Raw genomic sequence first — 247,399 nt, 5'->3', positions numbered from 1 at the left:
ATCTATACGAGTATAGACACGATTGATCAAAAGAAGAAGCATTTATTTTTTATCATGTTGAATATGAGCTTTTATACTTAGAACATAAATAAATAAAATATTTCATGAAATTTTTTATGAGGAGGTAGTCTCTAACCGCCTTCGATAGCCTCTCATTGGCTTCTTGTCCACATGGGCAACAAAGGGGGGTAACCTATAACCCCTTCTTTTTCCACCCCGGACATCACGTGGTAGTTACTTGTCGAATAACGATTCGTTGATTGTATACTTCATATCATCTGTTCCACCCCCTCCCCCCTCAGGTGTGTTTCGGAACTCTTGCGGGAGAGGTTCGAAGTGTGGTATCTAGTTCATTCGGCACATCAAGTTTATACCTGTTCAATCCATTGTAGACCTGGTGATGCATTTCGTTCGTCTAGCATGAGTTCATTTGTCATGTTTGTCCGAGATTGCTTCCCTTCTGCGTTGTTGGTGGCTATCATAACCTCCACACCTTAGGCAAAGGTGGGGATCGGGCTTCCCGACCCCACGTCTCAAGAAGAGACGATTGGACTTCCTGACCCCACATCTTGAGCAAAGAAGATCCCGACCTCCACACCTTGGGTGGGGGTGAGGGGTCGGGCCTCTCGACCTCTATGCCTCCAGCATAGACGAAGTTCAGGCTTCTTGACCTCCATGACGTGATAATAATTGCAATAGAGGAGAGTTTTCCCGACCTCCACACATTATGCGAAGGAAGGAGTCGGGCTTTCCGACCTCCATGGTGCCCCTCTTTTGTTCGGGCTATGAGAGGAGCTGAGGTGGGCTACAAGCAGTATGGAGGTGGGTTCTTCCTCTGCTCATCCTCGAGGGACTTATGTCGGGCAATGAGTACATAACGGGGAAGCCGTGAAGCCCTATCGTCGACTTTCCCCTCTTCTGTTTATCGTCAAGGCGAGCTACAGGCAATATGAAGGTGAGTTCCTCCTTTTCTCATCCACGACCTCCACGCCTTGAGTGGAGATGGGGGTAGCACCTCCTTATCTCCATGTCTTAGGTGGGGATGAGGTTTGGTTTCCTGACCTCCATGCCTTGGATAGAGGCAATCTCGACATTCATGCCTCGGGTGGGGGCGGGGGCTAGGCCTCCCAACCTCTATGACATAATGATGATCATAGGAGATAAGAGGGTTGAGTTTTTCGATCTCCGTGACTCAAGCAGAAGATGGGGTCGGTGTTGGGAAACCTAGGGCTACATTATATGTGCAGTGGAAGAACAAAAAAAAAATCCTAATTTTCTATAAAAAAAATAGTTTCTTGTCGTCGTACGAAGATTAGTGTGTGAAAACCCGTAAAATTAAAAAATCACGTGTGTTAAGGGATGTATATTACCTAGGGAGATCGTATATCCCTAAAATCCTACAGATCTATGAGAGAGGATGAAGGAGGTTAACTATCCTCCTCTTTAACGATGATCCATATGACATGAGCTATGAAAACGCTCCTCAAATCGTTGCATGATCCTCCTTTCTATGTGCAACATGAGATCAAGAAAGGGGATCGACCCTTCTTACCGTCCACACGCCCCAAATAGGTGTTGTTGGCTGAGAATGAGAGGGGGTGAGGAGAATAAAAGGTGGCAACCGAAAGGGTCTAAGCCTATGGCCCTTTGGTTCCCTCCTATTTATAGAGGTCCGTTGTCAATTTAACTTTAATGGATCCTACTCTATTGGGTATTGGATCTCTATCCAACTACCTAAGCCTCTTAGATTAGTGGATCTCTACCCAATAATCTCTCATTAGCTCTTATTGATCTCATCTATAGGATCCAATAATTCAAAGGATTATTGAATATCTAATAAGATAGGAGCTCCAACGGATTCTCATATATGAACCTTTACTCATCGCAACACCCACCATATATGTATAACCCTTTATGTCCAATATCGAGCTGGCCGTGAGTTATACCTTTCATAACTTGACTCAATGATTGTTGACGTATTATGCCACTATACCGTAATCCCTAAACGATACAAGGGAATCCAATCCTTTAGGCCTGTCTATCATAAATTATCATATATCTATAGTCCCTCATATATCTAATATCCTAGAGATCGTATTCCGGGCATGGTGTTGTCTGGCCTATATGGTTTCTACTTGGGTCTCGCTCTAATTGGATTCTCCGAAAGAACTTTTTTCTCTCAATCCGAATGACCCTGATCAGGTTGGCTATCACTCCCGATGACCAACTATTCCAGATTTGAAACTTTCAGACCTATAAGTCTGGAATTAAAAAGTGTAGTACTTATATAGGAAATTCTTGGTATCTCAAGTCTAAGGACCAAATATATCAGATAATAAAATCATTGTCTGACAATGAGGTATCTTCAACCATCTAGTATTCTATGAGTGGATCAATCAGTGAACTCATTCTCTAATGAGCACTTGCACTGTATCCCTACACAAGCAACTATGAGACCAGTTACCTCCATAATATGGATATGTATATGACACACCAACCTATTCGATTATCTTGATATCCCTCTGAAGTAATCTATGACCGAGATTATTGAGGGTTAGTGTTTGAAGGCGAATCGATCTCATTATCATGATCTCATCGCGATTTGATTCTCATTGCATAGATTCATGGATATCATAATATATATAACAAACGATATAAAGTAAGAAAAATACTAAATACATAATAAGCAAAAGGAGTGTGTATTATATCATACGGGTCATCACTTACGTGATTGGCTTACAAGCCACCTATAACTAACAGTTGGGCTTATCGATCTCCATGGTATGACGATGGCCATAGGTGAAGAGAGGATTGCTATAGGCGGTCATCCATCACCCACTTGCCCCTTATCATTTGCTCATCGTTGAGGCAGGTTGTGAGAGGAGCCGAGGTGAGATACAGTTGGTGTACAGGTGAGTTCTTTTCTGCTCATCCTTGTGAGACCCACATCAGGCAATAGGTCCACAACAGGGAAGCTACAAAGGCCCATCATGACCTATCCCTCTTCTCCCGCTCATCGTTGAGGTGGGCTATAAGAGGAGTTGAAGTGGGCTACAGGTGGTGCGAAAGTGGGTTCCTCCTTTCCTCGTCTATGATCTCTACCACTCGGGTCGGGGTAGGGGTAGTGTCTCATGACCTCCACGTCTTGGGCAGAGATGGGGATCCATCACCCACCTACCCCTCCTCTTTTGCTCACCATCGAGGTGGGCTGCGAGAGGAGTCCATGTGGACAAGGGTCATCTTGTGACCATTTACCTTGTGTCCAGGGCGAAAAGAAAAGGCGAGGGACACCCTCTACCCGCTTGCCCACCAGAACAAGGGTCCAAAGTCTACAGTTATGGCCTACCCCCCTATTGCCCATGTGGACAACAAGCTAAGGAAAGGTTGTCGGAGGTGATTAGAGGTTGCCTTCTCAGAATATTTTATCCCTCTATGACAATGTATAAGAGCTCATCTTCAACATGAGGAGGGGAGGGCTTACTTTTATTGACTACTCGTGTCCATACTTATATATCTTGGATAATTAACTTGGGCATCGGAGGGATCAGGTAGGGAAACCTCTCCCGACCTCTACCTTCATGTAGGTGGTATCTCGAGAGCTCAACGTTTCTACCTCGAAAGCACCATAAACAAACCTATACATATGAGTTCAGACCACATCGAATTAACCAAGACGTCAATAATAGTTTTCCTCATCAAATTGATTTATCAAGAGTGATTATGATAACAAACATATATTTCATTCGTAAGATACCCTTATAACCAATCAATTATTGAGATAATTATTGTTAAAAAATAAGGAGTTTGAAGGACGCTAGAGATTTGTGTAAAATTATCACAATCCATAAATTCATAACGAAAATATTGAAATTTGAATATCATTTTTTTCCTTCATCAAAATTATCTTTATAGGATTTTTTATTATATCTTGTCTAGATTATGTACCATCAGGTAGAATTCGAGGTATTAGGATTAGAGTCAACTTTGGCTCTTATAAATCTTATCTCAAGTCTAGCATCGAGAGCTTATTTAGTTTAACGAAGAGTATTATGGAAATTATGTTAGATGCATGCCTATTAGAAGCCTTCTCTAATGCCCAAATCATTTGGAAGAGAGGTGACTTAGGATTTGGAGGACTCCTAGAGCTCTAGGCGAGTTAACATATAATCTTTTATACAAGATTAAGTGGAGAGTTAATTTGTTAGAATAGTTTCATAACATCATCAAACTTTGATAAAAAGATAGAGTGTGTGAGAATTTGATTAACGTGTATAATTAATATCATCATGGATCGTGTTAGAGTGGACTATTTCAGAGCGGATGTAATCACATGTTAGCATTTAATTGGCTTAGAAATTTCTACCTAATTTTCTCTCACCTAATTGAGTTAAATGTTAGCATTTAATTACTTGTTTCACTACCTAATTTTCTCTTGTAGTTTATGGTTTGATTAAGAGAGTGGTTAGCATTTAATTTGCTAAGAAATTATCACCCATATCACTATCGAATTGTCTCTTAGAGTTGATTGTTTGATTACGAGAGCGGTAAGTAATTGATTGGCTTAGAAATTTTCACCTATTTCCCTATCTAATTTTCTATTTGATTGAGTCTAAAATCTGATTAAAAAGCATTTAAACTTTGTTCTAATAGAGATGGGATAGACACATAAGAAAATGTAAAAATTCAAAATCAAAATCCAATCCAACGTCACTATGAGAGATCGAACTCATATTCCGAACTCTCACAATCCTATGTGTCTTTTGAGACGTCATGTGGTTAATATATTGTAATATGTCTCAAGTCTTAATATACGTATAATTTTTTTAATACATTATTTAATATAATAAATTGAAAAAGCACATCAAGTGACATATTAAGATTCGAGAAAATATGTTAAATATAAATATTGCACATAATTCAAGAGCTAATTATTGCAGACGAAATGCATAATCTATGATAATCTTTCATAGGCACTTATTTAGTAGCGTAGAATATGTTGGAAATGATAGGTCAAAATTATTATTAAATGAATTAAAAAAATTTCATCTGCATATGGATAAATTTTCACATGAATGGATATATCTTTTAACCCTAAAGAGTCTTTTCAGTATGTATATATTCATCCCATGAAAAAATCAAATTGTATTCTTAAATTCATTTGACATCGATCAAAGAGAGAATACAAAAGCATATGAATTCATTGTTCCTGTAATTTGGAGTACTACTATTGTAAGAAATGATCATTAAGGCAAATTCATCTTAAGAAAAAAGAATCAAACTCTTGTCTCGATCAAATCATTTTTAATCTAATCTAAATTCTCCATTCGAGTTAGTCATTTTCTCTCAGTCAAGTTATTCTAAATAAAAGAAATACAACCTTCACCCCAACAATATTAAGACAAATTTTTTTCTTCTTTTAGAACTCATTTATTGAGTGTCAATGACAATTAATTTTGTCTCTATTGCTCATGAGGAAAAGCCAAAAGAAGTTCATTGTAATGAAATGTGTGAAAGTAGGAGTGATTTTTTGTGCAAAAATTATATCCTCAATGGTTTGGACAATATATTATACGACATAGCCAAATAAATTCTACAAAAGAATTATGGCAGTCTCTCGATAAGAAATATAAATTAAAAATACATGATCAAAGAAATTTATAGTCGATAAATAAGTCAAGTCTAAGAACTTCATATTATTTTGCATAGGATATATGTCGAAAAGATATTCTAAGTGAGCCCTTTCACGTTGCTACAATTATTGAAAAATCACTACCTGCTTGGAAAGACTTGGAAAGATATCTAAAGCACAAGCAAAAGATTAAGGATAGAGGAAAGCATCAGACTTCAGAAAGGAAATCTGTGAGACTGGCAAAGGAGTCAAAGGCAAATATGATAGAACCCAAGATGAACAAAGAGAAAGTAATGACTTGTTTAAGAAGAATGTAATGGCTGTCCACAGTGATTTCAATAAAAATAAGTCTTTTGTTTACTTGAGTCCTCAAATTTATGACATGGTAAATTAGGACATATAAATCTTAATACTTTATGAAAATTAATGAATTTAGATTTATTGCCTTCATTATATGTTGATCCTAATTATAAATGTGAAATATGTGTAGAGACCAAATTGGCTAAGACACCTTTTCATTCAATTGAAAGGAAAACTAAACCTCTAGAATTGATTCACAATGGTATATGTGACATGAAGTTTGTGCACGCTAGAGGTGGAAAAAAAGTAATTTGTTACTTTTATGGATGATAGCATAAGATAGTATTTATTGAGAAATAAAAATAAGGTTTCGGAAGTATTTAAATATTATAAGAATAAAGTAGAGAATCAACTTAGTAAATAGATCAAAGTAATTCAAAGTGATAGAGGTGAAGAATATGGAGTAGTATCTTATATTTATCTTTATTAAATGGTATTGCTAAACGTAAGAATCTAACTTTTAAAGAGATGACCATTGATAAATTCTGATTTATCCTAGAATTTGTGAGGGAAAGCAAGGCTAATCACATTTTTAACAAAATACCATGAAAAGGATAGGATAAAACTCCTTATGGCTTTCGATTACAAGAATAACGTCAATTAGACTATTAATTATAATCGCGACATTGCATAGTTTCGAAACCCATCAAATGAATGTTAAGACAATTTTCTTAAATGATGAATTAGAAGAAAAAATTTATATAGAATAATCTGAGAGGTTTATGGCTTTTGGAGAGGAGAAAAAAAGGTTACAGACTTATTAAATCTCTATATGATTTAAAATAAACACTTAAGCAATAGCATAAAAAATCTGATAAGTTATCTTAAACAAAAGAATTACACCCTTAAACCTAACAGATTAGAAGATAAATCACACGAACAGAGAGAGAGAGAGAGAGAGAGAGAGAGAGAGAGAGAGAGAGCTGATCCAATCTATTTTTACCGGCTTAACAACTATTAATATCATGGGGTCAAGCTCGTAGGTCATAGATCAAACCTTAGTATAACATAACTTTGAGTCCATCAATCTTTTTCATGCCACACATTTGGATATTTAGAATGACATATACAACAACATAAATGAGATTAAAAAGGTTGTCACGTGATCATAAGATACTTGTCTTTATTTTGTTTTATAGATTCATATGATTACGTGTGATAGTATATATTGTAGATGGACTCAACAACCATCTAATGACAATTTAGGGTCCCACCTCTCTATTATTGACATAAGGATGGGCTTGTCATAGGCAGCCGTCGTCAACCCCCCATTTTCCTGCTTGCCGCCTAACATGGACTTTTTTGTCAACCCCTAGTGAAGAAATGTCCTACGTTTAGATTGCGTCGAAACATTGGCTAAATTTGCACTGGTTCAGTGCAAGTCTCCCTCGTTAGGCCATCATCATCATCATCATCCCTGAATTCACCGATTTGCGGCTGGCACTTGCAATTTGGCGTATCGTCCAACCCAGTAGACCCCATCGGTGATGTGGGATCAGACGTTGCATTTATGACTGATGTTGGAAAATATCCATGGCCATAGTACAAAGCTATGCGTCTTCTTCTACGGCAAGCTGAGGCCTCAGATGTCCATATCGATAGTTTGTCTCTATATTCCTATCCCCTTCTATGAAATTTTCATAATCTGGATGAAGAAAGGATTCCTTCCACACATATTATAGAGGAGCTTCCCACTGAAGGACTGTTGGATTCCAAATCTTGCTCGATCTTCCGTGAGCACCAGACTCCCATGACGAGTCCTTCAACGATGAACTATCAAACAATGGAGCCGACGATTTCCACAATTCCTGTGTTGTCGTTTTCCAGTGGAAGACTTTGAATTGCCCCCTGTTTTGTCTATATCAAGCACTCCACCAGCAGAAGAGGCTGAGCCATCGAGAAACCGGGATGGGGAGCTCCATGGAAGGATCGAAGGCTGAGTTCCAGAGAAGGAGCTACTGGAGATGGAGCAAGGAAGACTTCTTCCCCGAGGAGTCCTTCAAGAGCTGGCCGGCCTATGCATCAGCGCTCAGCCAGACGCACCGCCGGTTCAGGGACCGCCTCGTCGGCCGATCCGATGACGCCACCGAGCTCGTTGACCTCCGAAGGCAGAGCGTCAACGACATGAAGCGCTGCCTCACCTGGTGGGATCTCACCTGGTTCGGCTTCGGCTCCGTCATCGGCGCCGGGATCTTCGTCCTCACCGGCCAAGAAGCGCACGACCATGCTGGCCCTGCAATTGTCCTGTCCTACGTCGCCTCCGGCATCTCCGCAATGCTCTCCGTCTTCTGCTACACCGAGTTTGCGGTCGAGATCCCGGTCGCCGGAGGCTCCTTCGCTTACCTGAGAGTGGAGCTGGGGGACTTCGCCGCATTCATAGCCGCGGCTAATCTGATTCTGGAGAGCATCATCGGCGGTGCCGCCGTGGCCCGTTCGTGGACTTCCTACTTGACCTCGCTCTTGAACCTCCCCAAGAACTCCTTAAGAATCCACACCAATCTAGCCAAGGACTTTAATCTCTTGGACCCGATTGCGGTGGTGGTGCTCTTCGCCACCGCGACCATCGCTATGATCAGCACCAAGAAGACCTCTTACTTCAATTGGATCGCCTCGGCGGTCCACACGGTGGTGATAGCCTTCGTCATCGTTGCCGGTTTTGCTCACGCAGAACCCACCAATCTGAAGCCCTTTCTTCCTTTCGGTGCTCAAGGCGTATTCCAAGCGGCGGCGATCGTCTACTTCGCTTACGGTGGCTTCGACAACATCGCCACCATGGCCGAAGAGACGAGGAATCCTTCGAGGGACATACCACTGGGCCTGCTCGGCTCCATGTCCGTCATCACGGCAATATACTGCCTGATGGCCCTCTCACTCAGCATGATGCAGAAGTACACCGACATCGACACGGATGCGGCATACTCTGTAGCATTCAAGAGCGTGGGGATGAAGTGGGCGCAGTACCTGGTCGCGCTCGGTGCTCTCAAGGGGATGACCACCGTGCTGCTCGTCGGCGCGCTCGGGCAAGCTCGCTACACCACTCACATCGCCAGGAGTCACATTATTCCCCCACTCTTCGCTCTGGTCCACCCCAAAACCGGCACCCCTATCTACGCTACTCTCCTGATCACCATCTCCAGCGCTTGCATCGCGCTCTTCTCAAGCCTGAACGTCCTGGCGTCTCTACTCTCCGTGAGCACTCTCTTCATCTTCATGATGATGGCCACCGCGCTTCTCGTGAGGCGGTACTACCGGCGAGACGTCTCGACTCCGAGGGACCTCCACAAGCTGGTCATCTGCCTTCTGGTCATCATTGCTTCTTCCACAGGCATTTCAGCTTACTGGGGACTGAGGCCCCATGGGTGGATTGGGTACGTGATCCTGGTTCCTCTGTGGGTGGCCGGCACTCTGGGACTCCAGCTGTTTGTGCCACAGTGCAGGACGCCGAAGGTGTGGGGGGTTCCGCTGGTGCCATGGTTGCCGTCCTTGTCGATCGCCACCAACTTGTTTCTCATGGGCTCTTTGGAATCCAAGGCGTTCCTAAGGTTTGGAATCTGCTCTGGGATCATGCTGATCTACTATCTGCTCTTTGGACTCCATGCTACTTACGACATGGCGCACGGGCAGTACCAAAGACCAGATTTAGTGGAAGCAGAGAGGAAAGCAGCAGCTGGTGCAGGAGGCGTGGCATGAAGCCACGGATGGGCGCTTCGTTACTTGTCATTAGCAGACGGGTGTGTGTACTTGTATTGATGATTGAAAACATCAGCATGATTTCAGTAATATTAATTATTATGGAAGGGCACATGATGGCGATACCATCGTAGCAAAATATTTGTATTACTGTTGCGGTAAACAACTTTGAGCTGTGACCTCGGGGCGACGTGACTCGGTTCGGGTCTGGATGACGGGGGATCTTCCCGAGGCGGCCTTCGGGTCCGCCGAGGTGGTCGGGCGCGGAGGTTGGGACTATATCGTTGTCTCCTTCGAGCAGGAACCCGCCTTCGCTATCACGCGGATACCTTCGGCTTCGCCCCTGTACAAAGGTCGGGTCGGGGTGCCCGGCCCGACCCCTCCGACGATCAAGTTAGTCGATGTGAAGGGGATTTCAGATGAAGAAGTCTCTTTGGTCTCCCCCCTTTCCGTTCAGAGTGCGAGGGTATTTATAGGGAAGCTTACTGTTTCCTAATGTGCCCGCTTGCAGGGGCAGGCTGGTAGTGTCTGACATTGGTGTTGGGTGGCATGAAGAACCGAGCCTGAGCAGGCGTTAATGCGCCTCGGCCGATGTTCTGGTCTATTTGACCAGGGGCTGTCATGTCAATCGAGGCGTAAGGCATTATCTGACGTCAGCCAAGTCTTATCATAATTACTATCCTCATCATATTCCCCCCCGGAAAGGAGCTATGCGTCGGTCGTTGTAATGGAGCTGAGGAGCAGGACGCAGGCGGGCTGGCCGCGCAGGTGGTGATCTCGAGGAGCATGGAGCCAAGGAGCACGATGCAGGCGGGCTGGCCGCGTAGGTGTGTCTCGGGGAGCATGGTGCCGAGGAGCACGACGCAGGCGGGCTGGCCGCACAAGTGTGTCTCGGGGGGCAGGGAGCCGACGAGCGACTTGGTTTCGATCAACAACCTATTGCTCAGCCATGCGTAAGCGCGAGTGGCCAGGTTACTTCCTTTCTAGGGAAGCTCAAGGGTCCGTCACTTTCGGGAGTCGTTGGCTTTCAAGGCTGATAAGATCAACGCTTCCGTACTCGCACCGCGTGATAGTTAGCTGCCACGTCAGGCCATATTTATGGCGAAGTGACGTTTTGATCTGCTTGACGTAGCGCACTTTAGGAGAGGAAGGGTCACCGTTTTGGTGGGATGTGGCCTATAAATAGCGTGCAGTGGCTTCCTGTACGCCCTGATACTTGCATTTGTTCAATTTTCTCTCCGAGCGACCTTGTTTCGCACCCATCAGCCGTCCCACTTCCCTTTCCAAGATTTGGTAAGGATGGCTTCTCCTCCTTCCTTGCCCTCTTCTTCCTCGCCTTCCACCTCCGGTAATGTTGGAGAGAGGACGTTGTCGACGAGTCCCCACTCGTCGTCCGACGAGAGGGCTACCAGAGCCCTTGAGTCATTGATGTGGCCGCATAATCTCGACTCAACTGTGAGCGAGTCGTCGCTTGGCTCCCTCCGGGATCGCTATGGTATCCCGGAGGAATTTTTGCTCATTGCCCCTGAGCCGGGGCAGCGAGCGTACGACCCTATCCCCAGGGGCTTCGCCCTAACTCTAGACGCCTTCGAGGCCGGGTTACGCCTCCCTCTTCATCCAGTCATAAGTTCTTGTGTCTCGTGGTGGCACATTTCTCCTTCTCAGATGGCACCAAATTCCTGGCGTTATCCGGTGGCATTCCTCGGGGAATGTCACTACGCCAGTGTTACTCCGAGCCGGTCCCTTTTCCTCTCCTGCTTCCGTCTTTCCAAGGGGTCGGGGGGCTACTATCTATTCGCCCGACCCGGCTTCCGGGTCAACAGGGCTCCTTCCAGCAACAAAGGGTGGAAGGAGAGTTTCTTCTACGTATGCCATCCAGAGGGCTGGGGCTTTGGTCTTCGGTGGGCGGCGCGCGCGGTCGACAACACCGCCCCAGCCCTGAACGACGAGGAGCGCTAGGCCCTCTGAAGACTTAAGGAGATTCTTCCAGCCTCCCGGGTCATTCGGAAGATGATCGAGGTGTGGCTGGTCGAGGCGGGTCTGAGCCCAATGCCTCGAGGTATGCCTTAAGCGGGTAGTGGCAGGGTTTCGTATTTTCGATGTTCTGACCGACGTCGATGTTTTTATGCAGAGATGGTGAATCTCGTTGCCATGCACGGGGGGCGCTCTTCGTCGACCACATCCTTGCGTCATCTGGCTGGCTTGGGTATCGGCTCGAGGGAGGCGCCGATGGAACTTGAGGCTGGCCGTCCTCGAAAAAAGGCCAAGATCGCCGCCCAGAAGAAACCGAATCTGCCGGGGGCTCGGCCAAGTGAGGTCGTTGTCGAACCGGGCACGCGCAACCGGCGACGGGGACTTGGTCGGGGGGAGGCCGAGCCGAGCAACGAGGGGGCAGGGAAGGTGCCCAGGAAGCCTTCTATCCGTGATTTGTGCCGCCTCCCTATGGGGGCACAGAACGAGTCTTATCAGGCTCATGTGATGGGTGAGCTTTCAGAGGGCCAACCCTCCGATCCGTTGGTGGCCCGCTGGGCGGGACTGACACGTGGGACTCGGGTATGGGCCGACGGGGAAGCTACGGCGGTGTTTGTCCGAAGCGGGCTTCACCCTGACAAGGCTCGGGAGCTGTACACCATGCCCTCGGATGTTTTGCTAGGCAAATCTACTAAGTCACTGCTGTGGGTAAGTGTCTCACCATCGAACCCCGACTTTATACCCGGGTGGCGCTTGTCCTGACCCTTTTTCCATACAGGGCCAACATTACACTATGGAGTTGGCAGACCATGTGCGCGATGTAGGTCGGGCCCTCGGCATTCTGTGCAATCGGAACGTCAAGCTGCGCAAGCAAATCGAGGAGGTACGCGCAGGAGCGGCTCCGGAGGCGGTCGTGGCAACCGAGCAACGCTCCTTAGAATTGGAGGCGAAAGTGACGCGCCTTAAGTCTGAGGCGACGGCGGCCGATCAACGTACCTCAGCGCTGGAGGCGGAGGTCCTGCGCCTTAAGTCTGAGGCGAAGGCGGCCAAAGAGAAGAACGAAGAGCTCCAAGGGCTCCTAAGGGTGACTCAGACCGAAGCGCATTAGGCCCGGAATGAGGTGGTCATCCTTACGCAAAAACTGGAGGGAGCCCTGACCGAGGCAAAGGGGGCTTCTGAGGCCTTGGCTGCTGAGCGGGATCAGTGGCCAGAGAAAAACAAGAAAATAATCGAGGACTACAAGCAGTCCTCGGGCTTTCAGCTTGGGCTAGTCCGGTCAGGGCAAGTCACTTATGAGTACGGGTACCGGATTGCCCTGGGTCGATTCAGAACATGCCATCCCGGACTGGAAGTCGAGGAGGATCCCTTCACCTCGTTCCCCGAGGACCTAGACGTAGGTATGCCGGACGAAGTTCCTTTCGACGATAGTGTCGGGGGCTCCGACAGTTAGGGTAGAAACTTGTAACAATCTAAGGTGTTGGTCTGGTCCTGTAACCCGATTTTGATTTAAATGGAAAATTTGCTCAGACTTCTGTTTCGCTTTTGACTATATAAAAAACTTTTTAAGATTTCGGACGTTCCATGTCTTTGGCAAAGAACAACCAGCTATCATCGTGAGCTGGTACGTGCCCGGTCGGACAATCTTGACGACCCGATAAGGTCCTTCCCATTTGGGAATAAGTTTACCGTGCGCTTGGGTCGGGTTACTTACCTCGGTCTTGCGGAGCACCAGGTCGTCCAGCTTGATAGGACGGGGGCGGACCTTTCTGTTGTAAATCCTGGCGATAGCTCTCTTGTAGGAGAGGGCCTTCAGGTGTGCGTCGGCTCGCCTTTCTTCGAGCAAGTTTAACTCGGCTCGGAGTCCGTCGGCCGATGTCCTTTAGTTATAAGATTCTGTTCGTGAGGTGGTAATCTCCACCTTGGCGGGTAGGACGGCCTCGGCGCCGAATGCTAAGCTGTAAGCGGATTCCCCGGTTGTGGTTTTAGGTGTGGTCCGCAAAGACCATAAGACGCTCGAGAGTTCGTCAACCCAAGTGGATTGGGCCACGAGCGTCCTTCTTCTGAGTCCGCATAGGATGGCTCGGTTGGTCACCTCGGCCAGCCCGTTTGTTTGGGGGTGTGCGACCGAGCTGAACCTCAGTTGTATTCCGTAGGTCGCACAGAACTCCTTGAACCGGGCACTGGCGAACTGTGTTCCATTGTCGGTGATGATGACTCTGGGTAGACCGAACCGGGTAACAATGTTCCTCCACACGAATCTCTCCACCTAATGCTCCGTGATCGATGCCAGCGGTTCGGCCTTGACCCATTTGGTGAAGTACTATATCCCGACAATAATATATCTCCGCTGCCCCGAAGTCGGGGGGAAGGGGCCGAGAAGGTCCATCCCCCACTGCGCAAAAGGCCATGCATAGTCCATGGGCGTCAGCGGTACCGCCGGCTGCCGGGGGATTGGTGCGTGCCTTTGGCATGCATCACACTTCTGTACATACGATCTCACGTCACGGCACATGGTGGGCCAGTAGTAACCTTGGCGTAGCGCCTTGAACGCCAGGGCGCGCCCGCCTATGTACTCACCGCAAATACCATCGTGGACTTCGGCGAGAACCGACTGAGCCTCTTCGGGCTCCAGGCAGCGCAGGAGGGGGTGCAAATACGATCTCCTGTACAACCGTCCGCCAATTTCACAATACCAGGCTTGGGTTCGGTGGAGGCGCCGAGCCGTGGGTTCGTCCTTAAGAAACATCCCGTGACATTTGAATCGTAACATCTCCTACACTCATGTTGTCGGGGGGGCCAGCAGTGGCCACTGCCGCGACCGCGATGGATCGGGTGGGGAGTTCCTCCACGTCGGGTTCGCCCTCAGGACCCGATCTAGAAGCCAGGTTTGCCAATGTGTCCGCTCGGTCGTTCTGGCGTCTCGGCACCCTGGTTAATGTGAAGCGGGAAAAGCGGGCGATAAGAGCTCTTACCTCCGCCAGATACTTCGACATGATTGGGTCCTGGAACTCATACCCGCCGGAGAGTTGCTCGGCCACCAACTGCGAGTCGGTGAGGACGTGTATGTCGTCGACTTGCATTTCGACGGCTAATCTGAGCCCCGCTAGTAGCGCCTCATACTCCACCTCGTTGTTGGTGGCCTTGAATCCGAAGCGAAGGGAGCGCTCGAACGAGCGCTCATCGGGGGCTTCTAGCACCAGACCAGCCCCGGCGCTTTTTCGGTCGAAGGATCCGTCGACACGGAGGAGCCACGCCGTCTTCGCGCTTGCCGGCTCCTCGGACTCGGGCTGAGTTAGTTCGGAGATGAAGTCGGCCACCGCCTACGCTTTGATGACAGTCCTAGAGACGTACTGAATATCGAACTCACCGAGCTCTACCGACTACTTGAGGAGGCGGCCTGCAAGGTCAAATTTAGACAAAATTTGCCGGAGCGGTTGGTCGGTGATTACCTCGATTAGATGAGCTTGGAAGTAGGGGCACAGCTTCCGGGCGGTCAATACGAGTGTCAGAGCGAGCTTCTCGATCGGAGGGTATCGCTCCTCGGGTCCGTTAAGGATATGGCTAGTGTAGTAAACCGGTAATTGCTATCCATAAGCCTCCTTGATCAAGACAGAACTTACTGCATGCCAAGAGGTGGCCAGGTAGACACCCAGCTTTTCCCGAGGGGACACCGAAGCAAGGCGAGGGAGGGATGCCAGATGCTCCTTTATGTGGGTGAAAGCCTGCTCGCATTCCGCTGTCCACGCGAAGTCCTTGGGGTCCTTCAGTGCCCGGAAGAAGGGGAGGCAACGGTCGCCCGATCGGGACAAGAACCTTGACATGGCGGCGAGCCTCCCGTTCAGGTGTTGTAACTCCTTAATTGTCTGAGGGGCCTGCATGTCGATGATTGCCCATACCTTTTCGAGGTTCGCATCGATTCCCCTTTCATGTATGATAAATCCGAGGAATCTGCCCGAGTTGACACTGAAGGCGCACTTAGCGGGGTTGAGTCGCATGTTGTACCTTCGTAGTGTGTCGAAGGTCTCGGCCAAGTCAGACAAGTGAGTCGCAGTCGTGCAACTTTTCACAATCATATCATCAACGTAGACCTCCATGTTTCTCCCAATTTGGTGAGCGAACATTTTGTTCATAGTCCTCTAGTATGTAGCCCCTGCGTTCTTCAGCCCGAATGGCATAACCTTATAGAAATATACCCCTTGGTCGATGAGGAATGCGGTGTGCTGCTGATCCTCGGGTGCCATCCTGATCTGATTGCAGCCGGAGAAGGTGTCCATGAAAGAAAGGCGGGCGTGCCCGACCGTTGCGTCAACCAACTGGTCGATCCGTGGGAGGGGGTAGCAATCTTTCGGACAAGCACGATTAAGATCGGTGTAGTCAACGCACATCTTCCAGCTTCCATTGGGTTTTTTTACGAGGACTATATTGGATAACCAGCATGGGTACTTGGCCTCTTCAATGAAACCTGTCGCTAGAAGTTGCTCTACCTCCCCTCGGACGGTCTACTGGCGTTCGGGAGCTAGACGTCGGGGCTTCTGCCTTACCGGTCATACGTTGGGAGAGATGCACAGGTGGTGCTGAGATACCTCAGGGCTGACGCCTAGCATGTCAGCGGGTGACCAGGCGAATACATTCACATTCTCTTGGAGAAGATTGATGAGCTGGGCTCGCTCCCTCTCAGGAAGCTCTGACCCGATCTTCACCGTTCGATCTGGGCGTCCCTCTTGTAGCGGCACATCCACTGTAGGCTTGGTTGGCTTGGGGTGCTGGGATGACCTTTTTGCTTCTCGGGGTTCTTCGAGGAGTGGTTCATCCCTCCTCCTCTTGTACAGGAAGATCCCGGTCAGGTAGCACTGCCTTGATTCGCGGGTGCTCCCGCTGACTTCCCCGACCCCCGCACGGGTCGGGAACTTCATGGTTTGGTGGTAAGTGGAGATAACCGCTCTGAACTTATTTAGGGTGGGGCGTCCTAGAATCGCATTGTAAGCTGTAGGGAGGTCGACTACCAAGAAAGTTGCCATTACTGTCTTTGTCCTCGGTACTTCCCCGAGGGTTAAGGGCAGGGTGTTAGAGCTAGCCCCAGAAAATTTACCAAAGGGTAATTTTGGCAACCCGACAAAGACAATAAAGCGAAAAGAATAAAAGCGACAAGAACACCAGATTTACGTGGTTCGGTCAATTAACCTTGACCTACATCCACGGACGAAAGAGGAGCAAATCACTACTATAAAAGAGACTATTACAAATGCCTTAGTAAGATGTTCCTAAGCCATAAAACACCCGAAAATACTAAACAAGAAAAACCTTAACTATAAGCCCAAACTATTTAACTGAGTATAAACTTAAACCCAAAGCAAATACTTAGGTTTTTCTTGTGGTGCCTCTTGTGGTGCATTTGACTTCAAAGCCTAGGCCCTTATTTATAGTTTAAACAGGAGATACCAAACTTGATTTTCCTGATGTGGGACTATGAGACTTGTCAAACTAACAAATCTCCACCTTGGCATGTCCCAACAAAACTTGCTCCACCTTCTTCATAAAAGCCCCAACGGACAATCACCAACAATGAACACCAACCAAGTCTAAGCACTGCTTGAACTTGTAAACTGGAAGAAGCTTCGTAAGCATATCAACTGGATTGTCTTTCGTATGAATTTTCTAAACAAGAACTTTCCCCTCAGCAATGGTATCCCATTTGCATCCAACAATTTTCTTACCCGAAGGCGGCTTCACAAGATCCCAAGTTCTATTCCGATGGAGAGATTCAATTTCTTCATTCATCGCGATCAACCACTTAGAGAAATTATCACAAGAAACTGCATCTAAGTAGGAAGTAGGCTCACCAACTTCACTTATTTCTTCTGCAACATACAAAGCATATGCAACCAAATTTGCATATCTTTGTGGTGGTCGAATATCTTTCCGTGGTCTATCGTTGGCTACGGAATATTGCTCTTCCTTTAGATCATCTGCGTCAGTAGACTCGGGACTATCTACTGGCATTCTTTGAGTAGAAGAGTTCGACTGAAAAGAATCAGACCTATCAATCTCAAGCTCCACCTGCTTCTGTGCACTATCATTTGTACAACTAGTAGATTCCTCTTTAGAAGATAACATAGATAATTTATCAAAAGTAACATCTCTACTTATTACAAATTTTGGGGATTTGGGATCAGAACACCATAATCTGTATCCTTTTACCCCAGAAGCATACCCAAGGAAAATACATTTTTTAGCTCGAGGCTCTAATTTTCCTTTATTTATATGCATGTATGCTGGACACCCAAAAATTTTTAAATCAGAGTAATCAGCAGGAGTACCTGACCAAACTTCCTCCGGAGTTTTAAAGTTAAGTACTACAGAAGGAGCGCGGTTAACAACGTAACATGCCATATTAATCGCCTCTGCCCAAAAGTCTTTTGTCAACCCTGCATTTGAGATCATACACCTTACTCTCTCCAAGAGTGTTCTGTTCATACGTTTGGCCACACCATTTTGCTGAGACGTCATCCTAATAGTGCGATGCCGAATGATTCCTTTATTTTTATAAATTTCATTAAAGTCACCTTCACAAAATTTCATGCCATTATATGTTTGAAGCCGCTTAATATATTTACCTATTTGCTTCTCAATCAAAGCCTTCCATTGTTTAAAGGTTAGAAAAACATCATTTTTATGCTTCAGAAAATAAACCCAAACTTTCCTAGAATAATCGTCGATGAAAGTCAACATATATTTGGCACCACCCTTAGACTGAACATGAGCTGGACCCCAAAGGTCTGAATGAATATAGTCAAGAGTACCTTTTGTTTTGTGAACTGCCGAAGAATTGAAGCTGACTCTTTTCTGCTTTCTAAAAATGCAGTGTTCACAAAAATCCAGTGGCCTAGTACTCTGTCCGTAAAGTAGACCCCTTTTGCTCAATATACTCAAACCTTTTTCGCTCATATGACCCAAACGCATATGCCATAATTTGGTGATGTCAAAATCAGACAATGATGATGACGAGACTGCAACCGAGCCTATGACAGTAGTTCCCTGCATAATATATAAGCTACCAGACCTACAAGCTTTCATAACAACAAGAGCACTTCTAGAAACTTTTATAACTCCACCTTCAGCTGTGTATTTACACCCAAGGGCCTCTAGGGTGCCTAAAGAGATGAGATTCTTTTTTAAATCAGGAACATGTCTAACATTAGTGAGCGTCCTCACAATACCATCATGCATTTTAATTCGGATTGTTCCTCTACCAACAACATCACATGCTGCATTATTGCCCATCAAAACAATTCCACCATTACAAGATTCATATATAGAAAACAAATCTCTATTAGGACACATGTGATAAGAACAACCAGAATCTAAAATCCATTCATTTTTAGACCTCGTCCTGTCATCAATAGTAGAGAAAATATTTCCAACATTCTCATCAGTTGCTACACTAGCTTCAGCGGATTCAATAGTTTTCTCAACAAATTTTTCCTTTTGCTTTAATTTATTTTTCAATTTAAAGCAATCAGATTTAATGTACCCTATTTTATGACAATATTTACACTCTAAATTTCTATGTCTGAATTTAGATCTAGATTTAGATCTACTACTATCAAATTCCCTTTTATCTATTCTCCCCCTAACAACCAGACCTTCAGCTGATTCTCTCTACTTTCCCTAGTGATATCTCTGTCTATCTGCTCCTTAGATTTTAGTGCAGATTTAATTTCCTGATACGAAATTGTTTCTTTTCCATAAATCATAGTATCACGGAAATGCTTAAAAGTTTGGGGAAGAGAACACAAAATTAACAGGGCCTTATCCTCATCATCAATTTTTGCATCTATATTCTCCAAATCCATAACTAAGGAATCAAACTTATCAAGATGTGAGAGTATATATGTACCTTCAGTCATCCGAAGCATATACAAACTCTGCTTTAAGTAGAGACGATTCTCTACTGTCCTCTTCATATACAAGGCTTTAAGCTTGTCCCACATGCTCTTAGCCGTAGTCTCCGTAGCTACCTCCTGTAAAACATCGTCAGAGAGATTTAGAATAATGTTGGATCGGGCCTTCTTATCCATACCCGCAAAATCTTCCTTTGACGTACCATCTGGAATGTTCTCAACTCCCTATAATGCCAAATCAACTCCGTCTTGAACCAGAATGGCCACCATCTTAAGTTGCCACATGCCGAAGTTGACATTTCTGTCGAATTTCTTGACAACAATATTTGTTATTGTCATCATTGCCAAAAGATCCCAAAACCAGGCTCTGATACCAGTTTGTTAGAGCTAGCCCTAGAAAATTTACCAAAGTGTCACGGATAAACTTCTAAACAGGGTGTTTGATGTAATGCTTATGTATGTCCGTGTCTTTTGGTATGTTCATGCTTTGTACAGCATGTAGGGGGACGGCCGAAGGCTTGATAGTCCCATTTTAGTTGGGTCGGTGGCCGCTTCAGGCTTGTAAATAAAGGTTGTGTCATATGGACACGTGTGAGAGATTTTCGGTCTGTAATGGACCATTTTACCCTATGTTGTGCAACTGTTCAGAGCTTGTAAAGTCTGTTTGTAATTTGCATTGTCTATAAAGTATTTTTTGGAGATGTTTGCTTATGGATCCCGAGTGAGGCATTTTCTCTGTCTTGTTCTCTCTTTTGTGGGACTTAAGGGACCATGGGAGGCTTCGGGGAGGTTGACCTTTGCGGAAGGACACGCAAGGGTGCCGCACGACTTAGGCAAAACCAGCTAAGTCCGTGACAAAAGGATAATTTTGGCAACCCGACAAAAATAATAAAGCGGAAAGAATAAAAGCGACAAGAATACCAGATTTACGTGGTTCGGTCAATTAACATTGACCTACATCAACGGACGAAAGAGGAGCAAATCACTACTATAAAAGAGACTTACAAATGCCTTAGGAAGATGTTCCTAGGCCATAAAACACCCGAAAATACTAAACAAGAAAAACCTCAACTATAAGCCTAAACTATTTAACTGAGTATGGACTTAAACCCAAAGCAAACACTTAGGTTTTTCTTATGGTGCATTTGACTTCAAAGACTAGGCCCTTATTTATAGTTTAAACAGGAGATACCAAACTTGATTTTCCTAATATGGGACTATGAGACTTGCCAAACTAACACAGGGTGATCGCGCCCAATGGCGAAATTGACTTGCCGGTGAATCCGATGAGCGCTGAGCTCATAGGCTCCAGGGCGTCGCGGAGGAGCCCGAGCTTTTGGAAGGCTTTCATATAAAGGATGTCGGCCGAGCTTCCAGTGTCGACCATGATTCTTTTTACTCGGGCGTTGGCGATCCTGACGGTCACCACCAATGCGTCATCGTGTTCGGGCTGTTCGGCTCTCTCTGCGGGAAATGTGACCTCGGGACCGGGCCCGTTCCCACAGACTTTGGCTACGGCGGCACGGGCGTATGCTTTCCGTCCAGACATATTATTTCCCCCAGACGCCGGGCTGCTCGTGATCACATCGATCTACCTTTCGATAGGGCCCTCGGGCCGTGGGGAACGTTCCTTATCCTACCGTAGATAGCGGCCGAGGTGCCCTCTTCGAATCAGCTCCTCGATCTGTCGCTTCAACTCGCGGCACTCCTCCGTGTCATGCCCGTTTTACTGGTGGAAATGGCAATACCGCATCTGGTCCGCGAGCTCCTATGGGTTATTCATCAGGTTGGGGGTTCGAAGCAGCCCCTTCTCCTTTATCTGGAGAAATATCTGCTAGTCATAGGTGCCCAGTAAGCCAATCACGTGAGTGATGGCACGTGTGACTTAATACAGAATCTTTTTGCTTATTATATTTTGGCATATATCACTTTATAACTATTGCATAAATGCATACATATATTGTGATGTCCTTGGATTTGTGCAATGGGAATCGGATCGTGATGAGATCATGATAGTAAGATCGATTCACCTTTAAACACATATCCTAAATAATCCCGGTCATAGGTTACTCGAGAGGGATATCGTGATAACCGGACAGACTGGTGTGTTGTATACCCGTCCATATGATGGATGCAGTTGGTCTCATAGCTGCTTGTGTAGGGACACTAGGGATACAGTACAGGTGCTCATTGGAGAATGAGTTCACTGATTGATTCGCTTAAGGAATGCTAGATGGTTGATGATGCCTTATTGTTAGACAGTGATTCCGTAGTCCTAGTGGTGTATCTGGTCCTTAGACTTGAGACACTAAGGATGTCCTGTATGAGTGCTCCACTCTTTGATACCAGACTTATAGGTTTGGCTGTCCCAAATCTAGTATAGCTGGTCATTGGGAGTGGTAGTCGACCTTACGAGGGATATTGAGTGTCGATAGAGGATCATCCACTCTCGGCATCATGAGAGGAATATCCCATGTGTTCTTGCTCAGACAAATCCCTGGCCAGGGTCATTCGGGTTGAGAGAGAAAGAGTTCTCCGGAAGAATCCGATTAGAGCGAGACTCGAGAAGAAACCGTGGGTCTAACAACACCATGCTCGATATACGGTCTCTGGTATATTAGATGGATGAGGGACTATAGGTACATGGTAACTGAGGACAGATAGGTCCAATGGATTGGATTCCCCTGTATCGTCTGGGGACTACGGTCTGCGCGCGTGTAGCGCAGCCGAAGGTGGGCAGCACAGGGGCTGCGTCTGTTGTAGCCGGTCGGGGGCCTGCTTACAGCAGGCTTGCTGCCGGCAGGGCTGGCAGCCCACGGGCAGAGGCGCCGCAGGGCAGCGGCGCTCGCCGCCACTACTCCCGCGAGCGAAACCCCCCACAAGGGGGGTCGCCCGGTGGGACAGCACCGCTTACGGAGGCGGCGGCGCCCGAAGGGGGCGCCCACTCACAGCGGCAGCGTCAGCAGCGCCCGCCGCCGTTGCTCCTGCGGGCGAAACCCCCCGAAAGGGGCGGTCGCCCGGCGGGACAGCACCGCCTGCGGAGGCGACGGCGCCCGAAAGGGGTGCCCACCCGCAGCGGCAACGTTGCCAACGGGCGTGCCTCCTGCAGGCGAGGGCAGTGCCCTCGCCCCGCCGCACAGGCCGCCGTCAGCAGGGTGGCGGCGACGGCAACAGCGAAAAGGGGATAGGGCATTAGGGTTTTCTGGGCAAAAGATAGTTTTGCCCTCGAAATTTGAGAAATTCCAGTTTCTGTCTTTTGTCCAAATTACAAAAATACTCCTATGAATTCAGAAATTCCCTATAATGTCCCTGATTTTCAGAAAATATTAATTAATTAAAAAATTTAATTGATTATTATTTTTATTATTATTATTATCTAGTAGTCCTACATGATGATGATTATTTATACATGTGATGTATGATGTGTGGACGGATGATCATGGACCGTGTGATGTGTGTACCTGTGATTATTATTATTGAGGTCTGCGAACTTCCATTATATTTCTCGTTTATTGTCGGGCCTGCGTGCCTATGATTAAGTTGTAATCACATGAGGAGGGACAGCGGGAGCGTGGATGCGATAGCGGGACCCACGAGACAGACGATCGTGATGCATGAAGATGTCGACGGAACCGACAAGGATGAAATGGACGATCACAGGGCATGGAGATGCATCGTTGCACACATAGATCTTGATGTGAGTGATTAGGCCTACTGGCTCGGGCCTAATCATATTAGGTTGTGGTCCATGATCATCTGGTGAATTGCTTATACACATACTAGATATGTATATATATTTGCATGTGATGTAGATATATATTAAATATGTATATATGTGACATGTCATATTAGGAGACCAAATCATAGAAACATCTCTCGATAATATTAAGTCGGTAAACGTTAGGCAATTAGATTGACCCACATGGCCTTCCATCGTTATAAGTAGGAACCGATTCCCGGTGTAGGTTGAGTTGGTCGAGTCCCTCGAGACTCACCTATATCGTGATTCGATATCTTGCTTACGACATAGAGATGTCACCGGTGACCTGAAGGCATGGTATACTTGGTCGAGTCCCTCGAGGGTATATCATCAAATCAGACTCATCTTGTAACGAAGGTGTTGACTTAACCGAGCATCATGGTTGGTCGAGTCCCTCGAAGCCATGGTGATTCGGAGGCCGAACAGGACGGGAATCACAAGGAGTTGTAATCGACAAGAGTTGCCTACCTTTTAGGCTTAGTGTGATTGGTCGAGTCCCTCGAGGTTACACTAAGACGCTGATTGGATCCTGATCCCCACTAGAAGTCTACCGGAGACTTCCGTTTCACATGCTGAGGGTGTCGCGTGACTCGTTAGTAAAATAGTGGGAGCATATTAAGATAGAAGTCCATATCTTGATAGTTTATTTCTTGCAAAATCTGCATGTTATTCATTTCTACTGCATCTTTATTTTCAGAAAAATGTCGCTTTTAAATCCCTTACGTGGCATACTTGATGTCAACTGCCTCACTGGTCCAAATTATACGGATTGGCTCCATAACTTGAGAATTATTCTTACAGCGGAGAAAATCGTGTACGTCCTTGATACAGTAATGCCTGCGCCTGAAGAAGGGGCAAACGAGGATGAGATCGCTCGCTACGTGAAGTACATTGATGACTCCACTCTTGCTTAGTGCTATATGTTGGGCTCTATGACTCCTGAGTTACAGAGACAACATGAAAAGATGGATGTCAGATCCATTCTCCTACATGTCCGCAAATTGTTTGAGGAACAGGGAAGGACTCAGCGATATGAGATATCTAAGAGCCTCTTCCGCGCTAGGATGACTGAGGGACATCGGTTCAGAACCATGTCCTAAAGATGATTGAGTGGATAGAGAAACTCACAGGTCTAGGAATGGTCCTGGAGGATAACTTGTGTGTGGACATTGTGCTTCAGTCCCTACCAGATTCCTTTTCACAGTTCATAATGAATTTTAATATGAACAAACTTGAAGTGACTCTCCCAGAGCTTCTCAATATGTTGAGGGAGGTAGAGAGTACTATCAAGAAAGAGAAGCCAGTTCTCTACACTAGTGAGACCAAAAGGAAAAGGAAAGCAGAAAGGTCCCTTAAGAAGGGAAAGGGCAAGGTCAAACCAGGTAAAGCAAAGGTTGCTAAGAAAGATCCAGCAAAGGACAAAGGCCAGTGCTTCCACTGTGGTAAAGATGGGCACTGGAAGAGAAACTGCAAAGAGTACCTTGCAGAAAGGGCGAAACAAAAGCTTGATGAAGCTTCATGTACATTCATGATCAATCTCCATTTGTCAGACTCTTATGATAACATATGGGTATTGGATACCGGTAGTGCTTATCATATATGCAATTCGTTGCAGGTTCTGGCAAGGACTAGGTGACTAGAGAGAGGCGAGATGGACCTCAAGATGGGTAATGGAGCAAAAGTTGCTGTAGTAGCTATTGGCGAGGTCACCCTACATCTGCCTAGAGGAGCTTTTATTACATTAGATGCATGTTATTTTGTTCCTTCTATTATCAAAACATTATCTCCATTTCATGTTTAACAGTTAGTGGATATAAATTTGTTTTTGAGAACAATGGTTGTTCGATATTATTAGATGATAAGATCATCATGAAAGGAACATTGCATAATGGTTTATTTATATTAGACACCGCTCCATATATCATGAATGTAAATGTGTCCAAAAAGAAACGAGATGAGTTGAACAGTGCATACCTGTGGCATTGTAGGCTAGGTCACATCCATGAAAGAAGGATTCAAAAGTTGCTAAATGATGGATATCTAGATCCATTCGACTATGTGTCATATGCAACTTGTGAGCCTTGTATTCGTGGAAAACTGACCAACTCTCCATTTAGTGGAACTGGAGAGAGTCACTGAGTTGTTGGAACTCATACATAGTGATGTATGTGGACCCATGTCAACTCATGCCATTGGAGGTTACTCCTACTTCCCATGTCAACTCATGCCATTGGAGGTTACTCCTATTTCATTACATTTACTGATGATTTCTCAAGGTATGGATATGTGTACTTAATGAAGTACAAGTCCGAGGCCTTTGAAAAATTCAGAGAGTATAAGAATGAGGTGGAGAATCAGACTGAAAAGAGTATCAAAACTCTTCGATCAGATCGAGGAGGTGAGTACTTAAGTACATAGTTCACTCAGTTCCTCAAGGACCATGGGATATTATCCCAATGGACACCTCCTTATACACCTCAACTCAATGGTGTCTTTGAAAGGAGAAATCGTACATTATTAGATATGGTACGGTCCATGATGAGTTTCGTTGACCTACTCATCTCATTCTGGGGATATGCCCTAGAAACCGCAGCTTACCTTCTGAACAGAGTTCCAACTAAGTCGGTAGTGTCTACACCATATGAGATATAGAAAGGGAAGAAGCCTGATCTTAAGGTTGTTAAGATTTGGGGCTACCCTGCACATGTTAAAAAACACAACCCCAATAAGTTAGAATCAAAGACAAAGCGATGCAAATTTGTGGGATACCCCAAGGAAACTTGTGGGTATTATTTCTATCATCTCGAGGACCGAAAGGTCTTTGTAGCTAAGAGAGCAGTGTTCCTTGAGAAGGAACACATTCTTGGCGGAGATAGTAGGAGAATGATAGAATTGAGTGAGGTTGGAGAACCAAGCTCAAGCACCACTCTACAGCCCGAGTCTGTTCAGGTACCTAATACACAAGTTTCAACTTTACGCAGATCTGATAGAGTATCCCATCCTCGTAAGAGATATGTGGGAAATATTAGAGGAGAGGATGTAGAGGATATTGATCCTCAGACCTACGAGGAGGCTATTATGAGTATAGACTCCGGGAAGTGGCAAGAAGCCATGAATTCTGAGATGGATTCTATGTACTCCAATAAGGTTTGGAACCTAGTTGATGCGCCCGAAGGTATTGTACCCATCGGTTGCAAGTGGATCTTTAAGAAAAAGATCGGAGTAGATGGAAAGGTAGAGACCTATAAAGCAAGGCTAGTGGCTAAGGGGTATCGTCAAAGGCAAGGTGTTGTTGACTATGACGAAACCTTCTCACCCGTAGCAATGCTAAAATCCATCAGAATTCTATTAGCTATTGCAGCACACTATGATTATGAGATCTGGCAGATGGATGTGAAAACTGCATTCCTCAATGGGAACCTCGAGGAGGAGGTGTATATGATGCAACATGAGGGATACGTGTCCAAGAACTGTCCAGATAAGATGTGTAGGTTGCTTAGATTCATTTATGGATTAAAGCAAGCTTCCCGAAGTTGGAACATAAGATTTGATAAGGCAATCAGATCTTATGACTTCGTTAAGAACGAAGATGAGCCTTGTGTATACAGAAAGGTAAGTGGGAGCACTATCACCTTTTTGGTGTTATATGTGGATGACATCCTGATCATTGGGAATGATGTAGGAATGCTATCCACAATAAAGGCTTGGTTATCTAGACACTTCTCCATGAAGGACTTAGGGGAAGCATCCTATATTTTAGGGATTAGAATCTATAGAGATAAATAGATCCAAGAGGATGCTTGGCTTGTCCCAGTCCAGGTACATAGAAACCATTGTCAAAAGGTTTAGCATGGAAAATTCCAAAAGAGGTCTCATACCGATGAGACATGGGATATCGCTTTCTACGAGTATGTCCCCAAAGACTCCAGAAGAAAGGGCGAACATGGATATGATACCTTATGCCTCAGTAATAGGGTCTATCATGTATGTCATGCTATGTACTAGGCCTGATATAGCGCATGCTATGAGTGTCACGAGCAGGTATCAGGCGGATCCAGGCTTGGAGCACTGGAAAGCAGTAAAGTGTATCCTTAAGTACTTGAGAAGGACTAAGGATCTTTTACTAGTATATGGAGGTAATAGCCTTAAGGTTGAAGGCTACACTGACTTAAGTTTTCAGTCTGATGTCGATGATAGCAAGTCAAATTCAGGGTATGTGTACACCTTGAATGGAGGAGCAGTGTGCTGGAAGAGTTCCAAGCAAGATACCACTGCTGACTCGACCACAGAGGCGGAATACATTGCTGCATCAGATGCAGCAAAGGAGGGAGTTTGGGTGAAGAAGTTCATCACAGATTTGGGAGTCGTGCCGGGTAGCGAAGAGCCGATCTCCCTATATTGTGACAATAATGGGGCGATTGCTCAAGCAAAGGAACCTAGGTCTCATCAGAAATCTAAGCATGTTCTGAGGAGGTTCCACCTTATCAGAGAGATCGTGACCCGAGGAGATGTAGTAGTGGAAAGAGTTCCATCCGAAGATAACATTGCAAATCCACTAACAAAGCCGTTGTCTCAGATTTGTTTTGAGCGTCACAGGGGTCTGATGGGGATCAGACACATAGGTGATTGGCTTTAAGTCAAGTGGGAGATTGCTAGTCATGGGTGCCCAGTAAGCCAATCACGTGAGTGATGGCACGTGTGACTTAATACAGAATCTTTTTGCTTATTATATTTTGGCATATATCACTTTATAACTATTACATAAATGCATACATATATTGTGATGTCCTTCGATTTGTGCAATGGAAATCGGATCGTGATGAGATCATGATAGTGAGATCGATTCACCTTTAAACACATATCCTAAATAATCTCGGTCATAGGTTACTCGAGAGGGATATCGTGATAACCGGACAGACTGGTGTGCTGTATACCCATCCATATGATGGATGCAGCTGGTCTCATAGCTGCTTGTGTAGGGACACTAGGGATACAGTACAAGTGCTCATTGGAGAATGAGTTCACTGATTGATCCGCTTACGGAATGCTGGATGGTTGATGATGCCTTATTGTCAGACAGCGATTCCGTAGTCCTAGTGGTGTATCTGGTCCTTAGACTTGAGACACCAAGGATGTCCTATATGAGTGCTCCACTCTTTGATACCAGACTTATAGGTTTGGATGTCCCAGATCTAGTACAGCTGGTCATTGGGAGTGGTAGTCGACCTTACGAGGGCTATTGAGTGTCGATAGAGGATCATCCACTCTCGGCATCATGAGAGGAATATCCCATGTGTTCTTGCTCAGACAAATCCCTGACCAGGGTCATTCGAGTTGAGAGAGAAAGAGTTCTCCGGGAGAATCCGATTAGAGCGAGACTCGAGAAGAAACCGTGTGGGTCTGACAACACCATGCTCGATATACGGTCTCTGGTATATTAGATGGATGAGGGACTATAGGTACACGGTAACTGAGGACAGACATGTCCAATGGATTGGATTACCCTGTATCGTCTGGGGACTACGGCGTAGTAGCCTAGTATGTCCGTAGTCGATGAGTCGAGTGAATTATTACAGAGATAATAATTCACTGAGTTAGAAGGAGTTCTGACAGGTATGACTCACGGCCAACTAGATATTGGGCCTAGAGGGTCACACACATATGGTAGACATTGCGATGAATAGAGGTTCGAATATGAGATATCCGACGGAGCCCTTGTCTTATTGGATGCAGATCCAATACCCACTAGGGGAGGACCCATTAGGGTTTGACAGGGGACCTCTATAAATAGGAGGGATTCAGAGTCCCATGGGCTAGAGAGCTTTTGTTTGCCTTTTCCTATTCTCCTCTCCATCTCCACCTCAGAGTAGGTCTAGAGTTTTGAGGAGCGTCATCGCAACCTTGTTGTGTGGATCACCGCTAGAGAGGAGGACGCTTGACCTCCTTCACCCTCTCCTAAGGATCTGCAAGGAAACAGGGATATACGATCTCCCTAGGTAACACAATCTACTTTATACGCAGTTTAATGTTTCGCGGATTTTTGCGTACCAATCTTTGCACGATGACGAACATCTCTTTGGGAATCGGGGATTTTATTTTTCTTGTTCTTCTGCTACGCATATGATGTCGCCCCCAAGGATTTCCCAACAATATCTGCGTCCGGGATGTTCCCAAGGCGGGGAGTGGCGACCTTGGCACGGGCAGGTCGGGCCGGTCCAACCTGCGCCTCGACGGGCCGGGTAGCTGCCCTCATGGTTGCTCCGTCCGGGGCCTTTTATGTTCCTCTCGCCTCCCCGACATCCAGGCTTCGGCCGCAACATACTGGTTAGCTCTTTGAAGCATTTCTGAAACTATAGTGGGGGGCCGTTCCATGAGGGACCAGAAGAACCTAGAGGGGCGGAGACCCGCCATGAATACTTGCATTAACAGGGAGGGGTGAGCATCTGACAAACCCCGGATTTCCGTGGCGAATCGATTTACATAATGGGAGAGGGGTTCGTCCTCTTTTTGGTTTAGTCCGAGGAGCAGGGCGACAAATGGTTTCAGTCGGGCCAAAGCTAGGAAGTTGAGCTTGAACTCCCTGGCGAGCTGATCGAAGGAGGCGATTCCCCCGGTCTTCAGGGCGATGTACCACGTGCAAGCAAGCCCCCATAAGGTTGTAGGAAACGCCCTGCACATCATAGCGTCAGAAGTTCCGTATAGCGCCATTTGAGCCCGAAAGGCGGACACATGGTCCGCCGGGTCGGTGGTGCCATTGTAAGCGTCCAGGGAGGGAAGTTGGAAGTTCTCGGGCACCGGCTGGTCCCGTATTTCAGCCGCGAACGGCGACCCCCGGCACGGATCCTCCCCTAGCTCTCCCTTTGATATACGGACCTCCCTCCGTACTTCATCGAGTCGTTGACAAAGAAGGCGTAGTTGGGCCCAAAGGGAGTCCGTCGAGCCCGAGGATAGCGTCTCCTGCTCGGGTTGGCCGGCAGGGTTTCCCACTGCTTGATCTCCAAGGGGAAATGCTTGGGTCTGGGGTGAGCTATGGAGTTCCGGGGTGGTTACGTGCGTAGGCACAGACGGCTCCAGTCGATGCGCAGGCTGGGCCACCGACGGGTTTGCCAATTGGGAAATGAGCGGGATGGCAGCCTGCACCATTCCCATCAAAGTTCGGACCTGGTGGGCAAGGTCTTGGAAGGCCTCGGTTGACACGGGCGAAGGGACGCTAGGAGCATCTTCGGGCGAAAGCAGACCCGGGTCGTTGAACAAACGCCAGTAGCGTTCCGAGGTCGCGGCGAGGTCATCCGCCCACGGCCCTTCATGCGAGGGGCGCACGACCGACGCCCCTGTTAAGAACGACCCCTCGGTTGGGGGCTCGTTGGTGTCGGTCAGTGGATCCCTCGACATCGGGCCCTCCTTCTAGTGCCAAACTATTATGGTAAACAACTTTGAGCCGTGGCCTCGGGGCCGACGCGGCTCGGTTCGGGTCCGGATGACAGGGGATCTTCCCGAGGCGGCCTTCGGGTCCGCCGAGGTGGTCGGGCACGGAGGTCGGGACTGTGTCATTGTCTCCTTCGAGCAAGAACCCGCCTTCACTGTCACGCGGGGACCTTCGGCTTCGCCCCTGCACAAAGGTCGGGTCGGGGTGCCCGGCCCGACCCCTCCGACGATCAAGTTAGTCGATGTGAAGGGAATTTCAGATGAAGAAGTCTCTTTGGTCTCCCCCTTTCCGTTCAGAGTGCGAGGGTATTTATAGGGAAGCTTACTGTTTCCTGATGTGCCCGCTTGCAGGGGACAGGCTGGTAGCGTCTGACATTGGTGTTGGGGTGACATACCCGACCCAACCCCTCCGACGATCAAGTTAGTCGATGTGAAGGGGATTTCAGATGAAGAAGTCTCTTTGGTCTCCCCCTTTCCGTTCAGAGTGCGAGGGTATTTATAGGGAAGCTTACTGTTTCCTGATGTGCTCGCTTGCAGGGGCCAGGTTGGTAGTGTCTGACATTGGTGTTGGGGTGACATGAAGAATCGAGCCTCAGCATGCGTTAATGCATCTCGATCGACGTTCTAATCCGTTTGACCGGGGGTTATCGCGTCAATCGAAGCGTGAGGCGTTATGTGATATCAAGTCTTATCATGATTACTATCCTCGTCAATTACAAAAAGAGGATGCTAATTATCTATCTAATTCCATTGTGAGCCGAAACATAAACGTGCACCGACGAGCCAGCTGGCAATTGCTTCTGGTCCAGATTCATTGAACCACGGCCATCCTCCCATAACTCGATCTTAACAAGATCATAGCACAGATTCTGCTTAACATCCAAAGATACTGCCAGTTGTCAAACGAATTATGCCAATAACACATATTTATATTATTATAAGTATATGCACATAAAAAATCATGATTTTAATGTTTTTTTATACCGTATTACTGATGCAGATATGGAAGAAGCGTATTTTAAGAATACACGCACTTGTGGAACTAATTTACAAATTTCTCGAGGCATATGCAATTGGAAGGCGATCTTATATTATGTGGATAATATATATTGGAGCCCAAGTTCCAATCACAAATGTACACCGTGATTCCGTCCATGGAAGCGATCGGCGGCGACGTGAGCCACGGCGCCGCTTCCATCTCAGCAGGCGAGGAGCGGAGTTACTGGCGGTGGAGCAAGAACGACTTCTTCCCGGAACCATCGTTCCGGAACTGGGGGGCGTACCGCGCGGCCCTCTCTCGGACCGGCCCACGCCTCCGTGACCGCCTCCTCCACCGCTCCACCGACGCGGCAGAACTCCTCGCCCTCCCCCGCCGCAGCGAGCATGGCCTCCGCCGCTGCTTGTCCTGGTGGGACCTAGCCTGGCTTGGCTTTGGCTCTGTCGTCGGCACCGGCATCTTCGTCATTACCGGCCAGGAGGCCCGCTTCGCTGCCGGCCCCGCCATCCCTCTCTCTTACGCAGCCGCGGGCCTTTCCGCCCTTCTTTCCTCTTTCGTGTACGCTGAGTTCGCCTCCGACGTCCCCTCCGCCGGAGGCTCCTTCTCGTACCTTCGCATCGAATTAGGCGAATTCCTCGCCTACCTTGCCGCCGCCAACATCCTTCTCGAGGCCCTCGTCGGCGCTGCAGGTCTCGCCCGCTCCTGGACCTCCTACTTCGCTACCCTCCTCGGCCGCGAACCGGACTCCCTCCGCATCCATGCCCCGGCCCTCGCCGCCGGCTTCGATCTCCTTGACCCGATCGCCGTTGTCGTCCTCATAGCCTGCTCCTCCGTTGCCATATTCGGCACGCGTGGCACCTCCACCCTGAACTGGATCACCTCCCTCCTCAGCGTCGCCGTCATCGGCTTCATCATTGTCGCCGGGTTCATCCACGCCGACCCGGCTAATTTGGCCCCCCTTTTCCCCAACGGCGCCAAGGGGGTGTTCGAGGCTGCCGCCGTCGTCTACTGGGCGTACACCGGCTTCGACATGGTCGCCACCATGGCGGAGGAGACCAGGAACCCGGCAAGGGACGTCCCGCTCGGCCTCGTCGGCTCTATGTCAGCCATCACCGTCGTGTACTGTGTCATGGCGCTTGTGCTCGTCATGATGCAGCGCTTCGACCAGCTCGATCCCAACGCGGCCTACGCGGTGGCGTTCGCCGCAGCGGGGATGAAGTGGGCCAAGTACCTGGTGGCACTCGGCGCGCTCAAGGGGATGACCACGGGACTGCTCGTCGGCGCGCTGGGGCAGGGGCGGTACACCACGCAGATCGCGCGAGCCCACATGATCCCGCCCTACTTCGCGCTCGTACACCCCAAGACCGGCACGCCCGTCTACGCCACGCTCCTGGTCACCATGTCCAGCGCTTGCATCGCCTTCTTCTCGAGCCTGGATGTGCTCGCCACCGTCTCCTCCATCAGCACCCTCTTCATCTTCGCCCTCGTGGCGCTAGCACTGCTCGTGAGGAGATATTACAACAGAGAAGTCACCCCGAGAGCCAATCTCTTCAAGTTAGTCTTCTTCCTAGCCGTGATCGTTGCCTCGTCCGTCGGCGTATCAGCTTACTGGAACTCGAACCTGAAAGGGTGGATCGGATACGCGATCACGATGCCACTCTGGTTTCTAAGTACGCTAGGCCTCGCGGTGTTCGTTCCGCAGCAGCGGGCGCCGAAGGTGTGGGGCGTTCCCCTGGTTCCATGGCTGCCGTCGCTTTCCATCGCGACGAACCTGTTCCTGATGGGTTCGCTCGGCTACGAAGCATTTGTGAGGTTTGGGATCTGCACAGCGGTGATGCTGGTTTACTATGTGCTCGTCGGTCTTCACGCAACCTACGACGCGGCTCACGAAGAGAACGACACAGAGGCGATCAAAGTGGAGGCATGAAGCAGTGAGTGTGTCATGTAGCAATTAACACCCCGTTCTCGTTGATTCGATTCAAGTATTGGGATAGGCTGCATAATCTGATAGCCTTCTTATGTGCCCAAAACTCGAAAAAGATGATCATTTGATGTTACTGAATCTTTGCAATTGCTTGAGCACAGATTTCACCTATGATATGTGACTTCAGAGGCAGAGGTAGAGAGAACAGGGAAGGATTCCATGGCTCTGCATGACCATTGATCGCCAAACTATTCAATACCCCACTCTTGACCATCACAACAATTGCGTAGAATCCTAAACCCACGAGACATCCAAGCTAAAACAATCTGTTGTCACGTCAACGCCAATTCGTTCGGCATATATGTCTAATTTTACCGTTCAACGTTCCGTAGACTTCGCTGCGCGGCCCAAATCGAGACGCTTCCAACGGCTACAATTTCAGCATGAGGTGGGCCATTGCGACATCGAGAAACGTATTTCAGCTTCTCGCCTCCCTCGTCGGCTATGTTTCCTCCAACCCCAACCCCATAAATGATGCCCGCCGCCTGCGTATTTGCTTGCTGCTTCCCTCACAAAGACCATTCTCTCTCTCTCTCTCTCTCTCTCTCTCTCTCTCTCTCTGAATGGCATTAGTGAGCTGCTCTGTGAAGGCCTCCCTGCTGCTGCTTGTGCTGGCACTCATCCAGGTGAGCGCGCAGGAGCACCACATGGCGCCCAGTCCTGCACCGGCCATGGAGAATGGAGCCATCGCGGCTACTCCAGGCGCTCGCGCGGTGGCTTTGGCTTCCTTGATGTCCATCGTTGCCCTTTCCCTGCGTTAAGTGTGATTCCTTGAGTGGGCTTCCGGTTATGTGCCTCCTCTCCTCTTGTTCCTGGGTGCTATAGAACAGAGGCAGACATCTTGCGTCAAGTATCGAGTTCGATAGTTCTATTTTTCTGGCTGATGATTATTCGTGATTCATTTGATCGGATACTGCTCCATTCATGTGATATGAAAGACTGGTTACAGAAAAATAAAATATTTTTTTAATCAAGTTTATACATGCGATGGATGTAAACATGAACAGAACTCTGCGTTCACAGCGCTGAAGTTGCAGATGGGCTACACATCGACACAGCCAGAGCTGAGTTCCGGTTGCAAATGGGCTCTTGGTTTTCGACCACGGCCACCGCGTGCATCCGTAAATCGACATGATAACCCTCCTTGATTGGTGGTGCAAATCGACATGACGATAAAACGAAATGATTCATGATTCATTTGAAAGCGGGGGGGTCTCCTCCGAAAAAAGAAGAAAGAAATAGAAGAAAGTGATGAATCATTATAACAGGTCACTGTCCTTGAGCGACCAAAGACACAGGCAGTCGATTTCAGATCCAAATCTACTGTTCCAGAAGACAAGACTGACATCTATGAAAACAAAATTTGCTGGAACTCAACCTTCTCCACCTTTTCAAGTCGCTCACTCAAGAACTATTGATGAATAGTCAACAGGACCCTCAAATTCTACTTGTCCCCAAAGAAACAAGCCCTGTATTCGCTACGGCCATCCCATCGATGCGATCCATCACCCGATACAATCAAACCGATGACGCCCCATGGCGAAGGATAAGCCAGCAACTCCTATTGAAATGGAACTGTGGGCGATACGGAACCAACGTGACTGATGACCAGATGACCACTCTACTGCCTAACACCAGCCAGAACCAGACTGTTCGATATGTGCAGTGATCACTCGTTCTTCTCTGTGCGTCTCTTGTCATTACTTACCATTGCCGAGTCATGAGGGGTTCGGAATGGCCAATTAGAACCTGGACATCAATCTACCCTATCTGTCACTGTACAAATGCACAAATGTCAGCCTTCTCTGCACGCGCATTAATTAGCCGACAGCCGGGGAGGTGACCACGTCGGCCGTCGACGCGATGGCTGCCCACATCACATGTCGAGCCCTTTCTGGGTCACCGTGCCAGATCCGGTATGTTCCGATCAACATGATATCGTGTTGCATGTAACATTGTCTGAGCAGGAGCAGTGTATATTAACCGAGCAGGAGAAGTCAGTCGTCATATCATTTCTGCTTCTGTCATCCATCCTATGACATTACCTGATCTTTTCCTGTTATTTTCATTCAAACGTCTCATTTATGAGACAAGATACTCGAGATAAATTACGACTTCAAGAGAGAGAGAGAGAGAGAGAGAGATGCCATCACAGGACTCATGGCCAGCCTATCGGATGAACGATAGTGGTGACTCTCGAGGACGACGGCGAAGTCTTGGCACACATGGACTGGTCCTTGCCTCTCGCGTTACAGTAGGAGTAAGATATTATTTGGACCACTATGGTCATGACTATATATATTTACGTTAAAAGAATCGATGGTGATGCATACGACTCTCCGAGAGAGAGAGAGAGAGAGAGAGAGAGAGAGCAGCTCTGCATTCCATCCTTTTCAGAGGAACAGCACCCAACAGTGAAAAGGAAGGAGAGTTACTATTGGATTCCACGAAAACACTTCAACCACCGCTTATATTGTTGCCCCCTTATATAAGCCAGCCAGCGATATCGTCCACCACAGCCTAACCCAACTCGATCCCCTGTTCTCTGTTCCCAAGGAAGACTTGCTCTGTTTCTGCTGTTCCAAGAGCCATGGTGGTGTTGACAAAACCAGCTCTCGGACAAGTCTCCCTCCCGAGGCCACAAAAACCAAGCCCCTACTTCTCCGGTATTCCTGTCATCGACCTGTCGGAGCCGGGCTCCGAGGCTCTCCTCGTGAGAGCCTGCGAGGAGCTCGGATTCTTCAAGGTCACCAACCATGGGATCCCCATGGAGCTCATTGCAAGTCTAGAAGAAGAAGCGATGAAGTTCTTCGCGCTACCGCAGGCAGAGAAGGAGCGTGTCGGGCCGGCAACTCCTTTCGGCTACGGGAGTAGGACTATTGGTAGTAATGGAGATATGGGGTGGGTAGAGTACCTCCTCATGCAGATCACCTCCAAGCCCATGTCACTACCCTTCCTCATGGACGCATCGGCAAGCTCTTTCCGGTACTACTTTGCTGCTTCCCACCCAATCTTGCAATAATTCCTTGTCTTTAGCTACTGATGCCTTTCGTGGTGGCCATCTTGCAGCTCTGCGTTGAACGAGTACATATCAGCAGTCAGGAAGCTGGCGTGTGAAGTTTTGGAGCTGATGGTTGATGGGCTGAAGATTGAGCCAAGGAATGTGTTCAGCAAGCTTGTCATGGACGAGGAGAGTGATTCGGTCTTGAGGCTGAACCATTACCCCCCATGCCCGGGGTTTAATGGTACCATGACAGGGTTTGGAGAGCACACTGACCCACAGATAATATCAGTGCTGAGGTCAAACAACATTGCGGGACTGGAGATCTCCTTGAGAGATGGCAGCTGGGTCTCCGTCCTTCCCGACCAAGCATCCTTTTTCATCAATGTTGGTGATTCCTTACAGGTGATGAACATGTTGTTCATAGTTCATATATATGTTCCGAACCTGATTGCTGCAATCAACTTTGATGATACCAATGGCACTAGGTAGCATAGTTTTCACACCCTTGATCTGTCAGAAAGGTAAAAAGCTAAATATAGCACCATGGTCCTTGCATACACTGCACAGGGTGGAGCGATGCGACAGCAACCTTGATGTGATTAGGTAGCTATGAGATAGGAACTTTTATTCGAGAAAACATTAATTAAGGTCTTCATCCGATGGGACCCCACATGTTTAGCCTGTGACACCCATTTCTATAAGTATGTTGAATTTGAAGGGCTGGGAGTTTGTCTTAGCCATGCCTTCCTTTCTGTGGGCTTGTTCTTCATCATCATCATCATATATATATATACATATATATATATATATGACTGGGAGTTTGTTCACTGCAGGTTCTGACAAATGGGAGATTCAGGAGTGTGAGGCACAGGGTGTTGGCCAATGGTTCCAAGTCCAGAGTCTCCATGGTCTACTTTGGGGGGCCACCTTCCGGAGAGAGATTGGCACCTCTGCCACTGCTGATGGGGGAAGGAGAGCAGAGCTTGTACAGGGAGTTCACATGGTGCGAGTACAAAAGGTGTGCCTGCAGAACCATGCTGGCAGACAACAGGCTTGGGCAGTTTGAGAAGTAGCACCGGAGGCCATGGTGGAGAGGTCTGTGGTCAAAAGATGTCCCTGAAAAGGTGGTTCATGTTTAGCTGGTAACCAAAGATGGAAACATGAAAAGGTTCTGTATCCCCTGGTTCTTTAATCTGTTCTTCTACCTTTCCACACTACAGCTCCTTTCTGTAGTGATTGTGGCGATGATGATGGTGTAGGTCAGTGAACAACTCCATAAAATGAAAAGCTCATGTTCATGCATTCCATACACACACAGACTCTCTCTCTCTTCCCAAATGAAAGTTCCGAAAGGATCTAATCACCAGCAGTGCAATCAAATCATATGCCAAGGTGGTGGCACTGCTGACTCAAACTGGGTACTCTCTCTCTCTCTCTCTCTCTCTCTCTCTCCCCAGGGAAGAGTGCCATGCTTTGCCGCAGAGACACTCTCTCTTGTGCTTGGTAGGTCACAGGTCTCGTTCAACTCCACCAGGTGGAGAGGTTACTCTCTCAAAAGCTAGCATTGGTCTCTCGCTCTCGCTCTCTCTCTCTCTCTCTTGCCCTCTCTCTCGCTACAGATGCTCTGAGATGTTCCGTGTGTCACGGGTTTTTTGTTTATGTACAATGATGAGGACGCGAGACGCAGAGAAAGATCACGTAAGAGGTGAAAACGAACAACTTTTTCCTCTATAAATATGAGATTAATGAAGTGTTGGTGCCTACACAGAAAAAAAGAACACACTCCCTATCTCTCACCACAGTGTACAAAATGGGGAGAAGAAAATAAATAAAATGAGGAGAGCACAAGATTGGCAGATTGATGATGGGACCCACAGCTAGTAGCCAGGTTGTGTGGGATCAAAAGAGACATATCATATAATGTGGGGGCTCACATCGTGTGTTGTAAAGGTGATGTTACAACCAGAAAGACGGGGCCCATCCTAATGCATTAAGGTTTCATGCAGTGATGGGGTGCACCACGTCAACTACGAAATCTGAAAGCTGGGTAGATATCAATGTAAGAGGCACCCAACACGGAGGGATCCATGCTGATCCCGGCAATCGGACGGCCTTCGTCCTTTCTCAACCCCATCACAAAACCCAACGCACACGAGTAGCGCCGGTCGCATAACCCAGTCCGTACGCCCTCGCCCCACGTGCCTCACCGTTGACCGTCAAACCGGTACCCCTCCACGGGCATCAGAGGCTGCCCCTTCCTCCCTCGATCCAATCCCCGCCGTACGATGCTATCAAAACCTGCACCCGAAGCGACGCTCCGGCGACCCATCGACGCTTCGATCGATTTCTACTAAGAAATCAAATACATGCATTAATGGACATTATCATATATCCGTCTTTCATCCGTGTCATTCCATTCTCACCATTTGTTCACAAGCAGGCTTTGTGAGGCTGACGCGTTGCTGTTCCTTTGAAGTTGGGCTGCCCTGATTCCATCTTCATTCATCTCCAATGCTTACTTATTATTATCTGCTCTCGATAACAATCTTTTGTAATCCAATCCTAAAATTAATTGGACATTGATGAATTAACTACACTTGTCTGTTCCTATTTCATCTATTTAACATGATATGGTATAATCTTATTAATAAACAGTATTCAACAAAATGGGAACTCTCTCTCTCTCTCTCTCGGTCTATCTGTCCCTTCTCATTTAGTGAGAGTAACAAACTAAACGCTGCAAGCAGCGAATAATCCATCTATTTATAGCTAATCGCAACATCTCCCCTCCGTCGGGTTCGTCTCACCTTTCTCCCCCTCGCCCCCTATCTCTCTCCTCTCTCCTCGATTTGCCATCTCAGTCTTCCAATCTTCCAAAACAAGCCCGCAGGAATAAGCGAGAGAAGTGAGCGAGCCAGCCAGCATCGTTTCTTGCTTGATCGGTCGTATTGTCCGATTCGATCGGTTCTCGATTAGGTTGTTGTTGGTGTTTGTTTGAGTGAAGGGAAATAAAATGGCCGCGGTGGCCGAGAAGGCGATCGGGTCGGACGATCCGTTCATCCACCGCCAGTCGCCGGCGGAGGCGGAGGCAGAGAGGGAGTACCGGAGGGACGTGAAGAATCTGGTGGACTTGCTCTCCAAATTGAACCCGTCCGCCGAGGAGTTCTTCCCTTCCTCTCATGCTGCCTCCGGTGACGCCGCCGGTGGTCACCGCAAATTTGACGGCCGGCTCTCGGCCGATGCGCCCATCTTCGTATCGTGGAATGACTTTTATTACAATAGTGAACCGATCAATAACAATGGTGGCACTAAGGAATCGAGCGGAGATGGATCATCGAATGATCAGCCTAATCGCAGAGTAGTTACTTGGATTCTTTTTCTCTTGAATTTGATTTCGTTGCTTTCTTTTACTGCAATTTGGATATTAAGCTTAGATGGCTTGAATTGTAGGGTTCAAAGGATATTGGATTTGTCCAGCTTTGTCCATCCTTTTCTGAGAATATAGAACCTCATTGATATTACTTTGAATTGGAAAGTAACCGCGATCTGTTAGAACATTCATGGAATTGGAGAAAAAAGATATCAATTTTTATTCGAGAAATTGCTTGAAATGAATCCTTTTTGTTGAACTGCATTTTCGCTCGTTCTTTGGCAGAGAAGAAATGGTTCTAACGAGGGGAAGAGGAGGACGAATAATAGACCTCGGGGAGCTGAGAGGGAGGATAGCATCAGGCGAACTGTATATGTTTCTGACATTGATCAGCTTGTGAGTCCATCAAAAACCTTTTATAAGCCTGATCATTCACTCTTGTGAATGTTACTTGTTCTGGTCAATTTGCCTGTTTCCTTTTTCATATAATCATGAACAATGACTTGATCAATTATTCAGTATTAGTGTTTGTTGTGCTAACGTGGATCGTTTATTGATGAATATCAGGTAACTGAAGAAAATCTTGCTGAACTATTTTCTAATTGTGGACCAGTAAGTTTCTCAAACTTCAGAAATCACAAAATCTATTAGAATTTTCCTACTTATGCTTTACAAAACCTGGAATGATCATATATTTTCCTGTACTGGATAATGCTAAACTGGTTGGAGTTTCATTTTTTTTTGCTTTTAATCTGTTGACTTCCCTCCAATTTACTGACCAAGGAACACATTTAGCTTTTCCATGACTTTGCCATAGGAAATTTCTTTTTTAACAGTCTATGCTTTTTAGCACCCATTTTGGCACCTGAAACAAGGAAATGTGAAATGACCTTTGGAAGTGTGGGACTATCAGTAACAGATAGAAGTCTTGTCCTTTAACAAGTTAATCTGCTGTTGATCTTGGTTAAGATTGGTTCCTGGTCAGCTTGTCATATCTTTCCGACAGAGACTCGCAGGCCTACATATTCATTGTAAAAGTCCCACACTTGCGGCTAAAGATTATGCAGTTTCTTCCTCTTTGATGATGCATGCCCTTTGTCATTACGAGGCTCGTTCAAACCAATTTTTTAGCTCTTAAATGCATAAAGCAACTGAAAGACCAAGTTAGAAAATTAATTCTTGATTTCATATGGGTTTATAATTTTCCCTGTTATCATCCTCCGGCATTCCCAATACTGAGAGGAATAAAAAAGTTGTGTCCACTAAAATTAAACTTAACATGTCCACAAAATGCATTTGACAAGACCGGCAAAGTGATGCCTCAACAGGAATTACAACTATAACAACAACTAGCAATAATGCCTCAACTATCTCAGGCCAACTATATGGATAATTTCCCACCATTGAACTTTTATGTAAGGTAAGATCCTAGCCATACTAAGATAAATTATATCTCTTCTTATTGTTTGTAGTAAAGTTGTCTTGGGCCTTATTCTACTCACACCACATCCAAGTTGGCTCGTCATCTAATCAAACATTTATGTTTGTATTGTCTTAATTGATTATCCCTCATTCTATTTTGCATGGAAGCTATATTTATTGTTCATAAATGAAACATTTTTTAAAATATTTTAGAAATTCCATATATCCACCTTAATTTCCTGAATCCTGATCCTAACAACACAAACTTTTTATAGATATTGTTTCTTTATTGTTCCAAATCTCAGTTTGCAAAACATGATTGACCATATAATTGTTTTATAATTCTTTAGTCTAACAGTTACATGGTAATCACACAACTCATGACGGAACTCTTCATATTTAATCATCTCATTCTCAATCTATAAACAATGTTTTCATTAACCTTTCCTTTTTGTTGAATATAGATCTAAGATATATGAAAATCTTAATGTACATAAAGTTCTTATCCAACTCGAAACAGGAATTAAGCCAACCAAATTATTAGCAAATCTGGGAGAAGGTTACATTTCTGCACTTTGGAGGATAATAGATAAGTTGGTTTAATATTAGGGAAAAGGAGTTTTTCCTCTGTCCATAAATGTTACTGTTAATAGAAGATATTTCTTTCTTATCCATCTCTTTTTTCTTTCACTGCAGACACAATGAACTTATCACATGCTTATTGATGTTCTTTCACTGATTATTTTAAGTATTTTCTTACTGAAGGTGGTTGATTGCCGAATTTGTGGTGACCCCCATTCAGTTCTACGATTTGCATTCATTGAGTTCTCTGATGAGGGTAAGTTTATATGATTGTCAAAGTTTTCTTGGATATGCATGTATCACATCTCAGTTTACAAGAATGGTTTTATCCTCGTAGATGGTGCAAGGGCAGCACTGAATCTTGGTGGGACAATGTTAGGTTATTATCCTGTCAGAGTATTACCTTCAAAGACTGCAATTCTTCCAGTGAATCCAAAATTTCTTCCTAAAGTAATTACGGTTGCTCATTTCATGTGAACACCCATACAGTTTTACTTGTAGAGACTGTTTAGAGAAAAGAAAAAAGAAGAAAAAAAAAAAAAAAAAGAGAGATTGTTTAATGCTACTTCACTTTGTTAGTTTATGCTTGCCGATGTCCTTCTGAGTGCTAAAATTTTGATGCAGTCCGAGGATGAAAAGAAAATGGTTGTAAGGACAGTTTATTGTACAAACATCGATAAGAAGGTGACAGATCTCTGCTTCCTGCACTATGATCCATCTTTTTCCCTAGTTACTAATGGGCATGTGTGTAGAACATAACTACGAAATCTGATTTAATGATTCTGATTATGGAACAATGATAATTATAAGTGATTTTGCAGGTCATTTTATGATTCTGTCAAAACTATTGTTCATCGAAGATCATGTTGATCATTTTTAAGGACTTATTCTTCTAGTCCTGATGCAGGTCACTCAAATGGATATTAAAATTTTCTTTGAACAATTTTGTGGTGAGGTTAGATAACTGCCCTAAATGACCACTTTAAAGCTAAGTGCTTGACATTATTAAGCTTGTAATAGTATCTTATTAGTTAGTGTAATTTTTTTGCACAGGTTTCTCGTTTGAGACTACTTGGTGATAATGTACACTCGATGTGTATTGCATTTGTTGAGTTTGTTCAGGTAAGTTCATTGTAACCTTTTTTATTCACTGAGACTAAATACATATACGCAAGAGCAATTTAGTTTTTTCCACTAGAAGTTGATGGCTAAGACTGTCCAGATTTGAGGCAGATATTCTGACAGTTGAGTGCTACCATTTTGTCCATTAAAAAACCTTATCCTCTTTCCATATTCTAGCTCTTTCTTTACACTGTTTAGGTTATAAGACAAATTGTTTTATTAATTAGCACCTTCTTACAAACAAAAAAATTAGCGTTGTTTCCTATTGAATTTCTCCTGCTAACTTCCTATGAATCTTTTGGACAAGATTGATATGTGCCATTCGTTCACAATCATTTTTTACAAGTTAAATTTCTTGTTTCTGCATAAATCTCTTTGGGTGTTGAGCTTGTGATGTAATATATCAGGTTTATTCAATTTTTAAACTGGTTGCTGTAAGTTGTATGGGTAGCTCTTTGTTCTATGTTATTTATATTTGAACTTAACTTGCTTTACAATGCTTGAGTGTTCCATTAGGTGTGATTATATTGATTGTATCTTGTACTTTTCTAGTTGTGATTTTTTTTTTTGGTGTACATTTCAAAAGAAAACATCAAACAAGTTCGTTTAAGGCAGGACTGTTGCAGTAAGAGGTTTTCTTGACAAAGGAATTTGTTGAATCTAAAAAGGAAGATACTATCCTTTTTCCCGCAATAAGAAGCAATATACTATTCATTTCATTCCTCTGCAGTGAAATTCTAGATTGTCTTACAAGGAAAAAAATTATGAACAAAAATATATGCCTTGAATATAATAATAAGAAACATGTTTTTTTTATAGAAGGAAAAATATGAACAAAAAAGACATTACAACTTACTCTTGAATATTATACCTTGACTAAAAATTATGCCTACATTTCAATCTTTACATTTTCTGAGCATCTCAATGAAGCTGGACAACAGTTTGGTATGTTGAAAATATTATTCATTTCTTTGAATGCAGGCAGAAAGTGCAATCATGGCTCTGAATTGTAGCGGCACAATTTTAGGAGATCTACCCATCAGGCAATATTCTTACTGCTCTTTAACTAATGCATGTGAAATTCTTTGAACTAACATGAATTGAGAATCCTGCATCTCAGGGTGAGTCCTTCAAAGACACCGGTGAGGCCACGTGTACCACGAGCTGCTTCAGACGGATTTGGGTTTAGTAACAACTGAACATACTGGCATTCCATCTAATGATATTTCATTTCGAGGTTATACTGCATTGGCACAGCTAAGAGCATCTATTCATCTCATCAGCAGGCTTTAATGCTCGAACCGGAACATAAAATTTATATGTTTTCCTTTGGCCGAGAAGGGTCAAAGAACCTTGATGACCGATCTTAGTTATCTGTTAGGACATAATTTTAACTGAAATGATTTAGATACCTATGCAGTTACATTGTGTTTTAGTAACAATTGACATTTGGCTGATCTCTAGCCTCTGCTTAGATTCAAGTCCTGCTGAATTCTGGATGTTGTGTTTGTTTTCTTTAGCATATTCTATTTGCCCTGAATCTAATTCTTAGTCACTACATGGTAAAAAATTAGCACTTCTTTGATGTAAAAGAGAAGGAAAACTCAGCAAATGAGGCAGTATATAGGTATTAGGAAAGTTCATATGAATCATGACTTTTCTTCCTAAGTAATTGAGAAGTCGGGTAATGTTATATTTCAATTATTGTTGTTTACCTGAGTTATTTTGGTAATATTCCAACCTCAATCAAATGTGTATTGATATTATTGCCCCTGATTTAGAAACGCCTCTGGAAAGTAATTGTTTATTTCATCTACTAATATGTTCTCTTAGCACTTCTATAGGTCTTTGAGGCATCAAAGCATGAAATCAATGCACAGCAGAGAATTTAACGGAAAATCTTAAACAGAGGTATCTCCCTACAAACCTTTTTAATGTTATCAAGACATGTATATAGAAATGAAGCAATGCCTCAAATAATTTGTATCTGAATCAACACCCAAAATTCTAGTTAAGAATCACTTGACAGTAGATGGCAAAATGGGAACACCAATCTCAGTTCAAGTAGGGTGTATGATACAGTCATCAAATGAATTCCCAGCATGATGCCATTTTAAATAGCAACATCCTAGAGTGAAGAAGTCTAGAAGTCTAGTGTTTAGGCTTACTTTCCATTCTCTTGTGGGAGAAAACTAAAAAGCTGCAAACTTGACAAACAAAAAGACAAACCCTAAAAACTAATTACAGTAGACACAAACAAAGAAAAGGATCTACTTTTCACTCCATAGCAACAATTTAGGGAACACTTGAAACACAGCCACACAGTGATGTTGATAGATGTACTACAAACATGACAGTGAAGTAATAAGCTGCAGATTTAGTTGAATTCAAGCCATCCCATTGGGACATACCAACAGTGACACAAAAATCCACTACAGGCATAAGAATGCAAGCTAGACTTTAAAATTAGCTGCAACCAGCCCATATAGGCCAGAATGTATGTTCCCATAGCAACCTTATCCTTGCTGTCCTAGCTTTCAGCTGGTAGAACTCACTGTAAAATTTGTTAGCCAGCGATTAAAATATGAATACGTGGGAAATGTACTGGGAGAGACTTCAGCTTGAAACCTCTAGAATTACAAAGTTATGAACAATGAAAGAAGCCTGAATAAATTACCTGTGCATCTTCACCCGTGCCAATTTTTGTAGTATCCTCTGCAGTGGCCAATAAGCAAAAACAACAGTCAGGGGACAACAACAAAAGGTCTTTAATTGCATAAATTGATTCGGAGGTCTAGAAATCAATATATTCATAGGGAGGAGTTCAGAAAATAGCCAATGATATAGGAATAATGATGTCAGCTTAAGCTTTTGATGACATGTTTTGGCATGGTAAACATCAGAAGAAAAGTCCACAAACAGCATAGAGTAGTAATGAAAATCACTACAACTTAATATTTCATTGAAGGATACATACCACAGATGGTAGTAATATGATGCATAGTATAACTACAATGATAGTTATTTGATAGTTTATGACTAGCATGGTAGTTCAGAAGAAGCCTAAGATAAGATTGCAACTATTCCATTATTGTTTCATACATTGGGTCAGCTTTCAAGGCAAGAATATTCATATGACCCTGCAACTTCAATCACATTTAATCAGCAGAAGATACATATTCTCGATCTAAATTGAAGACATTCTCAATGTTAAGGGAAGGATTCATAAATGTCTAAATATGACACTTCAAGGTCATATAAATAAATAGGTCTATAGTTCAAGTTCATGTATAGAGCTATGCACACACCAAGATGCCAAATTAGAAAACAACAGCATAATATAGACTCCTTGATGCAGTAGTATTCAAGACAGCACCCATACTAGAGTTGCTATTACCTCCATCCTCGGGGATGTCAGAGGTCCACAATGTGAGGTTATCCTTCAAAAGTTGCATAATCAATGTGCTGTCTTTATAAGATTCCTCACTCAATGTATCAAGCTCAGAAATTGCTTCATCAAAAGCTTGCTTGGCAAGGTGACAAGCCCTGAGAAAAGAAAGTTTAATTAACATGAAATCTGTCGCAAGAACAACAGAATAATGAGAAAATCTGTAACAGGTCATACCTCTCAGGTGAGTTCATAATCTCGTAATAGAAGACAGAGAAGTTCAATGCCAAACCCAGCCTAATTGGGTGTGTAGGAGACAGATCTGCCTCAGCTGTACTGGTAGCTGCCTGTTAACAGGTTTGAGACATTCAGGAAAGTTTCTAAGATAACACACTACTATGTAAACATAGTGCAATCACAATGCAAACTTAGTGCAGCATGTCACCCAATATATTTGGTTTTCACTATATCACTGTCATGGTGTAGACATTAGCTAACACAACCACGACCACAACCATAATAAAATCTTGAAAAAGAACTGCAGAAATAAAAGTAATATTCCAAATAAATTCAAAGAGAAGCATAACATATTTAGTATAACTGATGCCTCACAGAAAAATGCCACAAAGGTTTCTGAGTCTATGTTTTGATGTTCGCGCAATTGACTGTAAGCTTTTCTGTAGATTGTTGATAGAGATTACGTACCAAAATAAACTTAAATGGCTATATGTGCACAAGACAATTTCGACCTAGGAAATAGTATAAAGCTTGATGATTGACATGTGTCACTTTTCCTTTGGCCAAATGTCATGAATCAGCAACTCCACCTTTTGCCCTAGAACACTGATCAGAGATCTGAAGAGTAGACTCCAATAAAGAATATTTAATAAAGTGCAAAAAATGATTATTTCCGCCAAGCCAACAATTTTAGGAGAAGATCGAGTAACATCAACACATTATCACTGTGACATCTCTTGTACTTGCAATTTTTGCAGAGATGCAGTTCCAGAGTTAGAGATCCCTGTATTTGGGGGGTCTTTGTTATCTCTGATTTTTAGTGAAGTTTGCATCAAGCATCTTTGCTGCCTATTTAAGAAACAATACAAATATTATGCTTTCTGTGCAGATACTCCTTTTCTCTCTTCTGTCTCCACCCATCTCTAGTAATTTGATCAACCAGATTGCTAGAACAGTCATTTACCGTCTGAGATAAAATGTATCTTTCTATGAGAGAGCCAAAGTAATAGACTGAGAACGTTGTTCTTACTCTATTACTAGATGAGACAACAAACTAAGAACAAGCAGAAGATTCCAAGAGAAAAAATAAAGATATTCTCAGCAAGCTAGAAGTCAGTCATTGTAAACAATACAAAGACCATATAGGGAGGAAATGAAGCACCACATATCATTGATTCTTATGCAGAGGTCCTAAAATATCATTTTGAGCAGGGAAAAATCAAAATGTCACTAAAAAAAGCACCAAAATTAGTGATAATACCTAAAACTTGAGAGTCAAATCTAGGCGGAAAACTCCTACCTCATATGCTTTCAAAGAGTAATCTGCAGCCTCCTTTTTCTCGTTGCCAGTCTTGAACTCTGCAAGGTAACGATAGTAATCTCCCTTCCTACAGCCAAATCAAGCAAAAGAAATGGATCCCCAGATCTAGCACGCATTCATCCAAAATCCCGCCATAAAGATCTCAGATCTGACTCACATCTTATAGTAAAAGACTGACGACTCCCCGGCGACAGAGGACGGGATGAGATGCTCATCGATCAACGTCATGATGTCGCTGCAGATGCCAGAGAGCTCCGCCTCCACCTTCTGCTTGTACTCTTTTATCTTCTTGACGTGCTGTTCGTTCCCCTTGGCCTCCTCCTTCTGCTCGATCGAAGAGAGGATCCTCCACGAGGCCCTCCCAGCCCCGATCACGTTCTTATACCCCACCGACAGCAGGTTCCGCTCCTCCACAGTGAGCTCGACGTCTAGGTTCGCCACCTTCTTCATGGCGTCCACCATCTCTGCACCAGAAACCACCACCAAGACCCCAGTCTAATCGGCCCTATGGTCTGGAGACCTCGAAGGGGGAAAGGAGGGGGTCCTCACCGTCGTAGCGCTCGGCCTGCTCTGCTAGCTTAGCGACGTAGACGTGGTTTTCACGATCTCTCTGCGACGCCATGGTGAGAGGTCGGATCGAATCGATCTCCTCTTCTTCGTCTCTCCTCCTGGCCTCGATCGCTTGCAGTCGTGCCCTCGGCTTCCTATTTTAGCCGGTTTTGAGGACAGCAGGCGGAAGACAGCAAAACAACCCCTCTTCTCCCCGCCAGTAAATAGCCGTTGCGTCAAGATTCGGGAGAAACTCGATGCGGGCTCCAGGTACCGTCGGATGCGCCGCATCACGGTGATCCGTTTCTTTACCTGCTACTTTTCCGTTCCGGCACATGATTTGGGCCTTTTATTGGACCGCATCAATTGAGGGGGTTTACAGCACTTCGTGTAGGCGGGCTTCGAGATTTCTGGGTCCCCGTTCCAGAAGCTCGGCTGTCTCCATCACTCTCTTGGCGCTCAACACAGCCCCCAAGCATCTGTCGTCGACATTATGCATCTAAGCCTAACGGTTGGTCAAACATGACCAATTTTGACTGGCTAATAGATCAATTTAAGGTGGAGTAAGATTCTCATCTAATTTTTTTGTATTTCTCAAAGGGAAAACAGCTCTGCACAAGTTTCATGTGTGCTGCAGAATTCTATCTTTGTTTGAGCGAAATCGTTTAGGTGTACCAAACAAAGAAGCTTTTCTTACGTGAGAAAGAAGAAGACTAATAATCATATATGCCTTTACATCATCGACAGCAAACAAGGGAATGAATCCCTTATTGGGAACCAAACCAAATATGCTTTTCCTTTATCCACACGAGTGCAAGCTTGATGACAGACCCCAAAACTTCCAAAGAAGCTGTATTGTCATACACGAACTAGAGCAGTATCTACATAACCGAGCAAGCATTTGGGTTGTCATCACTAAACATCATGCGTGCCTTCTCATCGATGATATGGCTGTGGGGTGGCCTCTGGTAGTAACCATGCATGCTCGAATCGTCATACCCATGCTTCCGATAGTTATACTTGGACTTTGGAGCAGCGCTAAAGATCAGGTGATGTGCCGGAGCCGGGTGCTGCAGGTGGTAGTACGCCTGGCTGTAGGTGGCGTCCTCCGCATTCATAGGATACGGCCACAGGACCGCCCTACGGCCGGTCTTCCTCACGGCCTTCAACGCCTTCTTCTGGTCCACCCACCCTGTCACCGTCACCTTCTGCCTCTCCATATCTATCTCCACATCATGTACCCCTGTACCATCACATAAATCGACCAGGATAAGTTTCTACGTCCATGTGAAGGACCAATTGATCTCACCACAGCTTCGTATCCTACCTTCCAGCTTCAGTAGGGCCTTCCTTATCTTGCTTTCGCAGCCAGAGCAGTCCATATGCACGCACATCTCTATAATCTGAGAACATTACCAGCACATCTCATCACAACAAGCAGCAAAACACACTGGCGAACACAGAAATAGTTCACGGCAGGGACTTACTGTCATCTTGTCTTCAACTTCTCAGCAGCAGCTCAGTTCCTCCTCTTGTTGCTCGCTAGCTAGAAGAAATAAGCTATGATTCAGCTTTCTCTTGATCGAAAGGTCTTAGTAACGGTTGGATGAGTGAGTGGCCTCTACAGCTCCTACGGAGATATATAGAGACTGGTTTGAGGGATCTGCGAGTGAGGCAATGAGAAGATACCGCGTTCTTCTGTAGCACTGCAGTCAATAATAAACAATATAAAAGCATCGCCTTTCACCGACTATGTCGACCGCGGGATGACTTCCCCAAGTCTCCGGAGGAAACGAATGTTTGGTCCAACGGGAAGTTGCCACGTGCCCCGCTCCGGGGCTCGAAACTTGCGTCGCAAGCACGGGAGACCGACGTGGGAAGTTGCATCCCTAGCATCCAAAGGTGACGATCGATTGTGACATTCGAAACATCAAACGCTATATTCGACGAACGAAAAAGCATCACGTGGGTCACGAACACCAAAGTCATCGGGAAAACAGCGATGTCGGTGCTGGGCGGCTTCCAACTCCAAAAGACGCCGTAGCGGATCTTTGTCGACCCGCGGTTTCAGGGAGGCGCCGAGATTGCCTCGCCACGAAGTAAATGGCTACGGGGCGGGGACAACGTACGTGTGCCCAGTCAAACGACGCAACGTGTCGTCAGCACACCTGGTGTCTTCGGTCGATTGAGATCCGACGTGGCACTACGTGATCATTTAGAATCCATTATAACACGGTAGATAGTGTTAAAATCGAATAAAAAATCCAACCAAATCGAAATTGAACCTTCATCGTATTGATTTAGAATCGATTATCCAAACGGATTCAGAAATGATTCGATACGAAGATAATAAATAATTCTGATTTAAGGTTTTTTTTATTGGTTTATTTAATCAGTTTAAGTCGAAATGAATAGTTTTAATTTAAAAGATACAAATCTAATTAAGTTTAGTAGTATTTAACTGATTAAAACTAATTAATTAAATCAATCAAAGATCGAATTTTATAAATGACACGAGCTTAATTTTATAAATCTTAATATTCTGGTTCGATTTAATAGAACTAAACCAATTTATTTGAAATATATTTTTAATTATTTAAAATTATAAATTAGTTAATTGAACTAGATTAATTAGTTTTAAATTAGTCCGATTAAGTATGTTTGTTTTTTATTCGAAGTATCTTTCTTCAACCAAACCAAACCTTGAACGCTTATAACTATAAATGTTATAGGAAAATATCATTAATATGTTAGTCATCCTGACATAATTTCGATCCATGTGGGTACAAATATTCGAGATATAGTCGAGATACCTTAAAGGTAAGAACTTTGAGCTTTATAAGTGTTACCCGTATAAAAAACCTAGGCCGAAAAGAGTTTTCCTATCTGATTTCTTTTACACTTATACTTGAGATAGGTTAGTATGACAAAAAAATAATCCTCTCTAACCTTATTAAAAGTAAACTTTTATACATAGGGGTAATATTTTATGAAATATTTTACGATGAGATAGTCTTTAACCACCTTTAACGACCTCAATTCAAAATTTTATCTATGTAGGCTACGAAAGGTAGAGATAGCTTACAATTGCTTACTTATGGAGAGTAATTTTTGTCTTCTCCTAGTCTGGATGTCACGTGGAGGCCACATATTGGATGGTGATTGATTATCAATATCTTTCTTATTGTTTGTGCGTCCTCCCCATCCCCCCCTCGTCTCCTCGCCCCGCCGACCCCAACCCCGATCCCGAAGGGATGTTTCAAGAGCTCTTTAGTGAGGTTTTGAAGCATGACATTTAGCCCATATGACATAATGATTTTATACTCTTTTGATCATTTTTCTGAAGGGGAGGAGGGGTGCCCAACCAACATATTTTGGGCATGTCCAAAGGGGGTCGGGGTATCACTCAACCTCTATAACTCGAGTAGTAAGGGGGTCAAGGTGCTCGACCTCCTCACCTTGATATAGGAGGGGGGGTGTGTTAACTCGAGTAGTAAGGGGGTCAAGGTGCTCGACCTCCTCACCTCGATAGTGGGGGGGGGGGTGTGTGGAGGTGCCAGTAACTGACCTTTGCACCTCGATAGTCGATCTCAACACCTTAAGCGGTGCTTGACCTCTATACCTTGGCATCAGATCCTCTAGGGATTAGGTTTTCTTGATTCATGTACCTTGAGTACATTTCATTTATGCCACCTTCCATGATAAGTTTTTTCTCATGAGTTGAGTTTTTTTGACCCATAGATATAATAAAGTTTTTTCTCATGGGGGTTAGTATTCCTAACCCACATACTTCAAGTAAATTTTCTCTTATGCTTCTCGTTGTGGGGGCTTAGTTTTTTTTTACCTATGTTATTAGTCATAGGTGCCCTGCAAGTCAATCACGTAAGTGATTGCACATGCGACATGATATACACTCTTTTTATTTATTATATTATTTGATATTTTATTATTTTATCTTACATACGAGCATATATTGTGATATTCATGGATTTATGTAATGAGACTCAGATCGTGATGAGATCATGATGATGAGACCGATTCATCTTTAAACACAAACCTTAAATAATCTCGATCATAGGTCACTCGAGAGGGATTTCGAGATGACTGGATAAACTGGTGTGTTGTATACTTATTTATATGATCGAGGTAACTGATCTTATAACTGTTCATGTAGGGACACTCGGGATACCATGTGGATGCTCATTAGAGAATGAGTTCACTGATTGATCCGCTCACGGAATACTGGATAGTTGATGATACCTCATTCTTAGACAACGATTCTGTCATCCCAATGGTATATCTGATCCTTAGACTTGAGACACCAAGGATGTTCTGTATGAATACTTCATTATCTAATATCGGGCTTATAAACTTAAAAGTTTCAAATCTAACACAACTAGTTATCGGGAGTGATAGCTAACCTATGAGAGCTATTGAGTGTCGATAGAGAATCATTCTCTCTCGATGTCATGAAAGAAATATCTCATGTATTCTTGCTTAGGCAAATCCCTACCCATGATCATTCGGAGTAAGAGAGAAAAAGTTCTTTAGGAAAATCTGATTGGAGTGAGATTCGAGTAGAAACAGTATATGCCTAATAGCACCATGCTCGATTTATGATCTTTAGGATATTAGATGGATGAGGGCATATAGATATATAATAACTGAGGACAAACATGTCCAATTGATTGGATTCCCCTGTATCATTTGGGGACTACAGCATAGTGACCTAATACATCCACAATCGATAAGTCAAGTGAATTATTATAAAGATAATAATTTATTGAGTCAGAAGGAGTTCTGACAGGTATGACTCACGATCAGTTTAATATTGGGCTTATAGGGTTACACGCATATGATAGGTGTTACGACGAGTAAAGGTTCAGATATTAGTTATCTACTAGAGCTCATATCTTATTGGGTATCCAATAAACTCTTGAATTATTAGATCTTAAATAAGATCCAATAAGAGTCAATGAGAGATTATTGGGTAGAGATCCACTAATCTACGAGGCTTGGATAGTTGGATGAAGATCTAGTACCCAATATGGCATGATTCATTAGGGTTAAATTGACATAAAGCCTCTATAAATAGGAGGGAACTAACCAATACTAGTCATAGATGCCCTGCAAGCCAATCACATGAGTGATGATATGTATGACTTGACACGCAATCTTTTTTCTTATTATTATTATTTGATATTTTATCACTTTATATTGCTTATTGCTTAAATATATTATGATATCTATGGATCTGTACAATGAGAATCAGATCGTGATAATATCATGATAATGAGACTGATTAATCTTTAAACATATATCCTAAATAATCCCGATCATAGGTTACTCGAGAGGGATATCAAGATAACCAGACAGACTGGTATGCTGTATACCTGTCTATATGATGGATGCAGCTAGTCTCATAGCTGCTCGTGTGTGGAAATTAGAGATATAGTATAGGTGCTCATTAGAGAATAAGTCTATTGATTGATCCGCTTATGGAATACTAGATGGTTGATGATGCTTTATTGTCAAATAATAATTTTATGGCCCTAGTGGTATATCTGGTCCTTAGACTTGAGAAACCAAGGATGTCATGTATGAGTTCTCCATTCTTTGATATCGGACTTGTAAGTCTGGAGGTTTCAGATCTAACACAATTGGTTATCGGGAGTGGTAGCCAACCTTACGAGGACTATTGAGTGTTGATAGAGGATTATTCACTCTTAATGTCATGAGAAGAATATCTCATGTGTTCTTGCTTAAACAAATCCCTAGCTAGGGTCATTCTAATTGAGAGAGAAAGATTTCTTCAGGAGAATCCGATTAGAGCGAGACTCGAGCAGAAACCATATGGGTCTAATAGCACTATACCTGGTATACAGTCTCTGAAATATTAGATGAATGAAAGACTATATGTATACAATAACTGAGGATAGACATATCCAATTAATTGGAGTCCCCTGCATTGTTTGGGGACTACGGCGTAATGGCCTAGTACGTCTATAGTTGATGAGTAGAGTGAATTGTTATGGAGATAATAATTTACTGAACTAGAATGAGTTCTAAAAAGTATGACTCATGGGCAGTTCGATGTTGAGCCTAGAGGGTCACACATATATGGTAGGTATTGTAATGAGTAGAGGTTCAAATATGAGATATCCGTCGAAGCCCCTATCTTATTGGATATCCAATAAGCCCATGAATTATTGGATCCTATGGATAAGATCCAATAAGAGCCAATGAGAGATTATTGAATAGAGATCTACTAATCTAAGAGGCTTGGGTAGTTGGATGAAGATCCAATACCTAATATGGCAGGATCCATTAGGGTTAAGTTGATATGAGACCTCTATAAATAGGAGAGAACCAATGGTTCATAGGCTAAATCTTTTCTACATTATCATCTCCTATTCTTCTCTCTTCTTCTCCTCCTCAGTAGGCCTGGAGACTTGAGGAGAATTATCGTAGCTCTACTGTATGGATTACCACTAGAGAGGAGAGTGCTCGGCTTTCTTCATCCTCTCCTACAGATCTGTAGGGATTCAGGGATATAACACAATCTTTAATATACGCAGTTTTAAGTTTCATAGATTTTGCGCACCAATCTTCGTATGACAACAAACATATCTTTGGAAAATTTAGGGATTTTATTTTATGTTCTTTCGTTACGTATGTGATATCGCCCCCTACATTTCCCTACACATTCTTTCCTTGTGATCGCACACCACCATGCAATAGCACACAAGGAGGAATTGGTCCCTCTTATTGTCCTCTCGCACTAGAGAGGGGATAGTTGGCTAGAGGAAGAAGATGGAAGGAGATGAGAAGAGTGGCGCTAATAGAGGTTTAGCCTCTAACTCTTTTAGTCTTAACTTTTATTTACAAAGAGTCTCATTTAATTAACCCTAATGGATCCTTTTTATTAGGTATTGGATCTCAATCCAATTACCCCTGGCTTAATAGATATTAGATCCCCATCCAAAAATCATTTTAAGCTTCATTGAGTCTCTCCCAAAGATCTATTAAAATAGAGGCTTATTAGATGTCTCATATCCAATTCTCTATTCGTCGCGTTATCTACCATATATGGATATGACCCTCTAGGCCTAATACTGATTGGCTATAAGTTGCACATATCAAAAATCCTTCTGACTTAGAATTCTTTTCAATTTAGTGAATTATTATCCTCTTAATAATTTACTCAACTCATCGATTATAGACGTACTATGCCACTACACTATAGTCCCCAAACGAATATGATATCTATAGTCTCTTATCCATATAATATCTCAAAGATCATATATTAGATATGGTGTTCTAGGCCAATATAAAATCCATCAAAGTCTTACTCTAATCGGATTTTCCCAGATAACTCCTCTATCAATACAATCTCATGCTTATTGGATTCATCACGATCCGAATGACCCTGACTAGAGATTTGTCTAAGTGAGAACATATGAGATATTTCTCTTATGATATCGAGAGTGGAATTTTCTTTATTGACACCAAATTACCTTCGTAAGATTAGTTATCATTTCCAATGACCGTTTGTACTAGACCCGGAACTTTCAAACATATAAGTCCAGTATCAAAGAATAGAGTTCTCAAACGATGCATCCTTGGTGTTTCAAGTCTAAGAACTAGATACATAATTAGGACTACAAAATCATTGTATAATGATATGGTATTATTAACCATCTAACATTCTGTAATCGAATCAGTTAGTGAACTCTTTTTCCAATAAGTACCTGCACTATATCCCTAGTGTCTCCACACAAGTAGCTATAAAATTATCTTCATTATATAGACGGGTATACAGTATAGTAGCTATGAAACTATCTGATTACCTCGATGTCCTTCTCGAGTAACCTATGATAAAAAATATTTAGGATTTATGTTTAAAGGTGAATTTGTCTCATTATCATAATCTCATAATAATCCAATTCTCATTACACACGGATCGAAAGATATCACAATATATATTCATCATATATCATTATTAATATTAACCAAAAGAGATTATACAGCGTATCACACGTGTCATCACTTACGTGATTGACTTATATGACACTTGTAATTAGCAATCTCCCACTTGACCTAAAGTTAATCACCCACATGCCTAATCCCCATCAGGTCCCGGTGATGCTTGAAAATAATTTGAGATAACGACTTTGTCAATAGATCTATAATGTTATCTTCAAATGGAACTCTTACCACTACTACATCATCACGAGTTATGATCTCTCTAATCAAGTGGAACCTTCTTAGGACGTGCTTGGACTTCTGATAAAACATGAGATTCTTCACTTGAGCAATCGATTTGTTGTTATCGTAATACAAAGGAATTGGTTCTTTACTGCTCAGCATGACTCCCAGATTTGTGATTAACTTCTTCATCCAAATTGCCTCATTTGATGCTTTTACCATAGTAATATACTTTGCCTTAATGGATGAGTCAACAATAGTGTCTTGTTTAGAACTCTTCTAGCTTATTACTCCTCCATTCAGGGTGAACACATACCTTGAGTTTGACTTACTATCATTGACATTGGACTAGAAGTCGAGTCCTTATAAGCCCTCAATCTCGAGGCTACATTATTCGTATACTAGTAAAAAATTCTTAATCCTTCTCAAATACTTAAGGATATACTTTATTGCCTTATAGTATTCCAAACATGAATTTGCCTAATACCTACTTATAACACTTAGATCATGCGTTATATCATGATTGGTACATAGCATAGCATATATGATAGATCATATCGTAGAGGTATAGGGTATCTTATCCATATCTACTCTTTTTATAGGAGTCTTTAGGACATACTCTTAGAAAGTGATACTCCATGTCTCATTAGTATAAGACATTTCTTGAAATTTTTCATGCCAAACCTTTTGATAATTGTGTCTATGTACTTAGATTGGGACAAGCTGAGCATCTTCTTGAATCTATCTCTATAAATCTGAATTCTAAAAATATAAGATGTTTCCCCTAAGTCCTTCATGGAGAAATGTCTAGATAACCAAGTTTTAACCATGGAAAACATTCTTACATCATCCCCAATAATTAGGATGTAATTCACATATAGCATAAAGAAGGTGATAGGGGCTCTCACTTACCTTCCTATATATACAAGGATAATCTTCGTTCTTAACGAAGTCATATGATCTAATTGCTCCCACTTACCGAACCTATGCAAAGTTGAAATTTGTGTGATAGGTACCTGAATAGACTCATCTTACAGAATAGTACTTGAGCCAGGTTCTCTAACCTTGCTCAACTCTATCACGCTCTCACTGTTTCTACTAAGAATATGTTTCTTCTCATGGAACACCGCCCTTTTGGTAACAAAGGCATTTTGATCCTCGGGGTGATAGAAATAATGCTCATAAGTCTCCTTAGGGTATCTCACGAACTTGCACCATTTCATCTTTAATTCTAACTTGTCGGGATTGTGTCTCCTAACGTAGGCAAAGCACCACCAAATCTTAACAACATTAAGATCAAGCTTCCTCTTTTTCGATATCTCATATAGTGTAGACACTACCATTTTATATAGAACTTTGTCTAGAAGGTAAGCTACAGATTCTAGGGCGTAGCTCTAAAATGAGATGAGTAGGTTAGTAAAACTCATCATAGACCGCACCATATCTAAAATGTATAAAGAGGCTAATACACCATTGGGCTAAAATGTATAAAGAGGGGTCTATTGAGATAGAATCTCATGGTATTTGAGAAACTGTATGAACTTTGTACTCAAGAATTCTCTCCTAAATCTAATAAAAAAGACTTGATACTTTTTCCAATCTGGTTTTATATCTCATTCTTATATTTCCTGAATTTTTTGAAAGCTTCGGACTTGTACTTTATTAAATACACATGCCCATACCTAAAGAAATTATTAGTAAATATAATGAAGTATAAAAAATTACTATGGCTTGAGTTGACATAGGACCACATGCATTAGTATGTATGAGTCCTAGCAACTTAGTGGCTCTTTCTCTAGTTCTATTAAATGAAGAGTTAGTTAATGTCCCATGAAAACAAGACTTGTGGGTTGCATATGATTCATAATTAAATAGATCTAAGCCCTATTAGATGTGGATTCAATATCCGTTAAGTCAGGGGTTATTGGATAAAGATTTAATATCCAAAAAGAATGATCTATTAGGGTTTAGTTGAGAGGGCTTTCTATAAATAGGAAGAGAGACCAAAGAATCATAAGCTAGACTTTTTGGTTGTGCACCTCCTATTCTCCTCCCTCCCTTTCCTCTCCTACCATCAGTCCTATTTAAGGTGTGAGTATAACAAGAAAGGTTGGCCCATTCTTGAATTGGTGTTGCTTTTTGGTGCACAAAAGCAAGGAAAAGCATGTGCTGCAAAAGGAGGTGCATCATCGTTTCATCCGTCATGTGGATTACTGCTAAAAAGGAGTTTGCGAGAGCTCCTTCATCCATGGATTGAGATTTGTATACTGGGGATATGTGATCTCCCATAGGTGAGAACGTCTCAAACATGTTATGTAGTTTTTGGTTTTATGAGTTTTTCGCTCTTGATTTTTGCACAACGATTCCATAAACTTCTTTTGGAAAATTTATTTTGTTTTTATTTTTTTACTATACATGTGATGCTCTCTATGGTTTTCCAACATTATGTTATCCACATAATCTTCGATATTTCTTCTGATCTAATATTTAAACATATTATTCATCATCCTTTAATAAATTGGCTCAACATTTTTTGGTATAAAATGCATGACTCGATAATAAAATGTTCTCCTATTGGTGATGAAAGAAATATACTCTTGGTTTTCCGATGCTATTCTGATTTGGTTATGTCTCAAAAATATATTCATAAAGGTGAGAAGCCTATAACCTAAGGTGATATCAACTTGCTAATCAATCCGAGGAAAGAGAAGCTATCTTTTTAGTATGCTTTGTTGAGACCAGTATAGTCAACAAACAACATTTAATTTTTTAAAGAGTATAATATCGGTGAACCATTGGGGGTATTGCACCTCATAAATGAACCTCATGCCTAATAGTTTGTATATTTTATTATTAATGATCAATTGGCAATCAACAGTAAACTTGTGAGGCCTTTGCTTCATTGGTCATGCCTTTGGAGAAATGTTCAAGTGTTGAGCTATGTTGGAGTCTAGTCTTAGTGTGTCTCTCGATGACCATACAAACACTTGTCTCTCCTAGGGAAGTGTTACCTCGACCTTGATAGTTTAGTAATGTCAAACTTTATTTAGAGGTACCTCAATCAGTAGTTCCACTATCTCAAGATGTGGGCAGACTTAGTCATGTCTCAAGGGTCCATAGGTGGAGCTTTGGGTCGAGCTCTCTTTGATAGAGAGATCGTATTTAGGTAGCACTAATGTAACACCTTTGATTGCTTCTTAGCTCTCTAATGTCAACTCTCATCAAGAACTTTATTGTCATATGATAATTCGACACCATTGCTTTTAGCTTATTCAACATGGGTCGACCTATGATCATAATGTACGTTGAGAGGATATTCACCTACATGAATTTGGTCGAGATCGTTTTGGAGCATGACTTGTCTTTAAATGTGTCATTCAAGCTCATAGTCTTGAGAAGCAAGTTGGAGTCATCATTGTACCCATCAATGAGAAAGTCATCGCAGTAGGATCATTAGTTAAAACTAAGCTTTTAGAAAACATCAAAATATAGGATATTAGCAAAATTACTTATGTTGATCATGACCCTCTTCATTTGAGCATTGAGCATCCTCATGAAAACTACTAAGGCATCATCATGGTTTGGGTTGAGATACTCTACCTCTTCCTCTTTAAAGGTTATATCCGAGTCATCATCTATTCTGGAACACTTTTCAATAATAGCTCAAGCATAAGACTTATGGGCCAAGGAGCTAACCCCTCAAGGCACATTCACCGATGATGATATTAATTTATCTCTCCACCAACCCTTGAGGTCAAGGTGAGAGCTCCTAGTGTTTTCAAATAAACTACCCAAGGTGTCTTCGATATATAAACTCTTCAATCTACACTTTTGAGTCAAGATAATCTTTAGTGTTGTAACTATAATCTTGATAGAAATGATAGTACTTGGATCTATCTCTTTTCATCAATAGGGATTTTTATGTGAGGAACTCTTAAAAGTCTCTCCTCTTTTATTTGTAAGAATTCTTTCGAATGAGGTATCTTGGGTCATTCCTTTCTCCTATATTACCTTGTTGTCGAAGTTAATTGTGGTCACTCCTACTTTGGCCCTTGCATGATTTCTCACTCTTGTCTGAGACTATTGCCTTATTGATAATATATTGATTGACTCTTTGAAGTGCCTTAAGTGTAATTATCGATAATTGATGTATCAATGATCAAAAGAGACAGAGGCTTGAGCCTCGTCATAAAGGTCTATATAATAAGCAATAAATGAGTATCTATTATGCCTCAAATTTCATTTGTGAACCGAGTGAATGAGTGTCTTCCTTCTCTTGCCTGAGTCTAAGGAGTGTTGTCGCTAAGAACTCCCTTGCCAGCTGGGCAAAAGAGCTAATGGAAAGTGACTTCAAGCGAATGTATCATTCTCGTGCTATATCTCTTAACATGGTTGGAAGGATGCAACATTGTAAGGCGTCCAAGGTGTCATATAGAGACATCTAGTCATGAAAAGCTATAATGTGCTTCATTATATTGACATTACTGTCAAATTCCTTCAACGATGTGGGATGAAAGCTCAGTAGAATTGATTCCTCCTAGATCTTTTGAATGAATGGTGACTGACCTAAGATGAGGCCAACCAACTCTTCTTCTTTTGACTATTGGAGCTCTTGTCACATCTCTTCCGACCATTAATCTATCTACCATAGTTTGACCTACAAGGAGTTCTTCATTGAGTCTATTTACTAGGCCTTGGATTCAAGTAAGGCATAGTGTGACCCACTAAATTTCATAGTCAGAGATTAAAGTGCCCCCTCTATTGGTATTTCGGTAGGCCTCGAGTGCACTGGAGTGTTGATGTCACTTCGGGTCGAGAAGCTTCAATGAGTATTAATGGAATTAGGACTGTAGTTGGGCTAGCGGCACCACCTACTGCACTAACTAGGGCATGAGTGGGGTGATGACTTGTATCATCCTCGTTAACATTTGTATCTACTGTGTGAGATATAGAAACACCATAATAGGGATAAGCAAGTTACTCAGGGTCATCCCCAGAGATGAGTAAGTTTGCATCAAAGTGGATGCACCGATATGCATAAGTGATGGCTGCAGCCCCCCCGAATGAAAGTATTATGGGTCGAGGGCAAAGCCTCTTCGCTCGAGTATTAATTGAGAAGATCGATAGATGGGTGTCCGTACAACATTGGACCCTTCTTCCAGTATCAAAATATTATAAAAAAATTATCATTGACATCCTAGTCAACCCGATATGATTCTAGCTCATGTTCTTAGGGATGTCCAAGGTGCCTCCGAGGAGACAACTTACAATTGCTTGCTTTGGGCCCATTCGTATGCTCCAATGTCGGACGAACTAAATGATGTGCTTCGAACCTCTCTCGTAAGAGCCTTGAAGCATACCTTCGAGATTTTGTCTTGCAGGTCAGGTTTTTCTGATTTAGGTGTTCAGGCACATTGGGCTACTATTTCTGTCATAATGGATTCCTCTTTACATGGGCTAGATTTTCCCAACTCATGCGTCTCGAGCATATTTGGTCTTGCACCTCCGTTGTATTGGATTTATCTTAGCATAATTGGGTTTTCCTAACTCATAAGTCTTGGGTACATTTGGTCTTATGCTTTTGTCGCAGTGGATTTATCTTTGCGTGGGTCAAGTGTTTTTACTCACATGTCTTGGACGCATTTGATATTATGCCTCCGTCATAGTGAATTCATCTTAGAGTAGGTCAAGTTTTCTTGACTCGCGTATCTTAAGCGCATGTGGCTTTATGCTTGCACCCTTATATATTTATCTTGGCTCGAGTCAGGTTTTTCTGATTCATACATTTCGAGCATATTTGACTTTATACCTCTATCGTAGCATATTTATCTTAGCATGGGTTAAATTTTTTCAACTCACACGATTCAAGCATATTTGGCCTTACATCTCTACCATAGTAGATTTATTTTTACGTGAGTCAGGTTTTTACAAGTCACATGTTTCAAATGCATTTAAATTTGCACATTCATCATATCGGATTTATCTTAGTGTGGGTTAGGTTTCTCGATTTAGATGTCTTGGACATATTTGGCCTTGTGCTTTCACTATAGCGGATTTATCTTGGCATCGATAGGTTTTCCTAATTTATGCATTTTAGGTATATTTGGCTCTTACACCTCCATCATAACATATTTATCTTAGCGCAGGTCAGGTTTTTCTAACTCATGCATCTTGGGCGTATTTAGTCTTTTTCCTTCGCTGTAATGAATTTATCTTGGCAAGGGTCGAGCTTTCTCATCTCATGCGTCTTGGGCACATTTAGCCTTATGCCTCCACCATAGCAGATTTATCGTAGCGCAGTTCGAGTTTTCCTGACTTATATGTCTTAAATACATTTGGTTTTGTACCTCTGTCATAATGCATTTATATTGGCATATGTCAAGTTTTTCCAACTTACGTGTTTTAGGCGCATTTATTCTTGTGCATCTGTCATAGCAGATTTATTTTAGTACAAATTAGGTTTTTTTTTACTCAAGCATCTTTGGCATATTTGGTCTTGCACCTCCATCATAGTGGATCTCAGATCTTTCCACTATAGTGGGTTATAAATCTTCTTTCTGTTATTGTGGATTTCATGTCCCTTTTTTATTATAGTAGATCTCAAGTCTTTTCGTCGTGATAGACTTTAAATCTTCTTTCTACGATGATAGATTTTATGTCCCTTCTCCGCCGTGGCCAAAGGTTTTCGGTAGGTCTGAGGCTTTACAAGCTTAATTAAACTTGTAAAAGTAAACATCAATATATAGATTATGTCCAATTAACCAGCTTAAACTTTTAAATTGAAATTAATAATTATTTAGTGTATGTCACAGTACATAAATATGCCATCCAAATCACCTACGAATCCAAATATTGTACATGTGAGAAAACATCAGAATAATAGAAGTTGCATATCATAGAACCATAAAGCACATATTATTATGGAAAGATTATTATAGATTGTTGCATGCCTTTGTCACTCTGCTGGTTCTTCTGATACTGGCACTGCAACACAATCATTCATCCCAGCCAGAAGAATCATCTATCGATTAAATAAAGAATCCAATATCATTTTGCTCATGCTGGTTCAAGTCTTTATAATCTTTGATCTGAAACGAAAAAGTCATGTGATACACCATTACATACATCTTAATCGGATTGTCAAAAACAAATTAATGTCCTGTTCACGTGTTGCTGCACATAATGACACAATTAAGAACTGGGAGCTGACACATCAAGCAGGTTAAGCTCTCAAAATATGAAGTCTCAATGTGCCACTCACATTCATATTTCCTGGCACAGTGTTCTTAATTTGGCATCAACACCGTGTACTTGGATCACCATCATCATGCATTATATATGCTCCGAGATGAAAGCTATCTGTATGAGCTCGCAGCAGAAGATTAGCACTGCAACTGGATCTTGTCATGTGATGCTACATTGATGCCTAATCTGCACCGGCAACTCACGTGCATCTGAGTCATGAACGAAAGACACGAGGAATAAATTCTTTTGGTTGGGCAGATGAAGCTGACGCTGCCAGCAATAGAAAACGTGAATCTCTACAGCTACTTGGCACCTAACCCTTCTCCTCTTTTCGATCTCTTTCTCCTGCTGCTTGATATAGTTCATGTGTTCCCATTGCGTCATATGAGATCCGAAGGTGGACGGGATTTAGATGGGAAGCACCGGAAAGCATGCATTTTCTCTCGGTGGATGGAAATATTTTGGTGGCTGAGTTGGTGGCATCGAAGAAGAGGAGACCGAAGTCAAGTTCTGATTCGTTCTTGGTAGAATGGTAGCATCCACCATTGACTTTTGCGTTAGACTGGAATGAGTGATTAGCTCAACGTATGTGGGTCTCAAACGAAGACATCATTACGGATGCATGTCTCTCTGAAGACAAAAGTCCCCGATGCATACTGATGACTAAATGCAGGACCTTTGCCGAAGAAGAAGAAGAAGAAGTGTAGGAGCACACATAAAGGACATGTTCTCTTGCATACTTCCGGAAGCTTTAGGCAATCTATTTCTCCACAGAACAATGGAGATGGATGTAAATATAACGATGAATTTAGTTAATTGTTGATTACTCCTATTCTGTTTATAGTTGCATCGCACCACATAATTAGGAGCAAATAAGCCAACATCAATTAATAGGCAACAAGACAGAATAATGACAAGCAAAGTCACAGAGCTTGTGTGGTGTTGAAATGCAAATTATGTGTGTTTATGCTTTCCTTTAGATCCTCTTTCCACCTATCTATATTGAGCTTCTCAATGCATTTTCTACTCTGAATGTGGAAAAACAAAACATGTATTGAAGGAAAACAATCAAAATTAAATGTTCATGCCAAGCTTGAGAATGAGTTCTTGACATAATTTTTAAATTAAAATGATTTTTTATTACATCAAATGGTATATATATATATATATATATATATATATATATATATATATATATATATATATATATATATATATATATATATATATATATATATGTATATATGTGTGTGTGTGTGTGTGTGTGTGTGTGTGTAAATTCAAACATAAAACTTATTACTTTTAAGAAAATAATCAGCATGTTCAACCAAACTGGAGAATGAGTTATTAACATAATTTTTAAATTAAAATAAATTTTTGTTCTATCAAATGATATGTATGACGGATTCCAAAGACATATTGTCATATATATATCATTAAATGGTATATCTGAAGGTTTTTTTTTTTTCTGTCTTATGATCTTACGAAGCATCAAAGACATATTGTCATAACTGATAGGTTAATTGTCCTATCAACTTCATTTGGTCTAAAGTACTGACAAAAATGCTTAAGCTGAAGTTGATAATAATATACTCATCGGACCCTTATAAGTCAATCTTAATATTGTCCACTTTCGATGTGGAACTAATCAGGGTGTTACACATATAATTTTTTAAGACCTAAAATGTTCAATTATGGTATCCTTTCTTCCGAAAAAAACAAAAACTTGACCGCATTCACTGATCATAGATGAAGCATCCAAAACTTCACAGAAAGCTTTCCAGTGGCAGATTAACTCAAACATGTGTGTGCTATTACTATGTAAAGGTCTAATAGAACATCATTTCATGTCTTTACATGCCAATATCCCTTCACAAATCTTACAGAATGATCCAATGAAGCATCCAAAGCTTTGTAAAATTTTCCAGCAGCAGAGAAATTTAAAGAAAAATTAGCCATTAATTTCATTGTTGTCTCGAAGATGGATTCCATATCAACTCAAAACATAAGAGAGCATTGTCTCACGAGCATAACCATGCAAGATTGAGAATAAATCTACCTTCATATCTTAGTTGGATTCACCAATGATTTCTACTGGAACACTTGGATTTCAGATGATATAACTAAGAACTGGGGTCTACCATCTACAATTCAACCAAATGAAGTAAAGAAACCATTATTTCATATACATGAAAATTACCCACTCTTAAAAAGGCCTTGAGACAAGTACTTGAAAGATCTCACTCCAACGCCTTGATCGACATGGTCAGATCTAAAGTACTCGGCCCCAGAACGGCCTTCTTCTTGCTGCTACCTGTCCGTAAGAACTCCATTTCCGGCTTGTCTTCTTCGTGCTGCCCGGAAGCAGGGGGTGAAAGTGAAAGTGAAAGGGAGAGCACACAGTTCGCTTCTTCAGCTTCAGGTGGCTTCTTGTCATCGGCCCCGTCGTTTACCGAGTCCGATCCGAAGCTGAGTTGCAGGTTATGGCTCCAATCTCTCGGTGTAGTCATCCTGAGCCTCTTCACATCCGTCGGAGGAGCCTCTCGTCTGCCAAACACGTCTGCAAGGTTGGGCGTTGGTTTACTCGCTGGTTGCCTCTGTAGCTGCACCAGCAGGATCAGTTTTGTTTGCATATATGTTATTTTCTCGGCATTGAAGGATCAAAGAACACTACCTCAAGTCTAAATGGGTCGTCGAATTGGTGTTTGGTACTGTTGATGACAAACGGATCGTAGAGGTTCGATCGACTCTTGTTGTAGTCGTTGCTACTGCCCGCACATGCCACCACAGAACCAGTAGAGACCGGGTTCACAGGGACTCCCTTGACGAGGGGTCGAGTGCTACTCCCAATCCAATCGAAGCTTCCGATCCTGCTACCGATCTCCATTGTCTGAGCTCCATTTCTCTGGTCCAGCAACTGGTTCTCGGTTCTCGGGTTCCCTTTTCCGGTGACGGTATCCCTCACGTCGAACCAACGGGACGTGAATGCCTTGCCTTCCTTGTTGAGGATCATGTCATGTAAGGATCCCTTCGCAGGGCCTCGTTCGTTGAAGTAGCCATCTCTTGTCGCCCTTTGCTGGTTAAACGTCCACTCATGGAGCCTGCTTGAAAGGAGAAGGCAAATCTGAGGTTAGGAATTAGGGTTTTGAGAGCGAGGAGCAACATCCTTCTCGAAAGAGCATTCACTTCTGTAGGTACCCTAATCTGCCGGGCTTCAGCTCAAGTGGCTGCTGGTACTGTGGTGGCTGCAGAAGGTTGTAAAGACGGTCCGGTCCATGCATGCTCCTCGATGCGAAGTAGCCTCCATTCTCCATTCTGAAGGGCTGGTACGAAGCTGTTCTGTGATATAACATCTCATGAAGTCGATCACCTCTCCTCAAGTGCAAATCCATTGGCGATAGAACTGTGATAACGCAGCATGTGAATATTTGGCATTTACGAACGAGATTAGCCCAAGAAATCAGAGATGTCTAAGTTCTGAAAGGTCAAATCGGATTGCTACATGCGGATCATGGCTGCTAGATATGGGGAAGAAGTCTAATATACATGATAATATTAGACTCTGTGCCCTAACACTCTGATCTAAACTTTCCCAAGTAAAGCAAGAGTTAGATCAAAGGTAAACCTGAAGAAATTATGGACTTCTCTTTCCCGGAGTCGTCGAGCTTCTTGCTTCGGTACATCTGATTCAAACAAAGGAGTTGAAGGAATAATTAGAAAGATGGAGATAAAAGACTGCTCCTTTGTGTTCGTTTTCCTTTTCTCTTACCTGGAGATGGCTCTTTACATGAGCTATACTTAGCCCTCTCACATTCATCATCTGAAGAACCAACTTTGGAGTCGCCCCTGCAGCATCCAAAAGGTTAACATAATCATAAATAGCTTAATTTTACAGAAAAATGGAAGCTTAAAACCTACTAAAGATTGTAATTCTATTAATGAGGTAAAAACAAGAAAATGATGTACGTGAAATCCCATGACTAGTCCTTCAAGTTTTGCCCAAACACCGAACATGACAAGCCTACAAGTGATGGATGAAGATGCTAGGAAGGGGATTAAGGTGATATGGAAGAAGCATCTTACTGTCTTGCCCGCCGAGCCTCTCGACGGCATGAACAAACGAGAGGTGGAGATCCGGCGTCCATCGCAACCTCGGTGTTTTAGACCTGTTGTATTGCCTAACAGATGGCACCCGCTCGCTACTTCCCTCAGCAGTGTTGCCACCCTCGTTGATGTTGCTGTTGCCGTCGTTGTTGATGTTAGTGCTGCTATTGTTGCTGGAGCTCCCTCCTCCGGCCACCTCGGTAGTGCTTCCCCCATCATCGTCATCGCTTCCTTCCTCCTCTTCTTCATCGCTGCCTTCCGTCATCAGATCCTCGTTGAGGTCAAGTTCCTGCAATCCCCTCTTCCGGCTAGGCGATCGGCTACTTCCTGTGCTCCTCCCCTCACAGTTATCCTCAGCCTCGCAGATCACCACCACCTCCCCCTCTTCGCCCATATCTCTCTCCCCTTTCTTCTCCTTCTTTCTACACGACCATTCGTGTCAGCTGGATGAGGAAGGGGGAAGGAAGGAGAAGACCGTGGGTACAATTATAATGATATTAGTATTGAAGGTGGAAGAAGAGGAGGTGGAGAAAACATATAGTAATGATACAGTACGCAAGGAGACATCGCGAGGTATTCCCTACATTGACTGGTTTCTCCTCTAATTCTTTTTTTCTCTACTTGTGTAGGGACAGAAGAACAGCGTATGGAGGAGGATCAGTTGAAGGGAAGAATGAGTGGCTACTCTGAGGGGACGAGGGGGTTATATAACATCCAATGACCGGAAAGAAGGGCTGAGAAGCGTCGATACTCGCACCACCCAAATGACAACAGTAAAGAAAACCCTACAATGATCTGCCATCGATATCGTCCTAAGCCAGCATCTCTCTCTCTCTCTCTCTCTCTCTCTCTCTCTGCCACTCGTGTCTTTGTGTGCATAGTGATATGTGTCATTTGTCATAAGGTGAATTAGAGAGAATCCTTTTGGTCAGCGGTCACGCAGTGTTTTGCGCAAGACAAAAGATGCTTCCGGAAAATACGACTGTTGCTTCCACCTCAGTTTTGGATGACTAAGTTCCACAGGTAGTTTCAACAAAGTACTTCTTTGGCCAATGGAATGAGGAGGTAATGATGGTCACCCCACACGGCCAAAGAGAAGAGACACACACTGGCTGCACATCCACCATCCAAAACACCAGACTGCCTCATACAACACATACTACGTAGAAGAAGAACATGTTGAGAAGACAGAATATTTCTTGCTGGGCACTTGTCATTTATTCGTGGGTGATCTGATCCAACACCAACTAATGAACCTGGGTGATCATGAACAAAAGATTAAGTGGTTAATCGACTATGTTTTCTTTCGACAAAGGACCTGTGTAGTTCCACCAACGCACTTCTCATCAATGCTCATCCAAACGAGACAACCTTGTGAGGAGGATCAGATGCAGCAGTGCTTGAGGTTTTACCACGATCACAAACCCTTGTCATTTGAAGTAGATCATTCCTCTTTAATAATCTTTTCATGAGCATCACCATAAAGAAGCGGAGGCTCTCCTTCCAACCACGCAAAAGGTTAAAAGGTGAAGGAGAGTCACGGGTCATGTAGGATATCTTAATTGCAGCAACATATAATTTATGCTTTCACACATCAGGCTGGAAATTCTAGTTCTTCCCATGAGCGATGGAATTGTGATCATGGACTCATGTGACCCTTTTGGCTTGCCTCTTTCGCTTCTCTTTTGACAGCTTGTCGTGGATGCAACTGGCCCATCCGTGATCTGCCTCATTAGTTGACCTCGGTTTGTCACTAGTGTATACAACAAGTACATCATCTGCATGGCTACAGGACACACACCAAATAAAAATATGGATTCGACATTCACGTCACCTTCTGCGTACACCATTTGTATTTTTGTTCGGGTGAGGAACTCGTTTGACATTCCACGAGGAACTATTTCTGGATGCTCTTCCTGCTGTCCCACTTACTGATGACCTAAATCGTCACTGCTTACTTACCCCTCGTAAGGTTGCAGGTCCCTCGAACAGTTATACTGCACTGTCAATGGCCCTGGCTCATTAAATGCCATCATATATCGGCTAGCTTTCTAATGCAAGAACAACATTAAACTGCAACGCATGCACAACAAGAACTTTTGAGGACAAGAAGAAGCCTTCAGAATGAATCTATATGACCAGTAGGATACAGATCACATATTAAGATTTCATCTCGATTGACAGCTTCTTAAGTGATGCCAACAATAATAAATAAATAACATGCATCAGCTACAAAACAATTCAAACATTCCATGAAGAAGAAGCTGTTAATAATTCATGTCATGTGAGCAGATCAACCAAGACTCTACATGTCAATCTGGATCCACAGTGCACCAGAAGCAATCCTTTTATGCACATGAGCCATTTGCAGCTAACTTAGTTACCTCTTAATCTACCTTCAAGCAGACAGTAATGTCTCCACAAACACTTCAAAACATTACAGGCCAAACTATCAAGAAATCAACTGAAAAAAAAAAAGAGGAAAAGCAATCGTGAGGATTTTTCGTTTGAGCCGGAGAATGTCGAGAAAATAGTTTACTTGACTTCAGCTCATCAAGATTTACTAGCAATACAGCACGCATGATCAATTAATCCAGCCTTATCATCTGCTATATATCATATGCTGATGAAACGTATCTTGCCAACAATTCTAGTCCTGAGGCTCTCTTAAAATTAAACCCTTCACATTCTCTTTCCATGACCTACCTCGAATCATTGTGTACGTGAAGGGTAGGTTGGTTAGGTTACATGGGAATAGGAGGATCAAAATAATTGGAACATGATGACTATATACTTTTTGGGCAGCATTTAAACGTAAATTTGGAAGACCTGTAAAGGCTTTTCCGGGGGGCAAACTTTGAGCTTCATGAACTTCTTGTGTTCGAGATAGAAAGTGATCCATGCACCCATGTTCTTTGATGGTGACTTCAACTAGTTCGAATTGATTCACGCCTTCGTTCGATGACCAAATTAACCTAGCTAATTGGCCGGTGTAATATTTCATCTCTGGATGAGCAATCTACTAGAACATGACAAGTATATCAACATTTGCAGGCCAATAAGATTAAAATGTGGCCTATGAAATATTAATTTCTGATGAGCAGATACAAGAATGTTCGATTGATCAAATCCTTTGAATCATATTTCTCAATTCCTATCAGATTTGTGGCAATTTTATGTAGCCATTACAATCTCAAAGTGAACATAAGATTCAACTGTTTTGACTGGGTATAATTTTGTACAGTGATAATACATATTACCATGAACACAAAAGAAAAAAATAATATTTGATTTTTAAGTAAAAAGTTTTTATAGTATTAATACAGTCCTTCTGAAAAGCAAATAGACTTTGAGATCAATCAATTTATCTTGTTCTTAAACAAGTAGTAAACTAAATGTTAGTTTAATGTTGCGTATGTGGCATACATAATAACACTTTTAATTGCACTTGACAAGGATTAATCGATCAAAGACTTGGTCTCATGCCTATGACTTCCCATCTAACGATGGAATCATTCCTTCCCCGAAGAAGAAGAAGAAGGAGAATAAGATGCTGATGATAATGATCAAACCTACGTAGTTATTACTCTCATTTTTGGTAAGCAAGATTAAAGTAAGAGAGAGACTGGTCAAGCTTTGACAACTCATTGTTCCTTGGTTGCATTTGGAAATTGTAGTCCACATGATAATTATTTTCATGACAAACGTATTTCCCTGATCTAATACGTAATAAGATTTGATAAACATAAGAGTCAACAATTCTGATCCATTGACTTGAGTGACTGTGACTGCTCACCTGACAATAGCAGAATATTTGACACAAGCTTTTCGTAACTTGCCTAATTGAAGTGCAGAAAACTAGTCAAATGGTTGGGAGACGCCACTTATGTGCTTTTGTTTGTTCATTTGCAGCAGAAGTAGACATCGATCTCTGCATGAAATAATATAAAGTAAATGTGGAATGGTGTTGAATATAGACACTTGATCTTAATCATTTTTTTTTTCAGTAATTTCTCAAGAAATATTCAAGTGAGAACCCAATGTTTAAAGGTGTCATTTTTCATTTTACAAAGAGTTAGTAAACATATTTTGGTTCAATTTATTCTATTCACCTCTGGATATTCTAAGACTTTGCCACTATATTATGACCCATCATTGATATGAGCAATTCATGTCATGACCCCCCAAAACATCTTAGTCATCTATAAACTTGGGATGATTGATGATGACATGAGCACTTATATAGAAAATAATTTGGGACAAAGATCTACTAATATAGAAACTAGATCTAATAAAACTTTGTATATCAAAAAGTGATTATGCAAATCTAATAAAAAATATCTAATATATAATAAACAAAAATATATCAAAAAGTTCTTTACTTGGCAAAAATGATCTTTTGCTCATTGTTCGCTTTTTCGATTAGTCCGTCTTCTTTTTTATAGGTCCTTATAACGACTTGGTGACAGATAGGCGTGTCATGCATCTTTAAGTAATTCGAAGTCTCATCCCTTCATGATTTATTCATTTTTCTTATGAACATAGGTGACTTGCTAAAGCTTTGGAGGCCAAAGTTTGAATGAGTCTTCTATCTCTGAACACAAAACATAGACTTCTTTGTTTAAGTGTTACATGGTCCACCAGGATTCCTAATCAAAATGGCTACTGTTGTCACACAAGTCACAGGTAGCTCACAGTATGGGAACCATGAACAAACAGTGGCATTTCTTTAGTCACTTCTATATTCTCCTTTAGGGTACAAACAAAGAAGGCAGAATACTTGGGAGAAGGTGCTGAGCATAAAAGAAAGATAGAATGGTTGGCAACACAAAAGGAGAAGGAAGGTTTGTCTGTAATTAAAGCATATTATTCCACGGACGTCCTCCCCTCCTCATCGTTCTCCCCATCCTCCAAACACTTACCTTCTGCGTCCCGTCTCGATCGCAACAACTGGATTGGCCCTTCTTCCCATGCTATTATTTTAGGGTTACGTTGTCAGCCATGGATGGATATAGCGATGGAAGAGAAGGCCTCGGGAGGAGACGAGGTCAACCGTAGAGGGGAATCATTTAGAGGATTAGGTGACAGGCTACATGACACCTTGAGAACGTACACTACTAATCTTCTCTATCTACTCGGAAATAGAGCTCCAAAGTGTACATCCAGCGCTGCACTTGCAGCTTGCTTAGTATCATGATGAGGTAAGCAGTGCATGGAGTAGTACTGAGTACATAGTTCTTCTTTCATCAAAGTGTTTGCTGGAGGGACTCTCGTTGCATCAACGGCGTGGGTTTGTGGTTTCCCTAATGATACTCTTCTCCCAGAAGACAAAAGAAAATGCCCGCAAAAGAAGGGCTTCGTCGTGATCTCGTCCGGACGTCTGCATGGAGTTGACACGAGCCATTTCTTTATCGGAGTAGGAGAATCTGATGCGAGAATATTATTTCTAAAGCGTTTGTATTATTTCCATGCATGGAGACGTCACCTCGTCCCCCACACCCTCGTGAAGACGACGACTGCACAACAGCAGTCAAAAGAGCGTAGAAACTATATACGTAGCCATTGCGTGTACGTATATACAATAATGCGGACAAATGCCCATCGTATACAGATCAAAAAGATTTATGAGCAACCACAACAAATCTACAAGTACGTTTGGTGATGAAGAAACAGTAATCTTTGCACAAGTTGCTGTACGTGAGGTCGATTTCCTGCATGTATGACTACTTCAAATATTCTTTGGGATGATCATCTTTGCAAGGCTGAAAAGGATTAAAATTAAGCAACCTAATTTGAAGAGGAAGTAGAGTTTGAGTTACTACAGCAAGAAGTATGTATAGGTGTATGCATACGTATATGCATATGCATTGATCAAAGTAATACACTAGTGTAGTTGAAATCGAGTGGAAAGAATGCCACAGTTGAAATGGAAAGAATGTGGATACTGAAAAGGATTGCAGGCAGATCTGAAGGAAGAAGAGTCGGATGTCTTAGATTACCATTTCTTGTGCTGCATCTCCTCAGAACCGGAGTCAGAGGACTGGTAGTTTCTATATGAGTTGCGTCTGTCCGCTCATGTGCTGCTTGTTTGGATGGTGGTGTTCACAGCTCTCTTGCCTTGGCTAAAGACCCGCCGCAAACGCAGGCATTCTCGTGGACAACAGATCGCTGTCTCACATGCCTTTCCCTCGACATCTATCTCTGTGCAACCTTGCATCCATGCACTGTAAGAGTTCTTGCCAATGCATAGCACAAATGCCCATCCCAATGGCACCTACTTGGCTGTGCATGAAACAAAGAGGAAGCTGCACGCCCTGTTTTTATCACACGTCTCCAAAAATGCTTCATTTGGAACCTTTGTCTTCAAGCTTGGGTTATGATGTTGATACAGGATGGTTGTTGTTTGAGCTTTTCTCTTATGAGAAAGGATAATTTACTCCAGTTTATACATAGGAATAAATTATATCGATGATCTATGTAGAATCCAAACTAAACAAAACCAAAAGACTTGATCCAATATAATATAGACATCTCTAATATACCTCCAAACTAGAGTGGTACTTTTGTCAATTCAAGATTCCAGTGTGATTCTTATTTGTCATGTAGGCCAGACTAGATATATAGAGAAAGCAACCTTGAGAAGATCACTATGCTGACACACCCACATACACTAAGCATGTGTGATGACAAAAATATTAATAAGAAAAACAAAAGCAGGCAGCGTTGGATAATTTTATCTGTTGCTTAACAATCAAATCTGATTTATATAATCCTAGCAAGTACTAAAATTTTCCCTATATTGTTTCATATACATTATATTATATATATATATATATATATGTATGCATATATATAGTGTATAATCGTTGGCATTAACGCAATGTATTGTTACTGTTATGTGATTAGCTCATCATAAGCCCACTAATCGGACGGTTCGGATCCATTAATCAATCAAAGAATCCTCGATATTATCTCAATATATGAATAATTTCAAATGTACCTCTCAGCATCCCAGCAAGTTCAAGAGCAAAGTACACCACTTTGAGTTTTGGGAATGGGATATCACTAGACACGAGGAATAATCCAAGTCCAGAACTACATGGCTGCTCTGGTAAGTATGCTGCTCACAACAGAATTCTATAGCAAGAAAGGGTTCTATTCACAAGCAAACTTTGTGCCGAAGCTGGTGAGGCAGATGGCAAATGCCTGGAAGGCCGAGAGTGGTTCCCGGTAGTCCATGGTGAACATGTCATCCCCGACTTTCCCGAACTGAAGTAGCACGGGCTCGTAAACATCAACGGCGCCGTCCCCTGCTCGGTTAGGATTTGATGATGCCACCAGCTGGAAGTTCTTCACCGAGGCAACAGTAACACGACCATGGAAGTTCAAGCACCAGCACTTCAGATGATCGTGCCACCTTGGCGCCTTGTTCTTCAGAACCACAGATCCGGCATCTGATCCAGAGGCATCGGCTCTGGGTATCTTCTGATGCACTTTGCACGAATTTTCGGCTGGGCACTGCAGTGTGCACAGCATTCTTCTGGGCCCTCTGGTTTTCAGGAGATTGAATTTGTAAGATGCCTGGCCGATCTCAAAATTACCAGCTGGGACCTGTGGGCTAATCTGCTTGCTGGCAAAACGTCTACTCACTCGGTTGGTCAATGGCTCGGCACCATCAAATGGCGGTTGACTGTCATAGATCTTAAAATTGAGGCCCAAGAAATCAGATCTACAGAAGACAACATAGATATATTCAAATCTGGAAAAATGTAGTCTCCAGCAGAAGTTGAGAAAATGGGAACAACTTATGAATCCTCTCTGGACAATATAAAATTCAGTTGAAAATTGAAGATTCAATTTAAGACAGTCCAATATTCAGGAAATAAAGACTCAACAAAATGGACCACCTGCAATGAAATGGTTGGTGCTCTTGTCATACAAGATATGGCAGATATGCAATCCACCAAAACAAATTACATGAATGGCTACTTAAAGTGTTGAAGGAGAATGATAAATATTTAGAGTTCATTTGTAGTTGGCTAAAAAGAGACGATAAATTATCACTATTCATGGAAGAAAATGAATATTGGAGAATCAATTTTCTAAAAGATTTGGAACTGGCATAGTATTTTTGGGGAAGGGGGAAAGGAGTTGCCATTAACATTATTAGATATATATATAAACACAGTTCAACATAAGTTGAAATTGCAAGTGTTGTTAGAAATAAATCAGAACTGTCTTAAGCATTTTTGTGGTTGAATTCCTGTATAGTCATGCTAGATAGTTACATTAAAATATTGTTGTCACCAATCTTAAAGGCCATAAGCTGCACCTGAGTCATATTAGTAGTACAAAGTCATCAAAATTAACTTAAAAGTCCAACATTCAAGAGTTTTTTTTAGATAATGCTAGAAGATAATCGAGCGTATAGCAAGTCATCCAGAATCCATGCGCGATACCATGCCATCATATGTTATATCAATGTACAAGGTCATTAATGAAAAAAAGGGGAGAAAAGAGAAGTTGCAGATGCTATCAAAATTTTGGTTTGACCATGCTGACACAAATGGAGACCTCATCAGTTGGAAAAAAGTATGTAAAAGTGCTAAGATTACTAACAAGCTCTCACAATAAAAATTAAATTGTTTGCACTTTGCAGTTTCCATATGTAGTTATGCATTATTAACAAAGACATGTAACTAACATCAGAATATTGGTCAAACAAATGTCTAGTCACTTTTTTGGAGACATGTACAAAAACATAGCATCTCACAAGGTTATAACGCTTAAAACTCTTCTTGTTGCAGTACCCAAAAGAATATTAGCATATTCAATATGTGTGTACAAGGAAATGGTCAATATGAGTGTACAAGGACAACAAAAAAGTTAGCTAATGACATACCTCAATTTTCCAACATATGCATTGCTTCTTTGGGACATGTCATCAGCGTCAAGAGAGATGATGTACTCTACATGAGCACGATGCCTAAACCTTTGAGCCGCTAACAGAAATTTTCCCTTATCCATGAATGCTGGAAGATAAGTAACAAAATATGCAACAAAAGTTATCAAAGATTCTCAGTGAAACAGAAACAACCTTGTAAACTATCATTTTGAATATAAAGCATGACATTAACGAAATATACTGAATTAGCACAAGCATCGGTTCCCCATTAAAGTATCAAGCAAGATTAAACCACCAGTTCATGTTCCAAACTCTTACAGTATTCTCGTGAAACAACAAAATGCATTGTTCTCCGTAAATTTGAAATTTCTCACCTAAAAGTTTGTAAGACTTTGATGCAAGAGAATTACCAAACAATTGAAGAAGACATTTTTTTTAACAAAGGTTAAACAAAGACAATCATGATATTTGACAGTCACTTCAAGCAAGTTTTGCAAAAGTTAGATGGTTTATATCTGAAAATTCTATGAAACTTAGAGAATAATAAATTGAAAAAGTTAGAAAGAATAATTTACAATATTTTTCTCCAAGAAAGGAAAAGAACTCTGTAAACAAGCCAACTAGAGTTGCTCAAGTTAAAAAATGCACACAGAAGTTGTATGTGAAATATGTAACGTTGCTATCTGACATCAAAATTCTAAAAAGAAGTTTCATCCTTTTTTTTAGTTTGTCTTACAATTTCAAAGCAGCTAGCATTTTGTATTTAAAACACTACAAATTGATGCAGATTATCACCAGTGATATTCTAAATCACCAATCCACATCTTTCCGTCATCAAATGAGTTGACTTAGTCAATCTATAGAGAGAAAGATATGCCAGCATGGCGTATACTTGTTGGGAATCTGTCCTTGAGTTACATATTTTATAAGCAACTTGTACAATAAAAAGTGGCAAGTGGCCCATAAGATGGTGACAAGGTTTGACAATATATCTTTATGCTTAGCAATTGGACTAATATGTAACATATTTATGCCTAATAAGACTTGGTCAATAGAACACAACTACAAGGTCTTCATACCTATCCTTTCCTTTCATCTTTTCTTTTGATAACAAGTATATGCTTCGGAGTAGTGAATGCTCAACTAACTAGAACTGCCAAGTCAAAGTCCATTTTGAAGACTAATCAACAATGAAGAATTGGCAAGTGATTACTCGTAAGAACTAATAGCAACCAAATAGCAGACAAAGATCAATCCACGGCACAAAATACATCCTTGATAACAACAATCTTCTGAAGATCACTTACTATGGGTCAAGCTGAGGTACAGACAGAACGTGTTGTTATTTTTGTTCCTTTTGATATAGCATTGAATCGGAAGGTCCCTCGGCCCGGGCTGCCATTAAAAGTGTCCATAATCACATATTTTTTGTACTAAATATCCCCTAGCTTGTAAAAAATAATATAAGCATGCATCAGGAAGTATAGTTTGGTCCGTGTTAAATTAAGCAATTTTCTATAAAAGAATCAATTTTAACGTACACAGAAAAATCGGGGAGATAAATTTGGAGAAGCATAATTCTTGAATTAAAATTAAGCAAAAGAGTTCAGTTTATGTTAAATTAAGCAAATTTCTACAAGCAATTTCTTATAGGGGCGGGAAAATAGAAATTTGGAGAAGCATAATTCTTGAAATGAAAAACCTGCCTGCTTGAGGGAAGCAGGCAGAAGCATAATGGGTCCGACCTCAGTTCTTATACTGCGGCATAATTCTTGAAATCAAAAGCCTACCCCAGTTCTTATGCGGAGGCGGGAAAGTAGAAATTTGGAGAAGCAAAAAGGGTTCTTGAAATCAAAAACCTACCTGCCTGAGGGAAGCAGCGAAGGTAATCGTCCCAGTCTCCCTGGGCGGCCCGACGAGGGAAGCAGGTAGAAGCACAAAGACATCTACCCCAGTTCTTATACAGAGGCGGGAAAGTAGAAACTTGTAGAAGCATAAAGGGTTGTTGAAATCAAAAACCTACCTGCTTGAGGGAAGCAGCGAAGGTGATCATCCCAGTGTCCCTGGGCGGCCCGACGACGCCGGTGGTGACCTGGCGCCACCTCCGGCAGACGCAAGCGCAAGATACCAGGCTCTTCCGCAGCGGCCACTGCCGGTCGCTCGACTCCACCCTCCGCAGGATCTCTCCCAGAAGCTCCGGCAGAATCGTCGACCACCGTTCCTCCTCCTCCTCCGCCGCCGCAGCCACCTCCACCCCCTCCTCCTCCTGCTCCTCCTCTCCCTCCGCCCGTCCCGGAGGCGGCGGATTCCTCGCCGACGAGCCCCTCAATGCGAATAGGAGCGCCCTCTGCCTCGGCATCGCTTGCCTCGCTCGATTGCTTGCGGAAACGACGCCGCTTCTCGGCTCGCCGCTTTTCTTTCAGTAACAACGTAACGTTTCGGAGCACTATATTATCACTCCCATCGATACTAATTGTTGGAAATGGGCTCACATGCGACCAATTAATTCCCAGTCTCGTACCCATTTCAATTCACAGCAATAAATGTTCTATAAAATATTATATTTCCCCTCATGCAATTGTATTCTGATTGATCCATTCATGACTTGAATCCCTCGATGAGGTATTAACTATTAATTAAACACCCTTCGTCATACTTTTATCATTGTTAATGATGGAGTCCTCGTCAACAGGTGATTTGGCCAATGATGATGTCGTGTCACATTTGTTTATGGTGTGAAACTATAGATTTCTTTCTCGGTCTTCCGTGGCGGGATTTGGTCAACGCTTGGAACTCGAAATGGTTGCCAATGTATGTATTGTCCGGTATATGCGCAGATACATCGATGGTTAGTGCATTGTATGATGTTATGATGCGTGTAACCATAGCCTTATTTCGAATTGATAGAGATAGATATTAGCTCAACTTTCATAGTAAAGAATGCTGATTTTTTTTTAGGTATTGATTAGTTTAGCTGATAAATACCTAAAAAAAATCATAATATTATCCGATATATTTTTAGATTCATATTATTCTTTAAAAAGTAATGCATATTATTAATGGTGTATTTGGAAATATATTTGAAATATAGAGTCCGATGCATATTTTAAATATGAATTAATGTTTAATAAATTATTTTTAAATCATATTTGACTTGAATGTCGTATCGAAAATCCTCAAATGCTAATGCTATATCAGAATAATATTAATATTTCAATATTTACAAGATATTAATATTATTTTAATTTTAAAAGTATCTTATGATTTTATCTAAAATTATAATGTTATCAAAATTATATAGTAATGAATCAATTTTTTTTTATTTTAAAGATTATATATATATATATAATTATATTTTTTATTTATTATATATTTGGACAGTATGAAAATTTTTATTAGATTGCATTTATTTATTTATTTATTTTACTTATTCATTTTAAAAATAGATATTGATTTTTTGAATAAACATTAAAAATATTAGAAGGATAAATTTATCATAAAATATTCGATATATTTTTAAAATATAATTTTACCAAACATTACTGACATCAATACATATTTAAAATATAATTTTCATCAGTTGTTTATCAAATACCTAAAACATTCCATAATTGTACGTCTCTTTCTCTAACTATATATCAGCAGCCTAAGATGTGTGCAAACGTTGAATGTGGAAATCGGTTTGGGCCTGTAACTTGAAATGGTTGGGTTCGACCTGAATCCACTTGCTCAATCCAATCAACTTTAGGGCTAAAATTGGTCAAGCCTAATCGAATCAAACCGAATGTAATATAAGGCAGGCGAAGTGTTGGATTGGACTAGCGTTGACTATGAATTCGATGTGTGAATGATCAACATTCTCTTCCTCATTGACTCCCCCTGTTGGGACAGCAAATGACACATAAGCGAGCCAAAGAAAATTATGTGATTCATATTGTGGCGATCACTGCCACAACAAATCACCGAGATCTTCTTCAGTTATGTAATTTCCACATACTCATCATGTACCAGACTTGAACTTAATCTGTCTTGTCACACAAGGGATGATGGCATTTTTCATGCAGGAAAAGAGAAGAAAACTTCTGAATCATTGTCAATGCCCCAATAATGCAAACAATTAACCAAGTTGCATCTACACTCAATAAATATGACAATGATTTAATACAAACTTTCTCATCCTAGCCTCAAATTATTGTTACTTCCCTGTCTAAAACACAACTGCCACTTTATTGAAGTTAGAATTCTGAGGCACCCAAGTATGAGACCCACGGCAGAAAGCTACAAGTTTGGCAGTGTTCCGAATCCTGTGGACTAGGATCGGAGAAGAAGAGCACATAAAAATCAGCAAGTTTGGCCAGGCTTCCTAGCTTGTGGCCTGAAAGAAAGAAGGGTGATCAATCCAGATTACTTCCAACTGGGATGAGATGAGATGCCAAGGGATATCAAATGGCAGAATGGTATGTGTTCCTGTCTTTCTTGCCTCACCCACGTGAAGTGAGCCACCATGATTCCTCAAGAGCTGCTGTCTGCCACCAATTCTCTCCCTCCACATCCCCAAAGATATCGAAATATTGGGAGTATTCAATTCCAATTACTGTTGTGGTGCCATGCCAATCCACCTGGCATTCTCATTTGGGCCGATACACAGCACATCACACTCCCATCTCTTTCCAAGGAAGAATTGAGGGCTTAACAGGAGATACACACATCCACAAAATAGGGACCACGCTTGGCTGCTGTGACATTAGGCTGCACTGCGAACACATATCTTAGAGAACTGAAGCTGTTTCTTTGACAGGAAAGCTTAGCGCTGCATCCTTGTCCACATATCTCGGAGCCATGTTTCTTAAATCTTGACAATATGAAGTCTCCCGGGTTGCAGAGATCAAAGGAGCAAACTGCAGGTATCAGCTCATTCTTGGGTATCTCAAGAAATTGTGTCAACTGAAACTATGATGAATGTTACCGAAGGACTGACTTCGTAGGATACAAGAAGTCTGCAGAAGACCGTTCATAGCTTCCTGCTGATGATGGAAAGCTGGACAAATGCTTCGATAAGGTTAGACAACAAAGATCCTGGCCTTTTTAACATCTTCAGTGTTTTTCTTTCCTGCAATGTCTTCTCTTCGAAGCCGATGAGCTGAGATGACACTTATTCTCCGTGTGCTTCTTCTTTCCTACTTCCTAAGGCATCATCTGGTCTTCTTCATCTTCTTATGTCCTTTCATCCTGCAGGCTAGCTGAATCACTGCAGATTAAAAGCAAACATGCTTGAGGAACAACATTAAACTGTAAGTGGAGAGTTCTTTAAATTAAACAGAACTACAGAACAAGAAGATAAAAGAAATGTGAACAAAGAGAGCCACAAATGAATCTACATGTTAAATCGCTGGAGTTTATTTTGTCTCATTTTTACCATTTATGAGACAACTGTTTGCAATAATCTAGCAGAGGCCACATTCAATATAATTCAAAAATACACATTTATATTGTATTGCTATGCAAATGAAGAATCATTTTTGTTGATGCCTAAAATGTTGCTCCTCCCAGGATAAGCATTTCTCCTGCAAATAGCCTAAACCCATCCTTGCCTAGAATAGTATCTAAGATACCATCCACAACCTTGGCCTGGAGAATTAAGACAGTGGAGGCATCACCCCTGGCTATCTTTAGACAGTAAATTTCTCGACAACAATTGGGAAGGAGCCAAAAATTTATGGCCTTACATTCAAAGAACTAGAAAAACAACATGAATTACCTCTACCTCTGCTTCTGTCTCTGCAGGTTCCAATCGCACCTGCCAAGAGGCATGGATTTTGGTCCTTGCCCTTTCTTATGTGATGTCTTATGGAGGGAAGAAACACTCGGAGAGATGTGCTTTGTGCATCAATAATTTGATCACATTGTTGTCATCTCCATTTCAAGCAGAAAGATATGGAGAAGAAAGGAACCATACTGATGCGCCGCTACGAGATTGGAAGATTGCTTGGGCAGGGCAGCTTTGCAAAGGTATACCATGCTAGGAGGTTGGCTTCAGGCCAGAATGTCGCCATTAAGGTCATCAACAAGGAGAAGGTGACGCGTGTGGGAATGATTGAACAGATAAAAAGGGAGATCTCAATTATGCGCCTCGTTCGCCATACAAATATCGTGCAGCTTTATGAGGTCATGGCCAGCAAGAGCAAGATCTACTTTGTGATGGAGTATGTCAAAGGTGGTGAGCTCTTCAACAAGGTTGCAAAAGGAAGCCTCAAAGAGGATGCTGCGAGGAAATATTTTCAGCAACTGATTGGGGCAGTTGATTTCTGTCACAGCCGTGGTGTCTACCACCGCGATCTTAAGCCCGAGAACCTCCTCATCGATGAGAATGGAAACCTTAAGGTGTCGGACTTCGGACTGAGTGCCCTCAAAGAGTCACAGAGGCAAGATGGTCTACTCCACACGCTATGTGGTACACCAGCCTATGTTGCTCCCGAGATCATCAACAAAAAGGGTTATGACGGCGCGAAGGCAGATATATGGTCCTGCGGAGTAATCCTCTATGTTCTATTGGCAGGCTACCTACCATTCCATGACTCAAACCTAATTGAAATGTACAGAAAAATAACAAAAGGGGAGTTTAGGTTCCCTCATCGGTTCCCTTCCGATGTCCGAAAGCTCCTCACCAGACTCCTTGACCCCAATCCCAACACTCGAATCACAATTGAGATGTTGGTAGAGAATCCATGGTTTCAAAAAGGATTCAAGCCGGCGGTGGCACCAACCCCATCAGAAAGTTTGAGCAACCTGAAAGATGTGATTTCAGCTTTCAGCATTGAGATCAACAATGATGATCGCACTCAGAAAGCAGAAATGTCTGAGCCCATGAAACCTACCAGCCTAAATGCATTTGACATCATCGCTCTGTCCCCAGGATTTGATCTTTCAGGGCTCTTTGAGACGGGAAATAGAGAAAAGCAGGAGGCCAGATTTACAACCCAGAAGCCAGCTTCAGCAATAGTGTCAAAGCTTGAAGAGATTGCTGAAATGGAGCATTTCAAGGTAAAGAAGAAGGACGGATTGGTCAAGTTAGAGGGAAGAAAAGACGGAAGGAAAGGGCAACTTGCAATTGATGCAGAGATTTTTGAGGTCACACCTGCATTTTATGTTGTTGAGGTAAAGAAATCATCCGGAGACACAATGGAGTACCAGAAATTCTGCAACCAAGATCTTAAACCTTATCTCAAGGACATTGTATGGGCTTGGCAAGGAGCAGATCAGCACCAGCTACCACCTCTGCCACCAGCACCTCAGCCAAACTTAATGTCTGGCCCTGTCTCCTGAGACATGAATCCAACTTTATCTTTTTTTTTTCTTGGTTCTGATTTTGCAGCTCTAAAGAACAAGATCTGCTCTCGTAAGCATCACATTCTGGTATCCTGGTTAATTTCCATGTGAATTTCCACCGAAACAACAGCATCATAGAGACTCTCTTTATGACTCCAGAGATGTGTGGTGCATCATCCAAGGATCTATTGTATAGCAAGCACAGTTAAGCCACTCATCTGTGCTCTACATACTTTCTCCTTTATATGTGTATGGCAAGTACAGATAAATCTTCCATTTGTGCTCTATATAATTTTTTTGCTTTCAGATGTATCATAGATGATACATTCACAGTGCTAAATGCTATAAACTTCTTTTTATAATACCAGCTACTATTTCATTTGCATGGTCTTGCTACATTTGCTTCCGGTTTACTAAAATTATGTTGAAAGAGTTCGAACAAGGCCAGAGGAATAAGTGCAGCTGAGATGGTATGATCTTGTGATGGCAGGGGCTAATTGATGTAATACTTGATGTTGCTGAAGGCCACCAAACATGGCAATGGAAGAAGACTCCCTAATTAGAATTTAGAAAATTGCAAGAGTTTAAATACAGAAAAAGAAAAAACACAAAATGACAATAAATGTTCTTTGGCTGCATTAATCCAATTCAAGCAACAAGGCAAAAGAGTCAATGGACATCAGTGAATGATTTTGAATTAAACATCAAAACAAATTATATCTATGGCAGTTGCCAAGATTTTTCTTTTTTTGACAGATCAAACAAGGAGGTATCTCAGAAAGTACTTGTGCAGAATCCATTGTCTTGAAGGTATTTAATACCTTTTTCTGAAGATTCAAAAAGATGGAGGAGCAGAAGAAGCAAATCTTATGAGCCTCACTGATATTCCTGCTCTATACTTGCTGTTTGAAATTGATTCACCAAATTCTACATCTCATGGATGGCTGGCCAGGAAGGGTACAAAGCAGATCAATGAGAGGTAAGTTAACTTCTTCCCCCAAAATGAGTACTTTAAAAGGCTGCATTGCCACAATAATCCATCTAAGTACAATAATCTTGCCATATCCAGACAGCCTTAAGGCCTAAAAGATAGTGCACTGTGCCATCATTGGCTAATTTTCAAACTCAAAGTAATTATAGGTCCAGCACCAGAAATAATGTGCCCTCAGTTTACACCACATCAACATAGACCATTTGAGAACTTCAGGAACACATTTCCATTGTTTCAATCATCCAATAGAACACCATTCACTACATTAGCATCTCAATCTAACAAAATAAAATCCAAAAAAGTAGCAACCACAAATCATTTGCCCACCATAAATTCATATGACACTATTGATCTCGCATAAGTTTATACTGAATGCTTTCCACTCAATAATTTACAAGCTTTCTCCATTGGGCATTCTCCAACCAAGGCCCAAAAAGAAGGCCACCACCTTCATTCTCCAGATACTTTTGATGATAACGATGACACATTAGTGCTCATGCAATTCCAAAGGACTACTGGATATTTTGATCTCATTGATCATATGAACAAACCAAAAGCATAGATAACTAATAAAAAATCACTTCTCAAGGAAATCAGCATCCAGTTCATCCGTGTTATCCTTCCATATCGTCTATGATCCATCTATCTATAACAACTAATTGAAACCTTATTTCTCATGAATACACATCAAAATAGAATACAGCCAAATCTGTCAAAAATAATCTGTTACCATAACAATACTGAGTACAAGCACTACTTCCAATATTTTCTTCTGCTGTCTTGTTTCAAAACAGAGAACAAGTTGGAATCATTCATAGAGAGATTAAAGATCAGGAGGAATTCAGGTGATTCTTTATGTTGGACATCAGTGTGCCGGTATGTATATTAGGTTCTAAAATAAACAATTTCCTAATGTTTAAAATCAAACTTCACTAAATAAGAATTTTAACCAAAATATATGGTTCAGTTTGGTCAAATTTATACACGTTTCAACACCAAACAACCAAAACAACAAAAATAATCATGTAAAACTTGATGAGATTTTTATTCCCTAGCCAAAGTCATGGATGATAATATCTAAATCAAGATTAAAGCTACAGAATATCTCAAGAAGTTGATGATAATGTATATTTTATATAGTCTTCTATGCAATGAATTTCCAGTTCAGTAAAACTACAGAACCAATAACCGAATTATACGAAATCTGATAAAAGGACAAACAGGAGACTAAGATAGTCCAGCTGAACTGAATACCGCTCATCCATCTGTCAGATCAGCCACTGATCAAAGTTGACAATACAACACAACGATCAATACTCTTGACAACACACAAAATTTCAAAGTCTAACAAAGATCAGACACTTTACCTTTCTGTATGCTATCATCAGACACTTTGATCATTCTTTTTATTTCTCTAGCACAACATACCTTTTTGTTCATCAATATATATCGAAATCTACTTCAAACAAGAATGGAATCACCAAAAGAATAAGAGAGAAAGAACGGAAACATACAACTGCAACTTGGATATAGATGCCTATATGATCAAATAAAGGTCCTTTCATACAATTCAGAACTCTTTTTTTTTTTTTGTTTGGAGAAAGCAATCCTTTCCATAAAGAAAAGGAAGACTGACGTAAACAGAAAAAAATAACAACTTTTTGCACCAGTTCAATGCAATATTTCATGCCTAACCTACTCCGATAAGCAATTAGTATAGAAAAAATGAGCATAAATCTGTTATGGAGATTAATTTGCTTGTTAAACACCAAACTCGAGATGTGCAGGGTATGCGAAGCCAATTACCATCAAGAGAATAAAAAACAAATAATAGAAGAATGAAACTCGGCACCAACACCAAGTAACGACTAGGATTATATTCGATGATATCACATCGAATTCCGAGTGCGATAGGGCACCAAACCCCTAATTGGAGGCGTCCAAACGAGGAGGGAAGACCATCAGCGGAACATTGATATCGTGGAAAGCCAAAAATCCAACTTTGAGTACACCCTCCGCCTCAAGTCAACAAAAGTTGACCAAACAATTACGGGGAAGGCATGAAAGAATCGTGTATTGTCACTATCGAACCTTTTTCCAGGAGAGTGTAATAACACAGTGTCATTCAAATTTCAAATAAAGATGAGACGATTGGAAAGTTACACGATAGTCCTAACCTAGTCCCGGAGATTCTACAATTCCTACCACGACAGCTGCGAAGACTTATAACAATATCCTAGGAGAAGGGTAAGAAGTAATAAGAAAGAGGGAAACCCTAACCGGGGTTCAAGAATCCTGTGCATGGCCGGCGCAGTTCACCATCCCTTTAGCGGCCGAGGCGCCTCAGCCTACTCGATACCGGACTTCGCCTTCGTGATCACACCTCCAGATCGTGGCACTGCAGCAGGAGATGGACGAGGACAGAGCAGGCATTCTGCAGAGTGCGCCTTCGTGATTAACGTTGCTAATTTCCAGTTTCCCATTCTTTTACTTAAAGATTTAAGAAGACATTACTTCATAAATTCATGTCCAAATCTCTCCTGATTCAAAAATAATTAAATAAAATATTATTTATACACAACGATCACTTCGATTTTTTATACCTTTTATTATTTTTTTTCGTATATTGTTTTGTATATCTCCTTTGACATGAACATTGATTTTCTATACTTCATCATGTATAAGATTTATGACGTGATTGATATCGGGTGATTGATATGACATTACTTCTTAGATATTATGATCTCATTCATAATTGCGAGGAAGTATATGATTATTATTGACATTAAATCATAACATTAAGTACGATGATCTTAAATCTTATTATATGTGACCTCTGAAGTATGTTCTCAAAGAAAAAAAGCTATTTTTCTAATGCATTTAACTCTTATGTCTTGATATATAGCCAAAATCAATCACTTGAAAGCTAACTTAAATTTCAGATTGATTTTATTAGACTCATTCTTTGTTATGACTACAAATCCAACGATATCGAAAACCTTTTTACCTTACATCGTCCCAAAGAGATATGGAGTATGATATCGATCGACTTTGAATCAATATTTTTTGATTAAATAATTATATTTTTATTTTAATATTTTAAAATTATTTTAATATGATTTTGATGTATCTTATTTGTTATAATACTCTTTATTAGTCCAAAAGTGGATAAAATTAAGATTGATTTATAAAGATTTGATGAGTAAAAAACTATTTGTAAATGAAGTGAGGGTGATTGTAATACCTTTGATTAGTCTCATATCGAAAGTGGATAAGATTAAGAATGAGGGTAAGTATATATTTTAGTCCGTAGTTTAGACCAAATGAAATTGATAGACTAATTTAGTCAGTAGTGTATTATTATTTTTTTAAAATAATATTAATTTAATATAATAAAAGTTTAAGTCTAAGACTTAACCCAACCTATTATGCACATGATAGATGTATCAGTTTGAGTGAATGTACCAATGCTTTTAGTGTTTGATAAATAGTTGATGAAAATTATATTATATATATATATATATATATATATATATATATATATTCACATGAATATTATTTAGTAAAATTAGATTTTAAAATTATTTAAATATTTTATGATAAAATTATCCATATAATATTTTAATATTTATTTAAAAGTGAATGTACATTTTTATTTTAAATTAAATAAGTAAAATATATAAATATATAAATGTAATCTTAAAAATAAAAAAATGATAAATATAATCACATGAAAATAATATTTTTATTAAAAAATGTATATATAAAAATATAAAATTTCTCATTAAGTCATTTTGACAATCTCATAATTTTAGATAATATCATAGAATATTTTAATATTTAAAAAATATTAGCATCACGTAAATACATGCTAATGCTATCTCAATGTAGCATTAGAGTATTTATATTACAATATTTAGATCAAATATAACTTGAAAACAATTATCCAACATCAATTTACTACCTTTGAAACGTGCACATTCAAAATGTGTTTGAAACACACCCATAGCCCAGTCATCAACATCAGGGGGTGGCCCACTACTTCACGTGGTCTTTGGAATAGCGAATAGCGCTTGGTGAAGAGGCGAGACGGCGGGCGAGGAAACCATACGCCAACGGCGGCTCAGGCGAGCGGGGTCCACTTTGCTCGTCCGTCGCAGGTTCACACCCTCACAATGGAAGCAGAGCTCACGAGTCAACCACCCTCATGAAGAGGACTACGACAAGAGGTAGGAAGAAGCTTGGAAGCGGGGATACCTCTTGTGCGTCCCAGCAAGCACCGCGAAGACGAGCGACTCCCAGCTCCCATGACTATTGATAGAGAGGAATCAGAAGTCGGCGATCGTCATCGAACGGCAAGTGTACAACACGATCCCCCTAATGAACTGCAAGCTAATTTATGGCAGCCCGGAAGGTTGGACCTTCACGTAACCCTGTCCTACTGTCGTGCTCAACGGCGAGAGATAGGAGCCGAAGATGACGCCGAAGCCGCAGTTGACGCCGGCGGTGGTGGCGGAGGTGTTCCTGAGAAGCCAGACCGCTCAGATAGCGCGGCTCGATCTCACTCTGCTGTTCAGGATTTTAAGAAGCTGTAGAAGTCCCTCCCACCCTGCGTAATGCATACATCATGCATGGGCATACACAGTGTCCCGCTGAATTAATTTACATGATGCAACTCAACGAGGGTTCAGCTAAATGAAAAAGTCGAATTTTAACCGATATAAAGTGACACTATATGAACAGTATATTTAGTCGTTTGACCGTGTTTCTAAACTATGTTATTATGCATGTTTAGCAAATAAACTAAAGATGACTAATCTTCTTTGCAAATTCCATTGTTTATGAGACGACTGGTGATGATACAAAAAAGTACAAGAAGCAAGGGAGAAGGGGAAAGCCATAGATCTAAGAATGGTAATCTTGAGCTCTCAGATACATCTGAATCTCTGTGGATTGCGTTAGTTGTGTGTTCTTGTCGCGGGAAGAGCATCCATGAGGAGAAGTTGGACGCGGCTGTAGCAACAGGAGACATCAACGTTAATCTTTCCTTGTGTGGATTGCGTCGAGGCGAGTTGACCAACAACTGCACATGTTTGGGTCGAGTGGAAGGAGGGAGTCGTAGGGTCGGGGGAGTGGAAGCGGTGGGAAATTGCGCCAAGTCAATGTCAGGGTCAAAGTGGAGACAGTGCATGCGTGGGAGGTTCGTGTGCTAACATCTTTCCCCATCTTTCTAAGAAGTTATCGTGCAACTCTGAGAAGAAAAATAACAGGAAATTGTATGAATTGTATTCCCACTACTAATTCAGAGGAACGTGTTTTATTCCCGACGTGACGGAATCCGCATGCTATTAGGTATCGTGTGTCTTCATGCAAGCGTCTCAAGGGACGGCTTGGGGGAATATGTGGGGCCGAAGACGCTAATCATCCATAGATCCACACGAGTATCCGGGAGTAATCGATCGATACACGGATCTTGAAGTGGGACGAACGAAGGTCACACTCGGGAATGGATGTGTGGACTCTCGTACCTAAAAGCCAAATGGTTTACCCATGGTCAATCTCGTTAAAATATGTAGTCGTTAATTAACCTACTCCTCTTTCCCCACCCACGCCATGAATCCCATCATCCACTGTCTTATTTAACTAAGTTTCCCACCGCCTTGTATTCTGTGATAAATAAGATAAGACTAATCGTGAGAGACATCCCAAGGAACGCAAACCATAGGACGCTGGTAGTGTCGGAGTGGAATGGAGCTCTTCACCTTTTTCTTCGTGCACGGTCTTCTCCTCTTGCTTTCGCGGCGCGCCGCTTGCGCCTGCGGCCCGTCGGACCGCGAGCTCATCGCCCTCGCGTTCCGCTCTGTCTCGGGATTCCAACTTCCCCCTCCCCCTCCCGCGGCCGACGACCCCGGCTGCTTCCTCAGGCTCCCCTCGCGCAACCTCAGCGGTACCGTGTCATGGATGTACCTGCGAAACGTCTCCGCCCTCCGGGCCCTCGACCTTTCCGGGAACGCCCTCCACGGCTCCGTTCCCGGCGGCTTCTGGTCCGCCCCGGCCCTTCTCGATGTAAACCTTGCTGCCAACCGCCTCGGCGGTGCTCTCCGGTTCGAAATCCCAGCCGGCGGTCCCTTGCTGCCTCTCAGATCACTCAACCTTTCTGGCAATCGGTTCACCAGCGCTGCCGGTCTCGCTGCCTTGTCCCGCTTGGAGATCCTCGACCTCTCACACAACGGTCTCGGCCTCGTGCCTCTTGGTTTGGATAAGCTCCGAATGCTGAGGCACTTGGACATGTCTTATAACTCTATGCGAGGAGTGTTCTCCGAGGGGTTTCCCTCGTTCGGCGCCAGACTCGACTTCCTAAACGTATCGTACAATAATTTCACTGGCGTCGTGCAGTCGGAGGTGGTGAAGAAATTTGGTAAGTCTGCCTTCCTTAAAGCCGGATCACTTCGTTTCGGATCTACTGCACACGTCGCCCGCTCGTCTTCTCCAACTACTCTGGCTTCACACAAGAAGGACACCAAGCTAAAGAGACGACGAAGAGTGATACGATTGGGAGTCATAGCAGGAGTGGCGTCTGTTGTGGTTTTGGCTGCGTTTTGCTGCGTCTTATGTATAGTACTGAAGAAGAGGAAAAGGCGGAAGGATGAGGGGAAGTGGGAGGAGAAGGAAGCAGTGGCGGCGCCTCCGGAGGAAGTGAGGTGGGTGGTGGAGGCGAAGTGGTCTGCGCCGGTGGTGCTGTTCGAAAAACCGTTGCTGGAGACGACATTCGGGGACTTGGTGAAGGCAACGTCGGGGTTCGGGAAGGAGTCTCAGCTGGCGGAGGGCGGTCGGAGCGGCCCCGCGTACAGAGCGGTGCTTGCCGGCGACATGCACGTGGTGATCCGTGTGGTGGAGGCCGCCCGGGAGGCGGAGGAGCGAGATGCCGTCGCCTCCTTCCACGAGCTCGCCCGCCTCCGCCACCCGAACCTCCTTCCCCTCCTCGGTTACTGCATTCCGGGTATTATTCTCTCTCTATATTTATATCTCCATCTGAGTCAACGGTTAACATTTCTTCTTAATGGAAATCGATCTCTCTGCTTGCATATGTATGTATATATATGTCCAAAGGAGACAACTGCTAACTTTTCTTGCGATGGAATTCGATCGTGTTATTAGGAGAGGAGAAGCTAGCTTTGTATGAGTACATGGATAGGGGAGATCTCCACCGCTGGCTCCACGAGCTCCCGGCGGGGCAACCCAACGTGGAGGACTGGACCAGCGACACGTGGGACCAGCAGGGCGGCGAGGAGAGGCGCGAGGCAGCAAAGTCCGCCGTGGCGGAGGTCGGAGACTGGCCGACGAGACATCGCATCGCCCTCGGCATTGCGCGGGCCCTTGCGTTTCTCCACCAGGGGTGGGTGGGCACCACTCGCGGCGTAATCCACGGGCATCTCGTCCCGGCCAACGTCCTCCTCGGTAACGACCTGGAGCCGCGGGTGGCTGATTTCGGCGGAGCCGCTGCAGGGAACTCGGGCACGGCGGAGGGCGACGTGTACGACTTCGGGATATTGGTGATGGAGCTGATAACGGGGATGGAAGGGTGGTCGGAGGAGGCGGTGAGTTGGGCCAGAGGACTGGTCCGGACCGGCCATGCGGCGGAGGCAGTGGATCCTCGGCTACGGGTTGCCGGCCCGGAAGATGAGAAAGAGGTCGTCGAGTGTCTCCGCGTCGGCTATCTCTGCACCGCGCCATCTCCGGACAAGCGCCCCACCATGCAGCAGGTTGTCGGGCTCCTCAAAGACATACGTCCATCCTCCTCCTCCTCCCCAGGCGGCGGCGCCACCACCTCGTCGGCGATATCTTCCTCCTAAGCTTAAAAGTTACTCTTTTAGAACTATAATTTCTCTGCGTGTTTAGTTGAGCTCTCTCCATCACTTTCACTGTCTCTATATTAATTTTTTGTTTTGCGTTGCCCGGAAAAGGAGGAAACAGAGATGAGTGGGAAAGGAGGAAAGCTGAAGGTGGGAGCCACGGTTGTCGGACAGCGCACACCAGTGGTTTTGGTTGGGTTCAGTAGAGATGTGCAAGAAAGAAGGCATGACAATAAAGAAGAAGAAGAGGAAGAAGAAAGAGGAAGTAAACATTAGCATTAAAAAGTCCAAGTGGCGGTGGTGGGTTGCGTGGAATGGGAGAAGGTAGATATCGATGGGGAGGGTTTGTTGGTTTGTGATGCGTTCCTTCGTGGGAGGCGGCATCTACTCTTGTTTCTTTCTTCTTTGTTCATTTCCCTTCTCTTCCCTGTGTTTCTTATTCTCAATCAGTGTTCCAAAGACTTGTGGTTTGACTACTTTGGTCTGCGAATATGCCTTCATCCACAGGTTTCTGCATGGTTGAAGTCCTTCCCACATCATAATTTCAGTCAGAAAGAAAATTTTAACGAAATCTAATAGAAGAAACAAGATTTTTCGACAGTCCATTCAGCTGCATCTAACACGATCTTGCATCATATGACGAGGAGGCGTGTTATGATTGGCTCTCGTCTGTCGATGACAATATGGTACCTCGGCTCATGTGTTAGGACAGATGCCTACAGTTCACTGCATGATTTGAGCAGTCGACGGCAACTTCCCGCCTGGTATCTTGCTGTGCGTACATGAGACTCGCCCATTGTTGAGTTGCGACTCTTTCAGATACACAAACAGGGCTCATTCTAGCTGGAGGATGGAAAGAGTGGAGGAGGGAGATCAGGCGGTGACTGCGATGTGGATATCATCATAATGGCGAAGACAGACCGCTCACTGCTGCCATGGATCCCAACCCAAAGGAAGAGGAGTTCTCTCACGAGTTCTTCAACTTGTTTCCTGTTCCTCTCGCCTGAATTGATGACGACTGACAGGTCAAGCACGTAAGAGATCAGCTCACGGGTTGCTTGCCGTCTTGAGCAACTTGCGAAAGCATGCAAGAGATTTCCTTGGTGTGTTCCTGCATTAGGTCTCTGTCTTTATCTGCTTGTTTTAAGAATCATGGTCTACGTTGGCTTGGCTTCTGAGTACATTCCATGGAGATGGCTGCTTGCTTCTCTGTTCCAACCTAAACATTCTTTGGCCAAGATGGGGATGGAGAAACTTTTCTTGCTTGGCCACTTGACGTTGTGACCGGAGGAGGTTGACCTGGATCTGCCAAGCTGGATTGGGACCAGCCAATGGCCAACCTCATCTGTCGATGAGGAAGAAGAAGGACCAGCCCGGACTCGACAGGATGAAGAAATAATGTGGATCAATCAATAGTTTGGTGTCAGTACGGTCTGCAAGTTTTGTCTTCATCTCTGTTTCATGTCAGCCTCTGCTAGAGGTTGGGATGTTAGGTATCTCGATGAACTGCTCTTCTATTTACTTTTGGTATCAATAATAAAACTCAAATCCACTTTAATAATGAATCATGTAATGTCCGATAATTGATAAAATTAATGAAGGATATTATAGACATTTACATTATTATTTTTAATTTAATTTAATGATAATCATAATTAGTTGTTGTTAATTCAGTTTATTGGACAGAAGTTAATGATGATGCTAAATAGAAATAATAATAGTTATAGATATATTTGCAAAATCTAATTTTTTGGGGGTATATATACAAATGTGCAATATCATATCAAAATTTGTAGGGCAAATACGATATTTTGAAACTCTCGAAGGATATATATGTAAAGCTACTTTTAGTTTTAATCTAATTATATTGACGAGAAACGCCAAAGATAAAAGGTCGGACCAAATGTCCAAACCAATTCCAAGACATGACGCCAATTGGGCCCAAGAAAGCATGCAATCGTACTTTCGACCCAGACCTGCGTTCCGGACCGTCTCCTTGTAGCCGAACCCCTCGCCTCTCTGCTACTCGTTCAAACTCCAACCAAACAAATGCCTGTCTCGCTGCTATCTTCCTCTCCCACGCTCGCCCCCAACTTCGCCTCCGACCTCTCCAAATCTGTCTCTCATCCGCCTCCGAGCCATCTTGGATCCATGGATTCTTCTTCTAGAGATCCCTCTCTTCTTCCTCCTCTGCCACCATCAATCCCGTCCCGACGACGAAGAAGAGGAGGCCGATGCCGCGAAGACTGCCCCTCCGCCGCCGTGGCGGCGACGGGCGGAGGCCTGGGCCCAGGACGCCGGCCCATGTGATTGATAGATGGTGGGCGGTAAAGTTCTCATGCTTTGATTTAAGTTGATGATACATGTCTACATGAGTTATAATATCCCCAGTAGCTTGAATCAGCATAAATGTTAACAGTCTTTCAGATTGCAGATCTGATTTGTCTTCTCTTGTTGTCATTTTATGGTATTGGGCATCCTATGCCAGCCGAGCCTTTAAACAGTTGCCATCCTGCAGATGGGACCTGCCCTTCTTCCCATGTCAATACAATCACTCCCTCAAGCTGCCGATCATTACAACAAGTTGCGATCTCCAGTACTGGTGATTCAGATTCTTGTGAATTTCAATTATGCTGGCAGATGTAGTTTGCCGGAGTTTTATTACGTTTGTATGCAAGCCTATTCAAATAGAAAGCACACGCCGTGCCTTCTTTCAGGACTTTATACTCGATACCAAAGCAGGATTGATCAGCACAAGTTGCTGCTCGGATCTGAGGAGCGAACGACCATGGCGAAATTAGAGATTGATGTCTGTATCCTTTATTTACCTTCCTTCCTCATTGAAATCTTCGCCTTTCTGCTGATTCCTTGAAATTGATGATGTAAATTAACACTTTGTGTTCACTTGAAGCAGAGAATTCGTTGCCGAGCAAGCTTTGGGTTCCGCTACCAGGAAACCTACGTACTCAGTGAGTGCCTCGAGGTTGTGAAGTCGAGTCTCTAAATGCTTTAGGATTTGTTTCATAAACAAGTGAAATGAACCCAACCACACTTTGGCTTCCTTGGAAACAACACCAAATTGAACTTGCCGCATCTACTGATCCCGAGAACACAAGGAAATCGCTAGCGTTCAAATCTCGCTTAGCATCAGCTTCAGAAAATTTTCGTCCTTTGCACATCCTCTGCCGTCTAGACTCCAAATGCAGCGTACCACTCTGTCCCCGGTTTTCGATTCTCAATGGAAATAAATTCGACTCTTTATATGCTTTAATATTTGTCTTAGAGACAAGCGAAACGCACCGAGTAACATCATGAACTCCTTGGGAACAACAACAATTTGAACTTGCTGCCTGTACTTTATATCCCAAGGACATTAGAATATTACAAACAATCAAATCTCTTCTGCATAACTCATTCCCTTCCATGGTTTTTCTTTTTCTTTTTTTTCCACTCGTCTCGTCCTTGTTCTCATGTGATCTAACTTATATACTTATCTTTGTTTGCTACAGCCAATTCGCTGCGCAAAACCCAGTTTTTAGATCTCATTTGATGTAGGGAAGTTATCTCTTACTCCTGAGGAAGGGAATGGAGGGAGAATATCGAAGAGATCAGAGCATATCTCTACTGATCATCGTAGTCGTCGCCGTCCTGTCTCTCGTCTCCCTTACCCTCGCCTTCAGCTATTACTGCTACATTAGCAACAAAGTTGCCAAGCACCTCGAGTCCCTCAGCAGTGAGTCATCCGTTCCCTTTTCTTCCTTTTCTTTCCTCCAATGTGGTTATTTTTCCCAAAGACTGCATTTTTCTACTGTTCAGAATCGCCGAAGGAGGAGAGGGAAAAGGCGGCGCCTTTGAGCGGCAGTCGCAGCGGCGAAGAAGCGCCGGTGGTTGTGAGTGAGAGAGGTGTGCAGGTGTTCACATACAAGCAGCTCCACTCCGCCACCGCGGGGTTCGGGAAGGGAAATGTGGTGAGCCATGGAAGCTCTGGGGCCGTGTACAGGGGAGTGCTCGCCGACGGGCGCGAGGTTGCCGTGAAGATCATGGGCCGGCCCGGGATGCCGGGGGAGGAGGAGTTCAAGTTGGAGGTCTCTCGCTGCTATTATCTCTTTCTGAGTCTTTTATTCTACTTGTCTGTAGCTTCACGGATTATGGTCTCTGATCGGGTAAAGAATGGGTTTTGCATTGGTAGGTGGAGTTGCTGACGCACCTTCGTTCCCCATATCTGCTGATGCTGATAGGGCACTGCTCGGATGGCGGCCACCGCATTTTGGTGTATGAGTTCATGGCTAACGGTGGCCTTCAGGAACATCTGTATACTCGAGGAGGTAAGCACACGATAAATTTCGCCAAAAGATTGAGACATATGATTGGTCAGAATTTACGAAACAACGCCATTATTTGATAGGGTTCATACTAGTTTATTAGATGCCCGATTAAGATCGTTAACAGTAGATATATTTTTATTTTTCAAGCATTCCGGTACAACAGCAAACTGTAAGCACAAGTTGGCATTTGGCCCCATAAGGACTGTTCATCACTGCAGGAGAACGTAGGCTTCCATAAATTAGTTTATATAGGGGTAATTGATTCAAGGTGCTAACGGATTCTAATAATTGACATTACATTTTGCAAAGAATTCTTCCATGGTTCGATAATCAACACCCGTTTTAATGAGCTGGATTTGCTGAAGGAAATTTATATGTTTTATGTGAATGGTGCCCGTTGAGATGATTAATATTGTGTATCCATGAGTATGTATGTACATGACAAGTTATCTGTTTTATGAATATTATTTTCGAGGTTCCTGTGAGAGTCAAATGTTAAAAAGAAGAAAGCAAGTCTATTAATAGCTTGCTGAGAAATTTCATAGAATTTGGTAGTGGACAATAATGTGATAACAACCATGATCGATAAATCTCCTTTCTGCAACCTTTCTTCCTTTGCATATGTTTATTTCTCTTTTCATGGTTGCAAAAGTTCGTATCCGAGTTATAAAGAATGTGTAGATGAACGACAAACACAGATGTCTTTAATATGTCCCATTTATAGATTTATCTAGATAAGTCCCTAATCGAGTAGTTTTTACAAGCACCTGCTAAGGGCTAACTTTTATTACAGCAATATTTCAGTGAAGTGTGCTTCAAATATTCACTCTTGTTGCGAGCTTATTTTTTCGTCTCATCCTAGTCTCAGACAATCTAGTTAGGCAGTTTGTTGGTACCATTTTTTTCTGTGGTGGAATCGTTAAGGTGTGTGTGGTTTTCAAACTAATTTACATGGTTGTGCTTTCAGACAAACAACCAGTTTTTTGCTTAAAAATGCAAATGACAGTAAATCGAGGATGATCTATGCCAATACACACCCAAGCAACCAAAAGAGTGAATTAAGATGTTCATCTAGGTCTTGTTTTTAGCAGGCCTTATAATGAGAACTTTGTGTACTTTGGAGGCAAAAATACTGGTAGTAAATAGTATGAAGAGAATATGCAATAGTAATGAATAGAAAAGAACATGCAGAATATGCAATACTAATTGATATTGATCTCCACTAGCCATTTGAACTATAAATTTTCACAATCATAAAATATATAAAATTCTGATGTAGCTCTTTGTAGCTTAAAAACGAATCTTAAATATTTACACTGGCCAATTGCTAACCTAATAGGTAATTTAGTAACCATATTGCTAAACATGCATAAGAAAAGGTATAGTACATGGTAAAACAAATGAAGAACTAAATTGCCCACCTTCCCTTGTTAGTTTCTCAATTTAGAGTACAAGCTGCAAGTCATGTTTTGTTGAAGGCCTTTAGGATCTTACCAATAATGACTCAGACATCAACTTTTGTCCGACAGGAGTTCAAGTCTATGGAGATGGGTAGTGCTGTATTTGTGTAACTAAAGGCACATTGCAAGAACTGAAATATTTGTTCTCTATATTATACACAGACTATCCGTTGGAACATTTCATGGCTCATTCATACAAATTCTTCTGATTTTACTAGAATTGCTATAAAACCACGTGCTGAAAAGAAAATTCAAAAGATCAGGTCATGCAAGTATGATCATGGGCTGTTAAGTGCTGTGCCAGTTGCATTTATGCTTGGTAAACTGGTCACACAATTTACAACATATTGTTATAGCCAATGCTTACAGATTTAATCTATTTTAAATAGATTATATGCTTGCCAGGTGGATGTGTGCCCTCTGTTTCAATGTTTTATTCTTTAAAATTTATGGAAGATATTGTTGTCATTAGGACTACTTGACATAATAATCACCATAAAGATTATGCTTGATATTTTGGTTTCCTTTCATATATATATATATATATATATATATATATATATATATATATATATATGTTTATCTGGCCTAAGGAAACTTGTACATGTATCATAAATTTTCATATCATAAACTTGTATATGTGGATTGATGCAAGTATTTTCTTGTTGGGTTTATTGCAAGAATTTGGCACTACAGGTTATTGTGGTGGAACTTCGAAATTGGACTGGCAAACTCGACTCAGGATAGCCCTTGAAGCTGCGAAAGGTTTGGAGTACCTTCATGAGCATGTCACTCCGCCTGTCATTCATAGAGACTTCAAAACCAGAAATATTCTTCTGGACCAAAAATTCCATGCCAAAGTTTCATATTTTGGCTTGGCAAAGCTTGGATCTGAGATAGCTGGAGGCCATGTTTCCAAACGCGTTTTAGGCACACAGGGATACGTTGCCTCAGAGTACGAACCAATCCCTGATATTTTCAGATCAATATATTAGGACTATTTTGCATGTCTCTAAAAAATCTCATCCTAATCTACTACTAAAGCCTTGGTTTTGCCATGGGTCTTAAGTCAATGTCGCACTCTAACATGGACCTCCTATAATTTTACAGGTATGCTTTAACTGGGAATTTGACTACCAAATCAGATGTATACAGTTATGGAGTTGTTCTATTGGAGCTGCTAACCGGTCGAGTTCCAGTGGATATGACTAGGCCTCCCGGGGAAGGTGTTCTTGTATCGTGGGTCAGTCCTCTCTCCATCCAGTTATTAATGATCAACATCTTAGAACAACATTTCATTTCAAATAAGTGTTTTATCAAAACCTGACTATATCTGTGATCTGAAAGCACAGAGCTTCTCTCCATGGTTCAGTTCTCACTTAAAACTGTATTCTTTCTGTCACTACTTTTGTATTGTCAGAAACTGAATTTAAACTTCCTTATTTCTCTGCTTGCGGATTTTTTGGTTGTAAATTACCTCATAGTTAGTGATGTTGGTGACCCAGTGCTTCAAATCTTTCTTGTTCTGCAGCAGTTACTAAACTATACATAAGTTTATAGAATTTGCCCTTCTGCTTCATCTGAGTGTTGTCATCACTTTCAAGATTTCTTCCTGAATTCTAATAATTCTTTCATCTTTTCCATTGGCTTGACAGGCTCTGCCTTTGCTCAGTGACAGAGAAAATATTGTTCAGATCATGGATCCTGCGTTGGAAGGCCAGTATTCTGTGAAGGATGCTGTTCAGGTTGCTGCCATTGCAGCCATGTGCGTGCAGGCAGAAGCTGATTACAGGCCTTTAATGGCTGATGTGGTCCACTCACTCCTTCCTCTCGTGAGGAAGAGATCATCTGCCAAACACTTCTGAGTATTTGTGAGCCAATTCCTGCAGTGGAATCCTAAGCCAAATCTTTGTCATGTCTTGCTTCTAGTTTAAGTTAGAACCCTCCTCGGCATCCAAGTCTTTGTTTAACCTCAAACCTGAGTTGATGAGCAATTGAGATCCATTTAGCTGTACGCAAGTATTTGTTTAACCTCAAACCTGAGTTGATGAGCAATTGAGATCCATTTAGCTGTACGTTAGGGGCATTGCCAGCACCTGTGGTAATGGCTAAGAAAAGTTCTCCCGTTTGGCTCCTTTAAATAAATATAAACTTGGAATTGACAGATGGAACATGTTCATGTGTCGATTATGCAACCAGGTATTTAGTGCACAACTTGTCAACAAGTAGAAACACAAGTCATGCACGATAGAACTGCTAGATTATATGTTCTCATATCCTAGATTTCGAAGATTATATTACAAAAACCACCACGAAATTGCTAGGCTAATCAATTATGCAAACTGTGTAGGATTTCACTACAGCCAACAACAGAGGCAAAGCCACAAGCATTGCCAGGGTCACTCATCACTGCACCAGATCCCTCCTAGCTTGTTACGCATGAAAGACAATTCAGGAACACACCGATCAGTTTGTTTAGTAGCGAAAAGTGTTATCCGGGCCATACTTGCTTCTGATGTTGTAATGATCAAACTTTGGATCACTGTAGTCGGCTGACTTCATCTCGACTGATTTTGGTTCAGTGCCCACAGCACCAAAGAGGGCCTCGGAACTCTTGTCGCGATGACGGTGCCGAACTCGATCTTTCTGGGGCTTAGAACTCACCTGAGCCTCTACAGAGCCATAAAAGTCTGCATACTCTTGTCTCTTCGATGATCTGTGCTTGCTAGGTAGCGAGGGATCCTTGAATTTGGGGACTTTGCTACTCTTCTGGGGCTTTGGTGCTGTTTCGGTGACCACATTTGGTTCATGAAGTGTCTCGGACATAGGCGAGGGACTCTTTTGCTTCTGCACAACGGGCGGTACTGCTTTGTCTTCAGGCATGACAAGATGATCTTTGAGAGGAGTCAGGCCAGCACTTCGTTTGCGACAAAGGCCAAATGGGACGAGGTTGAGAAGCATATTGCCAATTCCTTCAACAGCAAATTTAGATAGATCAACAAGAAGCCTCCCGAGAGATGGCCATCCAGCACCAGGCTCCTCTTTCAGGGTCTCTACAACGAGAGTAGGTTTCTCCAAGGAGTTGCCCTCGTGTTGTGCACTTTCGAAGGCTTGATTCTGAAGAAACAAAAATCAGATGTTATTAACAATTGTAAATTAAATAGAAAATAAGTGAGGGCTCTCACGTATGATAATTAAGTATGACAGTATGAATATAGTGCTTGTAACTGGAGAATGACAAGACCTATTATCGATGCCTAAATATTGCTTTGGAAAGATAAGAAACAAAGGCAAGACAAGCAAAACACATTATATCTATATTTTATCACCTTGTGGGAAATGAGAGGCCCAAATCCATGCTGCAGCAAGCATGAGACATAACCTGCCAACACTGCACCGATGACCATAATAATATCTGCCAAAATAGAACATCATTAATCCAGGACGTAGATAAATATCTCAAGAACACATAGGTCATTATTGAAAAAAAAAAAATCAGATGTTATATTCAAGCAGGGGGATTGGCATCAATCTGCAGACGGTTGGAAATAGGGGCCAGATCAGCCATTGACATTTATACAATGCCTCTTCTTCAGCGAGAAAATCAAACCACTCATATAACAGATAAAAATTTTTCACTTGCAATAATTCATTCAAAGTCATACCAAAATAGAAATGGCATGGAAGACTAAAGTGAAAAGATGAGAATGTTGGAAACACAGTCTGTAAAGACGTTTTAAACCCAGCTACACGTCATATATGAATATAATTCTTACTCATTTCCAGTAAATCTTGAGTAGGATATTTATCACAATTATTTAGAAAAGACGTTGCCTTCCATAACTATAACCAAACAGACTGATAGACCTCCGTAGATATGACAATATCAAGCAAGCTGATTGCAAACTCATGAAGCTCAGGCAACGTATAAGATTGCATTCTCATTCTCTTCTTGCTCTTTTCTTCTGACAGGCAATTGAACATGAAATAGAAGTTAAAAAAAATTCTGGATTTTTTAATTTCCAAAGGACTATGTCAAATCTGCACTTGAGACAAATCAGGACCGTCAAAACCCAGCTCAGGTGGCCGTTAAATCTCAATCTGTTCAGATTAATAGCTAACAGAAGTCTATCCCACAAACAAATTGTGCCAAAATCAGGCTTTTTCCTAATTTAGGTTTGGTGCTTCTTGTATGTTAAACATGTTCATACTTGTAGATTTTGATATTTCTGGAATCGTGTTTATTTTCTTGACATACAGATGATGCAATTAGGAGTTCATAAACAAGGAAATTTACAAACATTGCGACAAAGGTTATATGCAAGGTTCAGAATGGTTGCAGAAGCAATGCATTAGATACATTTATCATCTTTTTTTGAAACCTCCATTTACATAAAATTGTATAGTGTACACTAAGAGTAATCTACACACAAGGTCACACTGATGTGAAGAAGTACAAAACCAGGTACTTCTCATGATAAAAGCACAATTCAGTGATTTCTCTGCTGATTCTAGTTCTAAGAGACAGGAAAACTCGGTATACTGTACAGGGATTGGATAGGCTGTACGATCTCAAAATAGTCCATGAACTTGAATGAATCACCTGAGATGACTGTAACTATGTGCATATGATCCTGGAAAAGAAAATAATTACCAACACAGAGAAAAGGTTTGCTCAGGTATTGGTTACAGAGAAAAAAATATCAAGAGGAATTTACATCAAGATAATGATATCCATAGTGATAAGATAGGAGACCATGCATTTATTCTTTTTTTCCAATAAAGAAAGTCAAAGGAGAACTCTAATGGAGATGTGGTATGTTAAAGAGGAAAAAAGAAATTTGAATGGAAGGGATTATTACATTTCAATTTCCAACATTGTGCATCAGGAAAAAGATGGACTATGTAATATACACACACACATATATGTATGTATGTATGTACGTATATACATATATATGTGTATATATATGTATATATAATATATATATACAAACACACATTGAGCAGCCTATTATTGATACTAAGGTTCAAGCATTCTTACGCATTAAAGTCAGACCAAGCTTCATACAGGTTCAAGTTTGAGGCAGACTAGGTTTGGTCAGTGTAGCAGAAATAGTTGTCAGTTTCCTACAAGCATAAAGGTACAGGAAATAGTGACTGATAGTTGTTCATGATACCGTTCAGACCTACTAACTACAAAGGAAAAATTGGCCTCCAATCACAAGTTTGTTGACGAAATTATATTGCATTGGGAAGAGGACCAAATGATGATGAGGATCTTCATCAGCTTCCAACTATTTTTTATTGGATTTATCCCAATACATCTATGTTAATAGCAATGTCCATGGGGGAGTTCATGGGTTATCATGCAGATTTTATGGCTTCTAGTTAACTGTACCTTAATCTTCCTCTTGATATCCTAAAACCACACATGAATTGAATTGGATGATTTTCCATAGTCTTATTCTTGATTTATGGTATGTCAATTTGACTCAAATACTAGCATTTCTTATATAATCTTTCCTTAAATTATCAATAAGGACAACAATAACAGCTACAGAAGAAAGCCATAAAGGTCATGCCTATTTCATGTTGGCTCATGACAAAAATCAATCATCTTCAAATAACTATCGACCTCTCTGAAGACAAACTAAGTATGAAGAGCACGAAGATGAATTCTGGCGGATGATGTTGTGATCGAGCTCATACGAGAGAATGAAGCTTGAGGGTAAAATGGTTTTGACAAAAATGAAAGAGAACAAGGATTTTGAACATGATGGAATATTGCATTGTGACAACTATGTATGAGTCCCACAATCCTTGATTATAGATGAGGCAAATTTATTAGTAAAATATCCTAAAAAATATTAAGATATGGTTCTAACCTGAAGTCGAGACCGAGCTATACTGGTATTCGCAGTCCTCTTGCTGAAGAGAAATTTGGCGAAGAGCAGCATTTCCCCTGTCCACAACCAATAAAGAACATGTTCTTCCAACATATACCACATCAAAATCAGTAGAAAACTGGGCATCCTCACTAGGCCCGTCTCTGTATCCTGCAATATTGGATTTGCCACCAGCAATAGTTGTCACACCTGCAGCGGATAACCTCAAGTAAACACATGCAATTTGGTTCACCAATTGCAGAAATAACACTCGTAATCCCATAATCATTAAATCTGATGCAGGATATTGTCCAAGCGATGCACCTGCTTCACCTATCTTCCGAATAGCCAGATTAGAAGTATCAGCAACGTACACATTCCCCTTGTCGTCCATGGTGACACCCTTTGGGTGATAGAAACGAGCATCGCTCGGTTTACCATCAACATGTCCAGAGTATCCCTGAAATGACCCGGCAACCAGCCTTGCTCTGCTATCTGCATTTATCCTTTTGTCAGCAAAAAATATGCTAATGTCGAACCATAAGAACTAAAGATCTCATCTTGACTAAAGCAAAAAAAAAGAGAAGATATCCTAATTGCAACAGGAAGGAACCCTTGACCACAAAGAAGCCTCAAAGAATTTGATATCTGCAACGATAGATTGCAAGAAAAGATTCGAAGATGGGAGGGAGCCGCGATCATACACTGGGAGAGCGGCGGAGTGATTCGGACTATGTTGTTATTAGTGGCATCAACGGCGAAAAGCTCCCCCTCGGGGGAGACCCGGATGGTGTGCGGCACCACGCCGAGCTTGTCCCCCTCCACAAGCGTCTCCACGAAGTACCCGCTCTCAAACTCAACCACGTCCCCATCTGCCACCACAACACAACGGGGGCGACAAATCACTGGGAAAGCAACGATTTTTTACGGCAAAATCGAAGTGAAAAGGACCTCGACCCACCATGATGGGTCGTTTTGGGGGAGGGCTTGGTCCATTTGAGAACGCTGGACAAATGCTTCACTATAGCACCTGCAAGAAGAAGAAGAAGGAGAAGTAAAATGAAAGCGATCGATAGCAACATAGAGCTCAAACAAAAAGAATAGAGATCGGGAGCCCTTAGATTACGACCGGTGGGGGTAGCTTGCGCTTTGGAACCGAGAAACGCAGCGGAGGCGGCGCCGAGGAGGAGGACTAGTAGGCGAAGGGATCGATTCATGGCAGCTCTCCCGGGAGGAAGGACGACGGGTCCAGTGCCAGGAAGGGGGATCCGTATGATCGATGTCTCACTGTTTTGGCGTCGGGGTTAAGCTGCGCTTACAGTGTGGTGCGGTGCGTGATAGCCGCGGCGTGCAACGCCCCGCTTAAAACGCCATTATTTATTCGTCTGTCCGCTTGGTTTGCGGTAAAGATACGACGGGAAAGGGGAATGGAAAGGGCAAAAGGGCTGCCACTCTGATCGTGTTCGATGCGGGCCTATAAATTAATTGGGCCATATTTGGGCCCATGGATCCATCCAAATGCATGGGCTACACTTGGCCCTTCAGCAACAGTGTTGGAAGGTACAGTTGAGATCGAATACAGATGACCAAAGTAAGTCTTTTAGTAAAGCCGAAGGTCATGTCAACTCTCATGATACTTTTGACCGCTCAGAGGTAATGGATCTTTGCCTTCAAAGGACGAACCGACGGCTGTGATGCGATCATCGGTAGAAGGACAGAAATAGCCACTTTTGGGAGCCACTTTTGTGATGCGATTAGGAGATTGGGTTAATTAAAGGGGATGCAAACGGAACGGCAGGGTCCCACGCGCCGGCACCGGCGACACCGACAGCGGCGGGGGCTCCACCTTCCCTCCATCGTGCCATTGGGCGGTGGCCGTCGTGTGACGTGGCTGGCATTGTTGGGGTTTTCGGCTTTGAAGTTTTATTTATCTTTAATCTTGTCGTTAAAATTACTGATGGAGATTAAGTAAATATACATATAAATCTTAGATTTATGACACACATGAGTGAATGTGAAGATAAAACCAATTACGATAGAACCAAAATCGAGGTGGGACCCATCGGGTCCCGCTCGTGACAGAACAGTGGATGGTGTATGGGCGGGAAAGGCGCGGTGGGGTCCCTTTCGGAGACGCAAAGCACGTGCGAAGGAGGGTAGCCGTTGTCGCAGCATTCGATTCTGACACAGTCTTTTGGTTGGCGATTTGACGTTGGTGCTCGTGTGTCTGTGTGCGTGCGGAGCTCCTCCCGAGAAGAGAAGAACGAGTTAGGAGGCCGAGGAGTGGGTGAAAAGAGCCGAAGAAGATGAAGTTGGGAGGGAGAGAAACCAGACCTTTGCTGCGCCTTTAGCCCCCTCAGCAGGTTTTGCATGGAACGATGTGTTCAGCGGAGGAGGAGAAAGAAGAAGTGGGGAGAGAAGCGAGAACTTGGACTGTAACAGGTTTTGCATGGAAACAAGTGTTCAATGGAGTGGAAGGCCTGCGCTGCATCAAAAGATGAAAGAGATGAGAGATTCCAGAGTTCCAACTCTCTCTCTCTCTCTCTCTCTCGTACGGGACTCCACGAAAGTGAAGGCATGATCTTTACCCGAGCAGAAGATCCGAACTCCATTAATGAGGTGAGAGTGTCATCATCCAATGGTGAAGGGCGTGGACCAAACGTCAAACGTCTTCTACTGTAGACGTTTAATGTCTCCATTTGCACTGCTCTCCATCAGAACACAGAGTCATGTATATTTGGATGAGTTTTGTCCGAGTGCTTCACGTTTCCTTTGCAGCGTCAATTTTGTATTGCTTGAATATTTCCGCTGAAAGTTTGCAGAACTCCTGCGGAGAAGCCGACACAGATGAGGAAAGAAAGAAGGTAAAAAATATGGGTTCATGGCAACATGTTTTCACGAGATTAGTAGTACCCAAAAAAAAAGAAAAAGAAAATAAAAATCCCACCTCCCAAAATCCAGCTGGAATAGACTACATCGGGTGAGAACATCTCAATTCCCATGGATGCCCCTCTGTTGTACCTAAATTACCCCCCACCTTGTCCTGCTAAGTATGAAAAATAACATCTCAGACGCGTAGGGCTGTTTATGTAATATAGAGCGTATGTTCGGGGTAATTTAGGCAATAAAATCAACGGGTGCCAGAGGTGGTCTTTATTTTCCGATGCCGCGCCTCCCGACGTTTCCCAGTTCACATCTCTCTGCTTCCTCCCTTCCTCGCGCCACAGTTCACATCCATTGGTCGGTCTCTCTCTGTATTCTCGCCGTCGATCTTGATCTTTTGCCCGTTGGTGCTCTTCCGAGGGCTCTCTCGCCCTCGCGCAAACGAGCTCGGGGGTAGAAGGGAGGAGGAAGAAGACGAAGAGGACCGCTGTAAAGATTCCATTTTTGGGGTCGTTTTCGCCTTCGACGTTCTCCCCGAGGTCAGTCGAATGGGAGGCTTCCTACTTGAGGTTATTCTTTTCCAATGGTTGTTCTATATATGACAAGATCGCCACTGCGAACGATGGGTACCGCTAGGTAGCGATAGGAGAAGGCCCTCTGCTGCGGCTTCTTCTGGTCCTGCCGACCCCCCGTCTTAGGTTTTCTGGTGCGTCTCCATGTCTTGGTCTCAAATAAACCCTTTTAACCGTCTATTCTTCTCATAATCCCAAACGAGTTTCGTTCTCTGGGCGAAGAGTAGATAAAAAAAAGCACTTTTTTCCCTCGTTCTTTTCTGGTTCAAAAATCAGATTTTGCGTTCCTGTTTCTGCCCCTTCCAGAAATCGGATGGTAGTGAATGAATGTTCACTACGTGTGCCTGATTTTGGCATATAATATATACATCATATATAGTATTCGACGAGGGATGCCGGAAGCCATGGGAGAGTGCCGAAGATGTAGATGCACCGATTAAACTGTGGTTTCCTTGAAGCGTTTGCTTCTGCTATGGTAGCAAGAGTCACGTTCTGGTCTCTGCTCTGGGGATTTGTCTATTCTCGCCTCTGAGAACATTTGTCCACTTGCTCCATGGGCAAAAGCTTAGTACCTGGAAATTCCTATGCGGCATGTGACGCCGGTGTTTGCCGGGGCAGTGGATGGGGCCTCCCCGGGAAGACTTTTGTGTTGTGTTCTTAGTGGAGGCACGTTAGAAATAGTAACATCAAGTTGATTCCTTCCCATATAATAATTAACATGCAAGAGGAACATAGCACAAAGGACGCTGCCGCTTATCATGCTATCTTGCCAATGTTAGCGTCCTGTGTTGCTCACTGGCTTGTGAGCGCCAGAGGTCATCGTTGGATTTGTTTTGTAGTTTCATGGACGTATGATTCTTTCCATGCTTTTTCTGTTCCTAAGTTGTTTGGTGAGGCCTTCATGAGTAGACTGATCTTGATAGTTAGGACTGAGAAGAAGAAGATGGGGTCTCTTTGTGAGCATCACCGTATAATAAACTGGCAATCCATGAGGGCTTCTGCAAGCTGTGATGCAAATTTTATAGAGCCGACAACCGGGCATGGCGTCGGATCAGTAACTCACCGTCGCCTTATTGGAGATTCCTCTCCCACCTAATGCTGCATGAGCCAAAGCTTTTCTTCCCCAGTTATTTTTCGCTTTTTATTCCTCTGTTGTCCTTTGTGGATTTGCCCCACCACGGGGACATGCTCCGTGTTCTTATTCATTGCAAGAATCTAATGTCCTGGAGCAGTCATCTTCATCTCGCTTATTGAATGCCTTCTTTCTGATTCTTTCGTTCAAAGGTATCGATGCTGTTCCTCCTTTGGTAAATTACTGTTCAGAGAACAATCATTTTCTTGCTATTCTATCTCTCCTTTCTTCCTCCGGGCTTTGAATACATGCATATTCTCGAACAGGAGAACCTAAAAAGACAACCTATATAATTGACCACTTTTCTCTGCATCAAAAATCCCACTGCTGGCCACTGTCCTCTCGCCCTTGGGCTGCCGCCGTCGCTCTAATCTCGGTGGATCTTCTCTTTCTTTGTCTAGATCTTGAAGCAGAAGAAGCGATGGAGTCTACCAGAGTGACGCCGCCACCCAAGTTGGGAACGCTGGCTCGGGCCTTCCATAAGATCCGTCGCCTCCGCCGCTCGGCCACCAGCTCTGCCAGCGGCGCCGACGTTGCCCTCGGCGAGGATGGCTACTCGATTCACAATCTGAAGCTGTCGCAGAGCTTCAGCGACTACTCCTCGATCCTGTCTGAAGGCGGCACCGACTTTTGCAAGGTCGAGTATGAGAAGCAGCTGCAGCAGAAGCTGTCCTCGAGGGACAAAGAAACCATGGAGTCCCTCCTCGCCAACCTCTTCGCAAGCATCTCCGCTATCAAAGCTGCCTACGCCCAGCTCCAGACGGCGCAGTCGCCGTATGATCCCGATTCGATACAGTCTTCTGACCTGGCCATCGTTGCTGAGCTCAAACGCGCCTCGGAGCTGAAGCACTCCTACTTCTGGAACCAGTCCTTCCTCCCATATCCTGCTCCTATGCCGCAGCCGGCGCTCGCAGCCCAGATCGAAGAGCAGCGCAATCTAATCAAGACATACCAGATCACCACGAACAAGCTGGAAGCCGATCTCAAGCTCAAGGATTCGGAGATCTTCTCACTTCATGGGGAACTGATCGAGTCTCAGAGAAGTAACCAAGCCTTGGAGTCGAAGCTTCATCCTGGCCTCTCTCTCTGCGCCCTGGATGACCTACAACTCGACAGCTTAAGTCCTGCAAATTTCCTTGCCTTTCTGCGATTCACCTTCAAGGCCGTCACATCCTTCGTCAAGCTAACGGTGAAGGAAATGGAGTCAGCAGGATGGGACGTCGACGCTGCTGCCACTGCCATTCAACCGGACGTGCCCCTCCTCCGTCAGAAACCCGCCGTTCGGACCTTCGCCTTCCAGTCCTACGTCTGCCATAAGATGTTCTCTGGCTTCCACCACCAACACTACGACCTCGCTGCCCTTGGAGACCGGTCGATGTGGGGTCGGCGCCAGTTCTTCGACGAGTTCACCGAACTGAACCGTCTCGGATCGACTCGAAAGCTAAGCCAGAAGCACCAGGGGATCGCGAAGTTTCTCAGGGCCAAGTATCAGGCGCTGGTGCATCCTAAGATGGAGTCATCGTTCTTCGGCAGTCTCGATCGAGGTGCTGCGGTCCAGGACTCGGCGTTCTTCGCTGGGTTTGCGGAGATGGCGAGGCGAGTGTGGCTCCTCCACTGCCTGTTCTTCTCGTTCGAGGACCGGTCCGTCTTCCAGGTGCGGCGGGGGAGCCGGTTCTCTGAGGTGTACATGCAGAGCGTGGGGGAGGAAGAGGAAGAGGACGAGGGCGTGGAGGAGGTTGCAGCCGCCCGATTCAGACCGGCCACGGTCGGGTTCACGGTCGTCCCCGGGTTCGGAGTCGGTGGGACGCTGATCCCGTGCAAGGTCTGCCTCGCATCAGCGGCTTCAGCTGATGATCGACGGTCGTGATGCGACCGGCTGACCATCGGACGGTGCACCACGTAGGCATCAGGCTCTTTGGCTACGTGATGCATGGGAGAGTAGTCAACGCGAGAGATCAAGAAAAGGGAAGAAGGAAATATGTCTCCGAACGACTATGAAGCTGAAAGATTAGATGTTAATTGATGTCGCAAGCAGGACCTGCTGTTGTTGTTTTCTGAGATCATATTAACTATATAAATATATATATGTATGTATGTATGTATGGATTTAGTTTAATGGAGATCGGAATAAACTAGAATTAAATCACAAGTGGTGGCATGTCTGCCATCACCAATGCGTGTTTTCTGATCGGCTTGTGCGGTGTGCTTTAGGCTGTGTGTTTCTGGTTGCAGGAGACCACTTTTGTGGCGTTTTCTCCGCTGCTCGTGGCTTTGCTGCCACTATGGGCCTACTAATTATTATCGTTATTGTTATTTATCTTAGGTGGTAATTAGTGCGAGGATTAATTAATTCAATGTACTTGGAAGGGAAATAAATACAATATTGTTATACCGGTTAGGAATCAAATGGGTGATAACGATGCACGGGCCTCTACATCAATTGAATCTTAGATGTGAGCTTGATTAGCCACGAAAGTAGAGCACGATCAAATTTGTGACATAACTTAAAACTATTTTGTCAATTTTCTATTTATTATTTAAATATATTTTTGGTTAAGTTAAATCTATCAAGACTCAAAAGAAATCTTATTAGAAAATCTTGATCGCTTATTCATATATTATTTTAATATCAAAACACACTAGTCGAATATTAAATCCTTACAAAACCACATTTAATAAATTTTGCATCTCAATCACTCGAGAGATAAAAAAAAAAAGGTGATGTACAACCATAAAAGTAAACATACTTAGGCAAATAAGAATGCATTGACAATAATGAGAACATATGAGTATTTATAACTAAAGTTGCTTTCAATTTGTTGGATGATGTTTAATGTTATACATATCAACCGCCAAATTCTGTACACACAGCGAAAGAATGGAGGATAAACAGCCAGAATGAACAATGGGGTCACGAAATCTTATCGGGGCCAACTAATTTTCCAGCTTAAGGAATAGATCCGAAAGAGCACGGTAGAGAACGGCTGCTGCAGGTGGCATTGGCATCGACCCCAGAAGTATGTCTGATGCCTTGACAGGAGCACCATAGAAACGCAAGTTCTCTGAGGTACGAGTCGTAACCATGCTACCATTGAGTGCACAACCGACGAAAGCACCTGCAACACAAGAATCCCAATGGTAATGATAAAACTCTTAAACATTAGCATAACAAGTAATAAGATGATATCAATTCTCTTAGATATGCTAGCAATAACGGTTCTATTCAGTTCTACTCTAATTCAACAGAACAAGACCATACCAAGGTATTGGACGAAGAACAACAAACGCAGAGATAACTATGGTATCTAACATAATAGAAATAAGAGATACACCAACAGCAACAAATAAAATGATGACATCTATACAAGTATTCCAATGCTTCCAATGCTTGCAGCCTCTTCCATTTATACAAGTACACGAAGCATGCCTCGTATCTATCATTGGCCATGGATGATGATATGAATTAAACAAAACAAGCTAAGGTGGTATGAATTAAACAAGACAGAACCTTTGCTCAATGGATGATGATAGATGAACAACTAAACAGTATGCCTTGTGTTAAAAAACATCAATATCAAAGTATCCATGGTTTATGGCTCACCTTAAAATGATATTTTATAAGAGCAAATTCCAAGGAGGAGATTCCTAATAAAGAGAGTGTATAGGACTACATTTGCATGAAACATACCTTTACTACAGCTATATGTATAACAGACAGCATGACCGCCATCACCTGCACGTATATCAGCCTCAGCTGTCCGTCCGACAATTCCTGCAGCTGCACTCAATCCAGCACCAACTGATAAATGTGCACTGCCACTAAAAATTCTGACAGCATCTTTGTTCCTCAAAACAATTACATAGTCAGTTAGCTCGCCTCCAGCCTGTGGGAAAAATGTCAAACAATCATTTTAGGCATACATCACCTTATATCAAGTGTTTTTCCAATTCAATAATATTTTGAAACATAAGGCTAAACATAAAGAAATGCTAACCTGGGCCCCCCATCCACAACCAAATGAAGAGATGGCAGAGGGTGGAGACCAAGAACCATCCTCTCTACGAGCAACAACAAGACCAGTCCCAACTTTATAAGTAACCATTAATCCAACATTAACAACAGTCAGTATTGCAAGGCCCCTTGCTTCTTTCAGAATAGCATCAGGAATGGACTTCTCAGGTTTCAGTGAACCCACCTAGCAATAATTTATAGCAAGCTTTGAGTTTCTCATGAAGTGCCCATTGTTGTGCAAAAATAATATGTGACATGTAACCTTAAGTAGAACTTACAAGAAAAAGATGTAAACCACATTCCTGAAATCATTGGAAGAGTTCATAAATTATAGAAGATGTTTCAAATAACAAGAAGTACATACAGTATCACAAAAAAAAAGGAATATCTTGTATTTCGGCTAGTTTTTTTTTTAGTCTTTTCAACTCAATGTTTTATTGTCATGATAAGACTATCTGACTGCTAAAACATGAATGATTTCACTAATGCAAACTTTTTGCATGCGAGACAGAAAGGAAACAAGAAAATAAGTGAAAAAGGAAATATATCTTTAAGGCTAAGTTGAGAAACTTAACAACACATACAAGAAACAAAGAAATTGGATAAACAACGAGTGTGATTAAACTATACTCTGTTCAAAATCTAATCAACTGCATTGTTTTAGTTCTCAAAATAAGCCCATGCCAGTGCAAATACTAGATGTTAAAATCACCATCAAACCAAAAAACATGCAAACAAGACAAGGCAGCAATTCACATGTGAAAAATCTTACTATCAGATTGTCTGAGCAAAATACACCTAAATTATATTGCAGTGCCATTAGAGAATAGAATTTACCTTATTGTAACCATGAATTATATTTGCTGCCTTGTAAATCTCATACTCCATAGTCCGTCCCCATGGGAAGTTCAACCATGACCGCAGGGTGCTGAGGTCTGTCAAATCATGTGTTGGAAGCTGTGAAGCATGACTAACCTGATCCATTAAGTAAGGCTGAATCGGCTCCAAACGGACACAACAAACATCACAAACCCGTTGGGGGTCTGAAATTCTGAACTTTGGAGGCAACAAGCTTCTTCCTTTGGAGCAATCATTGCAAAATATCCCACCACAAAACCGGCAATGATGCCGTGAACACATGATTGGATGAAAGTGAATGTTGCACAACATGCAAGCAGCTGCAGCACTGTCAGACAACCACTTTGGTGGCTTTGTTTCAAGAATTTCGTTGCTTTGCCCAAAGTTAGCCTCCGCAAGTGTATTAGCCATCTCTTTCCAAGTTTCTTGTAAGAGATCTGATATGCAAGACACCCTGCAACTCCTTAGTTCACCTGAAGTAAGGACACTCACTTTGCCACGGGCCACAATAAGCATCTCAGAAACCACATCCCACATGGTCATCTCCTTATCTTCTCCAGAAAACTGGTCCCAACTGAATTCTCCCTCAGGGAAGTAACCACCATCGGAATGGAGTCCCTTGCTCCATTCATCATGGTCACCTTCTAGCATGGGAGGAACAGAGACAGGTATCCAGTAGCCGCTTTCTTCATAAAGTGGAGAATCATAATAGAAATATTTGCCTGATTTTTGTGCTGCAGGATCCTGAACCATTTCTGAAATGTATGGTTTTTCAGTCTTGGATGAAGAGCTATTGTTGTGGCTGCCCTCCATTCGGTCAGGTATCTATTCAAATTTAGATTTATAGCCACGAGCATCAACAAACAACAGTCGTATACAGATTTAAGCTTTTAAGACATGATGCTGAAATCATAGAGATATTATTTGTAGGTGTCAATTTCTGTTTGGTGGATTTTGACATTATTCTGAATACTCATGAAATAAATGTATAATTGTTCTAAAATCTTACAGAATTCTAATAAATAAGAGGATGCTTGTATAATCTATTGAATATATGTTTCTGAACACTATGACAATCCGAAAAACTTAAACTGTCAATATAAACTTATAAAAGTTACTCACAACACCCTGCACTTCAACTTTCAAGCAACTGAAAAATAAATGAACAGAAGCAAAAAAAAATGATGGAGAATGTAAAATATAATATTATCCATAATAACTTGTACGTCGAAACCCTTTGGCTCGACCGAGAGGGCATTACTACCATGAACTGTAGTGCAGTTGAAACTTAAAGTCATAGAATCACCGCACAATATCTGCCCAAAGCAATGTTGCACTAAGGGCAAACATATGAAACCATCAACGACCCGAATTTTCACAGTAATATATATAATATATCTAGATATATGATCTTTAAACAAATCGCCAATAATTTTCACAGTAGAAACTCGAAATACCTCCTTCCTCAATTCGCCAAATATGAAACCAACAAATAGGCTCAAACAATTTCTTCTTTTTGCAAAAGTAATGATATATGATCAAAGAGAGAAGATAGGGACGAAAGTCATCACCTCGGGGGATGAAGGGGTAACCTCCGGTCCTGGCTTAGCAACATCAGAGAGCCCAGGATCGATCGCCTCCATGGACATCAAGGTTGTGCGGGACGACATCGGTTCTTCGACCTCGATTACAGGGTAGAGATTGTTGCACCCAACCATCGAGAACCGATGAAACAAACGAAAGCGTGTCCACTCACCAGAAATCGTTCATCGATCGAGGACGATTAAGAGACGAGTCCGATATCGAAAGGGAATTAGGGATTGGGGAATCGCACAAGAGTTCGAGGTGTAAAGGTAATCTTTCCCTAAAAGAAACCAATACCTATTCACAGGCCAACCGTAGCAGAAACCGTACATACTATGTATAAAGTAGAGCATAAAACATGTCACGTGCAGTGTATGACACGAAGCAAAATGGGAGACGCTGCGCGCGAAGTCAAAGTCGACTATTGAGTCTTGACCAAATTCACGAACAGTTGGGTCAACTTTGGGCCTAATTAATTTTGACCCAATTCCGTCTTCGGGTCACACCCATTTTGATACACATTGATAGTATATATACTCTTTACGTGAGAATCATATCAGCGTGAGAAGCTCTTTTTTATCTGTGTTCGAAAGATCCATACGTATATTAAGGATATGGTCAATAAAGTATCATCAAAATCCACTGAGAAAGGTGGAGACTTCCCCTGCAAAAAGCATTCCATTACAACTTTAATTTAAATATAGCGTTTAGAAGATCCTACGACGGCAGAGTTGTAATGGATAGATTTGTTTTGATGAACAACACAATCGTCAAATCGCGTTTTTTGCTGCGAGCATTGCAGAAATGCATCAAATTTTCCACCAGAGAAACCTAGATTTCTATCACGATGAACAGCAAGTTCAGGAAGAACCTGAGGGCCGTTCGCCATCTCCTCCGATGATACTAGCTCATCACCGGCAATCTCGGATGCTCATCAGTCGGCAACTTTGATACTGTTGTGACGGCTGCCAGCAACTTGCGATCCGCGTACTCGGAGCGATAATAAGCCACCGCGTCCCGCATGTCCTCGAAAAGCACCGCCACCTCGAAGAACTTCATCACCTTGCGGAGCTCCTGGTCGGCGAGATCGTCGGAGAAGGGGGCCACCTGCAGTGCATTCTCCGGCTGCAGCGCGTAGGCGTTTGGGTTGTCGTCCACCAGCACCGCCCGGTCCAAGGCCCTTCCCACCACGGACAGGTCCTTAACCAGCTTCCCCTCCATCTCCTTGCATGAGTCCCGGTACAGCCGGTGGGATATGAGCTCCCCGCCCGGATCGAGGCGGTCGAGCACGAGCGTGGCGTACTCCCTCAGCCCCGCGGTGAACACGATCACCTCGAAGGCTTTGGCTGCCGTCCTGAGCAGCTCGTCGGCGCCCGGCCGCTTGAGGACGTAGAAGGGGACGACGCGGCCGTCGATGGAGGGGTGGACCGCGAAGTCGTAGCGCTCGGGTGGGGGGTCGGTGCGGGAGTGGACCAGGGTCTCGTCGAGGTCCAAAAAGACGGTCTTTTTCTCCGGGAACGACGGCGGAGGGAGCGGGGCTGCCGCGGCCGGTGGCGAAGGTGGCTGCGGGGGGCCTTTGACGTTGGTGGTGCTGAGGCGGCGGAAGCCGAGCTTGTGGGGGTTGGGGGTGTTGGAAGCGGAACGGCCGAGGATAGCGAGGCGGGAGAAGATCTTGACGAGGCGGCGGCGGCAGGAGCGGACGGAGCGGTCGATGGCGGCCTTGAGGGGGGATGAGGACTTACTGCACTTCCTCTTGCTGTTGCTGGTGCTGCGGCGGATGGACTTCGGGGGGGTTTTGGAGACCATTTCTTGTGTTCCTCTCCTCCTGTCGCACTCTAAGGCAAGAAGAGGAGACGGAAGAGGAGGAGGAAGACCAGTGATGGGCGTCCTGCTGTGCTTGGTTACTTTATTTGACTTGGAAGGAAGGTGTGGGAGGGGGGGTTGATACTTTCAACGGTCGAGAAAGGTTCGGAGTTTTGAATAGGTGCTGTAACGGTCGAAAAAAGGTGTGCCTCCTACCAGAGTTCATTGTTGGAATGAGCTGGCATCGCTTTGGCGAGGATTCACCGGGCAGGCGAAGATTTCCGCGACAGGTGTCATCAGTGTGCGCACGTTAACTGACGTGGAAGAGCTTGCGCAGCAACTGCAAATAATGCTGGGGAAAGCCCTATATCCTAAGAATCCGACTCGAACATGGATCCTCGAGTCCACCGGCATCCAAAAGCTTATCGGATCGTGGGCGGACTGGACCCGATAGCCCCTTCATATAACTGGGCCAGGCTTCAATTAGTGTGATTACCGCCAAACATTTCGAATCTCGACCCCCGTCTCTTCCTCCCCTCCCACGCGGATCACATCAAGACGGCGAGGCGATTCCTCCAGGTATTCCCCGACGTGATTCCGCTGTCTGGAAGTCCTTCCTCTTCGATTTTTACAGGTTGATCTCCATATCAAATTTCCTCAATCATATGGGCGTCAGATGTATAGCCTAATTCTATCAATTGTCGATATATTTTTCTCTGTTAAAGGTTCGATCGAATGGGTTTCCTGCGATCGGATCGAATATCCGTTTATGATCGGAGGAAGTTCTCTTCTCACAAACCTTTTTGTAGGGTTAATTTGTAATCTTTCTTTGCTAAGCTTTAGGGTTAATTTGAAGTTTTGGTACACGAGCACGTGGTCTGGGATTGGCAGATTCATGTATTTTGCCATAAATCTGTGTTTTTCACCTTATGTTCTCTGTAAATTCTGGAAGAAGAGATTAGATGGTTTGTGATTGTTATCTGATACTCACTGTTTAGAGCGGCAATTGACAACTGTAATGTGTGATGCAAACATTTAATTTTATCTCCAATGTTTCGTTTGAGAAAGAGAAGATAAGTGCATTAGTTCCTTTTAGATAGTCTTCTAATGCACGTATCATGATAAGGTTCCAATTGTTACTTGCATGAAGAAAGTTTGTTATTCAAGGACTAATTATCTGTTTTCATATATTGCAAAAATCCTACTTTTTATTGTTTGTCCTGAACTTTTTACCTTTGGTCACAATGTCCAACCAATCTCCAGTGATTTTTCGATCTGTCATTCACAGTGGATAAGAAGAAAGGAGTCCTTTTGTTTTTTTATCACATTGTGGAAATTTAATCTTCTACAGGGCTCTGTCTTAACATTGCTGGCGGTGGAGCTTCTCAACATTGTGCAATTGGTATTTGATATTAAGAGCTGTGATGAGGTGTAATGCTTGTTGGAGGGAATTGGAAGGGCGAGCTGTGTCGACCACCTGTGGTCATCTATATTGTATCCAACACATATTTTAAAGAATAACCAGCTTTAACTAGATGTGGAGCAGTTTACAATGTAGCTGTGCATAGTCAATATCCTTAACTACGTTAAAAGGCAATGAGGATGCAAGCAAGATACTAAGCAGTGATGCTGCTTGTCCAATTTGTGATCAAGTACTCTCCAAAAGGTGAAGGTCTTTCTTAAAGCTTTCTTTGTGTTAAGTGTTTATTGTACATTAATTAATATCATTCAATGTTTTTTTTTGCAAATTAATCAACATTTTTGTTCTATATAGGAAGGTTTTTACTTTCATGCATATGTTTATTCCAGTTTGTAGTGCTTGTCATTGCTTCTTTTGCCACTACTATGATTAACCACACGTGTTTGCTTATCAGTCTTATGAGACCAGTTGACATAAATCCTGGCAATGAATGGATAAATGTAAGATTTGCTTTTGTTACCTGAAATATCGAAATTATACATCTTTGGTTCAATTAAATCTTTCTCCGCATCCTTCCACTGCAGATGGCAATGGCTGGAGTTTCTCCACAAATACGTATCCTATGACCTTTTAAATTAATCATTTTTTGATTCAGTGGCTTTCTAAACTGAATTTGTGTTTGGATTTGAAAGCTTGTGTGATTTCATGTAGGAGATGCCTTGATAATTCTCTGATCCATAGGACAGCCTTCAAACCAGATGGGGCTTTACACTGGGATGAAAATAATGGTTACATAGTAAAAATTTAGAAGAAAACTTTCTCCTGTTGCTTTCTTGACTCCATTCCACTCAGTCATGAAGAGCGCATATAGGAGTGTGATGTTCTATATTGGGCAACAGGAACTTGAGATGAATTACAAGATGAAGAAGATTGTTGGGCAGTGCAAGCAGAAATGTGAGGTCATGCAAGAAAAGTTCACAGAGAAATTGGAGCAAATTCACACTGCATATCAGAAAATGGCCAAAAGGTGCCAAATGATGGAACAAGAGATCGAAAGCCTGTCCAAAGATAAGCAAGAACTACAGGAAAAATATGCCGAAAAATCCAGGTTGATTTACACTGGTGCTTATCTAAGTCTGATATCCTATGTTTCACCTCCCCACTGTTTTTATTTTGGTTTATTTATGGATGGCTCAGGTTCTAACAGGTTAATTATATGAAAACCAGGCAGAAGAGGAAACTTGATGAGATGTATGATCAACTAAGAAGTGAGTATGAGTCTGTGAAGCGTTCAGCAATCCAACCAGCAAACAGCTTCTTCCCTGGAGCCGAGCCAGAGTTGTTCTCCGGAATGACTAACATGATGGGTGGTAGGGAATACCTATGCAGGTTGCATTTTATCCAATAGCAGATATAAGATTTTCTAATTGCTTTATTAGAAGCTTACTTTTAGTTTCAAATATCGCATACCAATATTTCAAAACTAGTCGAATAGTTTCATTCATTTTTATCATACAATCAAGCAGAGAGCTGATGAAACTTCTGTTGAGCTCTCTCCAAAAAGTACCAGATGATTTATTTGTCGCAGATCAATCGGTTTTTACTCCTGAAACTCCAGGACGGAGAGAGATGTGGCCTTCAACGAAGACCGCTAATTTGGAAGCCTTTGACCTCTCTGGTGGCTCACCAGCAAAAGCAGCACCTGGTCCTGTTGGTTCTGGAACACGGAGACAGCCACGCCCTCCATTCGGAGCTGCTGCAAACAATCCTGCAGCGACTACTCTCCATGATCTCATAATTTCACCAATGAAGCGGCCCCAGCTTTCACGCAATCATGCACGCTTGTTCACGTGAAGCTCTTGCTGCCTCCCCAGCGAGAGACAAAACAAGTCCTTTGCGACTTTCATATCTTGGTAGGTACGTTTTCTGTTGCTTCTTACTTGCTGCTCCTTTTAGGACCTGAAAGCTTTATTTGATTCTATAAGCAGTCCCTCTTGTTTCTGCTCTTTGCATCCTCCGGTGATTGTTTGATGGTAAAAGTTTCCTTATGGTGTTTCAATAGAAAGATTCAATTTTAAGCTGGCTTTGTAGAAGTATTTAAAAGTACAAAAAAAGAAGCGTGAGGATGTTGCTGATGAAAAGAGAATATTCTTACACTCATTTTTATATGACTCTTAGCTTCGATGATCTCTTAGTGAATTCCTCCTTGAACTTAGATCACTAATAAACTGAATACAAAGTGGGTTTAGCTGACGTTTTATGTAAATGAATTTATTTTCCTGAGCTCATTTTCACATATTGAAATAGAAGGGCCTACTCGGAAAAGAAATTGATGGATGGAAAAAGTAAATTTCTAGGTTGAAATTATCATAACTAAAAGTGGTGAATCTATAAACTACGTACTTTTATATATCTGTAGATTCATTGCATTGGAAACCTCCAAAGGTTTAAGAGAAGATAATTTTATCATAATTTAAGGTGTTATCCTCTTCTTCATAGGTATAGTTCCCAGGTGTGCAAATCACTCAGGTCTAGAGTACTGAGTAAAGAACCCAAGTAAGTTTAGAATCCAAGTTCAAGATTATCTGTTCGATACAGTTTTTTTATTTTCACCTCGGATATTATCTTTATTCTCGTCTTTAATCCTTGGATTAGTAGTACCTTGTAATCCTCCTCCGTACCTTTTTAATTGAAACTTAAATATCCATTTATTATTTTTCTTATAGCAACATAAATCAGTTTAATTTATATAGTACTAAGGAAACAGCTCAGGTGACTTGTATCAAGATTTTTTTTTTTTGTATATACTTAAAAATTATTTGATGCAGAGTTCTTGAATTTTTGGATGGAAGGGAGCCTCATTTTGCATATAGTGGCGTTTAGAGTTTGACTTATTTATCTCTCTCTAAGATGATTAGGAATTGATTCTGATTCATGAAACATACATGCAGTTGATCCAGACTTGCCGGAGCAGTACGATATGTCAAAGTTAGCGTGTTTATAGAGGTCATGTTGGCTGCATCAACATGATTCAAGCTTTCCAAGGTAAAATAGTAGCTTCTTCTATATTGTTGGCATGAATAATTGACAGATGATCATCGAACGCCTCCAACAGTTGTTTGGCCAATACATATATTTGCAGATTAAAAGCCAAAAAATAAATGCAGAACAATTACGAATATGTAAAAAAGAGATTTATATACGTTTTATCGGACCTGTGTAACTCATCATATGCACAATTCTTTTGGATCGTATAAATTGTTGACTTGGCATACATGCAGTACTCTCAGAATTAAGAACACTAGTAAACTCTTGTTTAATTAAAGCGTAATTAACACGAAAAATGATGGAAATTTGCTTTGTCTCTAAGTGCAAGAAATCCAGCCGCCATCTCAAGAACATGTGTTATGTGCATCTCATACATACTTCTCATGAAACTTATGTTTAAACTGATCATCTGTAATGGAACTTTCTAATCATTTGTTTTCAATGTTCACAATAGAGGGCATTATATACATACATATATATATACTTTTTCTATTATTCTTCAAGCTTTTTGGAGCATTTCCTTTGCCCATTTCATGAGATATACTAGTACAATTATTTACCACATGAGATATCTACAAGTGGAAGTGAAGGTTTTCCTACTGATTTTTTTGGGAATCCTAATCACAAAGTATGTGACTTCTCAAATCCTAAATAATCACTTCCCCCACATGTCTCCCAATAAATTCTGTAATGAAAGTCTCGAAAGCTTCTTTTGATTAATTATTTTTTAATAAAAAATTATTATATCAAATAGTATTATACATAACGTCTACACATGGCATTCAAATCCGAAACCTATCACTTGTGCGATAATGCACTAACCAATCCTTAATTTCAGAGTCCTTTTCATTGCTTTTCTCACCTACACTGATCGCTTGTTGGGAGGGATACAAACTAGGAAGAATCTGCAACCACAAATTCGCACATCATCATTTTGTACAGTGATAATGAATCACAACCAAATTTTTGCTCATTAAAACCTTGGCACAATCATACGTTCGTGATCTTGCAAAACAAAATCGTATGTGCATACCCAACTTGGTTATCGATTCATAAGACAATGATGACATGCATTTAAATGTCATGTCATTGGTTTGAGTGTGTGGTCTTCTAGGATTCTTGTGAACGGAAGACAAGGTCAAGATGTGACAGGATATGGCTGTACAATGAAGACATACTAGAAAGCCAACTTTGTTCTACCTCTCTTGCAGTAAATGCATGTCTGATTTAACTTTCTTTCTCTCTCTGGCAATCCTTCCGGTGACATCGTGGAGAAGCCCTTCAATTGGAACCGTACAAGTTATAGGATTTTATGAAGATTAACTCCACCCATTTGAGCCTTTCGTGGTCTGTAATTGCTGGTACGGTGGCCTCCTTTTCAATCTTTCTTTCAGCGAAACTTTGTCGATTTCCGTCTCCGGATGTCCGCATGTAATTGTAACCTTCAACTTGAATAGAACTGCAGGCCTTTTGAAATCTTGCATGTACGTTTTACTTTGTCCAACAAGTATCTGAACAGGAGGACACACAAGCCATGAGCACTCAGTTAGCGTCAGAGATAAATGGTGAAAAGGACATAACATGACCAACTTGGTTCAGAGACATAATAACTCTTTGTTCTAATGAGACTGTGTTTTAAGGATTTGATTGGTTTCGTCTCTTCATTATGCTTTTGGGTTATGTGATTGCATCCTCTTTCTATGGTTTTCAGATTCCCACCTGAAGACACTCTTTTGCAGCATTAGGTGACAAAAAATTCACAGAATTATTCTGACAGAGAAGGCTTAATAAATAGCTAACAAATCTCAAATTTACTCAAATGGATCATGTTCAGCTTTGACAGTTTCGGATACATTCGATTAGGATTTCTTCGTGTTCCATATATACATACTAGGAACTATGGAATATTGTAAATGTGATAATGCTCTTCCAATCTACATCTACTCAATGAAATGCATCCACAAATAAACTAACTATAACACAATGATAGCAATTCTGAAGATTTTAACAAATTTGCGTTGGTCGAAAGCAAAGCGACTAAGGTGGAAGAGTCAGGATTGAAAAGAGAATTCCTCGCTTGTTTCTTTTATTCAAAACCATGCATGAGAATGCAGGTCTCCGTAATGTTGATTCAGTTTATTTGATGTTGAACCATGATAAAATAATTTAACAAAACAAAAAATAGATCATGGGGAGCATCCAATCACAATCTTCAACCTTGATGAGGGCAATAGAAGATGAGATCAGATGGACTTCAATAACAAGCTTCGTTAACATCATAAAAATAGATAAACATTGGTTACTGAGGAGGGCCAAAAAAATTTTAGTGTTGTTGAAGGACTTCATTCCCCACAGAATTCTCAAGAACTATAATATATTGATTGCAACATGAAGATGAAGATAATATATTGTGACAAAAAAAAGATCCTATATCATCACACACACTTCTTATACACACAGAATTTTATGATATAGCTTCAGTGGTTAGATGACTGTAAGACCTTTAACATTAAGTACATATTTGGTGTAAAAAGATTGATTTATTTTGTCAACAAGAAGTATAGTAGATTTATATCCTATACCAAGTATAGGATATTTGGTAGAGTGTATCTGGAAATAATTTATGAATGTTTCATTCCATCTCTTAGGTGTGTTAAATGGTACAGTGACATATTTATGTATTTCTGGCTTCAATAAACTGGATGGTACAGTTTACATCTTTATTTATAGTGACAAAGTGATTTCTCAAGTAATGCTTCTGCTCCATTGTACTGATTCTACTTGCAGTTTTCTCTCAATGTAATTAATTATACATCATTAATCCGACTACTAGTGATTCTAAATGACTTTTTCTTTTATTCTGGTTTCTGTAGCTTCAATACATATGACATGAACAATTAATGACTTTATCTACAATATATGTCTAATGTGCATATATTTGTATAACTCTGGATCATCTGACCATGATGACATGTAGGATGCCATGAAACCTTATTTTCCCCTGTTATTATGGAACCAAGAACTCAAGTTTATTGATAGTCCCTTTCCCTTAAATACTATGACCATACGGCAGTATCTTATTCACATCTCTGCTACACTCAACATTGTGTCTTGCAAAGTAAGGAGGAAAAAGAAATGATAAATGAAATACTTCTGTGCAAATTCCACATGCCTTTTAGGGCACAAAGGAGATCAGAGGAACATTTTATGTTAGTAAGAAGAAGATTTTTCAAGATTCTCTTGATGAACTATAAATTTGTTGCTGTCTACCTTTTGGAATTGTATCTTTCTTTTCTTTAATTTGTACAAATAAACTACTGCCAACCTCCATGTTATTGAATGTAGATTCCTTAGGACAAGGACTCGAAAGCTTCTTAGACATCCTCATTAGGATTTAGGACAATCTCTTGCTTGAACAGGACAACTACCAAATAGTTTTCCTAATGTCTCTCTTTTGCTCCATTACAAAGTATGTCATAGTTGTTAAGGTTTAGAAAAGAACATGCACCCCACAAGTATGTCTTTTGTAGTTTGCATCTTGTACGTAAACCAAGCCATATAATAAATAATATATGGCTGGTTCTTCGACTTTTGATGTTGATCTTGGGCCACTAAGAATCTTGCTTTTCACTGTACTGAGAAATGGACAGTAATAATCTACACTCCGGCTTTCTTCACATGGACTACTGAGCAGGACAACAGCATTTGTTTGTTCCTATAGCTATAATTACCAGCCAGAGTGCATATTTAATTCTGAGATAACGCAGGACTAGGTGAGAACATACCTCACTGCGCATCTCAGTCCCACGACTGACTGCAGGATGAGAAGCCCCTCCCCCCCTCGGCGGTTCATCATTGACGAGTAGACCCCTACCCCCAGTGGAAAGAACAGCGCGTGTGAGCCTCCCCTTTCTGTCAGGCAAAACAGCGAACACATCATGGACTCGCCTGTCTCGCTACGTACACCAACCTTTCACGTACTTGCACACCCAAAAGTAACCCCGAGCTTGAAATGGGTCTTACGTCTTCAGCGTTCGGGTCGCAGCTCTTGCACCCCTCATCGACCGAGCTCGCGTCGGTGTACACGAGTTCCACGGCGACGACGCATATTGAGTTTGCCGCGACGGTGCTTTCTTCGATGTTGTCATGTAAAAGAGTCCCACTGGAACACATCCCAAAGCTGTAGAAGCAGTGGCGCTGAGCCCGCCCTCCAAGGTTGCTGTCCAACAGGGAGTGGAGGAGGTGACAGGCCGTGTATAGTCTTCCGTGGCGTCTAGCAATCAATAGTCTTATTCCTGGCTCCCCTCCTGTCACATCTCCGTACTGTTTTGGCAGCAGGCCGATCGCATCACCCTCTCTCCTTCCCCGTCGCATTCATTCATTTCCTGTGCCCCAGTTCGTAACGTCGATTTACCGCAGGGGAAAACCAAAACCACCGGCGTCAGTCTCGCTTTCGCCCCCCTCCACCGCCACTCGTCCGCCCGATGACGTTGCCCGTCACGCCCGCCCGCTTCTTCACGCTCGTGCCCTCACCCCCGCTCCGCTATGCTACGGCACCCCAACTGCCCAATCACGTGTGCAGGTGGGGGTGGGTCCCGGTCGTGTGGTGCGGGCACTCGGGTCGGGGCCGTTGGTTGGGCGTACCCGGCTCGGGGTTGGTGGTCGCGCGCGACGGGACAGGACCACCGAACTGCGGGCCCCACTGTCCGCGCCTGCGGGAGCCTGACGCTGTCCTTTTCGAGACAAAGAAAGAGAGAGAAAAGAAAACCGACTCTTTCGTGGGCGAGGAAACTACCTTCGCCACCCGCCCTTGAGTTGAGAGAGGATCGCTGGACCCCGCGGTTCTCCCCACTCGAAGTCCGGTAATCCCCTGGGTAAAACTTAGATCAGACCGGGGAATGGTGTTTCCAGGGGGAGAGTGAGGGGACGTACGCATGTGCGCCCACCCACCACAACTCGCGTACCCGCGGCCTCACCAGCCATCATCATGGCGGTGGGGGAACATCACGCGTGATCACGACGCCCTTGGACGGTCGCCGCCCTATCCACGTCGCGCCCGGATTAAATCAAATCTTCCGTGCCGTAGCACCGGTCGCTTTCGGTAATAAATGGTAGGGGCTGAGTGGGTCCGCATTCCGAGGTGGAGAGCGGGAAAACGGAAACTAAAAAATAAATAACACGAAAGCGGTTGCGGCCTTTTATCCCATCTCTCTCTCTCCCCACCACCACCCCCCTTCTACATAATTTTATTATTATTTTATCTTCTCTTCTCTTTTCTTGGCTTTCCGGTCTCCCCACTACCATTCTCTCCGCCTCTCTCCCCTTTCGAGAAGAATAAGATTCTTTCTGCCCTTCCGCTGCCCACTTCCCATCTTTTGCCCCCGATCCCTACCATGGCGGTGGCCATGGAGAGCTTCTCGATTCGGTGAGTGCTTCCCATATTTTTCTTGAATTGTTTCTTCGGCCATCAAGATTTTGATGTTTCGTTCTTGTTTGGGGTTCGGAAGAGATTACGCGGCGCGGATGAGGTGCCTCGACTACGACAAGTGCTGGCCGTTCGCCGAGGAGAGAGGGGGGCGGTCCCTCCCTCCCATGCCGGTTCGGAGGTTCCGTTGGTGGGCCGACGAACTACGGGCGGTGCGATCCGACGGAGTGGCCCACGATCAGGCGGATCCGAACAAGAAGGCTGCCGTGGATGACGCCGCTGCTGCGCAGCAGGAGCCCCTCGTTGAATCCGCGGTTGTCGGCCGGGCGGGAGGTGGCGAGATTTCTGCCGAGGAGAGGGAGCCGAAAACTCCTCCGCCCAGAGCCAAGCAGAGAACTCCCAAGAAACGATCGATCCTCGAGCTTTTTGCGGTGGCTCCGATGATTCGTGGGTCACAAGAGCGAGACCTCCACGACGGGGGCGGCAGCAAGCACCAAGCAGAAGAAGCAGCCGCGGCGAAGAGCAATTTGGGGGTTGTGGACCGAGAGTATCCGCTCGAGACGAGGAAAACGAAGAAGCGGGTTAAAGACGGCGGGAAGATGCTGAGGGAAAAGATTGGGCCAAAGAAAAAGTTGAAGGCCAAGACGACGATGATGAAGAAAAAGAAGAAGCTCAAGGTTGAGATCCGTGCTGCGAAACAGGTACGTGGCAACTTCTTGGAACACATACTTTACCCTCAGCTTGCTATATCTGTTGGCAATAATTTTACTTGCTCACTCTCACGCTACGCACAGTATGTGGCTGTAGCTGTCAGCTCTAGCAGTATGGATCTTGGATCTTTTTATCGTCATTAGTTCTCGTTACGTTTCATGTGAGTATGGATTGCTTAGTCGTGTCATGAGGTCAGATCAGGAAAACCATTGGGGTGTTAGGGGAATATGAAACTTTGCCGACCTTAGATGAATGGGGCTGTTGATATTTCATGTGGAAAACCATTTTATTTGGGGCCGCTGGTAGCTGGAATCAGCTAGGATTGCCGACCATGAATGATGTCTGGCAGCTGATTCTCAAGGATTTGTGTGATGGTTCTGGATGTGAGAAAAGTCTTACACGATGTTTTGGACTTAAGAAGTAGCGCGTTGGACGTGCGAGAACATTATGTATCCTTTGTCCCTGCCCGTTCATCTATTACTAGTGTTGATGTTGAATAGAGCTTTGAGTTTTGTACTTTGTTCCAATTTTGTGGTCCTAGTGACCATGGTGGAACAATTTAGTACTTACTAGCTTGGTGGATTGTTTTGAATCTACCTGTTCAATGTGCTTTCCATCTTTTTCTTATGAATTTAGCAGTAGTCATCAAACCCTCTGATAAGAAATTGGCCCAACCTATTTCGACAAGGAATATCATTGATAAAATAATTGGAAGGTTTATCCAAGCCATCATTTATGAATGTGTTATCAGCCAGGTGGAACATTGGATCCCCACGTAGTTATGTATCTGAGGGATATGAATAGCAGATAGTCACTGGCATGATAATTGAACTCTTAATTGTAATATATTACCAATTAAGAAACTGCGTACAACTCATGCAAAGTAATATTAATAGCATAGGGGTGACCTTGTACCTTGGTTGAAAAACCAACAGTAGAAGAGTGACACATCTTGTAAGATGAATTAAGTAAAGAGTTTTTGGAGGAAAAAATTTGTGATTTGGAAGTTTAAGATTGCTTTGCTGCTGTAGTGAACACTGTCGATTATGACTGATAGTTTACAAAGAACCTCAAGAGGGGCTCTGGTTGTTGATTATCAAACACGGGAAGTTAAGTAGGACATATAGAGCATGCCACAGAATTGTTTCTTATTTATTGAGGACCTAAAAGGATTATTATCTTCCAAGTACTATTAAGGTGGCGAATGTATAAAGTTGCAAGAACAACCAAAGAATAGATTCAAGAAAACACCACCTTGGATGAAGAGTTTGAGAATATACAAATCACTGAATCATACTGTGAAATAAGTCTTTCAAAAGTGATGGATGTAGTTTAGAAGAAATTTTTTGGGTAAAATAATGTTAAGAAAGGAAATCAACAAAACTTCCTAGGATATACATAGATATGTGTGTGTGTGTGTATGTGTATGTGTGTGTGTGTATACATATACATATACTTATACTTATACACATATACATATATACATACATATATATATACATATATATATATATATACATATATATATACATATACATATATATATACATATATATATATATATATATATAGAGAGAGAGATAGAGAGATTATAATTGTATATATATTTGTATATATATGTATATATACATATGTATATATATGTATATATACATATGTATACATATATATACATACATATACATATACATATATATATATATATGTATGTATATATATATATATATATGTATGTATATATATATATATATATGTATGTATGTATATGTATGTTATATATATATATATATAACATACATATACATACATACATATATATATATATATATATATATAGAGAGAGAGAGAGAGAGAGAGAGAGAGATTGTAATTGTATATTTAATTATCAAAATTTTACATTAAACAGTGATTTAAAAAACACTAGGTGCCAAAAAGAGCCAAAGTCCCAAAATGCTCGAGCCGAGTGAAGCAAGATGCTCTGAAATATTAAAATATAAAAAATATAATATAATTGATAAATTTGATTATATAAATAAACATATGATATTAAATTAAAGGATCTACAATACCAAGTCACATTATCCATCTTCTAATAACAAAAATATCAAAAGACTCAAAACAATAAGGCTTTACATCAAATTCAATCGTCGTCATAATCAACATCGTTATTCTCAAACATATCATCATCTTTCTCTTCCTCTCGTCCATCTTTATCAAAATTTGTTTTCGTCTCTTTAACAATGACAGGAGATAAATTTGAGGTTTTTTCACTTATTTTTGCCTTCATCATCTGTCATGTATAGGTTTGTAATTCTCCAACACTTGAGGCTCCTGTCACATCTCCCAATGTTAATTTGTCATCTTCAAATACAAGCTTATCTTAGGCATCTGTAATGAGATTAAATCAATATTATTTTACAAATCTTGATGAGTTTTCAATGCTTGATTATACTTTATATAAATTAGATCATGTAATCATTGATGCTCTAATTGATTTCTTCTCTTTGTGAATATGTCATATTATATAATTTAAAAATATATTAATATATATTTAAAAATAAATTAATAAAAATAAAAATATATTAATATATCTCTTTGTGAATCTGTCACGGACTTAGCTGGAATTGCCTAAGTTGTGAGGTACCCTTGTGGTAAAGACACGAACTTAGCTTGAGTTGCCTAAGTCGCGAAGCACCCTTACGCCAATTTCCCGGACTTAGCTGAGATTGTCTAAGTCGTGATGCACCCTTACGATAGGTATCCGTAAAAGGTCAGGCAATTTGCAACCTCACTCAGGTCTCGAAAAACCTGTAAAAGAGAAAGTTGATTAGTTCGAAGAACGAGCAACGACAAGTCCCGACATCTCGTGAAAGGGGAAGCTTTACAAGCAATTTAGCGAGCACATTGCGTCCACGAGAGAAAACAGAAACGAGGAAAACAAGGAATTTATAAGGTTGAATGAACAGTTGCAAGTCCACAAACAGTTGCTCACTGGGTACCGGGCGCGTAGACAAGTTCCCGTCAAGTTAACGTGCGAACTTGTGAAAGATTGTTCAACGCCCGACACTATACCGAAGCCCCATCCCCCATGGTGCCACCCGGGTGGTTCCAGGGTGCTGAGATGGCTAACGTTTTGCGTGCAGCAGCGGGCTGCAGAAAACAGCCTGTGGCACGCGAAAACGGTGCCATTTTGGATTATTTTGCTCGGTGCGGTGAGCGGTCGCACTGTAGCGTTGCAACCTGTTCGAACTTACATTTTTACAAGCAAAAGAACATAAAACCAAGGCAAAACATACTGCCAAGCATTTGTACATGTAAACAAAAGCGACGAACGGTTCGTTGAACGAAGTTGTTGCAGGTGCGCGACGATCGTTCGTGACATTCTCCCCCACTTAAACTGTCGACACCCTCGTCGATGCTTGTTGGTAGTTGTTGATGACTGCTTCTTCATGTTGTTGGGTATCTTCGGGCTCCTAATTGGCTTCGGTTCGGGAAAGCTTTCGCCACTTCACCAAGTACTTGGTCTGCTCAGCTCCAATGGGTAGCTTTATCTTGCGATCAGCTAAAATGGTTTCAACTCGTTTCTCGTAGAAGGCTCTGGTGGGGGGTAGCCGAGTTAGAACACTTCAGGAAGCATCTTGCGGATCTGAATAGTAGACTTTCAAGTTATTGGCCTGAAAAACATTGTGAATTTTGAGCCACGCCGGCAGCTGCAACTTGTAGGAGACGTTTCCTAACCTACTGATAATTAGGAAGGGCCGTTCATACTTGCGCACCAATCCTTTGTGTACTTTGTTCCTAAAGAATTGGAGTGATGCTGGTTGGAGCTTTACTAACACCAAATCGCCGACTTTGAACTCCTGCGGTCGCCTCCCCAAGTCTGCCCACTTCTTCATCTTTTTGGTCGCTTTCTCCAAGTAAGCCCGCACAATATCTGTATTTCGGTGCCACTCTTTTACAAAGTGGTAGGCTGACGGACTACTCCCAATATACCCGATTGCTATGGTATGAGGAGTCGACGGTTGTTGTCCTGTAATGATCTCGAAGGGGCTCTTGTTGGACGTAGAGCTCTGCTGCAAGTTGTAGGAGAATTGGGCTATGTCCAACAGCTTCACTCAATCTCGTTGGTTGGCACTCACGTAGTGCCGAAGATATTACTCCAGGAGCGAGTTTATCCTTTCGGTTTGGTCATCTGTCTAGGGGTGGAGGCTTGTGGAGAAGTATAACTTAGACCCCAACCATTTGAATAGCTCGGTCCAAAATCGTCCTAGGAACCGAGCGTTTTGATCACTGATGATATTGTGCAGGACTCCCCAATACTTCACATTCTTCATCATCAGCTTGGCCGCCTCCTTTGCTGAACAGTGTAGGGGTGCAACAATGAAAGTTGCATGCTTTGAAAATCGATTGACCACCATGAGTATCGATCGAAGTCCCCTTACTGTCGGTAAACTTGATATGAAGTCTAAGGAAATGCTTTCCCACAGCATTTCTGGTATGGGCAACGGCTCCAAAAGTCCCACTGGCTTCCGCTGCTCCACATTGTCTTGTTGGCAAGTAAGGCACGTTTGAACATATTCCTCTACATCGGTCCCCATCTTCGGCTAGTAGAAGGCCCTCTCCACGAGAGCCAAGGTTCTGTAAATGCCTGGATATCCAGCCCAAAGGGAATCATGACACTCTCTTAAGAGCTCACGTCTCAAATTGTCCACTCGAATGATATAAACTTTATTCCCTTTTGTGTAAATGAGTCCCTCCATATCACGGCCTTAGCTGGAATTGCCTAAGGCATGAGGCACCCTTGCGGTCAAGACGCGAACTTAGCTTGTGTTGCCTAAGTCGCGAGGCACCATTGCGGCAAAGACGCGAACTTAGCTTGCGTTGCCTAAGTTGCGCTTCGCTCTTGCAATATTGCTCCGCAAAGATCAACCCACTTGCAACCTCTCACAGGTCTCGAAGGACCTGTAAAAGAGAAAGTTGATTAGTTCGAAAGAACGAGCGACGAACAAGTCCGACGTCTCGCAAAAAGGGGAAGCTTTATAAGCAATTCAGCGAGCACCTTACGTGCACAAGAGAAAAGAGGGAGAGGGGGGAAAACAAGGACTTTAGAGGGTTGAACGAACAGTTGTAAGTCTACAAACAGCTGCTCACCGGGTGCTAGGCGCGACAACAAGTTCCCGTCAAGGTAACGTGCGAACTTACGAAAGGTTGTTCAACGCCCGACACTATACCAAAGCCCTATCCAGCAGAGGCGGGCTGCAGAAAATAGCCCGCGACACACAAAAACGAAACTGTTTTGGGCTGTTTTGAGATTGTTTTGCTCGGTTCGGTGAGCGGTCGCTTTGTAGCACTGCAACTTGTTCGAACTTACATTTTTACAAGCAAAATGACTCAAAACCAAGGCAAAACATGCTGCCAAGTAGCTGTACATGTAGATGAGAACGATGAACGGTTTGTTGAACGGAGTTGTTGCGGGTGCGCAACGACCGTTCATGACATTCTCCCCCACTTAAACTGTCGACGCCCTCGTCGACGCTTGTTTGTAGTTGTTGATGATTGCTTCTTCATGTCGTAGGGCGTCTTCAGGCTACCAACTGGCTTCAGTTCGGGGAAGCTTTCCCCACTTCAACAAGTACTCTGTTTGCTCAGCTCCATTGGGTTGCTTTATCTTGTGGTCCGCCAGAATGGTTTCAACTTGCTTCTCATAGGATGCTGTGATGGGAGGTAGCCGAGTTGGAACACTTCGGGAAGCATCTTGCGGATCCGAGTGGTAGGCTTTTAGGTTGCTGGCGTGAAGAACGTTGTGAATTTTGAACCACGCCGGCAGCTACAACTTGTAAGAGACGTTGCCTACCCTGCTAATAATTGGGAAGGGCCCTTCATACTTACGCACCAATCCTTTGTGGACTTTGTTCCTAAAGAATTGGAGTGATGCTGGTTGGAGCTTTACCAACACCAAATCACCAACCTTGAACTCTTGCGGTCGCCTTCCTAAATCTGCCCACTTCTTCATCTTTTTTGCCGCATTCTCCAAGTAAGCCCGCGCAATATCTACATTTCGGTGCCACTCCTTTACGAAGTGATAGGCTGACGGACTACTCCCAGCATACCCAATTGCCATGGTGTGAGGAGTTGACGGTTGTTGTCCGGTAATGATCTCGAAGGGGCTCTTGTTGGATGCAGAGCTCCACTGCAAGTTGTAGGAGAATTGGGCAATGTCCAACAACTTCACCCAATCTCGTTGGTTGGCACTCACGTAGTGCCGGAGATATTGTTCCAGGAGCGAGTTTATCCTCTTAGTTTGACCATCCGTCTGGGGGTGGAGACTTGTGGAGAAGTATAACTTGGATCCCAACATTTTGAATAGCTCGGTCCAGAATCGTCCCAAGAACCGAGCATCCCGATCATTGATGATATTGTGCGGGACTCCCCAATACTTCACCACATCCTTCATCATCAGCTTGGTCGCCTCCTCTGCTGAACAGTGTAGGGGAGCAGCAATGAAAGTTGCATACTTTGAAAATCGATCGACTACCACGAGTATCGATCCGAGTCTCCCTACTAGTGGCAAGCTCGATATGAAGTCTAAGGATATGCTCTCTCACGACCTTTCTGGTACGGGCAACGGCTCCAAAAGTCCCACCGGCTTCCGCTGCTCCGCCTTGTTTTGTTGGCAAGTGAGGCATGTTCGAACATATTCCTCCACATCAGTCCCTATCTTCGGCCAATAGAATGCCCTCTCCACGAGAGCCAACGTTCGAAGAATACCTGGGTGTCCAGCCCAAAGGGAATCGTGACACTCTCTTAAGAGTTCACGCCTTAAATTGTCCACTCGAGGAACATAAACCCGATTCCCTTTTGTGTACACGAGTCCCTCCTGGACCCAAAATCGTCGTGCCTTGCCTTCTTTGATGAGCTGCATCAGGAGAACTACCTGGGGATCACCATACAGTCCATCCCTGATCCTGGAAAGGAAGTTGGAGTGCAATTGACTTGCTTGGCCTCCGCCCTCCAATTGTACGGCATTCACGCGCTCCACTTTCTGACTCAATGCATCGGCCACGACATTTGCCTTCCCAGGCTTATACTCCATTGCCATATCAAATTCAGCCAAGAAGTCCTGCCACCGTGCTTGTTTTGGGGAAAGTTTCTTCTGTGTTTGGAAATAGCTCAGAGCGATGTTATCTGTCCTCAGCACAAATCGCGATCCGAGAAGGTAATGTCGCCAAACTCGTAGACAGTGGATCACCGCTGTCATCTTCTCGTGCACTGGATACTGTTGCTCGGTCTCGTTGAGCTTGCGGCTCTCGTAGGCTACTGGATGACCTTCCTGCATGAGTACTCCCCCAATAGCGAAGTCCGAAGCGTCTGTATGGACTTCAAAAGGCTCCCCATAGTCTGGTAATTTGAGCACTGGTTCTTCCAAAACAATAGCCTTCAGATCTTGGAATGCTATTTCACATTTGCCTGACCACTTCCAAGGCTACTCCTTTAGTAACTCTATCAGTGGAGTTGCACGCTTCGAGTACCCCACTATGAAGCGTCAATAGTAGTTGACGAAACCAAGGAAGGATCTTAACTCTGGCACCTTCTTTGGAGTTCGCCATTCCGCAACCACTTGCACTTTTGATTTGTCTATGCGAATGGAACCATCACCGATTCGATGCTCCAAGAATAAGATCTCCGTTTGGGCGAAGTAGCATTTCTCCCTTTTTACGAACAAAGTGTTCTCCCTGAGAACCTTGAAAATTGTCCGAAGGTGCCGAACATGCTACTCGAGCGTTTGGCTATATACGACGATATCGTCTAAGTATACGACCACGAACTTGTCTAAATACTCCTTGAATAGTTGGTTCATGAGAGTGTAGAACGTGGCCGGAGCGTTGGTTAAGCCGTAAGGCATCACCAAGAACTCAAACGCTCCATACCTGGTCACACAGGTAGTCTTCGCTTCGTCGCCTTCAGCAATGCGCACCTACCAATACCCTGACCGAAGGTCGAATTTCGAGAAATACTTGGCTTTGCCCAACTGGTCGAACAAGTCCGCGATGAGCGGGATGGGATACTTGTTCTTCACTGTCACTTTGTTAAGGGCTCGGTAATCGACGCATAGTCGAAGGCTCTCATCTTGTTTCTTCTGGAAGAGAACTGGAGCTCCGAAAGGTGCTTTAGAGCTACGGATGAGACCGTCGCTTAGCAGTTCACCTAATCTGAGTTCTGCCAACTCTGGCGGGGACATGCGGTAGGGTGGTCTCGCTAGAGGTTTCACTCCTGACTCCAGCTCGATGCTGTGATCCACGCCTCTACGTGGTGGAAGAGTCTTCGGCAACTCGGGTGGCATAACGTCATTGAACTCTTTCAGGACGTTCGCCACCACAGCAAGTTCTTGAATGGCCTTCTCGTGGAGTAGCTCTAGCTTCATAACAGCCACGAATGTTAATTCACCTTTTCGCATCCTTTTCTTCAGTTGTAATGTCGATATGTGTTGGAGCTCCTTGGTTCCTCTTCGAGAGACAGGAACCACGCAGGGGTCGTCACCTCCCATCATACACAGGGAGTTCAAGAACGGCATTGGCACCAACTTCGCCGCGTGCATGAACTCCATTCCAAGAATCACTTGGAAGTCGTCCAGTGGCACTGCCATAATGTTGGTGTTCCCGCTCCATGTCCCGATTTTGATGGGAACTCCCTTTTCCAACCCGGAGATTCGCCTGGCCTCCGAGTTCACCGCCTTCATTCGACTTGGGCTCTTCTCCAAGATCAACCCAAGTCGCTTTGCTTTTCGATCGGCAATAAAGTTGTGGGTAGCGCCCGTGTCCACCATTGCACGAGTTGTTTGGCCATTGAGCTTGATGTCTACATACATCAGCTCTCCACTTCCTGCTTTTTCTTGCCTTGTCTTCGGGTTCTCCCCCACTTGACCCTGCATGGTGTTCAACAAACGCATGGCTCCCATCCGGGGTCCTTGCGACTCCTCATCGTCGCTGCTAGCTTCAGAACTACTCGAACTAAGAGCGATAGCCTTGCCCTTGTCCGATTTGAGAGGGTGGATGGAAGCTGTTAAAGCATTGAGTGCCTGTTTTTGTGGGCACTCCCTCACCATGTGTGGCCCTCCGCACAAGAAGCATCCGTCAGGTTCTTCGTGTTCATGTCAACATGTTGGTGATGAGAATTAGGAGACATGGTGATGAGAATTCAGGGATTTTAATCAAAGAAAATATTTTCATCTATTATAACTCATAAAAATATAAATTATTTTAAAAAAGAAAATAGAATGGCAATCTTGTCTCTTCAATAGCAATCTCTTCTTTTAGCAAGTAGGTCTTTGACCTCTATCACATTCACCACCTTCTTCTTTAGACAAAAAGGAGGCAATTGGGTTCAGGGATGTTAAGGACCAAATAAGGGCTCTCTGGTTCTTCGTGTTCATGTCAACATGTTGGTGATGAGAATTAGGAGACATGGTGGATCGGTAAAACCAGTCTGTGCAGATGAAAACATTCAAGATGTGAACCCTTGGTTTTAACTGGGGGGAGGGAAGGAATGTTGTCTTGTCAAAATTTTCTTGGCATAGACACCTTGACTCCCATTATAATTCAAGGATTTTATTGTATAGTTATGAAGAGTGCAAGTGCAATTTTGATAGAACTCAGGTAGAAACATGATGATGATAAATGGAGTGTAATTTCTTTGTGATAGATAGGGAGAGAGAAAATTAAAATGTGATGATAAAGAAAGACAAAAGCTCATCACCCAAGTGCAACTCTTAAGGAATAAAATAACACCATCTAAAGGAATCAACAAGGGATATAGGGCTTGAAACTCACCACTCTTAAGGATTCCACCAAAGAGATATACTGTTTGCAGGAGAAGGATAACACCTCTCAACAGAACACAACTTGTATTCGAACGACTGAATGCCCTCAAGGCTTACAAGACATTGGTATATATAGTGATAGACTTGGAACATCTTTCCAAGCTTGAGAATTACTCTTTCTCACATCTCACGAACAAAATAAATGAAAACCAATTACATTGTAGGGTAGACTCATGCTTGAAGATTAAAGACTTATTGGATATTTAAATGTCACCTAGGAATAGAGAAAGGCAAGAGCTAAGAGATAATTTTATCTATTCTTGGGTAAGAGTATCCAGCTTGACCTTTGTGAACAAATGTGAACATAACTTCCTGTAGAAAAATCTAGAATGAACTTTATCATCCTACTTCTCCACTTTACTCTGTTTCAACTTTCCTGTCCTTTTAAAGAAACCATCTTACTGAACAATATTATCTAAACCTGATTTCATCTTTTAACCCACCATCAATCCTTTGGTCTTCTGCACCTTTGCACAATCCAAAATGGCCTTCATTTGTTTTTAAATATCAGAAGCTTTTATGTTGGTGTGGGAGAACTTGGTAATCACCCACAGTTGAGGTGAAGCGAAACCAATATGTATTGAGGGGGGGGCTCACGCTCCAGCAAGTTGACAATTTTCCCTTGTGACCTGATTGTTGCTTATCACAGGTGCTCTTCTCATCCTCCACCGCTCCATACTTTAAGCTCAATGATGTAGACCATCAGTTGATGAAATTGCATTGGTGTTCAAGACATAGTGAAACACCAACAGCACAGGCTACATAGGGCCTGTCCAATTTGCTCATGAGTTGGTTGTATTAAATCTTTTGTGCCGCATTGCTGTTTGATGTTCTTAAATACTCCATGGAAGCTTTCTGGATGTTGTTTTAGTGGTCATCTGCCAGCTACGTACGAAAATATCAGGGTTCAACACTGCAATTAAAAATAATAGAAAGACAATTTTAGGACTTTGATGCTCTAGCTTGTGATCCTTATGAGCATAAAAAAACATAGTAGGATCACTGGTTTGGCAGAAATACAATATTATTCTGATGGTAGAACATCTCATCTTAGTTAATGTTGATCAAATTCTTGAAAATTACCCATAAGTGGTTGCTTGAAATAAGTTTTAATCAGCTGGCAGATTCCAAAGGGTCACTTCTCAACCATATTTGGCAGGAAATTGTTCTCCAAGTTGCTCAAATAAGATGTCATTGGGAGGCTCTGTGTCTAGAGTCCAACAAATCAAATTTTGTACAATTTAGAGTATTCTTGAAGAAGTTATGGTTAAAATACTGACTGCTGATCAGATCTCCTTGGAATTGATATTATGGGGTCTTCCTAGGTGTCTTTTGTTTTACTCTATCTTTTTTTGAGAATTGAGTCTTGCAATCAGCTTCAGGATTAGAAGGTACATGAAGGAATTTGTCATTATTGTTATTGTTAGTTGTATGAGGAGGGATAGAGAAAGACCTAAAAAACTTAACTAAACATATCTCAATGGCGGTAATCTATGAAGTTGCTTGGGCAAACTATTATTTCTATAGTTACACCCAAAAGCATTTCTGGACATTGACCAGGCTTTCCAAACAGGGAAACTTAAAACATAAATTCCAGTTAATATTATAGCTCATAATGGTCTGTATAGATTTTAGCGGTGGCTTTCAGGAAGCCAGTCAATTACTTTACCATGATCTTTGTAACTTTAAAGTGATTCAGATAATTTTCGGGTCAGATCTGGCAGTTGATTGCAATGGTTGCTTGATGGCACCTGGTTTGCACCCATTATGGCTCTAGGTTCGTGGTCATAGGTTTAGTTTATCTATTTTTTCTTTCTTGTAAAAAAAGTATCATAGGCCAACTTACATTGCACTGAAGTTGAAGTAAACTACTATTTCTGATGAAACTCTCAGTTGTCATAGTCCTTGTAGTTGACACTAGAGGTCTATTAATCTTCTGCCGAAGAACAAATGGTTGACTATGATTTTGACTTTGCGCCACTTGATCTTTCTCATTTTTGTCTACTTAATGCTAGCCATATAATTTGTTATTATGTACATGAACCCAATAAACAAAGCAGGTATTTTAGGTGTTGACTGTTAACAAATACTGATCACTGAGCTGATAATTATTATGAGCGTAACCATGACTCTAGTGTTGCTGTCATGACTTCTCGGTATGCTAAGTACCATATTGTATAAAAGTCTATTGATACTTAAAAACTAATTAATTGACCATAGTAAGCTGATTGCATACAGTACCTGTTTGAGAGGGAAATGTTGTGGGGTCAACAACTGATATTTAACTCAATGCTCCTTGTTGTCATAACTAGTCTTTATTTATTAATGCGTTGTTTTGGAACAGGACTAGCTTATCTGTCATCCATTTTAAGAACTTGAGTATATTTCTCGTTGAAAACTAGGCTAAAAGGGAAAGGGAGGTTTCTGATTAATAGTCATAAGTTCACTACTTTTATGGCGTATATACAATCTCATAATGTACAATTGAGCATCCTGAATGATGGAGTTCTTTTATCAAAACAAATCCAATTAATTTATTTTTAGATCAGTGGAATCAAGAGAATGTGCCTCTTTCAGGAAAATCACTGCAGATTAAAAAGCATGCGACACGAATAACCTTTCTGTATTTTATCCACCTGCCAAGGATTTTTAGCATCAGATTGGGGGCTTACTAGTCATAAAAAACTTATCATATACAGCAGCAAACAGGTATTATTTGTTTGAGGAGTTAATGTGAGATATTGAAGGAAAAAGAGGGCATAGTCCACATCTTGGTTTGTGCTGGTAAACATCACATATTGCCCAATGAGATCATTCTGTCACCGAGACATAAGACGGCTTATATTTTCTCTAAGAAGGTACTTTTTGATAAAAGTATATTGATCTGAAATTTTAAAAACTACTTTCTAATACCAATCAATATTCAGCAAAGATCGATTCTGATGTATCTGATTAGATATTATAACTTCCATTGCTTGATTTTTTCTGGCCCTTCTTATCTTGGCAATTGTTAAAAGCAAGATTTTGTTCCATCTTGGTATTCCACCGAAACGGACCACTGTGATAACCAAGTTTATATACCTTGGGAAAGGCTGATTGACTTCTTCAATCTTTACTATGAACAGAGCCAATTGGTATGGGTTCCGACTGTACTATATCCCACCATTGAAGAGTTAAAATTCCAATGGATCACTTGGTTGGAAATGCTTGCTTAACTGAAAATTTGTTATTGTTTTCCTAGCACGATGTGAGAAGAATTCTGTTTTTGCTAGCTTTTCTTCCATGAGATATTTGAGTTGGCATAGTTGATAAGTTATTTTTACTTGATATGTCTGTTTGACACAATATATTTATTTGTCAATGTAAATTATGAAATATAACTTAAAGTTATCAGAGCATTTTTTTCCTCGTTTTTGACATAATCTAGTGCACATCATTGTCTTCATAGGATGACAATATAAGCTAATTGTTAATTATGTGGTGCATATTGGGTCAATTTTACATTATGTTTTGCACTGGATCCTAAACGGAACTTAGAAATTGATACTAGGGTTCTCCTCAAAGAAAAGATGGAACCCATTAAATCATTGCTTCCTGTCTTTCATAGAGCCATTAATGTGCATTTCCTTTGTTTCATATCCTAATTTGGCTCTCCTGCTATATGCTTTTAAGTTAATCTGACTTTAATGGAACCCATTAAATCATTGCTTCCTGTCTTTCATAGAGCCATTAATGTGCATTTCCTTTGTTTCATATCCTAATTTGGCTCTCCTGCTATATGCTTTTAAGTTAATGTGGCTTTAAGCATATATAATGTACCACTTCTACCATTGCCTTTCCTCTATCAGGAGAAACCCTGTAAGCATAGAATGTCTTCTCCAGTTGAATTGTGCAAAATACTCAAAAACCAAGTGTATGAGAAGCAGTTTGAAAAGATGGATAAAAAACTTGTTCATAACCAGACAAAGCCGGCGACCATCAGAACTTTACTAAAGAAACATATATTCAGACTTGTTCGGACTTCAAAATTGGCATCCAGGAAGAAGGAGGTACATACTAATCTCAAAAAACGAAAACGAGTTACTTCTGCCAAGAAAAGAAAGACAATTATAAATACAAAGGGCAGTGATCTTGTAGAGCTTTGTTGTGAATCAGCTAAGAATTTGAGTTTTTCTGGTAAGGATGATACACTTGCACATGATAGAAGTTGTTTGCCTTTGGAGCTGCCTCATTTGCAAACCCTCTGCAAAATAGTTTCTGATGTCTTGGCTGCTTCTTCATTGTCACCATCATCTATGGATAATTTGAACAAACGTCCATCTTTCACTGAGGAAGCTCAGTTGAGCTTCAATGATAAAGAAGCTCACCTTAATTTGAATGATAAAGGAGTTGTTACAAATAATATGAACAGAGGTGAAACTTCCTCAGGAAAGCAACTCGATGATTCTTTTAATCATCTAACTACTGCAAAGCCCTCAGTCACAAGGAGAACCCATTTGGCTGAAACTTTGGACTTAAATCATCCAGTGAGGGATTATGTTGATTTAAATTGCATTAGCCTGGATGGCTCCACTTTGACACCTACTCCAACAAACTCAGATGACCTGAAGGTTCTCAGAACAATGAATAGTGTTGGGCTTGATATGGATCCTGGAACCTGTCAGGAACACAGTTTTTCTCTGACATCCGATCATCTGAACCATTTGCATAATCCTATTAGAAATTCTGCTCCAGTTTCTGATACAAGAAGTGCACTGAGCCTTACCGGAAACCAAGATAAGCAGCATTGGATATCTTGTTTAGATCAAAGCTACATGGATTCAGTTGATGGGCAAGGTCATTTGTTGGGCCCAACAAAAGATGTGTGCAATGGCTTTCCTGAATTTCAACCAGTGTATCATATACCGAAAGATATAGTAATTAGTACTTGCCCTTCAGTTATATCAAAAACTACTGTAGAACCATTGCCAAGTCTGGGGTCTATTTGGAGGGACAAGGACACTGGGGAAGGTTTCATTGGATTGCCTCTTAATTCACAGGGAGAGCTTATCCAGTTGCATCCAGGCAATAGGTATGGAATTTGTGAGGTGGATAAGATGCCAAGGTCAGCATTTAATTCTCTTCAGATTCTTCCATCTTCCAGTCATTTTCGGCCAGAGTCCAGTCATGTTAGGATGAAAGGCAAGTTCCCTTTTGTGCCATCATACCATGAGGATGATCAAAGTTGGTTCTTGAATCAATACTATCCTGCTAGAAATGTAGTGATATCCGAGTTGGGTTCTGTTGAGTTGCAAGGTGTTGAAAAAGTGAAGTATCGAACTTATGATGATAAAGCACAATTTAACCATTGTGACGCCAGACAAATGGAAAATTTTTGTTGTGGCTGCAGGGATCATGTTGTAACAGAAAATTGCTTTCGTAGGATGAAGTTCTATTCTGAAAGGGACTTAGAGCTAGGTATTCAACCAGCTATCCGACCAACTATGCGCTTGATGGGTAAAAATGTCACAGTTGGTAGCTACATCAAAGAATACCAAGGAGGTAATAATGGGAAGGTATGGTCTGATGAGGATATAATAACTACAAGCTGCCCCACCACTAGGGTTTACAACAGACCCATTTTGGACAGATGGCACGAAGATGAATGCATTCCACAAGCAGAATCTGGGGCATCGAGAAAATTCCCGTTCAACTCACTAGAGGTCCCTTCAAATTATTGTTGTACATCAGCAGATAAGCTTACATCTAACCATATGCATCTTGGTTTTGAGCCTAATTGGATGTTAAATGATGGGAATTCCTCAAGTAGAGAACCTGATTTTCATATTGACCTTTGTCAAAATGCAGTTCCTTGCCAATCTTTTCTGAACAGAGCCCCCCACTCTGCATTCCATTGTACCTCAGAATCTCAATCTGATGAGATGGGACAAAAAAAAAAGCTCTGTGAATCCTATCCCCAAAAATTTTGCCAGCATATGCTTGTAAATTCAACCCATTGCAAGCACAGTAAAAATGTATCTTACGGTATTCCATCGACTTACCATCCTCATATTAATCATGTGCCTTCCCAAACATCAACTATTCATTCTTTACGAAAAATTCCTCATTGGTTGTTAAACACAACCAATCAGCATCATCCATTTATTCCTTATCATCCAGCTGCTGCATATCAGTCCTGTACGATTCCAGCATATAGTGGTTTTCCTCATGCTTCTTCATATCCAAGGACTGTAATACCTTTCCCTTGCAGCAATAGCAGCAGTTCTCAAACATATGGCTCATATACTCCCATGTCTGTGGTTTACCCTTCATCTATTTCAGCCTTACCAACAAATAATTTCAGTTCAGTATCCTCAACAAACAGAGACAATATCAAAGCCAAAGATGGCATGGGAGTTTACTTCGCTCATTATAAGAGTCAGGATCATTCTAAAAGATGTAGAAAAAGATCTGCAGGCAAAGATGACATAACCATGGAAAGAGTGAAGAGGCCTAACTTTAAACTGCAGGAAGACACTAATGCTCCTACATCAGTAAGAAGAGAACAATTGCATGGAGACCAAAAGGATAAAGCATCAGAAGTCAATGTTTGTACTGTTAGAACAATGGATGACGTCCTTCCAGTTATGGATAATGAGAAGGATAGAGTGGCTGTCTCAGGTGGGTCGTTGCCCTTCAAATCTAGTCACACAAGGTCAGGACCTGTCAAACTTAGCGCAGGAGCAAAGCATATACTGAGGCCCAATGGAAGTTTTGATCAGGAAAAATCTCTACCAATTTACTCAACTGTACCTTTTACCCATGGAACTAGTGCTGGCAAAGATGATGTTTTACAGGAGAAAGCAGCAAAAGTCTACAGGTTTTAGAAAGCAGCAAAAGCCTACAGGTTTTAGAATTCTAGTGAGCAGTCATCACCAGTCGAGATTTTGGAGAATATTTGGGATCCTGTAAAAAGGAACTTTTCTTGGCGAGCAGGAGTAACCCTACTATGCTTGATAGGTACTGTTTTCTCTTATGCCATTTGCTTATGATGTGGAGTGAAATATATAATAATCCTCCTTAGTAAACTTAACCACATGCAATATTGTGTTTAAAAAATCGACTTTGTATTTCCTTAACAATTAGCTCGTGTGTTTCTCCTAACATTCAGTGTCCTTGTAGACATATATTGCAAGTTTTGATGTTTGATTATTTTGAGAACTAGATGCATCAAATATAATAATCCTCATCTGCTTCTGGAAAAAGCCATTCAGTTTTGCTTGCTTTAATGAGATATTATATTGTTTTTCAATATTTATATTTAAAATTGTGCTTATATCTGTTGTCATGAGTAAGGTCATATAGCCTATATGTACTAGCTTACTCGTGCTACCGACAGCTACATGATCAAATTTAAAAGCCTATTTTGTCCATATTAGTTATCTAATAGCTTCTTCAAGTTCCAGGCTGGAGAGTCATATTTCTGTATAAGAATAAGATCTTGTAAGTTAATGCAAGTCTCAGCTGAATAACACTTAAGATTGTCAAGCACGATTGCGACAGATATTGAGTTGTCGAATTGCTTCTGTTCATATGTAACTCTTTAGTTTAGAGTAAAAGTGGAAATATTCAGGAATGACCAGGTCAGGGTGTTTTTTTGCATTGTTTGTTTCTACAATATGCATCGTTTAGGAAAATTTGTTGATTGATACATCTTAGTAAAATATTCCTTTATGTTAGTGCACACAGTCAGAATATCTTGCATAGACATGGATGAGTAACACAATTAAATTTCAATTACGTGATGTTTTCCTCGTCCTTATTTACTGTTTTATTCAATTCTTTAGTTGCATCTTGTGCTTTCCATCTCTAGACACTGTAAAAGAGAGAGAGAGAGAAGGATTTTTATGCCAGGTAATTGCTCATGTAAGTTAGTAAATATTATCTTCAAATTGATATTTCTATAATCTATAGTATATAGTTCTAATGTTATCTTCCAAGAGAAAGACAGATGGATTGACACACTGGTAGGTATGGTTCCAAGAGATGCTTCTATCCATCAAACTTCATTTAATCATGACATGTAACATTTATTCAGTTCATACTGATGTAACTTAATGTGCTGTCAAAGAGGCTCATGAGTTCCTGTAGGGAAGTTAATCGCTCCTGCCAAACAGATATATATTCTTTGAGGAGGCTTGGCTCCCCTAGGAAGTTGATCCTGGTACACACAAAAGTTTTGAGGAGGCCTAGATAAGTTATATTCATATTTACCTAGAGCAAGATTTATTGCACAAATGAAATGAGCATGTCGTGTGGTTGTTAATTACAATATTTGGGATTGCTGATTCAACATCTGAATTTATTGCTCAATCTTTTGACTGTCAAGACTGTGTTAAAGTTCCACTGCACTAGAGACGGCAAAACACGGGAGGAAAGGAAGATCCAAGTCAGGTAGTGTTTATTATCGAGGAACTTGTTCCTCAAGATTATGTTCTTGTCGATCACTGCAGGCATAATAGATATATGTTCGAAGGCTGAACTATGAAAGGATTCTTGTTAGATTGTTCAATTACATGTGAGCATGCAGGAGAGAGAGAGAGAGAGTGGGAGAGGGATGGGTTGCGAGGACGTGGTTTCTGATGGGTTGTGGGCCGGGCTACGGTCTAGGCCTCTGTGACCTTCTTTGTCCCTATAATGCTGGCTAAGCTGAGGCTTCTTCGCTTCTCTATAAAACGCTGACATCTTTTCTTCTGCCAAACTAGGACGTTGATGTAATTTGAGAAAAGGGTACGGGGGACTTGGGACATTAGTCAAAACAACAAAGAAAAGATCGCAAACTTGAGGTCGTCAGTCAATCAACATATTTGGTAGAGGAATCATGAGTTCACAAGTTGGAGATGGAGCATATGTTTATATGCATAATGGCAAGCATTATAGATTGGATAGGCACTAGGAGTCGGAGACTAAAAGTTGTTTCAGCATACTTGATTTCCTTCCACTAAGGGACATGTTACCTCAGATTCCGCCACTACGTATATTTTATGCCCATTGCCTTTAGCTAAAGTCTCAAGTGAAAGGTAGGTAACATCACAAAAGAGAAGCAACTCGGCTGCATAGTGTCGCCTCCCGTTTTCTTGTGCAACGTGTACACCTTTTGTTTCTCTCGTGAACTGACAATTGATGTCTGCACCCATGAAAACACGTAGTCAACACACACTTGACCGGACCGTAGAATGATCAACAACAGATGAAAAAGGAAATGAACGGTACTACATGCACCATGGTGAACTCATGCAGGTGACAGCCATGCGGACTCGGCGTGAGGTCTGCTACCCGAAAGCAAGATGGAAGGAAGCCCAAGTCCGCACGTATCACGAGCAGACAACCGAAACCAGACATGATTCATTGGTTGTTCATCTTTCTTGGATCTTTATGTTTCGGCTCCACGAGCAAACTCATGCCTCCCATGGCCTCCACCTACCAAAGTGATGTGTTCTCTCTCGGGTCTTCTTCCCCCCACACACACAAATTGTACTGAGCGTGGTCTTTGCCTTGTATAGATAGATACATAGGGCTGGTGCCCTGTGAATGGGAGAGGATTCCTACCCATGGTAGACAGCCTGAGCCAGGAATCTCTTTCTCTCACATACACATACGCACACACACACACAACCTCGGCGCAGTGCAGTGCAGTGCAGTGCAGGTGATCGATGAATGGGAAGCATGGTCCCAAGAGGGAGAGTCACATGACCATGAAACGAGAATTGGATGCTCTCTCCCTCATCAGCTCCTTTTCTCCCATCACCAGCCGAAAACTTGGCATAATTCCAAAGGCAATCGATTCCTTTCCAAAACCAAAGCGATGAACTCCACATCAGATGAGAATAAGGTGTAGAGCAGCACATTGAGGAATAGCGCGTTGAACTCCACATCAGATGAGAATAAGGCGTAGAGCAGCACATTGAGGAATAGAATAGCGTACTTGGGCCTCCACCGTAGCGCCCAAGGATGAATCTCTTATGTCAGTCCAATCCACTGGCAGATGATGAAAGGCTTGTAGAAAAGCTCCTTAGGCTGTTGGGATCCAAAGAAAACACATGGACGCTCCTTTTTGAGTCGATGGCCCATCAATTCAATTCAGCTCCAAGTTTAGTAGCTCATGGCAGAGAGAGACTGAGAGAGAGAGAGAGAGAGAGAGAGAGAGAGAAGAGGGCATCTGATAATGCCCATCCATCCATGGCTGGCTTCATGTTGTGGAATAAATATAAAATCTATCGGACTCTTCTTTTTATTCTTCTCTTATTATTGTTTTAGGAAAAAGCATATCAGCCAATCAGCAGAACAGACTGATCCCTACAACTACAACTGCACTACACTACACTACACTACGCCATGATAGCTTCATTTCAAAAAGAGAAGCCATCTGAGGGCTCTCGCTTCCCCCTTATTACCTTTCTCCCCCACGCTTCGCACCCCACTCTTCTTCTCTGTCACTTTCTCTCCTTCCAATTCTCTTCCTCACTCCTTTTTGCTACCTTCTTTTCCTCCCCATAATTCCTCCCCTCCTCTTCTTCCAATCCTCTCTGCTTTCTTGTTCCTCACAAACCCCAAGTTTTTCCTCCACTGGATCCAATGGAAAACCACCCAAAACTTCAAGAGACCATCAGCAGCAGTAGCAGCAACTACGGCTGCACCAATGGAACAACACCACCAACGGCAGCTCAGCCATCATCGTCTCCGCGGGCGCCGCCATCCCTGACTCCCAAATCCATTCCCAAAACTTGCGAGCCGAATCCGTACCCGACGACATTCGTCCAGGCGGACACCTCCTCCTTCAAGCAAGTGGTCCAAATGCTCACGGGCTCCGCGGAGACCGCGGCCGCTGCCGCGGCAGCCGCCACCAACTCCTCGGCCCCGAAAGGGCTTGTGGCTCCGGCCGCCAAAGCTACCGGTCCCAAAAGGCCTGCTTTCAAGCTCTACGAGCGGCGGAACAGCCTCAGGAACCTCAAGATCCTGAGCCCCCTCATCCCCACATTCCTGAGCTCCAACTCCGGTTCCCCTGTCGGCGCCGCCGGGTTCTCCCCTCGTAAGCAGCCGGAGATCCTGTCGCCCAGCATGCTGGACTTCCCCTCGCTGGTGCTTAGTCCGGTGACGCCTTTGATCCCCGATCCCTTCAACCGGCCGCAGCACCCGAATTCGGAGTCGGCTAAGCGGGCGGAGGACCGGGCGATCGCCGAGAAGGGATTCTACCTGCATCCATCGCCACGGGCCCCGGCTGACGCGGAGCCGCCGCGGCTGCTGCCGTTGTTCCCGGTGACTTCTCCCAATGTCTCTTCCGACTTGTCTCTTGCTACACCTCAACCTTCTACCTGAGAAGTTCTAACTCCAGGATCGAGTCCAGTTCCCCTTCTTCCTTTAGCTTCGGTTGTATGGTCTGGTCTTTCCTCTCTATGATGCAAATTAACCAGCATGAGACAGAAAGATCTACAAACTTGGAGTTTTCTTCCTTCTCTTCTGCTGATGTGATTGAGAGACTGACTGACAAATTCATGGGTGAAAAGCTTCTCTTTTGTTGATGCCAATCAATGTTTAGCTTTATTAAGATCATTTAACTCAGAGAACAAGTTGTCAAGAACAGTTCAAGCACTGCTATTTGACACTGATTCTCCATAGGCTACTGCTGATGATGGGAATGGAATAACATGGATTAGAGCTTGATGAAGAAGGTTACTACAAATTTATGGAGGAAACACCATGCTGAGAGAGAAAAATCCATTCCCCACTGTTTGTTTGGTTTGGCAGGCAGTAGTATCCAAGGCCCACCTTCCTATCTCAATCTCACTATCACATGAGGCATAAGCCTAGAGGGTGAAACAGCCAACACAATTAGCAGATATCCAACCAAAGATTTAGGAGTGACAAGTGAGGGCTGCTTTGCTTAGATTGAGCAGTAAGAATTTAGTCTCTTGCTTCAGTTGTCTTCCCAGTAACTGTGCCAATCTGAGGGGGAATAGGACTGCAGCTTTTAAATGTCTGCACCACCAAACTTCTGCTCAGGCCATTATGGACCCTTCTTCCCAAAGAGAAAGGAAATCTACCACAGTGACATTTTCACTCTGACAGGGAAGTTTTCTCCCTCTAACCCATTAATAAGGTTTTGCATTGATGGATCTCATCAACCTGGCCATGGTATAGGGATCATCATCCATGATTCAGACACACAGCTGGTAGGGGAATAGAAGTCAACTACATCTGCAATCAGTTCATGCTCAGGCCCACTGGTTGAAATGTCTACATCTGCAACCAGACAATCTGCAAGAGCCAGAATTATATATTATTGATAAGAATTAAAGTTTAAAATCAAGCAATATGTCAACTGTAATTCTATTGTGCATTGTCAAGTGGAGTGAAAAGAACTGAGAAGATCTCAGATTGTTGCTGTTTAATAAATGGAGTGTCTGTCTATCTGTTCAATTACAGAGTTTGTGAAACCAAATCATCATAACATATTATCTGATCAGAGATCAGCTAAATGTTTGAAACTGACCTAAATTGATGTGAGATCAATGGAGATGCAGATTATGAGTGAGTGAGGTGAGTCATATGTCAGAGCTAAAGAGCAGATCCAGGCAGCAAAGATTAGCATAAAGTTAGCACAAGCAAGAACTTCAAACTGATATATTGACTAAATCAAGTAGGAATAAGGAGGTCCACTCACAAGTCCTGATTCCCCTCATGAAAATAAATTGCTTCAGCATCAGATCCTTGTTCTCCACCAAACCTGAGAAAGTCTCCTCCAAGCAATCAAAGCCCCCACTAGAGATGATGCAAGCACATATATTGAATCAAATTCTTATCAGACAGGTTATATAATTAAAGAAAAAAAACCTAACCTACAAATAGAAAATCAATGCTACTGATGTATCCAATGAAATAAGAAATATAATAATAATAAAATTATAAGTTTCAACTATTTATGTTCGGTTATATCAAAGAATTTAAATCTTTATTTATATATTTTTTTAGGTATTTATTCCTTTGTCTCTCTTTCTTTCTGACTATCAACACTAATTTTTTTTTTTTAACTATCGCATGCATTGATCTCCTAAGCGTATACTTATACAATATTAAATGATTCTATCTTATCTTATTTTCGATCGAAGCAATGTCTAAAGTTTTTTTTTCTCTATCTTTCATAGCAACTCTATACATTCATCTCAATATTCTCATCTTAATAATATAATTTTTTTGTATATATTATTTTTAATTGTCTAGCATTCAGAATCATAAAACATTGTTGATATTATAATCGTGTTATAAATTTTTTATTTTAATTTCAAATATATCCGGTGATGACTCATAACGCTCTTCATCATTTTAATCATCTCGTCTTATAAACCATAACGAAACAAATGCAAAGCCCTTCAAATAAAACTATTAAAAAATATGTAGTTACCATTTTTTTTCCACAGACGTTAACACATCGGAAGTAGTCAGGTCATAAAAGAGAACCATCGGACAACATTAAGATTTCTGGTCCCATGCAATTTGGGCAAATCAGAGGTTTGGTTTCTTGGTAAGGGAAGATCGAGGCCTTTAGAACCAACTATTCATTTGGCTACCATGTTTGGTTTGCTAAAGTACAGCGGAGATGCATGCACCCCTTGACACACGCATGTTTGGAGTCATAATATAGTGTCTGACGCATTGACTCAATCACCTAATCTGTGAGATTGAATGAAAACACTTTGCTGATCCATTCACAGCAGTACAATAAATCTGTTGCTGAGGCAAATTGGAACCTTCAAAAAGATGATGAATAAAAAAGAAAACAGGCATTCACTCTTTGGAGAAAGGAAATGTCAAGATATACTTACATGCTACCATTTATTGGTGAATATCTTTTGACCAATATAAGTACATATCAACTATTTTAGTTGAGAACCACTAATAAATCACACAAGCTTCCCTTATTAATCACACAAGCAATCTTCTTCTTATTTTTTTCTTGTGATTGTAAGAGTTACTTTTATGACTGAAATTGTTGGCTAGTTTAGTTGATAAAGACTTTGTTGGATACGATCATTTTGACTCTCGAGATATGGCAATGGAGCAAATTCCATTGCCTCTCGGTTTGATATTTCACTGTCTCTGCAATTACCTTCTCCTTCATGCGAATCTAATGTTGCATAATATTTATTTTTCGTATACCGATCATACAAAGTACTTTTGCTGATGCCACATATGTAATGTATCTAAGACTGAAAGAGAAGAAGGAAGACAAACGACAAGCTTGCGACCCCTTTCACTATAGTTATCATGTGGAGAAGAAGCTTCAGCTTTCACATCACCCATCGGATAAGCTTAGCTCGGAATGCATTCTTTAGGCTCTCTAACACCTTGTCGGCTTCTCCAATTCCATTGCCAGTTGCCTGTACGTAAAGGAACAGTAGTCAGTGAGCTACAAGAAACTAAGATAACAACCGCAGGAAGAAGAATAGAAGCTACCATGGATTCAATGGTGTGGAAGGCTGCGTCGCCGACCACAGCGTAGCTAGCAGTGATAATCTCGTTTCCTTCTGCTTCTTCCACAATTCGAACAGCCTCGCTGAACTTGAGTCGATGATCACATGTGCTGCTTATCGCAATCACCCTCAACCCGGAGTTCAAATCCTGCACCTCCATCTTGGGCACCCTTAAGCATGTATTCTCCTCATCTTTTCCTATGCCGGCGCACCACATCAACAGCTTCTTCCGCTTCTTCATCCTCTCGAGCGTCTCTTGCATCGCCTTTATGTAGTTGATCGCTTCATCCAGTTGGTTCGGCAGCGTCGCCGCCACACTCTCCTGCCACGAGTCCAATCAGAGAGAAGAGACTAGGAAACACGTTTCGGATTGTAGTGATCTCCTCGGCCTTGCCTGAGAGAGATACCTGTGAGGCGGACGCGGGGAGGAGGGAGACGAGCTTGGCGCAGAGAGCTTTCATGTGGATCCGTCTGTTCTTCTCGACGGTCTTTCGGTCGAGCCTCGCCGAGACACGGGAGGCCTCCATGATTGTCAGGGTCGAAATCCGCCGGAAGCTATAACGACATTGGTTCACTTGCGGTACGTATATAGAACCCAGCGGCCTATGAGAACGAAGCTAAGTGAGCACGGCAGGGAAGCCGCGGGGAAGAACAGTAACCTGGTTTGACTCCATTTGGATAACCATGACGAGGGGTTGACCTGGACTGCGACGTGGGGAAGGGAAGACGCACGAGTTGTGCGCTGTTTCTCCTCAACCCCGAAACACGAATTCGGATAGATTTTGGCCGTCAAACTTGCTAGATCTCTGCTTTGGAGACGATAGCGAGTGGATACGAACCGAGATGCTGCCACCGGCCGGAGAGCAGATCTCACCGACCACTTGTCAGACAAAATAATTAATTAAGCGAGTGGATGCTCTTGACGTGGCTGCACTTTTCCAAATCTCTCGTCATTTTATAGAGAATTTTGGTCAAGCCGAAAAATAAAAGCCACTAATAGTTTAAATTATCCTACTAAATATTTTACTTTGACGACCATAAAACAAAGAGGATGGTAAAGAAATCACAAAATTGCTCAGCTACAATGTCTTTGGAATCCGAGCTTATATACAATGAGAAAGAAGTGTGTGTGCAGAATGGCTTAATTCTAGAAAATGTGCTCCATGGGGACAGTTGACCAGAATGGACCCCACGTTGTGGGCCTTGGGCCTTGGGCCTGAGCCCATAGTACGAGTCCGGCGTCCTCGGCCTTGTGTTGGAGCCCATGTCTTTGAGTGCTCATCTGTTATTGCGCGGGGGTGGCGCTTCTCGGTCGTCGATGAAAGCTGGACAGAGCTCACTGCTCGCGCCGAGGGTCTCTCCTTCTCTCGTCGCAGTAAGCACCGGAGTCGACAGAACTCACCGTGGCCTTCACCTGGATCGACAGCAGTTGATGCTACTGCAGGTGACACCGTGATTTTGATGTGCTTCACGTTGCTACCGCTGGCTGTTGCGTACGTACGTGGGTTGGGAGACGAAGCATTCTTGGGAGTATTATTTAATGTTAGGGCTTTTCCTGCATCGTCGACTACGGTATAGTGCTGTGAGGGTGATGATGAACGGATCATCCCGCAAGGAGGTACGACACAACTGGTCAAGTTGTCATTAAGGGTTTGCTATTGGCCACCGCCGAGCAAAATGTAGGCCATACGCGGCTTTATCGTCCGATTCTCCACCTCAAGCTTCATGCACAGGGACCTCCCCCCATGTACTTCTTCCGGTGAATGAGATCGTGGAAGGTACGTTTGCAGCACTGTTGTTGATTCTTTTTTGGCTTTCCGATGACCCTTTGGTAGATTTAGAGGACCAAGAAATGGACCATATGAAACGCCGGATCACAGAAAAGAGTCTTCATAAGCAGGAACCATATAAATCGATGCTCTCTCTCTCTCTCTCTCTCACACACACACACACACACACAAATATGTCCTGAGATTAAGTTCATCTGTCTATCCGAAAGAATCCTTTCAGGTAACCTTTGTGTGGTAGCTAGCTGTGGTTGAGAGATGGATTGGTTTAGCCAAAGCTGAGCTAAGCTCTCGTCCTCTCTTGGTCCCCCATGTGGCCAAATCACCTTCAATCAATGAAGATGACCGAGGATGATAACCCCTACCTTCCCCTCCGGGAGCATTGAATATATGCAAGCTTTGATCCAACAGCGGAACCATTCACCTGGCCACTGCCAACAAGCTATGTCGCCCATCTTTTGATCTCCGAAGAGTACTCTCGCGAACAACGATCCTTTAATTTCATGGTAATAGAAGGTATCAGAAACATGAGCCATGAGCTTCACATACATCAAACCAATGAAATCAAGCTAGCTAAGCGGTCCGTGTTCGTTGATAGAGAGCGGTAACGATAGGTGGAGGCCACTGGGACTGTGGGGTCGAAGCTGAAAAGATGAGTCTGCCATCATGTTACTGAGAAGAGCTCACCATCATGATTATTAACCAAGGCTAAAGGATGGCAGAAGAAGTCGTGTGTGGGTCTCTTCGTCACGTTTCCAATTCCACCCTCCTCTTCTCTTCTCCTCCTCTACTAAACCCCCCTCCATTCCCCTTCACCTGTGTCTCCCATCTTCTCCTTTCCTCTTCTATCTGAGGTATTTCTTTCAATGATCTCAAATCCTCTAGTTTTATGTCGTTCTCGCCTCAAAACAACCACCACTGCAGCTATGCATGTCTTCTTCTTCTTCTTCTTCTTCTTCTTCTTGTGGCGGATTGTAGTATTTATTGGACTTTATGTGACAGAAGGATCCTATTCTCAGGTCTGAAGATTTAAAGAAGGGGAATCGTACGACTCCTCCATTGAAGCAAACTAGCGTCTCTAAAGCATTCCCCTGTCGCTCTGCTGAAAGCTTTCGGATCGTGTGTCAAAAGCCTCCAATGTCAGTGCGCCATTGTTCTCTTCTTTGCATGCAAGTCATATGCTGCTAAACAAGGCGAGAAAAGCAGCTAAGTATTATTTGTGTGCGTAAATGGTTGTCCCATACTTGATGATGGACCCTTTCTGTTCTTGACATCTTCTGTGTCCATCAAATAAAAACAAAGTGTGATATCCAATACCACCGCGGGAAATCCATCAAAAAGCGGTCTTTCCGGCCTCAATAACATCAGAATGGGACAAAGTGCAAAAGCAAACAAAAAAGGAAGCTTTTTGGCGCCCATGGCGTGTCCTCCCAACACTTCCGAGCCGGAAACCAGCGTCAATTCAACGTCTTCCCTCTCCTCGGCGTCGTCGTCTTCGTCCCCTGCTCTTTCTCACACTCTTCCAGAACGGACAATGGGCAGATGCCGTCAAAGAGCACCAGCTTCGAGCAAGAGGAGCGGCGGCAGAGGCGGCGGCTCTGTCTCAGGGAAGCGGCTCCGGGACAGGAGCAGTCACACTCCGGCGTACCGCGGCGTCCGGATGCGGAACTGGGGCAAGTGGGTGTCGGAGATCCGGGAGCCGCGCAAAAAGTCGCGCATCTGGCTGGGGACGTTCCCGACTCCGGAGATGGCGGCGCGCGCCCACGACGTGGCCGCTCTGAGCATCAAGGGCGCCGCCGCGGTGCTCAACTTCCCAGACCTCGCCGGCTCCCTACCCCGGCCGGCTACGCTGTCCCCCCGCGACGTCCAGGCTGCCGCCGCCAGGGCCGCCGCGATGGACCCCAGAGCCCAGAAGGAACCCCCCGCGGCGGCGCCGGCGGACTCCGTTGAGCTCGGGGAGATCGTAGAGCTGCCGCGGCTCGACGACGGGTGCTGCTTCCACGACCCCGCCGATTCCCAGAACGAGTTCCTGTACGACGACGCAGTGGACTCGTGGGCGTACCCGCTGCCGTGGGTGGAAAGCGCGGATCCGCTGTGGGCCGCGTCGGACTCTACCCTACCGACCAACTTCGAAGCTCTTCGATGGGATCAAGGAGTAAGCTTAAAGCTCTTTTCTTCTAATGCTCATTAGTCTCCTTCCTTGCTTATGCCCTTCAATTTTTCATCAGGGCTTAAGGGCTTTCTTCTCTCCTTTCTTTACTATTACAAATGGCTTGCTCTCCTCTACATTCTTCCTCAATGTGTGCTGTTTCTTGGGGTTGTCCTCATGACTCCAATTCTCCAGTCAATGTTGTACAGTATTCTGGACGTGTTGGAGAAGAAGGGGATGTAGTTCTTGGCTTGTGTGAGAATAATAACTTGGTGCTATTTATGTGTTTGTGATCATGGAATTGATTTGTGTGTTCCCTTCTTCTTTCTTCCCTTCAAGCCTTAGCTCAGCTTCAACTTGCCTGCTGCTTGCTCCTATCTTCTCACCAGGCAAAAGGAAAGAGCCCTGAGAAGAATCAGGAAGAGCCAAGCAGTACATCCTGCACAGTGTCATCACCGACTTTGTTCTGTGCCGTGAAATGACAGCCTCTCCTCCACTGCTTACAAATGCAAATACTCTGCAAACATAATTCAGAAGATGATTTTAGGCACGTACTGCTAATGACGCTTTGTCTTCTTAGCCCTACCGGTTTCAGCACTGCCTATTCTTTCTGTCCAAAATGTTACTTGACTTTGCATCACTCGAAAGACGCCAATCATTTACGTTTTGAGATGATGTGAAGACCAAAACGAGCTAAGTTTACGTCGGTTAGTGTCGATGGATTCCATTTGCATTTACTAGGAAGCCATCTTGATTGACTCCGAGCATGTGTTCATATGTTTCACCTACTCGAATCTGAGTCAGTGTGCTGTGGCATACTGTTTCTGCTGCATGTATGAATGCTTTACATTCACATGGCAGGTCTATTTGGCCGCCTCCTCCACCTACCAAAGTGTGCTGTCACTGAAAGTACATTGACGACCCATCGAAGTTATGCAGTTGCTTTTACAGAGAAGAAGAAGAACCGAGAAGAGTAGAGTGACTCGTGCGGAACAAAGTCAAACCAAGCGCTCATCATCTGCATTGCCATTTACTTCAACTCATTCTGCGCCAAGGATGAGTGTTAATTACCTCTTGCGATATCAAAACGACAGCCTTCGTAAACAAACAAAACAGTATCTATCAGAACAGCGACTGCTCACTCACTGTCCCTCGGAAAAACCTCGCCTCTCCACTTCACCAAAAGTTTCCGCCCTCTCCTCCAGGGTAAAAGGACGTAACTACAGCCAAAAGGATACACCGATTTCCGCAACAAGATAGCCGTATCCATTTCTGACTTCATACTATCCTCTTGTGGCTTGCATGTCCTCCTCCAAGTTAAAAAGACGCTTTGCGCAAGCCTCCCTTTAGGGATGTTAGGCATTGGCTTGTTCAACATAAAGGTCATCCTTTTATGCATGTGTCTCCTTTAATTGCTTGTCGGGTTTGAAATCATAGCTTGAATATATATATATATATATATATATATATTGATGTATATATGGTTTTTGGAACAGTAGCTGTTGTAAAGGAAACTCAAATCTTATTACTCGAAAATCTCATGCATCCATCTCCTCTCTTAAGGAGATCAAAACCTGCAGTTCAGAAGGAAAAGTAGCTTAAAAAGAATTATTTTGATCTTTTCTCTCTTGAGATCCATTCACCAAGGCTAACAATTAAGAAGAAATATGGGCTTGTCTTTGTATACTATTCTATGGTTTGGTTCAAATTAATTGCATTCAGGTTACTTAAAAATGATTAGAAAATAATGTCATGCATGATGTGTGAATTCTGACTTTTTTTTTTTTTTGTCTGCCAACAAAGTGCAATCAAGTAGAAGTAGATGATCAAACCCTATTCCTACATTGTGGGAAATTATTATTTAGTCAACCTTCAAAACAAGCCAATCAAAGTTGCTGGCCTTCTGGGGCAGAAAAGACACATGCAACCACAGTCTCCACCTCCACTGATGTATTTAGCCAGCTTTATGTGCCTTGTAATGGCAGATTACAACAGAGTTGTGTTCCTCGGTGAACATATAAATCGAACCACCCTATTATGTCCTCAACGGCATTTGGAAGCAATTGAATGACTCCTTTATTGTGCTGGTAAGAGATCAATGCGAGTATCTTACGAAATAACATTGTGACTATCTCGATGAATCATGATTAGACTATTATACATGGTCACAATGGTCTAACTTGTTCCCGAAAGTTTTCTTTGGAAGCATATTATATGAATCAGTAATCTCATGTGCACTGCATTTAGTATCATTCTTGCTTGTCAAAGTTGCGTGATTATAATTCTTAATTGGCGATTTAGAAGGAACATTTAATTAGTCAATGGTAGACTTACCAGAGCAGACTGATAGATCAGACGACAACACGTGGTAGACCCTATCTAGCATTACGACAATTAATTTGAAGGAGATATGCAGCACCCAAGAAGTTGAGGTCGCAGACAAGTGCAATTTATTCTCTCGGCCTGCAGCATCTGCATGATTTATGGGGAGGAACTCTTGTTCCCTACTCTTGTAGGAGCCAAAAGGTTATTACCGTATCATTAAAGTCATAGTTATGTTATGCCCTTGAAAATTTTTATGTGTTGATTCGGTTCACATAATTAAGCTTTCTTTCTCTTTTGCTTAATTAATTGTTTCATCATCTTATCTAACGACAACATCATATAATGAAAATTTAGATTGATATATTGGGTTAGAGGCAGGTATCATTCTTGTATCGAGCCATGGATTCAACGAGGACTAAGCTCAATCCAGAGAGATGAAGTGGATCGACGTATAAATACTCGCATGATGAAGAAGGTATCAGTTAATTTAATCGATAAAAATCTTAATAATATATCATAAGATGTTGAATTTGAATATCTCCGACGTCGCTCTGTCATTATTGCCGGAGAATGACTCCCACAAAATGTTACGACGTGTGCCGTCAGATTTGCTACCTGATGTGTAAGCGGGGCCCAATCAGGGACCATCGAATGTAGATTCGAAAGCGACAGTCGACACCGTCGTCTCGTTACACGTGTCCCCACCTCCCCCCTTCACCTTCTTTGAAGATTTGCGGCTGTAAAAAAAGGAATGACTGTATCCTGCCAACACCGCTTCCTCTGGGACACGGGAAGGAGAGGGCACAGCAAAGTGGGGTGACTCGGCTGTGTCATCTTACGGACAAGGAAACAGAGACACTGAGTGCTTAAGATCACATCTACTGTGATCATCAATCATCGTCTCGCTGGGGCTTTGTTTGGAAGCAAGCAGAAACAGCTCCTCCGCATCATGTTTTAACGTTCACTGTAGAAATATGAACGATCTTTTACCTTCTCGGTTGATTAACCAGTCAGCTGTTTGACCTGATTCAAGTTTCCTTTTCTTCATGACCTCTCTCCTTGCGTCGCAACACAATGGAAAAGATGGTCGTCATGCACAATGCTGCGCGGTACAGAAACCATTGAACGAGGAACGAGTGACGTGCAGAACACTGCGTTTCGTTGGCCAGCAACGAGATGATCGAACAGTCGGTAATAAGAAACATGCACTGAGATTGTGATGGTTGCCGCTTTGTCAAGTCACCCATCGATCAGGACCGTGTGGTCTATTATCGAATACGTTTGTTACTGTGTTGTTTCTCTCTTCCCATTTATACGGGTCAAGTTTCTTCTTCCATACGAAATGATGTCAGAACAAGCTAGCTATCATATGTCAGGGATCAAGAACCGGCAAGATTGAGCTAATACTTTCTCAGGTGACATCTCATACTAGAGGTCGATTAACCTCCCAATCTTTTTCTGCTGATCGATCGAGGTTGACCACTAAAGGTTTCCTTAATCTTAGATTGTCCATGGTGGCTATGAGCATGGCTCAAGGGCTTTGAGAGAAATGGAATTGCTAGATTAGCATTCGCATATCAGAAGATCCAGGATCTGGGAAAGCTAAGCTTTCTACCAACAACAAGTTCTACCAACAAGAGAGAATTATAATCCAGCCGCTCCAGGATCAAAGCATAAAATAAACCCTAGATAGCTCACCTAATGATACAGACATTCGTTGTGTAGCCAAGAAATCTAGGGATATTTCTATTGCATTCATTACTACAGCTTGTAGTTTTCTTGTAAGACTGGATTGCAATGATGACGTAGAAGAATCGAGAGCGTAGTTTAACCAGCAATGTCTTTGTCCATCGAGATCTCAATCATTGACATCTTCTCGAATAAGATTCTTAATCATTGTCGTGTGACCCTTGCCGCACTTCGCCAAGCGACAACCCCCGTCAAGTAATCTATTGGCACACCGCCTTGTCAATTTCGATATCGAGAATCAGAATCCATTACCATATATCGGTCGAGGTCATCCACAGGATTCTATATATATATATATAGCCCAGCGTTTCCCAATTAACAGGTCCACTAGTAATGACAGTGCAAGAGTACGAACAGGTAGGTGCCTTCGTTGCTGATCCAAGAGACACTTGACATGAAGAAAGAAGAAATAGATCACGAGTACCTTTTCTTTAAGGGTTTCTTGCTCGCGCTTCCCATTGAAATCAGAGGCAGATAACTTGCAGTGCACTTCAATTCACAGCTTGGACAGTCTCTCTTATTTTTAAGAGGATAATGCAATACACTTACCGGAAGATCCTTGCCATCCTTGTGATTCAATCCCAACACTAGTGTTATCCTATTGCAAGCTTTCTTCCCATTTAGCCTGTACACTTGCGTTAGAACATCCCGTTTGTTCAAGAAGAAATACTACTCGAGCATCGTTATCAGAAAAATCTGATGACAGTGAAACCCACGTTGCAGCAGATCTCTATAAGAATGCTTTGTTTAAGGGGGAGCGAGCTTGGTGGTGGCTGAGGTCACGGGACTTTGGCTCCATTCTCATAAACAGATGCTAAAAGAAACAAATCCCTGACTTCTTTCTATCAAATTAGCTATAAGAAACCCAAGGATCAAGCAAAACCAGTAAGGCTTCACTATCAAGTAGAACAGGTTGGTGCCAAAGGCCTTATAAGTTCCTACACTGATCTATTAGCTCTTGAAACATCTGAATACTTTGAATTTTTTTGTGTGGAAATATAAGTTTGATCATTTATTATCCTGTCCATAGGACTGTGGATTCAAAAGAAATTGCACCTTGCACATTATTTGCAGTACCATCATTTAGCCTTGATTGATCAAGATCACAAATTTTGGCTAGTTTATGAATCGAAGACAAATCGATATGGAATCGATCAACTAATTTTCTGGTCACATCTGGTTCCAAATTGAAAAACGGTTGATGATTGATCAATAAAAAATAGCTCCGACAGCAATTAGAATATCATGTTCATGACAAATTGCAAGAAGAACAAGAATATGGCAGAAAGATCTTCACTACCAGTGGTATAGACGAAACCCGGTGGAGTCCACAGGGAGAATATATCATGCAATGGAGTTCCATTTGTGGTACTTATAATAGTATATGAATCCCTGCACCGAACACGAATGATCTTAAGGCTATCATATTCAATGAGGATTCCTTTAGATAGTCCTCTGGAGCCATTTCTTATGCTCACGCAGTACCGGGCAAACTGAGGAGGAGGGTTGGCATGCCAATCGACAATGCATTGCTTGATGGTTTGAGTACCACCCATCTCTCCGTCGATCTGGACGCAACAGCATCTAGGCTTTCTCCATCCCATTGGCAACATGAGTCAACATCTGCGTCCAAAGATCGAAGCTCCGTCCAGCCTAATTGCCAAAGCCATGTCGAGGGATTGAAAGGGGGGATTGGGACAGAGAAGGGTAGGGTGACTTTGTAGAGACTTGGACCGATGAGCTGTGCTGCTCACCGTCCATGCATGCACGCGGAAACGTGTGGGGGCAATGTTGTTGAAGATGGTTTTCCCCATGTGTCTCCCGTGGATCCTTGTCGCAGTCCAGTTGATGCAGACAGATCCAAGAAGACTATCCTCATGTGCTATCCATTACGGTCTCATGAAAGACAGGATGGAATCATGCTGGGATGGTTCTTAGATCTTGCATCCATGCAGCTCAGCCCATTTCGACTGCCCAACTTCACTCGTAGAACAAGAATCACGACCCAGCCCATCGTCCCACGGCCTTTGCTTGTAATAATGACCTGATATCACATTATTGGTTTTTCTATAGAATTAAAATTAATAATAGAAGAGACTAGAAATACTTTCAATATATTGCTCTTTTGAATGTTTTGAGACATCTTCTTATCAATTTGAATTTTGTAAGATTCATTTTTGTATAGATCCACAAAAACTCAGATGATTATAGCTTTTATATCATAATATCGATTCATTGGTAATAGTAGCATGTAATGAAAAACACTTTGTTTTTTATCATCTTTACTGTTGGTATCAATTTTCTTATCATAAATCAAGCATTTTTTATTGTAACAAATAGTATAATATCCTTTTCAATCAGAAATAAACTTTACTTCATCAATAAGTATTCACATTAATTGTTCATTTTCCTTTGAATTGAATCTTACTATCATTTCTCATATATACTATAGATCTGATTGAGTCATCGTATCTTTGAAATAAACTTTTATCTCATATCATATTATTACTATATCCACTATCAAAAAACTAAATAAATTTAGAATATTCTTCTTTAGATACTATAAAGAAAATATTTTATTCATTATTTTATTATTATTATTTTTCTCATGATAATTTTTTAATTTTTGTTCCAACAATATTTTTCAAGAGAATCATATTTTTTACGATAAGAGCGTAGATGAACATTTGAATTTTTATTTCTATCCTAGCAACCTATGTCCAAATTTTTTTTACAACAAAAACATCGACAAATTTCTTTGTTACCTTCGTTCGAGTTTTTTTGACCATTTTTTGAACCTATGCTATTTTGATCTCTCCTTTGAGATCTAACTTCTTTTTTTTTTAATTTTTGTTAAAATGAAGATCTGTTTACTTTTTATTCATGAACTAAAATAGAGTCCATTAATTCATTAGATAATGTACTTGTATCTTTAGCTTCTTTTACAATAGAAGAAATCATATTAAGTTTTGCATATAAACTTCATAAATTTTTTTCTAATACGGTCTGATCTTTTAGATTTTCATCATAAGATCTTATTTGATTCACAATAGAAGATATTTTTGAGAAAAAAGTCAACGAAAGTTTTAGAATCTTTCTTCGTACGAGTTTCGAATTCTATGTCAAAAAATTTGAAGTTTCAAAATTTTTACATGCCTCCAAACACATTTTGTCTAGGCTTTGGTTGATGTTGATGTTATCATGATTCAAGAAAATAGAGAATCACCTATTGCATGTTATAGCATGTAAAGGGCTCTTGAATCTTTTTATATATTCTCATTCATTTAATTTCTTTCATATTTAGTAATATTAAGATTCTATATATCATACTTAACAAAACTATCTTCTTCTACTAAATTTCACAATCCTTGCGAGATAAATAAAATTTTTATCTTAATAGTCTAAAATTTATAATTTTCACTCTTAAAGATAGGAAAAAATTGATAACGAACACTTACTCCAATATTTGTGGCTCTAATATTACACTATTGATTTTTCTATAGAATTTCACAAAAAAGGGAAAGAGAATAGTGGAAAAGACTAGGTTTGGATTGATCCAAGAGTACCTATTTATATTGACTAAAAGATAGAGTATAAATTTTTAAAAATAAAATAATAATAAATCTTTCACCCTTATCTATTTATTTAAATCTAAATTTTTTATCTTTGATTTCATTTAATCCTAATTAACCTCAGCACGCTATATCTTGTAGATATATCTTTTTGGCGACGTGACTATGTGCAAGTAGACATGTGCATGGATTATATATCAAAGCTTATGAGAAGGAAAGACCAACTCCATTTTATTTCTCTCCCTTCTTTTTCTTTTTCCTTGATGATAAAAAATGTTATTCTGTGACGCTGATCGTCTCCCTTCTACGAGTAGTTCTCGGCACTTCTCGCCAATCTCATAGAATATGATAAAGCAACAACACATCGATATGTTGCCTACCTTGTCTGAAACGTTGCAGTCGTCTCCTTTACTGTCCAAGTCTCGACTTCAGCAGGTGGACTCAGCCGACTCCCATCTTCCAGAAGTTAATGTCAACTGTTCCCTCGACGACGTATGCCATCACTTTGCAGGACGTCCGATTTGACTGGTTCAGCATCTGCACAAGACTCTCCACCACCCCCCCCCTCCTTCTTCTTCCTGCAGACCTACCACAATAATAACGCGTGCAATAACTTCAACAGCAATGTTTAGCTGCGTCAAAGTGCATCGCTCTCACAAGTATGATATTTCTCTTCTCTTTCTCGGCCAATGTGCTATGGAAACGCCCGCTCTTTCCCTGCCAGCAAACGTGAACAGCAAGTCGTCTTCGAACAGAAGTTGCGGCTTCTTTGCTTGTCGTGTGCTTCAAGCTGCAGTCAACCCATATATAACGGGTTAATTGTCGTATCAAATCAGATTATAACAATTGATATCGTTTTAATGGTATTTACTTTAGTTATAACGATATTTCGATCGTTTCAGAGACGTTATGGCCGAATATAACGGGCATTTAAAACCCTGCCTACACTCGAGAAGCGAAGAATGGTCAAAGAAAAAGAAGCCACCACTTGCTTTCCTCGTCTCCCCTCCCCTCCCTCTCTCTTTCTATATGAACGAGAAAGAGAGGTGGAGAAGGAGGAGAAGGAGAAGAAGAAGAGAAGAGAGGCGGTGAGAGATGGAAAGGGGCGTGCCGGTGGAGGAGCTGACTTCCGGCGCGAGCGGCCGCATCATCCCGGTCTTCAGGAACATACGGAGGTTCGTGCCGTCGCCGGCGTCGCTCCTGCGCGTTCTCCTCTTCCTGCACTCCCTCGCCTTGTGGTTCTTCCGTTTCGTCCGCCGCCGGAGCCCAAGCGCCTCCAGGACGGCAGCGACTGCAGCATCCCCGCGGCGGAGGTCGAGCAGAGGAAGTTGGTCAGTGGCCGCGGAGGAGGAGGACGTGCTGCGCCGGAGGGCGATCGCAGGAGGGGTCAAGATGGTGACCACGTCGGAGGAAGGCGGAGCGGATGTAGCGTGCCGCTGCCGGACATTTGTGTTCGTGGGGCCTCGGAGGAGCGCGCTGTTCTGCCGGTCGTGGGTGCCGGCATCGGGAGATTTGAGGTGAGGTTCCGATCCGATGCTGTGGTCGAGGATTAGGGTTTCTCGTAAACCACGCGAGGAGATGGATTCGGAAAGCCTGCATCTTTTTTCTACCGATTTCATGGTTTTGAAATATCCCCTTTTTCGTAATGCTTGATGGTTCGATTTGTTTGGGAGGCTCAGGTCTTGTTTATTGTTCCTTTTTCTGTGTCCGCCGCAAAAATTAGTTCTTTTGACGATCGGAGAAAGGTTATATAATGTAGGTTATGTTTTATTTAATGATTGCAGAGGCTAACATGATGTACGCTATCGAATTATACTCTTGTGTAAGGTTCATTACGTTATGAAATGGTTGCTATACTTACTGATCATTTTTCATTCATGTTATTGATGAATAAATAGCTGTTTTTGCTCCACATAAATATTGTTCCAAATTTCGAGATTTTTGTTCTGTTGGATCGATTATTATTTTGTTTGTAGGCAAGTATACTCCCATTGTTTCATAGTGAATTCTTCATGTACTTCATTTCTTCCTCACGGCTATCTGGTAGCTGCAACTGGAACTTGGTTATATTATCATTAGATTGGACAAAGGAGATTATTTTGTCTTGGTGAACTTCTACTATTCGGTTGATCTTGCCTTGTCATCTGCCAACTCAGATGGGTGTTATTCCTACTTGACTAGAGCTGTGTCATTTCTGACTTGATATCATGTTCTGTTAGCAGACTTTCTATGTTTGATGGTCCGATTACTGGTTCTTCGATCTCATTCGTAGTGTATTATTGGCTCGCATCAAAGGGTCGGATCAAAATAAACCAGCCATTCTTTTCTTACTGGCTGCCTTTCTGGTGAATTCAGTTAATATCACTGTCTTCTTACCCCCAGTTTTAGGGAGGTAGAAGAGTCCCAAGTTGGACATCGAGTGCAAACTCATCAACAAGTTTTGGCTACTGTCTATATCCACTGTAGGCTTCTAGACATAGGAGCTGTAAGATCAATTGCTACTACTACAACACAATGGTTCCTTCCACAATTTGAGTTTTCTTGAGGACAGCTATCCTAGGGGCCGAGTAGTTGGATCAACTTACAGCTGTGACAGTTTGGGCCTTAGTCTTGGAAAATCAATAAAAGGACCTGAAAACTAGAGCCTAATGAATGCCAGCTTTTATATTCTTAGTATTATCATTTTTATATTTAAGCGGTACAACATTTGAACTTTTCTTTTTCATGATTTATTCTTGATGTTGCCTAATGAGAATTGTTCTGTTGATTTGTAGGGGTATCATATTGATAATACATGGACTCAATGAACACAGGTAGAGAGAGCATAATTGGTTTTTTTTTTATTTGCATCTATATATTTTACACTTAAATGCACACACTTATTTATTTGTACTCCATCTGAGTGATGGAGTAATTGCTGGTGGTGTCCTGGTGGACTCTCTACTGTCTATCCATAAGTAGCTATAAGTAAATGGCTGCATTTGGCACAATATTGCTAGCCAATAGTAATACATGTGCTTCTTAGATTCTTCGTAACATGGCTGTCCTTTTTTTTCAGTGGAAGATACTCACATTTTGCAAAGCAGCTAATGACATGCAATTTTGGAGTGTATGCAATGGACTGGATAGGTGTGTGTATGTACTTTAGCTAATTTTTTCCTTTATGGCAGTACGTTTTGCAAAACGCTGCACGAGATTGAGTCCTACTTTTAGCAAATTTTAGTGGTTCCCTACATGCCAAGAAGACGAAATGCAGCGTGAGTAGGGATAAAATTTTAAGCAGTATCTTCTTTTCTACAACCTGAAATTATTACATCTCATTAATTCCAAAATTGACTATCTTCTCATGTTAAGAATATAAGATTGCTGCAATCTGGTGTAAATTTTCAAGTGCAAGGTCTGTCTGGCATCTCAAAAGCACTATCTATGACCTTGCACTGCACGTATGATTTGCTCATAATTATTTAATAACTAGCTCAAATAATGCTAACTCACACATGCTTAGCATGTCGACCTCATACTTCCTATCTTTTGTTTCCCATCTGTCCTTTGAGAAATGACTGGTTTGCATAGTAGTTGACTAGTAATTGTCAGGATTCTATAGATTCAGATAGCTTTTAAAGTGTGCTAAAAATACAAAAGTTGGCTAGTCCTAATTTATAACAAATTATTTTGTTATCTTTGACAGGCCATGGTGGTAGTGATGGATTGCATGGGTATGTCCCTTCACTAGACTATGTTGTGGAGGACACTGTAAGTTGTTATTATTGCTATTTCTTTATGCTTGTTTTTAATGCTGGCTTTAAGTAGATTCAAAATTTTGTTTTCATTTTTTTCAGATAAAATTTCTGGAGAAAATAAAATCTGAAAATCCCAAAATACCTTGTTTTCTTTTTGGTCACTCAACTGGTGGAGCTGTGGTTTTAAAGGTAAAGCCATTCTAGAAATAAAAAATCCTGTTACCTGTCTTGATTATTCCTAATAGATCTATTCTGTTCTCATCTATGAATTTGTTGCATCACAGGCAGCTTCATATCCTTATGTTGAGGCCATGGTAGAAGGGATCATACTAACATCTCCGGCACTGCGTGTAAAGCCAGCTCATGCAATACTTGGGGTAATTGTTATCGCTTTTGGTCTGATTCGCATGCTATGAAGTTAGGATGTTTCATATTAACAACTACTGGATGCAAAGAAAATAATAGTTATCGATAGAAAGCAATAATAGACCATTTAGGAGTTCCACTTAGTGAGAACTACAAAATCATTCAGGTGGCTCATTTGCTGCATACTGCAGGCTTTGGCTCCAATTTTTTCACTTGTACTGCCAAAGTTCCAATTCAAGGGAGCTAACAAGAGGGGCATTCCTGTGTCGAGAGACCCAGCTGCTATGTTGGCCAAGTACTCGGACCCACTAGTTTACACTGGGCCTATAAGAGTTCGAACAGGCCATGAGATCCTCCGCTTGTCTTCTTACCTGCAGCAGAGTATGAAGTCTGTGACTGTACCTTTCTTGGTCCTGCATGGGACTGCTGATAGGGTCACTGATCCACTGGCATCACAAGATCTGCACAATGTTGCTGCCTCGAGGCACAAGGATATAAAGCTCTACGAGGGCTTTTTACATGACCTTCTATTCGAGCCTGAGCGAGATGAAGTTGGCACAGACATAATCAATTGGATGCTGAGGATGCTGCAGCCTCAAAGCTTATGAATATACACAATTCTTCGATAACTGGCCAAAAGAATGCAGGGCTGACTTCGTATTAAATTACTTGTGTATATTTGATTTCCTTATTAATGAAGATGAGGAACCGAGGTTTGTCATAGCCAATTCTACTCAAGATAAATCTCAAGTTGTAACAGTTGATCAGCATTTTGTAGCTGGAGTGGTTTGTGTATAAACTATGTTGCTCGCTTGCTCATGATATGTTTGAGTCCACCGATGAAGTTCCGGTTTATGGGCCGGGTCAGGTTTTCCGCACCTGTTAAGCCCAGAAAAGCCCAAAATAATACTTCCACTCCCCAAAGACCTTCAAGTAAATACAGCATTACTTGATGCACTTCTCATTCACTTTGATTCATCTTCCTAGAAGCAAATTTGAACTCATGAAATTATGGTATATGGATGTATATCTACCTCCTGCTTTTTTCAAATGCGAAAGATCTGTTGCTGTTGTTGTCATTATTCTTCATCCTGCTTTGAGTTGATGGGATCATGATAGTTGTTCAATTGATTCAAAATGCTAAACCCAGTAGAGATTCAAATGCTGTTCTTCCGAGAGGGCTGTCAGAATTCTGATCACCTGTCAGTTTCCTCTCTGTAAAAGTTCCATGAGTGCCTCCGATTGAAGAATCGCATCACTTTCCTTCGGTAGCTTTTTCCCAGAAGCTCTCACGACATACACTATGGCACTCAATCGATTGATCCTTGGAAAGGTTACCTGTGAAAGGATAGGAGACTGCTGCCAATGTGACTCATACATGCATCGCTGAGAGCTTGCATGTCTTGTAGCCCATGTTGGCTGCACTGCCTTACATTTCTGCTTCGAGCTTTCATGTTATGTAGCCCATGTGTGAGTCCAAGTGATGATATTGTTTTGTCCTGTTTGCTTCGCCGGGAATCACATCCTGAGTTTACCAACCAGTGGGCAGGTGAAATCAGCAAGTCGAATGATCACTACGGACTTCTTTCCTGGTGATACTGTATACCGTAGATTGACGGTAAAACCAACGCGAGCTTCTTGGTTCCTGCTATAGCCTTCCTCATGGATAAGCATGCAGCGATACAGCAGATACCCACAGTAGAGATTAGCATTTAGATTGTCTTGTGAGTGGCGCATGAAGAAGGATCCATGGAGGAAAAGGTACACACCAAGTCGATGATCGTGCATGCTTCCTCTCAATTATTGGTAGCTCTTTCTCCATGAGTGATAGATTTCCCACATGCATCGCACGTATCAGTGGTCTCTCTGTCTCATAAGAAGACCTGGGCATGGGCACCAAAGAGTACTATCCATAGGATTATTGGAAGGAGGGAAGATGCCAAGTTGTATTAAAGAACACAATCCATGGAGCGTGGCTTGCCTTTTTGGGTGTAACTTTGAGCACTTTCTACTGCCACCATGACGAACATGTTGCGAGCACCCACCCACTTGCTCACTGCTGTTCTCCACCCATCAACACACAATATTGATTCATTCCCTCGTTAAATCTGGAAGCAATCATGAGTCATTGATCTCAGTGACAAAGACCAAATGGAATATGAAGTCATCTACCGTTGGGAGAGTGAGTTAAGCTTCCATTACAACAAAGTGCCGTGCCATGATTTGAAGGTTCGAGCAATGCCCCATAATTCAAGAGATATGCTTCGAAATGTTTCCTTGAGCTCCGGGCTTCGCCTACTTTGGCAAAAGAAAAAGGTGGGAGATGGGGACAAAGTGCTTCACTTGGCCACTAAGTTATGAGACCTCACCGACCACTTCTGTCTTCTTTTCCCCTCCAAAGTTAGATCAGCGTAATCATTAACATTACGATGTCGAGATAAAGTAAAAGCTAGTCTGACTTATTCTTAGCCAATTAGCCTATATGTTTAACTTGAATGCCAAGCTAATGCTTTCTTCAAAGTGCAGTCCAATTGCCACTGAAACTATAGGCTGCCAATTACTGAACACAATGAAATCTATAATTAGCGATCGTGGAGTAAGATCTGGCCATGTACGCTTACTCACGTTTCTCACGCGTTTAAGACTGGGATTGTTCGTATGTTGCAGTCGTCTGGTTAGAATTGTCTCTCCAACTCTCTTCATATCCCTCTCTCAAGTTTTCCAATTAATTCTAAGTAAAAGGGGAAAAAAGCGCAGTCTTTGGTGGCCCATTCTTCCCTTTACTTCCCCCTTCATATACCCTCCCTTGGCTTCGCATATCTCAGTCGTCAAGGCCAGAAACGGAAGCAAAGCCACTTCTCTCTTCCTCTCCACCAAGACTCCCTCGCAAGAAACGAAGGTACCCTAATGGATCCTTCCTTGGCCAAGCGGCTGTGGCACATGATAAGAGCTGCTTACTGCACGCTGCGTAAGGGCTTCTCCAAGCACAAGCTGGTGACGGACGTCCACTTCCTACTCGAGCGCAGCAAGCTCGCCGGAAAAGCAATCGGGAATTTGGTCGCCTTCTACCACGACCACGAGCACCACCACCACATTGGCGCCCATGTCTCCTCGGCCTTCTCTTGCCGGTCCATGGACCCCAGCCTGTCCTTCTACAACCCCAAGGAGGTGGAGTTCAGCTGCAGCAACACCCCTTCCTACCCCTCCTTCCTCCTCGCCGCCAAGTGGAAGAACCGCCGCGGCCGCCGCCACGGCTGCTACAACCTCGACGCCGCCGCGATAGCAAAGCAGCTCGAAATGCTGCGCTCGGAGATATCTGACGCCGAGTCGTCGTCGATCATGGCATCTCCGTCGCCTGCGCCGATGTGGAGCTTCGGGAAGAGCCCGGCGGGGGTGCGGCAGCTGCGGATAACGGACTCGCCATTCCCGATAAGCGAGGAGGGCGGGGAAGCCGATGGTCACGTGGACCGGGAGGCGGAGGAGTTCATCAAGATGTTCTACGAGCAGCTTCGTCTCCAGCGGAGCCTCCCGGTGACGCCCGAGTATCAATGCCGCAAGCCGGCCTGAGATGGACCCCATGGAGCTTAGACGCTGTGTAAGTCTACCGAGGACGTGTCTACCATGGCTTCTTCGGAGCTTCCTTGCTGCTTTCAGTCTGCTTTGGTTGCCGAAGGAGGAGCTGAGGGTGCTGCTGTCCATGAAATATTATTATTTGCTGATTCTTGTGTTCTCAGTTACGGTCTTCACTTCCGTAGTAAATGTCTACTACCAATACACATGTTGTGATGTTATGTTTCTGTTCTTTACATACTGTATCTCGCTGCATGAGTGATTCCCCTTCTGATCTCTGACAATAATTTCCAAACATTGGTCTACGGGTGTCAAGCATAGAGGAAGAAGAAGAAGAAGAAGTGCGCATGAGACACATGCTCCGACAACACGCAATTCCAAAGCTAGCATGCGGGTGAAGGCCGATGCCTTGGTCACGCATTCTAATTCCATGCCCACACGTCTCTCTGCTTTTGATGGCCACGCCAAGCAACTTTCACGTCCTTCCTCAGGTAAGTGGAAGGCCAACTATGTCACAATCGAATTCAATCAGCAGATATTACGTGCCACAGCCAGTGGGCTTGTGAATGCATGCATCATATTCCACGTACCAGTGACTCGTAAAGTTCCGTCAACATCACCCACGGCAAAGACCTACCACCAACCAATGGGTTGTCGGGCATGCACACCGCGCTTGCAGTCAATAGAGGGATGGCTCCGAGGGTATGTGAATTTTTACGACTCCACTTATGTGAAATGGTTGAACGATCGAATGGCGTTGGCCGTGGAAAAGAAGGGTTGAAGACAGTGACCTGAACAAAGAGCTGCTTGAAAATTTGGTGGGCCGGTGGATTATTGGGAGACGTCCCTCTCATGCACTTCAAGAAAAAGGTCACAGGTTTTTCCTTCTTCCAATCTCGTAAGCATGAGCACACACTGACCTCCATATAAATGTGTTGGTAGACTTTCGTGATGCCTACCTACGTAACTGGCTTTTTCTCAGCACTTTCTCTCGGAAGCTCAACGAAACCATTCTTTTCCTTGAGACCAGCTTTCCTGAAAGAAAAGGGAAGAAATGTTGGGTTCAGCCCATCTGTGGGCTTGGACAAATTGGATCGTTTGAACTTAAATAAAAAAAATTAAAAAAAGAGAGAGAGAAAGATAGAGTTGTGAAGTGAGCACGCACTGTGTATGTGCAGAGGAAAGAGGAGAAAGAAATAGAGAGAGAAAGATTAGGTTTTTGAGATTTTTGTTTGACGATCGATGGTCAAACGTTATCAGTTTTGGCCCAAATTTTATATGAAGAATTTTTACAGTAAATTCTACAATCCTAACGGTGTTGATCTATATTTTATCCTCTCTAAGATACTTTCATACTGTACCCACTTTGTGAGATCTAGAATTCTCTAACCAAGATTTATAATCTTGATGTTATTGTGATCCTATTACAGAGAAGACGTGTTATAATCTTGATGTTATTGTTGATGTTATTATGATCCTCTAGTTATTATAGAGAAGACTTATTATAAACCTGTTATCATTATTATTGATAGTGGAAGTTTGAGGTGTACTATAGTCCCGTGGTTTTTTTCACATTGGGTTTTTCATATTAAAAGATTTGGTCTCACTGTGTGATTGATTATTTGCTCTATTATTTATGCTGTGCTGGTTAATATTTTCATTTGAATATCAAGCATTTTGATAGACAAAGAGGGAAAAGAATATTCCGCTTTAATAGGTTTTTTCCCAACAAGTGGTATCAGAGCAATAGGTTGTTTGGTGTTAGTTTTTCTTGTGTGATTGAAATGGAGCAGTTAGATGGTATGATTAAATTGAACTCATCAAATTATTTCACTTGGAGGCATCTGATAGAAGATTTACTCTATTGTAAAGATTTGTATAAGCCTATCAAGGTTAAAGATAAACCTTCTACTATAGACGATGAAGAATGAGAAGTTCAATATAGAAAAGATGGATATAAACTTACATGAGCATATTTCAGATGAAACTAGAGCTGATGTTGTTTGGCAAAGGTTAGAAAATCTCTTTGCGAAAAAGATAGTGGGAAATAGAATTTCTCTCCTCAGAAGGCTTGTAAATTTGAAGTATAAAGATGGTGGTAACATTGTTGAGCACATAAGCTTATTTCAGAGTATTACAAATAAGTTGATTGCTATGAAAATGAATATATATGATGAGATGCAAGGATTATTACTTCTCAGCTCTTTATCATAAAGTTGGGAAACATATGTGGTAACAATTTATAACTCCACGCTAGAGGGGACTCTAACTATAGATATGGTTAAAGAACAGGGTGAATCTTCTTCTGTGGCATTTGTTACTGAAAAACAAGAAAGATGTGAAAGAAGTCATAGCAGAAATCCACATGGTTATAGAGGAAGATCCAAGTCTAGAAGAGATATCAAATGTTTTCACTGAAACAGGTCAGGTCACATGAAGAAAGAGTGTAGGTTTTGGAAGCGATAACAGAATGAAATGAAGAAAAATGAGAAAGAGACCAATACAGTTGTTGCTGAAGGTAATATCACTATTATCTATGATGAAGGTTTTGTTAGTCTTGTAACTCAGGACAGTAATTGGGTAATTGACTCTGGTGCTTCATTTCATGTTACTTCTCATAGTGATTTCTTCAGATCTTACACTGTTGATGATTTTGGTAATGTCAGAATGGGAAACAGTGGTACATCTAAGATTGTGGGTATTGGAGATATTTGCTTGGAGACCAATATTGGGAGCAAATTGATACTCAAAGATGTAAGACATATTCCAGATATTCGTCTTAACTTGATATCTATAGGTAGACTTGATGATGAGGGCTTTGCACTCTATTTTGGTGAAAGCAAATGGAAACTCACTAAAGGTTCTCTGATTGTGGCAAGAGGAAAGAAATTTAACTCTTTTTATGTCATGGAAGCTAAGCTACACAAAGGAGAGATTAATGTAATTCAAAAAGGTGAAAGTATAGATCTTTGGCATAAGAGGCTTGAACATATCAGTGAGAAGAGACTTCAAACTCTTGCTGGAAAGCAATTCTTACCAGAGTTGCAAAGTACATCTCTTAAATCTTATGATCATTGTTTAGCTGGAAAAACACATAGAGTTGCATTTTATACATATCCATCATCTAGAAGATCAGATGTTATTGATTTAGTTCATACTGATGTTTTTACCATGCAAACTAGAACTCTTGGAGTTGTTCTTTATTTTGTTACTTTTATTTATGACCATTCTAGAAAAGTGTGGGCTTTTGCTTTGAAATCTAAAGACCAAGTACTCGATATTTTCAAGGAGTTTCATGTCAGTGTTGAAAGAGAGCCTGGCAGAAAACTAAAGACCGGCAGAAAACTAAAGTATATTCGATCAGATAATGGTGGCGAGTACAGGGGTCCTTTTAAGAATTATTGCAGGTTTCATGGTATCAGGCTTGAGAAAACAGTTCCTAAAACTCTTCAACAGAACGGTGTGGCAGAAAGGATGAACAGAACCATTGAAGAAAGGATTAGGTATATGCTTTCCCACGTCAAGTTACCAAAGTCATTTTGGGGGGAAGCTATGAGAACTATAGTTGATCTGATAAATCTTTCTCCATCAGTTCCTTTGAAAAGTGATATTCCAGAGAGAGTATGGAGAGGAAAAGATATATCTTATAATCACTTAAGAGTCTTTGTGTGTAAAACATTTGTTCATATTCCCAAAGATGAGAGGTCCAAGCTTGATAGTAAAGCAAAAGCATGTATCTTCTTGGGATATGGTTATGAAGAGTTTGAGTACAGATTATGGGATCTAGTGAACAAGAAGATTATTAGAAGCAAAGATATTGTGTTTCTTGAAGACCAATTGTTTGATGATGATGATAATATTGAGAAGCCAGAAACCTCTGTTTATATTCCTTGGAGTTTGGGTCCAGTTCCTTCACCTGTAATTTGTTGCGGGAAACAACTGTATGCCGTGGCCTCGGGGCCGTCGCGGCTTGGTTCAGGTCCGAATGTGGGGGGATCTCGCGCGGCGTTCCTCGGGGCAGCCGGGGTGGCTGGTTGCAATGGTCCGGGCGGGACGTTGCGTGTGGAGCGAAGCTTTTTCGCGGCGCTGGGAAGATGCAACCTCGCTCTTGTACCTGCACATAGGTCGGGTCGGAAGCTCGGCCCGACCCCTCCGACGATCAAGTCAGATGATGTGGAAGGAGTTTTCTTTTTTAGTCAGGAAGTGTCCCCCCTTCGTTTAGAACTCGGGGGTATTTATAGGGCAGTTTAGTGTGATTTCCCAACAAGTGTTACCTGATGTACCTGCCTGCGGGAGGCAGGATCGTACCTCTGATGGCGTCTGACGTTGCTATTGGCGTTGCATGGAGAACCGAGTTACCGTAGGGTATGGGCGAGGGTCGGTCGTCGTCCTCCTCTGCCTTGGTCAAGCGCGCAGGGTCAGACAACGATGAAGTCGTTGTCTGAGAGCGGATGACGTCAGCGCGTGTCGGGTCAGCATTATTGCCCTCTTCCTTGGGTAGAGTGGCGCCCAGGTGAGGCCGACGTCGTGACACGTCATGTCGCCATTATTACCCCTATCATATTCCTCCCCCAGAAGAAGCTATGCATCGGTTGCTGCAATTGAGGGGAGTGCGAGGCATGACTTTGTCCCTCGGTGCCACAGTAGTCACAGGCGACATGAGGTCGAGCTCGTCTCGGGCGGTCAAGCGAGAGCATAGGGCCGAGGAGCACGACGCGGGCGGGCTGATCGCGCAGGCGTGTCTCGGGAAGCATAGAGCCGAGGAGCACGACGCAGGCGGGCTGGCCGCGTAGGCATGTCTCGGGAAGCAGAGAGCCGAGGAGTACGACGCAAGCGTGTCTCGGGAAGCAGAGGGCCGAGGAGCACGACGCAGGCGGGCTGGTCGCGCAGGCGTGTCCGGGGGAGCCTAGGGCCAAAGAGCATGACGCAGGCGGGCTGGCCGTGCAGGTGTGTTTCGGGAAACAGAGGGCCGAGGAGCACGACGCAGGCGGGCTGGCCGCGCAGGCATGTCTCGGGGAGCATAGAGCCGAGGATCACGACGCAGGCGGGCTGGCCGCGCAAGCTTGTCTCGGGAAGCAGAGGGCCGAGGAGCACGACGCAGGCGGGCTGACCGCGCAGGCGTGTCCAGGGGAGCCTAGGGCCAAAGAGCACGACACAGGCGGGCTGGCCGCGCAGGTGTGTCTCGGGAACATGGAGCCAAGGAGCACGACGTAGGCGGGCTGGCCGCGCAGGTGTGTCTCGGGAACATGGGGCCAAGGAGCATGACGCAGGCGGGCTGGCCGCGCAGGTGTAGTCTCAGGCATTATGCGGCCGAGGATCACAACGCAGGCGGGCAGACAACGCAGGCATGGTCGTGATGGTCATGCGGCCGAGTAGCACGACGCGGGCGAGCAGACTGCGTAGGCGTGGTCGCGAGGGTCATGCGGCCGAGTAGCATGATGCAGGCGGGCTGGTGGCTCGAGAAGCCACTTGTGTTTCTTTCCCTCCTTGCCTACTCGGCCACATGACGCGCAGGCGTGGTCGAGTAGCATGATGCAGGGTCGTGCTACTCGGCCGCATGACCATGGTCGTGATGGTCATGCGGCCGAGTAGCACGACGCAGGCGGGCAGACCGCGTAGGTGTGGCCGCGAGGGTCATGCGGCCGAATAGCACGACGCGGGCGGGCAGACTGCGCAGGCGTGGTCACGAGGGTCATGCGGCCGAGTAGCATGATGTAGGCGGGCTGGTGGCTCGAGAAGCCACTTGTGTTTTTTTCCCTCCTTGCCTACTTGGCAGTAGCGGGAGTTGAAAAGCTGTCGTATTTGATTTCCTTTCTGAGGGGACTGGTTGCTTTTGCCGCACGCTTTCGGGCATTGAGATCGAGGCGCCAGGGCATTGCCGCTTCAGCGGGGCTGCCATGTCAGGCCCTCATTAAGGCAGGCCGTCTTTTGGCGCTTTTGACGTGACGGTTACGCGCGTGCGTGGGTGGGCTGCCGCCCATTCTCGGGAGGCGAAGGGGCGCTGGCTCTGGCATGATATCCTCTTTAAATAGCGAACGCCTAACTTCGCTTTCATTTTTCGCCGCTGAGCCTCCTTCTTCAGGTTTTGCCGTCCCCTCTCCAGTTTCCTTCCCCGCTTCCTGGTCGTCCTCCCTTTCCTTGTAGCTCTTCCTTGTTAAGGTCAGTTGAGATGTCGTCCTCTTCTCCCTCTCCTTCTTCCCCTTCCTGTGTAGCTGAGGGGAACGTCCTCCGACGTCTCCCGCGGAATCCTCTGACGGGGAAGCGGCGCGGGCCTTGAAGACCTTGATGTGGTCGCATGACAATGACTCCATCGTGAGTGGGTCACTGTTGGGGGGGCTCTGGGAGCGTTATAGTATCCCGAAGGACTACATCCTTACTGCCCCTGAACTAGGATAGCGGGCATACGACCCGGTCCCTAGGGGTTTCGCGCTGACCTTAGACGCCCTAAAGGCGGGCCTGCGCTTTCCCCTCCACCCCCTCATCGTAGCTTGTATTTCTTTCTGGTGAATTTCGTCATCTCAGGTGGCGCCGAACTCCTGGCGTTATCTAGTGGTATTCCTGGGGGAATGCCACCATGCCAACATCATTCCTACCCTCAACCTATTTCTCTCCTACTACCGCCTCTCCAAGGGTTCGGGGGGTTATTTCCTATCTGCCCGGACGGGTTTTCGAGTCGTGGGGGCTCCATCCAGTAATAAAGGATGGAAGGGGAGGTTTTTTTACATTAGTTATGCAAAGGATTGGGGTTTTGGGGTTCGATGGTCCGCGAGGGTGGTCGACAACACCACCCCAAGCTTGAGTGAAGCAGAGCGCCAAGACCTGGGGAGGCTCAGGGAGATTCTCCCCAGCTCCCAGGCCCTCCGGAACTTGACCGAGTAGTGGCTAGTTGAGGCGGGTCTCAGCCCGACGCCTCTGGGTACGTCAGTAATGTTTGGTTCGGGTGTTTGCGCAGCTTATTCCGGATACTAATATTTTCTTTGTCTCTTGTAGAAATGGTGAATCTCCAGTCGCTTCTGGGGGGTCAGGCGTCGCAAGCTCCTCCCCTAACTCCGCCGGCCGACCCACAACCCGGCTCGGAGGACGCCCCGTTGGAGGTCGAGGTCGGGCGCCCTCTGAAGAAGGCGAAGACAACACCTTTGAAGGGGCCTGAGGCGGGCCCCCGTCGGGGCATGGCCGGGCCTAGTCGGCGGGCGGCTGGGAAGGGTCCGCGCCCTACCTCCGTACGCGACCTGTGCCGACTGCCAGCCGGGGACGGGGAGCCGTTCCTGATGCGGCTGGTGAGCGAGATCCCACTCGGGGAGTCCAGCGAGCCCCTGGTGGCCCGCTGTGGGGGCTTGTCCCGGGGGGACAAAGTGTGGGCCGGAGGGGATCCCTCCGCAGCGTTACTCCGAGGCACGCTTCATCCCGATATGGCTCGGGATTTGTACGTCCTGCCCTCGGAGGTGCTGCTCAACAAGTCCGCCCAATCACTGACCTGGGTAAGTGCGTCTCCTCTTTTCCTCTTTGGTTTTGTCTGTCCGACGCCGACCTTCTTGACCCGTCTCTCCTTTTGCAGGGCCTCCATTATGCGACGGCCCTGATGGACAGGGTGCGTGACGCCGGCTGGGTCATCGGGGGCCTCGTCAGTCGCAATGCCGAGCTTCACCGCCAGGTAGAGGAGGTCCGAGCCGGGGCCGGCCCGGAGGCTGTGGCTGCCACCGAGAAGTGCACGACGGATTCTGAGGCGAAGGCGGCTCGCCTCCGGTCGGAGCTTGAGGCCTCCAAGAAAGCAAACGAGGAGCTCCAGAAAACATTAAGGGTGGAGCGGACCGAACTCCGCCTGTCGAAGACGGAGGCGAGCGCCCTCAGCAAGAAGCTGGAGGAGGCGAAGGCCGAGACGAGAGCGGCCTCGGAGGCACTGGCGGAGGAGGCCCGTCTTCGACCCACCAAAGATAAGGAGCTCCTCGAGGCATACAAGAAGTCCGAGGGGTTCGAACTCGGTCTAACGCGGACGGGGCGGGTGTCCTTTGAGTATGGATATCGAATCACCACGTCCCGTTTCTACGCTCGCCACCCTGGTCTTGAGGTGGAGGAGGACCCCTTCACTCCCCACCCCGAGGATCAGGAGGTAGACATGCCCGAGGAGGTCCCCTTTGACGACTGCCTGGACGTCCCTTAACAATAAAGAAGGGTCTTGTATTTTTGTTTTCTAAGTTGCTAGTTGGTTTTGTGAGTCGGGGTCGAGTCCTGTAAGTTAAGTCTTGTAAGTTTGTATTTTCTTGAATAAAAGAAAACTTTTTCTCCTCTCGTGTGTCACTTTCTTCTTCTTTCCTTGGGCAAAAAACTTCTTCTCCCTTAGACGAAAATTTCTAAGGTTCTGGTCATTCCATGTTTTGGGCAAAAAACAAAGGAAAATTTTTCTTCTCGTGGCTTGCCCGACTTCTTCCTCTTCCCTCAGACGGAGACTTCTTCCCTTCGATGAAAAACTTCATTTAAATGAAAAACCTCTTAAGGTTTTGGACGTTCCATGTTCTTGGCAAAGAAGAACCGTCCATTGTCGCGAGCCGGTATGTACTCGGTCGGATAACCTCGATGACCCGATAAGGTCCTTCCCATTTGGGGGCCAGCTTCCCCCTTGCTCGGGTCGGGTCGCTGACTTCGGTCTTTCGCAAGACTAGGTCGCTTAACTTAATTGGTCGGGGTCGTACCTTCTTGTTGTAGACCCTTGCGATGGCCCTTTTATAAGAGAGGGCCTTCATTCCTCAAGCACGTCGAGGTTGGCTCGAAGTCCTTCATTCGAGACCTTCTCGTCATAGCCTCCTGTCCGAAGGGTGGCAATGGCTACCTCGGGCGGCAAGACAGCTTCGGTTCCGAACGCGAGGCTGTAAGGGGACTCTCCAGTCGCGGTCTTGGGGGTGGTGCGTAGCGACCATAAGATGCTCGGGAGTTCGTCCGTCCAGGCCGATCGGGCTGCGGATACTCTTCTTTTGAGCCCGTCTAGAATGGACCGATTGGTTACCTCCGCAAGCCCGTTCGTCTGAGGGTAGGCTACCGAACTGAACCTTAGCTGGATGTCGTGGTTGGCACAGAACTCCCAGAACTCCCAGAACCTTTTACCAACGAATCGAGGCTCGTTATCTGTAATGATGGTTTTGGGCAAGCCGAACCGAGTCACCAGATTCCTCCATACGAACTTTTCTATTTGCCCCTCCATGATCGTCGCCAGTGGTTCTGCCTCAACCCACTTTGTGAAATAAATCACACCCACGACGATGTATTTTCGCTGTCCCGAGGCCGGGGGGAAAGGGCCGAGGAGGTCCAAACCCCATTGCGCGAATGGCCATGCGCAGTCGATGGGGGTGAGCGGGACCGCGGGCTGCCGGGGTGTGCTGGCATGTTCTTGGCATGAACTACACCGTTGCACGTGGGCCTTCGCGTCCCGGCACATGGTCGGCCAGTAGTAGCCTTGGCGAATTATTTTGTGTGCCAGGGTTTGCTCGCCGATGTGTTCCCCGCAGATTCCCTCATGGACCTCAGCCAGAACAGTCTGAGCTTCGTCGGGCTCCAAGCACCGTATGAGGGGGTATGTGAAAGACCGCTTGTAGAGCCGTCCACCCACCTCGGTATACCACGCATGCGTGCGACGTAGGCGCCGAGCCGTCGCTTTGTCAGGCGGAAGAGTCCCGTCCCGTTTGAAGCGCAGCAATTCTTGTACCTAGGTGGTAGGCGCGCCACCCGAGGTTACCGTTGCGACTTCGATGGCACGGGCAGGTAGCTCCTCGACCTCGAACCTAACTTCGGGGGCTGGCTTTGATGCCAGTTTAGCTAGCGCGTCGGCTCGCTCGTTTTCTCCTCTCGGGACATTAGATAATGTAAAATGAGGGAACTTGGCGGTCAGGTTCTTTACCTGTGCCAGGTACTTCGCCATGGTCGGGTCCCGGGCCTCGTATCCCCCGCTGAGTTGCTCGGCTACCAGTTGCGAGTCGGTGAGGATGCGGATGGCGACCACCTGCATCTCGAGGGCCAACCTGAGTCCTGCTAGGAGCCCCTCGTATTCCGCCTCGTTGTTAGTGGCCTGGAACCCGAAGCGGAGGGAACGCTCGAACGACCGCCCGTCGAGAGCTTGCAACACCAGCCCGTGCCGGTGCCTTTTGAGTTGGCCGATCCGTCGACGTGCAGGACCCAGGCCTCGGGAGGTTGTTCGAGACCTTCGTCCCCGATTTGGGTTAATTCTGCGATGAAGTCGGCCACGAACTGGGCTTTGATAGCGGTCCTGGGCATGTATTGTATGTCATGCTCGCCGAGCTCCACCGCCTATTTGAGAAGACGTCCTGCAACATCAAATTTAGACAAGATCTGCCGAAGCGGCTGGTCAGTAATAACTTCCACCAGATGAGCCTGGAAGTAGGGGCGTAGCTTCCGAGCGGACAACACGAGCGTAAGTGCCAGCTTCTCGATCGGTGGGTATCGTTCCTTGGGCCCGTTCAGGACGTGGCTGACATAGTAGATTGGACGCTGTTCGTCGAAATTTTCCTTGACCAGGATGAAACTAACTGCGTGCTGGGAGGCAGCTAGGTAGATGCCTCTAGCTTCTCCCCCGGGGAGACTAAGGCAAGTCGGGGGAGGTTGGCCAAGTGTTGCTTCATTTGCTTGAGGGCTTCCTCGCATTCTGTCGTCCACTGAAAATTTTTCGGGTTCTTCAATGCTCTGAAGAAGGGGAGGCAACGATCACCTGATCGGGCAAGGAAACGGGACATGGCGACAAGCCTCCCGTTAAGGCATTGTAGGTCTTTAATCGTCCGAGGTGACTGCATATTGATGATCGCCTGGACTTTCTCCGGGTTGGCGTCAATTCCTCTTTCGTGTATAATGAACCCGAGGAACTTCCCCGAGGTGACGCCGAAGGCACACTTCGCGGGGTTGAGTCGCATGCCAAACTTGCGTAGCGTGGCGAATGCCTCGGCCAGATCGGCAAGGTGAGCTCCTGCTTCTTGGCTCTTCACAATAATGTCGTCGACGTAAACTTCCATGTTCTGCCCGATCTGGTGGGCGAACATCTTGTTCACCGTTCTCTGGTATGTAGCCCCAGAGTTTTTTAATCCGAAGGGCATGACCTTGTAAAAGTAAACCCCTTGATCGGTGAGAAAGGCCGTATGCTCTTGATCTTCGGGTGCCATTCTGATCTGGTTATATCCTGAGAAGGCGTCCATAAATGAGAGGCGGGCGTGTCCGGCCGTGGCGTTGACCAACTGGTCGACCTTTGGAAGAGGATAGCAGTCCTTCGGGCATGCATTGTTAAGACTGGTGTAATCAACGCACATCCTCCAGCTTCCATTAGCTTTCTTGACGAGGACTACATTTGATAGCCATCACGGGTATCTGACTTCTTCTATGAAGCCTGCCTCTAGGAGTCAACCCACTTCTTCTCGTATGGCCAACTGCCGATCAGGGGCCTGCCACCTGAGCTTTTGTTTTACCGGGCGGGCGTCGGGTGAAATACTGAGGTGATGCTGTGCGACCTCTGGGTCAACGCCCGTCATGTCAGATGGCGACCAGGCGAAGACGTCGGCATTCTTCTATAGGAGACCGACGAGCTGTCTTCGTTCTTGCTCGGGTAGCTCCGACCCGATCTTAACCGTCTGCTCCGGCCGATCCTCTAGCAGTGGCACGTCGATGGTGGCCCCCCTCGACTCAGGATGGGGGGCTGGCTTCTTCATATCCCGGGGGTCCGCCAATGGTGGTTCGACCCTGGCCCTCTTGTGTAACGAAACGGCGGTCAGGTAGCAGCGCCCGGATTCTCGAGGACTTCCTGCGACCTCTCTGGTCCCGGCGTGGGTCGGGAACTTCACAGTTTGGTAGTAGGTTGAGACGACGGCTCTGATTTTGTTGAGGGTCGGCCGACCGAGAATGGCGTTGTATGTGTTGGGAAATCTTGGGGGCGAGATCACATGCGCAGCGGAAGAACAAGAAAACAAAATCCCCGATTCCCAAAGAGATGTTCGTCGTCGTGCGAAGATTGGTGCGCAAAATCCGCGAAACTTAAAACTGCGTATAAAGTAGGTTGTGTTACCTAGGGAGATCGTATATCCCTATTTCCTTGCAGATTCTTAGGAGAGGGTGAAGGAGGTCAAGCATCCTCCTCTCTAGCGGTGATCCACACAGCAGGGTTGCGACGACGCTCCTCAAGACTCCAGGCCTGCTTTGAGGTGGAGAGGAAGAGGAGAATAGAAAAGGCAAGCAAAGGCTCTAGCCTATGAGGCTCTAAATCCCTCCTATTTATAGAGGTCCCCTGTCAAACCCTAATGGGTCCTCCCCTAGTGGGTATTGGATCTGCATCCAATAAGATAAGGGCTCCGTCGGATATCTCATATCCGAACCTCTACTCATCGCAATGCCTACCATATGTGTGTGACCCTCTAGGCCCAATATCGAGCTGGCCGTGAGTCATACCTGTCAGAACTCCTTCTAACTCAGTGAATTATTATCTCTGTAATAATTCACTTGACTCATCGACTACGGAAGTACTATGCCACTACGCCGTAGTCCCAGACGATACAGGGGAATCCAATCCATTGGACCTGTCTGTCCTCAGTTACCGTGTACCTATAATCCCTCATCCATCTAATATCCCAGAGACCGTATATCGAGCATGGTGCTGTCAGACCCATACGGTTTCTACTCAAGTCTCGCTCTAATCGGATTCTCCCGGAGAAATCTTTCTCTCTCAACCCGAATGAGCCTGGCCAGGGATTTGTCTGAGCAAGAACACATGGGATATTCCTCTTATGACGTCGAGAGTGGATGATCCTCTATCGACACTCAATAGCCCTCGTAAGGTCGACTACCACTCCCAATGACCAGTTGTACTAGATCTGGGACAGCCAAACCTATAAGTTTGGCATCAAAGAGTGAAGCACTCATACAGGACATCCTTGGTATCTCAAGTCTAAGGACCAGATACACCACTAGGACTACAGAATCGCTGTCTGACAATAAGGCATCATCAACCATCCAGCATTCCGTAAGCGGATCAATCAGTGAACTCATTCTCCAATGAGCACCTGTACTGTATCCCTAGTGTCCCTACACGAGCAACTATGAGACCAGCTGCATCGATCAGTGAACTCATTCTCCAATAACCTATGACCGGGATTATTTAGGATATGTGTTTAAAGGTGAATCGATCTCATTATCGTGATCTCATCACGATCCGATTCCCATTGCACAAATCCAAGGACATCACAATATATGTATGCATTTATGCAATAGTTATAAAGTGATATACGCCAAAATATAATAAGCAAAAAGATTCTGTATCAAGTCACACGTGCCATCACTCACGTGATTGGCTTGCTAGGCAATCTGTATGTAGCGGTATGTAGCGGGGAGGTCGATTACCAAGAAGGTGGTCATCATTGTCTTCGACCTCGGCGGGGCTCCCAGGGTCAAGGGTAAAGTGACCGCCCCTAGCGGCAAGATCGAATCACCGGTGAATCTGGTGAGTGCCGAGAATATCGGCTTCATGTTATCTCCGGATAAGCCGAGCTTTTGGAAGGCGTCAAAGTAGAGTATGTCGGCCGAGCTCCCGGTATTTACCATGATCCTTCTTACTTGTGCATTGGCTATTCTGGCCGATATCACGAGCGCATCGTCGTGCTCGGTTTGTTCGGATGTCCCGGCTGGGAAGGTGATATTAGGCTCGGGCCCATGCTTGGGAGCTTCAGCCGGAGCGGCTCTGGCGTACGCCTTTCTTTTGGTCATGGAATCCCCACCAGACGCGGGGCCGCCAGCTATTACGTCGATGTGTCGTAAGATGGGACCCTCCGGGCGCGGTGAAAGTTTCTTGTCCGGTCGGAGGTACTGACCGAGGTGTCCCCTACGAATGAGCTTCTCGATCTGCCTCTTTAGCTCCCAACACTGTTCAGTGTCATGCCCATGTTGCCGGTGGAAGCGGTAGTACTTCGATTGGTCCGCCAGCGCCCGTGGATTCCTCATCGGGTAAGGTTCTTTGAGCAGTCCCTTTTCCCTTATGTGGAGGAATATTTCCGTTCAGGACGAGTTCAAGGCTGGGGGAGGGGGCCACGATGCCGGCGGGTTGGATCTGTCCAACCTATGCCGAGACGTAGCGGGTTGCTGCTGCCGGGGTGGCTCTGGCTTGACCCTCTTGTGCTCTTCGCGCCTCCCGGCCATCCATGTCTCCGCGGCGACGAACTGGCTCACCCGCTGGAGCATCTCGGGTACCGTCGTGGGAGGTCGCTCCACCAGTGACCAGAAGAACCTGGAGGGCCGCAGGCCTATCATGAATGCCTGCATCAATAGAGAAGGGTGAGCGTCCGAGAGCCATCGGATCTGCGTCGTAAAACGGTTCACGAATTGGGAGAGGGGCTCGTCCTCCCTTTGGTTGAGTCCGAGGAGCAACGCCACGGACGGCTTCGGACGGGCGTAGGCCAGGAAGTTAAGCTCGAAGTCTCGGACGAGCTGATCGAAGGAAGAGATGGTCCCAGTCCTCAGGCCGTTGTACCATGCGCGGGCCGGTCCCCTCAAGGTCGTTGGGAACGCCCTACACATCAAGGCGTCAGAAGTTCCATATAGCGCCATTTGGGCGCGAAATGCGGCTATGTGATCCGCGGGGTCAGTGGCACCGTCATAGGCATCCAACGATGGGAGCCGGAAGTGTGGTGGAATCACTTGATCTTGTATTTCGGGTACGAACGGTGACCCTTGGTATCCGTCCGCTCCGAGCTCCCCCTTTGACCTGCGAACCTCCTGTTGTACTTCGTCGAGGCGTTGATTGAAGAGGCGCAACTGGGCTCGCAGGGCGTTCGTCGAGTCCGCAGATGGCACCTCAGGCTCCGGACGACTCGACTTGCCTTCCGCCTCTCGGTCCCCAAGCTGGGCTATTCGGTTTCGAGGCAAAGTAGGGCGCTCGGGGGAGCGACGCGTGTGTCCGGGCGGGGGGCTCACGCTGTTGCAAAGGCTGGGTTGCATGTGGGGGCGTCGGCTGGGAGACGAGCGGGACGATAGTCTGCATCACTCCCGCCAGCGCTCGGACTTGGTGAGCGAGATCGTGGAAGGCTTCGGGCGAAACAGGCGGCGTGCCAACAGGGACGTCGGGTGGCGACAAACCCGGGTCGTTGAACAGCCGCCAGTAGCGCTCCGATGTCGTGGCAGGGCCTTCGTCGCGTGGTTCATCATGCAGGGGATGTTCTTCTGGGGTGTTGATCGGATGCGACCCCATGGCTGCGGGTTCGCTAGAGTGGATCTGCTGATCGCTCGACATTCGGCCCTCCTTCTAGTGCCAAAATGTTACGGGAAACAACTGTATGTCATGGCCTCGGGGCCGTCGCGGCTTGGTTCGGGTCCGAATGCGAGAGGATCTCACGCGGCGTTCCTCGGGGCAATCGGGGTGGCCGGTTGCAATGGTCCGGGCGGGACATTGCGTGTGGAGCGAAGCTTTTTCGCGGCGCTGGGAAGACGCAACCTCGCTCTTGTACCTGCACACAGGTCGGGTCGGAAGCTCGGCCCGACCCCTCCGACGATCAAGTCAGATGATGTGGAAGGATTTTTCTTTTCTAGTTAGGAAGTGTCCCCCCTTCGTTTAGAACTCGGGGGTATTTATAGGGCAGTTTAGTGTTACCTGATGTGCTTGCCTACAGGAGGCAGGATCGTACCTCTGATGGCGTCTGACGTTGCTATTGGCGTTGCGTGGAGAACCGAGTTGCCGCAGGATATGGGCGAGGGTCGGTCGTCGTCCTCCTCTGCATTGGTTAAGCGCGCGGGGTCAGACAACGATGAAGTCGTTGTCTGAGAGCGGATGACGTCAGCGCGTGTCGGGTCAGCATTATTGCCCTCTTCCTCGGGCAGAGTGGCGCCCAGGTGAGGTCGACGTCGTGACACGTTATGTTGCCATTATTACCCCTATCATAATTCATGATGATCATGAGGAAGATGAACAAGAAGATTGTAGTGAGAAGACCAGTGATGATACACCTACAGTTTATGATGCTGAACCAACTGAACAAGCACCTCCACCACCAGTTGAGATTCCATTGAAAAGATCCACTAGAGAGTGACAACTATCTACTAGATATCCTCCACATGAGTATGTTATGCTTACTAACGGGAGAGAGTCAGAAACTTACCAAGAAGCTATTCTACATGAGAATAAAAATGAGTGGGTTAAAGCCATACAAGAAGAGATGAGATCCTTGCTTGAGAACCACACCTATGACTTGGTAAAATTGCCTAAAGAGAAGAAAGCTCTCAAGAATAAGTGGGTTTACAAATTGAAGACTGAAAACAATAGCTCACAACAAAGATACAAGGTACGACTAGTTGTGAAAGGATTTAGTCAGAAGAAAAGTATTGACTTTGAAAAAATATTTTCTCCAGTTATGAAAATGTCCTCTATCCAAGTTATTCTTGGTTTAGCTGCCCGCTTGAATTTAGAAGTTGAGCAACTTGATGTAAAAATAGCATTTCTTCGTGATGACTTAGAAGAAGAAATTTACATGGAGCAACCAGAAGGTTTCAAAGTCAAGAGAAAAGAAAATATGGTGTGTAAGCTTAGGAAAAGCTTATATGGACTCAAACAGGCACTTAGACAGTGGTATAAGAAGTTTGATTCCTTTATGATGAGTCAAGGGTACGATAAAACCACATCTGATCATTGTGTGTTTATGAAGAAATTTTCAGATTATGATTTTATTATTTTACTACTATATGTTGATGATATGCTGATTGTTGGTCATGATGTTGAAAAAATTGAAAAGCTTAAAAGAGAGCTAAGTAAGTCTTTTGCCATGAAAGACTTGGGATCGATGAAACAAATACTTGGCATGAAGATTCTTGGTGATAGGAAGAAAAAGAAGATTTGGCTATCTCAAGAGACTTACATTGAAAGGGTTCTTGAAAGATTCAACATGAGTAAAGCCAAAGCAGTTTGTTCTCCACTTACAAGTCATTTCAAGCTTAGTTCAAAACAATGTCCTACAAGTGAGAAAGATAAAGAAGAAATATCCATAGTGCCTTACTCATCTGCAGTAGGCAGTTTGATGTATGCTATGGTTTGTACTAGGCCAGATATAACTCATGCAGTTGGAGTTGTCAACCGATTTCTCTCTAATCCTGGAAAGGAACATTGGGCAGCAGTGAAATGGATATTAAGATATCTAAGAGGTACTTCCAGGTTATGTTTATGTTTTGGTAATGATGAACCTATGTTAGAAGGGTACACAGATACAGACATGGCAGGTGATACTGATTCCAAGAAGTCTACTTCGGGATTTTTGATGACATTTGCAGGAGGAGCAGTCTCTTGGCAGTCTAAGTTACAGAAGTGTGTTGCTCTATCAACCACAGAAGCAGAATATATAGCAATTACTGAAACCTACAAGGAAGCTTTATGGATGAAAAAGTTTCTACAGGAATTGGGTTTGAAACAGGAAGGATATACTGTTTACTGTGATAGTTAGAGTGTCATTCACCTCTCCAAGAATTCAACATACCATTCTAGATCCAAGCATATTGATATGAGATATCATTGGATTCATGATGTGCTTGAGTTGAAAGAATTACAGTTGGAAAAAGTACATACCAATGAGAATGGTTCAGATATGTTGACCGAGTCTTTGCCTAAGGAAAAACTTGAAGCATGTAGGCGAAGAGCGAGCTTGGTACAACCTACCGTATGAGTTGGAGGGAGAGAATTATTGGGTCTAGCCCATATGTGGGCTTGAATAAATTGGACCGTTTGAGCCCAAATCAAAGAAATTAAAAAGAGAGAGATAGGATTGTAAAGTGAGCAGTGTGCGTGTGTGCAGGTGAGCGTGCAGCATGCGACGGCGTGCAGAGAAAAGAGGAGAGAGAAATAGAGAGAGAAAGAAGAATTCTATTTGACGATCGGTGGCCAAATTTTGTCAGTTTTGATCCAAATTTTACATGGAGAATTCTTGTAGCAAACTCTATAATCCTAATAGTGTTGATCTACATTTTACCCTCCTTGAGGTACTTTTCTACTATATCCACTTTGTGAGACCTAGAATTCTCTTACGAGAAAATCCATATGATGAAGATATGTTATTGTTGAGCCAAGATTTATGATCTTGATGTTATTGTGATCCTCTAGTTATTTTAGAGAAGACCTATTGTAAACCTGTTATCATTACTACTGATAGTGAAAGTTTGAGGTGGACTACGGGTCCGTGGTTTTTTCCACATTGTGTTTTCCACGTTAAAAGATTTGGTCTATTGATTATTTGCTCTATTGTTTATGTTGTGTTAGTTAATATTTTCATTTGGATATCAAGTTAGTATTTTAACGAGGAACCATTTTGATACGAAGAGGGAAAAAAATATTTTGCTTTAACATATTTTTTTCCAACAAGAAATATCTTATACGCATTTATCATGTTGTTGCAAGTCAAATCAGCATTGCTTAGCGGTCTTCATCCGGAAGAATGCAGCAATAGACCTCAAATAGTTGGTCGATGGACCGTTGGGGCTTAAATGATCGGGCCATATAGACAAAACTGGTCGGTCAAAGAGGTTTTGACTTTTCCTTTTAGAATCTGAAATCAGAAATAGACCCAAATTTTAATTCGATTTGAAATCGATAAACCATCAATTCCGATTCTCTGATTCATCCACTTCCTTTGATTATATGGAATCATAATAAATTAAGAATCGAACCACTCAAGATTAGTTCTAATTCGATTTGAAACCGATCAACCATCAATTCTTATTTCGATTCCAATTCGGAGGGCGGCCAAATCTAATGAGGTGGATCCCACATTAACTAATTAGATCGACCGTGTGGTGGATACCAAACCAACACGGCACACAAATCGAGTGTGTCGTAGGTGAGTTTGGTAGGCTAAGAAACGTGGCATCTCCAACCAACAAACACCTTTCGAACCAGTAACCATCGTATCAAACGTAAATGGAGCTCAACGAGATTGGCGGATCATGCTTTTATCCTTATTTGCATGGTTTACGACCGCCCATGTGGATCCAATAATGTAACATATCATTAGTGTAAGAAGAGGACGGGGATGGATTCTGAAGGAGCGCAGGATTTAGGGGCCGCAAAAGTCCTTGCGCGCATCACAACGGATGAGAGGTCTGTCTCTCCACTGGCCCTACCACCATGGTCGTCGACAGCCAAAAGCATCATTCGCGGAAAGCTTTTAGGGGAAAGGGAAGCGACACGGCGAGATAACAACGTTGTCTCATAACCCTAGCGGAGAAGACAGGAATCAGAGATCAAGAACCCCGGAGAGTCGTCGGCCACGGGCTTCTTGTTATCGACGATGGAGGGTCGGCGACCGACGGCGACGCCGTGCTGCAGCAAGGTGGGGATGAAGCGAGGGCCGTGGACGGCGGAGGAGGACGAGGTGCTGGCGAGCTTCGTGCGGCGGGAGGGAGAGGGGCGCTGGCGGACGCTGCCGAAGCGTGCCGGGCTGCTCCGTTGCGGCAAGAGTTGCCGTCTCCGCTGGCTGAATTACCTCCGCCCTTCCATCAAGCGCGGGCCCATCACCCCCGACGAGGAAGATCTCATCCTTCGCCTCCACCGCCTCCTCGGCAACAGGTGCGTAACTGCACCTCCATCCTCTCTCTCTCTCTCTCTCTCTCTCTCTCTCTCTATCTATCTATCTATTTATCTCTTAGGGTTTCAGCTTTCTCAGGGTTCCTCTTCTTTCTCCCCCTGAAACAAACAGGTGGGCGCTGATAGCTGGGAGGATACCAGGGCGCACCGACAACGAGATCAAGAACTACTGGAACACCCACCTCAGAAAGAAGCTCATCAAGCAAGGCATAGATCCACGCACCCACAAGCCCTTACCCTCTTCCACCGATCACGGTTCCCCAGCGCAACTCGTCTCATGCCATCCTGCCACAGACCGCGACTCCATGCCTCAAGAAATGGGTGCTGGCAGCAGCGAAGCCATCGCCATTCGAAACGATCGTTGCGGTTACCTCCATGGCCTGGACCCGCACCACGACGACGTCGCATGGCAGAACTACGATGTCTTCACGACGGACGGAGACCAAATGCCTGCTTGCTACGGCGTCGAGGACGGAGGGAAAGGAACGGATGCTTGCACTGATGATGTCTTCTCGGCTCTCTTCGATTCCTTCGTCAACGAGGACATGTTCAACACTAATTGCAGTCAAGATGGTAATACCAACGAGGACTACAGCAACATGACTCCGCAGGTTGAGATGATAGATCCTATGGATTCAGGTCTCGACCTCGAAGGTCTATTGGAAGATGTCTTCACTTCTCCGGTTGATTTGGATGAAGGCATTCCTGCACATTGTAAAGATCATGCAGGCAAGTAAACCATGTTCTTCGTTCAAATCTTTCATTTAAGGTGTGAATTATGCTCAGAGAACTGTGTGTCTTAAATCTGTCACTTGGAAACGAGATGGTGTGATCCTTGGACGACCTTTTCTGCAAGTTCTATTCACAGTATCATCGAGTTCTGCAAGATCACCAACGCTACGCTGTACTTCTCGATGACATTGCTACGCTGAAAACCTGCTAAAATTGTCATAAATTGTGATTGTTTGATTTCAACATTACCAGTGATCTCATGGTCGCATTCAGGGCAAAATAGCCATGCGATTCGTTTGGATTTCTTGAGTTTATGATTTTTTTCTTGACAAGCGAGAGCAAGAACCTCTCTTAGGTTTCTACACAACTGCGTTCCCACAGAAATCTTAGGCAAGGATATATGTATGCATGAGTTGGCAACATGTTAAGAGTAACCACAACAAAAATAAGAGTTTTCTAGCCAACACAGCTTTAAGTATATATGCCACAAAATATAGTCCAAATGTGTTGACGGATGAAAAAGATGAGCACACGAAGAAGAAGCAATATACTATGACATATTTTATAGTTACGTTAATGACTTTGATACTAATTGTCATTATCTGATTTGATAGGATAACTAACTTATTAATTTTTTTAAGTATGAATCGTTGATTCAAAATATTTAAATCTAAATTAATAATATCATATATAAACTCTATTACAACGACCCCTACAAGTCAAGTGTATATATATAGGGTTATTATTGTAGTGGATCATCTTATAACTTTTGTGTATGATCGATTGTTTATAGTTTGTAAAATCTATGTTTGTAATTTATATTATATATCAAGTATTTGTTAAAATATTTATTTATGAGATCATCTTCTTAAAGGATAAGAAGATCATCTTCTTAAAGGATAAGAAGAGGTTTAAGGGAGGTTGACCTGATTAAGTCTATGATGGATGATATCAAAATTTTGATTTAACTAATGTTAAATTTAAATCATACATGCATATTCTCTATCATCCATTAGCCAAAGTCAAAGAGTCTATATCACGTAACCCCTCATTCAGTGGTGCCTAAATATGGCCATACATAGAGTGCGCATTAGCTATACCAATGAAAACTAAGCTTTCTTAGTTTTCTTCTCTGATCACATTTTAAGCTATTCAGGAAGTCGAAGTGCATCACAACAAGGCACAAAAATTCGACAATGGACATAATATATGATGAGAGGAAGGTGAAAGTACGTCACATGTACAGTACCATCCGCTTCCGAACACTGGACTGGTTGCTGGAATGCGATATGTTGCATCTGCAGAATTCTAAGTTCTATTGCAAGTCTATTCCTGGAAGAAGACTGTTAGTTTAGATCTGACTGGAAGTTGGCTAAGCCATCAGTCATGTCACGGATGTGGAATGGAAGAGTAGCTGGTCATATTCGGTACTCCATTGGCAGAAGATTACCATGAAAATTCCCAAGCAAAAATGGTTTATGAAAAGCTTATAAGCAATAAATATTCCGAATTCCTGCTGGCTGTATAGCTGCTTGACAGAGAGGATTAATACCTTCACTACAATCTCATGAATAATAATAATGTTTTTTCTTTTATTTTTGAGAACTAAAATCAATGCCTGAACGAGTGACAAAACAATGAGAAAGTCCACACTCTTTTTCAAGCTTTGAAACACACTAGAATTCTATCTAAGCACTTGAATGATGGTCTATACTGAAACCATGGAGATTACTGATTTCTTTGTGTGTGATCAAGTGCAGCAAGAACGCCGAAAAAGAGTTGCAAGCTGTACTTACCTACTGGAAGTATAACACCGCAACAAGATCGTGGTGAAGCAGACGCATAGCATTACTACTGAATCGAACTTAACATCCGGGCACAGCAGCTTAGCTCAACTTCTACGGCGCAGAAAGCTTCAGAGACCCAAAGGCGGGTTTTGTCTTTGCTGGAGGATGATGCGAGACGACCTCGATCCTTTGCCCCACCGGAGGAGAAGGGTGAGAAGATGGAAGGATGCATGCGTCACGCGAGAGGATCGATCTCCTTCTGATAGCTCGTGCATTGTGCGCGTGAGTGTGTGTTATGGCTGATGGATGAATGCTGGTTGTATCGTACTCGTTGGACCGGGGAAAGAGATGCAACTGCCAACCGAACGTTCCAAACCACAGTGTGGCACGCTGGGGGCGGTCGGTAGAACAACCTTTCTGAGTCCCGACAACAAATGCTCACGTGAAAACCTTCGCTGGCTTCTCATCTTTCTAATAATTGATGACCGCCGACCGTATCCAAGACTTTGGTTTGTTGCAGGAGAAAGCTTCGGATGAGAGGGGAATGAATGCCTGATCTGCCAAGTTGTCCAGCTCGAGTTGGCTGATGGAGTGGGACCCACAGGCAGATGGAGTCAACTAGTTGACCCAACACTGCCTGCTGAAGCTTATACGACACTTGCGAGGACAACTAAGAATGGAGTTTAGATCATCAAAAGAAGTTGCTTGGTCACAGGAGAAGCGCAAAGCTAGCGGTTCATGCTTTGTGCTTCTGAAGGATCATCACCGGATCCTGTTAACACCAAATGTACTCAATGAAGGGAAGCATTTTATTGAGATTAAGAAGATATAACTGTCATGGCAGCATCCATTTCCATCCACCACAACTATTTCTACCAAAGATTATTGATGATTGCCCGGTGAACAGAAGGGGCTAAAAACACTTCAGACAACAACATCAAAAGAAACAATGATCCCGGAGAGTGTAACTATTGGACCTAAGTGTGACTGCTACAAAAACAAGTTATTGCTGTTTTGCCAATTCAACGGTAACAGCGGTATGCCGGGGTGTACATGCAACTCTCTGCATATTTCACCAGGTTTTCTGGGCGAGGAAGACGAGTGGCCAATCCTACAAAAAGAAGAGGCGGTAAATTGATTGAATAAGGATGCATGCAACAATTTTGTAGAGTCATTAGGTTGAGGAAAAGGACCAACCAAGTTCGTATACTTTGGCGGCCACGTTAGCAGCAATATGTGCAGATATCTTTCTGATACTTTTGAAGGGAGGATAGATCAATCCCTTATCAAAATTCTCCTGCGTCACCTGTTGGGCTAAAGCTTCAGCTGTTCCAACACGATGCAAATCCTCGAAATAAGGCAACTTGGGGTGAAAATTTTAATGGAAAAAAGACTGAGCAGAATATTTCTAATCCTTTAATTCTTTCTTGCAATAATTATCTAGACTTGCTAAATTATCCCATACCTAACTAACTAACTAACTAAAAGATATCTGAAATAGCCATATCTAACACCAACTGGCTACTTCCTAATGCTGTCGTAGATCGATACTTCATAATATCAAACTGTCTTTTAGAATGCTACTTGGTTGACGCTTATATGCTTTGCAGTTGTTGCAGCTGGAGCATCAAAACCTATTATATAAATCCACAAACATTCCAGGATAAATGCAGAATCTACATTTCACTTGGCTTCTACTTACAGGCTGCAAGAAGCATTTCATCATGCACACGTATGGCTCCAGATATCACCAAGCCAAGACCAAGACCAGGAAAAATGTAAGCATTATTTGCCTGAAAATATACCAAATGAAAGGCAGTTTTTAAGCACTATATTCTAAACAAAACAGTAGTCAGTTTAGTGATCCTAAAAATCATCGCAATGATAAGGGACGGCGATGTTCGAACCTGACCAGGTACAAAAGTCTTCCCTTCATATTCAACAGGATCAAATGGGCTCCCACTGGCAAAGATTGCACGACCCTACAAATTGAAGATTATTTTATGAATGCAAGCCTTTCTTCTCTGATCCATATTGTCACAAATTCTGGATAAGTTGAAACTCGAGCAGGTAGGAGAGACATAATTCAGGTTCTCACCTTAGTCCAAGTGTAAGCTTCCTCAGCAGTACATTCAGATTGCGATGTTGGATTTGACAGAGCAAGAATGACAGGTTTCTGCAATTTGGAATGTGATAGTACAAGTTTTTCATCCTTCAATATAGCAAGAAGGATAACTTAAAAATGAATTGTGAATATGGAGAACACGTACCTCATTAAATGAAGCCATGGTCTCAACTACGTCTTGCGTAAAAGTCTTCCCTACTCCAGAGGTTCCTATTAATACAGATGGCTTGATGACCTAGGAGAAACCAAAAAACATTCACCTCATTAACATTCAGTGGGTAGAAAGCAATCTTCATGCAGGAAGGAGGGTAAGCAAGAATTAAAACAAAAAGAGGTCCTTTGTGACATCAGTAGGGAAATAGCTTCATCAAATTAAATGCAAAAGACAGTAAGTTCCTATATTGGCAAGTGATCTTATCTTGTCTAGCAATCTAGTAACATACATGGTGGAATGTAGATCTATGACTCCTGGTGTATACTAGGCGAGCTAACGAATTCTAGATCCTAATTTAACTTCAACGAGATAGACCACCCCAGTATACCCTGCATAAGAATATACTACTACCACAGCCTAATTAAAATAATAATAACAAAAGTAATAATTGGATGCTTAAAAGAACAAAGGGGAAAAGGACCCATTGCAAAACATTTTTGAGAGATTTCACACCTGGACAGCATCTAGAAGGTTGTTAACAGGTTCATGGTCATGCGCCCAAGGTTTCTTGAAGTGTTGTAAAGATTCTAACCTGGAGCTGACAATCAATCCCTGCATGATTAAAGAGCATAGCAAGGTGACATGAATCTGTGATGATAAACAAAATATGACAAATTAATAATTGACATATGGTTCAACAGCAAATGATTTACTCATGTGCTTCTCTACCTTAGAATCAACAAGCCAAATCTTTTCACGATTCTGTTCGATCGGAGTACCTGTCTAAAATAATTATCAAAACAATGATCAACGTCATCAGAAAAGGATACAATGCAATTTCAGGAGCAGAAAGTAATTAAAGAAACTGTCTGTTTAAATCAGTGCACCTGTCTTGACATCTCCAGTGCAATGAGCTCTGCAATACCAGTACCAGCCTGTCAAACCATAATTAGTTGATGTCAGAAAGTGGCCCAAAAATGGAGGAAAGCTGATGTAGACGAAGTTGGGATAGAAGAGTATCAGAGGAGGTCTTCAACTTGAAGAACCAGATAGGTGCACATCGACCTCCATGTTGTTAATCATCATTTCTTTATGAAGTCAAAACCCATCAGAACCCAAAACCAACAATTTGCATATAATTGATTTAGAGGACAAATTAACCATACAGATCCAACGTTGCACGAAAGAGTTCAATTTGCTTTCTGCAAATAGTTTGCCTGTACTCTTTCTCACTAGAAAATAAAGCATGCATATTTGTGCAATGATGATGCAGCCCATTAAGACATACTCCAAGACAAACAAATGTTGATTTCAAAACATGGTACCTTTCTCACAAATGTATTGTTGATGTGTAGTGGATCAAGTTTTATGATCTGAGAAATTCTTATAGGTGCATAAATAAAACCATAATACTAGTAGAGAAGAATTAATTAACTACCTCACCAGCACCAAGGAACAAGTATCTGTGGTCTGCTAAGGTTCCTCCAACCAATTTCAGTACTGCAACTAGTCCAGCAAGGACCACAGAAGCTGTTCCCTGCAGCAAATGCAAATTATCAACTTAAAGCATCAAAGTTTTACAACTAACTTATGTGCAAATAACATACTATATAAAGAACAAAAAACTGATTCATAATGTTAATTCCTTTACCTGGATGTCATCATTAAAGACAAGATGTGTTTTGCTATATCTTGTAAGCAAATCAAATGCATTATGATTGGCAAAGTCTTCAAACTGGAAAGAAGAAGTAGAATGTACATATATTGTTAAATACTATAGGAGACAAATCCAACCATATGCAACATTAATAGGCTTCAATATTTCACAGACCTGAACCAGGACCTTCTCGCCATATTGTTGCTTAACAGCACACATGAACTCATGGAGAAGGTCATCATATTCCTAACACAGCACATGCATACCATAAAATTCAGCATTAAACAGTACATTATCTGTAAAAGTTTAACATACTTAAAATAAAAAATAAATTACCTGGCCTCTAGCTCGCCTTTGTCTTAGGCCAATATAGAACTCATCATTGAGCAACTGCTCATTGTTCGTTCCGACGTCAATTGTTATTGGTAAGCACTATATATGGAAGAGTGTTCATTAAAACTCTTCAACACTTTCAACTACAATATATATAGTAGCACATATAATTCTATATATGACATGTATCTCACTATTAAAAGACAAAATGATGAATGCATGACTAGATCCCAGAAAAAAGATGAATGCAAATAGCATTTGCAGTAAAAATGCTTACCGCTGATGGACGAAGTCCTCCAAGGGCTGTATAGAGAGCAAGTTTACCAACTGGAATTCCCATTCCCTAAGCCAAGGACAGTTAACAGCAATCATTAAAAGGCAGAAACAAAGGGCAACTCCATCGCTCTAAAACATCTTATGACCTTTTATACCTGGCAACCAAGATCTCCTAGCCCCAAAATGCGCTCACCATCTGTCACCACAATAACTTGAACGCTCCACACAGGCCAGTTCTTCAGCACCTCAAGAATTTTCCCCCTGACAGAGCCAATAATTCTTGAGTCTAAGTAAATGATAATAGTAAACACTGAAAAAGTCAAGTAACATACTTCTCTTTCAAACTGATATATAGACCCTGCGGACGTCTAAAGATGCTACCATACTTCTGGCAAGCCTCACCGACGGTAGGTGTATAGACAACCGGAAGCAACTCCTCCACATTGTCGATCAGAAGCTTGAAGAAAAGCCTTTCATTTCTCTCCTGAAGAACCACAAAGTAGAAACATTTGACACAATTGTTGTTGTCTGCGCTACTACATTTCTGCAAATTATGGGAACTCAGAATGAAAAGATGTGGAGAAGATGGTATAATGATTTACCTGAAGGTCGACCATTGCCACATAGCGCTGCAAGGGAACTTTGTATTGGCGAAGACTGCTCATCAGCTTTCTCTCCTGTGCAACAGTGACGAATGTAACAAGAAACAGAATTAGCTCATTAGAGAATGAGCAAACATGCTTCACGGCAGAGATGAACACTGACCTGAAGCTCTTGACTTACGACAATCGGAGGCAATAGGCCTCGCAAGTAGTGAGCATCTCTCTCTTTCTCGGTGAAGGCAAGCCCTTTGTTGTGGTGCGGATCTCTTAGTAGATTATACCCACTGAACATCAAGAAGGATCATCAAAGTCAGATACAATGTTAGCTGAAGAAATTTACCACAAGGACAAGAAAAGATTAGCTTTTATTGGTGAGGACCACTCTTCAAAAGTAATGAATCGTCAATCTTTTGGAGGAGATGTGTTCTGTCCTTTCTTTTTTTGCGTGTGTGTTTCAATTAGATTCAATACATGTTTTTTAATCAGGGTGTGCATCAAAGTTAATCAACATGGCACATGATCAGATCACCCAGAACAACTCCTGCCAGCAATCGCCATTCACATTACATTTCATTCATTTCCAGAGCACCAACAAGTGGTTTATATAGCAGGAACGCGAAAAGCGCTTCTAGGTCAGAAAATTAATGAAAAGAAGGAGAAAGAGTGAGTGCATCGACAAAATAACTCGGAATGCCAAGTTATCCAGAAATCAAGCAAAAAGATGTCATTTTGAAGCGGGGAAACCAAAAGCAACAGATGTCAGTTTAAGAGCGTAAGCGAAAGAAGAGATGCAAAGGCGATGGGATCGGACCTGGCGACAGAGAAGGTCCAAGGGGTGACGAGCTGCTCCTCGGTGGCGCGATCCTCGCCGTAGGCGTCCTCGACTCCACCCCCCACCGTCACCTTGGGGTCCATGTACGCCTCCACCTCTCGTGTGTTGTCCATCACCGCCTTCCCCTTTTCTCGCCCTCCTCTCGCTACAACTCCCCTTCTTCTCCCTCCGCACTGCACTCCCGCCGCTGCCGCTCTCCTCTGCGATCGACACAACCTGTAGTAGTAAAGCGACTAACGATAAATATTATAGTTCTTCTTCTTCTGAAGCAATGCAACAAACACCTCCCAAGCAACTCCTTTTATACCCAACCACAGCGAAAAGAAGAGGATTCTACGTGTGAATCATAACAACGCATTGGAGCTAAACCAGATCATGGGAACAAATGAGCAAGGAAAGATTCAGAGCAATTGAACCGGTTCAGTTTACGCGCCAGAGGCGCCCACGCGGCCACACACAAAGGTGCAGTGCGCTATAAAACCGGCAACAGCTGAATCAAGCCACAAGAAACAGTTAAAGCCGGCGTGGAAGCGGCAGAAGAGGAAGAGGGATTTTACCAGAAACTTGGAGCTGCTGCTGCTGAAAAGGGAAAGCATGGTGGGATGTAGTGGCTCTGATGGAAAAACGGAGGGTGGACTACTTCTTTCTCAAGTTTTCCTCTTCTCCCCGCGGAGCGAGTTCGGCGCGAGGAAGAGAAGGAGGAGATTCTCGGTTAAGGAGGAGATGACACGTGTCGTTCTGTCCGGGTCATTAGTTTAATTTTCTTATCCAAACCTTTATATATATATATATATATATATATATATATATATATATATATATATATATATATATATATATATATATATATATATTACTATCTTGAATGCTATTTCATCCTATATCACTATCCCTTATTTGTTTTCTTTCTCTTTTTTCTCAAAAGCCCATGTTTATTTGTAGATGGAATCATTTAATACTTTTCTTTTACTAGTGATTTATGTGCCCTTTTAACCTTACTAATATCATTAAAACCTTTCCAATATAAAACTCTTTTATGATGTTTGTTGTACCAATACATATCATATTATACTAGGTGATATCAATTATCACTTTGTATCAAATGATACGGGATCTGTCCAAATGATAACAGTTGAAACCGATTACTATCGACTTGTGCCATATCATTACTAATGATGGGTTAAGATTATCCTATTTTAAATGGTCAATTTGACCATTTAAGACTTATAAAAGAGTTTTTAAATTATTTACTCTTCCCTCTTTTAACTTATTTTATTCTCTCAAACTCTCTTAAACTGTTTTTGGGCCAACTGTCCACATGTCCCAAATAGGGGTTGTTGACTGAGGAAAAGAATGAGAGATGAGTATAGGAGGTGACAACGAAAATTGGTCTAGCCAATAACCTTTTTGTTCCATCGTATTTATAGAGATTCATTGTCAACTTAACCCTAATGGATCTTGTCTTACTGTACTTGATCTTCATCCAACTATCGAAGCAACTTAGATCAACGTGTCTTTACCCAATAATCAATCATTGGTTCTTATTGGATCTCATCCGTAAGATCCAATAATTCAGGAGCTTATTGGATATCTAATAAGATAGTGGCTCTAGTAGACATCTTATCTCCAAACTTCTACTCGTTACAACACTTACCAAATGTGTGTGACCCTCTAGGCCCAATATCGAGCTGGTTGTAAGTCATACATGTTAGAACTCTTTCTAGTTTAGTGAATTATTATCTCTATAATAATTCACTCGTCTCATCGACTATGGACGTACTATGCCACTACGTCGTAGTCCCCATACGATACAGGGGAATCCAATCCATTGAACATATCTTTTCTCAATTACTGTGTATCTATAGTCTCTCGTCCATCTAATATCTCAAAGACCGTATTCTAGACATGGTGATGTTAGGTTCATCTGGTTTCTACTAGAGCCTCGCTCTAATCATATTCTCCCAAAGAACTCTTTCTCTCTCAATCTAAATAACCCTAGCCAGGGATTTGCTTGAGCCAGAATACATGAGATATTCCTCTCATGACACCGAGAGAGGATGATCCTCAATCGATACTCAATAACCCTCGTAATATCGGTTGCCACTCCTAATGATCGGTTGTGTTAGATCTAAAATTTCTAAGTCTATAAGTATGGTATCAAAGAGTGGAGTACTCATACAGAACATCCTTGGTGTCTCAAATCTAAAGATCAAATACACTACTAGGACGATAAAATTACTGCATGACAATGAGGTATCATCAACCATTCAACATTTTGTGAGCATATCAATAAGTGAACTCATTTTTAAATGAGTAACTGCATGGTATCCCTACTGTCCCCATACGAGCAACTACGAGACCAACTGCCTCCATCATATGGATGGGTATATAGTACACCAGTCTATTCGGTCATCTCAATATTCCTCTTAAGTAACTTATGACTGAAACTATTTAGAGTATGTATTTAAAGGTGAATTGGTCTCATTATCATGATCTCATCACGATCCGATTCCTATTGCATAGATTTATGGACATCATAATACATACAATATGTAATATAAAGTAATAAAATATCAAATAAATAATAAGTAAAAAGAGTGTATATTATGTCACACATATCATCACTTACGTGATTGGCTTGTAAAGCACATATGATTAGCATAGGCGTAGGGCAAAATGAGCCCAAGGCGTTTGAGTGGAGAAATCTAACCCACATTAAGATAAATTTACTATGACAAAAGCGTAAAGTGAAATAAACCCGAGGCGTGTGAGTCGGAAAACCCGATATACATTAAAATAAATTTGTTATTATTGAGGCATAGGACGAAATGAGACCGAGACATATGAGTCAAGAAATCTAACACATTTCAAGATAAATCTGCTATGGTGGAGGCATAGGATAAAATAAGCCCGAGGTATACGAGTCAAGAAATCTGACCTATGCCTAGGTAAATCCACTATGGTACAAATATAGGCCCTAGGTGTGTGTTGGAAAAGCTGATCCACATTAAGATAAATCCACTACGACGGAGGTATATGACGAAATGAGCTTGAGGTGTGTGAGTCGAAAAATTTGACCCACGTCAAAATAAATCTGCTACAGTAGAAGCATAGGGCGAAATGAGCCCGAGGCATGTGAGTGAAAAATTTTGACCAATGTTAAGATAAATTCACTCTGGCAAAGGTGCCGGGTGAAATGAACCCAAGATATGTGAGTTAGGAAACCCGATCCTCACTCAAGTAAATCCACTATGGTACAAATATGCCTACGAGCGTAACTATGAGTTGGAAAATCCGATCCATGTCAAGATAAATCCACTACGATATATGTATAGGGTGAAATGAGCCCGATGCATGTGAGTCAAAAATTTCGTCTAACATTATGATAAATTCGCTATGATGGAGGTGCTTGATGAAATGAGCTCGGGACATGTGAATCAGGAAACTCAACTCATGCCTAGGTAAATCCACTACAATACAAATATAAGCTCGAGGCGTGTGAATTGAAAAATTCGATTCACATCGATTCACATCAAGATAAATCTATTACGATGGAGGTGCAGAACAAAATGAGCCCAAAGAACATGAGTCAGGAAACTCGATTCACGTCAAGATAAATTCGTTACGGTGGAACCGTAGAACGAAATAAGCCCAAGACGTATGAGTGAAAAAAAAAAAATTGACCTATGTCAAAAATAAACCTGCTGCCATGAAATCCTAAGGGTCAAATGAGTCGAAGGAGCACCCAAAGCAGCATTATCGGTCATGTGGTTAAACAGAGACCATTTTGGTTATCCACAATCCCTAACTTGAAGTTTTGCATCGACTGCAATTCCCAACCCAATGGATCCAAACCCATGCAAACTTAGCATGTTGGGCCAGTAGTCTCTTCTAAGCTTTCCATGTACTAAGAATATGAGCGCACCCTTTTGTGACGCAGCGCTGGTGCCAGACAACAGCAGCAGCAGCAGCATAGTCTTCAAAGATGACTCTCAGGCCGAGCTGAAAGAATATTCCATGGATTGAGACAAGAGGCAAGCCTCCAAATTCTCGAGAGCGACTCAGTGAACAGAGCACTCCAGCTGCTGGAAGGACGAGTCCCTCCCTCCTTTCAAAAGATGTCATCCATGGCGTCTCTTGCCAGCGTAGGGGACCGCCAAAAAGCAAGTAAAAAGAGCAACAAGATGACATGTGTACGTTGAACTCTCCTCGCCGACTCTCTCTCTCCCTCTCTCTGTCTCTCTTCCTTATCGTCATCACCGCCAACGACTCCCCAGAGTGAATGCCATCGCTCGGTGGCTTTCACACGGCCACCTGACGATGAACGAGCCAATCTACGCACATGGAATAGGATCCTCCTGCACGTGCTATCTACGGAGAGGAGAGACGACTCTTTATACGGTCGTCTCGGCTACGACGTACTCGCCAGCGACGTCGACAATGTTCCCTACAAACTTTGCGTGACCTGTCTTTGCATGGGAGATGGAATAGGAAAAGATAAGGGGTCACTGTACCATTTCGAGACGGACGGGCCGTCTCAGGACGCGTTTCGGGTTCCTGTGCGATCAAGGTAGCGCGCGTTCGCTGTCCTGAGAAAAACAGCCGATGGAACCACGTCGGACCGACGTCACAGCTTGCCGCGTTGACTGGGCGTGCTGTCGAGCGTCCACGTCAGCCGACCGAAGTCAAAATACACCAAGACCCTGCGCTATCATAAACGTACGACGGAGATCTCCGGCGCTCATAGAATGAACGGTCGGGATTGAAATGGAAAAGTAATATTAGATTTTACCTTCGTCACTTCGCCATGAATGTTTTCCCGAGCAGGTGTACAGGAAACAAAGCCATGAATGCGTGCAGGGCAGACAGGAATGTGCATGTCCAACAGCCCACCCGAATCACGGAGATCATGGAATGTGCCTGTCCAACAGCCCTAATGAATCATGCAAATCTTCTCCACTGCACTCTTCCTATGGTCCTCGTTGTTCGACTGGCTCTCTGAAGCCTCTTCCCCAAAGTTCTACATGATCTGAACTCTGTTTTGGGAGCTCAATCATCCGTCGCAAATGGACAAAGGCAGTAAATCCACGGGGTCTGCTAATTACAGGAAACGAGGGGAATCCAAAGATGAGATGTGGTGGGCCAAATCGTAAGAGAGCAGCATGATTAACCCGGCGTCGCTATAAAGTACCTTTGGGAAACGCTTCCATGGAGAGCGGATGGGGAGAGGACGAGGGAGCGCTGGGAAGATAACGCAAGGAGACATACACGCAAGACATCTCTGTCTGCGTCTTGTGCTTTGACAAGCGTGCTGCTGTCATCTGAGCACGCCTAGCTCGCGCTGTCCGACGCTTGCGTGAGCGACGCTCTCATTCCCTTTTTTCCCCGGCCTCGTTTCAGCCACGAACCCGTTGCGGTTCCTCTGGTGGCATCCCCTTTCCTGCGGAGGAGAAAAGAAAGAGACGGGGAAGAAAAGGAAACAGAGTCCACGGAGAACAAAGTATAGTTTCAAGCCGAGCGATCGAGAAGGAGGACGCCTTTCTCCTCTTCCTCTTCGCCAAGATCTTATTTTGAGGATTCGGATGGTTAATAGTGGTGGTTTCACATGCGTGTGTAAGATTTCTTGGCTTGGTGTTGGGTTTCCTGGGAGATCGAGCAAGCTTCGTTGAGAGGGCTTCTGCCGCTCTGTTTCGAGGCCTGCTTGGGATTTTTCTTGCTCTAATAGCATTTTTGTGATCCTTTTGCTCGCGTTTTTTTGGCTCAAGTTTATTGTTCTTTCTTGCCCTGCGGACCAAGGTGTGATAATCCTTTTCATCTACTTTGAGCCCTGAGCTGAGCCGCAAGTCGTATTTGCTGCCCCGCTTTCTTCCTTCGGCTTCCTTTGACGTTCACCATCGAGTGGAGAGGCATGGAGGAAGAATTTAGAGGAGGTCGGCCTCAGTTGTTCGATTTCATTACGAATGGGAGAGATTGGAGTGATAAGGGAGGTTACGGCGCCGCGGAGGAGAAGAATCTGGAACTGAGGCTTGGCCTCCCAGGAGGAGAAGATTGGTCGGCGGTGCAGGAGAAGAGAGAACACCCTGCCGAGTCTGCTGTGTCTCCTGGCCACATCGCCAAGATTCCCAAGAGCACCAACATGAGTGCTTCTTCTGGAGCCAAAAGAGGGTGCTCGGATGCGGTTGACTCGAAACCAGAAGGGACATTAGCAGATAAAACCAGTTAATCCTGTTCTTGTTCTCGATCGTTTCTTTGATCCTATTTCCATGATTCATGACTTCTTGACCCTCGATCTGCTTTCTTCTAGCTTTCCAGCAACAACATCTGCAGCAGCAGCAGCTTGGGTTCCTCCAGTTGCAGGCCAAAGGAAAGGAATCATTGCATAGGACAAGTGGAAGCGCAGGGTTGCAGAGCCTGGAGGGGAAAGTGTGTGGTCCTCATGCAGCACATGCATCTTCAACCAAGAACACGACTGCAACACACAGCACTTCTCAGTCAAGGTGGTAATCATGTCGAACTCTTTTCTTTAAGGGAATTTATGTTAGCTACTGTTTGCCTCTGACTCCACCACGTTCCTCTGTTCATAGGAAGATCTCCATTTTTCAGCTCTAGTTCATTCTTACAAACCAATGGACAGAGAGATTAGCATCACAGAACGGTCTCACTGTTTCAGTATATAACATTAGGAATTGATATGAAAAGTATAATCTCGATACTGTTGATCTTTGGCATCCTTATGTATGTGTTGGGAAAAGCTTTCGTCTTAACCATTTGGATCTGTATGGTAGAACCTCTAAAATCCTCATTGTAGTTTTGATTCTGTCTTCCTCTCTGGATACCTTTTGAACTCATTGTTGTGCTCTTGATCAGCTGACAAGCATCAAATCTCTCATTCCTTGTTAGTACCATGACTTAGCATCCAAATATGCTCTTGTAGATGCACTTTTTTAGTTAGATTCATACCATGTTCTTAATGGTCAGAAGAGAGAGATCTCACTGTCCTGTAACAGTCTCCTAAACCCTCATTCTTTGTTGTGTTCATGAAAGCAGAGCTGCCGCTGCTCCTGTGGTTGGCTGGCCTCCCATCCGATCTTTCAGAAAGAATCTTGCTGGTACTGCCAAAGCTTCTGCCGAATCTCCCAACCGGCGCTCCGAAGCCGAGAAGAAGCTCGAGAACGACCGCAAGGGCTTGTTTGTGAAAATTAACATGGATGGCATCCCAATAGGAAGAAAAGTAGACCTGAAGGCATACGATAGCTATGAGAAGCTCTCTTTGGCCGTCGATGAACTGTTCCGAGGCCTTCTCATGGCAGGTGCTCCACAAACTCGTTTGACATGCATGACCATGGCCTATAATTCTCGATCATCCTCATCGGTGGCTCACCCAAGTATTAGACTAAACCGATAGTCTTCCTGTTGTGCTCTTTGTATAGCTCAAATGGATCTGCTTGCTGCTACCACACACAGCACCAAAGAAACGCATCTGATTTCCGGCTTGTTAGATCGAAGCGGGGAATACACTCTGGTTTATGAAGATGATGAAGGGGACAAGATGCTGGTTGGCGATGTTCCATGGGAGTAAGTACACTCCACCTTCTCAACTTGTGAACACAATCTATTCATGAACGTACTCATCGTTCTTACACCCGTATCTATTACTTGCAGCATGTTTGTTTCCACTGCTAAGAGACTACGTGTGTTGAAGAGCTCCGATCTCTGCGCATCACCTTTAAGTGTAGCTTCTCTTTAACTTTCAATTGCAGACTCTAATATACGCAGTGACTTCACCTTTTCCTCTTTGTTTCTGCAGCCGGGAGAAATCAGGAGGAGGACAAACGACTGTTGAATTGGGAGTGATGCCGTGGCGCTGTCATTTGAATGCTTGCTTGCTTGCTTTAGGTTCTTATCTCCCATCATGCTTCCTACTGCTCTTCCACTTGCTCGAGTCCCCGAGACAGTGTGTATCGGTATACAATATGTAAATCTGCAGTCTGAAATATCAACATCGCCATTTTCTCGTGTTGCCAGCTTGCTTTCTCCACTCGGTTACTGCGCTGTGTGTTTGGTTTGAAGAGGATGAGGCAAACACTTGTCCTTCTTTCCTTTCCTGTAAGACGCAACTCAGGAACGACGAAGTCAAACACAGCCTCCATTTACGTTACGAAGATGGAAGGCTACCTGTCTTCGCCCACTGCTAATGGCAGCATGCATGAGACCTTCCAGTTCCACAAACAACGGGCTGGTTCTTGAAGCCAGGGGCTCATGAAACGCCACTGCCACCGACAGCCCCGACATTGTTGTGGCCACAGGCCGAACAGAGTCCACCATTGCCCAACTTCATCCCCAAATCTGCTCCACTCGAGCGTGTTTGAGCCTCCTGCGGCAGTCGGTAGTATACCACAATACTTTGGAAGAATCCTCCACATGCCTGTCCAAAGAACCAGTTGCTTTCTACACCTAACTCTGTCTTCAGACTCGACGACAGCATGAGGCATTCAGCTACTGATCAGATGACGAATAAACAATGTAGGCAAGAGATAAAAGGTCGGAGGTTCCTATCATCATGCTGCTGATGCATGAATGACCAAACGAGTTGTCATGATAATGAAATCAATGTATCCGAACAAGCATTAACAGAAGATGGCCTGCTGAGGCCATTGACGAACGACGTTCTAAGAGGAGATTTGGATTAACTTAAAGACATCACTAACTTGAGATTAAATATTTATAGACTAGCAATTTAGATTTATTAAGTTAACGAATCGATTACAATATTGAATTGGTTTAGTGAGCCGAATCGTTATCCCATCTCGAGTTCAATACATCACGACTGTAATTAAATCTGATTTTTATAATCAATTATTATCTTCTATAGTCAGATACCCTATTATAAGATCGAGCAAATGAATATTGTTATCACATCTTGAATTCGATGCATCATGATCGTAATTAAGTCCAAAAGAAATGTGCTCTATTTAACTATCCATTACCATTAAATGTGCTCTATTTAAAAACTTTTAAAAAGATTTTGTATATCATACGTTAAAAAGATTTCTTCTCCAGGAAAAAAGTCAAATTATTTGGAGAAATACGACATATATTGACTAGGCTTAGCTGGATTTTCTGCTCATAGTAAATATTAGAAAATAGAAGCCAAAAACTTAGTTTTCTCTATGCCCTTTGAAGTTGACTACGTTTATAATTTTCCGCAAATCCAGCGACCGCTAATGAAAGGCTTCAATCAGGGTGAGGTCAGCCGTTGACTTCTTTTCTTGCAATTACCCACGTGCCCCAATCATTTACCGTTTGGCCTCGACAGTAGATTCGTGAACACGTGCTCCTTCAGGGCCTTTTTGGGAAACTAAAAACGACACGTGGATTCGAGACGTTTTGCTTCGCCACCCAAGAAGGAAATTGTATTTAAGATAATACACCCCCTCATAAATGTGATTTTGACAATTAAGGAAGGTTAAAATAGATTCACCGCCGGTGAATCGTGGAATAGATTAATCCCAAAAGATTCGCGTTTCAAACCAGCATATCTGCCTATACAAACACTCTCAGCGGAGGACTAAGCTTTCATCGCATTGATTCCTTCCTTCTCATTGAATCAAACGAGCTTTGTGAGTTCAGCTGGTGATCGTTTTTTTCCCTCACCTGCCTACGGCAAAGTGTAAGAAGACTAAATGATTCCATTTTGTAGGACCTGAAGACGGTAAGCTCTGTCGCCGAAGTGATCCATTGCTTTTCCTGCGGGAGATGGGTCGGGCAACGCGGTGGCTGTGGAATCTGTGGGGTGGTAGCGAGAAGAAAAAGGAGCCGAAAAGTTACTCCAGTCACGGCGGCGAGGAGAGGATGGAGAAGAAAAGATGGAGCTTTCGGAGGTCCAGGGACTCCTCCGGTGACGTGGTGCTGGGCCAGAATGTTGCCACGGCGGCCGCGATCGAAGCCGCATGGTTCAAGTCCTTCTACGCTGTGAACGAGAGGGAGCAGAGCAAGCACGCCATTGCTGTGGCGGCGGCCACGGCCAACGCAGCGGTTGCAGCGGCGCAGGCAGCCATGGTGGCGGCGCGTCTCACCACGCCGGGGAGGGGCGCCACGTTCAGCTTCCCCGAGGAGGAGTTGGCGGCGGTGAAGATCCAAACAGCATTCAGAGGCCACTTGGTAAGTAATCCACTGATCGCATGCTTGCTCTGTTTCGCTTGAGTTTGAATCCTTGTGGTTTGCCTTCTTCCAAGGCGAGGATAGCACTCCGAGCTCTGAAAGCGTTGGTCAAACTGCAAGCCTTGGTGAGAGGTTATCTTGTTCGTAAGCAAGCCGCCGCGACTCTTCACAGCATGCAAGCTCTCGTCAGAGCTCAGGCCACCGCACGAGCACAAAGATACGGGAACCTCCTCCCGGACGATAGAAGCTTTCGACCAGAAGTCCGCCATCGGAGATCTTTAGTACGTAACGAACGTCTCCACAAGTTGATGGTGCTTGAACTAAGCTTCCATTTCTCTTTCGTTTCATCACAGGAACGCTTCATCGACGCCCGAATCGAGCACACGCCGGCGTTTCAAAGACGGAGCTTCTCGACGAGTCTTGGCGGTGCTACTCCCGACAGAAGCCCAAAAACCGTGGAGATCGATGTGTGCGGCACGAGGTCGCGATCTTCTTGTCGAGCCATTCCCTCTGCTGTGGATCCAGCGGATCATTTCTCTTCTCCAATTCCCTGCCCGGTTCCAGCACGAGTCTCTACTCCCAACCGCCGGAACTCCCAAGAGAACGACTGGTGTATCAGTGGCGAGAAGTGCCGGATCTCGGCCACAGCACAGGGAACGCCCAGATACACGAACTCGCCTGGTAAGGTGGGCGTGACTCAGGCCAAGAGTGTGTACGATGCTGAGGGAGTTTACAGGCGATACATGAGCGAATCGAGCTCTCCAAACTATATGGCGAACACGCAGTCATCGAAAGCGAAGCGGAGGGCTCAAAGTGCCCCAAAACACCTGCCGGAGGTGGCAGGGATGAGAAAGAGGCAACCTCTGGGTGACCTAAGCAACTCCTGTTTCCAAGCTCAGGTGGTTCTCAACCTCAACAAAGCGGAGCAGGGAAAAGTGGAAGGGAGGGAGGTCTTCTTCTTGCAGCCAAAGTGGTGAATGCAATGGAGTCTTCAAGTCAGAATAAGAGGAAGTAGAGAAATCTTCTCTCTTTTGAGTGTCGTTCTCCTGTTCATGGAATAATTGTATGGTGTGAAAATTTGGGATGTTTCATCACCTTGGTTGCTGATAGCAGCATCAAATTTAGGTTGTAGCTTGTCTTCTAAACTGCGTTAGCAATGTAACATGCTTGTAAGTCTCAGTGCTAAGTGGGAGAAGTGGATCGGAGCCAATTCATCCACCTATTAAATATATCATGAGAAGTAAAAAGATGATAACTTAGGAAGACCATGCAAATATATACAGATATAACCACGCAAATATATCTCAAATCTACATCACACTTTCAGGAAGATTGTCCAACATACATATGAGCACAGAGACAAATGTTGATCCCCTTCGACAGCGATACAAATGAAAAGTCAAACTTCGAGATGATGCCAACAGCCCAACAAGACTTTTGAACAAATTTCCAACATGATTTCAAGCTGATTATAAAATTCACACACAAGGGAATGTCGGGTGAATTGCAAGACCATGCAAATACCAAAATAAGAAGTTCCAAAGCATCAACACCGGATTCAGAAACCCTGGTCGTAAAGATAATCACCAAGCCTCTCGACAACCATGTTGCACTGGCCACCAGTCATTGGCTCATCATATATACCAATGATCAGAGCCAGATTGGTTTTCTTAATAGTGACACCACCGGTACCCTGAAAAGGCATCATCTTAGAAAGTCAGAAAGAAAGCATTTCAGATCATCATTGGCACTAACATCATGTGTAGTTTACATCTATTTAGGCAATTAAGAACCCCAAATCAGTATTTCATCATTTATTCTCCAACCAAATGGCCCCTTGAGTTCTTTTTATGAGAACTTCAAATTTCATAGCAGGGCTTGTTGCTGCTTTCACTTTTATTAAGTATCAGTAATTGGAAAACAAGAGCCTACAACAAAATACACAATTGAAAAAAATTATCAGATGATGAATTCCATGACAGCTGGTGTGACTCCTCAAACTTAAGTTCATTAAAATATGAGCATTTTCTTGATTAAATGACTAAGGAAGATATGATGTATGAAGAACAATGTGAAAAACTTCTAAGAGGATAGGATGCACTTTTTACTAGTTTTTCAGAAAAAATCATATGAATACTAGCGATCCACGTTACACTAAAAGAGTCCTTTCAGATTTGACAAGACCAAACAGATTCTCCCAAGGTTCAGGAAGATCTTATCCGGTACTAAGAATTGACTTATGCCATCATTTGAGAAACATGGTTCAAAGCACCGTGTAGGAGAAGATATCACACCAATCTAGCATCTTAGGAAAGGCTGCTAGTTTGGCAGGAACCACATAAGTGAGAAATTGCAGTCGTGTCAGACCTTGTGGCATCAGGATGTGAAGAAACAGAAAGAGGAGAGGGAGAGATTGCCTTCCTTATACAAAAGTACATAAGAATAACAGATCTCATTTGAAATCTACAAGAAAGTCAATTAGGCTAGCGTGAGATTTGCAAAAAGGAGAAGTTGGAACTTGCAAGAAAAGTTTAATCTCACACCTGGGCCACCACTGACAAGTGTTATTTCTAGGACCTCATCTCTAGTGGTTCTTTCGCATGCATGGAATTGGAGGAGCACCAGCAGTGTTCACTGACCATGAGCATGAGAAGAAAGTATGCGAGAAGATGGAAAAATGAAACCATCCACAGCAATACACGTAGATTGAAAAATGGGTCATCATAAATTTGATCATTTTTTTATGGGAAAAGACATGAAATATTCAAATTTTAGTTAACCACTTTTACCCATAATTAATAATATAGTGGCTGAATAAAAATACTGACAGTGAAAAGGAATTCTTAATTAGAAAAAAAAAAAGTTATGTCCTAAAAAGAATTGTAGCATGTTATAAAACTCAAATTTTTATGCCATAGGAGACAAATTGATAAGTGGATCAGATAACTAGCAGTCGCTTGTTGGGGCCAAAAACAACTGGACCATTCATCACAACCATTTGCCATCACTTTAAAGTTATCAACTTACTAAAATAGATAAGCACAGCTTGTAAGTAATTTCTTTTAGACAGTTCGTGGCTCCTTGGTCTTTAGCTGAAATGAGGTTTCAGTGAAAACATCCTTGGTGCTGTAAACATCTAAACATTGTTTATCCATGTTATTAAGTTTTACTGGGTATAGTTAGCCAATTCCAAATCAAAACAGTATAAATCAGCTACAAAACAAAAACCATGTGTATAATGCCTCCCCCCCACCCCAAAAAAATATGAATTATAACTGCTTCGACAAGAAGATGATCAAATTGCATATCTTGACACCTATGTGAAAGTTCAGTTCAATGTTAAAGATCAAGTATATAATTTATGCACGTACAAAAAGAATATGACCATCGATTAGACATCCAATAACTGTAAATGTAGTTTAGCTCATAGACGATAGACGAATTACTGACCTTCTTCCCTCGAATAACAGCACCTGGCTCGCCTTGGATGACCATATACTTTGTTCCACCAAGAAATAATCCAGTTGGTGCAAGAGATCCAGGCTCATCAAAGTCAGTCATGATTGCAGTAATCTCTTCAGGTTTGAACTGATAGTATTGAGAAGACAAAACTCATTAAAAGATGACATACATAGTGGAACTAAGACAAATAAAATGCTTTGCGAGGCGACGACCATGTCTGATGTCATGTTCGTGTATGCTGCCAGTCCAGTAAAAGAAACTAAATTTCCAGAAAACTGATAACTGTAATCATGCCCTAATATTCCTTCCAACCAAAACGGATACTACATCATTTTCTTCTTCCCCACGAGATGCAAGCTGGAATTATTTTCATGCTTCAGATCCCCCCTCTTTTCCAAAAGAAAGGAACAAAAGAGATCAAGAAAGAAGGGAAGCAAGATCTTCTCTTTTCCAATGCTTCCGGCGCTATCTAACAAACCTCAACCTCCACCATCCCACAAAGAAGAGAAAACTCTCAAGAAACTAAAAGAGCATATCCACATAAACCGATTACAAATCCGGTTTCTGGCGGTCAACTACCAGATCTTGCAGATCCACCAACGAAACCGATCAAGAAAGATCCCATCCCGTCCCGATCAAACACAGGGGAACAGGGAGCGCGGATCGAAGGCCGCAAGAATCAGATCCTTCACTCACACTGCTATCTATCACGAAATCAAGAACCACACACAGGAATCGATCGAGAAAGAGGGCGGAGACCTGAGGGAAGGAATCACTCTGGGCCCAGACGCTGCCGTCGTGGCCAAGGATGGCGGCGGCGGTGAGACGCTGATCGTCGATGTCGCACATCAGATGATCATCGACGTACGTTTGCCACGACATCCTCTCTCTGCACACTCTCCCCCCTCGTCTCCTCTCTTCCGGTGCCGCCGCTGTTGCAGTCTTTCCACAGTCTACTCTCTACGGAGAAGAAATGGTAATCGAGGGGAATTTATACAGTAAGAGACCACCAAAGTTGACCGACACGGAAGCAATAAATAACCTTAGAAATCCTTTAATACATTAAAATGTTATACACATTATTTCTTCTCATAGGAAAATATGAAGAAAAAATAATCTTTGGAATCAATCTTATTTTTGTTGCTATGTACTGTTTTCTTTTTTTATGATGAGAAATTTCATGCATTTTCAATTTAAAACAAAAAGTATATATATACATATACATATATATATATATACATATATATCATAATTTTTTCACATAGCCAGAAGGAATGCATTAATGATTGGATTTGACAAAGGGATAATTTAGGTTGCTAGCAAAGAGTCAATTAATTACATTTCATCTGATAATATAGGATTCGAGTGTGCCAAAATTCTCCTTTTTTAGGATAAATGCAATAGATCAGAACCTCATAAGAGCACATAAATGCACAGAGATGCAGATGATTAAGATTCCCAGCAGATGAACCTAAGAGCAGCACCAGCAACTAGTGGCTTTAGGAAGGGCTCTTGTTCTTCCTTCGGTGTTCTGAGAGAACCTTGGAGTCTTGGAGCAGGGCAAAGCACATGAAGTTCCATGACCTACACCTCACAAAAAGGTTGGAAAGAATCATCAACTGGTACATGCACACAACCTGGTTTGCAGACTGTGAAGGAGCACAGTAGAGTTGCTGCCATTAGAAGCATAGGGTTGTCCATGGAAAGAAGCCACAGTAATGGCATCAGATGCATGTTCCACAGCATTGCTCAAGAACATTTTGGTGACTCATCAAGCTCAGATGGCGAAGCATGATTCCTCCTTTCTGTGGTGTTGAATCGTCATCTGATACAGTGAACTAAGGAGTCCAAGTGCAATAGGAAAACACTAACAATATAAAGGTTGGTTCCTGAAAGTTCTTCGCCTTTGCCCCATGCATTGATAAGTCAGAAAGCAGAATCATTGCATCATAAAGAATTTGCCATGTTATAGAATAGCAGGAGCACCAACTTCAGTATATCCACTCTCACATCCATTATTTATGCTCGGAGAGCTATTTCAAGCAAATGGGCTGTCCATCAATATCAAGTGGAAGCAGCATCAGTCCCTGAATGATGAGTGCATTTATCGATGTGAGGAATTTTAGAGGAAGAAAACAAAGTCATACAGCTAATGAAAACGACAGCTGCTTGCCACAAGGAAAGCTGACTTCCTAAACCCAACGAGAGTCAGCACACGAGCTGTGGCAGATCAACTAGATGTGAGAACATTTTCATGGCAAGATCAAGCTAAAAGAGCTCTCTTCTTCCAACGGATGCAAGCATCTTGGGTTTAAGATGAAGTCTCAAGAATAAAAAGGAAAGAAAGAAGAAGAAGAAGAAGAAGCATACGAACATGCTTGGATCTATAAATTCTAGCCTTTTATGCGACCTCGAAAGGCTGGCCGAGGTGCAGCAGAAAAAGTTGAGAGAGAAGAAGATCATGGAATGCTTTCACAACCGTGCAGTGGGGAACACTGTCACTGCCCACCGCACAATGCGCATGCACCACTCACAAGATCAAACAGATGTGGCAAGAGCTTGGAACAGTGATACCATGTATAAAGAACAGCTCCGGAGTCTTCAGCATCAGTACAGTGATTGTTCATGGAGCACGCTGAGTTATTGTCTTGCTTCCAGCTTATAGTGATCCTTCTATTTGCATCTCCAGAAGAAATCAACGGTCTGAATGATGAGCTCAGACACTTATTCTACAACTTTCCATGTCTCCCTATCAAAGCATAGCTGAAACATGCGATCTTAAGGCAATTAGTGGGATAGATTTGCTCATGCTGATCGAGTATATGCTGGTGTCATCAAACAACACAGGTAACTTGATTTGTCTTCACTGAAGCTGGTGTAGCCATTCTTCTGACTGATGCAGCTGTATTGTACACCATCAGCCATATCCCAGGAGTTCCTCTGCCTGAGTTCATAAATACCAGTACCCCACAGGCTTAAACCTTTGACCCAGCCATTGCAGAAGCTAAGGCTGGTTTAAGACCCCCGCCAGTGGGTTGATGCCAAGTGCCAGACAAGTCCACTCCAGCTCAAGCAACCACGTCCAAGGAGTCAAACATCCCATCAACCAGCACATTCATCACAAACCAGTCATGTCATACAACTCTGAAAATTACCCAGAGCTCTCTGAAATCCTTCTTCTTTCCCTCCTTTGAAGATGCAGAGACTCAGGTTACCTATGGCCCTTGTTTTTCTACAGGTATTCACTCCAAAATCCTCAGCATTCGTTGGGATGGGTGGTGGTGGAGTCTGGTTCAATGGTAGAGGCGGTAGCACCACCGAAACACGATCATCCTACCCTCAAGATCCCAATGGCAACAGAGAGTACACAGCTCTTCAAGCTTGGAGATCAGCCATGACGGAGGACCCATATGGGATCCTTGAAAGTTGGCTTGGCCCTGATGTCTGCTTTTATAGAGGTGTATTTTGCTCATACGCGCCTGAAGTCCCCATCTTTGCATCCTTCAGAGTGGTCTCAGGAATAGATCTCAACCATGCCAACCTCGAAGGTTCCTTGGTGAAGGAGCTCGCCCTGCTCGACCACCTCTCCTTTCTCCACCTCAACAGCAACAGGTTCTCAGGCACAGTCCCGGACTCCTTCAGAGAGCTCCACTACCTCTCGGAGCTGGATCTCAGCAACAACCGGTTCTCAGGCCCCTTCCCCACTTCCACGCTCCTCATCCCAAACCTCATCTACCTGGACCTCAGGTTCAACAGCTTCTCCGGCGAAGTCCCGGATGAGCTCTTCGTGAAGGACTTGGATGCCATTTTCCTCAACAACAACCAGTTCGGAGGTCAGATCCCGATGACCCTTTGGGCCTCCCCGGCCTCCGTCATCACCCTCGCTAACAATCAGTTTTCTGGGTCCATTCCATTCAACTTCGGATACATGAGCTCCAGGATCAGAGAGGTTCTCTTCCTCAACAACAAGCTGACAGGCTGCATTCCAGAGGGGGTCGGATATCTAACCGACGTAGAAGTGCTGGACTTGAGCTTCAATTCCCTCGCAGGCCATCTTCCTAGCTCGCTGTCATGCCTTTCTGAGGTTGAGGTCCTCAACATCGCTCACAACCAGCTCTCGGGGGAGTTACCGGAGCTGGTCTGTGATCTGAGGAGCCTGGCAAACCTCACTGTTGCATACAACTTCTTTTCCGGGTTCAGCCTGGACTGCGCGAGACTCTTCTTCAGGAACGTGTGGTTTGATTTCTCCGGGAACTGCATTCCTGGGAGCGACATGCAGCGGCCTCCACCGGAGTGCATGGGGATTCCGGGAGGCGGGCTTAGCTGCCTCAGGATACCCTCAACGAGGCCTTTGGCTTGCGCAGGGAGCATGGGGCAGAGGGACGGGATGAACAGGGTCCCCTACACATTTCCTTCACTTCCATAAGCTCTGTGGACCGTGACAGGACATGACTGCACGCCATAGCTGATCATTCAATGAAGGGAACAAGTTATTTGTATGCTAGTGATTCGTGCTCTCTTAAAATATTTTGAGGGAAGAAGCACAGTAGTACTTTACTTGCTGCCTTTCGGTGGCTTTAGATCAAATGTTTCGGTATTAGGAGGTTGGCACAGTAAGTACCAGCATGGTTTAGACTAATTCTAATAAGATTAACCATCCTTTACTGATGCTATCATTTCTAGTGGATGAACTCTTTATGAAGGCCACCATAGGGTGGAAGGTATGAATGTATCCTTTCTTGTTTTAGGTATCCATGACAGAACAATCAGTAATAAGCTTTCATATAGAAAGGGAGGTTGCCAAGCCTTCTGTTGCTAATTAATAGGTAATAGATGATAAGCATGACAATAAACAAAGAGGTAAACGAATGAAGACCTTATCATCATGCCCATCATTGGCATCTCTCCTTGCCTCTACAAGCACAATGACTTCAGCCTGAAACTGCTGCTTCGAAAGTCATCATCTTTTATTTCATCATGAAACCTGTCTTTGCATTAGATATAGACACATGAACGTTAACAATGCCCAAGCAATCACTTGGCAGTTCATATACAACATCAACCAATCGTATGGTGAATCCTGAGACGCTGAGCCTTCAATCCCATGGTGAATCCTGAGACGCTGAGCCTTCGCTCCGAGAACGATGACAGGGATGAGAGGCGAATGGTATCGTCGTTATTATGAATTGAATACGTGGGTGACTCTAGAAAAGGACCATGGAATATTTTGGTCCGATCGCTGGGTGGATCCACGGAACCACTTACCTGTTCTTTATTGGATATAGAGATGGTCTTACAAATGGGACCCATGGATGCTCCAATTAGAGGATGCCTTGCCCAAAGGACTGACTGTGTGTAGAGAATGGACGAGTATTTATCGTCGTAGACGTCTGATTCTTTTCACGAATCTCAAGAAAAAGACCGGATTCTTACCCGTTGCGGTGATTATGAATACATGGTCAGTGAGAAGACCACACACTGCAGACAAACACCCTAATTCCCATCCCTCTTGCGGCGTGCTCCTCGGGGGTTTTTTTGCCTCGCCGTCGTTCTCTCGGCGGTGTTGTTGCTGCCGCTTGTGATTCCGATCTGCGTTCTGAACTCCTCTAGATTGGTCAACTATACTTTGATTTCGAGGTATTTTTCCTGCGCTATGCCGCTCTCTTGAAAGTTGGTCGAGTTTGGGAGTGGTTCTACGTTGAAGGTGCCTCTTTTCATCTTGAGCGAACTTATTTTTTGCATCCTGAAGCAGATAATTATATTATATCTTTTCAGTCGCTGGTTATGTGTCGTACTTGGCGATATTGGTGTTTGATATGGATTACGGGTGTTCTGTTGAACTTCTAGATTGGGTTCTTGCTGCTTGTTGATGTGGGGATATGATTAAATAGATTTGATGAAAATTTTGGCTTTTCCTTTAGGAAAAATAGGCTGTGAGATCTGCAACGTAACTTTTTGTTTGTAAAGGTGGTCTTTTCATGAAAACGTTGCGGGTAGATGTGCATTTTTAGTCCTTGAAGTTATTTATTTAACTTCACATCTTGATCTTTGTATTGTTTGTTATGAAAATCTAGTGAAAGTTTGGATTTTTTTTTACATGTTTTTCATTAAGATATGGATCAACTTAATCATGTTGCTGATGCTAGTGGTTTGATACTTGCGTTTGATGTCGGATATTAGATGATTCAAAATTATCTATGATCTGGTTTGTTTTAGGCTTGATCTGAGCTAGTTACAACTTGAGCATGATGCTAGTGGTTTCGATACTTGCATTTGATGTCAGATATTAGATGATTCAAAATTATCTATGATCTGGTTTATTTTAGGCTTGATCTGAGCTATAGTTACAACTTGAGCATGGAAATCTAAAATCAGGCTGGTGTTCGTTTGTGTCAGCAGTTAGCTAAAGGAGAAACAATTTGCATAGTCTAATTTACTTGTAGTGCCATGTTAGACCACATTTTTATCAGTGTGGCTCAGTTATTCCATCTTGGACTTCTGTCATTTGCTACAATGTTAGGATCTCATAATTATGTCTATAATGGTTGGAATGTGTGTGTGTTTTTTGGGGCACTAATGTTTTTCTCATGATCCCCCAAACAAAGATGAAGCTGTAACTTATCCAGCAGAATTTACTTAAATATGCTAAGCAGGAAACAAGGGAATGGTCACCATCATCATCCACTGTATTTGACGATGCAATTGTTTTTCCAATGGTGTTATATGTCTTTGCAGTGATATCTTTTCTCTTTTGGCTTTGTAGGTTTTGCTTTTTACTCATTGAATAGGACAATTAACAATTTTGTGCTGCAACTGAATATGATTACTAGTATGGTGGAAAAGTTGCGTAGAGAGTTTGAAACAAGAGAATTGAATTTTGGCGTTTTGTGCACTTATAAGATTAATTAAACAATATATTAGTACTAAGATAAAATAATGGCCATACGACCTTTCTGGGTGGAATAATCGTTGGTTATCCTATTGTTCTCTTAACATATAGTTTCTAGATGTGAATTAGGGCATTTTGTTCAACAAATAAACTTGATTTAGCTTGTTTCTCTGGAGCTTCGAGTGAAAGGCAAGTTGGTAAATACTTGCTTTTCTCATACAGCTCCATACAGCAAGTTTGCCTTTCCTATAATAGCAAATTGGGTCAAGTCCCTTTTTGCCCTTGCATCACAGTGCAAGGCAAACATGATTTTCGACTCTAGTAAACTAGTAGTTTTGTTTTTGTTCTTTGACAAGGAGTAACATTTCTTACATTGTAAAGGAAAAGTTAGAACTCTCTGATGTTGACCGTGTGAAAAAAATCTTAGCTTCATGAAGTCACTTTCAACACATTACTTGATAGATATTTCAACATTTATTCTCCTGTGCAAATTGGTCTGCATTATGAACTTGTTGAAGGCCAATTTACTTGGAATATTTCTGGCATTGAAAAAATATATTTTTTGTTTCTTTTGTCAAAAATCTTGTGTTGTGTGTACACTGTGATGATAGATCTCATGCGTAGATGGAAAGTGTTTTCTTAGGATGTCATTTCATTCATCATCTGGATGTGTTCCCCACTGAAGTCCAAACCATGAGATTGATGGGATGTTTTTAGCAAGACAGATTTTGACAGAACCTTTTTTGGCATCTTTAGCAGATACATTGTCGACTGTTACATGCCCATCCAACTCCGTGTTCAAATGCAGCATCAAGAACCTGCCCTCCTCTTCCTGATAAAGAATCCTCTGTTACTTGGCTCCTTGGAGAGTATCTCAAAAGCATCCAGCCTTAAGATATCCAACTGCTTCAGGGCATCTGCCATGGCTGTCTACAAGGTCAAGCTCATTTGGCCACGGGGAGAGGAGCATGAATTTGATGCTCCAGAAGATACCTACATTCTGGACTCAGCTGAGAGTGCTGGCATTGACCTGCCTTACTCTTGCAGAGCTGGGGCATGTTCTACATGCGCTGGCCAGATTGTGTCGGGTGCTGTTGATCAGTCTGATGGATGCTTCCTTTGATGAATCACAGTTGGAGAAAGGTTACCTGCTGACATGCATCTCGTATCCAAGGTCAGATTGTATTATCCACACACACAAGGAAAGCGATTAATCGCCCTCCATCCGTTCGGCTGCTGTAGCTTCCTCTGGCTGCTGTTGGATCAGGAATAGTGTTCTCTTGGCAGGGATTTCTCATGCTTATAGGTTTAGGTTGTCGCTGAGAGAATTCTTTTGGATGTCCTTTAAAAATCTCAGTACCAATGCTGATACTGTAAAGTATTACTCTCTGAACTATTGGTTCTGATTTGATTCAATTTTTGATCCTGCTTAATTTCTCTCTTGTATCTATCTGCACAAACATGAGCTCAGGTCTTCAGATCTTGTTTGGTGTGTTGGATCTTTGCGTGCAATTGGTTAAAGCTTCGATGAATGGAATGCATGATTGCAAACTAAATGTTGTGAGGGTGCTCACTATTTGCCTGTTCTGTTTTAGGGGGCAATTTGTTGCAGCAAATGTTAATGTGAAAAATGTTGGTATTAAGAATCTCCAAAAATATCTGATTAGCTGCAAGCTGGACTACCAATTACTAGATGTGGATTTACGCCTTTTTCAATCGGATTCGGGTTTCGGCCCCTCGAGTCCCTTATCGAGTTCGGATTCGGTGTTCGGGCGGATCGATCGTTCGATCTCTCTCTAATATGATCCTTCGGCTCCCAGCCAATCGTATTTGAAGATGGACGGCCGAGAGAGGCTACGGCGCAATGCAGCGATGACGAATAGCTCACGTGCTTAGTCGCTGATCTCCCTTAACCAGTAGACCGTCCCTAATATCTCTCCGCCTCCTCCTCGTCTCCCCGCTGGGAAAAGAAGGGCGAATCTCGTCGCAGTCTTCGATCTAAGTTTCGGTTCTTCTCCACTATGTACCGAACTGTGGGATCTCGTCTCAACTCCCTCAAGGTCTGTTGACCCTCCTTAATTCCTCGTTCTCTTCCCTTTCTAGATTCACCTTATGCCCTTCTCTTTTTTTCGCTTGATCTGGTCTTATAATTGTTTAACGGATCGGTAGGCTATGATGAATCGTGTTTTCCGTTTAATTTCTCTTTAATGTTTGATTAACTGTTGGGTTCAGAATAGTCGGTAATGTGACATGTTTGATGATCGATGCAATCGCACCTGGATCTGGGAGAGATGAAATTGATGATGTACAAAAATTCCATTTTGATTTAAGTTTATGAATGAATCAGTTATGGACATCAAAGTATCTGTCGTTCTACTTGAAGTTCGAAAACTTCAAGCAATTAGAAAAGAGATAAACTTTACGAATCTTATTCTGTTATTTAATATTCTGGTACAGGAATTTTGTTAGATTAAAAAAAATCATTTTGCTTGTTAAAATTGTTTGTTATCTACAGCATCATATCGACCTTTCCTTCTGTCATACAAAAATTTCAATCTAATGTTATTATCTTGATGAAACTAGTGGATGAATTTAGTTATTCTTTTGTCACAGCGCCGATCAGATGGTGCCAGGATCTTTGGTATTGCTGCTAGATATGCAAGCACCAATATTGCCCAAAGGTCTTCTGGAGGTTTCTTTAGCTGGCTAACTGGGGGAAGTTCCAGCCAACTTCCTCCTCTAGATTTTCCACTTCCAGGCGTGTCACTTCCTCCTCCTCTACCTGATTTCGTGGAGCCAGGCAATACAAAGATCACAACCCTTCCTAATGGCTTAAAAATTGCCTCAGAGACATCACCGGTGTGTTTCTAGTCAAGTATTCTGATAATTGCTATACTTGACCTGCTTTCTTTCACTAGTTACTGTAAACTTATCAGATTAATTTTTTCAGAGCCCGGTTGCTTCCATAGGACTGTATGTCGACTGTGGTTCCATATATGAGACACCTTCATCATTTGGTGCGACACATTTGCTGGAGCGAATGGCATTTAAATCAACAAAAAATAGAAGCCATTTGCGCATTGTACGTGAAATAGAAGCCATCGGTGGAAGTGTTACAGCATCAGGTTCCCGTGAACAGATTGGTTACACTTATGATGCTCTGAAAACATACATGCCTGAAATGGTTGAGGTTCTCATAGATTGTGTTAGAAATGCTGTTTTCCTTGACTGGGAGGTTAATGAACAGGTATTCCAAATTATGAATGCATCCTCTGCACATGGCAACTTATGATACTAAAGAGTGAACTATTTGGCTTTTTGCAATTTCAGCTTAAGAAAGTGACGGCTGAGCTAGGAGAACTCTCTCGCAATCCTCAGGGTTTGCTTTTGGAGGCTATTCATTCAGCTGCATACTCTGGTGCATTGGCAAATCCTTTGATTGCTCCAGAGTCTGCCATAAACAGATTAAATGAGACCATATTGGAAGAGTTTGTTGCTGTAAGTCAAATAAATTATCCTGTCGTGTTACCTCAATTTTTGTTAAAGATCTAGATGTGGTTTGACTATCCATGCAACATTTGCAGGAGAATTACACTGCTCCTCGGATGGTACTTGCAGCATCGGGTGTGGAACATGAGGAACTAGTATCAATTGCTGAACCACTTCTATCTGATCTTCCCAAAGTGCCTTGCCTGGAAGAGCCAAAATCTGTCTATGTTGGAGGAGAATATAGATGCCAATCAGATTCATCGGTATGTATGTCAATTGAATATGTATCTCTTGGGCATTCATCACAGTTAAATTATCTTGTTTTCTTTCTTATTTAACTTTTTTCTCAAAAATAGAAAACACATATTGCACTTGCATTCGAGGTTCCAGGAGGTTGGCACAAGGAAAAGGAAGCCATGGCATTAACAGTTCTTCAGGTTTAAGAGGCAACTTAGCTCTGCAGTTTAATATTTGGAGAGTGCATCATTTGAATCTTGTTTATCTGGCTCATGGTTTTTCCAAGAATATCATTCACATTGATATTGTATTTTCCAGATGCTTATGGGAGGTGGTGGATCATTTTCTGCTGGTGGACCTGGAAAAGGGATGCATTCTCGTTTGTGTAAGTGACCAATATTCTAAGTTATGTTGTAGTCTTATTCTGGGTTTGCTTGAAATTCCTTGATTTTCAAAAATACACATCTTTGAGGTATGGTACCAGGATAATAATCTTGGTGCAACTTATCTGTTAAGTTTTCCAATTTTGAGTTTACAACTTCCATGATTTATTATATGCAGATTTACATGTCTTAAATCAATTCCAACAGATTGAGTCATTCTCAGCTTTCAACAGTATCTACAACCATACTGGAATTTTTGGAATTCATGCAACCACAGTAAGACACAAGAATATACATACAATTCTTTATCTTTGTCTTTATTAATTTTGCTCTTTGTTATCGTTCTTTCAAAGTTGCCATCAATTATTAGTTACATTTTTTGGTTACTTATAATGCATTTCTATCATGCACAACTCGTTGCATACATGTTTTCATTCTCAAATTTTGTTAGTGTTTAGGTTTCTATCATGCACAACTCATTGCATACTTATAATTTTGCTCTTTGTTATCGTTCTTTCAAAGTTGCCATCAATTATTAGTTACATTTTTTGGTTACTTATAATGCATTTCTATCATGCACAACTTGTTGCATACATGTTTTCATTCTCAAATTTTGTTAGTATTTAGGTTTCATTATGTTTACTCTTTTGTTATGCTTAGCAGTATGACAAAACTGGCAACATCAACAGCTATTGCTCTCCTTAGCCATATATCTTTGTTTCTGATGTCATTGTTTGCTTCATTTGTTTAGAGTATAATTTCCTATGGCTGGCATGATAGAGCAAAATGAGGACTCACACAATGTCAGAGTGAATCTAGGATTTAGGATTACGATCGCTTGGATCAGCTTCATCAGATTGTGGGTTCATTTCCTATTGACTTCCCTTTTGGTGAAAAAACTAGACATGCATGTCTTATCTAAATATATTTAAATGCTGGATTTTGTATTGTTGAACATTCATGAATCTGTTGGGAGAAATCAGTCTTGGATAACAGAAACACAATATTTTCAAATGTTCGCTTCCGTCTCTAGTCTCAAGTTTTTTCTTTTATGTGTGAGAAGTTGCCTGAATCCACCATTTGACCATCATGAAGCAATCTTATTATAAGACTTCTGGCTTAGAACTATCTGTCAGTGAAATTTTTTTAATGTATTTTGTAGTGTTGAATTTTACACCCAACCAATGAGTGGTGGTGTGTATCCAGATACCTTTCCCACAATTCGAGAATTTTAAACTTGTTTTGGCCCTTTATGCATCCATTGTCTATTCGTGTTCTGTGGCAATCTACCACCCCTAGATGGGGCCTGATGTGCCCAAGTGGCAACCCAAAAAATAATAGATGTTGGATTTTGAAGTAAAGCCTACTACAAAACCTAGCAATTTAACTTTAGTGCTGCAGCATCTCTGGTGACTGCTCGAAGCATAAATAAGAGACTTGTAAAATTATTTAATTGACTTTTTTTCTTGGTGGCAATACTCGATCCTATTTTTTTTTTTTTGTGTATTCATTTCTTTCTGTTTTACTTTGGTTGCTGGTAAACTATATATCTTATTTTCTCGATATATGCATGAATTTGTTCAGATGAGTTTCTCATCACTAAAGTGGCTTCTGTTTTGGATTAAAATTAACCTGTATTTCTATTTCATCTTCGAAGGCCAAGTGCAAAAAGAATTCTAAGTTTTCCGTTTGTGTTTGTTTAAAAGTTTTGATCTATTTATTGGCCAGTCATTTATTTAATACCTTCTTGCAGGGGCCAGAATTCGTCTCCAAGGCTGTTGATTTGGTAGCCAGAGAGCTTCTTGCAGTTGCAACACCTGGTCAAGGTTTGTGCTGTTATCTTGCTGTTGAAAATTTGTATTCAAAATTGTGACTTGTCTGATACATTTCCTTCTCTTTTTTTTTTGCAGTTGACCAGGTACAGCTTGATCGAGCTAAAGAGTCGACCAAGTCTGCAGTGTTGATGAATCTGGAATCAAGAGTACTATCCTTGTTACCATATCTATCTTTTATCATTGTTCATCTTCTTTATAACCTCATTTTCAGTTATAATTTATTTGTGTTACAGGCGGTAGTATCAGAAGACATTGGAAGACAGATTCTGACATACGGTGAAAGGTAGGTATGGGGAAATATGTCAATGACAGTGAGAAAGAGTTGGAAAATTACTTGCTGAGTGCTGGCCAGATTTATCATAAACCTTTCTGAATGCTGACTAAACTCATGATCATTTTACCTTGAACATTTGTTATCAAACTTCAAAAGTAATATACATGGTTCTCTAGTAATCCAAAGGGTTTGCTTAATGCACATGTTTCCATTTCATGAAAACATCATGTTGAAGCAAACTAATCACTTTCAATCAGGAGCAATAGAACCTCTATGCAATTGTTCATGTATTAACATGTTTTACCCTTTTATGTGTATTAACAACAACATGACTCAGTTTATTTGTAGCAACAAAACCTAAAGAGAAGATCCCTTGATAGGCCATGTCATGTCTATGTCTAATATCACTGGCATAATGATGACTAACAGAAAGAGTTAGAAGTTAGAAGTTATCTTCTTTCCATTGCAAGGTAACACACAAGTACTTATGATTTGCTTATAGTTATGTGGTAGATCTTCTCTTTTACTTGCTTTTTAGAGGCTTCATGTAGTTAAACCCAAATAACTTGGACCCAATGGGTTTTGGAAATTAACTGATTACGTGAACAAAGTCATGGTAAGAAAAGAAAAAGAAAACTATACATTATGGCTCTTGTTTAAGTTTGTTTCCTGGTCCAGTTGCTAGGGTTTGATATCAATTGTTTGCATTATGGTTACCAATCTAATATGTAAGTGGTCATATGTGGATCCTGGTTAAAATATGAATTACCACCAGGATTAATGGTACTACAGAATTTTCAAAATAATATAATGAAATAGATTTTGTTTTATGATGTTAAATCGGAGCACGAGCACAATATATTTAGCATATCATATAGTTTCTATTTTCTAAACTGCATGTGGGGGCAACTAAAATTATTTTTAGAACAATATCTGATGCTCTCTGTGTTGTTTTATTCATGGTTTCCCTGCGGCTATTGTTGAAAATTTGGCTTGGCTCCATCGGTGATGCAGGAAACCTGTTCAGCATTTTCTAAAAGCTGTTGATGAGCTTACTCTAAAAGATATAACTTCTCTTGCTGAAAAGATCATCTCATCGCCACTTACCATGGCATCATGGGGAGATGGTAAATCTCAAGTTAAATTATGGAGTGCTCACTCTACAGTTTTTTATGTATTTCATTAGAGCTAATGTGTTGATTATTCTCTTTGCAGTTATCCATGTCCCAAGCTATGAATCTGTCAGCCGAAAGTTCCACGCAAAATAAGGCTTTGATTCCTGATCTGTATCTTCTCTTTGGACAAACTTAACATTCTTTAGTGCTGCACCTTGGTCATGTCCAGAGGTGGAAAATAAAGAAGAATGTCGTCAAGAAAAATCAAATCTTCACCAATAACTTGGCAAACAACTGCAGCCAGAATGCTTCTTCTCTGTTTTATTACAGAAGACTTTTTTTCCTTTATTCTTGTACTCGGATTATGGCACAGCGAGATGTTTGCGATCAGGAGTGCCGATGACATTGTTAACCAACTGGGAAGGCTGTTTCCAAGATTGTGAATCCCTTTTTCCTTGGACGATGATAAGATGGTAACCTTATTCAACTTTCCTTGGGTTGAAATCTATGCTGTATGCTTGCTTATAGCTAATGGCATTATTAGAATAGACCTCTATATGATATGAGCTCAGATATTGACCCGATGGGTATAAAAGTATCTGCAATTTGATCTGTAATTATCTAAAGTTGGTCAGAGGTTGGCTAAATCTGAATTGTGGACATATCTTCACTTCTCATGCAAGGCGTTGACCGATATCTCCATGACATGACCAGCCATAAACAACACAATTCATGCTGGTTGATCACTGCATGCTATGTATATCATCTGTAATTTTCTTGAGTTGGTCAATAGATTACTTCTTACTTTGTCGATCAAGAATTCTGCCTTCTGGAATGGATACAGCGTAGGTGCATGCACACCAGATGTTCTACAATGGGAAACCCACGAACGCGAAGGTCAAACGTTCCACCAGGAACTTCTCGATCTTGACATCCATCTTTGATCATTCTCGTTGAACAAAGATCGGTCATGTCAGTCAGCCAGACTGTACATGAAGCTGGTAAACTTCTCGATCTTGACATCCATCTTTGATCATTCTTGTCGAAGAGAGATAGTCATTTCTGTCAGCTGAAGACACTGTTTCCTTGTAATTGCACGGCTGCTGCCTGATTCAAGTGCAAGGATGCTCATTTACTCTGCACCTTCGCCAACATTATTATTGCTAAGAGAGAAGAAAGGAAACTTAGCTGATCGAGAGATTACTTGGACATTAATATTTTTGGCTCCTTTTTGAGGGGATAATTGGGAGAAATGTCTTGAAGAAAAAGAAGAAATTGCCGAGAACAGGAACATTCGACGCTACTCCACAGATAGCAAAGAAGAAACCCAATCAACCGCGATGAAGCAATCTGAGGAAGCTGAAACTTCCACTATCTAATTCATCAAACAATACAAGAATATTTGTGGAGTGTTGTCGGCCAAACCTTTTTCCAAAGCTAAAATCTTGTGCAAAATTATAGATAAAAAATTATTCTTTATCAAAAATACAATATAGTTTATGCTAAATTATATATATATATATATATATATATATATATATATAGTTATAAATTGTTCAAATAAAAAAAAAAAGTTTCTTTTCAAAAGATTTATTTGAAAAGATGGTTTTTGTAGTTATTTTTGAAGGGTTGTGTTTTTTATGAAAATATCTATAAATAGATATTTGAGAGTAAATTATGAACATCTCTTTCGTATTCTTCTTTCTTGATAATTCTCCAAGTGATTGAATTAGACATTCTCTAATTCCTCTTTGAAGATTCTTTATTGTTTGTTCAATACAGATAGGTTTGTCATATCTACTAAAACTATTTATATTAAATCCATAGCAATCTCGTTGAAAAGAGAGTACAAATATTATTTTTAGAAAAGTATTTATACACATTTCAAGCCAAAATATATTTCCTATAGTATTCTTGATCTTATCGTTGTTATTTGTTTCCATAATGTTTTCATCATCTTTTTTGCTATATTTTCCAACATATATATATATATATATATATATATATATATATATATATATATATATATATATATATATATATATATATATATATAAATCCAATATCTCAAAACTCTTTCTTGGGAATTTATACCGAAAAATCAAACTTTATTGTTTTGAATAAACAAATTGAAAAAGAGGAGTAGAAGGGATGAATTAAATCAGCTTCATAATCTTTTAGGGTGTCAAAATGGATTGTAAGATGATTTTTTGGGAACTTATAATCAAAAGATTTCTTTTTTGAGAAATAAATGATAATAAAGAACATAAATAAAATGATACTTTGATTTCCAAATGAATAAATGTGAAAGAATTATTATTATTCGAAGGGTAAGGATAGAAGAAATTCTTAGTACAAACTATTCAGAATATGATCTTTTACCGAGCTATAAAAGATCCATTTAATCGACTCTAAATAGTTTAGATATTATTCTTGCTATTGTTGGTTTCGAAATGGATAGATAGTATGGGATTCCATGAGTTCTTAGATTATGTTAACGATACTACTTAATTAGTAATTTGTATATGCCTTCTTAAATTATGGATATCACGAAGGACGAAGTTTGAAGATATCGATAACAGGTTTCTAATGAATGCATCATGAGCTAACATTGTTCCCTTCATTTGCCACGGAAGAATTGCTTCCTCATACCCACTTCATCGTGATTCCAAATCAAATGCTACTTCAAGAACAGCCACCCACACCAATTGTGATGCTCATCCCTCTTGTTTCCGAGGCCTTTGATTGGGTGCTTGAATTCGTGATGAACATTTAAGACACGTGACTTGATTGTCGTTTATGAATAGCAAAGTTAGAATCTTTGCCGTCATGAATCCATCTTTACCCATTTTCTTCTTCGATGAACGAACTCATGGCCACACATATAAAGTAGCCATTAAGTTTGCCATGAAACATGCCTTTGTTGATGCTGTCGTTGGCTTTGGGGATTGAGACTGTGACGGGGAGAGCTCCACTAGCTTGTTATTCCTCAAATAACCGGTCGAATTTGATGGAGGGGACCCAACCTAGCAAGTGAAACGAGAGCATTTTTCTTGTTCTAGGTTTCAAAGGTACGTGGGACCATCTACATGACTAGATTCGACTTCATGATGCTCCAATCTACCATCTATATGAGTATAACTTTCTTTTAATGTTGGGGGTTGGAGACCTCAATCCAATTATTCTTTTTAAGATATTAATTACTTATATAAATGTTATCGATAACATCTAGATCAATCTAATTCGATTCAAAATCATATATATATATATATATATATATATATATATATATATATATATATATAACAAGAAGAAACTCAAACACTCACTCAATATTTAATGAATAACTTTGACGTTAGGGATGAATATTTGTTCTCCCAATCAATTAGTTTGACTGATTAAAACTTTTGAATATTGATAATAAGATCGTCTTCATCTCCTATCTTTATATTTAAAAAAATAGATATTTATTTAATATAATCATAAGTGTCGATCTTTGAGATAATAAGAGTCGTATCGATCAAAATAAATATAATTAAAATTATTGTTCTTCGATGTGTATTATTTATTAAAGTTAATACATCACAACTCAAAAATTAGCATTTAGTTTCAATAACATATTGCGTAACAATTCAGCACACTAACAAAAAAACTAGAGTCATGTCAACTAAAAAAACAAGCCAAAAATCGAGCCTTCAAGAACATGTTTGTCGAGAATGAATGAAAATGGAGGAAGGGGAGAAGCAAAAAAGAAAAAGTCTGAGAACTGACATCCGCAAACACGTTTTTTTTTTCTTTATGTATTTATTATATGGGGACTGTAATTCTAGAAATAATTGCCGAAATGAGTGTAGAAATAATTATGTATTTATTGTGAATGATGGATGCGTCCAAGTGGAGTGCATTGGGTGGGCGAGAAGACGTGGTCAACGCATATGTCGGGCGCAAGAGGAGGACACACGCCGTAAACTAATCAAGCATGGGGACGCGTGAGACGGAGGAGCCGTCCGTCCGTTGAGGCAAACCGTGACCTCTCCTTTCCATGTGAGGGGGAGATGTTCCCGTCTAGAATCATCGTGAAGCTTTTGGAGTTGAATCTCGTGGGCATCCCCCGACCCCCCGAAGCAATCTTTTCGTGACGTGCTCGAACCCCTCTCCCACCGCTCGCTCCCTCCCTCCATCCACACCGAACGATGATGATGATGATGTAATAATAATAATACTAATAATAATAATAATAATAATAATAATTATTATTATTATTATTATTATTATTATTATTATTAAATTTTACATGTTTCGGTAAATCAATTCGGTAGATAATAACAGACACTTTTGCATCAAATAAATCATTTAGAAAATATTTTTTTTAAAAAAATAACAAATATATGGTACAGTCAAAATTTTTAACATTCAAAATACATTGGATAAATGATTTAGTGCATCACTACTAAATAAGTTTTTTTACAAAGTGATAAATTATGAAGGTGGAATTCAATAAAATTTTTTACTAATTAAGTCGTACAATCAAAATCAAAATATATTGGATGAGAAATTTGATATATCATAGTATGATTATAGTCAATAATCATCGACTAAGCTACATATTCAAAATATATGTCAGATGAGTGATTTGGTATATCAATATACATTTATAGTTTTTATCGACTATTATTGCATTGATGTCATTGACCGTGAGATCATCATAACTTGATTCAGTCAATCTCGAAAGCATAAAACTATCTAAGGGTCCACGAGGGATCACATGAGAAGATTGGAGTGGAAAAAGGTTCTGGTTAGCATAGCCTCGAGGCATTGCTCACTCGCAAGAAGTGAGTTTGGTATCGTCTCGATGTGCACTTAACTTCGTCGAAATCCTTGCATAAATGGTTAGTGTCAGGGGATATTCCCGACCCAATTCTTCTCATGATAAAGTTAGTAAGGTGATAAGGTGACGGTAATAGTAAAAATCTTATCTTTTTAGGTTTAGAGGTTAACTTTTATACCTGAGCGATCGACGGAGTACAACCAACCACTTCACATATCCCCTCACATAAGGACATCGTTTGTCAGGGTTAGAACCTATCTAGGATAAAGAGAAGATGGTCTTCGGTATTAATATTAGGAAAGGAGAACTAGGCCACGTCGCTTGGGATTAATGTTCTATGTAACCAAGCGTGTGAGCTATTCCGAAATCATAATTGATGTGGGTGAGAGGTCGCTTGTGATTGATAACTCAAACGAGAGTGGAAACCAGGGGAACGAACCTCACTACCATAGATTAATACTCTTTGTGGCTAGTTAGTGCGGCTCTCTCAAGGATCAAGAAGAACAGAGACCGAAAAATTACGCTTACGTTGACAACTACATGAAAGAGGGTGTGGGTTCTCTCGTACCTATCGTCACCTATGTGATAGTAGTGTAATGCTTGCATCATCAATTTTTCTATCACTAACTAATTACATATTCAAATTATATTAGATAAAATATTTAGAATATGAAATTTGAACCATCCATCATTAATAAAGAGGGTTGGATGCATGATCACCAAACCAACCAATATTTAAGATGTGAAAACATCATATATCTCTCCATCCATAAATTAATTGAAAAATATCAGTACCAATATAATATGTTTTCTAGATAAGATATAGATCCGAAAATAATATGATATCTCGGTAAGTCAAAACCAGTATAAATATAATTTAAATTTTTATTGCTTAATCTTTTACATACTAATAAACTTGGTTAGCATTAAAAGAAATTCATGTTCCTTTTGCTACATAAGTACTCCATCATATCAAAATGATATAATATGATTCGTAAGTATTATTATAATAAAAAAATATCCTTCACCATTGTAGCGATATTTTCTAAAGATAGATATTTCATTGGTCTCTTGGCATCACAACGATTTGTCTCCGTATCAAAAAAGAAGACCGAAAAGAGAGAAACTATGATACATTGGGAACACTCTAACATAATAACGTAAAACATACTAATCCAATAATTCCTCTAATGCAATCCCCCAATTCTCTCAGACGAATGGTCAAATACGCAATGAAGCCGAGAGAAGTCAAACTTACGACCCACATCAAAGGGTTTTTGTCACACGTGAGGACAACGTGCGCCCAGCCTTCGGCAAGCCCGATGGACACGTGCTTCGCGTAGAACACCTGGGCCGCCCCCGACCACTGTTGCCCGTCCGTCAAAGGTAATGGCAATCCCGTAGTTCCAAGGAAACACCAAGGCCAGTTCCTGCAGTCATCGCACGCTGGGTGACGATCGGATGCAAGACCCGGTTCCAAAATTCTCTTGGGCCGGACGAATGTGATGGAAACACGTTGCCCTTGGAAGCCCAGATCACCTCCGCGGATGGGAGCATCAAAAAGGGATATTCCATTTCCCTCCGCAATTGAAAGTGGCATCCAACGCAAATAAATGACAACTCGGAGGTCAATCTATCCCTGTAGCCATTCACGACCGGAGAATACCGACCTCTCCTTCCTCCCTCCATCCTTTTCCTGTTTCTTTTCTTGCTGTTCTTCTCGTTCCTCTTCTTCTTCGTCTTCGTGTTTCTTCCTCCCTTTTAGTCCCACATCACCATCACGCATACCGCCACAAATCCATAGAACCGAGCCGCCTGATCTGACAACCACCAACTCTTCTCCTCCTTTAAATATGGCGTCTCTAAGAAGCTCTCCAAAGAAGAACCTCTGCTTTGATCCCCTCGTTTCTTTATTGATCGATGGAGTCTTTGCCTAATCCCCCGGTCCCTCAGAAGATCGGAGCGGATTCGAACGGGAGTGCTGCGAACTCGAACCGTTTGTTTGATCTCCGGAGCTCGCTTTCCTCCGTGAAGCTGCCGGTGAGGAACGGAGCTGAAGTGAAGCTGCGGCTGGGAAAGAAGATGGGATCGGAGGCGAGATTGTGTCCGAAGATTGAGTACGGGGATGGGGGTTATGTTCTTGAGGATGTCCCCCACCTCACCGACTACTTGCCTGATTTGCCGGTGGGAAACCGTTCTTTCCAACTTTTCCCCCTTTACTCCTCTTAAAAATACGATTTTTCCTGAGAAAATACTTTAAAGTTGGAAAAAAACAAATTTCTTGCTTGTTAGTCTGTTGGTTGTGACTCTAGAATTTGTTTGAGGTCAAATTCATAAGATGTTGCTGATGTCCTCCAAATTTGTGGTTGTTTTCATATAGTAGCATTATTTTAATGTTTGGCTGCCTTTTATGCCGTCTAATCTCTTTCTTTCTTTTTCTGATTGTATCGGCAGACCTATCCGAATCCACTGCAAGATAATACAGCATACTCGGTTGTCAAGTATGTTCTCTAATTCTACCCGGATTTTTGTTTCGCATCTTCGGATGTTCCATAATGATGTCTTCGTTGAACTCTGTGTTGGCAGGCAATATTTTGTGAATTTAGATGATACGGTCGCCCAGAAGGTGAGCTCTTTAGGATTTACTTCATATTGCTATAAATATATGTCAAGCAAAAACACAGAATGTCAAGTTGTGGCTTTTGCTTCTGGAAATTGGGTTGCTTATCTTTCTGATGTTTTGTAGATTGTGGTCCACAAGAACAGCCCGAGAGAGACACATTTCCGCCGCGCTGGACCTCGCCAAAAAGTAGGTTCTGCTCTGTTTTCTGCTAACTAAGTTGAAGTGGTGTATCCATCAAGAAAAAGGAAGGATGAGACTGAAGCTTTGATCATGTTGTTGGATCTTGTTCAGGTGTACTTTGAGTCGGATGAGGTGCATGCGTGCATTGTGACATGCGGAGGCTTGTGCCCAGGGCTCAACACTGTGATAAGAGAAATAGTATGTGGCTTGTCTGACATGTATGGCGTCACCAAAATCCTTGGCATAGAGGTGAGGGGCTTCCCCTGTTGCTATATAGTTGCCTTGTAATAATTTCATCAGCTAATGTTGAAATTGGTATCGGTAGGGTGGATACAGGGGCTTCTATGCTCGCAACACCATCAGCTTGACTACCAAGAGTGTCAATGACATTCACAAAAGAGGGGGCACAATCCTTGGCACATCAAGAGGTGGTCATGATACTATAAAGATAGTGGACAGTATCCAAGATCGTGGCATCAATCAGGTTAATTTTGCAGCATTTTATTGTATGATTTCTAGTCAACAGTTCATTTTCTTATCGATATCTTGTTTGCCAGGTCTATATAATCGGAGGTGATGGAACTCAAAAGGGAGCCTCTGCAATATTTGAGGTATGTTACAAATGAAAATTTTCTTTGATAGTGCTATGGTGGTCGAGTATCTTTCCATTTTGTGATTTCATTGTTGTATTTTATGTCAGTTTCACCAAAAATCTATTGTAGTATCTGTTCATCAAGCCTGATAATGATCATTTTTAGGAAATTCAAAGACGTGGCCTCAAAGTTGCTATTGCTGGTATTCCAAAGACTATAGATAATGACATAGCGGTACTTAGTTCTTCCATATCTTGTAGTTCAGCTTTTCTAGCGTATTTCTATTGACAATTATTTTTTTATACTGTGTTAGGTCATCGACAAGTCCTTTGGTTTTGATACTGCTGTAGAAGAGGCACAAAGAGCGATCAATGCAGCACATGTAGAAGCTGATAGTGTCGAAAATGGTATTGGCGTTGTGAAGCTAATGGGTCGCTATAGTGGTTAGTTGCTAATCCTTAATTAAAGGCATTCTATGACTGTGAAGCCTAAAGTGGTTGATCATATTTAAAGTGACATCACTTAAAGAAAATATAAATTTTATGTGATCAAATCAATGTTTTCGCTGACACAGCTTCAATTAATTACATATTCTTTTTACTAATTTTCTCAACTGGTCTTTCTTTATCTGAAGTCCATTTCCACTCTATTTTAACATTTGAACTAGTACCAAAGAGAAAATGTATCTGTATCATAGTTTTAATTTCTAGTAGAAGCATTATATACTTCCTGCAGATATCTATTTAAGTTCTTCATACCTATGGATGTCATAAACCTTTATGATTCTAAGAACGAAACCTGCTAAATGCTGTTAGTAGAACCCAAAAGTTTTGCAAGTTGCTATGCTAAGTGGATCAACTTTGAGTTTACACTTTCTTTATATTTTTTGTTACACATTATTTAGCTTGTCAGGGACTGTTTTTTTACTAGTATGTTTTCAGTTGACTGAGCATCCAACTCTTTTCATTGTTGCAGGGTTTATTGCAATGTATGCTACTCTTGCAAGCCGAGATGTGGTAGGTTCTATGTCCTAAGTTTCTTCCATAACTGATCAATTTTCTTTTGGATTTCATATTTATATAAAGTCCCTCATCATTGCCTATTTATATTAAAGCTCTTATGTTGTTGCTATCACAACAAGACACCAGCTAATTTTGTTTTCTTAATCCATGTCCGAGTTGGGAATGGATTATCAACTGTGAATAAACATTACATAAATATCTTCCATTCTAATTGATTTTCTGAAAAATTATTATACCTGAACAAAAGACCCATAATTTTTCTTCTCTTTCTTTTTTTTTTTTTTTTCTCCTAGCAAGCCTTTGTCCCTTACCATTGTTAAAATAAACCCCACCACCAAAATAAAAAAAAACATCAGTTCAATTTATTGCTTGAATTCTATTAGTTATATATGATTCTTCTAGATTTGCCTCACTTACAATAATATTGGATAGGATGAGAATGTGAACTAATAGGAAAGGGCTTCTTTTTCCCGAGGTGCTTAATTACATTTCCTTTCTTCAGGATTGTTGCTTAATTCCTGAGTCACCCTTCTACTTGGAAGGGAAAGGTGGACTCTTGGAATTCATCGAGAAACGCCTTAAAGAAAATGGCCACATGGTCATTGTTGTTGCTGAGGGTGCAGGACAAGATCTTCTTGTGAAAAGTATGCAATCCATGGACCATGAAGATGCATCTGGAAATAAGCTTCTGCTAGATGTTGGACTTTGGCTGTCACAGAAGATAAAGGTAGATTTTTTGGACTACATTGATGCAGGTTTCTGCCTGCATGATCATAAGCTACTTGTAAAGATACTCACAGGGACTTTCTGCATTGTGCAGGATCACTTCTCAAGCAATAAGAAGAAGATGTCGATAAATCTTAAATATATCGGTATGGCAGCAGAGTGTAATCTTCCTGTATCATGTTGCACTCAGCTCATACTACATGTATGATCGTGAAATGTTTCTTTTGCAGATCCTACTTACATGATTCGTGCGGTTCCAAGTAATGCATCCGACAACGTCTACTGCACATTGCTGGCACATAGTGCCATTCATGGTGCTATGGCAGGGTATACTGGTTTCACCATTGGGCCTGTCAATGGCAGGCATGCTTACATACCATTTTGTGTAAGTGGTGTCTTCCTCTTGAGCTTTGTTATATGCTACATGTAGTATGAATCTGAAATGAGGGCCATCACATTAGGAGTTCAACATCCGACGACTAATTAAGAATCTTTTGGTTTACTTTGCCACAGAGAGTAACGGAAACATGCAAGAAGGTTGTGATAACAGATAGGATGTGGGCGAGGCTGCTTTCGTCAACCAATCAACCTAGCTTTCTTAGTCACGAACATATCGAGAAGGAAGATGAACCATCAACAGAGTCATTGCCGAATGATCATGATGTACGGATCAGTGATGGCAGCATCTGAGATATGATGAGTATAGAGGCATTGCATAAGAATTGGCTACTAGATCTTTATAAGTACTAGCAAGCATGTGGATAATTTAAATGTATTTTCCAGTTACAGGGAGACCATACCCTATGTGATAGATTGGAGAGTATTTGTATCAATACAAAGATTCTATTATTCTGTATCTGTAAGTATTACCAATTTTGTAGCCACTTGTTGCAAAAGATTTTGGCTGCCGGTATGTGGTTTGTGATATGTTTCTATAATTATGGTTACACCAATTAAATCATCTTGGTTGTTTGCTATGATGCTAAGGAGAAATCTTTAACCTGGCTGGAAAGAATATGCTGAGTTCTGATGCAGTGTTACATATAGAATGATGCTCGAGCAAAACACAAACTAACAGTACTACCACACTGGAAGATTGTGAGAAATCAATAGGACAACAAATCTTATTAAGAAGAGTAGATGTGTTGTCACTAATTAAACTAGACTGGAAACCAACAAGAGTAGACTACATACAGAATACAAGCAGAATATTTCATCATTGAAAGATTCTGAACTAAAACATCCTTGTTCATCTTTTCTCTAACACCCTCTTTTTAACTTGTATTTTCTGCCTAAATGATGGTAGAAAATACATAAAGTGGACAGCAAGGAATCGAAGTTATCATCCTCTGTATACACCGGAAGGGTCTGCATTTTGCACTATCCATGGATGCTCGAGCAGCTTGTGAAGCGGAAGACGTTGAGTGGAATCTTTGACAAGCATCTGCACGAGACAAAAGCTGATGTTGAGAATAAGTCGCTGCATATACTACGTAAAAAAGAAGGGTTGATCATCAACGACCTGGCTGATGAGGTCCTTTGCACCAGGAGAAACAACTGGTTTCGACGGGAACTTGAGATCAACTTTGACTATCCTGCATCCACAAGGTAAACACAGGCCAATAATCACTAAGAATATATATCTCGTTGAAGAGATCTAAATGACATAACTCGAACTTGAGTCCAGCATACTATGATAACAAAACCTTTGTTTATACTTATGATTGATAATTGTAGATTAACAGAATGACAGTCATATTTAGACAAAAGCAACTGATCTCACATCCATAGAATTTCTCATTAACTATGTTTGGCTGTTACTCTCATAATAACAGTGACATGTACAATATTCTGCACAGAAAGAGTTGATGAATCCTATATTTCATGAATTGCCCTAAAAATCCAGCATGCACTTCAAGCCATCACACTAAAACGGAAAATTTATAACCCGTCAGTTATCATTTTCTTACCTTCTGTATGTATCAGAGTGTTCCTTTGCTTCAAATGGTGGCATCCCATAAAGGAACTCATAGCACAATACACCTAAGCTCCAAATATCCACACTGGCATCATGTTCCACACTTTCCACTGTAACCAAGAGAGGCAAGATAACTCAGGATGCTTTTAGGCAAAAGGTGAAAGTTATCACAGATATCACTGATGATGAACAAAGACGTACCCATTTCAGGCGGAAGGTAATCCAGTGTTCCACACATTGTCCGCCTGCGGTTGAATGTGTGAACTGACCACCCAAAATCTGCAATTTTCAGCTCACCCTATCCAGAGAATTCAACGTCATTAGCAGCTAAACTTTTGCCTGTAGGTAACAAAAACAAAGGAGGATACCTGTAGTCCGATCAGAAGATTCTCCGGTTTGATGTCTCTATGAATCACATGCTTCCCATGGAGGTATATTAACGCCCGGGCTAAAGATGAGATGTACTGAATGAAAAATAATAAAGGATAAACCATAATGCCCAGGAAAAGATGATGAACTGTACTGACATGCAATTTTTAAGGTTATAGAGGATAAATTGAGTCATGCAAAAAAGAAATACTATCCAAATCAAGATTATCAAATAAGCTGGTTGGATGACTGCAAGATTATCAAATAAGCAATGAATTATCATGAAGAACACAAATAATCTGCAAAAGTCCATGAAGAAGCCAATATAATTAAGCATGTTTGCGAGAACTCACAGTAGCAGTGCGTCTTTCACTGAAGTACTTGCACTTCTGCAATTCATTGTAAAGTTCACCTTTTGCTGCATATTCTAGTATCAAATAAACACGAGTCTGCAATAAAGAGGAAAATCTAAGTTATTGGAGGCAGCAAAATAGGATTCAACTCTAGTAGAGGCAGCTCCCCACAAATGGATTAACCTGATCGTAGAAATAACCATATAGGCGTAGTATGTTTGGATGCCGGAGGTGGCTCTGTATCTCAACTTCACGTCGCAGCTGATGCTCAACTTGAGATTGCTTGAGCTGGCTCTTGAACAGCACTTTCAGTGCCACAATATGGTTACTCTGTTTTCCAATTTGATGCTCGAAATTAGTTGCAATAGAACCAATCATAACATGTGAAGAAAGGAAAGACTTTTCTGTTATGAATTTTTGAGCTTTCAGACGATTCACTACATAATTCATGCCAGCAAAAGTTCTAAGTTCAAACTACAAATAGTATTCTCAGCAGGAGATGACCAGATGACTATGGAACCAGAAAAAAAAGGCAGAAAGTACGACCAAATGCTATGAGAAATCAGCGAATCGCTTCTGCAATACATACCCTTTTTTCCCTGGCCAGATACACATGACCAAACTTTCCTCTTCCAAGAGGCTTTCCAATGTCGAAATCATTGAGCGTCCATCGCTTCTCCACCGCTGAGGCCTTCGAAGGAGTCTGTAATCACGAGCATTTGTAATATTAAATCATGTGAAAGCTCCAAAGATCCATCATACGCAACAAATCGTCCAGAACCACTTGATTCATATCATATCAAAACCATAATCCCACAAAAGAAATCGACCATAAATTTTAGTGTATGCTCCAACAGTTAATAGTATAATCAACAACAAATTGAAGACTCAATTAACCTTTGAATCAAAGCCCAAGATAGAAAAACCCTAATTCCGCTTGAGACAATCGCAAGAATCATAGCAACGAGGAAAATGAGATCACACGAGGAGGAAAGAAACGCAAGGCCTTCTGTTCCGAAAGCCCTAGGTTTCCCACCGATTATTAGAGCCAGACTCACGGAAGGGACGAGATCAAGTCGGGAGAAACAAGAACGAATGCGACGCAAACCCTAAGACGACGTCGACGAACGAGGACCGTCAAGAACAGATCCAAGAAGAGATCTCAAGAACCTCGTCGATTACCTTCTCTTGTTGCTGCGACTCCGCGGCGATCGCCATCGGGTGGCCGAGAAGGGGTCGGGAGGGTAGAGGGAATTTGAAATTTGGAGACGTTGGTGAGAGCAGGGGAAGGAAGAAGAAGGGGGGAAGATATTAATAATTTGGGGGCGGATTTGAGAGACTGCGCTCCAACGGTCGGATTCCTGGGAGGGACTTACCCACGTGGGTCCGGTGATGGGTCGGAGAACAACAGGTGCGGGGGGTGTGGATGTGTTTTTTGCACTTCAGTCCCTCTTGTAATTTCTTTGTCTGTATATATAAATATGCACAGAGGCGCCATGACATCAGCACAAATCGAAGGACTTGTTCCTGTTTTTAAGAGTACATAAGGACTTCAATGTAAAGTCCCAGATCACCAACGTCAATGTGGCCCATCGACTAATCCCGACCGGGGAGCGACTCGTTGGTGCACGAATCTTAAGGCATGATGTACGAACACCGACCACCCTATCTCTATCATCGAGTCCGGGTCGATTACGAAGAACCCACATCACAAGAGAGAAGAGGGAGAGAACAACGCAGGTCCTTTTACCAAGTCTTTTATGATGGGCTGGCGCTGGCCGGGGACGTTGGTGGTTCTGGTGGTGGCGACGCCTGTGCTGGTGGCCGGGGGCGGAGTTACTGCTGTCCGTCGGTTTCGGGGTGGCGGCGGCCGAGTGAACAAAGCTGTTGAGCTTAATTCTTAGAGGTGGTGATTGATTGAACTGGTTGTCAGCTTGACTGCAGAAGTTTCCTGAAAGAAGTCGTATAAAGTGCTGTGTACAGAAAGTTCCAAGTGAAAGGGTTTGGCATCAATCTGATGAGCGATCAATCTATGAGTTGACACCACTCCTTTAACAAGAAGGAATACTACGACAAAAGGATTGGATTCTGCAATGGTTTGATCTGATAGCACATCTTATTCAGATCAGTCCCTCCTCTCCTACTTCCATTGATCAAACAGTTGGAGAACTGGCCGCACGGCACTTCAATTATGTAGTTAATATTGTTAGCTTTTTGCATATGTTTTGGAGAAGGAGAGGAAGATAGTAAAAGAAATAAAGAGTGTGTTTTGGATTCATTCAAAACATCTATTTATATTAGTTAAAGATAAAATATATTTTTTTTAAATGATAAATAAATTCATCATATTTCAATAAATGTTTTCACCTTTATCTATTTATTTTAATCTAAATTTTTATCTTTTATTTTATCTAATCTTAACTATTTGAATTAGTCTCATCACACCACCCCCCCCTCCTTAATTCAAAATAATTATAACTTAAAATTATCTTTAAAAAAATAATTTTTTTCTTTCGCCAACACTTTTGTAAAAATATTGATAAGTTAATCCTTGGTACTGCAATATTCCATTTAAATTTCTCCTTTATTTATCAATCGGTTCTATGCATAAATCCTGAATTTTTTTATTCATCTGCACAACCAGCCTAATCACTATTAATTAAAAATATAATTTAATAGTTTTTACCCACTTATAACGGATGTCATAATTGAGAATTACTTTGATGTAATTAAGAACTCTTTTAGTTGCTCAAAGTGATGCTTGCTAGGGTTGTGCATGAATTGAGTAACAAACTAACCATAAACATAATATTCTAACTTGAATATATGAGATAAATTAACCCTCTAATTAAACTTCTATAATTTAATCAAAATTTCATTTGCACCTTGAATAAATTTTATTCCTAAAAAATAATGTAAAAGTCTCATATTAGTCATTTCAAATTCTATCATTATATTTTTCTTAAATTCAACAAGCATATTTGCTGAATTTTTAGTATAAATTACATTATCCGCATATAAACAAACAATAAGAATTTTGGGCTTTTATATATAATGTTGGCTCACTTGAACTCTTTTTTGAAAATTATGTTAAAGAAAGAACTTGTCAATTCTATTGTACCATTTCGAGCCATATAATATTTTATCTAATTTATATACTTTATTTTCTAGCCCTTTGATCTTAAATCCTTCGAGCTGCTTTACAAAAACTTCATCTTGTAACTTTCCATTCAATAAGATTGATTTAATATTAAATTGATATATCTGTCATTTTTTCTAGGTTGCCAATGCTGATATTGTTCTAATTGTATCAGTTCTAACAATCCGAGAAAAAGTGCCTGAAAAATCGATATCTAAAATTTGAGCATATCTTTTAGTAATTAAATAGGCTTTATGTTTTTGTAGTGAGCCATCAACATTAAATTTTGATTTGTCCACTCATTTGAGTCCAATTGCTTCTTTCCCTAGAGACAAATCTATCAATTTTCAAGTTCTATTTTTTTCAATAGCTTGAAGTTTATTATTCATTACTTACACTGTAACTTTAAAACAAGAAGGTTTCAAAACAAAACATGTAAAATCATCAAATTGATATATCTATGAAGTATGAAATTTCTTTAGATGTATTTCATCATCACTAGAATCACTTTAGTTAGAATCATTCAAGAGAGAAAATTCAGGTGAAGTATTAATAATAGGCAATATATCGTATGCTTTATTGACTTCTACTACTATTAGAATTTTAACTGCTTTATAGTTTTAAGCTTTTTCTTCGTTAAAAATAATATTATGACTTATAATTAATTTTTTAGTTATAGGATCATAAGATCTAAAACCTTTGGTCTCGTTACCATATCCCACAATTAGCATTTAATATTTTTATCATCAAGCTTACTTCTTTTTTCTATAGGAGAAATATGAAAGTAAATAACACAATCAAGTATCATTAAATGACTTACATTTGGCTTTCTATTTAACCATGCATGATAATGTTTAACAATGCTTAAAATTCATTTGGTACTATTTTTTTCTTTAAGCATACATCTATAGGCTCAATTGGGGGTGTAGCTTATAGTTAGTAATCCTATGAATATTTGTATTCTTTTAGAAAACAAAAAAAAAACTTTAGAAGTGAATTCACTCTTTGTATCAGTACGTCGAGTTTTAATAAAATAATCACTTTATTTGTATACATATATTTTAAAAATTTTGAAAATAGAGAAAGCTTTAGTTTTTTCATTTAGAAAATGTACCCACATCAACCTTATGTAATCATCTATGAATAGTAAAAGAATATTTACTTCTATCATAGATAGTCAACATAGGCTCACAAATATCTATTTGCATAAATTCTAATCAATTTTTGACTCTACAAGAATGACTTGCCTGAAAAGATTTTTTTATATTATTTTTTAAATATAAGATTCATAAAAAGTATCTTTATTTTAATCTTAGATAAATCAATTATTATTTTTTAATTTAACGATTCTAGTATTTCATAATTCAGATGATAATATCTTTTATGATATAATGTTGAGTCATCAATAATAGTAATAGTGAATGTATATAAGGAGAAATCCAAAAATAATAAAGAAAACATTTTGTTTCTTGTCATCCTCACATTTGCTATCAATTTTTAAAATTTTATCATAAAAATAACATAATATCCTTTTCTCATCGATTGCCCATTATTAATAAGATTTTACTTTAAAATAGGAATAAACATTACATCATTAATAAATTTTTTATCAGATTTGGTATTCATAATAATTATTTATTTTTATTTCATTTGAGCCTTATTGTCATTTCTCATCTACATTGTAGATTTAATTGAATCGTCAAATCTATTAAATAAACTTTTATCCTTTGTTATATGATTATATCCACAATCTAAAAACAAACAAATCTAAAATATTTTTCATCACAAGTCATAAATAAATATTTTCTTCATCCTTCTTTTCATTATTATTTTCTTCATGATAATTTGGTTGATTTTTGTTTCAACAATCTTCTTCAAGATGGTTATATTTTTTTACAATAAGGGTTAAATTTTTATTTTCATACTGGCAATCATTTTTAATGTCTAATTTTTTATAATAAAATAATGCCAGATTTCTTTGTTACCTTTATTAGAGTTTCTCTAACTCTCATTTGATCGGTCTCATCTCCTGCCTCGAATATTAGATTATCCATGACCTATATCATTTTGATCTCTTCTTTGAGATCTAATTTTTGAATTTTTCTTTTGGTTCTTCTTTTGATTTATCTTCATTTGATGAGCATTTTGAGAAGTTTCATATGAAAATATATTTATTTTTTTTATCTATGAACTAAAAATGAACCCATTAATTCATCAACACATAATATACTTATATCTTTAACTACTTTTATAGTAGTAATTTTGGAGATAAACTCTATAATTTTTTTTTTACTATAGTTTGCTCTTTTAGGTTTTCACCATAAAATCTCAATTGGTTCATAATAGAATAGACATTTGAGAAAAAACCAGTTTCATAATCTTTCATCATAAGATTTTTAAATTCATGTAGATATATTTTTAAATATTTTATAATCTTTTATTGATGTTGATGCTGACATGATTAAAAAAAATAGGGACTCTTGCTTGTTATAGCATATAGACTTTTGCATGATTAAGAAAAATAAAAAGAAGACTTTTACATGTTTCTGTATATTCTTATTTATTTGATTTTTTTTATCTTCAATAATATCATCTTCATTCAAAAAAAAATATCTATATTAGTAAAAAATGTATAAACAATTTTAAATAATAAAAAATTATCACATCCTAATAATTTTGCATCTATTTATCTTAATTTAATTTTTTTTATTTTTTTTACTAATTTTAATTAATTAATTAAATCTTATTAAATATTCTGTAGTCATTAGAGAGAACGAGAGACAACATGAGCTAGTAAGTAGCAGACCAAACCTATATGGTCATTGAGAAGCTGTAGACGGATAAAAGAAGAGCCGTATCATCACCATATCTACCTCTACATATCTATATTAAAAGCTGCCAAATACTTGAACTAGATGATGATCAAACGCACTTGCAGAAAAGACAACCCACGAGAATCCACTAGTGTTGGTTTCAGGCAACAAGCTTGACGACGGCAAGTTCAAGGTTGTCGTGGAGGCACACAACAGGACCCTAAAGCAGTCATTATATTATCCCCGTTAGCTACTGTGGCCTGTTCAACGTAGGCCGTAGATCCCCTAAACCAGTCATTATATAATCCTCGTTTAGCTATTGTGCCTGTTCAACGGAGGACATAGATCTGCTTTAATATCAATCCACAAACCCATGCTGTTCTTCTTCTTCTTAAGATTATTAGCTTGGGAATTTAGATTTGTTGACTCGGAAGTGTGGATAAGCTTGTCGTAAAGCAACGATAATGACGTTTGCCAACTCGTTGAGTCCCCTCCTGATCCTTGCCCCAAACCACGCATCGCGCCTGTGGAAAGGAAAGACAAGTCTTTCTTTACTGTGTGTTTTCTGAAGTCCGGTTGTTTCTTTGCTGTGTTTCAGAGTGGTATAGCGTGCATATACGGTCGGTCATTAGTGCAGCTCATGGGTTTAAGAGAAATTATTCGCTGTATCCTTACGATTTTATCCTTTTTCGAAATGTGAGCTTAAAAAAAAAATATCTTTTAAGATAAGAGAGATCCGA

At 42.4% G+C, this 247,399-nt stretch overlaps 33 protein-coding genes and 1 long non-coding RNA gene across 52 annotated transcripts; 21 read left to right on the top strand and 13 right to left on the bottom strand.

Moving 5' to 3' along the window:
• Positions 1–7,711: 7,711 nt before the first annotated feature.
• Positions 7,712–9,791, top strand: LOC135617181 (cationic amino acid transporter 5-like). The gene has a single exon (XM_065117170.1). It carries the CDS (start codon positions 7,898–7,900, stop codon positions 9,677–9,679), a length of 1,782 nt encoding a protein of 593 aa, XP_064973242.1. The 5' UTR covers positions 7,712–7,897; the 3' UTR covers positions 9,680–9,791.
• Positions 9,792–31,815: 22,024 nt separating this feature from the next.
• On the top strand, positions 31,816–33,790 carry LOC103991622 (cationic amino acid transporter 5-like). The gene has a single exon (XM_009411127.3). It carries the CDS (start codon positions 31,870–31,872, stop codon positions 33,658–33,660), a length of 1,791 nt encoding a protein of 596 aa, XP_009409402.3. The 5' UTR covers positions 31,816–31,869; the 3' UTR covers positions 33,661–33,790.
• A 2,403-nt stretch (positions 33,791–36,193) lies between these two features.
• On the top strand, positions 36,194–37,897 carry LOC135616121 (gibberellin 2-beta-dioxygenase 1-like). The gene is made up of 3 exons (XM_065115297.1): positions 36,194–36,702; positions 36,787–37,123; positions 37,555–37,897. Exons 1-3 carry the CDS (start codon positions 36,308–36,310, stop codon positions 37,792–37,794), a joined length of 972 nt encoding a protein of 323 aa, XP_064971369.1. The 5' UTR covers positions 36,194–36,307; the 3' UTR covers positions 37,795–37,897.
• A 1,557-nt stretch (positions 37,898–39,454) lies between these two features.
• LOC135617180 (polyadenylate-binding protein-interacting protein 9-like) lies at positions 39,455–44,691 on the top strand. Its single transcript, XM_065117169.1, has 10 exons — positions 39,455–40,079; positions 40,377–40,487; positions 40,659–40,703; positions 42,279–42,351; positions 42,433–42,545; positions 42,720–42,779; positions 43,003–43,050; positions 43,149–43,217; positions 44,199–44,260; positions 44,338–44,691. Exons 1-10 carry the CDS (start codon positions 39,735–39,737, stop codon positions 44,414–44,416), a joined length of 1,005 nt encoding a protein of 334 aa, XP_064973241.1. The 5' UTR covers positions 39,455–39,734; the 3' UTR covers positions 44,417–44,691.
• A 785-nt stretch (positions 44,692–45,476) lies between these two features.
• LOC103991618 (14-3-3-like protein D) lies at positions 45,477–48,909 on the bottom strand. The gene is made up of 7 exons (XM_009411124.3): positions 48,713–48,909; positions 48,321–48,627; positions 48,143–48,230; positions 46,843–46,952; positions 46,615–46,763; positions 45,895–45,932; positions 45,477–45,771 (listed from the first exon to the last, which is right to left on the bottom strand). Exons 1-7 carry the CDS (start codon positions 48,783–48,785, stop codon positions 45,769–45,771), a joined length of 768 nt encoding a protein of 255 aa, XP_009409399.2. The 5' UTR covers positions 48,786–48,909; the 3' UTR covers positions 45,477–45,768.
• Positions 48,910–49,384: 475 nt separating this feature from the next.
• Positions 49,385–50,338, bottom strand: LOC103991617 (heavy metal-associated isoprenylated plant protein 28). The gene is made up of 3 exons (XM_009411123.3): positions 50,200–50,338; positions 50,040–50,115; positions 49,385–49,955 (listed from the first exon to the last, which is right to left on the bottom strand). Exons 1-3 carry the CDS (start codon positions 50,203–50,205, stop codon positions 49,594–49,596), a joined length of 444 nt encoding a protein of 147 aa, XP_009409398.1. The 5' UTR covers positions 50,206–50,338; the 3' UTR covers positions 49,385–49,593.
• A 15,766-nt stretch (positions 50,339–66,104) lies between these two features.
• LOC135585540 (uncharacterized) lies at positions 66,105–68,960 on the bottom strand. Of its 2 annotated transcripts, none has more exons than XM_065117168.1 (6): positions 68,249–68,960; positions 67,935–68,011; positions 67,791–67,848; positions 67,364–67,568; positions 66,840–67,266; positions 66,105–66,762 (listed from the first exon to the last, which is right to left on the bottom strand). In XM_065117168.1, exons 1-6 carry the CDS (start codon positions 68,661–68,663, stop codon positions 66,406–66,408), a joined length of 1,539 nt encoding a protein of 512 aa, XP_064973240.1. In that variant the 5' UTR covers positions 68,664–68,960; the 3' UTR covers positions 66,105–66,405. The 2 variants fall into 2 exon arrangements, with proteins under 2 accessions (XP_064973240.1, XP_064973238.1); XM_065117166.1 differs by having other exon boundaries at positions 66,105–66,768; positions 68,249–68,955.
• A 6,252-nt stretch (positions 68,961–75,212) lies between these two features.
• On the bottom strand, positions 75,213–79,649 carry LOC135617179 (tubby-like F-box protein 1). Its single transcript, XM_065117165.1, has 4 exons — positions 79,198–79,649; positions 78,482–78,569; positions 77,172–77,301; positions 75,213–75,998 (listed from the first exon to the last, which is right to left on the bottom strand). The coding sequence occupies exons 1-4, from the start codon at positions 79,531–79,533 to the stop codon at positions 75,425–75,427; spliced, it is 1,128 nt and encodes a 375-aa protein (XP_064973237.1). The 5' UTR covers positions 79,534–79,649; the 3' UTR covers positions 75,213–75,424.
• A 2,279-nt stretch (positions 79,650–81,928) lies between these two features.
• Positions 81,929–84,885, top strand: LOC135617177 (CBL-interacting protein kinase 5-like). Of its 4 annotated transcripts, XM_065117162.1 has the most exons (4): positions 81,929–82,078; positions 82,160–82,233; positions 82,410–82,465; positions 82,959–84,885. In XM_065117162.1, exon 4 carries the CDS (start codon positions 83,109–83,111, stop codon positions 84,495–84,497), a length of 1,389 nt encoding a protein of 462 aa, XP_064973234.1. In that variant the 5' UTR covers positions 81,929–82,078; positions 82,160–82,233; positions 82,410–82,465; positions 82,959–83,108; the 3' UTR covers positions 84,498–84,885. The 4 variants fall into 4 exon arrangements, with proteins under 4 accessions (XP_064973234.1, XP_064973236.1, XP_064973233.1 ...); XM_065117164.1 differs by lacking the exon at positions 82,410–82,465; XM_065117161.1 differs by having other exon boundaries at positions 81,969–82,233.
• Positions 84,886–91,166: 6,281 nt separating this feature from the next.
• On the top strand, positions 91,167–93,820 carry LOC135617176 (calmodulin-binding receptor kinase CaMRLK-like). Its single transcript, XM_065117160.1, has 2 exons — positions 91,167–92,491; positions 92,650–93,820. The coding sequence occupies exons 1-2, from the start codon at positions 91,240–91,242 to the stop codon at positions 93,342–93,344; spliced, it is 1,947 nt and encodes a 648-aa protein (XP_064973232.1). The 5' UTR covers positions 91,167–91,239; the 3' UTR covers positions 93,345–93,820.
• A 1,519-nt stretch (positions 93,821–95,339) lies between these two features.
• On the top strand, positions 95,340–101,204 carry LOC135583603 (probable serine/threonine-protein kinase PBL7). Of its 10 annotated transcripts, none has more exons than XM_065117158.1 (10): positions 95,340–95,671; positions 95,833–95,946; positions 96,062–96,153; positions 96,259–96,313; positions 96,854–97,077; positions 97,161–97,429; positions 97,534–97,669; positions 99,826–100,084; positions 100,240–100,372; positions 100,785–101,204. In XM_065117158.1, exons 5-10 carry the CDS (start codon positions 96,930–96,932, stop codon positions 100,992–100,994), a joined length of 1,155 nt encoding a protein of 384 aa, XP_064973230.1. In that variant the 5' UTR covers positions 95,340–95,671; positions 95,833–95,946; positions 96,062–96,153; positions 96,259–96,313; positions 96,854–96,929; the 3' UTR covers positions 100,995–101,204. The 10 variants fall into 10 exon arrangements, with proteins under 10 accessions (XP_064973230.1, XP_064973231.1, XP_064973228.1 ...); XM_065117156.1 differs by having other exon boundaries at positions 95,341–95,671; positions 96,259–96,327; positions 99,811–100,084; XM_065117154.1 differs by having other exon boundaries at positions 95,341–95,671; positions 96,259–96,551; positions 99,811–100,084.
• A 166-nt stretch (positions 101,205–101,370) lies between these two features.
• Positions 101,371–106,408, bottom strand: LOC135617175 (uncharacterized). Its single transcript, XM_065117148.1, has 7 exons — positions 106,147–106,408; positions 105,979–106,047; positions 105,722–105,889; positions 105,342–105,512; positions 105,018–105,227; positions 102,459–102,544; positions 101,371–102,246 (listed from the first exon to the last, which is right to left on the bottom strand). The coding sequence occupies exons 1-7, from the start codon at positions 106,232–106,234 to the stop codon at positions 101,605–101,607; spliced, it is 1,434 nt and encodes a 477-aa protein (XP_064973220.1). The 5' UTR covers positions 106,235–106,408; the 3' UTR covers positions 101,371–101,604.
• A 1,784-nt stretch (positions 106,409–108,192) lies between these two features.
• LOC135583600 (protein GRAVITROPIC IN THE LIGHT 1-like) lies at positions 108,193–111,702 on the top strand. Its single transcript, XM_065117147.1, has 3 exons — positions 108,193–108,439; positions 108,537–108,606; positions 110,006–111,702. Exon 3 carries the CDS (start codon positions 110,026–110,028, stop codon positions 111,469–111,471), a length of 1,446 nt encoding a protein of 481 aa, XP_064973219.1. The 5' UTR covers positions 108,193–108,439; positions 108,537–108,606; positions 110,006–110,025; the 3' UTR covers positions 111,472–111,702.
• A 668-nt stretch (positions 111,703–112,370) lies between these two features.
• On the bottom strand, positions 112,371–116,369 carry LOC135617172 (uncharacterized). Its single transcript, XM_065117145.1, has 5 exons — positions 116,046–116,369; positions 114,454–115,299; positions 113,600–113,800; positions 113,293–113,488; positions 112,371–112,720 (listed from the first exon to the last, which is right to left on the bottom strand). The coding sequence occupies exons 1-5, from the start codon at positions 116,190–116,192 to the stop codon at positions 112,539–112,541; spliced, it is 1,572 nt and encodes a 523-aa protein (XP_064973217.1). The 5' UTR covers positions 116,193–116,369; the 3' UTR covers positions 112,371–112,538.
• A 152-nt stretch (positions 116,370–116,521) lies between these two features.
• Positions 116,522–117,970, bottom strand: LOC135617174 (uncharacterized). The gene has a single exon (XM_065117146.1). It carries the CDS (start codon positions 117,862–117,864, stop codon positions 116,962–116,964), a length of 903 nt encoding a protein of 300 aa, XP_064973218.1. The 5' UTR covers positions 117,865–117,970; the 3' UTR covers positions 116,522–116,961.
• Positions 117,971–119,157: 1,187 nt separating this feature from the next.
• Positions 119,158–121,188, top strand: LOC103991608 (E3 ubiquitin-protein ligase CCNB1IP1 homolog). The gene is made up of 7 exons (XM_009411110.3): positions 119,158–119,355; positions 119,455–119,527; positions 119,736–119,781; positions 119,866–119,896; positions 120,134–120,389; positions 120,509–120,648; positions 120,846–121,188. Exons 1-7 carry the CDS (start codon positions 119,286–119,288, stop codon positions 121,133–121,135), a joined length of 906 nt encoding a protein of 301 aa, XP_009409385.1. The 5' UTR covers positions 119,158–119,285; the 3' UTR covers positions 121,136–121,188.
• Positions 121,189–123,303: 2,115 nt separating this feature from the next.
• On the bottom strand, positions 123,304–126,759 carry LOC135616327 (uncharacterized). The gene is made up of 3 exons (XR_010488322.1): positions 126,353–126,759; positions 126,115–126,241; positions 123,304–123,840 (listed from the first exon to the last, which is right to left on the bottom strand). It is a non-coding gene; the product is annotated as an uncharacterized LOC135616327 (long non-coding RNA).
• Positions 126,760–127,568: 809 nt separating this feature from the next.
• On the top strand, positions 127,569–145,542 carry LOC103991607 (uncharacterized). The gene is made up of 3 exons (XM_009411108.3): positions 127,569–127,754; positions 127,837–128,455; positions 142,191–145,542. The coding sequence occupies exons 1-3, from the start codon at positions 127,723–127,725 to the stop codon at positions 145,206–145,208; spliced, it is 3,669 nt and encodes a 1,222-aa protein (XP_009409383.2). The 5' UTR covers positions 127,569–127,722; the 3' UTR covers positions 145,209–145,542.
• A 3,187-nt stretch (positions 145,543–148,729) lies between these two features.
• Positions 148,730–149,906, top strand: LOC103991606 (VQ motif-containing protein 4). The gene has a single exon (XM_009411107.3). It carries the CDS (start codon positions 148,957–148,959, stop codon positions 149,695–149,697), a length of 741 nt encoding a protein of 246 aa, XP_009409382.2. The 5' UTR covers positions 148,730–148,956; the 3' UTR covers positions 149,698–149,906.
• Positions 149,907–152,411: 2,505 nt separating this feature from the next.
• On the bottom strand, positions 152,412–153,415 carry LOC103991605 (transcription factor bHLH162). The gene is made up of 3 exons (XM_009411104.3): positions 153,257–153,415; positions 152,833–153,171; positions 152,412–152,756 (listed from the first exon to the last, which is right to left on the bottom strand). The coding sequence occupies exons 1-3, from the start codon at positions 153,374–153,376 to the stop codon at positions 152,667–152,669; spliced, it is 549 nt and encodes a 182-aa protein (XP_009409379.2). The 5' UTR covers positions 153,377–153,415; the 3' UTR covers positions 152,412–152,666.
• Positions 153,416–155,366: 1,951 nt separating this feature from the next.
• Positions 155,367–157,081, top strand: LOC135617171 (ethylene-responsive transcription factor TINY-like). Its single transcript, XM_065117144.1, has 2 exons — positions 155,367–155,490; positions 155,656–157,081. The coding sequence occupies exon 2, from the start codon at positions 156,006–156,008 to the stop codon at positions 156,825–156,827; it is 822 nt and encodes a 273-aa protein (XP_064973216.1). The 5' UTR covers positions 155,367–155,490; positions 155,656–156,005; the 3' UTR covers positions 156,828–157,081.
• An 8,328-nt stretch (positions 157,082–165,409) lies between these two features.
• LOC135617170 (uncharacterized) lies at positions 165,410–169,361 on the top strand. Its single transcript, XM_065117143.1, has 7 exons — positions 165,410–165,948; positions 167,206–167,244; positions 167,490–167,560; positions 168,120–168,184; positions 168,271–168,360; positions 168,456–168,548; positions 168,729–169,361. Exons 1-7 carry the CDS (start codon positions 165,527–165,529, stop codon positions 169,143–169,145), a joined length of 1,197 nt encoding a protein of 398 aa, XP_064973215.1. The 5' UTR covers positions 165,410–165,526; the 3' UTR covers positions 169,146–169,361.
• A 1,964-nt stretch (positions 169,362–171,325) lies between these two features.
• LOC135616120 (uncharacterized) lies at positions 171,326–172,381 on the top strand. The gene has a single exon (XM_065115296.1). It carries the CDS (start codon positions 171,445–171,447, stop codon positions 172,102–172,104), a length of 660 nt encoding a protein of 219 aa, XP_064971368.1. The 5' UTR covers positions 171,326–171,444; the 3' UTR covers positions 172,105–172,381.
• A 13,058-nt stretch (positions 172,382–185,439) lies between these two features.
• On the bottom strand, positions 185,440–186,081 carry LOC135618081 (uncharacterized). Its single transcript, XM_065118983.1, has one exon. It carries the CDS (start codon positions 186,079–186,081, stop codon positions 185,440–185,442), a length of 642 nt encoding a protein of 213 aa, XP_064975055.1.
• A 5,125-nt stretch (positions 186,082–191,206) lies between these two features.
• Positions 191,207–192,511, top strand: LOC135617169 (transcription repressor MYB5-like). 2 transcript variants are annotated; one of them, XM_065117141.1, is made up of 2 exons: positions 191,207–191,674; positions 191,772–192,511. In XM_065117141.1, exons 1-2 carry the CDS (start codon positions 191,397–191,399, stop codon positions 192,427–192,429), a joined length of 936 nt encoding a protein of 311 aa, XP_064973213.1. In that variant the 5' UTR covers positions 191,207–191,396; the 3' UTR covers positions 192,430–192,511. The 2 variants fall into 2 exon arrangements, with proteins under 2 accessions (XP_064973213.1, XP_064973214.1); XM_065117142.1 differs by having other exon boundaries at positions 191,213–191,674; positions 191,805–192,511.
• Positions 192,512–194,999: 2,488 nt separating this feature from the next.
• LOC103991600 (NADP-dependent malic enzyme-like) lies at positions 195,000–200,899 on the bottom strand. 3 transcript variants are annotated; one of them, XM_009411097.3, is made up of 20 exons: positions 200,748–200,899; positions 200,170–200,390; positions 199,522–199,642; positions 199,359–199,433; positions 199,089–199,240; positions 198,912–199,017; positions 198,758–198,823; positions 198,484–198,579; positions 198,322–198,393; positions 198,142–198,225; positions 197,929–198,027; positions 197,378–197,425; positions 197,220–197,273; positions 197,004–197,102; positions 196,482–196,571; positions 196,310–196,387; positions 196,119–196,193; positions 195,914–196,004; positions 195,409–195,537; positions 195,000–195,322 (listed from the first exon to the last, which is right to left on the bottom strand). In XM_009411097.3, the coding sequence occupies exons 1-20, from the start codon at positions 200,784–200,786 to the stop codon at positions 195,234–195,236; spliced, it is 1,884 nt and encodes a 627-aa protein (XP_009409372.2). In that variant the 5' UTR covers positions 200,787–200,899; the 3' UTR covers positions 195,000–195,233. The 3 variants fall into 3 exon arrangements, with proteins under 3 accessions (XP_009409372.2, XP_018684866.2, XP_018684865.2); XM_018829321.2 differs by having other exon boundaries at positions 200,170–200,406; positions 200,748–200,897; XM_018829320.2 differs by lacking the exon at positions 200,748–200,899 and adding an exon at positions 200,498–200,698 and having other exon boundaries at positions 200,170–200,406.
• Positions 200,900–205,210: 4,311 nt separating this feature from the next.
• LOC135617168 (auxin-responsive protein IAA2-like) lies at positions 205,211–208,214 on the top strand. Of its 2 annotated transcripts, XM_065117139.1 has the most exons (7): positions 205,399–205,803; positions 205,956–206,408; positions 206,495–206,687; positions 207,238–207,500; positions 207,621–207,765; positions 207,853–207,920; positions 207,998–208,214. In XM_065117139.1, the coding sequence occupies exons 2-7, from the start codon at positions 206,099–206,101 to the stop codon at positions 208,042–208,044; spliced, it is 1,026 nt and encodes a 341-aa protein (XP_064973211.1). In that variant the 5' UTR covers positions 205,399–205,803; positions 205,956–206,098; the 3' UTR covers positions 208,045–208,214. The 2 variants fall into 2 exon arrangements, with proteins under 2 accessions (XP_064973210.1, XP_064973211.1); XM_065117138.1 differs by having other exon boundaries at positions 205,211–206,408.
• Positions 208,215–209,641: 1,427 nt separating this feature from the next.
• On the top strand, positions 209,642–211,551 carry LOC135617166 (protein IQ-domain 26-like). The gene is made up of 3 exons (XM_065117136.1): positions 209,642–210,351; positions 210,426–210,632; positions 210,705–211,551. Exons 1-3 carry the CDS (start codon positions 209,947–209,949, stop codon positions 211,326–211,328), a joined length of 1,236 nt encoding a protein of 411 aa, XP_064973208.1. The 5' UTR covers positions 209,642–209,946; the 3' UTR covers positions 211,329–211,551.
• A 100-nt stretch (positions 211,552–211,651) lies between these two features.
• On the bottom strand, positions 211,652–214,798 carry LOC135617167 (profilin-like). Its single transcript, XM_065117137.1, has 3 exons — positions 214,573–214,798; positions 213,802–213,939; positions 211,652–212,044 (listed from the first exon to the last, which is right to left on the bottom strand). Exons 1-3 carry the CDS (start codon positions 214,693–214,695, stop codon positions 211,910–211,912), a joined length of 396 nt encoding a protein of 131 aa, XP_064973209.1. The 5' UTR covers positions 214,696–214,798; the 3' UTR covers positions 211,652–211,909.
• A 2,034-nt stretch (positions 214,799–216,832) lies between these two features.
• LOC135616119 (leucine-rich repeat extensin-like protein 4) lies at positions 216,833–218,496 on the top strand. Its single transcript, XM_065115295.1, has one exon. The coding sequence runs from the start codon at positions 217,010–217,012 to the stop codon at positions 218,237–218,239; it is 1,230 nt and encodes a 409-aa protein (XP_064971367.1). The 5' UTR covers positions 216,833–217,009; the 3' UTR covers positions 218,240–218,496.
• A 2,984-nt stretch (positions 218,497–221,480) lies between these two features.
• Positions 221,481–221,825, top strand: LOC135618080 (ferredoxin-3, chloroplastic-like). Its single transcript, XM_065118982.1, has one exon. The coding sequence runs from the start codon at positions 221,481–221,483 to the stop codon at positions 221,823–221,825; it is 345 nt and encodes a 114-aa protein (XP_064975054.1).
• A 777-nt stretch (positions 221,826–222,602) lies between these two features.
• Positions 222,603–228,522, top strand: LOC103991595 (mitochondrial-processing peptidase subunit alpha). The gene is made up of 13 exons (XM_009411092.3): positions 222,603–222,762; positions 223,316–223,561; positions 223,653–223,949; positions 224,033–224,200; positions 224,287–224,454; positions 224,548–224,628; positions 224,747–224,813; positions 224,990–225,087; positions 226,565–226,637; positions 226,722–226,792; positions 226,880–226,929; positions 227,935–228,047; positions 228,136–228,522. The coding sequence occupies exons 1-13, from the start codon at positions 222,724–222,726 to the stop codon at positions 228,186–228,188; spliced, it is 1,524 nt and encodes a 507-aa protein (XP_009409367.2). The 5' UTR covers positions 222,603–222,723; the 3' UTR covers positions 228,189–228,522.
• Positions 228,523–234,638: 6,116 nt separating this feature from the next.
• LOC135617165 (ATP-dependent 6-phosphofructokinase 3-like) lies at positions 234,639–238,887 on the top strand. Its single transcript, XM_065117133.1, has 14 exons — positions 234,639–235,047; positions 235,318–235,364; positions 235,450–235,489; positions 235,610–235,672; positions 235,778–235,915; positions 235,992–236,150; positions 236,224–236,277; positions 236,425–236,493; positions 236,573–236,702; positions 237,235–237,275; positions 237,784–238,008; positions 238,102–238,153; positions 238,238–238,392; positions 238,521–238,887. Exons 1-14 carry the CDS (start codon positions 234,784–234,786, stop codon positions 238,695–238,697), a joined length of 1,614 nt encoding a protein of 537 aa, XP_064973205.1. The 5' UTR covers positions 234,639–234,783; the 3' UTR covers positions 238,698–238,887.
• A 216-nt stretch (positions 238,888–239,103) lies between these two features.
• Positions 239,104–242,030, bottom strand: LOC103991593 (serine/threonine-protein kinase Aurora-1). Of its 2 annotated transcripts, XM_065117134.1 has the most exons (10): positions 241,890–242,030; positions 241,297–241,410; positions 240,891–241,037; positions 240,708–240,803; positions 240,354–240,449; positions 240,187–240,283; positions 239,978–240,095; positions 239,530–239,602; positions 239,342–239,451; positions 239,104–239,254 (listed from the first exon to the last, which is right to left on the bottom strand). In XM_065117134.1, exons 1-9 carry the CDS (start codon positions 241,923–241,925, stop codon positions 239,350–239,352), a joined length of 879 nt encoding a protein of 292 aa, XP_064973206.1. In that variant the 5' UTR covers positions 241,926–242,030; the 3' UTR covers positions 239,104–239,254; positions 239,342–239,349. The 2 variants fall into 2 exon arrangements, with proteins under 2 accessions (XP_064973206.1, XP_009409365.3); XM_009411090.3 differs by having other exon boundaries at positions 239,104–239,451.
• Between the last annotated feature and the right edge of the window lie 5,369 nt (positions 242,031–247,399).

Source organism: Musa acuminata, chromosome BXJ2-7, assembly GCF_036884655.1.
Source record: "Musa acuminata AAA Group cultivar baxijiao chromosome BXJ2-7, Cavendish_Baxijiao_AAA, whole genome shotgun sequence".
Taxonomy (NCBI): domain Eukaryota; kingdom Viridiplantae; phylum Streptophyta; class Magnoliopsida; order Zingiberales; family Musaceae; genus Musa; species Musa acuminata.
Note: the sequence above shows the minus strand (reverse complement) of the source record. Positions and strands in the feature narration are given on the sequence as shown.

Excerpts from the sequence above, each read along its gene's own strand:
- LOC135617181 (XM_065117170.1), top strand. The coding sequence starts at position 7,898 with ATGGGGAGCTCCATGGAAGGATCGAAGGCTGAGTTCCAGAGAAGGAGC.
- LOC103991622 (XM_009411127.3), top strand. The coding sequence starts at position 31,870 with ATGTACACCGTGATTCCGTCCATGGAAGCGATCGGCGGCGACGTGAGC.
- LOC135616121 (XM_065115297.1), top strand. The coding sequence starts at position 36,308 with ATGGTGGTGTTGACAAAACCAGCTCTCGGACAAGTCTCCCTCCCGAGG. Across the intron at positions 36,703-36,786 it reads GCATCGGCAAGCTCTTTCCG|CTCTGCGTTGAACGAGTACA; the intron begins GTACTACTTTGC and ends GCCATCTTGCAG. Across the intron at positions 37,124-37,554 it reads ATGTTGGTGATTCCTTACAG|GTTCTGACAAATGGGAGATT; the intron begins GTGATGAACATG and ends TGTTCACTGCAG.
- LOC135617180 (XM_065117169.1), top strand. The coding sequence starts at position 39,735 with ATGGCCGCGGTGGCCGAGAAGGCGATCGGGTCGGACGATCCGTTCATC. Across the intron at positions 40,704-42,278 it reads TATTTTCTAATTGTGGACCA|GTGGTTGATTGCCGAATTTG; the intron begins GTAAGTTTCTCA and ends TTCTTACTGAAG. Across the intron at positions 43,218-44,198 it reads CATTTGTTGAGTTTGTTCAG|GCAGAAAGTGCAATCATGGC; the intron begins GTAAGTTCATTG and ends CTTTGAATGCAG.
- LOC103991618 (XM_009411124.3), bottom strand. The coding sequence starts at position 48,785 with ATGGCGTCGCAGAGAGATCGTGAAAACCACGTCTACGTCGCTAAGCTA. Across the intron at positions 48,628-48,712 it reads GCAGGCCGAGCGCTACGACG|AGATGGTGGACGCCATGAAG; the intron begins GTGAGGACCCCC and ends TTTCTGGTGCAG. Across the intron at positions 45,933-46,614 it reads TGACATCCCCGAGGATGGAG|AGGATACTACAAAAATTGGC; the intron begins GTAATAGCAACT and ends TGGCCACTGCAG.
- LOC103991617 (XM_009411123.3), bottom strand. Across the intron at positions 49,956-50,039 it reads GGCCCTACTGAAGCTGGAAG|GGGTACATGATGTGGAGATA; the intron begins GTAGGATACGAA and ends GTGATGGTACAG.
- LOC135585540 (XM_065117166.1), bottom strand. The coding sequence starts at position 68,663 with ATGGGCGAAGAGGGGGAGGTGGTGGTGATCTGCGAGGCTGAGGATAAC. Across the intron at positions 67,267-67,363 it reads CTGAAGCCCGGCAGATTAGG|GCTCCATGAGTGGACGTTTA; the intron begins GTACCTACAGAA and ends CCTTTCAAGCAG. Across the intron at positions 66,769-66,839 it reads ACGACCCATTTAGACTTGAG|CTACAGAGGCAACCAGCGAG; the intron begins GTAGTGTTCTTT and ends CTGCTGGTGCAG.
- LOC135617179 (XM_065117165.1), bottom strand. The coding sequence starts at position 79,533 with ATGCCGAGGCAGAGGGCGCTCCTATTCGCATTGAGGGGCTCGTCGGCG. Across the intron at positions 78,570-79,197 it reads TCGCTGCTTCCCTCAAGCAG|CCCGGGCCGAGGGACCTTCC; the intron begins GTAGGTTTTTGA and ends TTTTAATGGCAG. Across the intron at positions 77,302-78,481 it reads GTACCTCAGCTTGACCCATA|CATTCATGGATAAGGGAAAA; the intron begins GTAAGTGATCTT and ends CTTATCTTCCAG.
- LOC135617177 (XM_065117164.1), top strand. The coding sequence starts at position 83,109 with ATGGAGAAGAAAGGAACCATACTGATGCGCCGCTACGAGATTGGAAGA.
- LOC135617176 (XM_065117160.1), top strand. The coding sequence starts at position 91,240 with ATGGAGCTCTTCACCTTTTTCTTCGTGCACGGTCTTCTCCTCTTGCTT. Across the intron at positions 92,492-92,649 it reads CCTCGGTTACTGCATTCCGG|GAGAGGAGAAGCTAGCTTTG; the intron begins GTATTATTCTCT and ends TCGTGTTATTAG.
- LOC135583603 (XM_065117156.1), top strand. The coding sequence starts at position 96,930 with ATGGAGGGAGAATATCGAAGAGATCAGAGCATATCTCTACTGATCATC. Across the intron at positions 97,078-97,160 it reads GCACCTCGAGTCCCTCAGCA|AATCGCCGAAGGAGGAGAGG; the intron begins GTGAGTCATCCG and ends TCTACTGTTCAG. Across the intron at positions 97,670-99,810 it reads ACATCTGTATACTCGAGGAG|AATTTGGCACTACAGGTTAT; the intron begins GTAAGCACACGA and ends GTTTATTGCAAG.
- LOC135617175 (XM_065117148.1), bottom strand. The coding sequence starts at position 106,234 with ATGAATCGATCCCTTCGCCTACTAGTCCTCCTCCTCGGCGCCGCCTCC. Across the intron at positions 105,228-105,341 it reads TCGGAAGATAGGTGAAGCAG|GTGTGACAACTATTGCTGGT; the intron begins GTGCATCGCTTG and ends TATCCGCTGCAG. Across the intron at positions 102,247-102,458 it reads GGCCTCTCATTTCCCACAAG|AATCAAGCCTTCGAAAGTGC; the intron begins GTGATAAAATAT and ends TTGTTTCTTCAG.
- LOC135583600 (XM_065117147.1), top strand. The coding sequence starts at position 110,026 with ATGGAGTCTACCAGAGTGACGCCGCCACCCAAGTTGGGAACGCTGGCT.
- LOC135617172 (XM_065117145.1), bottom strand. The coding sequence starts at position 116,192 with ATGGTTGGGTGCAACAATCTCTACCCTGTAATCGAGGTCGAAGAACCG. Across the intron at positions 113,801-114,453 it reads TAATTCATGGTTACAATAAG|GTGGGTTCACTGAAACCTGA; the intron begins GTAAATTCTATT and ends AATTATTGCTAG. Across the intron at positions 112,721-113,292 it reads TACATATAGCTGTAGTAAAG|GTGCTTTCGTCGGTTGTGCA; the intron begins GTATGTTTCATG and ends CTTGTGTTGCAG.
- LOC135617174 (XM_065117146.1), bottom strand. The coding sequence starts at position 117,864 with ATGGTCTCCAAAACCCCCCCGAAGTCCATCCGCCGCAGCACCAGCAAC.
- LOC103991608 (XM_009411110.3), top strand. The coding sequence starts at position 119,286 with ATGAGGTGTAATGCTTGTTGGAGGGAATTGGAAGGGCGAGCTGTGTCG. Across the intron at positions 119,782-119,865 it reads CTGGCAATGAATGGATAAAT|ATGGCAATGGCTGGAGTTTC; the intron begins GTAAGATTTGCT and ends CTTCCACTGCAG. Across the intron at positions 120,390-120,508 it reads AAATATGCCGAAAAATCCAG|GCAGAAGAGGAAACTTGATG; the intron begins GTTGATTTACAC and ends TATGAAAACCAG.
- LOC103991607 (XM_009411108.3), top strand. The coding sequence starts at position 127,723 with ATGGCGGTGGCCATGGAGAGCTTCTCGATTCG. Across the intron at positions 127,755-127,836 it reads ATGGAGAGCTTCTCGATTCG|AGATTACGCGGCGCGGATGA; the intron begins GTGAGTGCTTCC and ends GGGGTTCGGAAG. Across the intron at positions 128,456-142,190 it reads AGATCCGTGCTGCGAAACAG|GAGAAACCCTGTAAGCATAG; the intron begins GTACGTGGCAAC and ends TTCCTCTATCAG.
- LOC103991606 (XM_009411107.3), top strand. The coding sequence starts at position 148,957 with ATGGAAAACCACCCAAAACTTCAAGAGACCATCAGCAGCAGTAGCAGC.
- LOC103991605 (XM_009411104.3), bottom strand. The coding sequence starts at position 153,376 with ATGGAGGCCTCCCGTGTCTCGGCGAGGCTCGACCGAAAGACCGTCGAG. Across the intron at positions 153,172-153,256 it reads TCCCCGCGTCCGCCTCACAG|GAGAGTGTGGCGGCGACGCT; the intron begins GTATCTCTCTCA and ends GACTCGTGGCAG. Across the intron at positions 152,757-152,832 it reads TCCACACCATTGAATCCATG|GCAACTGGCAATGGAATTGG; the intron begins GTAGCTTCTATT and ends CTTTACGTACAG.
- LOC135617171 (XM_065117144.1), top strand. The coding sequence starts at position 156,006 with ATGGGACAAAGTGCAAAAGCAAACAAAAAAGGAAGCTTTTTGGCGCCC.
- LOC135617170 (XM_065117143.1), top strand. The coding sequence starts at position 165,527 with ATGGAAAGGGGCGTGCCGGTGGAGGAGCTGACTTCCGGCGCGAGCGGC. Across the intron at positions 167,245-167,489 it reads CATGGACTCAATGAACACAG|TGGAAGATACTCACATTTTG; the intron begins GTAGAGAGAGCA and ends CTTTTTTTTCAG. Across the intron at positions 168,185-168,270 it reads ACTATGTTGTGGAGGACACT|ATAAAATTTCTGGAGAAAAT; the intron begins GTAAGTTGTTAT and ends CATTTTTTTCAG.
- LOC135616120 (XM_065115296.1), top strand. The coding sequence starts at position 171,445 with ATGGATCCTTCCTTGGCCAAGCGGCTGTGGCACATGATAAGAGCTGCT.
- LOC135618081 (XM_065118983.1), bottom strand. The coding sequence starts at position 186,081 with ATGAGGAATCCACGGGCGCTGGCGGACCAATCGAAGTACTACCGCTTC.
- LOC135617169 (XM_065117141.1), top strand. The coding sequence starts at position 191,397 with ATGGAGGGTCGGCGACCGACGGCGACGCCGTGCTGCAGCAAGGTGGGG. Across the intron at positions 191,675-191,771 it reads CACCGCCTCCTCGGCAACAG|GGTTCCTCTTCTTTCTCCCC; the intron begins GTGCGTAACTGC and ends CAGCTTTCTCAG.
- LOC103991600 (XM_009411097.3), bottom strand. The coding sequence starts at position 200,786 with ATGCTTTCCCTTTTCAGCAGCAGCAGCTCCAAGTTTCTG. Across the intron at positions 199,434-199,521 it reads TCGTAAGTCAAGAGCTTCAG|GAGAGAAAGCTGATGAGCAG; the intron begins GTCAGTGTTCAT and ends ACTGTTGCACAG. Across the intron at positions 198,028-198,141 it reads TCTTTAATGATGACATCCAG|GGAACAGCTTCTGTGGTCCT; the intron begins GTAAAGGAATTA and ends CATTTGCTGCAG.
- LOC135617168 (XM_065117138.1), top strand. The coding sequence starts at position 206,099 with ATGGAGGAAGAATTTAGAGGAGGTCGGCCTCAGTTGTTCGATTTCATT. Across the intron at positions 206,688-207,237 it reads CACAGCACTTCTCAGTCAAG|AGCTGCCGCTGCTCCTGTGG; the intron begins GTGGTAATCATG and ends TCATGAAAGCAG. Across the intron at positions 207,766-207,852 it reads GTTGGCGATGTTCCATGGGA|CATGTTTGTTTCCACTGCTA; the intron begins GTAAGTACACTC and ends TATTACTTGCAG.
- LOC135617166 (XM_065117136.1), top strand. The coding sequence starts at position 209,947 with ATGGGTCGGGCAACGCGGTGGCTGTGGAATCTGTGGGGTGGTAGCGAG. Across the intron at positions 210,352-210,425 it reads CAGCATTCAGAGGCCACTTG|GCGAGGATAGCACTCCGAGC; the intron begins GTAAGTAATCCA and ends CCTTCTTCCAAG. Across the intron at positions 210,633-210,704 it reads TCCGCCATCGGAGATCTTTA|GAACGCTTCATCGACGCCCG; the intron begins GTACGTAACGAA and ends GTTTCATCACAG.
- LOC135617167 (XM_065117137.1), bottom strand. The coding sequence starts at position 214,695 with ATGTCGTGGCAAACGTACGTCGATGATCATCTGATGTGCGACATCGAC. Across the intron at positions 213,940-214,572 it reads AGAGTGATTCCTTCCCTCAG|TTCAAACCTGAAGAGATTAC; the intron begins GTCTCCGCCCTC and ends CAATACTATCAG. Across the intron at positions 212,045-213,801 it reads CTGTTATTCGAGGGAAGAAG|GGTACCGGTGGTGTCACTAT; the intron begins GTCAGTAATTCG and ends ATGCCTTTTCAG.
- LOC135616119 (XM_065115295.1), top strand. The coding sequence starts at position 217,010 with ATGCAGAGACTCAGGTTACCTATGGCCCTTGTTTTTCTACAGGTATTC.
- LOC135618080 (XM_065118982.1), top strand. The coding sequence starts at position 221,481 with ATGCCCATCCAACTCCGTGTTCAAATGCAGCATCAAGAACCTGCCCTC.
- LOC103991595 (XM_009411092.3), top strand. The coding sequence starts at position 222,724 with ATGTACCGAACTGTGGGATCTCGTCTCAACTCCCTCAAG. Across the intron at positions 224,814-224,989 it reads AGGGATGCATTCTCGTTTGT|ATTTACATGTCTTAAATCAA; the intron begins GTAAGTGACCAA and ends TATTATATGCAG. Across the intron at positions 226,930-227,934 it reads ATTCTGACATACGGTGAAAG|GAAACCTGTTCAGCATTTTC; the intron begins GTAGGTATGGGG and ends TCGGTGATGCAG.
- LOC135617165 (XM_065117133.1), top strand. The coding sequence starts at position 234,784 with ATGGAGTCTTTGCCTAATCCCCCGGTCCCTCAGAAGATCGGAGCGGAT. Across the intron at positions 235,490-235,609 it reads ATGATACGGTCGCCCAGAAG|ATTGTGGTCCACAAGAACAG; the intron begins GTGAGCTCTTTA and ends GATGTTTTGTAG. Across the intron at positions 236,494-236,572 it reads CTATAGATAATGACATAGCG|GTCATCGACAAGTCCTTTGG; the intron begins GTACTTAGTTCT and ends ATACTGTGTTAG.
- LOC103991593 (XM_009411090.3), bottom strand. The coding sequence starts at position 241,925 with ATGGCGATCGCCGCGGAGTCGCAGCAACAAGAGAAG. Across the intron at positions 241,038-241,296 it reads ATCTGGCCAGGGAAAAAAGG|AGTAACCATATTGTGGCACT; the intron begins GTATGTATTGCA and ends ATTGGAAAACAG. Across the intron at positions 240,284-240,353 it reads ATCTTCTGATCGGACTACAG|GGTGAGCTGAAAATTGCAGA; the intron begins GTATCCTCCTTT and ends TTCTCTGGATAG.